This window comes from Rhamphochromis longiceps, linkage group LG7, assembly GCF_057381845.1.
Source record: "Rhamphochromis longiceps isolate RC_006_pf linkage group LG7, R_longiceps_female_GT1.1, whole genome shotgun sequence".
NCBI classification, from domain to species: Eukaryota; Metazoa; Chordata; class Actinopteri; order Cichliformes; family Cichlidae; genus Rhamphochromis; species Rhamphochromis longiceps.
In genome coordinates, this window is record NC_140563.1 from 23504112 (window position 1) to 23751553 (window position 247442).

A 247442-nucleotide genomic window follows, 5' to 3' on the forward strand; every position below is an offset into this window, starting at 1 on the left:
CGTGAGAGGAGGGGGTTTAATAGGTGTGGGAAGTGAGCTGGGACTTTCCATCTTTCTTGCCATGGAAATTATTTATTGCTATTCCTGCCGTGTGTGTCTAAAACTTTAAGGGGCTCTACATGCAAATGTGGGTGTAGTTTGCTTCCCCATCTCTTTGTCCGCTGTCATTTGCTGCTAAAAGATATATGAACAAGGCAACTCCCAGCCAGCTTGCTCTACATGAGCTCCTTTGCTGGGCTATAAATAGATCCATTGACATTGCATCCCATGGGTAAGCAGCCTCTCAGCATTTCTGAGGTTCACCGGTAAATTGATCATTATTTATTTACTGTATTGCTCATTTGTACATCTCATTTATGAGCAGATGTCACAGAACATTTTCAAATGGTAATGAGTCTTTTTGATGTCTATTGTCGATGTTTACCATTTACAAAAAATACAGCATGAGAAACAATATCACAATACTAAGAAATTTATAATCAGACTAATCCAATGTCATTGGGGGTTTTTAAAAAAAATTTTTTTAGATAGTCTTGAAAACTAGGGTGCACAAAGACTACATACACTCACCAGTTGCATCATTAGGTAACCCTGTTCAACTACTTGTTAGCATAAATCTCTAAACAGCCGATCAAATGGCAGAAACTCAATGTATGCTGGCATGTAGATACAGTCAAGATGACAGGCTAACGTTGAAACCGAGCGTCAGAATGGAAAAGAAAGGTGATTTAAGTAACATGCTTTTTAACCAGATGGGCTTGTCTGAGTATTTAAGAAACTGCTGATCTGGTGTGATCTGATTTCCCACACAACTATCTCTATGGTTTACAGAGAATGGTCAGAAAAATAAAAAATATACAAGTTTGTTAAAAATTCATTTTTCATATCAGAGGTCACAGGACAAGAGCCAGATGGCTTCAAGTTGATATGAATAGAAATTCAAGTAATCACTTGTTACAACCAAGTTATGGTCGGTCAACCAAGATGATTGTGAAAGGAGTCCGATACAATGAGTCAGTGAAACTCACTTCAGACGCTCTGTAATTTAAAGATGTGAGAATGTAATCGAACTGCTGATCAGAGGGAAAGTGTGATTTATAGGATACTCAAGCCTAACATTAGCTGGCATAATGTTAGCTTATAAATCAGCTGTTTTTGTGACTTAGCAGGTTGTCAGCTGTCTGATGACAAGAGGGTCACATGTCTAACCTGCTGACAATAATTAATTAAGACAATATCAGGAATCAGCGAGCACATTTATGAATGTTTTTGCATGCATGAGCCATGACTTCAGTTCAGGAGATGGGGCTCGAGGTGAGGAGGAAGAGGATGACGTGTTATGCCATTTGTGTTTTCTCTTTCCTTTCCATTTTGGCTTCTTTGGTGAAGGGGAGCCTTTTCAGATGATAAAGCCGAGATAAATCAAGATGCGATCCATCATATCTTCCCTCTGAAGGTGCAGACACAAATTAAAACTTGCCTAGAAGTTCTCTCCTCCTCCACCTTCGGCGTACTCCATGTGTGGTCGGTTTCTAGCCACATCTCGGCTGCTGTAGTCAAGACAACAGGACAACGTGGTGGCTTACGTAGACCAGCAAGTGCGTCTATGCATTATTATTGTTATTATTAGATAATTCTAAGCTTATGAGAATGCAGCTGTTAATTGGAAGATGTAATTACACACTCAATCCATAATTATGAGTACAGTATTCTGTTTTCTATTAAATAACCTGAAAGTAAAACTGACCATACCTTTAAATCTTGTGTTTGCAGTACCAGTGTCGGTCTGTGTTTTCTAATCTTGGTCAGTTTTTGTAGTTCTTCTGAGTGCTCTTTGTTGTCACTTCCTCTTTTACATTAGCACATAGTTTTCTTTTGTGTCTCAGTAAATTGGACTTCTTGTTTTCTCAGCGTCTACAATATTTACACCTGTTCCCAACTATTGCAATGTATTTAGCCTTGTGTTTGCCACTCTATTCAACCTGTAGTGTATCCTGTTGCCTTTCCTGAGTTTCTCCTCATGTCTCTCTCCTCTTTGCTTTTGCATTGTCATTCTGGTTATTATTGTCTTTCAGTTCTAGTAGATTTTTTGGACTTTTATTGGTGGATCTCTTTTCACCTTCATTAGATCATTAAAGACACCTGTATTCTTTCTACTTTCCTCATCTTACCCTAAAGCAAAATTAGTTGGCAGTTGGCAGCGAAAAAGGTTAATAGCACAAGCAATATTAAGTGGCACTTTAAAGTCCCATCTACTTCTCTATTTACTTTGACACTGAGGCAGAGCCAGTCAACATTTATTAAGCTGGAACCATTATTTATATTTATCTGGCACAGAAACTGATATCTATTTTTTTTCTTTTTGTTTATTTTGTTCTTTCTCTGAATAGCAAACTGTTGTAGGGAAGTCATGTTTTGTGTATGAGTGTGTATGTGGGAACAACAACGCTAGAGAAATGAATCCAAAAAGTTCTGGAAACATAATAACGGATGTAACTCCAGTTCAAATTAGCTTCACAGTGGTCTGTCCCCTGCTCGCAAAGATAATCACACAAAAAAAGGAAAAAAAATCGATCATTTTCCCATCAAAAGTTCTTGTCCTGGATCTACACATTATTTTTCTGTTCGAGAATTAATGAAGGATGCATTATGGTGCACTCAATCATCAAGGTGCTGCTGATTTGAAAACATATTAATGTACTAAATATAATCAAACCTCCAAAACAGAGACGCAGCTTCTTTGTTGACAGGAATTTCCATTCACATCGACTTTGTTTTTAAAAAAAATGCATTCAGGCGTTTACACTGATCTGCATAAAGATTTTATAAGCTCTGAAACCGAGCCATATCTCTAGAAAATCGTCTATGGCACTGTCACATTTATATTCTCCATTTTTGCCAATTGAGTCTTGATGGAGCTGTACATCTGTGAGACATCACAGATGCAAAGTCTGGCTCTGCTAGCTTGTTCTCACTAAATGAGGACGAACTGTGAATGTTAACTGTCCCAAGGCGCATATTTTAATGCTGAAAATCAGCATTTTCCCCCCCTTTTAAATGTTGTTACTTCTGCATACTCAAGGCGACATATCTCCCCGAAGACAAACTCATTACCTATCCCTCCCTGTCAAGCGTCTGAGCTCACAGCGAGCTGACAAACTGTCCTTTGGGCTGCTTAACTCTGTCAAGATTCCAGCACATATTAGGCTTGTTTTTCTTTTTGTTGTTTTTTTCATTGCTTCACTGCTGCCCAGAAATCCCCAAGATACATCCTGCATCAAAACCATTTAAAACCTATCTAGTATTGGACTTAGATTCCTCAGTCTGGATTGGATGATGGGGGACTTCACTCTGTGTCAGACTCCGCATCATTGCATCATGCCTTGAGATTGGTTCATTACATAATAGACTAAGAAGAGACCACAACATCCCAGGAAGGCCTCAGCATGTGTAAAAATAGATTGGTAGGCACAAAACAATCTGGCAATTTTTAGCAACAAACCGCCTCCTCCCCGCCTTCCCCCCACCCTCCCAACCTCCATCCAGGTCTAAGAATAGCAGCAGAGACGTTTCATATCCATACTTAGCCTCATACTTGCCAGCACGCTTTTACCCTTGTACTTTCTGAGTCGAGTGGACAGACGCTGCATTCTGCAGGGTTGGTGTATGTTTGTGCGCTGGCTGCAGGGTTTTCTGGGTGTGTCATCAAAATTTTACGCACACTTCCTTATTCCATTACTCATCACCACCTATTTCAGCACGCAGGCATCTCGCAGTTGATAAGCTTAAAAAGGGGGAGCGAGGGAAATAAAAGTGGCGAAAACGGCAGCTCAGAGACACTTGTAGCTCCGCATATTGGATCAAGTCATATTAGGCTCATGCTGAGCTTGTTCAAGGCAGCTTTAGAGTCTCAGCACTCATCGCAATCAGTCCCCATAGTGAGAAAGGCCCGGAAATGCGATTCCCTTAGAGGTGCCTATAAAAAAGTCATTTTTAGTGGGACAGATAGAAATGGGGATTCCAGTGAAACTGTGAAAACTATCTTTGGGGAAATGATTCCTTAATTTAGGTTATAATGTTGTGAGATATTGTACTATTTAATTAGATCAGTCAAATAAGTATCCTCTAAAACACTTTACAGCTTACTCAGACTATCAGTCTTGCCATTCTTATTAAAGGAGCGATCTGACGTTTGGGAAATATGCTTATTCCTGTTCCTGCTGAGGGGACGATTGGGAAGATCAACATCCCTCTTATCCCACCCAGCAAAAACACAATGAAACAGTGCTGAAGATGGCTGCGCCAGAGGTCTGAACAACATTTAGATTTAGTTAAAGAAGATAAAAATCACCTTCTCAGGGGAGGCTAACTGCTCCATCATGCAGCCCTAGCGTAATATGAGACCAGCAAGTTCTGACTGTCACAACAGCTCTGCAGAGCAACTCAACATTTAGAACATGAGACATAAGAAACAGAGTTTACATGCAGCACTGTGGCTGTGTAACCATAACCACTCCACAGCAAAAATTCAGTCAATTAAGTGTAAAAAAAAAAACCCCAAACCAAACAAAAACAAAAACAAAATAGAGACATGCTTGAATTTATTTGAAGCAAAGGATTTCCCATTTTGCTAGAAGAAAGATTGGAGAGAAGAGACTTTGCTGGCGGAGTTTTAATTTAGGATCCATAGGTGTATCCTTTGGCATTTTTCCGTCCTCCAAGTACAAAAGGTATGGCACAGAGGTGCAATATACAAACCATATCCATGGTGAGCGTAGGACTCTTTTTATTCATGCTGTTTCAGTTATTTAAGATTTAAACTTTCAGTTTGTTGGTATGTGATTTTTTTAAAAATCTATCCAATTGTACAACACTGAGAAGTGAATTAAAAGTAAATATAATTTGTCATGTCACCATTATGCTGAGATTGTGGCAAACGGTGGTATTTTGGCTATTTAGAAAACAAAAAACCAACATATTTGTGCCAATTGTGTCAGAGGCTGACATTGCTTTAAATCATGGCTGGAAGGCAAAGGTGTCTCATTTCATTTAACGTGCGTTCCCTCGAATTCTCTCTCTCCTCGTGTAACTGTCTTGCCACTTTCTCTGCTCGTGTCTCCAGTGGGTAAGGAGTCAAGGGAAGGATGTGCAATTTGGGAAATGTGAAAGGCGGGACGGGGCTATTTTAAGTCGAAGATGGGAAAAATATAAATGCATGGGGTAGCTGCTGGGCAAAGAAGAACAGAAAAACAGCTCACACATGACACATAGTGTCGTTTTGTGATGGGCCACTTTCTTGTCTACCCATAGTAGGTTCGGTTTGGGCTTACTGTATGTAGGCATCTAATGAACTTTGCTTTTCTTAAAAACCAAATTTAACCAATTTTAGCCTTGATAAAATTGGTTAAATGTACCATTTACATAGCTTTTAGGCCCTCGATAAAGAATAATCTTCAGTGGGTGAAGATGAATTAGTGAATGATTAGAATAATGCTGGATTCCAGTCTTTGTAAAAGCTTAAAAAGACTACATTTCAAGGGATGTCTTTTTAAATGCAGTAAGTGGCATTAAAATAGTTATGAATGGAGGTGACCAGGAGACGGATACAACAATAAATGTCTGCAGCCATCTGTAAAACATGGTGGAGGCTCTGTTGTGGTTTGGGGCTGCATTTCAGCCAGTGTTGTTGGGAATCTTGTTATAAAAGCTGAAACGTCAGAATTTAGTCTACAGCAACACCAACTGGAAAGCATCTGACTGACAACAGCAGAGAATTGAACAAAAGCTAACAGCATTCACCCAAGCCTGGGGGACTATTCCTGAAGACTACTAGACAAATGACGAGAAAGCTTGCCTAAGACAGTTCAGGCTGTGCTGAAAAATAAAAGGTGATCACACCAAACACTGACTATTCAATTTACTGAGTTAAATCATCCCCATCATACCACAGAAACCGTAGTATCATGCCTGCAAGGTATGTCCAAATCAGCCTATTTTACACTTACAAATCTTTAATCTTGAAAATCAACTCGTATTCCTAACCTACATTCCTTCTCCTTATATTTAATAATACGTATTATTATTACATTTTGGTTATTTACAACAAAGTGAGGTAACTGACTACAAACCAACTGAAAGTTGACCATGAGGAACAAATTAAATTCTCAACTCTAAAACAAGTTTTCATATATTTAAGCTGAAATACTATATGGCTCCAGCTGCTCACTGTGTTGATTTCTTATTTTCTCTGGCACTACCTACAGAGTCTGCAAACATTAAGTGAACTGTGTTTGGGTCACACAATAAATATTGGTATGTTATATAACTCTTTGTGCTTTTTCTTTTTCTTGTTGTGTTTTTCTGCTGACCTTCCAGTTTCATTAATAACTGCTTTATAAGGTATAGATGAGGTGACACAAAACCCTGAACTAACAACTAAACCCCCGAATTAACCACAAATGAAAGAAGTCAAACCTCTATTAACCTCTAATACTTAGACTTTCTAAAAGAGACCATTAACAGTCATTAACAGTTCCTAAATAACTTCACCTATAAATACTTCATATAAGACTTTAGAAACAGTTATTCCATTGTCCATTAATGCACTTATATCCATGTTTATAAATGACATACCAAGGAGGACTAATGCTTTATAAACAATACCTTACTAATTCTTAATATTGTGTAGTATAAGGCATTAGCTTACTTTTTTTTAATCATTCACACAAAATTCTAATGCCTATAATGGTGATAAAAACTGAATCCTTTATGGATATCAAAGGTGATATGTGCAAACATGACTAATATCAAGTCATATCGAATGTACTGTGATTCTAACATTCCTACCAGTAAATTATAGTTCCAGCCACTGCATTTCATTTCCTCTGGTTGTTATTTTTCTTCTATTTTACATTATTAAGTTAAGTTAAGAAATGGATGGTTAGATATTAGCCTACCATTATTTTGTGTGAGAGCATCTGAAAACACCAATTAAAGCTTCTGATTATAGCCTCAAGTGGGAGGCGACCATAATAATATAATATCTCATCATGAAGTTAAAAGTAATATGCAGATAAACACAGAGAACAGATAGCGGCGGCGACTCATTAAAATCTTGGAAAGAACAGAAACAAGGAGGAAAGAAAAGTGTACTAGCTGTAATTAGCACAATGACACTTGTTACAAAGCAGCCCCCGCTCTGAGCGCGTCAGATCACTTCCAAGCAGCATCAAGCGATTGTTTTGTTGCTGCTCTGAAAAGCAGCAGGAAAACAATTCCTATCCATCAAGGCTGGCGGTCTGCAACCACTGGACATTTTCAGTGGATCTGTCATGAGGCATTTGAGTGAGAGCATGTAAAAACTGGACTAGATAATAAAGCAGAAAGCCTCAGACTTATAAGAGAAACGCTGCACTGTATATTTTAGACAGGAACCTACTGCACTCTCACACAAAACACTGTCTCTGCATTTCTTGCTGGATGACCAATTCAGCAAACCACTGATTAAGTACTGTAGCACACAAAATAAAACAATATTCACTGCACTGCACATTGTGCACATTGTGGAACATTAATTTAGAGGTCCGAATTCCTTCATTATGAACAGAAAGTTCCATAATGTGTTGGTATTTCAGCTATTTAAAAAAAAAAAAAAAGCCATGTCATTTCTTTGGTCTTTTGACATTCCACGTGGTACAAAATAACAAATTAGAGAGTCCATAAAATGGAATAGCGAAACAAAGGTCATTGTCACAAAAATAAGAGGGCATTGATGAATCATTATGCTGTAAATTCCATATGGGCCACCAAGAGAAGGAAAATTCCTAAGTATCTGATGGCGGCAGCGTCTGACTGCTACCATGAGAAAACATCATTAATCCCTTTCAAAATCCTTCAGATCCAGAACAGGAAAATTCATGGGAGTCCAAATATAGTCACGTCTTATTGGTTTGCTCAGATTGTCTGGTATTACTTTAAAACTGAAATAAATTTCTCTTCTTTGTCCCTCCCCTAGAGATCATTATATACACTATATTGCCAAAAGTACTTCCTACTCTGCCTTCACACACATATGAAATTGAGAGGCATCACATTCTTAATCTATAGGGTTGAATATGATGTTGGCCCAACTTTGCTATAACAGTTGTAACTCTGGGAAGGCTTTCCACAAGGTTTAGGAGTGTATTAATGGGATTTCCCCCCCATAAATACACTGATTTTACTCATTTTTCCAGAAGCACATTTCTGAGTTCAGACATTGTTGGATGAGAAGGCCTGGCTCCAAGTCTCCACTCTAATTTGTATTGGGTTGCAGTTTGGACTCTGTGCAGGCCAGTCCAGTTCTTCCACACCAAACGTGCTTGATTTGTGCACTAGTGTGCCGTTGTGTTAGAACAGGAAGGAGCCATCCCCAAACTGTTCCCACAAAGTTGGGAGAATGAAGGTGTCCAAAATGTAGCATTAAAAGTCTTTCACTGGAACTAAGAGGCCAAGCTAAACCCCTGAAAGACACCCCCACATCCCCATAGCTCTCACTCCACCAAACACTTTACACTCGACATGATGCAGTCAGACAAGTACCATTCTCCTGGAAACCTCCAAAACCAGTTTCATCCATTGGATTGTCAGATGAATAAGCGTGATTCGTCACTCCAGAGAAGATATCTCCACTGCTCCGGAGTCCAGTGGCAGCATGCTTTATACCACTGCATCCAGCATTTTGCACTGTGCTCATTATGCAGAAGCTCTCAGCACACTGTTCTTGAGTTAATCTGAAGACCTCAGGAAGTCTGTAGCAACTGACGAAAGTTGAAGGAAATTGGCAACTTCTGCACACGATGTGCCCGACTACCCTGACTACACTCTGTCACATGTCTGCTATTCAAATGTTTTACATACTAACATGCTAACTAGTTGCGATTATTTAAAACATCCTGCTGCAAGCTGCTAATTATAACTTATTACAACCGTAGTTTGGTATTATTCTTGTGTGAGGTGACATCAGCTGTTTCGGTAAATGCTTTAAAAGGACATTTCATGAACTTAACTTCAGGTTTATTAACATAATTATTTGACTATGTCAACCATTTTCTATGCTTAACCAAACATTTTTCATTCAAGTCCAGGGCTCATTTAAATTACAAGTTTTAGTAAGGATTAGGCTGATACCACACATAGGGTACAAAGTAATCAACTACTGTATTTGTTGCACATAGTTTGTTTCCTGGTGCTTAAGGCTTAATATTATCTTATATTACAAAATAATACCACCCTTATCTTTCCCACAGCTGGCTAGTCCGTTATAGTTTTTACTGTAACAAGGATGCAAGGGCTACACTCATTTCTTCTCAATATTCAGGCAAAACGTTGCATTTCTGAGCCACATTTTTTGGACTCCTTGGAAGCATTTCAGCCTGTTACTCTGCTGTAATGCATTCAATTTTAAGATGAACACTTTAAAGGTGTAATGGTGTGAATCTATTCCAGCGTGCTGGCTCTTTTGATTTTATTGGCAACACTGACAAGGACAGGTGTCCAATAACAGAGTGGGTTGAGTAGCTTCAGTTTTGTGTTTTACAGCAGTGTAAGTGGTGTAGGGCTTACTTTTTAGGTACATTATGTAGCATGTTTAGGAAATGTTTGTGAAACAGTTTGTGAAAACTTAGTCATGTAGGCATCCCAGGTTCAATCAACATTAATACGAATGCTAGCTTTTTGTTTTTCTGCAAAAATATTTTTTCTACACTTGATTTTGACAAAATGGCATTATTCAATACATTGGAAAAATGAACCAGTTGGAGAAAGATGCTAATGCTATGCAAATTAACCTTATGGATCTTTAATTTGATCAACGCCGGCTTCCTGAGAACTTTTGAGGAATTCTAAATTGGATTTTCAATCCAATTTTATTTTATTTCATGCATATAGCCCCACTTCACAACTGTTTGATTGAGTCAATTTATATTGCAAGGTAAAGAGCTTACATTAAAGAGAAAATCTCAGTTAGCAGCACTTTGTGAAAGTGGTAAAGAACTCCCTAACAAGAAGACACTTCTCCCTGAACCAGCCTGAGCCTATAGCAGCATAAGCAAGCAATGGTTCAGGGTCACCTGATCCTGTACTAATTATTGATGATTAAAAAATCAAAAAGGAAAGTTTTAACATGGGTTACTGGTTTCCCAAACTGGGAAGTGGTTCCACAGGAGAGGCTCCCATAGACCATGTAATGGGGTCTGATTATTCAAAGCTCTGTACATGAGAAGATGGGTTCTGAGCACACAAACAACAAATAAACAAAGAACAAGCTTAGATAGGGATATTTATTTAAAGACGTCAGTTGTTACAGAAACAGTCATTTTTATCAGTAAGTTGTTTGTGGCCTTTATGTTTCCTGTTAGAACAGTAAAACCTGTGCTGTCTTGTAACATCACTAAGCTCGAGAACTGGTTTAAAATAATTATATATCAATGGAGAAATCATATTTGATTGGCCTTGTGTGCCACTACAAGCATCATGCAAAATTGTGAATCACCCCTGATGAAATAAAATGGGGCAGATGAACAGTTTCAGTATTATCTCACGGTAAATAAACATGGCTGCATGATGCCACACAGCACTATCCCCAGCCCAATAATTCTGTCCTCTCAGCGAGACAGACCATTTTTTTGTTTTTCGTCTAGTTTTGTTTTTTTCTGTTTGGATCATACACCCTGTTATTCACATCACTTCAACCACTGACTCTGAGCGAACAATGCCGAGACGAGTCTGACAGAGAAGTGGCCGTGCATCAATGTACTTACAGATAAAACTAAAAGAAAGAGAAGAAAAGAAAAGTCATCAGAGAAGAAGAAGGAAACATCTGAAGGCATTGCACATTTCCAAGACTAATCAATTGACATTTTTAAGGCAAAAATGTTTTCTTAAATATTCTGAAGTAACGCACAAAGATGTCACAGTACAATTTTTCCTTTAACCTCACAGGTGCATGTCTGATAGAAAAAAAAAAAAAAGTTGCACACATGCAGTTTTAATCCATGCTATAAAAAACATCAGGATAAAACAGGATATTCATCACAAGCATTCAGTTAAACCACTTTATCAAGATAATTTACAGCAAACAGAGTTCATGTTATTTGTGCAGATCACATGGGCGTTCATGTGGCCTGGCATGCTGACATGCTGCTGCTTTAGCAGAGTGACGTGGATGCGACGATGAGCAGTGGGAGGCAGCGAGGTGTAAGCCTACTTCATTAAAGCTGGTTTGTTTACCAGCAGTGATTTTTTTTTCTGTCCTACACAATAAATGCTTTTGATTGTTACTCCTACACTGACACAGCCTCACAGAATCAGTGATTTCTGAAGTCTTCTTCTTGAGGGCAAACCTATGTATCCCAAAGAAACGATCTACATAATCTCACATGGGATAGTGTTAAAGTCATTTAGTTGTAGAATGTGATATTTTATTCTTGAGGACTTGTGGAATTAATGGAATTTCTTGAGTTTAAGACACTGTTGAATGCTCACCTACGTACGATGCATAAAACATTTTTGTCAGTAAAAACAAAACAAAAAAGAAAAATCAACTAACCACTCTGTAGTTTGACAACTTTAGAGTTTCTTCCCATATTGAAGCAAGAGTGAGAGCAGCACTGTAATCTGGAACTGCTGCTATTTAAGAATTCTATACATCCTGTCACACCCATTGACTAAGAGTTCATTTTAAATGGTACCTATTATACTTTTACAAAGGTGGAAATAATACGTAAATGTGCAAATAACCCGTATGAGCTCAGCTCTTATCCATAACATAACCAGCTATGCAGCTCTGGCTTTGAAAAGGTTCAGCCCGACTGTTGTTCAAAACTTGTTTTTGTGAGGTGCAGCCAGTTAGTAGAAAAATGTGTTAGAGGCATAGTTAAGTGTGCTAAAAACAAAAAAAAAAGGTTTCTTTCTGACGGAGGATAAACAAGGTTTTTAGCTGTGACTTCGAAGCTGCTTTCACACAAAGAAAAATCCTACTTTAATAGAGTCCAAGATTAAAATATGGACTTAATAAAACAGGTTCCCCTCTAACTGAAACTATACAAACTATATAAACTTCATATATTTATGGCCCTTTTATAAGATTGTGTAATGAAAGAGAAGTCAAGTTACATTTACTTTTCACGAAAATCAGAGGCTGATTGTTAGGGACAAACAAACAAAAAAAGCACTACACCTCCCATAGTTATCATTGTATATTGTCCTGTACGAGACCAGAAAGCTCAATGGGCGCACAGAGTACAAGGGTCAGAGCATAGCAAATGGTAATAACTATAAACAGATATCTACATATGAATATGCTGAATTAACAGGCAAGAGATGAGGCATTTGGTCATTTTTCTCCCATTTGTTTAATTAGTGAAAATGTCAACCATGCTTCCCATGCTAACACTTTTAGTAGGAACCTGAGCCATTTTTAAATGATCTCTAGCTCTGCCAGTTGGGCATTTCTGAGGATTTCTGCACTGATACTAAAAGAAAATAAATTGGTAAAATTATTCTCTATCATGTGCAGATTTTTAATAAGATCCAGATTTAGATTTTTTAAGAGTTGCCCATAAATTCTTGAAAAATAAAACAAAACACAAGCTGCATTTCAAAACAGAAACAAGAAGGAGGAGGAAGAGAAGGAAACCCTTAATCTTTATACAACCCTCACTGTTATGTAAGTGTCATGCATGTTTCATACACAAATACATGTACTGCATGTACAGTATATACGAGAGAGTGGGCGTGAGATGAAGCTCACATCTTGTCTTGATAAATAAATAAAAAGGCCATGCCTTGTGTTTCAGGAAGAGAGTCACAGAGTGCCGGCAGTTTGCTGCAAGTCAACTCTCCAGAAAACGTACGCACAATATATACAGATTATACTGTATATTTACATGTACTTATAAAAAGACTGTTCCTGCCTGATCTGGTCTTATCTGGTTCAGGCTGACGTTGCTCCAGTCTTGAAACTAGTGCTACATTTTGCAATTCAACATCCCGACTGTTGTACGGGGTCCCCGCCATCCCGTCACCTCTCCCCTCCACGTGGAGGGACCCTATTCAGTCAAACCGAATAAGCGTTTTTATCCTGGGATGAGATGCTACACTTAACAGTATTTCAGATTTGGCAGAAAAACGTTGCTACGGAGTGGATTTGATCATTAGCTTTTAAATGTCTTGCACACATTAAACACGCATCACTATCTAACAGTTTGCTTATAAAAAATACAGGCCTGTCGTTCATAATTTAAATATGAATAACCTACGTATAAACATTGATAAGGCCTGTTAGTCATGATTTAAATATGATTACAGGCCTCGGTATAAAATGTCATACTTAAATGAGCAGAAAGAAGCAGCATTACACATACATTATACTGACCAATACACAAAAAGGCAGAAATTTTGTACAGTGTAGAAACGTCTAAGAAACTGAATTTACAAGCAGTTCATAACATATTACATAACAGACATATTCATTAAGCATCACCAGCCAAGAAGTATATCGTTATTTTGAGGTGTGAGTTTAGAAAAAAGTGTTGTAAACCTTCTTTTATATTTATTCCTTGACTAAATACGGCCCTACCACACACATAAACTCTACACTACACGTCTCAAAAGTATAAAGAAAAAAATGCTTTTCTTTGGACATTTACATGGATTAAAAGGGACCTCTGGACAAGGTGGTTGATGCTTGTCTAATAGGACATGGTTTGTGCTTTGCTTTCTTATACCCATTAACGGGAAGGCCGAAACATATCTGAAAGTGACAGTGCAATAACCTGAAAACTAAGCTTGATTCATATAGGCTTTAGCAGTTCTGTAGCTTATTTCTTTAGAAAGGAGAGCAGCTGTGGTTAGCTTGGATTCACAGCAGTTGCAACAGATTGCAACAGTTACCTACTTGTTTGTCCCCCCGTGACCGTGACAACGACAAGTGGAAGAGAATTGCTGAACAGATGGACGGACGGACGGCTGGACGGATCTACTGTCTGTCAGAATCAAACAAGTGCAGTTACTATTGAGAGATATGGTAAATGGCCTGTATTTGTATAGCGCTTTACTTGGTCCTAAGGACCCCAAAGCGCTTTACACTATACACAATCATCCACCCATTCACACACTGGTGATGGCAAGCTACAGTGTAGCCACAGCCACCCTGGGGCGCACTGACAGAGGCGAGGCTGCCGGACACTGGCGCCACCGGGCCCTCTGACCACCACCAGTAGGCAACGGGTGAAGTGTCTTGTCCAAGGACACAACGACCGAGACTGTCCGAGCCGGGGCTCGAACCGGCAACCTTCCGATTACAAGATGAATTACAAGACGAACACCCAACTCTTGAGCCACGATCGCCCCAATATATAGAACACTTGCTGTATCTAAACCAATGGTATAGTTGGATTTTTTAAGTACATCAGACATTATTATTAATATTATTATTATTGCTACAACAGCCAATTGCTTTTTGGGCATTTATTTACCAATAGAGACAAATTCTATATCCTTTTTTTTTTTTCTGATGAAGGTAACTGAAGACTGATGAGAGGTGGAATATATTTTAGTGTGACGTATCAAAGACACTATTTCACAGCACAGAGGGGTCCAAAATGTATAAACAGAGTAAGGGGGTCACTTTCTTGTAGTGGCAATGTCTTTCTATGCAGCTAAGGTGGCTACAGCTAATATGGAGTCCAGCAAGCCAAAGAAACAAATTAAATTCCTTCCAATTTTAAGCTAACTTTTATTAGATGCCATGCTGACTGTTCTTGCTAACAATAAGTATAACAAAGAAGAAAATTTATGTAACTTATTAGCAGCCATGTTGAAAAAGAGAGAGTGTTAATTGAAACCACTGCTGTGAATCTAAGCAAAGAGCAGCTGCTGTCACCTTTAAAGCCTTCAGGATGCGAGTATTTGATGATGAAACATGGGTTTTCTGTGGAGTCTGAATTTAAGGAGATATATGAAACTTTAGGACTTTTAGTTACAATACTGATGCACAAACATGGACCCAAACACTGTTGTTACAGTCATTACTTTGATCCATGCAGACAGTTGTTAAAAGAAAAGCAATCTGCACTTTTACCTGTTTTCAAATTCAATTTCATATCAAAAGTGTGTTGCTACCACAAAGGTGTGAGCCATCTAATCTGATAGCAACCAAAATGCTATACTTCCCAACGTACAGTTTGGCAAACATGATGTATACGTGGTGAGAAAGGTAAAACTGTGTGACGGACCACAGACTTGCCAAATATCACTTACAACACTTGCTGTTTTTTTTAACAATATTTTTTGGCAATACTGAACAATGTGAGAGGTAGAGAAATGTAAACCAAAAACTAAAACCAGAAATGCTTCTGAAGTACAGTGTTGTTTCATGAAAATAACAAGACTCTGAAATGTAACAACACAGTCAGGTTCGGTAGTGAAATGTGTGTTTTTGACTTCTGGGCTTGGAGAAATCCACGTTTCCATAACCCATTGTGCCAGTAATGTTTTCTGACAAAAAAGTAAGGCTGGTTCAAGTCCCTGTTGCATTTGATTTGACCAGACTCCCAAGGAGCACAGCTTCCTTTCGAGTCAAGGCAGGTGGATGGAGCAGACGATAGGAGCGTGGAACGATTTCCGGTGGGTTTGTTCATGATGGAACATGGCAGTGTGTGGTAGGGACAAAGCCCTGAGTGCAGGACAACAGTGCATGCTTTATTTTTCATAAACTGGCACATGCTCTATTTCTATAAAAAAAAAAAAATCATATATATATATATATATATATATATATATATAAGTGTGTGTGGCACTGGGGCCTAAACATTTTTGTACAAAGTCAGAATCTCCTGTTTCTGTAGCTGAAAAATAGGACTCTGAAAGGTATTCACATTTATTTGTATAAATTTCGTCCTGGAAAATAAAAGATCCACTCCACTCCTCAGTTTTGTAAACATTTATATATCAAGTGACATGACTTAGACAGAGGAAGTGGAAATGGGAACAGCTTGGATTCAGTCTGTCGAGTTTCTTTCCCGTTTACTCTTCCTGGTGCAGCTCCTTGATTTCAGGCCACCACCACTGCCCTTCAAAATCCACACCTTTTTGTCCAGTCTTCTAAACAGAAGAAGCACTCAGGGCTGTCTTCATCACCCTTCACGGCCAAATATTCCCAAAAGTGCAACATGCGAGATGCAGGCAAAGTTTGCCATGTGCTTAGGAGCTTCCAGTGAAGAGTGAAGCGTAAAGAGAGGACAGTAGACCCGGCTGGCCAATACTGGGGTGGAAGCCATTAAATTCGGCTTACCCTTCTTGTGAGAAGGGGGTTGATAGCTGGTGGTGGACAGGGAGTGTAAGGAGGTGGCAAGGGACCAGGTTTGATCCCCCGGGTTCTCATGTAGGACAGGAACTGGTCGGGAATTTCAGCCAGCACTTCTTTAGCCAGACGGGCCATGCTGAGGATGTGATTTCCTCGTCGGTCAATGTAGTCTCTGAAAGGAACAAACTGAGAGGGGAAGCAAGAGGAAAGGACACAAGGAAAGGAGAGAACAGGAAATGAAGAAATCAGATATAAGTAATGTAAAGAGAAATAAGAGGCGGAGAGTACAGAATAGGAAACATGGACATTGAGAATAAGAGAATAGTAAAGAAAATGACAAAGATGAAAAGATAAGACAAATGAAGACAAAGAGGAGAGGAGAGTATTGAGAGTGGAGAGATATTTTGCTGCTATTGTTAATAATAATCATCATTACCATTGCATTAATAATATGCATTATAATTTACAGTATTGATATTGCATACAGATGTTTAAACATCTTGGTACCCAATTAGCCTTTATTACAGGTGCAGTTATAACCACTTTAAACTGTTGGCTTGAATCTATAATCTTAAATGCTTTTGAATGGTTGTTATAATCTTAAGTGTGTATGTGCTGATTCTGTTGATTTTGAGTACACTTTGTACAGAGTCAGAGTGACAGGAAACTGCAGGCTTGCAGAGCGTTTGCAGAAATGAAACCGAAAGCAGAATCTAACTGCAGGTTATTCTGAGGAGCTGGTTAGACGAGGCTATGTGAATAACTAGGGTATTCAAATTGTCTGTTATACTTTTATATTCTTTTATTAAGCTTTCAGTAGAGGTTCTTGGTTAAAACATTTATTCAATTTATATTACATCTATAGTTTTAGTAAAAGGTTGACAGTGGCCTCTGTTTGACTGTGAGCGTTAGTAGGTGAGAGGTGACACAGAGTGCCACGTAAGGTCGTGAGATATCATGTTTGCTTGTAATTGTGGGCTTGCAGAAGTGCTCGCTCACTGCAAAATCATTGTCTGCGGTTTTGAAGAAGCGCTAATCAGAAAGGTTGACAGGAAACATCTGTTATGAAGATGAAGACAATGTTCTTTTAAACTGTGTTAAAAGTCATTTTGGTTTTGATGTGACCTATGTATGAAATGTATCTGTGACGTATGAAGGGGCGTCATTAATTCAAACCCTGATGCTATAAAAATCTGTGTATGCTTTGATTAAGTTGAAGATCAATCCCTGTCTGCGTACAGAGTGGTCTTCCCACGCGTGTATTCATTAAAATCAATTGTTTGACCAAGCTCTTGTTGGACCATGGTGGTTTTTACTCTCCTTCCTCAATATTTGAACCTTAACAAGAGGAAACAAAGAAAAGGTGAATATAGGAAATGAGATGTGGACAAAAAACAGAAAACGCTTATGCAAAATTATGAAAAAGAAAGCAAAAGAGAGGAAAACAAAGAGAAAAATATTGCACGTAGAGGAAGAAATAAGGGTCGAGACAGCAGAGAGAAGACAGAAAAACCAGCAGACTCAGAACAAGAGCACAGTAGAAGGTCAAGCACAATGACCCTTTCCCATTAATCATAAATCCCACATTTCTCTCAACACTTTCTGCTGAGTGAACAGCCTTCCAGCCAGTCAGCCGTGTCTTCGGGAGTATTCTGTACCTGAACAATGTCCCTCTCCGCGTATCGTCCTTGGGATGAGATCCTCTCTTCGTCCCCATCCAGCTCAATCATTTCTGAGGAGGGAAGTGCATCAGTAACACCCCGTCAACGTTGCGGTGAGCAAACATGACACACGGTTTTTGTGTTTCAACCTGCCAACGTCATTAGCATGCCACAGGCTTACACTTAGAGTGTTGATAGTCTCAAATGGGCAGGAGTACACAGAATTTGCACGGCTGAGCGTGAAGCCACGGGGCCGTGAGTTACACGTAGCTGTGCGCATAAGAGGAACGTGCCCGAATACATGTAAGCACAGCCAGCAATGAGCACCACAGGGACATAAAGCGAATGCGCACTCTGACTTCATATGCGTGCTAATCCCGTTGACTCTGCAGGCTCATTGCTCCCCGTGAGTGAGCTTGTTTTTCTTTTCTTTTTTTAACAGAGGACTGCTCTGTGAACTGTAAACACCAATGTTTCAGGGAGAAAACACAGCAGAGTGATGTAGCCCTTGCGCATTTAAAATAAAGAAGAAGAAGAATGGAAATAAAGGAGTGCTACTGGACTGAAAAGCGAGAATTTACCCTTTACCTCGGCTTCTGTGAAGGAGGAGAGGGAGAATTAAGGGGAGGGTAAGCGGAGGAGTGAAGAAAAGAAAAGCTGCACGAGGAAGGGCTAAACCATGTGGGAGACAAGATAGGAAGCAGAACGAGGGGTGAGGGCAAAAGATTACTGCATGCTTTTAGACACACACGTATTTGCACACGGACACACATTCAGCCTGCTTACCATCGAATTCCGCTGGTCCAACCCCAACTATTATAATAGACATGGGCAGAGACGAGGCCTGTAAAGGGTGGAAAGTGACAGAATAACCACATCAAAGGCGGCGAAGAAGCAGCGTTCATTCTTTTCACCATTTGCTATCTTAAACCGTGCAGGCTGCCAGTGAAATAGGCCTGCAAATTACCAACTATACATTAACTGTTACAGTCCAAGGAAAGGAAGCTCTATAGAAAAAATTAAATACCATTGTTAAGGCAGACGGGGCCTTACGTCCTTACTCTGCAGCCGGTTTTATAAAGCCCCTCGCCTAGCGAGATCTACGGTTTCTAATTTCATGCATCTGCAACCTAAATCTCTCGAAGCTTGACAGCTTAATAATGACTCCCATTTACATCTTCCTCTGCCCTGAGCTGCAGCTGAACTCCAGGCCTGCATAGCAATATTGTTTATTAAATCTTAGTTGAGTGGGACAGCAAAGTACAGTTGGATTGATGAAGGATGAATGAAGCTTTTTCAGTGTTTCATAACTTCCCGGGTTATTACACGGACGCCCAAATTGCTTGAGATATGAAGGGCATGGATCCTCCACGGGCTAGTAAATAATTACTCTCAAATCTCACTTTACAATAACATTACGTCACACGGGGGGCAAAGTGGAAAAAGAAGCAGGAGAGCGGATGCGCGTTGAGGCCGTGCGGAGCATTAAGCCCAAGCAGCCGAGGCTCCAAATATATGAGCTCGCCCAAAATCGTTACACACATTAACTCTGATCACTCTAATTAGAAAGCAGAGTTATTAGAGCTGAACATAGCAGCGTTGGGGGTGGGGGTGGAGGGGGGGTAATGGACGTGGTGGTGACCAGACTGACCCTCTCTTCCATTACTTCCCTCATTAGTAAAGATGAGAGACAAAGAGAGGGAAGAGGCAAAGATAGCAGCTGCACTGCTTTTCGCCCTCTCGCTTTCATATTAGATGTTTGTTAGTTTATTAGGCCTCTATTGGGGTTTTAATCATACCTTCAGGGTTCCTTGCAAGTTCTACAGTAAATTAACTGAACGATTATAAGCACACATTTCACGGACTGCTACAGTAGATCACGTTTAGTAACCCACTGTGTGCTTACCAGTTTAAATAAGTTGAAAAACATTTTAAAATATACATAGACCAGAGGTTAAATGTGAAGTGCTACTGTACATTTACTATGGACTCCTTGGTCTGCGCCATGTCTGTGATCACGCCATCAGAGATGATGAGCAGGATGAAGTACTGTGAGCCGTCTGTCACTGCCGAGGCATACCTGGTGTGCAAAGAGATGATGTGTCAGAGGTCAGGCGATCAAAAAATGACAAAAAACTGCCCCAAAAATCAACTTCTGGGTGGAAAAATGAAGTGAAAGTCAAAGCGCCACAAACTGCAGTTCCTATAATTTCCACATGAGGTCGTCTCCAAAAGCTCCTCTGTTAAAGTCACCAAGTTGAAACCATGATGTTTGAATCGTGTCACCCTTTATAACAACTGCATGTAACTGCATTTACTTTTTAGTACCATATGAATACTAGTAGGCCTGAAAGTTAGGGGCATGGCCATTTTAACAGGTATGCCAACACAGAGTCTAGTTAATACTATCACAGCCTCACCTCTGTTAATTGTAGCCACTAAACTGGAGACTCATAAATGGCTTGCTATGTCCTGCTTCAGTTTCGGAGAATAAACCTATACAGTTTATGGACAATGCTTCTTACATAACCAAGCTAACTAGCATAAGCTAATAACATAGCATTTCACCATGGTAAATGGCCTGTATTTGTATAGCGCTTTACTAGTCCCTAAGGACCCCAAAGCGCTTTACACATCCAGTCATCCACCCATTCACACACACATTCAAACACTGGTGATGGCAAGCTACATCGTAGCCACAGCCACCCTGGGGCGCACTGACAGAGGCGAGGCTGCCGGCATGTCATCCTAACTGTAACTGCAAGATGCAAAATGCACTTCCATCATTAACAAACTTGATTTCTTTATTTTTAATCCTGTTGGTATTTCATTAGCATTTTTTTCATCTGAAGCTGATTAAAGTTTTAATATGTACTGCACTTACCAGTTTATGTGTCAGAGGGAGCAAGTTTATGGAAGATCCAATTTTATGAGAGCACAATATTAACTTGCTGGAGCAGCCCTTTAAAATCCCCCTGTCTCAAGCCCCACACATTGCCCTCAGCAATCACCTTATTAGATAAAATCTCATATTAGGTTATTATCCCTCAGAGATCAATAAAATTATAATCTTATTTTATGGAAGACAACTGGACCAATTACAGCTGCGTGTAGTTGCCAGGCCCAAAAAAATTACGTAAAAAGTGAAATAGGCATATTTGAAGGGCATGGCTACACTAATTAGTTTGAGGTTTGGGGTATTTAACACACAAAGCGCACAAAAACTGGTTTTCATTCAAGTATTTCACACCTATTCTCAATGAAAGCCAGACTTTTTTCCAACGTTTTTTGTAATCACAACATTTCTAAATATTACATTTCAATGAAAAGTATTTATTAAACTTTTATTAACACATTCACAAACAATGATAATATATATTAAAGAACACACATTTATACCTGTATTTAATTACATACTAAGGAGGAGTAATGCTTTATAAATGATTAAGTAAACACTAATGCCTTACTAATGCTTATTAGTATGTGATTATTATAGCGTATAACATGTTACTTGCAGCATTAAAAGTTAATATAGAAACCCAATTAATATACAAAGATAAATACTTTGAAATATAGTTTCATGCAGAACAAGTTTATTACATTGACTTCATAACAGTTAAAAAAATACTGTTAAACATGATGGATTCAGCCAATGCCTGCAGAGGTTTTCGTTATATGAACCAAAACTTTTGAAGTGATGTGCCATGGCATTTTGAGACCATACATTAAACAACACTCTTAGGTGAAAACAGTCAAGCAATTAGTGATTTGACGTGACTTGATGCCACTGTTTCTAAGTGCCATCTTCCTGGATTTCAGTCAGATGCTCCACACAAGTGAGGAGTGAACAATGCATCTATTCTCAGGCTGAGTGGGCGGACGACGCTTGCAGAGATGGGATTTGAAAGCCGATGATGAAAGGGGGGGGAAAGTGCTTGTTACAGTCAATCTTGAGGATCATGAGACAAGATCTGGCAATAGAGGATGTCAGGTGGGAGTTGGAAGACACAGAACTAGGAAACAGCACGTAACTTTCTATCGGTGATTTTTTTGTGTGAATTGAGTAAGTGCAGCTGACAGCTTCTTTCAGTATCTGCTAAAGGTATTACTTGTTTTAAATATTTGAAACCTTTAGAAGAGCATATTTGCTGATCCAGTGAAAAGTCAACTTGGTATGTCTCACGCTGATCTGGTTTCGAACTCTTTAACACTGAAGCATAGGGAATTTTCTATTTATGGCTCTTGGGATGGCCAGAAAGGGATTTATCTATTGTATATCTGTGAAGCGGTAGGAGGTGTGACATTTACTGTTATTCACAGCAGTGGCGCCAGCAATCATAATCCTGTATGCACTGAGCTTATAAATGTTATTTTAAAACTATGTTCAAAAGAACAGTTTAAGAACTTTAAGTCTAATCTTTGGATTCAGTAAATGATTCAATCGATGGCTTTTTGGAAAAAGAAAGGAAACTACTCTATACGATAATTATAGTTATACATTAAAAGATTTATCGGGCGATTAAAATTTGAAAAAAATAAATTAAATTCAAGCTTTTCTGTAAATTTCAATCATTCTGAATACTAATCAAAAACTTTATATGCTCAAATATTTGTCTTTATATGACTTTACAGTAAGAGCGTGAATGTTTTTCTTCATTTTTTGTATCTTTACCAAATTACAGATCCTGATTCATTTTGATGGTGGCAATGACCAATAACATATTCAGGCTTTTATCTTTGATAGTCTGACGCAGATTTCAATGTGCAAAAGAATAGCCGTAAAGAGGGTTGATGAACCATTTTTTAAAAAGATATATCCAGAAAAGTATTAGAACCTAAAATTTTTACAGCACTCATGTTTTAACAACTGAGTAGGAATAGTAGTAGTGGTATGCCCGTGTTTATTTCAGAATGATGGAATGAGCCGACCATCATGAAATTAGAAGTGATGCTGAGCCTTGTATAGACTTTTGACAACATGGAGATGCAGAATGAACTTCGAAGTTGATTTCAATTATTTTTTAATTTATCATCTGGCTTTTTGATTGTATAATGTAGCAGCTTGGTTTGGTGTTATTACTACATATAGCTGATACTTTCTGTATTGCTGCTAAATAAGGGAATCCTGCTTAATGCCAACTGTTTGTATACTATGAAAACACTGAGTCACACTGCCATTTCTTCAGAGGTGCATCTCAGCTGTTTTCTCTTTTTTCTTCAAATCTCATTAGCTCCTATTCTTGCTCCTCAAGCCAGTCTATCAGCCACTGTGCAGGCTAGAAGCAGACTTCTGCTGAAAGCACTGTGATGACCACTTTGCATGTTCAAACCACCACAGCAGGTATTGATTCCTCTCAGGTGATGGTGCTGTTAGCACATTTATCCCCATCTTTTCCCTCCACTTAAAGCTGTAACTTCACCAAGGCTGATTAATCTTTTAGGAATCTTTCCTGCTGAGCTGCACAATTCTTGGTGACATGGTGCTTAATGACATTAACACGTGTCAGACCACATGTTTCACATCCCTCGGTGTATTTATAATGGACGTACCTGGCCACATGGTTAATAACAGGGGAGAAGTGGGTGGGTCCATAAAGACGTACACTCTTGAGACTCTGGTAATAGGCCTCCATCACACCCTCAATACCAGTGCAGTATGGGTTCTGTGGATTACCATTCTGCACAAAAACACAAAGATGTGAATGAGTTAACAATAAGACATTCAGAAATTTCATCTGCACAAAAGGCCCTTGGAAGATTTTAGAGTCACTAATAAAAAACTCAAATATGCAGTCTAAGTCATCTTGTCACAGCAAAAAAGAGCCTTAAATTTCTACTTAACATATTTAAGACAGTTGGCAGTGCAGTGGATAGTGCTACTGTGTCACAGCAAGAAGATTTAGGTTTGAACCTGCCTGGGGACTGTCTGCAGGGTTTGCATGTTCTCTTTGTGGGTGCTCTCCAGATGCTCCCGTATCCTCCCACAGTCCAAAGACAGACACGTGAGGTTAATTTGTGATTCTAAATTGTGGATGAACAGGTTTCTCTCTCTCTCTGTGTATTAGCTTTCTTGCCTGACAGCAACCTGAACAGTGTGTCTCGCCTCTATGTCAATGTCAATTTTGTGTTATCCCTGTAACGCAAAGTGTACTGTTTTTGATACAGGAGTCTGGGAGTTTTTGAGACCTCTAAACCATTAGATTTTTTCCCCCTGAAAACCTGAATAAATAAATTGCAAAAAATGCCAAATGTAGCAAAAATGATACCAATTAAAACTCAGCAGGTTCTCTAAATTCTCACTTTCAGACAGTTCTTTATACACTTAGCTCTCGATGATGTCAAAAAGTAGATTTTCTTAACATGTTAATCAAAGTAACACAACTCTGGCTGTAAGCCCCATCCACCTGATGTTCAGACCTCCTTTGTAAGACAGGAAGTCATTCAGAAAAGCATTAAAGAAGGAAGGGATCTTAAGGAACTGCACTAAGGATCAAGAGTAGGAGGATAAAAACAAAAAGAGATGCAATTTAACGGGCGATTTGTAAACCTGCGTTTACAGTAACATCAAATGTTAAATGCCCAAAATTAATTACAGATTATATTGACATATATTTCGTTGATATGTTCACAGCACCATAGGCTAAACGTTTACACATCCTGTCACCTTCACTGATTTGATCTCAATGTTTATTCAAAGGCACTCAGTGTCTCGATTGTAGCATGTATCTAACATCAGGCATTAAACTAAATGAAATTATATTGCAAAGTGTTTTGATATTTGAAGACACTTCCTTATTGCTAAAAGGAATAATAAAAACATCACCATGCTGCAGGGAAACAAAATATAAAGTTGTATTAAATTTGATCTCCCTGGACTGGGACAGAGTTATAATTAATTATCATAACGAACATGTTCGGATGCAAAGTGTCAAACAACAGGATTCCCTGTTAGCATATTGAGAGACGTGAAAAGTGGTCAACCCGGGGCCAAAACATCGATAATACTCCAATATTAACACCAAGTGTAAAAGATCTTTTAAGGATGCAGAATCTCAGCTAGACTTATAAATTACATAGTTTAAGGAAGGCTTTAATCCTTCTTTTGCATCAGTTCGGTAAATGGTATCCTCAGGCAAGTTGGAGCTGCAGTGTTAGTTATAAAAAGATCAAACATGATGATAATTTGTATTAGACTCTGACATAAGCCCATCCTCTGGCTTCTTCCTCTGTGTCTCCCACATCTGTAATATTAAAATATTAAATCTGTGCCTGGTTGACTGCTTTTGGAGGCCCAAAAGAAAGTCGCAAAAAAGGAAACAATGCATTATTTAAACTACCCATATGTTTTAGGCTTTCAATTATCTGAGTAAGAAACCATCCTCACTAACTCTGCTTGGCTACCCATGAGTACGAACAGTGCACATGAGACTCCATTGTTTTGTAAATGGAGCTTGCATAATTAACGTCAGATTCAGTGGTGGCCTTCTCCCACTGTGGCTACACAGCTGTAGCCTTCCTCTTTAAGAGCTGACTCAGTCAGATCCTCAATCGTTAAATTAATGCATGTGTGCCTTTAGGGAGTAGCCGATGCTGAGCAGCTGTAATGGCTGTAAATGCCTCTGGAGCAACATCTGGAGGTGAGAGTCGACCAAGAAGAGATTATGTGCGGCTTGAGTAATGGTCAGGATGTCTACAGCCCTAGAGCACTTGACACTGGCAGAGTGGTAGAGACAAATGGATGAGTGGAATAAGGAGAGATGAACAGTCAAAAGCACAACTGTTTCTACTCAATATGAACAATGTGGGATCTCAACCCTAAGTTTAAAGCTACAATAGGTCAAATCTTCACTGCTGCATGTCAGTAGAATGCCCCTACCCATTTGAGTGCATTACCTTGTTGTCAGCCCACTGTATACCTCAGCTGTCAATGCTGGGTGAGAAGCGTATTTACTCGGGAAAAGGCTGTAAAACTTTGTGGAAGGAGTCAGATACAGATCAATGAGTCTGAGAAGCTCACCTCTGTCCGATTACAGCAAAGCTAAAATGAGTTGCTGAGAACATGCTGAGGTTTTCTGTCAGTAAGATGCTCATATGCTGTGAGAATGTAATCAAACTCTTTATCAGAGGGAAAGTATGATTTTTAGGACACTTGACTATAACATTAGCGAGAGCAATGTTAGCTTACAACCAGCTGTTGTTGTTTAGTCAGCTCTTTTTTAGCTGTTCAGGTCACATGTCTTATCTGCTGACAATATCGTGGAATAAACTTATGCACGCTGTTAGAGCCCTGACTTCAGTTTAGGAGATGAGGCTTGATGTGAGGAGGAAGAGGATACTATATTTTTTAGATACCACTGGCATTTTCTTATTTTTTGCAATTTAATTTCTTTAGTGAGAGGGACTCCTTCTCCAAAGGTAAAACAGAGCTACTTTATATCTTTAGTCTGAAGGTGCAGGCACAAATTGAAATGTCAGCACGCAAACTCCTACAGCCTCTCTTCTCCTCTGCCTTGTTTTGTTTATGGAGCCATTTTATAGCCACGTACATAAAACACAATTAGTCAGAAACTAGAAGTTCTTCCTGCCGACTGTATTTATACACGGTGGAGGGATATGGCAGCTTCCACAAAGTACAAACCTGCTCCAATCTATTTTAATGAATTAATCATAGGTTTATGAGAAGGTACCAATTTCCTAGACACAATTACACACAAATCGATGTAAATTTATCAGAATCCTTTAAAAAATTAATCTCAAAAAATTACCTTCAGCGACTGCAATAATCCTTTCTGTATAATACTAAGTGCAATAATCCTTTCTGTCATCGTTGTATTTTTACTCAGTTGTATATAGTATTTGTATTTGTATTCTATTTTTATCTTATTGTATATTTATTTTATTTTATTCTACTGTATATAGTATTTTATTTTATTCTATTCTGTACAGTTGTGTACTGTATTTATTCTTATTGTATTCTAATTTTTGCCTCATAACTTTTGCACTGTCCACTTCCTGCTGTGACAAAACAAATTTCCCACGTGTGGGACTAATAAAGGTTATCTTATCTTATCTACAATACAAATGAGAGGGTCTGGGAAAAAAGTGCAAAAGTTACATCCATCAATTCCAGACTTGAACCTTTCCCAGCTGACACTGACAGATCATCAGTCCATCGCAGTACTAACACAGAGGCAGACACCCAGACATGCACAACTGCAGCCAATAAGGAATCATCGCTGAACCTAACTGGAGGAGATTCATGAGGTAATTCATGAACCAAGAAACAACCAAAATCTTCATGCTGTGAACTGACAGTCCCAGTCACTGCATCACAGTTACAGTTCAAAAAAGTCTTAACGTTACCAAATTTCATAATGTTGATGGTATAAAACTAAAAATGGTCCTTAGAAGCTAACTGTCACGGTTCTGGGTCATGTTGACCCAGCTTTCTGTTTCTTGTATTTTGGTGTTTTTCTAGATTAGGATTTATGTTCTGATTGATCAGTGATACTGTTTTGATTATGATTATTATTTAGTAGGTTTTGTTCAGTGTCAAGTCTGTCTCTGTCTAGTCCGTGTCTTGGTAAAGTGTGTTTTGTTTCCTGTTTTACTTTGAAGGTTCTTGTTCCTGTCTGATGTCAGTGTTCCAGCTTTGCTCTCCCTGTCTCGTTAGGTCTTATTCCTCCCAGCTGTGTTCCCCTTCTGTCTCTAATTCCTTGATGACTCCCTCAGTGTATTTAAGCCCAGTGTGTCTTTGTGTCAGTGTCGCGTCGTTAACGTCTACTCACCCTCACGTTAACCCCGCCTGCCCGCCCAGTTTAGTTAACTTTATGTTCCTTTTCTGCCCAGCAATAAAGCTGAGTGTTTTGAGTTTACATCTGCCTCCGAGTCCTGCATTTTGGGTTCTTCCTCCCTGCCTGCCTTCACACAGCCATGACACTAACTAGACATAGTAAATCAGTTAATTTGCACTGTCTTTGGTTTAATAAAATAAAATGCAGCCTACAATCTGCCCATTTTCAACAGAAAAAAGATTGATACAAAGAAATTAAACTACAGTTAAAATACTATGTCACTCTTGTATGACTAACAGTGGCCTTATACAAATAATAAAAAAAATAAACTTGGCATGTTATCACACCTAAAAACAAACTCACTTGGCTCTTTTGGCTTCTATCTCCACAGTGCGCAGGCAGTTTGGATGCTGTGTACACGTTTTTGGACAGCAGCACTGACCACCCACCAATATATTTGTTCACTGTAACACCAAGTATGTAAGAGAGTGCCTGTTTGAAAGTGTTTTTTGTTGGATTTTCGAAAAGTTTTCTTTTTTAACTTGCATGCAGTATTACGTTATGTTTTAGATGTCGCTTTAGTTTTCTTGTGGTCTCAGTGTGACTGACAGACTCCTCCAGCTGGCACCAAAGATATGAAAAGATTTGCTTTCGCAGCCGTATTCAACAGCAGTTTGAGGACAGGCCAAATCTTTTATTCTGCCAGTTCTAATGATGTTCATCAAATCAGCACTGAATTTCACAAGACCCGTCACAAAGCAAGGCTTTATTTCCTTTGGTCAAAAACATTGTTTGGTTGGAATCTCACATAACACAAGATTTAATTATCAGATGAATTGTGGCTTTGTGAAGGACTGAAAACATCTCCAGCGTATGCCTCACTTCTTGCCCAGTGTCAGATCCAACAGACTACAAAAATGACAAGATTTCCAGAGGATGAAACCACGCTCTTTGACGGTTCCTCACCTTGTCAGGTCAAGTTTCTTAGTAACTGATTATCATATAATTCACAGATGGACTGGCACTAATATTAAAGACACTGTTGCTTCCCATGCAATTTAATTTATCCTGTACTTTGATATATTACCAAATAGCAAACATAAAAGTATATTTGTGTTAAGTGCTAATTAAGAAATGTTAGCATACTAGCACGTTACACTGTGAGGACCAAAGCAGATGCTAACATTTAGCATGACACATGTTAACTTTAGCTCAAACTGAGGCCATGTCTATGCACAGCTTTAAAGAGTTGGTAATAGAGGCTTAGATCCTTGCTTCACTTTATTATTTAAAGTTTCATTACTGCCTAAAGAAAGGTTTTGCAGTGTTAAGACTAAAACCTTAAAACGTTACTCAAATGGAACTTGGAATCCAATAATTTCCCGTGTCAATTATTAAGCAAACAAGAAGTAAACAATATACTGTCAGTCAACCCTTCATCATTTTTCAACATCTTACGTGGAAGAAACAACATAACGTTTGCATGTTTAATCCAGGTTTAGACTGTATGTGCCTAAACATAATACAGAAGAAAAAATGGAGCAAAGCTTTTTTTTCATGTATGTATCTGGACAAATGGATGGCTGGATATGAAGAAAAAAAACGATGTCCTCACCAGGGCAAACTCATGTGAGACCCGTCCATCTGGGGGAAGCTTGGCACCAAAACCCAGCGCGGGAAACATCTTGTCGCTGTCGTAGTCCTGGATGATCTCACCGACAGCCCGCAGTGCCATGGCATAGTCATTTAGCTGGTAAGGGCTCATGTAATGGAGTGAGGTGGGCTGGGATGGGTTGCCTGGGACCCGAATGGTTCAACAAAATAAAACACACATCAGCATCACACTGTAATTATGCCTGCTCCCCCTGGGCTGTGAGTCATATTGAAATAAAAAGGAGGAGAGAAGGTGAAAGGGGTTAAATTGCAGACAGACATTTCTGCAAGGCACAGCTGCACTGGAGGAAGAAACAATCTCAGTGGCTGCCTCACACCTCAGTGGGTCATACAATTTCCCCAAATATTGCAGGATAGATAGGCAACATGAAACGTACTGTAGTCATTTTAAACTTACAAGATATTGAGCCGATCCTTCAGAGCTTTATTCCAATTTGCACAAACTAATGAAATAAGCAAAAACTGACAATATTCTTGTGTATAAATTTCAAAAGCCACTCCTGACAATTAAATAATCAAACCCAATAATGGCAAAACTGGTATTAAATAAAGCCCATCGTAAATTGTGTCCTATTTATTTAAGAATAGCTACATGAAAGAAAAGTTAATATAACGACGAGAGCAAAGACCAAAAATCATGTGTTATTTGATTTTTGTTACAATGTGAACATCAAAACCAAAAATATTTACATTTTCTCAAATTAGCTCGTAACTTATGGACCCTGTCAGGCAGTTTGGATTCATTTATTTACCACATAGATCTATTTTTAAATAGTTCAGTAATTAACTCTTAAACTATTGGCTCTTTCAACCTGAAGCAAACATTACTGAATTTAATCGTAAGCAGTTACAAAACTGTAAGGCTAAAATGAAAAACCTTAGGCTCTATGGACTGGGTAGAATTTAACAGCCTTGAGAACAGATCACAGATATTATAAAAGAAGCAACAGCACTCAGGATGAGGATAAAGACAGTGGCCTTTCCCACCTGCACATAAAGACCCAATTAGCGGGCAAAACAGGAAACATGAGAGCCAATCGTGTTTCTTAGTAACTGATTGTCATATAATTCACGGATATAATCCAAGACACTGTTGCTTCCCATGCAATTAAATTTATTCTGTACTTTGATATATTACCAAACAAATGTAAATGTTTGTACAAATATACTTTTACGTTTGCAAATGTAAAAGTATATTTGTATTAAGTGCTAATTAAGAAATGTTAGCATACTAGCACGTTACACTATGAGGACCAAAGCAGATGCTAACATTTAGCATGTGTTGCTGCACTAACGCGTGCACATAACATACGTTCACAAGAGTTTGTTATGCTGCTCACTATCATGGTGAAGGTTTTTGTCAAATCTTTTTTGTTTCATCGCATTTCTGGCCTTTGTACAAAATCTTTTTGTGGACATTACCAAAGTCCTGAAGCTAATCTTTATTTCATTTATGTTCCAACTGTCACAACTACAGTCCTCCCTTATTCATTTTCTTGCGGGCTTTGAAAGAACTGTCCAAATAACTGCTTGAATGTGTTACCAAGACAGCGTATGTGAACGACTGTCACCATTACAGAGTGAAATTTGAAAAACTGAGAATACTGATAAATGCAAATTTAAGACTAAATAACAGCCTTACACCAGTGAGCCAGTTATATTAATGTTGTTGAAGCTGCGCTAAAAAGTAGAGTGAAGACTGTACTAGAGCAGCGGTCCCCAACCCCCGGGCCTCGAACCGGTACCGGTCCGTGAGTCGTTTGGTACCGGGCCGCGAGAGTTGAGGCTCAGGTGTGAAATGTATGGTTTTCAGGGTTTTTATCGGTTTTCAGCGTTATTTTGTTATCGTTTTTATCGTTAACTCTGTTTTCCTGGGTCTTTTCACGTGTGTTATGAATAAATCTTCTTTTTTTCGGTACCGGTACTAGTTTTATTTTGTTGTATTTATCCGCGACACCTTAAAGGCCGGTCTGTGAAAATATTGTCGGGCATAAACTGGTCCGTGGTGCAAAAAAGGTTGGGGACCGCTGTACTAGAGGACCTATTCTAGGCCCCTTTCAGCTTCAGATTAATGCACATTGAGGTGGTTCTCCATCTAACATTTGCAACAGCAGGATGGTGTATGTGAGCATGAATCCAAATAACCGACAGTATTTGGAAGCTGTGGCGGCGAGGAGGTCACTCATACTATAAATCTTGCACCCCTTACAGGACTATGCGGTGACACATCTGCCAGATAATAATAATAATAATAATAATAATAATAATAATAATAATAATTAGAAAACCAAGGGTGCTCTGTGGCCCAGATGAACATGCTGTATTAGATTTGGGTCACAATAATAATATTCATTTGAAATGAGTTCAGCGTTGGCTTTGGGTTTGAGAAAACTTGTAGCCTACGGCTTTGTTTGCGCAACATTATTAAAGAAATGAGACAGCTGTAACAGTCTGGAACAACCTGTTTTACAAATAGGATCAAAGAAAAACTAATGAAGATAATATGCATACATTATAAATAGATGCATCACACCACTATTATTTTACAGTGTGGGAGCTGCTTTGATGGCAGCACAGAAACTCATTAATATCTCTTGTGGCAGAAAGAAGTCTCTAAAATTGTATAACATATATTGACTCACTAAATCATCTTTTGCTGAAATGAGAACATTACTCATCCCTGACAAAGTCATCCGTGCAGAATAGCTCATTTTGTTTGTCTGACGTTAAGTTGTTCTGATAAATGCATTGTGGTTTTCCTGTGGGTTTTATAAACCGCCACTACATGAACACAACAATCTAAACTGAAAATAAATTTGGGCAAAATGTGGGAGTAATGGCTTTCGTTCTCCAGAGAGGCAGAAACTTTTGGCTAACAAGTAAAATCAAGCTGAGCTCAGAGATTTAGAGCAACAGATAGCGTTCTAATAATTATCCAGCTTTCAGCTGTTCTATCTTCTTAGTCAAGTTAAGGGGTGAAGAGCCATCAAATGAGCGGATAAGCAGTCTCTTAAAGGTTCAAATCATATAAAGATCTGATCGTTAGCCTGCAACATTTTATCTGTTGATACTAGGGCTGCCACAAACGATTATTTTGATAGTCGACTAGTCACCGATTATTTTTGCGATTAGTCGACTAATCAGATCATGCATCCATTGGACGTAAAACGTACAGCTTATTGCACCAGCAGCATCTGCTCTTATAACTATCATTAGCTTACAGCTTGAAGTGTTTAAGGTATGTGCTAACTAAAAATAAAGACAAGATGATAGTTTATTAAATTTTAATGAAGTTTGCAGATTGTTTCAGTGAAGTTTAATAAACTCCTTGCTATCTAAAATATAACAGGACACCGGAGTATATTCTCGAGCATCTCTCACTTCTGATAATCAGTTGTCTGCTTGACGTTTAGTCAGCTGTGTAAAAACTATAACTTTAATCTCAGCCATACCGATTTACTCAGGAACAAATAAAATACTAAAAAAAGCCAAATAATATCATTTTTAAGTTATCTCAGTGACTTATATATCATGTTTAACCTGAGTAGCGAAAGACGGCGGTGGGTTTGAAAACGATTTGCGGGGAGTCCGGTGTTCTCACGGCGCTAGTGAGCCTAGCCCCCGGCTCGCTAACGAGCTAGTGGGTAACAGATGTCTCCGAAAACGTCGGAGCGCTTTTGAAAATATGTGGTGTCCTGATAAACTGAGCCGATATTTGAGGTTTACACAGCTACATTCTCGCCTGAAAATATGTTAAACGTTTATTTTGTGACCCAGAAAGAATAATAAGAGTAACATTAAAACTAACTAGCTGCCGCCATTGTTGGAAACTGCGCTGGGCCGCGCTATGAATTCTGGGACACAGCTGCTTCTTCTTCTTCTTCTTCGGGGTTTAACGGTAGCTGACATCCTTGTACATGCAATGCTGCCATCTTCTGTTTCAGTCCGTTATTACACTCTTAAATCCTGCCACTTATTCCTGCGTCTTTTGTGATCTTACAAAGCTTCAAACGACGCGTCGACTATTAAATCAGTCGTCGACGATTTTGATAGTCGACGTAATCGTGACTAGTCGACAAATCATGGCAGCCCTAGTTGATACACTAAAGAGATTTCAATAATATGTGGGCAGAGCTTTAAAACACTCACCATTTGATGCTGTGAAATCAATTGCCACTGTGAAATTAATCTGAGTCCTACAAGAAATAAAAGAACAGAATAAATAAGTCACATGAGGAGAAACAGAGAGCCATCAATCGAGCCAGATTATATGATAGCATGTTTCAAAGCACGCAGCATGAGCAATTAAGCAGCAGGTTATCGGCAGCTGTCTGTCTTCATTTTGGAAGTGGGAGATAAAAGGCAGCGGAAGTCCTCTCTGCTGCGTCTACACTGCTAACTCCAGGCCATTCAGAATTTAATGATGACATTAATGTTGCTGCCTAATTGAGTACTGTATGTTATCAATTATTGTGACCTTACCCGCCTCTGATGTAGTCCAGGAAAGACAGCTCAGTGTCCACCAGGCAGGACAGCAGAGTGACCTGCAGGCAGACATGTGCACCAATTAGACAGGAAGTACTTGTGCAGTGTGAATCTGTCACTGTAGCACCTGATTCTCTGATGAGACATTTTTACACCACTGATCAAATGTTTCTAACATTTATTTTTTAGGGCTGTGATCTTTTCTGTTTTGCTCCACTGTGGTTTTTATGCTATTTTATAATTCTAATAGTATTTTATTAAGCTAAAACTAAATAAGACTAAACACACCAACACATGCAGAGATGACATAGAGAAAATAAACCAGATTAGGATTTTTTTATCTGCGTGTGTGTGTGTGTGTGTGTGTGTGTGTGTGTGGTGGGGGGGGGTGTCTCTTTTGAACCCAGATGAGCATGTAACATCACCACAAAAATTCTGCACTGGGAGCTTCATGTCAAGCAGCTCCCATAGAAGCAAAGTGCAGGTGGCTCAGAACTTTTTCAGCTCATGGTACAGATGACAAGGTGTGTGTCGAGATGCCAGAATTAAGGTAAAACCATAAAGGAGAATCAAGAAGTGCTGAGAGCGAAAAACCCCACCAAGGCAGCACGTTCTCTAGGCAGTATTTACTTTTAAGGAAACTGTCTTGTATTTTCTATATGTTGATTTTATTTTCTTTGTTCTTGTAGTTCAGTAAAAAATAATGTAATTTTGGTCAACTTGAAACAAAGACAGATGTGAAACGTTAGAGTGAGGTCAGAGGTCAAATATGATATGATATTTTAATGTAAACTATAATGTGATATTTAGAGTCCACATAAACCAGCAGCATTTCCTACATGTTGGTAACAAAAACAAAGTCAGCAGAATTTTAAATGTAGTTTTAAACATAAAAGACATTTTATGAGTTTTACATGTTTGACCTTGAAGAAGAAAGAAAGAAGTCCAAGTAATGTGATATTTAGGATCAGTATATATCATTATATAATTCTCTATATGCCAATGTTTTGTCAAAACAAACAATGGCAGTAAGAAATAGTTTAACCATATATATAGTATCATTATATAGACTTAGACCTTGAAGGAGAGGTCAGAGGTCAAATGTGAAATATTTCAAATTGTTATCCAGTACATTCCATATGAGGACAATATACTTGTAAAAATTACAGTTTTTAAGTTATAAGACTTTTTTAACTAATAAAATATTAAGTTGACCTTGAAAACAGTGGATGTAAGCCGATTCTTAATGGACTGTTAATATGACGTTTGCACCACTGTAAGGAAAATATGAGAAAACAAACCAAACATTTCTGAACATTGAGGGGGATATTTGAGAAAATAACCTGAGATAAAATCCTCTATACATCTCACCAATAAAAAAAATCCATTTTTGATAGGGCACTTTAATCCTTAAGTTTAGCGATGATAACAGTAAACATCAGATGCTTCACGCACATAAAAATGAGGATGGCACTGTTATGATATTGCAGAAGAAAGGTTTTAGGGAACACTGGAAGTACAGAATTTATATGGCATCACTTTGTATCGGTACATGGCATGAAAGTTCAGCCAACATATTAGGACAACTTGAGTAACAATAACAGCATACCGTTCCTGAGTTTTGGTACTTTTTCTTCTTCTTCCCCTTCTTCTTTGGATTTAGCACCTGTGTAGAAATCAGTTTGAATCATCAAAACAGATTATTCCATAAATTAAAACACATGCCTTCTTAAAACTAAACATGTCTGAATCTCCATCAGCACACTGCAGTGGGTGTTACTGATGGAAATAGCTCTGTTTACTCTCCCTCTTCAGATTCATGTATTCCAAATGCCACAGGACACTGCTTCCAATAGAGGCTTCCAACAGAGTGTACACACTCCCCAAACATTTTTCAGAACATGTTCACACACTTCATTTTGTATTCTATTACTTGTCCTCTGCTCAAGGAACAATTGATTTTCTCTGTTTTGGAGAAAATTAAAAACTGAGCTAAGGATTGATGAAGCTGAAGACAGCACTGGTCTAAATGATTTGATAACCCCCAGTTACATCACACGAGAGTGGAGAGAGCACCCTGCTCTCCCCACATCTATTCTCCAGATTATGCTTCATAGTTTTACTGACTCTTAACTTTCAGTGATTTATGCTTAGCTCGAACACAGCTGATACACCAGTCAGCAAACTGCAACGAGGACAAGAGGGAAGCACAGCCTTTTAGGGAACTTGCTTAACAGCGTGCAGTACACATATTAGTGAGTTCCATCTGGATGGCTGTATATCAGCCTGTTAATCACTGTAATTAAAGAATCCGTGTATAATCCCAGCTATAATGCTCCATTTCAGTCTTTGGAATACAAATGAACACAACAATAAAGTGAGTCTTTTACATTTTAGATCATTATGTGAGCTACAAATAAATAACAAGAGCAATCAAAGACTGTATAGAAAAGACTATTTCTACCATTGTTTTCTTTTTACAATTTGCTCGTTCAAATATGATGTGAAATTAGCAATTTTGTCCTATCAAGCAATGCTGAAGAACTCTTGCCAAAATTGTTGGATCCAGACTAGAAATTCACTTCTAACTTGCCCTAAACGCCACCTCACGATCAAGCAGAAAGATATCCTTGAACCCTGAAACAAACCTCCTTGGGACAGGCAAAAACTGCTGAAAACTATAGGAAGATAATATACACTCCCACTGGTGAGAAATGACACTTGAAGGTGGCTCTAGAAAATGTTGACTCGGACAAAACTCAAACATAACGTAAAATATGCAACTCAGAACATGTGCACCTGGTATTATAAACTACCGGATCAAGGTGATGCATCGTATACTGACAATCCACGAGCGTAAGAGCAGTCAGATTCCAACCTCTGATGAATGTGTTTGTCTGGTTTTATTCATCTAGCTTTCTGGCCCCAGGGGGAAGAGAGACAAAACTTATGTTCACATTACACAGAAAAAAATGACTTTTCCTGACTTTGAGCCTGTGCTCACGCTGCAGTGTGTGGGGAAAAACTACTGTAAATGTTCTTCTGTATGGACGCAATGCTGTGATTAAAGATAGAAGTGAGCCTCATCCGACCCACTTCAGTCCCACAGACCTGCAGTTCTTTACTCTAGTATTCCAGTTTTTCATGATAATGTCAATTATTTTTATTTAATGACTTGATATCATTACTTAGCTGTTTCTTTTTATTTAGTGCTTTGTAGCCTATAAAATTTTATTAGATCGAAGTATTTACTTTATTTGTCATGGCACCAAATTTAAAGTATTTAAATGGCACTGAGGTTGAAAAATACAGCTGTCCTGAGCATGGCATGAACTAAATCATTTGTTTAAACTGTGTGACCACAGTTGGTTTCAACTTGAAAATATAGCATGAAAAATGTGTACTTTAAATCAGTGAAAAGTGAATGAATCCAACAATAATTTTCTAATCTTTTGTAGACTGACCACAACGTAGAAGCTTTCCAGATCACATGTCCTCCTGGTATTGCTCTAATTATTGTGCAGCTTCTGTTGTATACTAACTGTTGTACAGAGATTACGCTATAAATGCTTTGAAGTTGCACAATGTGTCCTATATTCAAGTGAAAAACTACATGCGTTTGAATTATTTCCACTTTTTTCAAAGCATTCTCTTTGTTAAAAATGCCCGATCTCCTGCATGGACTAGTTAAAATGTTTGTGAGGATATTTTTTAATAACAACTTGCCTCGGGTATGTTCAGTTTGAAAATGGGGCACAGCATTTTGCTGTTTCCAGGTTGAATGACATGTTTTATTTAAACATTGTGCAACGGCATGCAACAGTGGGTAACAGTCTCTGAAGCATGTTTTATTCTCGTTCAGTGGGTGTATCAGAGAGTATTACCCTTACAGTGTTGACACGTAAGCTGTGTAAACCCCTCACATTAATAATATGTTAACACCGCTCTATGAGCTCAAATAGCTGTTTGAAGGTTCATGTCTTGGTTAGATATCTGGATCAGGTGACCCTGAATCCTCCCTTAGTTATTCTGCAATAGGTGTAGGCTGCTGGAGGATTCCCATGATGCACTGAGTGTTTCTTCTTCAGACACCTTTCTCACTCACTATGTGTTAATAGACCGCTCTCCACTGAATCATGCTTGTTATTGATCTCTGTCTCTCTTCCACAGCATGTCTTCTATCCTGTCTTCCTTCTCTCACCCCAACCGGTTGCAGCAGATGGCCGCCCCTCCCTGAGCCTGGTTCTGCTGGAGGTTTCTTCCTGTTAAAAGGGAGTTTTTCCTTCCCATTGTTGCCAAAGTGCTTGCTCATTGTTGGGTTTTTCTCTCTATGTATGTATTGTAGGGTCTACCTTACAATATAAAGCGCCTTGAGGCGACTGTTGTGATTTGGCGCTGTATAAATAAAACTGAATTGAATTGAATTAGATATCTTGATGAGAGAATAATGAATAATTAATATTATGAAAGGTGTGGGGAAAAGGAGTTGGATTATCACCTCATAGACGTGGAACTGTGACTGGCTTCTGGACATTTCCCTGTAGCTTGTACTGAACTCTCCGATGAAATCGTGGCTGTAAGAACACACACAGAGTCACATTAGGCCATTGCTAAAAACAGGAAACACTGTAGTAAAGCTGTGTCAGGAAAAGTAAAAATAATAATAATGACAAGAGGAATGGTCCAAATGCCTGCTAGAGAATAACAGATTGGATCAATTTGTTTGTAGTGTGCATAATATTTGAAGTCTTCTTCAAGGAGCAGGACTATCACTGAGAAGCTCATTGGTTACTGTAGGCGTGGGTGTAGAAACCATTTATGTAATTTCACAGAGATAATCAGCAGAGTTGGAATTCAGGGTCAGATATTAATAGGAGCTCAGGGCAAAACGCCCTTGAAATGTCACAAACTGTGTATGAAATGAACAATGAAGGGGCAAACTGTGCCCCTGAGTACTGGGAATTCACTTGCTTCAAAAGATAAACACGATCTTTATTCCCTGCCTGACACCATGAAGGTAACCATTGAGAGACAGTTCAGAAAATATTAATAATTAATGTGTTGTATATTTGAAGTAGAAGGGAGTGTTGTCACGTGCAGGGCTCTGCTGAGATATTTTTCCGCAGTGTCTACTCTTTAACAGTGAAAAACAAGAGTGTGTATAAGGACATCCACTTTGGAGAGTGGTCTGTTAGCAAAATCCCAAAAGCACTTCCCTACTTTGCACATATGCTCTGATGTTAACAGGGCAGCTTTTTTGGATTTTAAGAACACACAATAACAGTCTCGCTGGTATCTCTCTTTTTAGAATGTAGTTTTAATACATTAAATAATGATACTGCATAAATTCATGGACCATTGCACCACACACTGTAGCTTTAACATGCAGGAAAGCATTGCTCTCTCACCCTCCATCTCTGTCCCAGTCGTACACCTCCACCTTAATGCTCCTGTGCAGAGAAACAAGTGGATTGAGTGAAATCCCATTAAGAAAAATCAATCAGCACCACAGATTTACTATTTTTCTGTTTAAAGAGCTGGCCACTGGTCTGTGGAATGCACATGTCCTCAGCAAAGAGAGGAAGTTCTAGACAAACTAAAGAAGTTTCTACATCTCCTTTCTAAGACTACGGTCTGGTAAGCTTTAATGTTTAAATGTATCCAGGTTTAGGTTCCAAATCTTTAATCTGTAGCTGTCACCTTAGAAATAGACACCTGTACAAAGAGTGCACTCTGCAACAAAATAAAATTAAAATGTTAATTACAGCTCTGTGTTCTAACGATTTCTGAAGCATTTAACTGTAACAGTATTGCATTCTACTGTTATATTTTTATGCATGCTCTTTTATGGCACGGCAACTCTTTCATGGCATGCATTTTTAATTTCTCTCTGCTATTTGGGCTGATTGGGACCTGATGAATGTAAAAACAAAGAATTACCTGATTTATTTTTTTTTTAACCTGATTTTTGTTTCTGAAATTCATTTTAAATTTTGATAGAACAGTGGGAGTATAATGTCCTCGTACGAGGATATCAGGCACTTGTAGAGCAAAATTTAGTATTTTGGTCTAGACAACCCAAAATGTGATGTCCACATATGTGGATGCCAGGTCCTAGGAGGTTAAAAATAAATTATCCATGCAAAAACAAAGTTTGACACTCATATCTGTTGACTGTAGTCCTTTAAAACAATTGAAAGAATGGCTTATAGCTGTATCAGTCAGGACTTTCTGAAGATCCAAGTTGTCTAATTTTATTTCCGATTGGATCTTCATGTTAATGCTAACATGTCAGAACCTGGTCATTTCCGTAACTCTTCTATAGCATTTTCTTTAGTTTAACTCCTGGCCTGTCGCACTACCTGAGTTACACTGTACTAAAATTGTAAAAACCTGGGTAACTACAGTAAACTGTCATTAGCATGCATCATTTTTCTGCAAGCTAACAGTAAGGAAGCGCTTTACTTACTTACTACTTATTACTAAATAATTTTTAAAAGGATCTCAAAGGTATGGAAGCCCGTTTCTGCCACTAAATTTTAAAAAAAAGTATCCATAACTTGATATGTTGAGTTATCTTTCTCAAAATTTTGAGTTATTTTCTGGAAATTTTGAGCTAATAACATATTAACTCAAAATGTCAAAAAAATTGACTCAAAATTTTGAGTTAATAGCTCAAAATTTCGAGTTAGGGCTGCCAATCGGTAATCTACGTGATTGATGTCATTTCCTTGTTACCCGGAAGCTGAAGCCCTCAGCTACAAATGCTACAGCTAAGTTACCGGTATTACAGCCAGTCATGAACGCACAAATTGCTAATTATTTTCATCGTGGCTTCACAAATGATGGAATCTTTGTGTTATTAGCTGAATCACATGGCCTTGCTATCTACAAACGTACTCTCGAAAGCGCCAGTTTGTTGCGATCCAGTTTTGAGTGCGCATTCCACATAGATTACTGATTGGCAGCGCTAACTCGAAATTTTGAGTTACTTTTCTCAAAATTTTGAGTTAATAAATCAAAATTTCGAGTTATTAAGTCAAAATTGCGAGAAAGATAACTTGAAATTTTGAGATATGGATACTTTTTTAAAATTTAGTAGCAGAAACGGGCTTCCATACAAAGGAGCTCCTAAACATCGCCCAAACATCTAGTTTACCTAAGTCTTGTAAGTCTGTGCCTATTTAGTATTCAAAGGACGATAAAGAGCTAAAAACTTTAACTTTCAGACCAAAACAGAATTAGACACACAAAAAGGAATATTAGCATATACATGAGTTATCAGCCAAATTATTATTTTAAACAAAGTTATTAACCCAGAATTTCTCCATCTGTGCCGCAATAAGAACACAAACAAATCCAAACATGTCTTGGCTTGACTCTGCTTAAAAATATGCTCACCTATATTCCTGTTCCTGTTGTGTATATTAATATTCTCTCCATTTAACTGTAAACATTCATGCATCCCCTTGTGTGTCCTACTATACCTGTCATAGTCACCATTACACAGCGCCCTGACGGGAATTTTAAAAGCCTGCCACACTGGATCCAGAGTATTCTTCACCACCTCTGTTTTGTGGCAGATGGTGTACCTGCGAGACATACAAAGTTAAAGAAAAAGACAAAACAAAAACAAAGCCCTCAGTGCTTCATCTCCTTATCATTGAGGGAGAGCTTCATTTAAAATGCGTTTCAGGAAGCTTGACCCTTAGCTGAAGAAACAGCTTCCAGTTTCTGTTTTATGAGGGATCAGGACTGGCTCTTTGTAACCACGGCTTGCTGCTGTTAAACCCTGCGGCGGAACATTTAGGCTGCATCAGTAAATACCCAGCTGCACTAAAAGAAAATGTGTTAAGTGCGAGACGCTGAAGTCGACTTGAATAAAAGCATCTTCAGGGCAAAGAAACTGCAACCTCCACACGCAGTTTTCACTTAACTCTGTCTTATCCATCCATCCTCTCTTTATGTTTCTCATGTCAACTCTGTGCTATTATTTCCGCTCACCTCTGCATCTACGGCTTCTGAATGGAAGGCATAAGTCACTCATACAACAGGAAGCATTATGTAACATCACACAGGCGGCTTAGCTCCTACTGTACATCCTCCGTGTATAAGCTTTTAGAGCATTAACCGTCATGCTCGGAGTCTATATGTACTTCAGAAATTTTTGCATGTGTGTTTTTATGTGTATAATAGCTGAGTATGTAATCGCTGGATATCAATAAGAAGTCACTTGTCAACTTACGATCCGTCCTCGTTGCTGCGGTAAAACACAAGAAACGGATCTGATTTTCCGAAGAAATCCTTCTTATCCAGCTTGTTCCCACAAAACTGTAACATCACTGACTCCTAAAGAGGAAGAAAGGGACCAAAACAAACATGACACACTGCCTCAGAAGTGCTCTAAAGACATAAAATATGACCTGCTATTAATACAAAAAGTATTCATATTGGTCAATAGGATGGTGAAGACTTGTGCATGTGTGTTATATATATTTGTTTTGTGTTATTTTCCTTTTGATCCCATGGCTTTTTGTTTGGTGAATTGATTTAATTAATTGAATTGGTTGATTTTATTACACAGTCAACTGGCATCTCTGTCACTTTTATAATTAATTTATCTTTGTAGCAGTTTGCTGCAAAATGGTTCTTTGGTTTTAAAGGATTGACGCTAACACATGGGTCTGACTGTATGATGTTGTACAAAAATGTCAGCAAATAAAAGACTTGAGCCCAGAATATCAGAGAACTTCCCTTGGGAAATATCTGCTTTCTATATTAACTGAATGCTTGGGTGGACAGATTCACTACTGGGAGCACAAGATGATGCCTGCAGCACATTCAGGTTGCACATTTGCACTGTTGCAAGAAGGTCTGCTGTATCTCCCAAAACAGCCTCAAGAGTTTGGAAGAGATACTAGGAGATAGGCACAGGGAGCGCTGGACATGGCTGTACCATGCAGCAGGACCAGTGTCTGCTCTTTTGTGGGAGGAGAAACAGGAGAAGTACTGCCAGAGCCCTACAAAACGCCCTCCAGCAGACTACTCATGTGCATGTTTCTGGCTATATTGTCAGAAACAGACTACATGAGCATGGGATCAGGTCCCAGCATCATTTATTGTGCACACAGCTCAGCACCATTCAGGACAGAGCAAAGGTCTGTGGCCACCTGCAAAACCTGCAAAAGCATTCCAGTTTTAGGGGGGATTTCATTTCATTAGCATCAAAAGCAGGTGAATTAACCAACAATGGATTATGTGTCTCACAGAGGGAGAAGCACAGTTTCTCATTTATAGTTATTGTTAAATATATGAATATATTGACGACACAAGTAACTAGCCTTTCTAACTAAGATGGGGGTATTTGACATTAAATTAAATGCTTTTTTTTTTATCCTTCCAACTCCATAGTGCAAAGTCGTGTGTAAAGCTTATGAATACGTGTATTCTATGTGTGAAACCAATATTAAAATGTTGGACAATTTTAGTTCGATCTGTGTGATTTTTACTTGAAGAAGACAAAATAACCAGAGAATACAGATAAATAAAGCACAGCATCTCAAAGTCCGAAAAGTCCACTTCAAAATGGCCAACAGGTGAACCAAACAGACTCTTACCCTGCAGTTGCTCACTTCTTCTGCTCTCACTATGATAGTGCCACATTTCTTTCCTGGGATTCCACTAGAAAAAAGAAAAACAAAACAGGAAATTGACCGCATTGATTCCAGTGTAAATGCTTTAAATGTAATCTATTTTACACTGTATATGTCTGTTCTATTACTGCATGCATACTATATTTAGTGCTTCACAGTATTATTTGTCATCTTAGTTTTTTTTCTTAGTATATCTATACTACTCATTACATTTTAAACTGCATTTTGTCATTCTAATCTGAAATTGTGAATTCTTGGTTGTTCATCTTCCTGTGGCATTTCTTTTCACCACAGATTGGGGTTTTGGGCAAATATTTATGATAAGAATATTTAAGGTTGATCAGGAGTTTCAGCAAAATGCTGAAAATGAGAGAATTTCAGGAGACGCTGCATCTAATTTCTCCTCTTCATGTTTTCTCTTGCAGTCACTGCCTGATTGCATTTGTAAATATCAATTAATGCTGAATGAAAACCTTCAGAAAAGAACATCAAAGTAATGCAAACCACATCCAGTGACATTTCAGCTGAAATGTTTGTTTGCATCCTGAGCAGGCGAAGCGTAATATTCAGCCAATAAAGCCAAGGGAGGCTGACCACTAAAAATAGACAAAATGAATGCCACAGACCCCAGGCCTGCTCCAGAGTAAGGAAGGGTAGAGATCATTTATTTTGGCTAAGTAATGTCCAGTAATGCCAGAAAGCGCCTTAAACAAATAAGAAAATTGAGAAATTTATGGCTGATCTAAGCAAGTTTTTGACAATTTCTCCATCGCCTGAGATTCACAGGCATCTTTGGATGAACAGGGAAGCTTCAGTGAAATGAAGCCACTGTACATGGAGAGATTGCTCAGTAAGGGGCCAGATGGAAGAAATGGTGAGACAAAGAACAAAAAAGAGATGGACAGAGCCACAGAGAGAAACAGTGGAAGAACACAGTGCATAAATCATGGAGTACAAAAAACTGTAGAGGAAGCCTGACACCATCAGTGCGTGACATCACAAGTGTCACTGAAATGGAATTTTAGTCTGTGATCCCCTTCAGTGCTCACAGTCAGTATCTTACACGTGTGTAAATTAGCCTCAATCTTATGTTCTTTACTGATAAAGCTATATGCTATAAAGCAACTACACCTTCACTCCTAAAAAACTGATTCAATCTTGATGAAACTGGCACATAAATTACCCAGGGTATGTAGCATCAATATGGTGATTGACTCAACATTTACTTTGAATAAAAAGTGCAGGTTTTTTTCTGTGTATTTGTATATAGAAGCTGCAAAATCGAGGCTGTTTAGTGAACATGTGCTGTTTTTACAAACTTAAGTACACAAAGATTCAAAATGAGCTAATATTTTTCTTAAAATGGTACATGTTCTGGTTGTCACTAAGCAAATGACCCATATGCTGTGAGGGTATTGCAGAGAGCTGGGTTTGTATCCTCCCCGGGCCATTTTCTCTCCATCTTCCACTTGCTCTCTCTCCCAGCTTTCCTTTTGCACTCTCAACTCTCCTATCATAATAAAGGCTAAGAATTCCCCAAAAATACTTCTTAAAAATTGTGCATTTTCTCACTTCTGTTCTGTTATTAATAAAATATGGATTTATGAAATTTGCAGTTTACACAGTATTCCATTTTTGGAATTGGCTTTCCAAAACATCTGTGCTGAGCTTTTTCAATGATTACATTTATGTTAGCTTTAATTACCAAGTATCTGGATCTGTGCCATACACCAATACAGTTGCTGGATGTGCCTTGTGTTACGTTCACCTAAAAGGGGTCTAGGCGATGAGGGGGGGAAGTAACAAAATGTGTCCGGGTCAGAAAAAGGAGACAGAGGCAAAATGGATAAATTAAAGAGTTTCATTAAAGTTTCTATTAATATTCAGCTAAAAGAGACGGACAAGCCACTTTCACCATTTAAGGAAAAACAAAACTCAAGCGTTGGTCAATAAAGTAAAACGTAAGTCAAAAAGAGAGAGCAGCTCACTCGCTGTAACCATTCACATGGCACTCTGGCCCAGAGCTCACCTGTCCCTGAGCTTAAATCCCTTTAATTACTGATGTGAGTCAGCTGTGTAAAAGAGAAAGGGTGGCACCTCGGGCAGAAGAGATTGAAGGACACGCCCACATAGGCACCTTCAGGAGGAGGCCCTGCTAGGGCCGTAACACCTTGCTAACAAAGTAAGCTAACTTCAGCCGATAACTTTACATTCTCATCCAAATTTTGTCACTTTTGGCATCCAGAAGTCCAGATGACAACAAATAAAATGCCACATTCAAGGGTTCAAAGAGGTAGTCCAAAAAAATAGTCCATCATCCATATACAGTCTATGGTTTACAGTTGTTCTTCTATTTTTGTTGTTGTTGCTGCTTTATTTTTATTTGTATGATCCAGAGCCACTCGACTGAGCAGGAGTGAAATGCTTTCAACTTGGGAAGGAGCACAAACAAAGTAACACACCCACACATACACACACACACACAGCTGCCCAGACTTGCAAATATCAATTGCAGAATAATGACGAATATCTAAAAATATCTTCACAAATCCTAAAAAAGTTACAAATAAAACATGTAGGTGCTAGAAAGAAAGCACAAAGACACAAATAAACACACACAATCACAAATCTAAAAGACAGTGAATGACTACGGGCAGAGATGATTACATAACTTAGTGACAGCAACACATTCTTACATCATATTTCTTGTGTATCATTCTTTAGGAAACCCATTCAGTTCCAACCGCTCGTTGATTCTGACACACACAGACACACACTCACTGACAGAGAGAGACACACACTAATGGATGTAGATGCCAGTATGGCCACTTACTTTCAGCTCACTCAATTTCTCCCTTTCGCTCACTCTAACACACACATATGCACACACAAAAAGGACACCCACTGGAGGACGTGGGGATCAGACCATGGTTGGACAGCTGATGGCTCACTGTCTTTGGTGGAAAATTAAAACAAGACGAACAGGTTCTTTAGTTCTGCTCTGTGGGTTGAAGCTGCAATAATATCAGGATGCAGCTAACAACCAAAAAGAAGTCTGAAGACCTCTTGGAGAATTTACAAGAAAGCTTTCCAAGGAAACTTTGGTCCATGATTTATGAGGAGCCTTCGTGCAGTAAACAAAACTCTCACTTCTGTGTAATTTTAAATTGGGCTGTATTCGTGCAGTCGCCTTGTTTATATTTAAAGTATTATTAATGAAATATTTTTAAAGAACCTTGAACTGTTTTAGATTTTCTAAATACCCATGAAGCATTCAAAACTCATGAGAATATATTAGCAAATGTCTGTACTTTTGACTTCCCCATTTAAGTTAAGACTTACATCTGGATACAAATCTGGATAGCCGATCAACTCCATCTAAAGGTCTGACAATCCACTGCCATGGTTTTTTAAAGTGTGCCCGTGGAGTTGAAATTGTCGCAGACTAAAACGCATTCTGTGCATCACTGAAGTCAATTTGATTATTGTATTTTGTTCTTCGTGAAAAAAAAAATTAAACTTCTTTCTGGATGTTAGCTGCCTTCTGTTCCATTTATTCTGTTAAGACGATCCTACGTTGATGTCCAAGATCCGGGGAGGCCCAATATGAATGATAGTGTTCCATTATGCACTTTTCTACCCAGGTATGGTTTTTACTGGATTGGCAGAGTGTGATAGTAGATGAGCTCCTCAACAGAGCTGGATAAATTGCAGCCTCAAACCATGACAGAGCCTCCACCGTGTTTTACAAATGGCTATGGATACTCACCGTTGTACCTCTCTCCTAACCTTTGCCCTACATACTGATAAATTATTTGTATTTGAACCAAGAAATTGCTGGACTTGCTCTTCTTGTCACTAAACAGTGAACAATATACAAGTACATTTAGAAAAGAAAATAAGAGAGAAAAAAATACTATGCAAATTACATACAAAAAAAACCGTTCTGATTAATTTACATATTGAAAGGGAGTGGGAAGAAGTACACACTTATTTAATCCCACCCCTTTGCCATAAATTATCAGTTAATATTTAGTCAGCTTCCTTACTGATATAATTTGTAATAAAAATAGCGAACAGATTTCTGATATACTTTATACTATAATATCACATCATGAGTTTTTTGTTTGTTTGTTTTTAAATAGAGACATTCACTTAATTTCAATATTTTCCTTTTCTTTATCGTTCGAGAAGATCATATTTTCATAACTCTTTTTGAACAGTTTTATGTTTGGACATTGCTTTAATTCCATATTCAGCCTGTTCCATAGTTTCACTCCTTGAACAGAAACACAAAAGCCTTTTCTTGTAGTACGTACCTTCATTGTTTTGAAGTTACAAAAACCCCTTAAATTATAACTTCCTTCTTTCAAAAAAAACATACTCTGAATATTACCTGGCAGTTCTTTATTTTTTGCTTTGAATAGAATTTGTGCTGTTTGGAATTTCACTATATCGTCAATTTTCAATATTTCAGACTGCAAAAATAGTGAGTTTGTATGTTCCCTATAACCTGCATTGTGGATGATTCGAATTGCTTTTTTTTTTTAAGAGTAAAAAGTGAATGTAATGTGGTTTTATAGTTATTGCCCCAGACCTCTGCACAATAGCTTAAGTATGGTGAAACCAGTGAACAGTATAGAATATGAAGTGATGTTCTGTCGAATACCTGTTTTGCCTTGTTTAGTACTGCAATGCTTCGTGATACTTTGGAATGAATATATCTTACGTGAGCTCTCCAGTTAAGTTTTTCATCTATTATTACCCCCAGAAATTTATTTTCACTGACTCTTTCAATATCAACACCATTTATTTGAATCTTTGCATTTGTATTTAAACTACTATTTCCAAATAACATAAGTTTAGATTTATTCAAATTTAATGATAATTTATTTTTATCAAGCCAGAACTTCACTTTACTTATTTCATTAGTCATATCCTCCAATAAATTCTGCAGATCATCACCAGAGCAAAAAATGTTTGTATCGTCAGCAAAGAGAACCATTTTTAATACTTTGGACACTTTATATTATGTGATTAATAATAATATAAATACCTCAAGTAGCTAAAACCTTTGCATAGTTCTGTATCTTCCAAAGTTGTTTTCACCTGTAATTTGAACCAATTCACAGGTTTGATCAGTTGTGAACAAATTTATGCCTATGAGATAAATAAACCTGAATCTGCTGATCTACTGGTGAATAATGAATCCTACTACAACTAGTACGATTAAAAAGCTGGGAACCTTGACAATTAGTCATTACTTCAAAATACAATGTTTTCAAACCAGACTTGTTAGTACTTTTTGAAATTGATGATTGAATTGTGATTGTGTAATGTCAAACCTTGTGTGATGATAATTGTAATTCTGTTCAGTATGGAAGGCATGTTGGCAGTTAGGCTAACAGCTCGGTTCTTCCTCTGAATGTACTACTCCACTGTTTATGCTTATTTTTGTCAGTACTAGCTAATACTGGAGAGAAACTGTCAAAAATGCTAGCAGGGGACAGACTTCCTGTGCACTAGAGGATGCTTCCAAGCTAACATAAACACCCCATCGAGCGTAAATCTGACATGAACTGCTACAGGTCTAATCACTGCTTTTTTTCCTGCTATAATTAGCAACCGAGAAGATGAAATCACAGATTCATTCATTTTAAAATATCTCTGATGAGATTCTTTAAGTCTTAAGTTCAGTTAAGGCTTCTACAAAAAGGAGGTGTGAGCTCATCACTGACACATTCACTTTGGGTGAACTGTCCTTTTTCAATATTTGATTTTTACCATCTCAGCATGTTTGCAGTCTGTCATTAGCTCTACTGCTGTTAAAGTGTTCATCTCATTTGGCTGTTGGAGGCAGCGTAGGCTTTCATCAACATCATTACTCATTTTCATGCCGCTGCTTCACTTCGAAGACAAACAATGGCAATCTTAAAATCACATGCTGCTTTTCAGTTCACGCCTACATGATCTAAAATTTTAACAGCTTCTTTGAGCTACCTATTGACTCCCAGATTAGAGTAATGTAATACAAATATTTTTGCCCATCACTTTAAAATGGCAAAAATCATATTCCAAGAGTGTGCTGACTGTTGGTCATTGTGCGTGCATTGTGTGGTGTGTGCCACTTACGTCAAAGGTTTTTCTAAGCGGCTTCCCAGGGAGCCGACAATTTCACCCAGTGTGCAGAAGGCCTGGCCCAGGAAGTCCTGCATTAAACAAGGGAAAAGAAGGTTTATGAGTTAAAGAGGAACATTCATTACAATTTTCTTTATACATCTTTTGCATTTGTTCCTTTTCCTAAATCTGTCCTTAAAGACGGTTTAATATTAATTCAAGACATTTAATTATTAATTTGTGATTTTATAGGCTAAAATACAACATATTCTCTTATATTTTTTAGCTTGCAAAATCCAGTGATTTCAGTCTTTATTATAGGATTTTGTACCATTTTACCCTGCCACTTATCATTGCAATATCTTTTTCAGCTGCAACAAACAAGGCTGAGCCGATTATGTGACTGGCTGTGGCTTCAGCATGACTGAACAAACAGCCATCATACAGAGATACCACACAGCAGCGCCACGTGGAAAACAGAAAACAAAAAGCTATAGGTAAAACAAAATAATTAAGTAACAAAGTAAACAAAGTTGCATTTGCACCTGCATTGGAAATATCTCATTTGAAGCTGTTTCTCCAGCAGATTTAAAGTGAAGGGTAAAAAGAAACACATCACTCAAATTAAATGTCACATTCCCTTCTCCATCCACATTTATTTTGCACACTGACATCTAAGCCCACCGTGCAAAGAGACTAGTGTCCTTGTTGATCACTGCAGGGTGACCACATGAGAGGAGTCAGTGTAGAGATGAGGAGCCCTTGGCCAGCAAAACAGAGAATTCTTGCATAAAAAGTGGACTGCTCATGCACTGATACTAAGTCCTCCCCTACGAGACTGAGAATGCACGCGTATAAAAGTGCTTGACAGATGAGCCGTGTTGAGTCCAGTGGGCAGAAAGCTGCTCCAAAGATATATTATACTGATATATATCAGTATATTTCTCCCCCAGCCGAGGTCTCAAAACAAAAAGGGATGACAAAAACACTCTGGCCTTTCCTTAACATGTGTGCTACTAGCGAGGAGCCCTAGCCTGCTGCACCATTGAAAGTCTAAGGCTAGGAGTTGTGGTGCTATAGATTCACTGTACAGAGAGAAAAGGTTTGAGGGGTTTCTCTAATAAAAAAAAATTATATATATATATTTTTTTTTACTGTACTTCCAAACTCCTTATAGTCCCACGTGTGGGATTATACCAAGGCCCAGTGAAACAGTGGGCAGCTACCAATCCAGCGCCCGGGGAGCAGTTTGTAGTGACGTTCCTTCTTACTGATGTTGCTGTCATTCGGTCTCACTACATCTATCACTACGGCGGTCTTCCTCTGCTTGTCCATCACCACTATGTCCGGTTGGTTAGCCACCACCATTTTGCATGTCTGTATCTGGAAGTCCCACAAGGTCTTAGTTTGGTCACTCTTGACCACCCTACGGGGGGGATCTCCCATTTTGAACTCTGGACTTCCAGGCCATACTCGGCACAGATGTTTCTGTATACAGGGAGTGCAGAATTATTAGGCAAATGAGTATTCTGTCCACATCATCCTCTTCATGTATGTTGTCTTACTCCAAGCTGTATAGGCTCGAAAGCCTACTACCAATTAAGCATATTAGGTGATGTGCATCTCTGTAATGAGAAGGGGTGTGGTCTAATGACATCAACACCCTATATCAGGTGTGCATAATTATTAGGCAACGTCCTTTCCTTTGGCAAAATGGGTCAAAAGAAGGACTTGACAGGCTCAGAAATGTCAAAAATAGTGAGATATCTTGCAGAGGGATGCAGCAGTCTCAAAATTGCAAAGCTTCTGAAGCGTGATCATCAAACAATCAAGCGTTTCATTCAAAATAGTCAACAGGGTCGCAAGAAGCGTGTGGAAAAACCAAGGTGCAAAATAACTGCCCATGAACTGAGAAAAGTCAAGCGTGCAGCTGCCAAGATGCCACTTGCCACCAGTTTGGCCATATTTCAGAGCTGCAACATCACTGGAGTGCCCAAAAGCACAAGGTGTGCAATACTCAGAGACATGGCCAAGGTAAGAAAGGCTGAAAGACGTCCACAACTGAACAAGACACACAAGCTGAAACGTCAAGACTGGGCCAAGAAATATCTCAAGACTGGTTTTTCTAAGGTTTTATGGACTGATGAAATGAGAGTGAGTCTTGATGGGCCAGATGGATGGGCCCGTGGCTGGATTGGTAAAGGGCAGAGAGCTCCAGTCCGACTCAGACGCCAGCAAGGTGGAGGTGGAGTACTGGTTTGGGCTGGTATCATCAAAGATGAGCTTGTGGGGCCTTTTCGGGTTGAGGATGGAGTCAAGCTCAACTCCCAGTCCTACTGCCAGTTTCTGGAAGACACCTTCTTCAAGCAGTGGTACAGGAAGAAGTCTGCATCCTTCAAGAAAAACATGATTTTCATGCAGGACAATGCTCCATCACACGGGTCCAAGTACTCCACAGCGTGGCTGGCAAGAAAGGGTATAAAAGAAGAAAAACTAATGACATGGCCACCTTGTTCACCTGATCTGAACCCCATTGAGAACCTGTGGTCCATCATCAAATGTGAGATTTACAAGGAGGGAAAACAGTACACCTCTCTGAACAGTGTCTGGGAGGCTGTGGTTGCTGCTGCACGCAATGTTGATGGTGAACAGATCAAAACACTGACAGAATCCATGGATGGCAGGCTTTTGAGTGTCCTTGCAAAGAAAGGTGGCTATATTGGTCGCTGATTTGTTTTTGTTTTGTTTTTGAATGTCAGAAATGTATATTTGTGAATGTGGAGATGTTATATTGGTGTCACTGGTAAAAATAAATAATTGAAATGGGTATATATTTGTTTTTTGTTAAGTTGCCTAATAATTATGCACAGTAATAGTCACCTGCACACACAGATATCCCCCTAAAATAGCTAAAACTAAAAACAAACTAAAAACTACTTCCAAAAACATTCAGCTTTGATATTAATGAGTTTTTTGGGTTCATTGAGAACATGGTTGTTGTTCAATAATAAAATTATTCCTCAAAAACGTTTTTGTTGTTGTTGCCTGCAGTCAGGAATGAATCATTCCCAAGTTACACGGCTATAGGCTCAGGCTGTTGGGGGGACTTCCCATGAGCATTACTTGTCATCTTCCCATGTATATGTCGCTACTTCATGTCATTAATTTAGTCTTTTTCTTCCATAGTTGTTTTGTCCTTGGTCACTGTACTCTTCTTTTGACTTCCCCCTCAGTTCCAATTGTTTGTAGTAGATGCCTGTCCTCCTTGTATCCTGGGGCTGCTGGAGGTGTCTTCCTGTTGAACAGGAGTTCTTCCTTCTCAACATTACCAAGTACTTGTTCATAAAAAATCTGATCATTAAAGATTCCTCTCTCAGTACCTTTCTCAAAACAACTGTTGTTGTAAATTGGTGCTATATAAATACAACTTCCTGTGCCTGCGTGGGTTTCCTCCAAGTACGCAATAGTCCTCCCACATCCCTAAGAGATGTTTGTTAGGTTAAATGATGATTTGAGCCGTAGGTGTGATTATGATTACTTTCTATCTCTGTCTGGTCTGTGATGGACTGGCAGGCTATCCAGAGTGAACACAGATTCTGCTAGAATAGACTTCATCCATCCATCTAAAGAGAGTGGATGGATATTACTGATCCAATTAGAATTTTGGCAGAATTGTATATACAATATGTACATATCATATGCACAATCTCACACATTACAAGAAATTGTTTTAATATGGACTAAAAATTTAGCTTGAATAATATGAAAAATATGTTGAACAAAACAAAAATACACATAAAATATTAAAATCCTAAGTCTTCAGAAAACTATAAGAGGTGTGTCATCAGCACCAAACAACACCAAAGGTAGAACAGAACTTTGTTTGAAGGACCCTTGGGCTTTAAGCCTGTTGCACTCAGTAGGTATTTCTTGCATCACACTTGTGAACAGTCTAATAAAGGAAATGCCACTATTCTTTTAAAAGCTGTTAAACAAATAACAAGATGTGATGTGCTTTTCTAACCACAAGACATTTAATAAAGGGAATAAAAGCTCCAGTAAAATCCAGCCGTCTCTCAAGCAGTCATGAGGGAACACCAGCCAGTTAATTTAATTACTGCCTGCAAACAAAAAAGCAATTTCTCCGCCTGGATTCATTTGCTTATCATCGAGTGCTGAATAAAGACTTTGTAATGAGACCGCTGTTTGTGAGAAGCACTGGTGTATTTTTCCACAAAAAAACATGAGTTGAATAACTGTGCGTGGTGACAAGCAGCGCTTAGGAAGAACGTCATACCCTAGCCTTACATCCAACTTTACTGTATGTCCCCTTTCTGAACTGTTTTTCCTGCAGCTTTAAGTACTAAAGGTATGTGAACCATATGGCACGGGGGAAAACATCTGTTTTGATTGGAGAAGGGAGGCATCCTCTAAGGGTGCCACTGAAGCTGCCAAAAAAGATACTGTACTTGTGTGCGTTTGCATTTTTTCTTCATTTTTAGCCACACGACTAGGAATGAACTGGACAATGGAGCCATCACTGTGTGCCAGATCTCCTATCCCACACATCCACAATGACGACAGGACGCATCCAAGCGTCCTCAGCCTTCATGCTTAGAGTGAATTGCAGCATTCACATTGCTCACTGCTCACAGAGGAAGCCTCGGGGCACGCTGAGGTTGGGGCTGAGGAAAAGAGCTCCGCCAGCAGTTGGCAGTGAGGTCGAAGCTGGGTAATAGGAAATGGGGCTGGGTGTTGAGGTGAAGAGAGAGTTTTATACTGAACTAGTGCTGCTCAAACCTCTGTTTGAACTGAAAGGGAATGTTGTAGCTTTAAGCCAGGGATATATCAAATTTCAGAAAAGCAGAATCCTTAATCAGCAGCAGCATGACAAAACAAAACCAGAAATAACAAAGCTGATCAGAAGCTGTGTCTGATATTTATGCGTTTTATTTGATCATTTTGTTGAGCTTTTTCTATTTCCTGGAGTTGCTGTCTAATGCCCAGGACAGTGTTTTTCTCCAAATTTAATCTCTTTGTTATATTAATAAACCACCTTTTGATAAAGATGACATGTTCAACATATTAAATTAGAAACAAAACAATGGAACCTACATGAATGAGAACTTTAAGATATATAGCCTCTGTAGCATTGCTGCCTAAGTTTAGGGGTCAGCGCAAATTGATTGATAACTATCCATTTAAACTAGTCCTCAAAGAAAGTGTAAGTTCCATAAGTACTATCACAAGAAAGACAAACAACATGTATTTATTTGAAGTTAAGGCCACACTAACTCATATGAGTTGTGGCCAAAATGTTCTGGAAATCAGTCCATAAAATAATAAAAAAGCAATACCTCATTTCAATTTGTCCAATCTCCCCTTCAGGCTCCTCTTTGTTAAATGGCCGGTATTTAACTCATATTTAATTAGTCCCTATGGACCCCAAAGCGCTTTACACTACATTCAGTCATCCACCCACTGGTGATGGCAAGCTACATTGTAGCCAGAGCTGCCCTGGGGCGCCCTGACAGAGGCGAGGCTGCCGGACACTGGCGCCACCGGGCCCTCTGACCACCACCCACAATGGGTAGGCAATGGGTGAAGTGTCTTGCCCAAGGACACAACGATCGAGACTATCAGAGCCGGGGTTCGAACCGGCAACCTTCCGATTACAAGACGAACGGCCAACTCTTGAGCCACGATCGCCTCACATGTTAGCATGTCTGGCATTTATATTTTGTTTCCGTGCAATAGATCTCATTGCATGGATCATTCATTTTACCTCTGCTCTGATTCTCTTTACATTTGTGAAAACAAATGTGTGCTCACAATCAAACACCTGACTGATGTGCTGCCTTCAGGGACCGTCTGTTTTTATTAAGCACTGCGGTCAATTCCCAGATGTGTCAAAACACAGCTTCCAAAAAGCTATTTCAAATTATCAGCCGAACTGAACGTGGTCTGGAAAATGCACAAGATGACTTTAACGGCAAGACTGGTAAAATATAAATTCGTATTTAACTTTCAGGAACTTTTCGATCGCTTTGCATTTAACTTGTGCTAGAAAACCCAAAGTATCAAAAAAGTATTATTTTAATGTGGATTGCACAACACTGGTCACTATATTCTTCATTTCCAGTTAATACTTGTACAGCTGCTGTTATTGTGTGTATATATATATTTATTTATTTATATTTCTTCATACATTCTTATATAGTTCTATACTGTGTATTGTGTATTTTGTTGTACAGTTATTTTATTTTCAACTTTAATTTATATATTTTATCTTATTCTTTCACAGTTAAATTTACCCTTCATTCTAATTTGTGTTGTACAGTTATTTCATTTTTAACCTTAATTTTTTTTATATTTTATTCCTTCCTAGTTAAATTTACCCCTTTTAATTTTTCATATTTATTTCCTATCTTATTCATAGCCTTTTCCTTTTTTTTTCTTTAGGTCACGAGCAGTTGTCTAAGCATTTCACTGCATATCGTACTGTGTATGACTGTGTACGTGACAAATAAAATTTGAATTTGATTTGAATTTGAATTAAAAGAAAGAGTATATGCAAAGTAGCAGATGCACCCATAATTCAGTGCCCTGATTTATCTCTAATCAGCTGATATTTTTTGTTTTTCTTTGTTTTTTAAACATGAACAGCATCTATGAGGTGTGAGGTCTTGGTGACCTACAGACATAAGGAAACACTTTAAACCTCAGCCCTTGGTTGTTGTGTGGCTCTCAGCCTTTATTCTGGCCTTCAGTAAATGGAACAAAGTTCAGTCAGACTGAGATCATTTACTTGACTTGGTCAGTAAAGAATAGTCCACCTTGTCACCCTGAAAAGCTCTTTGGTTGCTTTGCATGTGTGTTTATGATCACTACTTTTACCCCCAACATTCAGATTCAAATCAGGCTGCTATTGTTCTGGAAGGTTAACTGTGGCTGTATAAAATTTAAATGAATGCATGGCTGATTGTTGAACAGCTGAGGTGAAAGAGACACTCACATGTCTGGAGAGGTTGTCACTCTTGCAGTCTAAATCATACCTGCAGAGAAAAAGAAAAAAGATTACATATCCGAACATGGACAGTGGCAGCACAAACTGACTGACAGATATGTGACTGAAAGGGGACCGTAGTGTCATTTTTTTTGCCTTCATTATCTAGAGGCATTAATGCAAGGTACAGCAGTTCTCACTAATCACTGTAAAGAAGCTATTCATGCTTAACACAGGTTTTGTGATGGCGGGACCAAAAGCTTCACTAAAACGATTTCATGCATGTGGGTACATAATTACCAGGCTCAGTACTTTTAGGTCAGGTGAAGGCTTCAGCAATTTTACCACCCAAATTTTCCAGCTTTCAATTATGACGGTTTAATAGCTTTTGGTTTGTAGTCAGTATGTATCTACAATGCCAATTAGATTATTTTAAAAACTGCATAAAATATATTTCAAAAAGAAAGAAATAACACAGAGAAATATTCAGGGAATCAACCAGAGTCAGCATGCTACGTATTGTATTCAATAAACACCACATTTATAAAACTTCATATAACTATCATCTATAGTATTTATATTATATATGCATATGCACATACATGCACCTGCACACAGTCAGACATACACAAACACACCCGTCACAGATTAATGGATCTCAGTGGTCCATTCTTACACTCATAATGAGTAATATAGTGATTAGGTGCTTAAATGCTTTTGGAGGATTTTTGCATCTGGGAATATTGTTAACTTTAAAGCACAACAAGGCCCCGCATTGCCTCAAGGTTTAGCTGTTCTATTTCAGCTAAATCGCAAATCCACTGACTGAAGCAATAAGAAACTCCAATGAGATTTTACTCGAGACATTTACTCTCGAGTAGAGTCTGGGTAGGTCTGGAACCAGCCAGAGAGGCACCAGTCCTGCAGTTTTTGTTGCTGCATCAGGTTATTGTACATGTATTAACATGATGAGCATGTCACTCTAGGTTTGTCATTTTTCATACAGATGTATTTCAACCCAAACTATAGTCTTAACCTATAAGCAAGTGCATCTAAGTGCCTAAACCCAACCACACAATTTATTTAGTGTCTAAATCTAAATAACAAGTAAAAATGAAATTAAAAATTAGGTCAAAATTAAACAACTTGAACCAGGTTAAAATTTAATGAGATTTAATGACCTCTCAATATTCCTCTCAAAGTTTTTAACTACGGTACATATTACTACTAGTGTTGAGGGTTTTTTTTACCTGCCTGTTTGCAACTGTGCTATTTGAAATTGTGTACCAATTAGAAGAGCAGTAATATAGTAGTTTTTATAGTAATTTTCAGTATTGATTTAGTATCTGAGCATCATTTTGTTTGACAGCCCTTCACGCAAGTGACAGGAAACCCCACGGGGTAGACCTGCAACCTACTTGCAGGTCGGGGGACACTCTACTTAGCCTGCTGCTACCACCACCATACTTCAGCAGTATATGATGGATGGATGGAGTGCTCTTGGCACCCAGTATTGTTGTAGCTAGTCTGTCAGTGCACCAACACCAAACAAGATCTCATGTATGGTAAGAGAATGCATTGGATGCACAAGTCCCCTGGACTTTGGTAATACCTGAGAGGATGCTAACACCAGATGACAAAAACATTAACAGAGCGATTGTGACACTGCCTGTAGCACTATAAGCAACAATTCATTTTTACAGTCTGTCCAAACTGAAAATGATATAAGGTGATGTACAATCACTAAATATTCATTCTTCCCTTAATCTATAATGAGTTGTCTGGATAAATCAGTATCCCACCAGGGGCAATCTGATAACAAACTTTTTGACTCAATGGAAAAATTGGACCAATAATTTTTTGTTTTGTTTTGTTTTGTTTTTTAGCTGGATATTTGGTTGTGTTACACTAGTGGGTAGGAAATGTGGCCTTGAGCCATTAACCTGAAACAGAGCCCTGAAGCTTCGTTCTAACTCCCTCAGTTTTCACTTTTTATTCAGACCCAAAAGACACCGACTCAAATGTAATCACTTTAGGCAGCTTAACAAGCTTCACTTGGCTCCTTCTGATGCTGTTGAAGGTTTTACTAAAAACTAACAGGCTTTCTCTTGAGGCATGCAGTGTTAATTTTCTGGTGCCCACCGAGCTTACAGTTGTCAAATGAAAAAATAAATGTGGCAGATCTTGCAGATTTATGACTTCCATCTGTGATTGCCGCTTCCCAACAAACGCTCGTAAAGGTCAATCAATGGTCAATGATCAATGGTAACTTTATTGTCCCTGATGGGAAATTGATTCGCAGTATGTCAAAACAAACAACAAACATACAACCAACACATCACGTACACTCATTAAAAAAAAAATACTATAATATAATATAAGCCTGATAAAACAACCTAGATATTCCATCGAAAAAAGTGCAATGTGCAATGGCAACAACACTTACAATTTAGTGTTGTTAATTAAGATAATAGCACTAGGTACAAACGACAATTTGTGTCGCTTTGTCTTCACTGCAGTCATTTTATAACGACGACCTGATGGAAGCAGTTGAAAATCGTTAAAGAGAGGATGATCTGAACACAACAGGACAGAGGTTGCCTTCCTCAGCACCTGCCTGTTATAAAAGTCCACAAGCTGGACCTGAGACCTCCCTGAAATCTTGCCCGCCACTTTAACCAGATTGTTAAGTCTGGTCTTATTATCCATGGACATACTACCGTACCAAGCAATGATACAGAAAGTTAAAACAGATTCAATAAAACTTTTATAAAAGAGAGTCATCATTTCAGATGAAACATTAAAACCTCTCAACCTCCTTAAAAAGTACAGTCTTTGTTGGGCCTTTTTCACTGTAGCAGCAAGATGTGACTCAAAGGACAGGGTCTTATCAAGAACAACCCCCAAGTACTTGTAACTATCCACCATTGAAATGGTGGATAGTTCAAGGATTCAGAAATGAGCAATTCCTGTATTTGCCCATCCTAACATTGGTCCAAAACCAAACGCAGCAGCTATGTTGTGCATGCCATCTAATCTACTTGGCTCCCCACAGAGCAATTTATCCACCTTTATTTATTTCCTGCACCACGAAACCTCCTTCGGTGTGTCAGGTGTGTGTCAATATGCGAGTGCGGTGTATGTGCAGCAGTGTGCAGCCGAGTGTGTAAATGGAAGAGCCTGAGCGTTTCTTTCTACAGACAGCATGCCATGTACGATAAGGCGCCTGCTGACAAAACGGGGAGATGCCGTGTGTCACTACAGGATGTGGAAGAGAGCTCGAGTACAGTGCCATTACTAATATATTTCCATAAGCGCAAGGAAGACACGCTACTGTTACGCAACACGCTGCCAGCAAAATGCACAGGTGCGCTTCATGTTCTATTCGCCCCTTGCCTCTGTCACTCCCAAAGGTTCATAAATGACTCATTTAATTTTATTTAATTATAAGAGACCCAAAGAGAGCAAGAGATAAAAAAAGAGAGGGAGCACGAGAGGGAGAGCGGGGGAAAAAAAGATGTATGTATGATGATTTGGCGGCACATGTTCACCCGCACATACACACGAACACACACAAGAGTGCTAGAGTAGATGTCCCATGGCGTCTTGTGAGTGCACATTTGCTGTGTATGACTGGACGTTCGTGCGTGAATGTTTATGTAGATGACATCACTCTGCATCGGCACTGGGCCAGACAGGATTTCTCTCGGTCCTGCGCTGTCTGTCTTTGGGAGTGGGGGGTTGCTGCTCAGAGCTCTGTTTGAACTGAGCAACGATGACTAATGACAGCGCACAAATAAATGGGGCCGAAGAGGCAGGCAAACAACAGACAACGGCTCACTGACACTTCAGCGTTGTTTCCTAACAGCTTCATAAACCACTGAAAAGCTTTCAGGCTGACTGACACAAGATATCACACAAATATTTTATTAGCGGCCTCTACACTCACATGATCGAGATGATGTTTTACCAAAAATACTGCTATAAAAGGAAGTGAAAAACCATCCGACCTTCAGCTCATGTAGTCCAAGGCCACTTTATTAAGTTGTATCTTTCTCCCCTTTTGCTTTCAGAAAGCTTTCTTCTGATTGGCTGCCCCTCACAAACAAAAGCTCTGAAAAAGCAGGTGGGTGGAGCTGCAGAGTTATGTGTCTGCCATGACGACATTAAGGATATATCCGCTCACTGAGATCATACCAAACCAAGAGTAGAAAAACTCTCAGAAGCAGCCTGAGACCTGATCTTTTGGCTTTCAGAGATTCAACACTGACCTCATTATTTGACACCGACCCTGTTGCCTTAGAGAAAAGTATGGTGGCTCTAAAAGGTCAAAAAAAACCTTAAATATCTGTAAATGGAAAAATGGGACACAATAACGTGATGGAACAACTGCAGAAGTAAAAGAGCAAAAAACTTGTAAAGGATTGCATTTAAAAGTATAATACTATATATTTGTTACAGTTAGCAAACGTCTATCTACTGTTAGCTTATCAGCTCGATTTTTCTGTGTACTTTTGCAACATTTTTCTATTTGCTGTTGTTTCTACTGTTACTAGTGTTTTTAGTGTCAACGCATGTGCACATTTTCACTAGTCACCGTTTTTTCTTCTAAAATGCGTATTATTATGCATTATAAGTATTTTATGATTAAGAATATTGACATGCATGTTATATTTACAAAAAATAATTAATTTTGGATAGAAAAGTTCGCATCCCAGTGCAGCACTGTGGCACGATTAGCACTATTGCCTCACAGCATGAAGGACCTTTGTTGGACTCCACCATCTGGCCGGGGCTTTTCTGTGTGGAGTTGCATGTCCGTGTTCGTGTGGGTTCTGTTATGTTAATTGTTACTGTGTTCCTATGTTAATGTGATGAGTGAGTGTGAATGCTTGTCTGTCCCTCTATGTTAACCAGGGTGTACACTGCATCTTGCCCTATGGTAGCTGGGATAGGCTTCAAAACTTCTGCAACTAAACACAGAATAAAACAGACTATATTCAATTCTTCTCACACTCTTTTGTTCGATTCCTTGTGTACATACACAGGGAATATTTTGTTCTTTCATCTTGGATTGTTTGTATGTTAGTTTTCAGCCTGCTTCTTTGTCCCAATCACATCTTGTCTATATTTTAAATCTCAATGTTTCCTGTTGTTTTCAGCGTATTTTAATGTTAACATTCTGGATTACAGCAATAATGCAGTATTAATATTACCACAGTGAAAGAGAGGCTTCCTCTAATGCACAAACTTTTACATTTATATATAAAGCTGTGTGTCTTTCACACCGTGCCATCATTTATTTTGTTTTTCAGTTCAAATTCAGTCAATATTTATTGTTTTTTTTCTTCCCCCAAAATGGAAAAGAAACATGACATGCATTCTTCATGGTGAATTTCTTCTTCTGCTCTGTAAAGGTCTTTGTTTTGCAGGAGATATTCAACATTAATATATTTAAGCAAATCTGACCTTGAAATTGGTTCCACTCTTTTATTCTTGAGTACCTTAAATATTTTTATATAGCTATATCTTTATTGTATTCCTTTTTTGGTGAGCATTTCACTTCATTTTTTGAGGTCTGATCCAATTTGCAACACTTGATTAGACCACCATCCACCCAGGGGGAGCATCTCAAACCATCAAATAAATAAATAAAGTAGGGGAGCATTCGGCATGGCCAGAGTCTATAAGGGCAGTTTGTGGGGGCTTAGTGCTAGCTGGCTATATGGGTCTATTGAAGGGATTTGAAGCTTTATAAAGAAGATGGAGGTAAGGAAGGAGTGTAGGAGCAGCAATGAAATGAGTTTCAGACCTCAGGACAAAGCAGGAGGCGAGTGCAGTTACTGGTCCCGTAATGAGAAAGAACCTGTGTGTGTACATGCATGTTAAAGCTCAACATGAGTGCAAAAGACTGCTTGAGCAGTAAAGTGTATGCATGAGTGTGTGTGTGTGTGTGTGTGTGTGTGTGTGTGTGTGTGTGTGTGTGTGTGTGTGTGTGTGTGTGTGTATCTGGACATTTGTCTTGGTTTGAGGGCAGGCAGTGTGTGGGCGTCGCCATGTCCTAGCTGCGAGTGATCACAGGACCATCAGCCCAGAAGACAGTAACAAGGGCCTGATGCTCACCCACTCACAAGAAGCCCCACAGGGAGTCGGCTAGACGGCGCGCGCACGCACGCACACACACGCACGCACACACACACACACACACACACACACACACACACACACACACACACTCCCCATCACCCACTCTTCACTACTTGTCAGCTTTTAACATCTTGTATGATATTCTGGCAAAGTCTGCACTACATTCCTCTGGTCCACAGGGATATACACACAAACGTTAAAGCACATGCACAGAAATGCTTGAGTTATTTATACTTTTACAAACAGAGACATTCAAAAACACATTCTCTATGGCTGAATGATATAGATGAACATCATCTCTCCTTATTTTTATTGTGAGATGGTGCAGTACAGAATATTTAGGTCTGTATTTTCTGTGAGAAATATTACAAGCAGTTCTTTTAAAACAGACTGGTGTGTCAAATGAGAATCATTTCTTTATGTCATTTGATTCATACAGTAAAGGTATGAAGTGAGGTTGAGAGGTTATCATCAACAGTCAGTATTTTACAACTCAAATACAATGCAATATATTGTTTAGTTTCATATCATAACTCAATGCATCTGGGCATGTCGACATGTGTTTTCATGTTAACTTTGAACACGAAACAGTTGTTAGTGCCAGATAGGCAAATGTGAGTACTTCAGATATATGCTGATCTACTCTGGGATTTTTTCCACAACCATCTTGAGGATTTATAGAGAAATAGACTGAAAAAGAGAAAATATTCAATGAGCAGCAGTTCTCTGGTGAAAATGCCCTTTTGATGCCAGAGGTCAGAGGAGAACGTGTGACAGGATATGTAAGAGTGGATGCATCCTGTTTTGTATCAATGGTTGGGGGGTATTTTCCAAGTGCCCCCTTAGTACCAACTGAGCATAATTTAAATCCCACAGGCTAACACAGTACTGTTGCTGACCACATCGCTTTATAACCACAGCATACCCATTTTCTAATGGTTGCTGTTACCAGAATAAGCTTAGATCATCTCAAAATATATTTCTGAACAAAACACTGTTCTGCATAGTTCACTGTACTCAAATGGCCTCCACAGTCACCAGATCTCAATCCAATACTTCTCAATCTGTTTTAGTCAAGACAGGCTGCATATGAAGTGCTTAAAAAAATGTTTAAATCAGAGTACAGCATCAAGTCAGTTAAACTTGTGGGATATTGATCTGATCAGTTAAATAAAAGAGGAGGTTGTTAATCAGTTTCAGCTGCTTTGGTGTTAATGAAATTAACAACAACACGTGCACTAGTATATATATATATATATATATATATATATATATATATATATATATATATATATATATATATATATACATATATACACATATATATATATATAAAAAACACCCAGCACGCCCCTGCGGGCGGTTTATCCTTCAAGCTCGGGTCCTCTACCAGAGGCCTGGGAGCTTGAGGTTCCTGCGCAGTATCTTAGCTGTTCCCAGGACTGCGCTCTTCTGGACAGAGATCTCCGATGTTGTTCCCGGGATCTGCTGGAGCCACTCGCCTAGCTTGGGAGTCACCGCACCTAGTGCTCCGATTACCACGGGGACCACCGTAACCTTCACCATCCACATCCTCTCGAGCTCTTCTCTGAGCCCTTGGTATTTCTCCAGCTTCTTGTGTTCCTTCTTCCTGATATTGCTGTCATTCGGAACTGCTACATCGATCACTACGGCCGTCTTCTTCTGTTTATCTACCACCACTATGTCCGGTTGGTTAGCCACCACCATTTTGTCCGTCTGTATCTGGAAGTCCCACAGGATCTTAGCTCGGTCATTCTCCACCACCCTTGGGGGCATCTCCCATTTTGACCTCGGGACTTCCAGGTTATACTCGGCACAGATGTTCCTGTACACTATGCCGGCCACTTGGTTATGGCGTTCCATGTATCCATGTTGCACCCTGCTGTTATGTGCTGGATTGTCTCTGGGACATCTTTACACAGCCTGCACCTGGGGTCTTGCCTGGTGTGATAGACCCCAGCCTCTATGGATCTTGTGCTCAGAGCTTGTTCTTGTGCTGCCATGATTAGTGCCTCTGTGCCGTCTTTCAGTCCAGCTTTGTCCAGCCACTGGTAGGATTTCTGGATATCAGCCACCTCCTCTATCTGCCGGTGGTACATACCGTGCAGAGGCCTGTCCTTCCATGATGGTTCCTCGTCTCCCTCCTCTTTCTTGGGTTTCTGCTGCCTGAGGTATTCACTGAGCACTCGGTCAGTTGGGGCCATCTTCCCAATGTATTCTTGGATGTTCGTTGTCTCATCCTGGACTGTGGTGCTGACACTCACCAGTCCTCGGCCCCCTTCCTTCCGCTTAGCGTACAGCCTCAGGGTGCTGGACTTGGGGTGAAACCCTCCATGCATGGTAAGGAGCTTTCTTGTCTTTATGTCAGTGGCTTCTATCTCCTCCTTTGGCCAGCCTATTACCCCAGCAGGGTACCTGATCACGGGCAGGGCGTACGTGTTGATGGCCCGGATCTTGTTCTTACCATTCAGCTGACTCCTCAGGACTTGCCTGACCCTCTGCAGGTACTTGGTGGTTGCAGCTTTTCTAGCGGCCTCTTCATGGTTCCCATTCGCCTGCGGGATCCCCAAGTACTTGTAACTGTCCTCTATGTCTGCAATGTTGCCTTCTGGTAGTTCAATCCCCTCAGTTCTGACTACCTTCCCTCTCTTTGTTACCATCCGACTACACTTCTCCAGTCCGAACGACATTCCAATGTCATTGCTGTATAGCCTGGTAGTGTGGATCAGTGAATCGATGTCTCGTTCACTCTTGGCATACAGCTTGATGTCATCCATGTACAGGAGGTGGCTGACAACTGCTCCGTTCCGTAGTCGGTATCCGTAGCCAGTCTTGTTAATGATCTCACTGAGGGGGTTCAGGCCTATGCAGAACAGCAGTGGGGACAGAGCATCTCCTTGGTAGATCCCGCACTTGATGGTGACTTGTGCTATGGGCTTGGAGTTGGCCTCTAGTGTTGTACGCCACATCCCCATTGAGTTCCTGATGAAGGCTCTTAGGGTCCCATTGATCTTGTACAATTCTAGGCATTCCAGTATCCAGCTGTGGGGCATTGAGTCATAGGCCTTCTTGTAATCAATCCAGGCAGTGCACAGGTTGGTCAGTCTGGTCTTGCAGTCTCGGCTGATTGTTCTGTCTACCAGTAGCTGGTGTTTTGCGCCTCTGGTATTCTTGCCAATTCCTTTCTGTGTCCCGATGAACAGGCACATGGGTCAATACATGAGCGGGACATATATATATACATATACATATATACATATACATATACATATATACATATACATATATACATATATATATACATATATACATATATATATACATATATACATATACATATATACATATATATATACATATATACATATATATATATATACACATATACATATATACATATATATATACATATACATATACATATATATACATATACATATATACATATATATATATACATATACATATACATATACATATACACACATATACATATACACACATATACATATATATATACACACATATACATATATATATACACACATATACATATATATATACACACATATACATATATATATATACACACATATACATATATATATATACACACATATATATATGTGTGTTAAAATTATAAATATATATTTTAACACAAAAGTACAGTTTTTAAATTTAACCCTAACCCTTGTGCGTGTTGTTTTTTAGCTCGTCATATTGCAGCCACAGAAATTCTTTTGTCCATGAAACCATAAAGCTGCACTTTCTTTTTGCCTTATAGTCTGATTTGTCATAACTTCTCCGTTTTGTGGTAAGATTTTCTTTGGCTGTCACTTCTTCACCCTGACCTGTCTTATTTGGCTCAGCAGAACTAAAATATATATCTGTCTGTGAAGGTTCTCAATCATCCAGGTCATCGTAGTGAAATATATATCCTGCCGCACTCACATAAGCTCAGCGATTCTCTGCGCGATCAACCTCTCACATGTTTAAGCTGCGGGAGATTTCACTTGTCATGTTTGCATAGTAAGCTAACGATTAATAAGACGATGTCAGAGGAATTGGTGCACAAATTATCATCACTCACAGATCAGTGCTGTCGCTCTCTATACACCGTTCGCACGATTGCAAAGTGAAAGCAAAAAAACAAGCGCAAATTCAAACGCGACTTCAATATGTCACATATTGACAGTGGCTCACCGATGCCAATGACATAATTACCCAGCTACATTTCTGAAAGAATGCAAAAGCATTGACATATATTTTTCCTACAATAGCCCGACGGGCAGGGAAGAGATAGATTTTGGTAGTCCGACTGGAAAAATCGCTAGCCCCGGGACGTCGGGGTTGTCACTAGGGTCAGAACATGGGGTGCCACCATCATCCCACTTCTGACACCAATGTGGCGAGCTCAGACAACGAGGAGACGGAGGTGTCGTTTGGTCTTGCTTCCCGTGAGCTAGCCAGGGAGCACAGCCGTTTATTGACATCTGCAGAAGAACACTGCCGCTAGCTAACTGCTCAGCACGGCAACCGCACAGCAACAGCAACAACACACAGGGCGCCCTCTGACCCCGGAAGGACACACCGTCGCAGCGAGAGGGCGTCACCCTCTCGCTAGCCCGACGTCCCGAGGCTAGCGATTTTGCAAGCCCTGTGTTACAGGCATGGCCCTTTAAGGATGAAGCCTGATGGGAAATGTATTCGGGATGTGTGTAGCGGGACTGCCTGGTGTGTGTATGAAGAGAGAGAGCGGAGAAGGGGAAAAAGTAACGGTTAGCTACAGAAGAGACGAAAAGAAAATAAATAAAAGGAATATAATAACCCCCTCGACAGCCAGAGTTGTGTCGGCGATGCTCGCTGTGAGTAAACTGTTTCAGCTCACTGTACGCGGTGTTCGTGCCTTAGAGAAGAAATAAAGTTCGGTGAAGCAGTTTCCTACGCCTCCTTCGATCTTTTTGCTAGCGGAGTCGACCTGTATAGTAAGCTGTTGCCGGTGTTGTGCCAAAAAGTGATTGCCTGCCAAAAAGTGATTTCCAATGTTTCCGTGTATTTTTTATGTGTAATATCTTTACGTATGTTGGTAAATAGACTTCGGTGAACAGCGTTTACAAAGGGGTTATATATAGAATTAAAAGATTATCTGTTTTTTCAAGTATCTTTATAACTCTGTGTTATTGTACTCACATTATAACCAATCCGGTCCTTTTTCCCCACTTACAATATTTTTACAGAACTATTGTAATATTTGCTGCCATTTCTGCTGTCTTACTCTTACAAAAGACATTTTTAATGTTAATGAGATTTTTTTTAACTGCATAAATAAAGGTTCTATAAAAGTCGCTGCCAAAAACTGATTGCGGCTTCTACCTTGTTACACGAATGTTGTTTGTGGCTCAATATGACTTTGTGTCATCCATGAGGGATGCATTTGACATATGTTTCACATATTATAGGCCAACAAGTTACTTATACCAGTTTAAATACGAGCAATCAGTTTTTGGCAAATACCGGAAATCAGTTTTTGGCAGACAATCACTTTTTGGCACATCACCGGCTACGAGTCAGTTACGGAACCTTCAAGTAACTGCCAGAGGTTTCCTTACTACGGTTCGGGGCCGCGGATCTGGCGCGGTAACACCTGTATCTGATTGAGGAATCACTCATCTTTGGAAAAGAGAGTTTATTACAGAGAAATGGCTCTTTCCAAAATAAAAGCTATACTATACGCTTCTTCTGGGCTATATTCTCAGCAGCATATTGTAGCGGGTCAGGGCTGTTCGGGGTTCTGTTTGTACAGTTATGTTTTGTTTATGTTGCCATAGTGACGGGTGACGCCCTCTCGCTGCGACGGTGTGTCCTTCCGGGGTCAGAGGGCGCCCTGTGTGTTGTTGCTGTTGCTGTGCGGTTGCCGTGCTGAGCAGTTAGCTAGCGGCAGTGTTCTTCTGCAGATGTCAATAAACGGCTGTGCTCCCTGGCTAGCTCACGGGAAGCAAGACCAAACGACACCTCCGTCTCCTCGTTGTCTGAGCTCGCCACATTGGTGTCAGAAGTGGGATGATGGTGGCACCCCATGTTCTGACCCTAGTGACTTTTCCCCGCCGGTCGTGACCGGCCGGTGTGCCAAAAGAAGGCACCTGGACATTTGCAGGACTTTGTGTGGGGTAATGGGGTCATCGGGGACGACTGACCCCTTAGGTGGGGGCTATGTAGCGGGTCAGGGCTGTTCGGGGTTCTGTTTGTACAGTTATGTTTTGTTTATGTTGCCATAGTGACGGGTGACGCCTTCTCGCTGCAACGGTGTGTCCTTCCGGGGTCAGAGGGCGCCCTGTGTGTTGTTGTTGCTGTGCTGTTGCCGCGCTGAGCAGTTAGCTAGCGGCAGTGTTCTTCTGCAGATGTCAATAAACGGCTGTGCTCCCTGGCTAGCTCACGGGAAGCAAGACCAAACGATACCTCCGTCTCCTCATTGTCTGAGCTCGCCACAATATTAAACATATCAGGTCCCCATAAGGAGAATCATGTGCTAACGGCTGTCTAAATGACTCGGGTAAAGTTTGTAGCATGCATGCTTGTTGTTTTTGTCTGCTTCCACTTGTCTTTGCACTAGGATGATGTCGGCGTAAATGTGCAGTCATATTCGTTGTGTTCCCACTAGTGCTGTCAGCGTTAATCTCGTTGAAATGACGTTAACGCCACAACACGGCAAATCTCCGTTAACGAGCTACCCCTGCGTGGGGCTAGACGGCCAACACGTTAACGAGCTAACTGCGCTAACACACTAGTTCCCACCCATGTAATTGAGCATTGCGTGGCACATCCAACATACTGTTTTACTTTAGTCCATGACGCGCTTACCTTCAGGGTCATACGTCACATGAAAACCAAAATAATTCCAAACGCCAGATCTGAATGAGGGTGGGAAAGGTTCAATTTGCCATATTGCAAGGAGAGCTTAACTTCTGTCTCGCTAGCTTGCCCTGCGCTCTTCCTTCTGATGATGCTGTCTGTGTCGAACGCTCAGTGGATCTGCACTCGACAGTGCAGCCTAGGCGGAGTAGTCGAACGCAGATTCACTGAGCGCTCAACACAGACGGCATCGTCAGAAGGAAAGTTGATAAAATAAATTACAAATTTTGTATTGTTCGATACATATGCGTACCGAACCGAAAGCACCGAAAGCACTGTATCGAACGGTTCAATATCGATACGAGTATCGTTGCACCCCATATATATATATATATATATATATATATATATATATATATATATATATATATATATATATATATATTACCCTGAACACACGTGACAGCCGTGAAAGGGTCTGGAGAAGCCATGGAGAGCATTATACTGCCTGTAACATCGTTCAGCATGATTGGTTTGGTGGTGGTTCAGTGATGGTCAGGGGAGGCATATCTCCGGAGGGATGCACAGACCTCTACAGGCAAGGCAGCGGCACCCTGACTGCCTGCCATGGATGAAATCCTACGCTAGTACAGTGGGTCCTGGGTTCCTCCTGGTGCACAACAAGGCCTGGCCTCATGTGTCTAGAGCAGGGGTGTCAAACTCAAATACACAGTGGGCCAAAATTCAAAACTGGAACAAAGTCGCGGGCTTACATTAATATTTATTGAAAAAAAAAAATTCCTCCAGATATAAGAATGAATCTTTTCTTATGGACTCAAACAAGTTTTGCAAATTTGGTATGGCTTCGCGGGCCAAATGTAATTAGCCAGAGTTTGACACCTATGGTCTAGAGTATGCAGGCAGTTCCTGGAGGATGAAGGAACTGATACCATTGACTGTCCCCCACACTTGCCTGACTTAAATCCAATAGAACATATCTGAGACATTATGCTTTAGTCCATCATTTTTCATTTTTATTTTTTGGTGTTTTTGAATTTAGCCGCCGGTAGGCTGATCATTTTCATTTCTACCAAACTGTTACCCACTCTATGTCAGTATAGCTATCCAGCATAATATTTCTTTCCTTTGTGATCTGATGTCTTTACAAAGTGTTACTTTAATTTTGTTTAGCAGTAAATATTTTTAACAAGAATAAAAGAGCTATACATCTCCCAGCCCCATCATATATTCTTAACATGTACCCTTTAAAAAAAACACTAACGCACACATATAAATACTTACACCTCAAACAAAGTGGAACACACAGTGCATATCTACATGACTAAATGTATTCAAACAATCCAGAGTGTCTGACACAAACCATTAACCAACTTAAAGTACAATACACTACCTGCACAAGCACTTTGCATCTACACACAAACTCACACCCAGAATCCCTCCTTGACCTTAACTATAACCTCCCACAGCTTGTGAGCAGCATGCGGCCATGCTGACAGGCCAACAAGTGAACAAACAAAAGAGCCATTCCATATTTCATGAGCTACCACAGGAAAATACAATGATGATGTGTGAGGCTTGAACACAATAGGAAAAAAATGCACTGCAGTCTTGCTTTGATAGTTTGTCTATTAATGCCATTTCTCTGTTCATTTTCATACACCACGGCTGGAGATGCATACAGCATGTATGTACAGTATGTGTGTGGATAACAGAGCATGTACATGTTATACCATTAGCTATAATAAGCAGCTTGATTTTGTCAGATTCCTAATTCATAAGAAAATCTGTCAGTGTCAATATGCCTCATGAACCAACTAGGACAACTTTCACACTGTTGCACAGGCTTCATAGCCAATAATGCAAATAAGCCTAACTGCCAATTGTCCACCAGCTATTTTACTAAGCTGAAATAACTTTACGTAAAACAAGTGTTCAATAAAACTCAGCCTTGTGAAAATTTTGGAAACTGTTCTTTTGTTCATTGAGCTACTGATTAAATTTGTTTGAGGGACATACGTACTAGCTATATTTTATATTTTCCTTGTGTTGTTTTGTGTATTTTCTACCAGATACTGTGGTACCACACCATTTTTAAAAAGCCACGTGCATTTAAAAATGCATAAATATAAAGAGAGCACAATTAAGTGAAAGAAAAAGGGACCAGAACCAGATCAAATCTGGCCCTCCTCGTATTCGGAGAGTGGTAGTCTGAGTCCGAACCATCAGTTTTACAGCCTCGTACTGACAAAGATAAAACCGCATTTAAGTAAAGTGGCTAAGCCGAGATGTGTAAATGTCTGTTTTTGACTTACAGCAATAGAAATGGAGAAGTGAAAAGACTGACTGAGAAAAAAAGGACTGAGCTCTCTTTTTTCTAGAAACATCTTAGGCTGTTCATCTGGGTACTTTTTTTAAACTTCATTAAATGCAAATGTTTCAACATGTACTTTTAATTCTTTGCACTAAAACAAAGGCAAAACTTCAGAGGTGTTTTCAATCGGTCATTCTGCAGCGGTTTTACTGGTCAGCCCACTAGAGAGCCAATCGAGCTGTGTGCGGTTGACAAAATGAAATGATTCGACACCCTGATTTAATGGCTTTGTCCTCTGCCTACACTCGACCTCTCCGTCAAGTTTTGTTAAATTTAGCTTGGTGGTTTTCTCTAATCTTGCTGACAGGGAGTCAGATGAAAGAGGGGCACTCTGAAAGTGCAGATCTCCACTAGAGCCAATACCCAGCCAGCACAACGTTAAAGAAAAATGATCCAGAGCCACATCGTATCGGCTTCTTTCTGTGGCTGTAGTAGTTTGATGAAACTCAGCCTGGTACAAAGAAACAAACCTGACACAAGGCTCTCAGTGAAAACACAGCCTCAGCAGGGATAAATGCGATGATTTAAATGTTTGGGGGTTTTTATATTTAGTTTCACAATTTTTAATCTTTAAAGAGATGATCTGCTTTAGCCATGTGATTCATGCTTCGCAATCACAGTTATTCATCAGCTTCTTTTCTACCAACAGACTAGCAATGCCTACTCATAGTCAGTCACATGCGCACAAGCACAGCCTTTGGATTAAACTTATTAAATGGTTTATTGTGGTCCACCCGCACCAATGCAGTGTGCCAATGCAGATCAGTCCACCACCACCACAACTCACTCCTCTGAGGTCAGCTTTTTCCCACTGGTAATTTATTATTACATATTGTAAATGGTAAATGGACTGATTCTTATATAGCGCTTTTCTACTCTCAAAACGGACTACTCAAAGCGCTCTATACAACACACCACATTCACCCAGTCACACCCATTATCACAAGCACTACCTCTATACTGAGTGCTTTCTAACTACACTCACACACATTCATACGGAGAGCAACTTGGGGTTAGTATCTTGCCCAAGGATACTTGGCATGCAGACTGGAGGAGCTTGGGCTCAAACCTCCAACCTCCCGATCAGTACCGGTAGGTGACCTGCTCTACCTCCTGAGCTACAGCCAACCCAGGAGTATGTATTTATAAAAGATTTGTAGAAGGTTTAGTGTGATCTCTAAAGTCAGCGAGTCAAAACTACAGCATGGCCTCAAAGTGTTGCCATAAAGTGAGCCGATGTTTTTAGATCAAAACTCTGGACTAAAAAAATATTAATGTATTCGTCAAATTTGTGTGTTGCCTGTTGTGACACAAACTCACACACCAGGAAATATTCTGAATTTTAATGAGCGTACAAATTATGTCTGCAAAGAGTGCAAAATTACATGCAGGAAAGGTGGGAGGGGGAAAGAACAGGAGGGGGTCTTGAGGGAAGGTGTCGGTTGTTTTCTGATGTGGCAGATGGAAAAATCAGCTCCTTTAGCATAACAACTTCTATGTGAGCGGCAAGAAACTCTGCACTGACCCAGAGATACCCGCCCAGTGCTTAAGGCAGTCAATTAAAATTGTATGATCAACTGTGTCAAACGATGCACTTAGGTCTAAAAGGATTAGGGCCGAGCAATCTTCTGCATCTGCTGTTAAAAGGAGGTCATTTGTTACTCTCATAAGGGCTTTTATGCACACCACACAGAACTTCACATTTAGAAAAATAAGGCTGGGGCTTAAAAAAAAAAGGCAGATGTGGTATGTTGACGCTCTTAAAATATCTCTATGACAAACTTGTCTTTTTAGTAGAACCCAAGATGAAATAACCAACAACAAGCGAATCATAGACATCAAAAAATGTGTGATTCACCGTGGCCATCTGGCCCTATTTTGTCACAAAGCAATGAACAAATGGGATGAGTTCAAAATGAAAACGCTGGTGAAAAAGTGGCACGAAAACTTGTCTTTTATTTAGAAGAGAGAAGACGTACATCTCCCTCAGCGCAAGCCATGAATATTTCAGTCCTAACTCAACTTCGCCTCACACAGAGCAGCACCCGTGTCTGCGCAACACACGCTAGTACACAATAACAAACACACGCGCGCACACATTAGCACGGATAAGTCAGCTGTTAACTTACAGGTCAAAGCGTAGATTCTGTCTCTCCTCGAAGAAATAGTCAAGGATGAACTTGCGGACAAAGTCGGGGTTGAGGGTGTTGTCGATGACTTCTGTCCTACCAAACTAGAAGGGAAATGACAGAGGTGATATTTTATTACTGGGAGCAATAAGGGGGCGGGACACACTGACATTGACAACTGACAATCTGAATCATACAGCATATAAGCACACCAGCTTCATGTCAGACACTTTTTCATGAAACTAGGCTAATTATAGTAATATTTAAATTTCCCCTTCAGCACATACACAACATGTGCCACTCCTTTAAAAACTGCTTTCTTGTTCATTCATTTATTCACCAGGAACTCTAACTTGGTCACATGAGATATTGTGTGTGCTATTTGACTTGGGATAAGAAGACGTTTTGTGAATGGAATCATATTAGTGTTTCCCGAAACTGTGCCTTTCTCCTTAACTGTCACGGGAATATCTCCATGCAATGATGGAGCACAGCAACATAACCTTACTCATATTTATAGTCTCATCTTATAGTAGCAAAGACAATTTTATGACCCATGCACAAGTAATTCAGTCGTCGCAGACTGAACGTCGACCCGACATGTAGTTACATTTCTCGAGAAGTGCATCTCAAGTTATGTGGAAAGTTACAGCATAGATTTATTGCATTAGTCCAAATCAGGCCATGGTCTCACTGACACCTGAAAGATGGCCTGTAAAGATCTCTAGCCCACATAGCACTCGCTAAGCTAGTTTAATTACACAAATGGATAAATATGGATGCGCACCAAATGACAGCAACATAATTAAACATTTTCATGCTTTCCAAAAAGAAATGTCTGCACATAACTGTTAAGATTCTATCATTAACACAAGAAAGCACAAGAACAGAGTGAGCTTGGTTAAATTTGGTCAATTCAAACTAACACAAATGTCCCAAAAACACCATTACTAGCAATTGTTTCATCATTCAACAAATGGCCCACAGGCAAACTTGGAAAAAAAAAGGATTTAAACGGCTTTAGCGTGACTCACTGAAAAGCTGCACTGCTGCCATTTATACACAATGCCTTCACAATCCCACCGCTGTACTCACCTCTCTCCATTCCTTGTTGGCTATTCCTTGAGTGTACAGGACACAAACTGTTGAATTAGAAGCAGGGAGGGGAAAAGAGACAGGAGACAGTCAGATTGACTGAAGGGTATTTAACACTGAACAAAACAATGCTAAGATGTCAGCTGAGAGCTAGTCCGCCCCTCTGGACCACAGCATGAGAGGAAAACTCCCTAATTAAATGTCACTCGAACTTTTGCCTTGTAGCATGGTGATATTTCAGAGAGGAGAAGAGGAAGGAGGGAAGAGGAGGATGAGGATGATGGTGCTGGGAGTGGTGAGTGTTTGAATGCAGGAAAGTCCTCCTTTTGACATTTGAGGATCTTCATCCAAAGGAGTCTTGAGTGTGTTTTGATGAGTGACCACTTGTGGGAAGAGAGCGAGGCAATCGTGTAGCAATAACATGACATATCATTTGGATTCGAGCAGCCAATACTGTACTTACACCCACCTGTCATCTACCAGCGCATAAAAACTCTGAGCTCACACACTTGTAAATTTGTTTGAAGAGTGAATAGTTGAATGGTGGAATACTAATGCTGACAAAGCACTTAAGTTATGGATACATTTTCAATTCCAACAGCAAAGCTATGAAACTGAAAATGAGGTCATACCTCAGCAACTGCTTTGTGTACTGACATGGTGATGAGGTTGACCAAGTAAAGGAGCATTACCACAGAATTTTAAAAATGCAGACTGTATATAAAAAGTTGGATGTTGTGTCCGGGTCTGAAAAATGAAGCCGATGTGAAAGTGCCGTTAACTGGCATTCCTGCTAACGGCCAGCAGGGGGAAGCTTCACTGTTTGGTTGGTTGCACAGAAGTCGTTAAACCACCCTCAGTTGCTTTTTGACGTCAGTTAATGCTTTTCTAATGATGAAAGCTCAATCGCTACTTAAAACTCTTAAAAACATCACTTTGAAAATATAATGTATTTTCTCCATTAGGTTCAAAGAGAACAACGAAACAGTTTATGCATTAAGGTAGGCCTAGCTCCTGACAAGTCTCCAATTGGTATGTCACAAAACCAACACCAACACAGAATATTTTATTTAATCTATTTTATTTTATTTGATATGCCTTCAGCTGACACACAACTCCACACAGTACTGCTGCAGACAGGCGGGGACACAGCCCCTCCCCTCACTAGCAGCTGAACACATAAACAGCAGCGCAACAAACTCGGCAAAGCATGTTAAGGACTGATGCCCCAGTTTTTATAAGAAATTCGTTGAGGGCCACTACAGCTCCCGTTTTACTGTTAGTGGTTTAACTATTAGCAATATTATATACTGGCTAACGGCTAATAATTAAACAAAAACATTAATGCTAGAGAAAGATGGAGTTCAGCCCAACTGCAATATTAACATGAAGTCTCTATTTAACAAGATAACATGATTATTTGTGTCTAAAAAAGTTTTTCTTGACTCTGACAAAAGTCAACCAACAACTAGATAGAAACAGTGGCACTCTACATTAACGGCTCTATGTTATCAAGAATGAAAATGAGTTAAGTCACCAGAAGCTCAGGAAACAAACAGGATTCGCACAGACCAGTATTATTGTAATCCTCATTTTTTTTTAAATATGCCTCTTTCTTTCTTTCATCTTTTTTCCCCACATGGAAAATGATAGGGAGTATGCAGTCGGCCCTCTGATAACTGCTTACAGCTACATTTCCTCTTCTCATTTCATGTGCTGAGTCAGGTCTCTCTTGCAAATGAGAACTTGGTCTCAGTGAGTTTACCTACCTAAGTAAAGCATATATCAGCTATATAAACTCTGTAAGAGGTTCACTTGCACCAACAGCTCTTAAATTCAAAGGTTCATAATACAGATAAGATGAAATACAGTAAAATAAACAGTTATTTGTATATAATGAAGGTATACATATTTATTAATTTGCAGTTTCTGATACTTTCTTGATATCATCAAGCATTAAGGGTGAAGATGGAAATAAATACGTCTGAGGCTGCTATTTATAAAAGATTAAAAACAGAAAGGTCCTCTCAGGAAAAAAATAACAGAAAAAAACCGCAATCAGACAGACCAGAGACTTATTTTTGTGACATCTGATTATTAAAGGAACACCTTCCACTGAGACGGCTTGCGTTATAATTAACTATAGCATTAATTAATTGTAAATTTATGCCTAAGTGAATGCATTAGCTGTCATCAACTGATGATATCACATGACTAGTGCAATCATGTATTCATTAGCATTCGTGGCCGTTAGTGAAAATCTTTGTTTTGTTAGCTTCAAATGAAGATTTAGAAATCTTCCTGCAACATCAGGTTAGGTTGATTTGCTGATAAAGTCCCACCCACCACAAAACTGACATTTAATCGTTTAGAATAGACCTGGAGTCGAGTCAAGATCAAGATAAGCTATTAATAATGTTTTGTACATTTTATGGGTTTATTTTCCCCACCTCACAAATTTCACACTGAATTTGAGTACAAACTTAAAAAAAACATGTCCTAATTTATTCCCGCCTCCTGTGTGGCTGCAGAAGTGTTCAAACTTGCTGTGTTTTGGCAGTCTGTCAGTCTGGAGTCTGTATAAGTTGCATAGTGTACAGAGTGCAGTGCGCTAGGGCTCAGCTGGTTGAATATACTGTCATCCTTTAATCTTGCTATGAAGGACCGGATGACACATGGTCTCCATGTGAATGTGCAGAGAAAAAAAAGCCATTGATCATACACCCGTACACAATACGTCCTCACCATCAGTACTTTTAACTCTTCCTTAATTAAGGGGGGGAAGAGATTGACAAAGGCACCACAAATGCGACTTTTTTTAACGTAAACAGTTTGATAATGTTCCCGTCTTCTTAATGGGCTTTTCCCAATTGTCGAAACAGTGTGATCAAAGCACATCCACCCACCGCGGGAACAATTGCTAAAACACAAACACACATAAAAGCACACAAGCATGCACCAAAGAGAAACACTGGACCGTTGTTCAGTTTTATGAGCTAATATGAATATGGTACGTGAGCTTGCCCGAGGCCCTGGATGTGTGCGCTTTTGTGTGTGCATGTGAGTGTGAGCGTGGCTCTGCCGATGCGGTCTAATGCTGTGTGACTGGGGCCAGTGCTGTCAGCAGAGCAGAGACATGGACGCAGCACAAGTGCCTCCTTGCATAAACGCAGGGATGCTCATCCTCCTTTCTCACTATCTGACATTTAAAGGTCCAATCCGCAATTCTGGAAGCTCATCAATTATGGGTTCACACACCACCAACCAAGGAGAAATGCTAGTGCTTGCTGTGCAGTGCTCAGGTGCTAAAGTGCTAATATTTAGGAAATTCAGCTAAAGAAACGAAGGATAAACAAACCACGGATGATCAGAAGTTAAAAAATGATTTTAACTTTTAAGATGTCATGTAAATGTGGAGTTGTTTTTTTTTTTTTTTCAATCGTGGTTATTTTTAGCGGGCTGTTAACAGGCATGAGTGTCACAGTTTGCTGGTGAAAACAAAGTAGGAATGACAGATGAAAACAACAAGGAAATGCATTACAATCCCTAAGCCTGTCTGAGCACGTGTGTCTGTCTATGAGAGGATCTGTACACAGTGTTTAGGACAAACAAAGCTATTGAGTTTCTCAGATATTGTTTAGAATCACATATTGTCAATTCTTTCCATTATGGGCCATCACAACAATCATCAACAAGTCATTGCCATCTGCATTTGATGATTTGTAAATGTCATTAAATGCATATTTGTTAATCCAACTGTCAGTCAAAGCAGAAATGCCTTAAATCATACTCTGCTTGTGTATTTGATTTTAAAATTAGACATCATTTAAAAAACAAACGTTATATTTAAGGAGACTTGGAACTAGTGAATGAGACCATCAAGCTTCGACTGAGATCAAGGGAACCAAACTGGTCTGTTCCTTGGACTTCTGTGCAATCTGACTTCTTTTTGAAAACAGAGGTGTCACCTCTAGCTAGCCGTTACAAAGAATCCAAATTTAAGGTGCTTCCTCTTTGGATTCACTTTTCACAGCAACAACCCCATTCGTCCCCTATCAAGGATGTCACAATACAAGAATTTCAAACTTGATACCAGTGCCAGTTGATACAGAGGAAAATTGATACTGATATCAATTGATAGAAAAAATAAAAAAGTAAGAGAAATCTTTTTTTTTTTTAAATTTTTTAGAGCAAGATTGGAACAATAGCCAAGCAGCCGTGACTAAGGAAAGTATGAAGTAGGTTCCAGGGTCCTTCTGTGCCACAAACGATTATGCTTGTGGTTAATATTTACATTTTAACCACCTGGCTTAATCGTCTCTTATGTTTTCCTGCCATTATTTTCATATTGACTTAACATAAAACATTCACCGCTGCTGGTACTGCAGCTTGATGCAGATTCTGCATGCCGGTGGGCCACGATACTGGGTTGTGCTGGGGGTTGCCGACTGGTATCTAACCCTGTGGTCTCTAACCCTATGTAGACAAGCTTATTGAAGGGTCAAACCAGCATTTGCTCATATCTTCCTTTTGTTTGTTTTCCCCAAATTTTACAGGAATTGCTTTGATTTTCTTGATATAACAATAGTTTTAGCCCCCCCACCAAACTTCAAAATAGGAAGATGCAATTGTACCAACATTGCTCGTCTTCTCTAAATAACAAAAATGCACTGCAGTACTTATTTAAGAAAACCAAGCCTGTTTTTCCCCCAATTAAAAATTCTATAGGTACATCTGAAGATGATGCCTGTATTCCTGCTATTCGTTAATATTATAAATGCACCATAGAAGGACTCTGGGTTCAAATGTGACAGTGTATGAGATATGAAGAACAAATACCACCAACATTAATTTCCATTTTTGAAGCAGCGTGTCTGTTTGGTTATCTTGTTTTCACTGGTGTTGATGTGACAATTCATTTCAATCAGTAACAGAAAAGAATGAAGTTCTGATAGAGAGCCTGTGTGTTAACAGTTTGCCTAAACATAAAACCCTTCTTTGAAATGAGAAGTCCATTTATTAAAAAAAATTTTTAATAAATGGACTTCTCATCCTGCTCTTAATGTCCGTCTACTGAGGCAAATTGCTGTTGGATTGCACACTGGGCCTTTAAAAACCACTGGACCAGTTGCCAAATTGAACCCCTGCTATCAAGTGAGTGAGGAGTGTGTATGTGTGCCGTTTAATCTGTAGGAGGGAAGCGGCTGGTTTGTGTGTGAAGATGATCTGGTTCCCCTCACTCACACTGGGAGCAGAGAACAGTGACGAATACGACCCCTGACATATGCAAATGTCTACTGATTCACACAGGCGAGGCAGAGTGTGTGTGTCCATGTGTAGTGCATGCAAGCTGTGTTTGCACAGTACCAAATCTGCCTGCATGTGGTGGATGTTTGTCTGCGGTTGTGTCTGTTTGCCTGTAGAATTTAAAATCCACCTGTACACGTGCATGAGAGAGTGCGTATATATATGTGTCTGTGGATTTGTGTTAGGTCTACTGGGAGCTGTTGCACTGATCTGTTTGTGTGCACATGTGTGTCACAGAGAGAGTGATAAGAGACAAGCTTACTTGGATCTGACTTGGAGAACGTGTCTCTATCCAGCAGGTTCCTAAAGAAAAGAGAAAGACAGAGAGAGAAAGAAAACAAAGACTTCCATTAACGTAAAAAATTAATTACTCAGCTGTCCTACTTCAACAAATAAAGAGCAACTACAAATTTATTACATCATTAAATTTTCCTTAATTAGCTCCCATTCTGACCCCGACAACTGGTTTTCTCAGAATCCTCCGACGACTTGATTAACAAAAGCCATTTCACCCAGTCACACTGCAGCGGTACAAATCAAGCTTGAAGTGCAGCCCATTTATATTTTAAACATACAGGAAAAGCAGCAGAAAAGAAGATGCATTTTTCACTTTTTTGCACTCTCCCGGAGTGCCAGAAGCAACTGTGGAAGCTGCCATCAAATTTACATGACATTCCCAGCACTGCACGGGCACGGATAAATGCACCGAAGAGCTCCATCACGAAGCAGATGCTCGGCGCTTCTGAGATATCCCACAGTAAGACAGCTCTGAAGGAATTAAATATTCAAATGAAGATGACAAGTTGCAGATGCCTAAGACCTGTGTATGAGGAAATCAAGAAGCAGCTCGAGCTCAGAATAAGGATAGGGAGACCTGCCGTGTTACGTCAGCAGAGGTGGAGCATTTGTAGTTTTAACTGTGTGTCAGTTGCTTCACAGTGCCCTGAGGTCTCAGGAGGAGGTAGTCAGAAGTCCAACAACAACCCAAGGGGCTAAAACAAACCCTTCGCTTATTCCCTCAGCTTGTACTCCTGCCAAATGTTACATTAGAACTTCATAAAGCTTTCATTGAGCAAACCAGAAAGGCTAAATAGTACGAGTAGCCTGGTCAACAGTATTTTACAGCACCACCCAGTTTCCAGTGTCTTGCACTAAATGTAACTCAGATTCTTGGTAATGCGTAAGTTTACTTGGCTTTTTATGAACAATATTTTCAGAATAAAGTCAAGTTATTATGCAAAAGTCTTTGTGTAGAGCTCTCTTACTGCGTGTTGTGATACAACATACTGCATCTTTACGGCATGAGGCTGTAATCGTCGCATCAAAGCATTTCTGACTTTGCACAAAAGAGAAATATTTCCTTATTACTAAAACCAAATTTGAAGTATTTTGTAGCATTTCACAGAGAGTATAACAGCCGTGGGAACAACAACTTGATCCCCACATTTCGACTTTTTGGTATATTGAATTTATTTGCAGAAAAACCTTTTGAGTTTGATCTCAAAATTTCGACTCTATTCTCAAACTGGACAATTTTTTGCATAATGTGGGCTCAATACTCGCATGATCAGAAGAAAAAAACCCACAAATGTACAATCTAAAACCAAGAGTCAGTGTAACAAAGAGACACAGACAGATTAACACTTTTGTCTATAGCAAACAACCGGGTTTGTTGGATGGGATTATGTTATCTGCATTTTAAAAGAAAAACATAGTTTAAAAATCAATAATAGCTTGTAATTAGCAGAGAATTAGAGCAATGAAATACTACACATTTCTAAAGTGTGGGGACTGGCAAATATACAATAGGAGACAAAAATAAATACAAAACAAGTCACACCTACAGACAGATTTAAAAGGATGATGAGCTCAAGCGTTTGTGCTGTCTCAGGCTGTGAAAAGAAAAAAAAAGAAGTTTTTAACAGGCTTTTGAGGTCATGATCCACTATGAAATGGTCATCACTGAAATCTATTATTACTGACAAGAACTAAAGCTGAACTGAGTCATAGCATGATTGCTGAGGTCAACTGTAACGTGTGCGTAAGAAACAAAAATCAGATTTAGACTCTTTAAAAGAAGGCTGTGTGGTGTATGAATTTAAACTGTGATAATCACAGCAGCACGACTTTGTCCATATTGTGCACGGCTCACAGGGAACAAAAGTTGAAGGGCTAGCTGCAGGGTAAGCACTCAGTCGCCCATCCTGTCCTGTGTGACAAGCAGCGAGTGACTTGAAGCCATTGATGGCTAGTGATGTATCTAGATCAGGCACTCGTGTTGTGCTAATCCCACTGCTACCCAGATGGTAAAACGCTACGCTCTGCTGCTTCTCTGTCAGGGCATGCCCACTGGCCCTTTGAGAGCTTTGAGATGTTAAATAAATGATAATAAGCGATGGAACTGAGCCTAGTCATATCGGGGATGTATTTTATGACTGGCAGATAGTCTGGAAGATTGCGTAGGAGTGAGAAGTGGGCAACTTCACCTGCCAAATGAGATAAATGTCCAATAAAGAGGATAGTATACCCGATTGTCTCCCAGAGGAGTACGCGTGGAGGCAGGAAACAAGATGCAGTGAAGAAAAAAAAGCAGCAGAAAAAAACAGAGTGTCTCAAGAGTCTAAAGACAGCACCAAGTGGTGTGTGTGTGTGTGTGTGTGTGTGTGTGTGTGTGTGTGTGTGTGTGTGTGTGTAGGCAGACATACACACACTTCTATGGATACGGTAACCTCCCTATGAGTCATACACACCCGAGGGCTTCCACCTGCCCCTCAGAGAGAGGGGGGACTCTTTAAAAAGCCCTTTCCTGCACAGGCAGCCTTGCAAACGTCTGGGTGGTCAAAACAGAGTGCCTCGTTGTTCATCAAACATTTACGCTAGCAGTCCCTCTTCAACACCAGAATTACATTTGAAATCCCGCCAGTTATGTAACAGGCACCTAAACATGGCAGCTGGAGCTTTAAATACCTGCATGTGCGGGTGGGATGGGGGACTTCCATCTTTTGAGAGCATCTGAGATTAAATTTTCCTTCAGCAGTGAGAGTGCTAGCCTGGGGAAATCAGCCAGTATTCTTTTTCTAATGACACACGTGCATTTCTAACCACAAATTATGTTGGGGTTTTTTTTAAAAGCAAAGTAAACAATTTCTACCATATTTAAAGCGTATAAAATGGTGAAAGTGTTCACAGGGCAATGTGGAAAACCTTCCTCTCCTCAGGAAGAGCCCGTTCCCACAAAGTCTGATAGTTTATCTGCTTATTATTCACCTTCAAATGATGGTTCCTTAGTTTCGACAAGATTCTTGGGGTTAATATTAAGGATACAGATGATAAACAGATACAGTAACAAAATAAAAACTTGCTCAAATTCAGTAGAAAAGTACACGTAGAGTTTGAGAGACCACAGGGCTGTCACAACATGAGATACTGTCAATAAGGCCTCTGCAATGTTCTGAAGACAGTTAAACTTGTCAGGTAGTGATGTCCAGCAGGTGAAAATGCAGCTCCATGAACATGCACAGCTGTGGATTCCAGCTGCTTCAATGTTGCATTAACTCAGCCAGTTAATGCGAGACAAATCTAGCTGCTCATTAAAGCTTTCTGGTTTGATCAGAAAAGAAACATTGGTCCATACACCTGAAAGTCCTGAAAATGCATTGTGAATTCTGTCTCGAGTCTACGAATGTATCCGTGTATTTCTGTGGTGCTGATGCTGTGCTGAGCGGACAGCTCCTGAAGCTTCTGAAGTGTCGGAATGTAGAAAGCTAACAACGTCCTTCTCACCGATAGGCGAAGTGATTTTTAGCCAATTACAAGTTGAATCTGGCAGTTGGGGTTGTTAGCTAAGATACCGTCATTAAGTCGCGGCACAACTAATGTGTATGCGAGCGAATTTGCTCATTTGCGGCCATGTATTTTTTAATGCACCTTCTCAGATTGTCGTGCCCAGGGCTGAACTGGGACAAAAAATCGGCCCGGGCATTTTGACTAGAGACCGGCCCACCAGGTATTAAAGCCATAAAGCCTTTGAATGAAAACAAACACTGTTGTGACAGTGATGTACAGTCTTGTCGGTATATGTATGATTTTTATACATTTTACGTCAGATAAAAACTTTGATTGTAAGCTTCAGATAATTATTTAATAAAAACCAGACATTTTAAATGAGAATAAGAAAGTATTTCTTTGTGCCCCTCTTTCCCTGTTAATGCCCTACATGGACCCCTGGCAACATCTTGCTAGACCCACCCCTGCACAGTTACCAGCTGTCAGCTACTTAGAAAAGGATCCTGGTGTTATTTGTCTCTCAGAAACAGTTCACAACTTCCCTTCAACTCATTCATGTGACCTAAAAGGTAAACCTGTTTCTCCATCACCTGTTCAGCTCTGATGATTCAGTAAGGACATCTCCTGGTTTCATCTTCATGTTTCCCTCTCATCACATATCCAAACCAACATCATGACCAGCAGCTTTTACAGCTGTGGCTCCAGCAAACATCAGCTGATACTAGAAAGTAATATTAAATAAATTCTAACAACAGCTGATCAAGCTTAAACGTGCTGCTGTTGTTTAGCGCGACATCTGCTGGTTTCCTCTTTCTGGCACAAAGTGGACGATAAACAAACAAGAGAGAAAAGCCGATCAGCTGATCATTGATCAGTTTCATGATTGAAGTAGCAACAGGAGAGGGAGAGAGAGAGAATGAGAGAAGAAGAGGCAGCTGTGCGGCTTAAAGATGCAGAAAAACTCCAGCTTTGTGTCGTTTTCATTGTAGCTGAAGTCCGGGACAAACTGTGTTCCTTTTCGGCTCAATATGAAACACGTAATATTTTCTCTGAATACCAGACGATTCCGTTTTTTACAGGACAGTCGGCAACTCTAATAATTAGCCTTATGAATAAAATAAAGTTCACTATCAATAACATCAAAGCACCCACCCAGCTGTATAGAAACTCCGTCATGCTAGCTAGTACGCAGTACTTGTTATTGTAACTGACTGTAAAAGGTCAGCACAACGAAAATAAACTCCACCTAAACTTGGTTTATATCTGACCCAGACAGACTGCAGGTCTTAACTTCTTACCTGAAGTTCAGTTCACCTGACACTCGGCGGCTGCCTCGGGGCTCTCCTCCTGCCTCCCCTTTCTCTCATCCACCTGCTGGCCTCCACCACTTGCTAATGTTACTGAATCTGTGGAAGCTCCGCCACAGCCACCACCAAATAACTGAGTTATTTTTACACATCAGCCAGCATCTGGCCAATCCACCACCTTTCATTGTTTATACCGTTACAAAAAAAATAAAAAAATCATCGGCCCATAAAAACGAAAAATCACCATCGGCCCACCGAGCAAATGCCGGATGGCCAGTCCAGCTATGGTCGTGCCATCAGTTAACCCTTCGCGTGCCAGCTGTGGCACGCATGCCTAGGGTTGCCGACCCCTGTCTTAAAGTCAGATACCATGCAACTGCGGAGTGGGTGGTTACTTTTACAGCGTAACCTCACGCAAGCACACGAGCTTGACATCTGCCTTCCAAGAGTGTGGAGTGTTGTTCGGAGCAGCAGCAGTCGTCTGCAGAGCCGTAACATCAGTTAATGAAGAAGTTCCCACGAAAGATGCTGTAACCAACAGCACAAGCTGCTAGGCGGATAACTCCAGATCAATACAGTCAATCGAAGCTACAGAGATTACTCGGCTGGTTTGATCAGTTTAGCCTTGAAACACCTGAGAAACTCTCTTAACTATGAACGATTTTCTCAGATTCTGAGTGGGAGGGGGGTTTGTATCTTCAAGGGAAACTGATGTTCACCCAATAATGAACCACGAGAGTCCTGCTTTACGAAAAGAAGCCACAATTTGAGTAGTCTGTGTTAGTTGTATGACATAATTACAATAATAGGTGTTAAAGAAATTATGTAAAATTTGAAACTGTAACTATGGTGTTGCATTGTCATAGTTTAAATATTTATGTGAACTACAAAGTTCCATCCATCCTCTTCTTCTTCTGATGTTAAATCATATAAGAGGAAAATTCCCCTCAGGTGAACATACAATGCTTTGGAACAATGACATTCCTCTTATCTTTGCTATGAAACGATTTCTTCTTCATATGTTTTCAGTGCAGGCAACTGGGGACAAAAGTCCGATTTCTTGTTATGTTCAAAAGTCAAACGATTATTAGTTATTATATAGTAATAGGGTTATAAATGAAATTAATGCCTTTAAAAAAAGCTCTTCTGGTACAAAATTCCCTTGTTGTGTGCTTCATTATTAATATTTTAAATGTTGAGCTACCACTAAAGAGAACGCTTTTTACAAACTAAAGATTAGTAAGTCTCACAACACTTTCACTTTAAGCTCCTATTGTTACAGAAGGAGATTTTTAATGGCTATTATAAAGCAAGCAAAGCATATTTTGCTTGCTACGAATGATAAATCCTCTATAATGACCATCCTTAAGGATCCCAGAGTTTGTTTGCACAACCTATGGGCCATAGCTACACTTGAGTGCGGTGGATCATAGAAGGAGCAAAATAAAAGGTGAGATTTTTATAGAGCTTCAGTGTAGGCAGGATGTCAGGCCAGACAGGTGGGTAAGAAAAACAGTTTAATATGGACCCAGACTTTTCAAACAAACTATTTTCTCTCTCTGTTCAAAGGTGGAACCTAAATTCAGATGACAAATTGATCCAGTATTAAACAAGAGTGTTATAGATGATAGATGGAAGATACAATTAACCTATGACTTATGAGTCTGAAGAACATGGTCAATGCTCTTATTAATGTCTTTTAGTGAAAGTACAGTTTCTCTAATGGTGAGAAACTGATTTTTGGGGGGTCAAAGATAACAGTCTTTTTAATGCAATTAGAAGGTGGCATTTATATCTCCAATGAGGCGGCTTCAAACCAGCTTCAGTCCAGTAATAATGCAGGAATGTTGCTACCACAATCCAATATGCGTGCATTCCTGCTGTGGACTTTTGTAAGCTGAACTATGCATTTCAACTGGTTCCCTTGTCATTTATGACAAGATATAATAGAATAGCTGCTGCCATGACAGCACCCTACTTAAAAAAGATGGTTACATTTTTGATCAAAGTCCTGGTAAATTTCCTTCGAGTGAAGGTCAGAACCTATGTGGCAGGTACTACAAAGATTTATGCCTTCAAGTTCTTGTGAATCTGCTGTGAAATGTCAAGTTTTATGTCCTCTCAGGTACGATTTGTACTTTTGTTTTTGTGTTTTTTAAAGCCCAAAGATTCCAGCAGTTTAATCAGGAGCTAAACATTAATCTGAGGTTATATGTTAATTGTACTGACATTTTTTATAGGCTGCACCAGAACCTCTAAATGTCATTTGCATAATTACATTACACACATGCTACATCATATTCTATTTTTAGCCCATATATTTTTGATAATAGCTTATGATGAATCTGCCAAAGAATCTGTATTCAAGCGACTGAATCGGGTCATTCGGTGCACTTAGCAACACTTGTTTCTAAGACTGGTCGAGAAAGAGTATCCGTTTTTGTGAAGAGCTCCGCCGATTTGTTGAATAACCATTGAGACAATCAACGGAATATTAATGTGTAATCATTTTAAGGATTATAGGTCATTTTTAAGCAAAAATACCAAAATATTCAGACCCAGCTGAGGATGCCACTGTGAGGACTGATTTTCTGTTTTCCTGTTTCAAAGTAAACTGAAACCTTTTCAGGTTTTTGAATAGACTTTTTGACAAAAAATAAAATAAATACAATAATTGATAAATTATTGATATATGCAGCTACATTGATTGCAGTTTTGTTTTTTTTATCCGATTCTTTATTTTTTTCCTAAGTGTGACCTGCCAACACCAATTTTCTTCTGAGAAACTAGAATTGACAGAAAATACAAGCAAAAAAACTTTTCTACAATGCAAAATTTTGTTTTCATAATAAAAGAAATGAAATTTTACAGTTTTCTTTCAGGATCTTTTCTCACTGAAAATAAACATGAAAATAGAAATAATTACAAATAGAAATAATTAAATGAAAATGAGTTGCTTCTCACCTTTACTTGACATTTTTAACTAAAACAGGCTCATGCTTATATAACAAAACAAATTTCAGTGTTACTAACATGATTTTTAATTGCTTTTATTGCTTCCCCAGATAACACGACATCGACCTTTTTCTCCACAATGTTTCCTCAAACAAGCTTTTTGATCTTTTTCATACCCAGACTCTCGTCTTGCGGCTGGCTCTGAGCTCTGGACAGCTTTAGCTTTAGTCTGTTTGCATTTATTAGCCCTGTTCAGCGGGGCGAGGGTGGCATAAGTGTCTGATTAGGTTTGTTATTATAAAGATTTTGTGATGGCTCTCCTGCAAACGCTGTGTCGTCATTTACAGTGAGGAACTCCCACGACATAACAACATGTTAGCTTGTGGCGATAAGCATTTGTGCGACTGCATGTTGCACAAACATGAATGGGTCCAAGTCACAATTAGACAGATGTGAGGTTGGCCAATCGGTCATAGAGCCATCAGGGAATTCTGAAAACCCAACAGTTCCAGTCCCTGGCCAGTTAATGGCGACATCTCTAGTTTTTTGTCTTATTTGGTCTGTGATCACCGATCTGGTCATCCTCTTCATCGCTGCCATAATCTTTTTATCATCTAAGAACAAAGGGACAGTCATACACGCACTTTAACAACGCAGTCCATAGATACAGGTGCATATCTGTATATTATCTGAAGAGGACTTTTAATGGATTTTAGCAATAAATACCATATAATGTATTTAATATTTACAGCCTGGAAGTAATGCTTCTTAGAACTTAGAATACTGCATAAATCTGCATAAAAATCCTCTATTGCGCTCAGTAGAAAGGCATCAAATACTGGACACTAATCAACATGATGTCTTCAAATCTGTCCACAGCAATCACGCAGATGCAGGAAAGTGGCTGTGGAAAAGATGAAAGCAGAGGAACAAAGGTGGGGGGAGGGAGGGGGATGGTTAGTAATGTGATGGAGGCATGTCGGCTCTCAGAGGTAACCAGGTAAAGCTGGTTACCTCTGAGAGCCGACAGCTGTCTGGTGCCTTCATTAGACCAAATGACTGCTTCAGAAAACTCATTAATGCAGCCACCCAGCACGACCCTTCCTGCGTTTAGGACTCGCCACCTGAGACCAACTTGATCTGTTGGCTTTGTGCTCTTTGCTCCCTAAATCCTTCACAATTTAGGTGGAACGGAGCAAAGAAACAAGGTAAAGCAGGATGAAGTGAAGCAGAGGGGAAACATGACATTAGCTTAGCCGGATTTCATTTCATTTAGCTTCATTAGAGTTTTATTTGAACTAAAGATTTAATAGTAATTCTTTAGAGCTAACTAGCAATCAGTGGATCTAAGCAGCAATTAAGAGGAAACAACAGTAGTGGAAATGTATGCAATAACGGGTACTGAAACAAAAAGTACAAAACATGATCAATTACATAAACTGTAACGAAGGAATTTTAGCACCTCATTATACAGTAAGAGTGTGCACAGCCACAAAGAGCTTTGCTGCTTTGAAAATACTCCCCCTCATGACAACACTTTCTTTGTTGTTTTTAATCATTTTAGCCCTGTGATTAGATTGTGAAACAATGTGCAAATAACCTGTGAGAGTTGGAGATCCTGCTACTGTGTGCAGTTCTTTTATAATGGAAAAAGCTTTATTGGTTATACAAAAAAGCTACAAAAAAAACCCATATTGATCTTTCTATTTCTTCATGTGATACTATTTGCTTATTGCTTACTAAGTCCTGGGCTTTTAGTCTGTATTTGAATCAGTTTTTTTCAGACATTTTTTGGACTTTGAAAATTGTAATTACTGTATAGTAAACACATTCCATTTGATCTGATGTTATTTGAAGTGGGCAAGCTATAATTTTATGCAACTTTTCATTGTTAAGTAAACTAAATGGTGATTATACAAAGTAGAATACAGTGTAGTCACACCACTGACATTTAGATATCTATGATATTTCCTGGGTAAATGAACATTATAATGCATAACTAAACAATGAAGACCAGCGCTTCTGTTTTCTCTGGTAGCTTTTCCCAGTTTGTGAAAACCACAGAACATTCATATCCTAGCAGGCAGCTGAAGCCCCTATCCGGTCCTTAAGTGATGACGTGGCGAATCCTATTTCCGGGCCTAAAGTAGTCTGCGTTTAATATGGCTTTTGTGTTGTTAACATGTTTAATGTTTTGTATTTTCTTCTATTTAATCTCAAAAGGCTCCTAAAACAGTCAGTGATCACTGTTGACCTTCCTCGGCTTTTATTACCGCTGATCATTTATTTAAGCTCAGTTTTTAAAACCTTAGGATGTAACTACAGCCCAGCCCATGCAGCAGTATATGAATGACTAACCTCGTATTGTGGATGGATTATCTCAGTTGTTCTCCTGGCTGAAGTTTGGTCCTTTTACAGCATCCTGCCATGCGATTACATTTGTTCCTGACCACGAGAACACTCACGTTAACTTTTATTGAGTGGAAAAAAAGTTAGCTTGTTTATATTATGCTAACATAGCTGTGTCGCTAGCGGTCACGTAGCACATCATTATATACCAGCTAGCCAAACTTCAGTAACCCTACAAACGTCACTGCTGTTTAGTTTTCTGTCTTCATATATGTTGGAAGTGATAACAGAGCTGTACGTTTTAATTTGTTTCCAAAACCCCGCAGTCAGGACATGCTATATTGTATTTAGATAGAAGCTAGCGAGCTAACTTCCTGCTAACTTCTAACTCTGTTAAATGTCATAAATTTCGTTTTCATGGATGCCTGGATGTTATACTCAATTGTTACACCTGGTAGAGCAGAACGCTGATCATTTTATTAAAGATGAAAGACTTTAGACAGTTTTTCAACGCTCAGTAATGCCATAGTGATCGTTTGATATATGGACCAGCAGCAGAGTTTAGGCCCAGACACGGCTAGTGACGTCAGACTTAACGACCGGATTGATCTTCAGCAGCAATGTCGCTGCTATCTTGTACTTTGTGGCTACTGTGTACCTTTTTGGTCCTGTTTTATTTTACTATCAAAGTTGAAAGATGGTATATTGATACAAAATAAATTGGCCTTTTTCATTTTGTATATGTCAAGGTCAAATTATACATTTTTTATCTTATGTAATTGAAATGTTTTAATATTTTTAACTTGTTTCTTAGGTGCTTTGCTGCAATCTCAAAATGTCTAAATAATATTTCAACGACGTAAAGCATTTTGTATGTTAGCTCTAATCATTAGCCCCAACTGGTTAACAGGTAATTCACAGTCAAACCAGTCAGCTTCATTTCTACCGGACCAAATGATTTTAATTTATCCTCGTCTAATTTCTTTAACCAGCCCCAATCAGCTGTGCTACACAAAGATCAAGCTCCACTGTTACCAGACAAATAAACGTGTCATCTTTTAGTTTGCTAAATGAGCCTCACCACAGCCATGCTTTCTTTCTTGTAATTACAGAGGAGTTTAAATTGTTGGCAGAACACAGCACCAGTTGGAGATCTCTGCAGACTCCACAGCGAGAGCACCAACCACAATTTATCTTCAGAGACTGTACCATTCTGAGCCTTCCAGTGAAGGAGTCATTATCTAGCTTTAAAGCCTCAATGTGTAAAATGCTGGTGTGATTACATGTTTATGTATGTGGAAAATGAGACAGTCGTACTGAAGAAAAATAGCGCAGCGTGTTCTTTGCTTTCACATCATTCTTCTCAGGCTCCTGGGGTGAGAGTGGTAGTGAAAGCTACTGTTATTTGAGTACCAGTACCAGAAATTGCTTCTTTTTAAAGCATACACAGAGGCTTTAAAGGGGACCTGCTGTACTTTTCTCTGTTTTCTGTCATACAGCTACTGTTACTATGGTGGATGTTGATATTAAATACAACATTTAAAATAATGGATTCAGCATAAAAGAAATCCCTGTCAGCCAAAAGTTTAAGTTTCAAACTGTTTCACACATTTTGTTCTATTGTTGCCTCTTTATGATGTTGGTGACACTGGAAATTCCTAATATGGTCATTTCAGACACAGAGCTCCTGCTGTAAGCAGAGAAGCTCCACCCTCCTGCTATTTCAAACCTGTTTGCGAGAGGCAGCCAATCAGATGATTGCACTTTCATCAGGTGCTGAGTAATCTTGAACTGTGCTTCCCAATGACATTAAATTTACTGGAGAAAAAACAACAACGCTATTTCACTTCTCATAAAAGCCAGAGAAACCTAGTTATTTTTGTTTTAAGCCATTTGTATTTAGAACTAAAACAAAAGAAATCTAAGAAACCTGCACGCTATAGTTTCCTTCCCTGCTCCACTAACTCTTTCTGTCTCTTTCTTCACCTTCCTCGTGGAAAGTGCAACATCAGCTGTGACACATCGACCAGCCTCTCAGCAGGTCGGCGTCCGGCTTCAATACAGCTACACAGAGCACGTCAATTCTTCAAAGGGATACACTTCGTAGCTTTTGTGCCCAAGGGTCATGACTATCTCTCCGCTGTGGACCACTCAGATCACAAGACAGCCGAGCTGACGCGAACACCAACATCATTCCCTACAAACACTTCCCAAAACGCCCAACTGTCTGCAAGGTTCATTTGCCTGTGCAGCTCTACAGACTCGCCACGCTCACTGTCTACTGTCCACGCACAGAATTAAACTCCACTGACTTGTGTTTGTGTCATCAAGGCCTCGTGATCATGAGTGAGGAAACTCAGGCAAATGGCTGTGCGGGGGTTTTCTTCTCACTAACACACCATATTTGTCTTGAGTTAATCAATCTGTCACTTCTGCTGCTTCACTGCACATGTGACGGGTCCGGAGACGGTTTGGATTTATTGAGTGAGGGAGCTTTCACTCAGCGACGGACTCTATCTGGGCTGAATGCTTCAGTAGCTTCGTCAACACAAAAGTGGGAAAATCACACTCTCCACAAGCTGAGGACTGGTAAATTTTGTTTTGGTGTGGCTATTAATGGTTTCACCTCAGGCAGATCAAAAAGCTAAAGCATGTTTGTTCTGTCAAAAAAAAATGAACTAGTACAGTGAATTATTGGACTAGATTTTCACACGAAAGATGCATTTAACAGCCAATATCCACTTAACCAAAAAACAAACAAAAACAGTAAAACAATATTAAGCTATAACCTGATTCAGATAGGTGTTCTGTTCTTGATTTCTGCCACAGTCCAATATAAGGCAGCTGCTCAGAGAACCAGACAAAATGCATGCGTTCATCCAAGGAATCTGTCGCTGTAGGTTTTTTTCCCCCTGTTTTAAAATCAACATAGAAGAAAACCAAGCTAAAACGGTGTCAAAATGATGTAGTATATCAAACTTTGGTAAAAGAAAATGCCAGGACTGCCAGTTTGGTGTACAACAATGAAGCAGTGCAGTAATCCTACAATGCAGGACTTGGCTTTTTTCTTTGACACACACGACACTAAAACTGAATCTATTTTTGATTTTGGTCGTCAGTCCTAAAAATTCGTTTAACGCTCCAATGAGACAGTGGTGAAATTTTGCAATTAGGAAAAAACATAACAGCAAATGCCTACATGAAACTGCAAGTGTTGTTAGTGCCCCGAACCAAAGGTGGTGCAGTTTAATGCGTCACCATTGCACAGCTTTTTTAGGATAATTTTTGTGCTGGTTGTGAACTGCAAAGCTTGTACATCCCAACACTATACACGACTGGCTCCCTGGAAGCTTTACTCATTTTGTCAAAGGTGACTTGTGTATTTTGTCTATCATTTGGCTCCACAAGCTTGAAAGCTTGTGGTGACAGAAACAATGCATTACCTAATGCCTCTGTCACTCAAAGTGCCTTTGCAAGCATTAAAGAAATGTCACTGCAGTTTGTCCATTTTCCATCCATGCCATTTTCTATAACTGCTCGCTCCTTTTCACGGTCAGGAATATGCATAAGGAAAAGCACATAAATTATGTTTGCATGAATAAAAAGAGCTTTTTATAAGAATGCGGAGATGAGTCATAATTTGCGGGAGCTTTTCTTTTATGATGCCATTTTTTCCCCTTAAAACAAACAAACAAACAAACAAACACATACATAATCAAACACAAAATATCTTCACAAGTTCAGATCTCAAAATCATGAAGTTCATTACCAAGCTGACTTGCTGTGCAAAGCTTTTATCTTAGAACTAAAACAGCAACAGAAGCTCCATCTGCATAAACAGCTGGCAGATTTTAGGTCAGCGGGAATTTAAATGAGTCCAAAGTCTTTGTTCTTCTGTTCATTAAAAGTCTCAAATAAGGTTTACAAGAATTAAAGTTTTGCAGTGAAATAAAGATTTAAAGACTACATGATCTCAGCCTGAACATAGACCTGAACGACCGACTAAATCAAATAAAATGTTTTATGACATGCCCTGAATTCCTTGTCACTTATCTTACTCTTATACAGCATTATGATATTGAAAAGTTGTTTGGGGCGTGACTGCCTCTTCAGTTTAGGGGCAAACAAACCAGGATAACTAAAAATCCCCAGATTGTGTCAAAACACGTTACTGATTTTACACATTCAGACGACAAACTGAAGAAGAGAAAATGGATGCACCCCCCCCACACACACACACACACACACACACACACCTGAAAAGTTACCAAATGAACCTTTGATCATAATAAAAAGAAATTAAAAATTCAGCTTCAATTCAGCACTGATCGTGTTGAATTGATTGATTGATTCTTTTTAATTCATGCTTCAAAGGAGGCTTAAACGATTTAGCGCTTATGCAGATTGTTTTATTATGTAAATCTTCAGTCACATTCTGCTCCATTTTAAAGATTCTGTGATGTGTGAATCATAAGCTTTGCTTTGATTGGACACTTTACACAGTGGGCTTTACCATCCACTGCATTAGCACACTGTACTGTAGATCTTTGTAGTTCACTAAACATTCAATTCTATCAACATAAAATTACTCGCTGATCTATATTTCAATTTAAAAAAAACTTTTGTCATTGAAGAGCACATGCTGCTTTTCATTGCGTCATGGGATTTAAAATGTGTCTTCTTGGCTTTTAAAAAAATCCAAGAGCTCAAAACCCATGATGACACCTTACTTTCTCAACTTTAAAATTTCATTGAATCTAAATTTAATCCTAATCTTCTCAACAGTCCTGACAGTCCTGCTGAGAGACCCCAGATGATACACGGAGAGGAGAAATGATTGGATGGATAGAGTGACAGATATAGCATATTTCATATCATTACAAACAGCAAATCCTTCCACGTAAGAAGCAGCAGCCTGAAAATGGTCGGTGTGTTTTTAAAAGCTGACTGGACGTGTCCACTGTAGTAAAACTGCCACAGCGCGAATCAAACAGCCTGCTCCAGCATCCTCCACCCGTCCTCCCTGCAGGAAATTCCCACATGAAATAAATATTTCGTAAGGATGATGACGTGGTGAGGTGGTCACTTTGCTTCGGCGCAAACATAAATTTCTGCAGCTCTGCGTGTGGCAGCTTCACCGAAGCTCGGAAACGTGACAGCAGTGTAAAGACATGTCAACTCTGACCTCCATCCGGCGCTCATCCACAGGAAAACTACTGGCAACAGACGCGCAAGAAAACGTGCCTTCCTGCACAAATCCAATATATAATCATTCACCTGCCACTGCTCTCGTATAAAGAGAAAAGTGGCGTGACTCCACACCGCACTGTACAAACAAATCAAATTGAAACAACGAGCGCAAAGCGTGTTTGTGCTGGGTTTATTCCCTACTATGCAGCCTGCACGGAACTCCCGGGCAGATATCACAGTGAAAGGAATATTTATTGTTTTGTACATCTCAACGCAGTGAAGCAAAAGTGGTCAGCACTCACCTGCACGAGACCGTCAGTTCAACTTTGGTGGCAGGTATCGAAGCGGTGAAGGGGTCCGCGTCCCCAATAAACGCCATATTCATCGCTGCTTGGTCGGTCACAGTGCGTCCCCTACCCCCAGCGCTGTAACGGCGGCATGTGAAAAAGCGGTGTAAAAGAAATAGAAGGGGGGGAAACCTCGCAATGGATGCTCAGTGAGCCGTTTGCTTCCTGGAAGAACCAAACACCAGAGAGCGAGAGAGAGAAAAGCACACGGACGCAGACCTGCAGCGTGCCACAGTCGGGTCTCTGTGCGGCTCTGTGCTCCGGAGGAGAGAGGACAGTGTGAAGGGGCGGGAAGACACACATATACAAACACACCACACACACACAAAGTGGGAGTCCACAGCTATTTGTGAGGACCAAAAAGAAGGATCGTTTCTATTTAGAGGTGAGTGCAGGGTTATGTGTAAAGCTCTGTTTTGGTTTGAAATTGCAGTACTCGGGAAACTATCATCTTTAAAGGTCTGGAATCGATAAAACATGTTAAATAAAATCAGTTACACCCAAGACAGTCAGGACTTCAGCACAGCAAAGCCTCAATGTGTGCATCCTGCTCAGAATAACAAAAAATGGGTCACAGAGAGGCAGCCATCAGATTCTATAAAAGATAACCAATCAGTGATGTCAAGTTAGTTCAGGCTGGCTGGTTATGGCAAATTTGGGTTATAGGTGGAGGCTTGTTTGTGTTTGTGTGTGGACAGCACAGGGAAAGAAATCCAGCTCTCAGAGGGCCAGACCTGTTCAGTTTTTGGTCCATGGTAAGCCTAATTTACTTTGAGGCATATAGGAGTTTAATGGAAGCTATGTTCAGCCTTGCAGAAGAGCATGGCCTTTGGGTTTGAAATACATATTGATTTATGAGAATGTGTCTGTACGAGTGGACGGTGAGCTTCACCAGTTAAACATCTCTTATCTCAGCAGTAGCCTGACAGTACTTTGTTTGGTAATGCCTATATGAGTGAGATTTAGATACTCAAGTAATCATTTGACCAATACAAAATCTTGCAAAAATCCAGTTTTCCACATTTAGGGAGTAATGAATTCTTAAAAAAAAAAAATGGCAAAAAAGAAAAGAAAACATTTAAATTGGCAGCATTCACACTGAATTATTAAGGATTATTCATAAGACTACAAAAGTGACTTATCCCCATGGGTGGGAGAAAATGTCAGGGTTTGAGTTGGATTAAAAAGTAGTGGAAAGAAATGTGACTTAAATACTGCAATAACTTATTCAAACTTTTAAATGCTCACAGAAGGCATCAGCCAGACATAAAGAAACAAGTAATTATGGAATAATCAGGCCATGCCTGGGTTATTTTTCTTTTTAACTTTAAGTTGTACAACATCCTCTAATCTATGGCCACGTGGAGTGAGCTGCTACCTTCAACAACAGTCAAATTAAAGAAAAGCTTAGTAGATTGTGATTGGGCAGTGTTAAAAGGTGGCACACTGAAAGCCAGATGACTAAAACCACCTGAGCACAACAAACTCAATTAACCAGCCCAGCATGAACCTTGGAGCTAAAAATGGGCATATATGTCAGCTCCAATTAGTCTGAAGAAGCAGACAGAAAGTTCATGCAGCCGTTTAAACACCTTTTAATTTCCCAAATAAAGAGCCGGGAGTTTGGATTGGGTCGGCATCTCTCTAACACGGATGTTACAGCTCCCCTAAGTAGGTCTTATACAGTAAAATACTTTTATTCCTTATACTAATATTCCAAGACTAGTGCAGTTAGGTGTACGTAAATGTGCTCTAGGCTAATAATTCAGGTCACTGATAATGAGGCCGAGACTCATAAGCCCTCATATTGTATATGGTCTCATTAGACATTTAGACATTTTTTTGCAAACAATAAAATATGTTGTACTGTAACAAAATCCAAAAGGGAAATAATTAACACTGCAATATTCCTCAAACTACTTTCATTTGTCTAAGTGTAAGAGTATCATGATAATTGTGTGTTCACAAAAACCCTGATATTTAAAAATTGTCAAGTGTCAGTATTCTGTCCATGATGCATTTATGATAATACTTATGATAATACTTTCAATACTTGAAATGTGCAATTCACTTGTATTTTTATTTTTATTCCTATTTATTCTATTTATCCCCTTCGTATATTTTATTTATATTGTCTCTGTATTTATATATGTGTGTGTGTGTGTGTGTATATATATATATGTATATATATATATATATATATATATATATATATATATAATATTCTGTAACTCTGTATCTGAAGATTAGGATTAAAGTGTGCACAGCTTTAGTTACTGCACATTCATTTAATTTGCCTGAAGTCAAAATATTGTGATGTCCCTTTATAACGCATTTACACCAAATAGGGAACACAGCCTCATTGCTTTTAGGCTACAATGAGTGCTCACACTTACACAGCTGGTCGTCAACAATGGTGATGTCAGAGTGGCTACCTCTGTCTTGTATACATATTTATTATGTCCCTTGTAGCCCCATTTACATTCTGTTTTTTCTTCTGGGTTTTGTAATATTTAGTTTTGCAATTCCTTTGTTTCCCACAGTCAGACCACGGATCTCTGACCTGTGTTTTGTCTCCGTGCCTAACTTTGATCCCTGTGTCAAGTCGGCAAGTCCTAGTCACAGTCTTATGTTGTGTTTCCTGTTTTATTGCCTTAGTCCCTGGTCGAGTGTCCGTTGTGTCGAGTCTAAATTCCCTTGTCTCATTATTCATGATGTCGCCCCTTGAGTGTACTGCTCAGTTCCTCTGTCGTTGTTCTCAAGTGTTTGTCAAGGGTTTGTCATGTTCAGTAAGTTTTGTACTTTGCCTATTGCTAGTTTGTTCATCAGCTCAATAAAGGGCTCGCTTTTTGCTTTTGTTTGTTTGTACAAAATATCCCATAAACCCCGAGCGATCATTTTAAACTTAATGACTTTTTTCTAGATTGAACAACCCCAGACATGGGTTGAATGACAATGGCAAATGATCCTAAGAGTTTCTTGGATTTTTAACATACTTTTCAAGTAAATCTGGTGAAAAAAAGGAACCGTAAAAGTCCTGAAATTTAGTTATGAGGACTAAACTTCTAAAATCAATACCTAAAAACGAAAAAAAAAAAAACCCACAAGCTTTCAACATCAGATAAACTTAACAGAAGTTTTCACCTAATCATTTCCCGAGGTCCATGAGATGAACTGATAGGTCTAGGTGAGACAGAATAAACTAAAGTCGCTGTAATTGCACAATGGGAATCATCCATTACCTCTCCTAGATCAAATATAACAGGCTGTTTTCTGCCTTTAATGTTTTCAGTATCAGCTAAACCCCAATCTCTCTGCATGTTAGTTTTCAATGTGGCTTCCAAATTCTCTCTAATTATCTGGCCTGAGTTTGTTGCTCTACAGCCTGCTCATCTCCATCTGCAGTCAGCACCTGACATTTGTAGAACATATGCATGACCAAAAGATGATCTTACAGCCATTGTCCATGACATTAAAAAATAACTGAGTGAGAAATGGCCTTTTTTTAATGGTGAGCTAGTCATACTTAGACTGTTGTCCTGTGGTTACATCACAGACGGCCTTATCCAGACTCTATCCAGGTAAAGCATCGAGAGTGTTGGAAGCACCTTGCCTCAAACAATTAATGCACCTGCTGATTCTGCTTCCAGCCAGGAATAGAACAACATTCAAAAATCCTAATCAAGTGCGAAGTCTCAGCTTCGCACATTTAATGACTGTTTTTGCAGATTGCACTTGCTGACAGGTACACTGAGTTCTGGATGAGGTCTTGCAATGATCAGTGTATACCTTTTGTTTGTAATATTTCTAAACATTTAAGCACAGCTGCTTTGGCTCTGTACAAAGTGGCAACCTAGAGAAAGAGCCAACATTGTTAACGGATGGACGAGCCCCTCTTGAAACCAGCTCTTTGCCATATTGTGGTTTTGAAATCAAATGTTATGAGTCAGCGTTGAGTCTGACTATGAAACTGAGGACACTACAAAGTAATGGTAGTTGTAGTGACCTGTCAGTCAAACGAAGCCACGCCCTAACACACACCCTGCCCTGTCATCCACTTTCCTCTAAACTGGAGCAACATAAAAACAAACATCATGCTGCATTGAATAAGACGTGTGATAAAGACCATCAATTCATTGCAAAAGCGTTAATTGAGGTCGTAAATCAAGTGAGTCAGTAGAGTCAGCTCATTGCAGTTCATTTTCTCCGGGATTTTTACACAGTCACACATCCATTTGTAAACAGTGATCTCCCCTATTCATCATTTATGCTATTTTCTATTTTAAAATCAGGAAATTTCCCTTTCCAACCCTTGGGACTATGTCCGTATACCTCATAGAGTCCGACTGGTCGTGACAGATTGCCACCACTTCCTGAGCCTAGTTCTACTGAATGTTTCTTCCTGTTAAGAGAGTTTTTCCTTCCCACTGTCCTTGCTTATAGGGCGTTATCTGATTGTTGAGGTTTTCTCTTTACTTTTGTACAGTCTTTACCTTACAATATAAAATGATTTGGCGGCATATGAATAAAACTGAATTGAATACAGTTCCTACTTCTGCTGATTGTGATCTGGAGAATCTGCATACTTGGTCAACACCTCGTGCTCCGTCAAGTTCGAACAGCTGTTCTTATGCAGTTTTCACAGTGTGGTGGAAAGCACTATGGGGGCGACCGTGGCTCAGGGGGTTGAGAAGCTCATCTTGTAACCGGAAGGTTACCGGTTCGATCCCCAGCTCTTTCTGTCTCGGTCGTTGTGTCCTTGGGCAAGACACTTCACCTACTGGTGTTGGCCAGAGGGGCCGATGGTGCGATATGGCAGCCTTGCTTCTGTCAGTCTGCCCCAGGGCAGCTGTGGCTACAACTGTAGCTGCCTCCACCAGTGTGTGAATGTGAGAGTGACTGAATAGTGGAATTGTAAAGTGCTTTGAGGGTCTCATAAAAGCACTATATAAATGCAATCCATTATTATCATTATTATCACGAGGTAGCTGCCACTGCAGTATGTTGTTGCCATTGTGGTGCACCCAGGTGTAGTTTGTGTTAAATAACACGCAGACAAGGGTCAGAGTTTTCTTGAATGTTGTACACTTCATGGGGGCTTTTAATGTTGTGGCCAATAGGCTGACAGTGCTTAGTTGTGAGCATGTGACAAAGCAGAATTTAGCTTTTGAAGAACTGCAGTGGTGCTAACTTAGCTGAAGACTCAAGTCTTGTTTTAGGCAGTTTCCAGGAGCCATGATGTAGGGTCATGCAGAATGAAGGGTCTAATTCATCATCAGCCATTGTTCAGTTCGAGTGCAATATCAGCTTTATACAGTCGCCAAGGGTGTGATCCATGAAGTTTGTATTAAAAAAAGAGGATGGTGATTTAGAGAGTGTTATTTCAAACTCCTCGCCGTACCTGCATGACAAATGAGCTTTATTATCGGGGAACTTTTTTATTATCCCTTGAACCTCCTCTGAATTAATTTTAGATCTTATTCTCCATTTCTTTTAATATTAAGTCTTTGGAAATTAAAATTGGTCATAAAATCTGAACTGAATTTGAAGTCTAAATGCTTCAGAGAAGCTTTCGGGAATGCAAAAAGTTGTGTTCTGAGATTCCTTGTTAACCTTAATCATAATACTTCTATTACACAATTTTGCTTTTAATCCTTAAAGCTGCAAGTGTTTTTTTTTTGTGATAGTTTTTTTTTTGCTTGAAGTTGTCAGTGGATCTGGTTCTACAGAATTGCAATATACTCGTGCCTTGTGCCACAAATAGAGCTGAAATTACCAGAGTGTGAAGAAGCCTTGGCTGCTCCCTAATTACTGTCTCCTCATTCTCCCTTTCTCTTAATTTGCCAGAGTCTTGCTGCGGTGGCTGCACGAGCCTCCTCACACCTCTGTTCACCCTGCAGAACTTTATTTTAAACTCAAGCACACAGCCCAAACTCTCAAACAGCCTAAAAATCAAACACTTATAATGAAGTTATGAGTAGGGATAACTTTAGAACTCATGGTTAATGGTTCAACTAAAAGGTTCTCCTTTCCCCATTTTTTTTTTTTTTTTTGCAAGGGAAAAAAATAATTCATTATTATTTAGATAAATCACCATCCTTGAACATTTGATGTGATGTAACAGATACAAATCAGCCAATAGCATTGGTAAATGTCATCTTATGTGCTGATAGACTGATGGCTGTCCACACGGCAGATATCAAAATTACTCATCCCACTCTTTGTAATGCCACATGGCTCTGTTTGGATGCTTAGGAAACTCTTTCATTCTCAAACAGGATTAAGTCTTTGACACCTAACCCCAGCAACAGCCACACACACACAGCTCTGACATTCACATCAGGTGTTTGCTGATTGGTGCTGCCTGTCAGACAGTGCTGCAGATGTGTTATGATTTGATATGTTAGGCGCTGGTTCAGATTGATGTCAGTCAAGTCACCTTTATTTAAGCAGTCCAAATGTAGGGTTTTCCAGTTATGTTATACAGTGTCCTACAGCCTTATCTATGTAGTATCAGAGTGTATTTGTACTTCTATAGTGGTGGAAGCAGAAGCTATTATTTATTCATCATGTTACAGTTACAGGAGTAAAATGCTGTTGGGAGGTGAGTAATTCTTGTCATTTTTATTCAGTGTTATTTCCCCGGGCATCTCAGTGCTTCCCACCGTCGGGCCCCTCCACAGTCATGTGCAAACATTTGAGTGTTCATTAGACAATAGCAAAGCCTATAATTAAACATCTTCTAAACAAATTTGTTGTCATTTGCTTTAGATGATACGATTCCTACCAACCACCTATCTTACAAAAGGATACAACCAGTGTAACCGATGTAATCACACAGCTCACCATTGTAGCTGAAAGAAGCAGTCAGTGGTTGTAGTGGAAGGAGAACGTGTGGGCTTCCAAGTAACCTGTGCACCACGCGACACACACTCTGATCATTCTGCGGTGAGCTTACCTCAGCTCACAGAATCATTCTGTGATCGGCAGAGAGCGTCTTGTGACAAATGGATGAAACAACCTATAAACCCAGAATACACAATTAATGATGTGTCACACTAATGGGATCATTGCGGTCAGCATCTAGAAGTCTTCTCCAGCTCACTCAAGTACTGTGCTATACTGACGGGGATTGTCCGCACATTTTCCCCCATACTTTTCTCTTCCCAGCATTTTGGTACAAGTTAATATTTCTTTCATCTGACCAGAGACTTTTTTCTGTTTCCCCCAAAACTGCCCAGGCTCTTTTAGTTTTTTTTTTTTTTTTAAATTTAACATCAACACTTATTAAAATAATCAATTTCAATTTTGAGTCATTAGTTAAAAAATAAGACTTACGTAATAAGTCCACTGTTATCACTTTCTAAAATTAGACTCATCTGTACAAACTGTCTTTTTTTTTTAAATTTATCATCAACAATGAGCATAAACTAATTAGCAGTACTTGCTTGTTACTAAAGGCTCAGGTTTTTCCTCTGAATCTTTATTCAACAACACAAGCGTAAACACAGCAAACAGCTGTTTGCTGTAAAACATTTGCAGGTAGAAACTGAAATCTGCCCGAGGAAGGAGCAGCTTACTTGCTACACAAAGATAATCAAATTAATAATGCTCCAAGTGATAATCAAGTAATTACCGTTGTAGTAGTAATAATAAAAATGCATATGCAGGAGAAAATTGTTAATTATTAGTACACAGTCCTTTATTAGTACATAGTGCACTGAAAATGTAGGACTCAGCTCAGAGGAAACAGTTACTAATAAATGTATTGTAAAGAAGTCTCCTATAAAAACGCCGTCAGTTTTACAGAGGCTGGCTTTAAACAAAATTTTCCATCCATTTGCTTCGATTTATGGTCGTCTGATCTGCTGTCTGACGTCCGTCTCACGTTTTTCTCATGATCTCAGGAGTGAAACTGGATTAAATGAAAACTCTAAAATATGAAGGATTTACAATGCTGAAATACAGTAAAACAAGATGAAGGTGTACTGAAACTAAAGAGGACAATTACATCTACAGGGTGTAAAGGATCAGTTTTAATTGAAACCACACAGGGATTTCCAGAGACCTGGTTTGAACTGGCATCTTCAAGTAGGACAATGTGGAATATTAGACAACTGCCTTGGAGTTTTGTAAACTGCATCTGTGGAGGCAGAGGATCATTGTAGTCCTTACATTGACTGTCACTGTTCAGTTTTGCATGTGTTACCCACTACTGCCATCTTGTGCCCAGTTTTCACCAGTTTAATTTCTGAAAGCAGTCAGATGGCCATCCGCTCTGTAGAGTGTAGCTTTACAGTGTGCAGAAAGGAAAAAAAACAAAACATCTATAGAAAGTTTGGAAAGATCATCTTAGGAGGAACCTTAAATCTCTCCAACTTGAAGATTTGGGGAAGGATTAACATTTCTAAGAGCTCCAAAATAGCAATAAATGCACAAAAGAAAATGATAGTATTGCACATAATATTGTTAAAGTTGGCTTGAAAGTCCACAACATGGGGTTAGTTTCTGTTAAAACCACTTAACCACTAAGTAAAAGTGTAAATAATAAGAGTGTTATGTGAAGGAAAAGGAGAGGAGGAGGTCCAGTCTGAGGGAGTTGAGGAAGAAATGACTATAAATAGTAAATAAAGGGACCCTTAAGGTGAAGTGCTGCCAAATCAATAAAATGAAGAACTGTTTCCTCCTGGAGGAGTCTTCAGGTAAGGAGGGTTTGTTGGGCTACCGTGGGCACACCAGTGTACACCTCTGCAGAGATCTCAGATAGTCTTCCACCTCAGATCAATTCCTTCTGGTTTGTCATTTATTACTCAGAGGATGAAGCATCCTAACCTTGATTCTTCTCCCCAGTTTATCACTGGCTATGAACTATTGCCCTCTTGTAGCCAAATGTCATATCGTAGCCTGGTTCCCACAGGCCAGCTGATAGCTTGAACACAGCAATGAAGCAGGTTAGCATTCCACTTTTTAAGAAGATGAAAAATTAAGGATGTCCAGGAAAAAAATAAAAAATAAAATATTGAGTTATCAAACTTATTTGTAAAAACCAAAGACACATTTAGAGGTAGTTTGTTTGCTTGAATAAATCAGCCTACAGATATATTAATAGTAAAAAATAATATATAGTATGTAAGAATACAGAACCAAGAAAATCACACACAGATGGTTGTTTTTGACAGATGGCATTTATTCTGACCAGGCATCTGACATTAAAATCGCTACAGAGTCCGCCATTGGGGAATGGCTCCTAAAACAGGAGGGGGTGCGTCATGGGTACAGGGAAGAAGAAGGGCATAACAAACAAAACAAAGAAAAGAAACTAACCAAAAGCCACTAAACGTGACCTGCCACCTGTATGAAGGATAAGCTCAGTCCAAAGCATTACTGATGCACTCGTCAGTCTTTGTGCCATTCACGGTCCTCTGGGCTCTAGTGTGAGACTACGTTCAGATCGGTGGTCCCACAAAACTAACATTCAGTCAGATTAGTTTTTCGTTTTGAACAGACATTGTTTACATACATTTCATATGTAGTTGAATAATTCCTACAGCTGCTGTTTCACCAAACATTCATAAATGACAGCACAATCATGACAGGCAGGTCAGTTAAACTGCAGAGACCACGAGTGCCTCCAGGAAGGCCCCACGAAGATCAGAACAGAGACAGATGTTGAGTCAATAGTCAGGAAAATAACACTGGTTGCGTCAGAAGGCCTCTCCTCTCAACAACAAAGAGATAGCGTTACACTTATATACACACATACACAACTACGGTACTGAGTGGACCTCACCTGGAGCCCACGACAAGAAGCCCTCTTATAGGGTTGGGAAGGTGAACGTGTCTTAGCAGCATGGGAATTAGACCACAACTTAGCAGTGTAGGTTTAGTGAGTGTTACCAGCATGTGTGAAGAGTGAAGATATATTTGTGCACACAATGAAACATGGACAACAAGTGCAGACTTATATCAGTGCTCAACCTGCTCACATTTAAGGATTAAGTGAATCTCAGAGACTAATTGTGTTGATTTTTGTTTGTTTTTTTTACATGTGCTCAGCGGTTAAAGGTATATGAGATCCTATGATAAAGTTCCACCAATTAAAAAACAAAAACTGCACCAGGCAAATTCTTCATCAATTAATTTTCTCACATTTATGCCTTTGGAAAATTTAGATTCCCCAATTTCATTCATCGTGCATGTCTTTAAGCTGTGGGAGGGTGCAGAAACCCAGAAACAATCCACACAGGAACAGGGACACAGAGGCCTCGGTCAGCTTCCAGATTCCTGTGAGGGGCCTGTGTTAACCACTGTACCACTTACCAGATAAATTCAAGATTTTTACTGTATTTGCTCAATTGTCCCTCATAGGTCTTCAAATGGCTGTCATTATTATAAAACCTTTCCTGACCACTTGCACACCTGTGGTGCACTGCCTCCACTATGTCAAAATCTTAGCATTATAAGCTTTAAACCTTGTGAGTATGGGAGTTGTTGAGTTGTTGAGCAAAGATTCTTTAAGTTTGGTTCATTTCTACTCAATCTTGGTCCTCAGACCCTTCAGGATGTACAGCCTGACCCCCAGAAGATGAATTCTTGGCGCGCACAGCCCAGTGAATGCAGAATAAAACTACCCTACAGACGTCCAGTAGATGCACCTATTGTATAAATTTCAAAATCCTTGTCAACTAGATTTCAACTCATCTGAGATTTTTAGTAGCTACACGTATGGTATCAATTTGAAATCCTATGTCATCTTGTTCTGAAGTTATAATGGCTGTCCATGGTGCCCCTCTGACAGGGTGACAACAGTACCCCATCCGCCTTTTATGACTGAAGGGTAATGATGATCATGCTTCTTAACTTGACACTGAAGACTCCTTCACTAAACTGCCATTCAAGCTCTGGGTTGTACCTGAAAACCCAGGTACTCTGGATTCCTCCCACAGTCAAAAGACATGCAGTGTATAAAGCAAGTGAGCTTATTTCCCTAAATGTCAAACTTTAGCTACTCTAAAGTGTGTTCTGTTTACAAGTCCAGCTGAGGACAGCAATAAGAACACGTTACACATTTTTGGTCACTGATCTAAAGCTGCTGCAGAAACTGAAGGGAGCACAGAAGCTAGAGCAGGATGTTAAGGGGTAGAATGATTTCTTTCTCACACAGCCACTTTTCTTGCTCTTGGAAACAGGACTGATGGAATAACACTTCTGTTTCAAGTGCAGAGAAACAATCTCAACAAAGTAGAGAAGTGGGTTGTGAAGACCAGCTACCAACCCATTAGCTCTGCTGCACGTATGTATTTCTGTACTCTGACAACAAAACACCACTTCCTTTTTTGGCAGGGTTGCCTGTGTTGTATCGTTGCACTGTGCTGCGTGTAAGCCGAGCTGCACTGATAGTGTCTACTGTGTGTTCAAAACATCCTATAGTATCTTGTGAATATAAGTTCTTATAACAATGACAATAATGACAAACCGTCTAAAGCGCAAGAAGAGAGAAATAGAAGTCATTAACAATACAGTTAACTAAATCCTGATTAGCAAAATCCTCTAAGCATACAGAGTCAAAGAAAAGAACTAATGCGTTAGCTTCCACTGTGATGAGATTACCGTTTCCTGTTGGCTCAGTCATGAACGTCACATGATATGGAAGGTGCGTCGTTTAGGCTTGATAGTTAAGGGGTCAAAGTGCAGGGCAGGAGTGCCTTTACGTCCTTCTAGAGTCAAACCAGGCAAGTGGTACCGTGTTCAGTTACTTGCAACCTCGTCTACACTGTCAACCACTTCCAAGGTGCCATCCAGTCCACCACGTGCACGCCAGATCTTCACAGTCCGATCACTGCAAGACACAAAGACACAAAAGTTATAATATATTCCATATCCTCTTAATGTCTTTACATTTTCACTGATTTGAAGACTTTTTACTTGGAATTTACGTATAAAATTACCAATATGTATATGTAATTTGCTGATCACATACATAAATACGTGTAGAGGGGTGCCAAATTAAAGGGGAAAGCCAATATAAGGTATTTCAGTGAACTCCTGATCCATTATGAGCCACTAGAAAGGCTCACTGAAACTACTGGTTGGATGGAAATCTGTCATCTAGGAAAAGAACACTCCGATCAGAAAGAAATGTTTCATCAGAGGACAAAAGATCACCCAGAAGAGAAAATGTGTGTGAATTTGCAGCAACCCTTTCCTAAGGCCAGCTCTCTCACAGCATGAAACATGAGCTGGAGGTGTTTTTAACATTTGTGTGTTACCTAGGGCGATCGTGGCTCAAGAGTTGAGAGTTCGCCTTGTAATAGGAAAGTTCGAGCCCCGGCTCGGACAGTCTCGGTCGTTGTGTCGTTGGGAAAGACACTTCACCTACCGCCTAATTGTGTTGGCCAGAAGGGCCGATGGCGCGATATGGCAGCCTCGCTTCTGTCAGTGCGCCCCAGGGCAGCTGTGGCTACAACTGTAGCTTGCCTCCACCAGTGTGTGAATGTGTGTGTGAATGTGTGTGTGAATGGGTGGACGACTGGATGTGTAAAGCACTTTGGGGTCCCTAGGCGGGACTAGTAAAAGCGCTATACAAATACAGGCCATTTACCATTACCATTTACCTAAAGATTGCACTACAGTTTTGTCATACTATGATTTAACAGAACAAAGACCAATGAAGCATTTCTCTCCAGTTTGACTTCTGTTCTTGGTTGTCTTAGCAGACCAGACCAAACCTAATATAAACTAATACAGCCAAGAAGAAAAAATTTAACAGCCAATTCACTGATAGTTTAAGGGGGGGGGGGGGGGGGGGGGGGGGGGGGGGGAGAGAGCAAAATAAGGGTTATCATCAACATAAAGCCTCATCTCCCTCCCTTGAAACAATAATGGTACATGACATTTGTATTCATTTTTCCTTGTACAACTCTGAATCCATCTCACTCCCTAAAGTGTCACTCAGTCATCAAAACTCTGGGAAACCCTGCTTTATAAGGACAAGTGGATCTAAACTCTGCTGGCAGAATGTCGCTCGCAGCGTAACAGACCCAATGGAACCCACTCACCACAGGGTCAATGCTCATGTTTTTACTTTAATTTGTTACCCATGTGTATATGAGCCTCAGGTGAAGTTGTTTTCCCTCATATCCAGAGAGACACAAACAAACAGTTGTTTGTCTCCCTCTCTGGAGACAAACAGAGAGCCTAAGCATGTGTGTCAGTGTGTGTGGAAAACTCACTCTGAGGCGGTGAACAGGTGGCTGCTGTTGGCAGAGATGCTGTTGATGGGGCTCTCGTGACCCTTGAGCTCCCCCAGTGTCCCTAGAGTGTCTGTGTGCCACAGCTTGAGCACCCCGCCTCTGCATCCACTCAGCAAGGCTGGTGATCCGGGGACGACACCAAGTGCACAAACCCAGTCACGGTGAGCATTTGGGACTTGCTGAGCACAGAGATGTATAGCAGTATGGTTAATAGTGAGAATGTCATGAATGGTTGATGTTTTTGTAACTTACTGAAAGATTATGATCATAATGATGCAATCGCTACAGTAACTTGAGGGTATCATATGGAAAGACATCTTTTTCTTAATGTACAGTCATGTGAAAACTGTACTTTTACTTTACTATCGGCCATTATGTGACAAAGAATGTGACAGAAAGGGCAGTTTTCTGCACATTGATTTACAGCAGGTTTTCCAGGAGAAAAATCTCTGGAAAGACAATAATGGTGATAAAAAAAGAGGAAATAAAAATATTTTAGGCTACTTTTGACAGTTATAAAATCAAAATGAAAAAAAAAAAAATCTATATTGCATCAAATGGAACAAACATCTGAATGTCTCCTATCCATATTTCTTTTTGCATTGATCATCCAGTACCTGCAGTAGGTCTTTACGGTCTAGGTCCCACTTTTTGATGCCATTGTCTCGGGAGCCGCTGAAGAAAATGTCCCCTTGGATTACCAGAGACTCGATACCGTCGTAATGTGGTGGTTCAAAGTTGTGTGTAGGGCTGATGCTTCCCAGAGAGCCTTCAGTCACGTCAAACAGCTGCAACAGCAAAAACAATACATGTTAAAAGGGATGATATGCATCTGAACATAAGGATTATTATAACAAAAGATAAATAAAATCAGTTAAACATGGGTTATGTAGCATGTCTAACCTAAGCTGTCCTTATATTGCATTACTGGATGACTCAGCTGCACAAAGAATCTCACTTTATCATCTGCCTCAAGAAACAAGTGAACAACAGAGATGTGAAGAGCAGCAGTTTGAAAGCCTGAAACACACCTTAATGTAATGGTCCTTGGAGCCAGTGATAACCAGGTCTTGGCTGTTTCCAGACTGATCCACAGTCAAGCACATAACTGGACCAAGGTGACCAGTAAGCTTTCCAGTAGAGGCAAACCTAATGCAGGAAAGGAAATGTTAATGAGTCTTTTGTTAAACTGTCAAGCCAATACCACAGGGGAAATGCCAAAATAAAACTTAAATACATGTATCAAATCAAAGTACAAAGAGAAGATATTACTAAAGTAATGATATACTTAATATATCACTCATGAAAATATGTAAAAATGAGGTTTGCTGAGTTCTGTCTCAGAGAAAATGGGACCGTTCTTATACAGAATATTGATTCACAGTTAGTTTAATCATCCAAAGTACCACTTACTGACTGTTACGTTCGTAAGATGAACAAAGAGGCAATTCATCACAGCTAATATCAGGCAGCTGTCAAAAAGGCGTGACAGCTTTGAAATGGATGCTTGTCAGGTTTTCATACACAATTAAGTTCCAAGGCAACACAATGAAATTGGAGTTTGTACTATCTAATGAAGTGTGCATGTCATGCATCTGAAAATGTCAGGGGAAATCATAAACACACGGTCAGTGTTATTGATGTGCATGTGTTTATCAATACCTCCATACAACACGTTTTAGAAAAAAAAAATAAAGGAAAAAGGTTTTGATCAAACTTTCATCTACGCCTATAAAAAGTAAATCCCAGACGTGAATTTGGCATCCTCCTTTTAAAACTCTAGACTTCTTCAAATGCTCCTGTTACACAAGGGTCTGACCATTTCTCAGCTGGGTCACATCTCCCTCTCAAAACATTTTCTCCTCAACAATCTTCACTTTGCCTAAAAACGTTACATGCATACAAACTGCTGTTACTGATGTTACCTTTTTAAGGAAATACTTTAAAGACCATTTATCTGAAAATTGGTCTGTTGACCCACTTCCACCATGCCGTTTTGCATTTTGAAATCAAGACCAGATACATCCAAAAATGTTTGAATCTTGGTTAGTTAAAATATAAAAACAAATTAAGGCAGTGCCCATTTTTGATCGAAGGTTGTTTTTTTTTTAACAAAATAAAAAGCATATTGAGGAACTTTCTGCATCTACTGAAATGTTTTTTGTTATGAGTTATAATTATGAGAGTTATAACTTCTTACTGTAATGCACAGTTTATAATAATTCATTAAGTCAATTTTGAAGACATTGGTGGATGTAAGACATATTTTAGAGATTGTAGTGGTGTAGAATGGGGTTTTAACTTTTATCAGTATTCATTTAAAACTTTTCAAGCTGTTGTGTGACGTTATATTTACAGACAGAATGACAAGCAAAATAAGGTTAACAAAAACAACTGTGCTGGCAGAGGGAAATAAAAACGAAGTGTCACGATAATCTGTACCAAACTCCAAACAATCCACACAAAAAGTACGATATTTCACTTAAGAAAAATCCCTCAGATTGTTAAATCAGACTGACTGCCACCCTGCTAACCCACTGTCTGGATATTACTTTTGCATTCATTTTGAGTATCTCTGCTTACCTTCTCAGGTCCCAGACCCTGACAGAGTTTCCAGCAGCAGCGTACAGGACTGTGCCATTGGGGTTGAGCGCAATCTGGTTGATCTGATTCTCTCCTGCAGGGATGGTGACTGTCCGGCTGGTGTTGGACGCACAGACATCCCCAACATTAACTTGACCAGAAGACCTGAAGATATATGAATAAAATATGTACAAATATGCAACAATTAGGCATAATTAGCATTACAGGAGGTGTAACTTTAAAAACAGGAGTGTCCAGCTCCAGGCCTCAAGGGCCGGTGTCCTGCAGGTTTTAGACGTGTCCTTGATCCAACACCATCCATCCATCTTCATCCGCTTTATCCAGGGCCGGGTCGCGGGGGAAGCAGCCTAAGCAGAGAAGCCCAGACCTCCCTCTCCCCAGCCACCTCCTCCAGCTTATCCGGGGGAACACCGAGGCGTTCCCAGGCCAGCCAAGAGATATAATCTCTCCAGCGTGTCCTGTGTCTGCCCCATGGCCTCCTCCCGGTGGGACATGCCTGGAACACCTCACCCAGGAGGCACCCAGGAGGCATCCTTGTCAGATTCCTGAACCACCTCAGCTGGCTCCTTTCAATGTGGAGGAGCAGCGGCTCTACTCTGAGCGCCTCCCAGATGGCCAAACTTCTCACCCTAAGGGAGAGGCCAGCCACCCTTGGAGGAAGCTAATTTCCGCCGCTTGTATCCGCGATCTTGTTCTTTCGGTCACTACCCACAGCTCGTGGCCATAGGTGAGGGTAGGGACGTAGATCGACCGGTAAATTGAGAGCTTCGCTTTTACACTCAGCTCCCTCTTCACCACGACGGACCGGTGCAGCGTCTGCATTACTGCAGCTGCAGCACCAATCCGTCTGTCGATCTCCGGCTCCCTTCTCCCATCACTCGCGAACAAGACCCCGAGATACTTGAACTCCTCCACTTGGGGCAGGAACTCATCCCCGACCCGGAGTGGGCACTCCACCCTTTTCTGGCTGAGAACCATGGCCTCAGATTTGGAGGTGCTGATCTTTATTCCCGCTGCTTCACACTGGCTGCGAACCGTTCCAGTGCGAGCTGGAGGCCCTCACCCGATGAAGCCAACAGAACCACATCATCCGCAAAAAGCAGAGATGAGATTCTGAGGCCACCAAAGCGAAAGCCCTCCGCCACTTGGCTGCGCCTAGAAATCCTGTCCATAAAAATTATGAACAGAACCGGAGACAAAGGGCAGCCCTGGCGGAGCCCATCACCCACCGGGAACGAGTCCGACTTATTGCCGGCAATGCGAACCAAGCTCTTGCAACGGTTGTATAGGGATCGAATGGCCCGTAGCAATGGGCCAGACACCCCATACTCCCGCAGCACCTCCCACAGGACACCCCGAGGGACACGGTCGAATGCCTTCTCCAAGTCCACAAAACACATGTAGACTGGTTGGGCAAACTCCCATGCACCCTCAAGTATCCTGGAGAGGATAAAGAGCTGGTCCAGTGTTCCGCGACCAGGACGAAAACCGCATTGTTCCTCCTGTATCCGAGGTTCGACTAGCGGACGAACTCTCCTTTCCAGCACCCTGGCATAGACTTTCCCAGGGAGGCTTAGGAGTGTGATCCCCCTGTAGTTGGAACACACCCTGCGGTCCCCCTTCTTAAAGATGGGGACCACCACTCCGGTCTGCCAGTCCAGGGGTACTGCCCCTGATCTCCATGCAACATTGCAGAGGCGTGTCAACCAGGACAGCCCTACAACGTCCAGAGCCTTCAGGAACTCGGGGCGGACCTCATCAACACCAGGGGCTCTGCCACCAAGGAGTTGTTTAACTGCCTCAGTGACCGCGCCTCCGGAAATTGGCGGGTCATTCCCCTCATCCCCAGACTCTGCTTCCTCCTTGGAAGACGTGTCAGTGGGATTAAGGAGGTCCTCTAAGTATTCCTTCCACCGCCTGACAATTTTCTCAGTCGACGTCAGCAGCGCTCCGCCAGCACTATACACAGTGCAGGTAGAGCACCGCTTTCCCCTCCTGAGACGTCTGACGGTTTGCCAGAAGCTCTTCGAGGCAGTCCGAAAGTCTTTTTCCATAGCCTCTCCAAACTCCTCCCACACCCAAGTTTTTGCTTCAGCCACTGCCCAAGCCACATTTCGCTTGGCCTGTCGATACCTGTCAGCTGCCTCCGGAGTCCCACAGGGTAACCAAGCCCGATAGGACTCCTTCAGCCTGGTGGCTCCCTTCACCTCTGGTGTCCACCATTTGGTTCGGGGATTACCGAGGCAGGCACCAACCACCTTGCGGACGCAGCTCAATGCAGCAGCTTCGGCAATGGAGACGCTGAACATGGTCCATTCGGACTCAATGTCCCCAGTCTCCCTCGGAATGCTGTTGAAGCTCTGCTGGAGGTGTGCGTTGAAGATCTTGCCGACTGGGGCCTCTGCTAGACGTCCCCAGCACACCCTCACTACGTGTTTAGGTGCACCGGGTCTGTCCAGCATCCTCTCCCGCCGCCTGATCCAACTCACCACCAGGTGGTGATCAGTTGACAGCTCAGCCCCTCTCTTTACCTGAGTGTCTAGAACATATGGTCACAGGTCTGGTGATACGATTACAAAATCGATCATCGACCTGTGGCCTAGAGCGTCCTGGTGCCACGTGCACTTATGGACACTCTTATGTTCGAACAAGGTGTTCGTTATGGCTAAACTGTGATTTGCACAGAAGTCCAATAACAAAACACCGCTCAGGTTCAGATCAGGGAGGCCGTTCCTCCCAATCACGCCCCTCCGGGTCTCACTGTCGTTACCCACGTGAGCACTGAAGTCTCCCAGCAGGACAACAGAGTCTCCAGGTGGAGCACTTTCCAGCACCCCACCCAGGGACTCTAAGAAGGCTGGGTACTCTGATCTGCCACTCGGCGCATAAGCGCAGATGACAGTCAGGACCCGTTCCCCGACCCTAAGGCGCAGGGAACAAACCCTCTCATCCACCGGGAAAAACCCCAACGTACCGCCAGCAAGCCGAGGGGATATTAGAATACCCACCCCAGCCCGCCGCCTCTCACCAGGGGCAACTCCAGACTGAGACAGAGTCCAGCCCCTCTCCAGGAGACTGGTTCCAGAGCCCAAGCTATGCGTAGAGGTGAGCCCGACAATATCTAGCTGGTACCTCTCAACCTCACGCACTAACTCAGGCTCCTTCCTGGGGGCAAAAGCCCCCAGACAACATATCCGAAGGGATACACAAACCCCTCCACCACGATAAGGTAGCGATTCACAGACAGAGCTGATTTAAATGGCAGCTACCACCTCAAGATGTCTTGAAGTTCTCCGGAGGCCTGGTAATGAACTAATCATTTGATTCAGGTGTGCTGAGCCAGGGTGATATCTAAAACCTGCAGGACTCCTGCTTTAAAGGGTATAACTCAAATTGATGTTCATTTTCTTTAAAGCTAAAGAAATACTGCTAAAACAATAACAAATCCATAGACTGTACAACTTAACATTTTCAATGATTTGGAAAGAAAAATATTTGGGAAACAAGAGAAAAGTGTGAAAACTAAAGTGCTTATTATTTTATCCATATTAAGTACATAAAGCTTAACTATACCAACTGACGGGGTTGTAAGTTTGCTATATAGAAACTATACAGAAAGTGTGTGCCAGGAAAGTGAACATAATGTTCATCAGTCCATAATAAATAGTCTTACTCACGTTAGTGTGCGGATGCATTTGGCCGAGTCCCGAATGTCCCAGACTTTGATGTAGGAGGTAGAGACGGTAAAGACCAAACTAGAGCTATAACGGACTGACACAACATTGTTGGGGTGACCCGCTAGAGACATTATCTCCTGACCCGTCACCAGATTCCACACCTTACAGGTCCGGTCTGCAAATTAAAACACCATCTTGTCATTTTCACTGTGATTTATGACAATATTAAAATACAGAGAACATTTCTGAGAACGGGATGTCAAAACTGAAGAGCGCCACAACAAAACTGATTGGATAAAATTTATCACGGTGCAAGGGATACAAAACAAAATCCATTTTAACTGACAGCTAAACTAAACAGAGCTGGACAGCACCTTCTTGCACTTGGAATGCACAATTAATCCTGCTGGGATAAATTGGCACTCTAGCTGATTTCCTGCACATTAAAATCCATTTGTTATGCTTAAAAGCTCCATCACCATAACAATGTTGTGGCTTGGACAATGTCATTTATGTTCCATCACCTCATTTATCCACCATATGACAATCCTAATTAATCCTTATTGGCTTTTATATGTGGTGTTATGCTGTTATATAATAACACAACACCATGTCCAAGTGTAATAAATTACCATAGCTGTAACAAGAAGGCATCTGAAGAATACTGATTAGAGGTGTAAGATTAGAGTCAGGAGGTGAAAGAAGGAAGGAAGGAGGGAGGATTGTGAGCATTAACCTTTGGATCCTGTGAACAGCAGGTCGTCAGTGCAGTCAACACATAAAACAGCTTTACTGTGTCCCTCCGCCACATGAACACACTGTAATGTCGACGACCGGCTGCTCTTGGTGGGTGGGACCGGGTTAATGACGCCCCTGGAAAACAAACAAACCACCATCATAAAGGGCAGCATCACACATGGCAAAGTAAAAAAAGAAGAAAAAAAACTCCAACAAATTCACACAACAGACTCATGCAGCTCTCTCAGTGATGCAAACCAAAAATAGAAAGAGATGAAAATAAGAGAAAAATGATGAGACAGCTGTGAAAGGAGTCACCCTTGTGTTGAAAGAAAGGAAAGACAAGCCAAGAACCTATAAATAATCGAGATGATTTCTTTTGCAGCCTATAATTGATTGAAACACCCAAAGAGCCGAAGACAGGTGATCACTGGAAACCCATGGAGTCTTCTTATCGGGGACTGAGAATTCTGCAGCATCTCAGTAAGCCTGGTTGATCACTAATTGGCTGGCTGTGATAGTGTAATTGTAAAATTTCATAACCAGCGAATCTGCAGCATGAGCTATCCAAACGATGACACTTATCATTAGTAGGTTTTTGTTCTTCAGGCTTGAAGCCTGAAAAACTTCACAGATGTGAGAAAAAACATCTGTTTTTCTGTTTTCTCTTTTTCATATTTCTGGAGAGCTTTGTAGTCTTCCACAGAAGTCACAGGAGAGGACTGCAGAGGGTTCAGGTTCAATACCAACAATGCACTAAACACAGTGACGCTGTTTGGCTTTGTTCCAATTATCTTATGGTCTTGGAGAAGACATCCATTCATTGATTTTAATCATGTTTTAACATGTTTGTTTTTTTCCTGGGTAACTCTTGCACAAAGTTGCCAAAGCAGTGGGGGAAGAAACCCCAGAGAGAACAAAACCAAAGAACAGCCCTGCAGCCTGCAACAGACTGGCATGCTCCAGGAACAAGCTCCAGCCAGACTCTCACCATGAACTGGCTAAGGGGAAGAAAACAGATGGATAGGTATGGCAAATCAGCAACAGCCCAAAAATAAAGTATTCATACTTGTTTGAAATCAGAGAGTGGAGCAAAGCTACTGTAGGAGGAAGCTGAAGGACAGGTGCAGGCATCCCTGAGGGGATGATATTCTGATATTCCTGGGGGCTGATTAGCTACTGATTATAAAACTAACTGCTTCCTATTCCTGAGTTCCTGAGTTGTTATCTGCAGTGCAACCTCGAGAAGAGCTAATTGTAGTGTGAGCGTGTACCCATGAATAAAAAGGCATTTTAAAAACATAACACATGGGAGGAATACATTTTAGTGTAATATACTGAGCATCTATATTTTCCATACCCATCAATTACTTCTACCTTCCATAAAGCGATTGGAATTATACAGATTTTTACCAAAGCGATTTAGTAATAGTTTTCCAAAGCTTTTACTTCCAAATCTGATAAATTATGTCTTCACATACATAATGACGTTGCACACACACTGAGAATGTACTTTCCATTAAGCAGAGTGTAGCAGCTAATATAACATGACTATGGATTGTGGATGGAGAAGTAGGAGTGCCTTTTAGAATTTGTAAGCGCTTTATTAGTTTGTTAGAGGAGCTGCAACTTTGATTAATAAGTGTGACAACTGTGGCTGAAAGGCCTCTTCTCTGCCTCATCTCAGCTAACTGAAGTCACTGAAGTGGATCTCTCCAGTTCAGAGGAATCAGATGACAAACATTTTCTGTTTGCTATCGATATGGTCTAAGGAGCTTGTGCATTTTGAGTCCTCGACCTGAGTGTTTCCATCACAGCCATCTTGGTTGAAAAAAGCTTGATGTGATGAGGTGGTGCAGTTCCGACTCTAAAACTTGCCAATAATTAGTGAGTGACAAGCTATCCAATGAGCATGTGGTTTTAATACCACAGATAAATCTCTTTGGAAACAGACTTTTTTTAAATGAGTGACTGAGCCTATAAACTCAACAGGACAGTGTTTACAGAGGTCAAATCAAAGCCATTTTCCCAGAGACTTCAGTAGCACCAGACATATTTTGTAAACAACACCTCACAGCTTTCAGCGTATAGATTTAAGGTATTTTCACACTGGCTTCTTTTTTCCATTACAGAAGCCACGACTATGTTTTATACCATGTATTTTAAGCGTTCGCACTAATTGAGAGATGTCAATGTCTCTGGGCTACAAACATTGCTGGACTAAAAGTTTGAGCCTTTAAAATACAAAATCTGAAACTAAATAGATGTCACAGTGGCTACCTATCTCTTCTGCAGTCTTTTAGCCAAAGAATCAAAAACAATATGGTCTTAAATGTTTCTGCACGCATACAGGCTCCACTTTACAATGGTACAATATGCTTTTATAAACTTTGAATGTCTGACATTGTCTTTTATTATATTTATGTACAAAATCCACATGTATTAACCAAAACATCATTGCAGTTACTTGGGACAGAGTAAGCATTTGGCCAGCATTTAACAAAATAACATTTCAGAAAGCCCATCTGATCCTGCACAACATTTGCAGTATGCCTTAGGTAACCTGTCATACGGCTTAAGTGGCTATTGAGAAAAGCAGTAGGGGAGAGACAGGAAATGGCAGGCAGCTCTTCAGGTTTCTGAAGGTAGGCAGAATCACTTCCAATTAAGCTACTGCATAATTAAACTGTGGACTAAGCTGTTAAAACACAGCTGGCAGGAGTGTGTCAGGACTGCATGAAGAGAGCAGATGCACATGCTGCATTTATGTCATCGAAGCCACCAGCAGGATGGTTTTGGCAGTAAGGCGTTGTCACTTGTTCACACTCATCTGAAGCTAATAAGGATTACTGAAATGTTTGCTGCTCAGTCTGGTGTCTTAAGATTACCAGTTGGTTGACAGTGTAAGCAACTATCATTCTGTCAACAAATCATCATGCCATTAAAGTTCCTGTTTTAGAGCAACAATTTATTCTCTTTTTACACAAAAAGCCTGGCAGACCTCAGGCATTTATTATCCTTGTTTCACTGAAAACCTTATTTATATGCAGTCCTAAATCCCCCAGTTCAACAGGTTTTACCATCTTCCCAGCATACGCAACACTTTTCCCCCCAAATCCATCTTTAATGAGGTCAAATTAGAGCTCTGGGAGAAAAATCTGAACACTGTAATTTTTGGAATATATTTAAAGAAAAATGATTCATCTTGTGTCAAAACAGCTTTTAATGACTGCTTAAATCTAACAATAGCTGAGCATGTGTGTGACTACACTGCACACCAGAAAGAAATTGGTGGATGGTGGATGAAAAAAAGAAGAAGAGAAAAATGAAGAGACTCGTTTTAACAAAAATGTCATGTTTAGCCTGAGGGTGGTGGCAGAGTAAATGCCATGCTGTAGCCTAGAGAGTTTATCCTGTTGGGTGTCCTTGCCTAATGGTCAAAACACAAACAATTTAAATGCAGCAACCCAGGATGCTTCCCATACAAGGCGGCTTGTTGCTGGCATTTTCCTGCCATGTCATAAAAACGCATCCATAAACTTGTAAAAGACCACAAACAATTTAATATTTGTACATGTATATTTTTATCTCTCTCTTCGTCATTTCCACCTTATCCTCCTCACCTCAAGCGTCACCTCCTGAAATGATATCAGGGCTCTAATAAACAAAAATGCGCATAAACATGTTTAATTATATTGAATATTGTCACAATTACTTATTGTCAGCAGATTAGACAATAAAACTAAACCAGAGCCTTGCTGGTTATAAGCTAACATTATTCCAACTAATGTTGGACTCAAATGTTTTTAAAAAATAAAATAAAAAAATAAAAATCTCACTTTCCCTCTGAGTTTATTCACCAAGTGTCCGAGTCCAACAACGTTACAGCGACTGCAAAGAAAGTTTCAGTGACACCAGCTAAGAGTAGCTAAGTGCAACAAAATCCACTAAAACTCAACAACTAACCTCAGTATTGTCATTAGACATCAGTGAGCTTCACTGATTCATAAACTCGTATCAGACTCAGAAGGTTTACAGCCTCCTCCAGATTAAATGGATGTAAACAAGCAGCATACTGATGAGGTAAACGGCAGATTGGCAGTCTACACTCGACGGCCAGCATTGTTTGTCCTTAACCGACCACTGTATCTAGGATTAGGTGCTTAAAATTGGGAAGGGTAAGAATAGAATTCAGTTGACTGCAATCTACTGACATCTAGTCATGAGCTTTTATACACTACCTTTAAACAGTAACCCTCAAAACCACTGCAATCAAGACTCTTGGGTATAATTACAGATACTGACATAATGCTCACATGTAATAATTATGATTCCTAAATAGTTAATGCAATTGTTATTTTTCATTACTTTGACAAACCACTTAGATTTAATCTGCAAGTCTGTACTACAAATACATCTTGACCACTTTCACAGCACTAATATTTTTGAAGTTGCTCATATTCTAAAACAGGACGACAGGCAATGAAGAAGAATTCTTAAGATATAATCAAAAACTGCTGTCAGTATTTTTCAGTTGATGCACAGCCAGTTTTATAATAACTGTTTGCTCACTGTTCAATCTTTCTATTTGAATCTTACGCTGGAAAACTTACTGGTGAGATAAAGAAAAGTAAAGAGAGCGATTTCTGAACAGGACATCAGGAGCAAGCGAATCAATTAGCAAGCAAACAATGAATTTGATCCCAAACTATCAAAAATACAGTAATCACCAGCTTTCAACATTAGAGCTCAGAGAAGATACGTGTTATTTAAGTTGGGAAAAAATTACTTCAAATGAAGCATAGAGCTTGGCATGTGACGGTCATCAAACAAGATGCAGAGCATTATGTAGGTGACACCACATGCTTTTCCAAACCAGGAAACCAGAAGGAGGAGTATTAGTAGGGTCAAAGTGAAGTAGTTTTGTCTTTAAGCTCTGTAGCCAGGATGATGGCATCAAGCTCTTACTGTTTAATGTCCTTGACCTTTGCCCTTTCAGCCGCTGCTTGTGCCTTGTCATAGGTCTTCCTGCGCGAGAGCGGGGAAGGCTCAGGAGCTCGCTTTTCCACGCCTGGCAGATTTCTGGAGCCAGAACTGAATGTTCAGTTTTACCGATTTATCCACAAACAACACAGATAATATAACAAAAAAAAGATTTTTAAAACAAATGGAAATGAAACCAATACAAAATAATGGCAACAATGACGAGATGAGCATGCAGTACACACAGAAATACAGTTACCTGATGTTACAGTTCCAAAACAGTGATGGTTCTTCGTCAAGCTCATGTTTAACAATGAGTGCAGTGTGTGCTGCACATCCACAAATATAATTCTAACTGTATCATTTTTGATGGATTATTATCAGCTAAGGTTTATTCTTACATAAAGCAACTGGCTCCATTTTAAAGCACTGCTTGTCACGAGACATTTAATGCAGCCTGGTTAGTATTTCTTTTATTAGTGTGCAACTGACCTGGAATGAGGAACGGCAAGGGAGACTTTTGCAGGGCACAGTAATAATCAAGCAATACAAAATATTTGCTCGTCTCTACATGCTTTTCTCAAATAGATTCATCAATTGCTGTAAGGTATAGCAAAATGTGAAGGTGCTTGTAAACAATATATAACCAAATAAAGCAAAGAAGCGCAGCAACAACATGCAGGAAAAAGAGAAGGAGGAATGAATCTGTTAGTAAGAGTGCAGGGCCTGAACTTACATGCTGCCCATTTTAGAGGAAAAGCCAGGGGAGAGAGCTGCGTAGTCCCTGACTGAGCCTGACAAGTCCATGTCTCCGCCCGCATCGGGTGTTTCAGCTAACGGCAACATCGGACTAGAAAAGTCGACAGTAGGTGCATCAGGGGCAGAGTCACTGTTAGCGTAGAGCAACTCCATCTGAGTGGTCGTCCTCCTGCGAGCCTGTACAGCACAGATAAGTGAACAATTAAAAATACAGAAATGGTTTTAGGATAAGGCATCAAACATGTGCAACAAACTCTACAATACCTTATTTCTTGTTTTGGTCTCTCCACAAAGTTTCATGAAATCTGTAGCCAGAGTGCTGGAGGAAATACAGACAAGTTTTTTAATGCAAACACTCATTATAGAATGTGCTTGGACTACACTGCTCCTCTCTGCTTTACTGCTTTGCAGTATAATTAAACAATACTTCTCATAATTAACAAGTTAATTATAAGAATAGTATAAACATTAATGTGAACATAAAAGACAAAATGCAATTTCATTAAAAGATACAATAAAACATATGTATATAATGCAATAATATAACAATTCATGAACTACTGAAGCAACTTAACATAAATGTGACAAAATATGCCACAAGATAATATTTTAAATCTACAAATACATTGTTATAGTACTTTTTAAGCACTATAACAGACTTACTTTCCCTCTGCAGAGGGGCTCTGGGCAGATTCGTCACTGCTGCTATCGTCCCCGTTTTCTGTCAGATGAGATCCGTGAACAGAGAATATTAGATGGAGTGATTTAGCTGAGATGACTGGTCAGCTAAAATGGTTCTTAGTAAGTATACTTTGCTAGAGACTTAAATAATTTAACTTCTTTATTTTAACCTTTGCAATTTTGATTTCTTTTGTATAACATGTAGAAAAATGAACAGATGAAGCAGATGAGGGGTGATGTCAGCACAGCGCCATGCTGTTTAATTGATAAACCTGGCCCTCGCCGAGCTCATTAATACCAGATGGCTCAAAAACAGATGAGGTTCAAAGTCAGAGAGAGGTCATATTGGGAAGATTTTAAAGAGACATGTAAGGGAGCTGATATGAATGTAAAAGAACCAACATGAGATAACAGGGTGGACGAGTGCAAGAAATCATTAGTCTGCTGGTCCTGATGGGTCAGCTGACCTACAAGGTCTAACAGAGCAAAATATCCACGTTATATGGTTCCTGTAGAAGAGTCTGGGGTTAGCAGGTGCTAAAACATGGAGGCTGTAGCACATGTGAGCTGCAAGGAGGAGGGGGAGGACAGAGGGTAGGAGGAGTGTATCCAGATAAGGAGAGGGGAAAGCTTCAGCCAACACATGGAGGGGAGCCTGGTTGCACTGCACCTCATGCACCTGTTTATGTTATGTTCAGTTAGTTCTCAAAGTGCAAAGGGAAGGAACCATGCATTCATAACCGATTAGAGTCCAATAGGGTTTCACTTACCAGGCGGGATGTTACCTAGCTCTGTAAACACATAAGAAAACAAAAAAAGGGAAAAGAAAAGATGGGGGAACAGAAAAAGGCAACGCACAAATCAAAAACCATCCCCCAAAATTCGAAATAAATAAATGAATAAATCGATAAAAAAAGATATAAAAATAAAATAAAATGCACCAACTGTCAGAGCATCCTACCGAACAGAGGCTGGCAAATTCAATATCAAAACAAAAAGAAGTAATCAGCTTTAATTACAAGCATGTAAATAGAAAGAGTATTATACTAATGTGATCGTATATACTTGTGTACACAGCACCAAAATGTAACCATGGAATTAACTGTCGGTTGTACAACAGGGACGCCAGCTTCTATTCGGCAGAAGGCAACAAGCAATATCACCTCAAAAGGCCCAATCATGCAACTGACCAGTTACCCAGTGCACCTCCTGACAGCAAAATCATTTCTAACAAGAGTATGAAAGCAACATTTATGCTGCTAAATTTAAACACGTACACTCAGGGAGAGAAATAGATCTAAAACATCCCAGAATTAAATTCTAATCTCAGCTTTGCCTAGCATGATATCAGTGACACTTTCAGTGGGTGGGCAGGGCCTGGTCCAAACTGGATACGTTTTTATTTTATTGTATCTTTTCATTTTTTTTATTCTACCTTGCAAAGCATTCCCCAGCAGCGCGTCCAGCTCTGGGTTAAACTCTGCCTTCTCCTTCAGCATGTGAAAGAGCAGCTGGTTCTGTGTGGCGCTGGTAATTTCAGTCTGCTTCAATCTGCCCTCCATCACCTTCACCTGAGACTCCCTCTGAGCTGCCTGCAGGCCCTGAAGAGGTCAGACCACAGTGTCAGGCCATTTCATCTGCATTTCATTTCATTTTTTGGTTAGAGTTGGAAGTTTCTGAGTTAATGCATGGAACAGATGCTACAACTTAATATCGTGCACATATGCAAATGAGCTTGCATGTCATATTGCTGATACTTGGGCTGTATGACTACTGTACAGCAGTGGCAATTTTTATCAGTTATTAATAAAAAAAATTATCCAAGTTGAATTCTGGTTAAATAAAAGATCAACAGTGAAGGAACAACAAACAACAACAACATGAGATGTTGTCTCAGATCTTCTTCCCTTTCACTCTCCGTCCCTTCCCCCCGTCTTGCAACCATGGGGAGCAAGGCTTTCAGCTGCTCTGCTCCATGACTCTGGAATTCCCTACCTCCTGATTTAAGAAACATCTCTTCCTTCTCTCTCTTTAAGTCCAAACTCAAAACCCACTTGTACAAAATAGCTTATCCCACATAACCTTTCCACTCTCCTATTTTTATTTGTTTATGTCTTATGCTTTTATGATTCTGTAAACTTCTTGCTTTTATGTTGCTTTTATTCTACTGTGTACAGCGACCTTGAGTGTTTTGAAAGGCGCATTTCAAATAAAATGTATAATTATTATTATTATTATTATCATCATCTTCTCCCCCTGGTCGCTTACAACCCACCTACAGTCAACTGGTGTCCTACAGTTTCTGTTACTATACAACTGCATTTCTTTCTACATACAGAGGTTTCTACTATTTTGCACATAAAAGACACGTAAGCTAAATAACATCTATGTATAATCATGTTTGTTGTATGTTATTCATAAGGAGAGGAAATGGTGATGTTTTCACTGAACAGGTGTGATTTCTCTTTCTGAAGGAGGGTACCTTGTTAATTGCCATTGACATGAAGTGATCAAGGAGAAAACGAGCCTCTGTCAGTGTACAAGAACCAATCACAGCAGAGACGTCCACAGAATCACCCTCCTCCTGGGAGAAAGAAAAAGTAACATTTGAAGACCATAGTTAACAGAAATGAAATTTAATTTCCAACCTTGTTAACATGCCCATATGTTGTTTATTATGTGCTACAACGCATATTTTTAGCAAAATAATCAGAGAAAGCCAACTTTTTCTCTTGGAACTGGAGTCCACGGTACTTCAGGCACTGTGTTTGTGCTATGAAGTTGTTGTTACAGTTTCAGTATTGACTCTCTCATAGTTTTCCTGACAGTAAAAATGTGTATGGGCTCTCCTGAGTTAGAGTGAAACACCCTTTATACAGCTTAAAAAAGAAGAAATACAAAAGAAGAAACTATTTTAAATCAAAGATATATTCTTTCAAATTTACTCTTCAGTCAGCAAGTGCTAAGAACGCTGAATTTCAGCTGATTGTGACATAATGAAGGTCATTCACGTTCCACAGTCTATCCATTTCTTTTATATAGATGGTATCTGGCGACCTCCCCTCTGCCCAAGTTTTGACACCTCACTATATAATCAACAAAGATGCAATTTGACGACCAGTTTGAACAGTTTCCAGGTTTTTCCCGAGGGTCGTCCTATTAATCTGTATAGGCAGAGATCACCATCACTAACTGCTGATTCACACCCGGTCGTTTTATTCTGGAAGCAGGCCTGAAAACATCTCAGTTCAGGAAAAAAAGGCTTAAAACAAGCTAAACAACCCGTCTGAGGTTTTCAATATCTGGCTGCCAATTTCCAGAATCAGCAGGCTCTCTCACCTTGGTTTCCTCCATCTGCATGATGTTGGCCTGACAATCTGCAATACTGTCATTAATATAATCAATGTTGGCTGTCAATGCTTCCACTTCCTCATTGATGGGAAGAACAGTCTTCTCTGCCTCTGGCCCCTCTCTGAGCAGCCGGTCCCTCTTCCTGAGGACCTTCTCCTTGCGCTTGGTGAGCTCCTCCCTTTGCTGTGTGTTAAAAATGAAACAAATTCTTATATATTTTCAATCACTGAGTCATTTCTGAATATGGGAAAAGTCACAGACGATGATTAAATTAACCTAAAGCAATGACATGTTCTTTGAAGCTCATTGATAAGGAAACACACAAGGATGCAGAGCAATATTAAATGAAACAACTGTTTTTGCTGCATTACGCTTAACAACAGCCACAAGGTCATAGATTTTAAAATTTCCCTACTGAAGATAAAAGAACAATTTAATGTCTTCCAGGCGTCTAGCAAGATATCTTTTAGGTCTTTCTCCTAATCTGCTAACATTCAAAATCTATACAACTGTCCTGCTTTAGGTTTTTACCTTGAGAAGGCGGTTCATGTCGGTTTCCATGTTAGAGATGGTCATCCTCTGCATGATGACATCAGAGATACGCCGCTCCAGGGACTGCCATTTGTTGCGAGCCATTCTGGTGCTGTAAACACTTCCTGTGCGCCTGTAAGAAGACCTGTACATGCAGCATCACTCATCAGTAAACTGTCCGATTAATACAGCCACTTATTTAACACCTAAATGTACAAATCCAGGGAGAATGTAGAAAGTGATTAAGAAACCCTCCATCGACAACAACTCAAATGTTCACATTGTGTGCATTTTAAAGTGGATTTGGACTTTTAGCTTAACATAATTTAGGATTAGTGAAGTGTTTCAACTATTTATCCTTTTAGGATATTTAATTAGTACACATTTTAAGAATTTATCAAATATATAGATTTTTTTATTCATTCTGACAGCTAAAAGTTTTACATAATAGCCATCCGTGTGTTAATACTTTAAACTACTAACCGTATGTTTTACCTAATAACATTCATCTGTTTATCTTTCATTTCATGCGGTCAGCTTATACTTGTAACCGTTTATCCATACTTTTATCCACCAATTCAACTCTAAAGCTATACTGTTAATAAGAATTTCAACTGCTAGCCACAGTTTTGCCTAGATCTTTGGGCAGCACGGTCGTGCCATCCAGGGACATTTTTGAAGTTTAAAGTCTTGTTTAGATTAGATGATCTTTCCCTGCAGCAATCTCCTGGGGTACTAATCACAGATGCAAATAACTGAAGAAGAGATTTAGGTTTCATTTTATGAAATGAGGCAGGTAGGGTGTTCACTGTTTCCTGAAAATTTCTGCAATGTGTACATCTCAGAACCTTCCTTCCAGCCGGCCTCTTTAAAAAAGTAAAAAATTATGCACTCAAGCAAACATTTGCGTGCACACAGACTCACCAAGTGCCATTGGGAGCACTGTTGCTGGAGGAGTACATGCGTCCAGAGGGGGGTCTGTGTGAGGAGTCCTGGACTGGTTCTGGAAGATTGACCTTTCGGATCACCTTACCCGAGGTAGGCCTGACCTGCCTCCTCAGAGCTGTCACCTGACACACAGAGCTTACTTGTCACACCAAAAAATGTGTAAACACAACATATACCGGACATATGCTTGCATCTACAGTCTCACAAGTACAATTAAAAAAGTTCAATCTGCTTCCTCTGTCAGAAATATTTTTTGATGCCTCTCACCTCCTCAGTCTTCCTCCTCAGAATAAGTTCCTGCTGTCTTTTCTGAGCTTCCAATAACTTCAGCTGATGCTGAGGAGGAAACATGAATATAGTATCATCAAAGAAAGTAATGAAACTCGTGGCACAGACCGTGATATAACTGCAGAAGTTTATAAACTGACTGTTACTAACCTCCTGCTTGCGCTGGTCCTTCTTCAAAGAAGCTATTTCTCGGTTTCTGCGAGACTCGTTCATCCTGTTCTTCTCCTGTTGCTCCTTCATCTGCTTCATAAGACGGACCTGGATAGATCATATTAAACAATATTGGGCTTAGTAACAGCACACATGTAAACTAGAGAGCCCGCATCTCCAGTTTACATGAGTGTCATATCTGGTACAGTTATATACAACAACAACAACAATCTTTATTTATAGAGCACAAAAGCCAAGGGCATGCCAAAGTGCTTTACATAAAAGAATAAAACAATAAAACAATTAACACTATAACATCAGAGTCATATAAGTGTGGAATTATGTTCACAGGTAAAAACCACTAATAAGAGTAAACTATAGCACATAGCTATAGCAAAGTAAAGCTGTACCATCAACACAGTGATAGAGAACATAGACAACGCAAGACAACGCAAGACAAACAGAAAAATTAATAGAATAACTCACTGCAAACAAGGCCAGGATTTAACTGGTAGAAAAAGCAAGTTCAAACAGATATGTTTTAAGCCGTGATTTAAAAGATTGAAATAGCTCCTTAGTCCATACCTTAGTCCTCTTCATTTCTGCCACATCCATCTGAAGCTTCTTCAGCTGTTTCTCGTACTGTGATTGGTTCTTGAGTAGGCGGGCATGCTCCTTCTGGGCCGACTGGAGCTTTTGAAGCTCCTTGTTCATGATGCTCAGCTTCTTCTCATATTCAGCCTTGATTTTGCGAGCCTTATCCTCTGTACCAGTTTCTACTGAACCTGAAAATATTCAGAAAAAATATAATACTATAACATTTTTTAAATCCAACACTGCTGTGGGACATGCTCCCCCAGCTGTGTGTGCCTGGCTATCTGCAGGTGGACTAACTGAAATCTCAACATTAGGCTACTAAAAATAAAAATTAATTAATTAAAAATACAAAACAGATTTTGTTTCGTGGAAACCTACCTGGAGAAAGTGTTCGTGAACAGAATCACACTTTAACTTTGCAGACAACATGTTTTACACACAGTTGGTCAACTAGTGTGTGTGTGTGTGTGTGTGTGCTTTTTAACAAAACTAATAAGTCTGGCTTTAAAATCCATTCTTTTAAAATCCGTCTCAGACAAACTTTGATGTATTAACTGTCCCCATCTGCCAGCACACGTTCATAAACAGGTTTTTCATTACTAAAGAAAAACAAAGGCTCAGATCAAATAAGTATATACTTTCTGTTTGAGATTGAAATAAGATGATCAGAGGCAGAGATATGATGAACCAAACCCACAAGTGCCTCCTGGTGGATGATTTTATCCAAACTGTCAGAGCACATGTAAATAAATTATGTCACACACTGCAGTGCTCTCCCCTCTGACTGATATGTGACCTCCCACTTCCCTCGCCGTCTTACTCATGTTTTGGAGGACGCGGTCTCTCTCCAGCTGGGTGTCTCGGATCTTGCACTGCAGCATCATCAGCTTCTGTTCGTACTGCTGTTTCAGTGTGTGTAGACGCCGCTGGCTGTTCTCCAGTTCATCAATCAGCTTCTGCTTGATGGCAATCTCACAGGTGATGTTGGCCAGATCTGCCTGGTAATTCTCTGTGAGACACCGACGAGCTGATTAAGTATCGACATCCACAGGTACAGGCATAAATCTCAAGCAGTTCTTGTATATTGTTGTTAGAAGATCCATTTAAATAATCTTGGATTACACATAGTCAGGTTTCATTTGTTTAGTCCCAAGTTCAACTTGAAAACTGAAAAGAAGTGAAAGAAAATTAATTTGTACTACTTCATATTTTATCTTAGAAAAGGTGTTTTTGCCCACCTGAAAACATGAAATGCTAAACCTAAAAAAGTTTTAGGCAGAGCCTAAAGACCATCACAAGCAATTACATCAAATTATGTTTTTGTAAACCAGTTTTGTTAATTGAGTAATTGGGTCTTAATTTATGTAAGCAGACATTTTTGTTTTGCTCACTGCCCTTCATGCATATACCCCTCAAAGTCTGGGAGTGAGTATATGCATGAAGGGCAGTATATTCTATAATGAGCCATGTAAAACCCAGAAAAACAGGACGTAACCAGGAGTTTGTACTTGAATTTTTACACTGTCTAATATTACAATTTGTATCTGTTTGGAAGCCTAAAAACAAAAAATGCTCCTTACAAGAAGCACTGTGAGCACAAACCCCCACCAAGGCAGTTCATTGTCTGCACAATGTTTACTTTTAAGGGAATAGCATTGTATTTTCTTTATATTCAATTTGGTTTGTTCTTTTTAAACATAGATTAAAAAGTTTGCAGCTGTTTTTACTGCACTACAAAGTGCAGCCTTTTTAAAATGGTATTTGTCCTGTTGAAGCTCACTTTAATAAACCTGACATAATTCTCAGTACAATTTTTCATTTACATGGATTCATTGACTTGGAAATACTTTCTTCAACTTGAAAGAAAAGCAGATGTGTAATGTAAAAGTGAGGTCAGAGGTCAAATGTGACATGATATTTGGATACAAACTATAACGCGAGATTTAGAATTCCCATATGTTCTTCCCAATATTCCTTTATGTTGTCAATACAAACAATGACAGTATGAAAGAGTTTTACACAGCTCTATGTAGCATTATTATCACTATGATTTTAAAATAAATGATTGACCTTTAAAGAGAGGTCAGAGGTCAAATGTGGCATGATATTTTAAATCTTTATACGGTACATTTTGTATGTTCACAATACAGATCACGCCTGTAAAAACACACTTTGTAAGGCCAACAAATCATTAAGCTGACTTAGGGCTGTTTGATATAACGATATATATCGGATGACGATATAAAAACGTCTATCATTTCATTTTACGCTATCGTTTGTTCCGTGGTGTCGCAAAATAAACTGTTCACGGCAATATTTTTTCATCGATGTGATGGTCACTGTAGTGGCTTTATTAATTTCTTAAAGTTCTCTCTTTCTCTTATATTTAATATAACCACACTACCGACGGACAAGCGCCTGTTTTTATGCGTTGTGGTTAGCAACAACGATGGTAACAGCATCGCGTGTCTGCTTGTTTATGTTTCACATAAACCTTTCACAATAAAGCTCAAGATCCTGTTGAGACTTTTCAAAATAAACGGAATCACGTGAAAGAGCAGATTATTATCGGATGAGAATTAAAAAAGAGCCGCCAGGTGGTAAAAAATAAACCTTAGACTCAAACATTAGAACAGGCTTTTCCCCGCAGCACGCCGTGTAATAAATACTCACAAAGAAAACGGCGGCCTTTACAACTTATGTCTAAAAATGTATAGTTTCATGCATCTGTTAAAACACTGGAGTCCAGCTACATGACGCGCAGCTGGAAACACTTCCTGCAAGACGAGCTGCCTGAGATTCACAGAATTTACAGAAAATTTTACATTTTTGTGATTTGTATCGTTATCGGGATGATAGAATTCTTATATTGGGATATAAGATTTTGGTCATATCGCACAGCCCTAAGCTGACTTTAAAGACCTTGGTGGATGTAAGGCAAGTTTCAGTGGATAGTTAACATGACCCTACTCTATCCCAACAAAGTTTGATCAAAATTCATTCAAAACCTTGAGCTACTGTGTGTATAGGCACGTGCAAATGCCACCAAAAACGTCACTTTCTTGGTAAAGGTAATAAGCACCTCAATGAGAATGAACAGAATGAGAGAAAATTCTCAGGTCACTCAGAAGAAAACTATCACATGAACAGTGGGTTCTCAAAGGTTTAATGATTTAGATGGCCGGCCTATGAGTGAGGGTCACAAGTATAAAGAGAACTTCAAACACATTTAAACAGGGTTCATAACATGTCTGTTTTCAGTTGCTAATGTACTGAATTTAAACGAGATCTCGTGTAACCAGCTGGCTCAAAATCTTCCATCTGAATGGGGGGAAAAAGGGGGTCGAAGCTTACAAGTGACACTTTAAAGACAGTTTCATTAAATCAATAAAAAGAAAAATTCATGCAGGATACCTTTTTCATCTGACTCTGAGTCAGAGTCATCAGAGCTCTCCTCTACATCCATCTCTTCCTCCTCCTCTTCTTCCTCTTCCTCTCCCTCCTCATGGTCACTGCCATCCTGGACCTCCTACAGCATAAAACAAATACCTTTTTATTTCAAAGTACTAGTTAGTACACTGTATATACGAGGTTGATTATATAAATAATGGAGGAACATAATGAAGTCCGTCATACCATTTCCGTGTCCTCACTGGCCCTCTCTGTCATTTCCTTCTCTGTACCCTTTTCTTGCTCATTGTCAGGAACTTCTTCTTTGTTGACGCTGAAAGATTTAAAAGACGTTGTAATCAGTTTTCCATTTGTAATGTAAGAAGAGAACTTGGAAGCTTTTTCTGCAGGAAGTGGATTGCACGTTAATCTGCTGGCAATAAAGAAACGTTCATTTTCTGGATAAACGCAGTAGTAAGTAACATATCTGTGCATGGCATCTTTAACATCAGGGAAAATACTGTCTTTTTGGCAAAGAAGCTTTTTGACTGGTTTCACCACAATGCAAGGTTTAGTTTCCAATGACTCGATTGCTGCAGACACTCGTCTCTGTGAGAAAACATAAACAAGTCTTACACAGTGAGACTTAGATAAGACCACAAAATATAAGTTGGGATTGCTCCAATTTTATAAGCTTGATTGTGCAAAAGACAGTATTTTTAAACAAAAGAAGGGAGGCATCTCATCAGGCTGGTCAAAACTGGCAAAGTAAAGAAGCATGGAAGGAAAATGCAGTACGAAAAATAAATGTTTTAACCAAATCCATGAAGCAGATCTGTTGGATAAATATTTTATCCAAACTCGGGGGGTTAGCAATGCTAAGGTAGCATTTCACACAAAAAACACCCGGGTAAAGTGATCAAAAAGAAAATAAAAGATTAATACAGATTTTTTGTCATCCAGCCTTAGATTGTTTGAAAATAGGAGATTAAAGCTTATTAAGTGGCAAAACTGTGTTTCAGGGAGGTGATGTGCTTTGACAGTAGTATGTTTCACGTCAGAGCAGGGAAATACCTGCCCAAACATAAACAATAAAATTAAAATAAAGTGCTGAATTATGGGGAAGCATGGGAATGGCAACAGGAGGGTGGAAGCTCTGACAAACCTGGCATCCTCAACCTCTTCCACCACCACCTCCTCCCTTTCCTCCCTCTCTCTCTCCTCCAACAGCAGCTGGAGTCTTCAGGGAGGGTCAAAGGGTCAAACGAGAGAAGGAAGCAAGAGATGAACAAAGGAAGAATGGAGGGAAGACTGGTCAGAGGAAGCTCTGCACTGAAAACCACACCTTTAATCCACCTTTCAGCCCCCAAAGTGCCCCCGGGGCAGCTCTGAGTTAAAAAAATAAAATAAAACCTGAGCCTGCGATCAATCTGCTGTGTTTGCTTGCACTGAAATTTACAGTGCAGCGACAGTACAGCACTACCAGAGAACTAACGACTGAAAACATAAAGCTGATGTGTTTATGTGTATAAATGAAGTCAAATGTTTATAAATTATTCAATAAGTTATTTGTGGCTTTTAAGTGTCCTCGTTCCAATATACAAAGACGAACCTTTGAAACAAGTCAAACCGACCTCTGGGTAACGCAATCATGCCTTTGGAAAATTATGAATGGTTTAGGATAAATAAAAATGCCATTCCAGTATGAAACTCACTCAAATATATGCACGACTGTAGTAAAACATTCAACAGAGCCAATCCTCAAAACCATTTAAAAACAACAAGAACTTCGCTCTGTTCACTGTCACAGTTACCTTTTCTTCTTCTTCTTTTCTCGTTTCTTCAGTTTCTCCAGATCTTTCTTAGCGAGTTCGATAATGTCAGCAGTCTCCTTCTCGGGGGCCAGAAGAGTGGAGGAAAAGGAGCTGGACCCTCCAAAGAACGACTGACGGTTGGAGGCACGGGACAGATTCTTCCTCAAATTCTCACTGACAGCCTCGCTCTCCAGGAGTTTTGCCCTGAGGATAGCATCAAGACACCGACAGATTGTAATACAGAGCCTTCACTGTGTCTCTAGATTTGGTCCCTCACAAATGAATTTCATCTGTAATATAAATGTGTTTAAAGGCTTAAAACAAGGCTTGTGTTTAACACTGTAGATATTCAACCCCACTGTGGTGCCCCCTAAAGAGAGCAGCCGAAATAACAATGTTCAGTCTCATTGCCAATTATGAAAGTCCACTAAAACACTTCATATTTCATATAATCAGGTTGAATCTTTTTAAACAGGTTGTTTAAAGAAGTATTTTCATCGCCATTTAAATCAATGAACAGAATGATTTTATTACAACTGTGTGCACCGTTTGTGCACTGCTGCAGTTTCAGACAACATTGCTTTCCCCTCTGAAGATACCGTGTCACCAGTGTGGCTAATTCTATTTTTTCCAGCCTACTATTTATAACATCGTTACAAAATATTTCAATAAAAAGTTCTCTTCTCCCGTGCTAATTTCATCTCTACCTTTTCATTTTATCCGTGTCTACTGTATTTTAGTATTTAGTCTAAATGTTTGAACCATCCCAAGTCTGTTTTTGTTGCAGAAAAAGAAATGACGGTTTAGTTTCATCCAGACTGAGATCAGAAAAAGCTCTGGAGTTTGGTCCGCACTGAGATCCTGGGAAGGTTTCACAGGTGTTATATTGACTGGGATCAAAAGTCCAGACCAAAACACTTGAACTGTGATCTCACATGTCATCAAACATTTCAGGGTAGTGACTGTTAAAAGAATGAGGTAGTCTTAATGTTTATGAGTACAGGAGGCGAAAACATACAGGAAAAGGTCAAAAATGAACAAGGGAATAAATCGGAATTCGTTTACCGAAGGTCTTCAATCTCTTTAATGTAACTCTGAATCATGTTTCCAATTTCCTCTGTGCCTCCTTCACCTGTAAGAGAAACATGATAAGAGTAATGAAGGGAAAAAAGGCACATCATGCATTAACTCTGACTAGAGCGGCACAATATAAAAACAAAAACCCAACAACTCTCTGCTTAAACTAATTCATAAGTTTGATGCATACCTGCACGGGCGAGGGTCTGGTTGGCCTGGTCACTGAGCAGCTGGGTGAGTCGTGCCCGCTGGGCATCGATGGTCTCCTGCATGGCCTTCACCCTCACCCTCAGGTTGCTGTTCTCTGTCTGCAGCATGGAGTTTTCGTGGAACATGTCACTCAAGCTTTCCACACCGTCCTCACCCACCAAACGTTTACCCTGCAGGGGGGGCAAAAACAATATAGTTTGTTGTAAAAAGTTTAATTTTTTTGACATGCCACGTGGGTTTTTTCTCCTTCCATTTTACATAAGGCTCATCCCTGTCCTTTAAATTCCTCCCGTCTTCTCACCGTCTTGTACTCCATGAGCTCCATCTGCAGTCGAGCTATTTCCGTCCTCAGAGCGCTGATCTGCTGGCTGGCCTTGTCCTGGTTCACCATCACCTTGTTCTTGATGTTCCGCGCTCTGTTCGCGTACTTTAATGTGTTCAAAGTTTCCATGAAGTCACGGTCAGATGGACTGATGCATGCAATCATCACTGTTTGGCTGAGAAAGAAGAAAGTGACATTTCATAATTTAATTTCACACATGATCTCCACACAGTATTGGAATTATGACACTGTGGGACACTGCACCTAGTAGTTATTTCTTACATTAACATAAGAGATAAAATGTTTGAGATGTTCTCACTAATGGAAATTGTTTGGTGAGGTCAGAGAAGGAAATTATGCAGAAAAATCTAGTGTGTGGGTATCCACACCCAGGCATCTCCCACAGTTAACAGTTTTGTATCCATCTAATTAGCTGGGGTGGGTTTTTTTTCCATTTTGACTTTTCATCTTCAATTTAGTTTTAGTTAGTTTCCATGGTGGATTATCTTGTTTTAGTTTAGTTTTTATTTGTTTCAGTGTTAGTTTTTAGTGGCTTTAATCATTATTGCATGCACACATTCATCACTGACTCAGGCAAGCTCTAAGAATTTTTTTTCCAAACTAACAAACACTAAAACTAATGATATTTTCCTCTATATCTTTATTTTTATTTCCAAGTTCTCAAAATTGTTCCAGGTAGTTTCAATTCTTTTAAACAAGTCTAGCTTTTATTTTAATTGCTTTTCCCCCACATCTACTTTTAGTTCAGTTTTAATTAAATATACTGTAACAGCACTGGTTCTCATCATCTTATACTGTTGTTTGATGATATTCGGTTGAAATCGTTGCCGTATCAGAAACAAATCAAGACAAAATGTTTTTATGAGGAAAAAGCTCAAATCTGTGGTCCTCTGACCTGTTTCCTCCTAATGAGTCCTGCAGGAGTCGGGTGAGTTTGGAGTCTCTGTAAGGCACATGTGAGGTCCGCTTGCTCCGGTCACCCAGAGCACTGATTACATTCCCCAGGGCGAGCTGGTCAAAAAGACAGGAGACAAAGGGAGACAGGATGTCATAGAGAGGCAACAATTTGCTATCAGTCCATTTGTAGAGTTACAGTTAACACTTTTAGCACTACTTTTTTTTTAGTTGCGATTTGGGTGGCCACATCCCAGAAACAGCATGTTTGTGTGGAACAACGTGGGATCCCTGGTCACTCTAACTGTGCTGACTTTGTTCAGCTGGAAATACTTCATAATTCATTCATTTTTGAATTTAAGTATATTTGTAAAGTCTGCCACCAGATGGCAGTATATCATTAGACTTTGAAGTCTTTGCTGCCTCACAAATCCTGGTGCAAGAACAGGCAGACTCACCAGTCCACAGTTAATGGAGATGCCCTCTTTGGCTCGATCACCCGTCGCTCCGGTTCTTTTCAGCCGCTCCGAACCGGCCAAGTCCACAAAGTGAAACTTGGCCGTCAGTGTCTCATACTCGTCCATCTCAGAGTTACCGTTGGTGACTCGATTATCAGTGTCATTTTCTTGCTGTGTAAAAATCATGCATGTAAATGCACTCAGTGACAGCAGCATGTATACACAGATTTTTTTACCCCCAACAATCATTGATAATAAAAAGGAGGAAAAAAAAGGAAAGAAATGATATTATTGATAAGATCTAACAGAAATGATTTGCAGTGATTTATTGACGTACATTGTCAGAGGCACAGACGCGGACTTGGCACAGGTGGATGGTGAAGATGGCATGAGATCGGGAGCTTTGGACGTTCATCTGAGTGCTGGCTGTGGTGCGAGACAGAGCCCCCAGTTTCAGGCACTGCATCATCTACAGAGTCAGGCAGAGCATTAAATATTAATACAATGGTTGAACCCACTTTGAAACATTTGGTGCAAAAAACAACAGCAAAGTCACAAAACAAAGTGCAGTGCTAAAAATATATTTATACTGAATATATGAAGCTTTACTCCAGTAACGCTTGTAGCAGTGCAAAGGTTTATACCCAAGAGTACTGAGTAAATCTTTGATACCAACCTACACACATTTTGTCTTGGGGATGTTTTGTTTTAGAATAAACTGATGCTTAAAGGGAAATCAATGATGTCGCGCTGAACACCTGCATAACAGTGCAACACATAATCTGTGTTACCTCAGCCTCGGAGGACACCGTCCGTGTGGTCACTCCCACTGTGTAGATTCCACCGTTGGCATCTTCATGGATCTTAATGTGAGATTTCTGCTTCATGTCTCGAGTTGAGTCAAAGAGGTCCAGAACTTCCTCGTTGTAAAGCTGCAGGAAGACGCAAGAAAATATTTCAAACTAGTAGGAACAAAAGATTATTCTGTGATTGCTGTGTCGTTTCTGTCTACTACCCTATATTATTATCAATGTTTGCTGTTCTCAGATCTCTTGAAGAGATTCTGAGATCAAGCGTCTCATTATGTAAAAATCAGAACGGAAAAGTTGAATAACTTACAAATTGCAAAAATGCCAGTGGGTGTTATGTCTTTCATACTGTGTACAGGCCAAACAATAAGTTACAGCAGCCCGTACAGTAAACAGCCCTGAGAGGTGAAAGCAATGAGTGTACAGTGAAAGACTCACTGCTCATTAAGGTCACTGCTTTTAGCACACTGTGATCACTGAAGGTGAGTCAAATAACAGAATCAGCTATTTTAAATCAACTCTGCTCTCATTTTGATTATGGCAGTAAAACAGAGCGTTTCATTAGCTACATATTAAAACGTTTTTAGAAAATATCTCTTGAACCACTAAACGACTGAGAAAAAAAAGCAGTATACGTTTCACAATATTGGGTCTAAATGATATATAGACATCTCATCCACTGCCAAACAGCTTGGAGCTTTCATTCTCTCTCTTTTTTGTTAAACTTAAAGCAGCTACCAGTAGTTTTAAGGTAATCTGCACCATCTAGTAACTTTTGAAGCCTTAGATCTAAAACGACATCTTATTTGCCATGTGTGACCATCACCATTATACTGCCTCCCCAGCTCAAGATGAGCCTGATGGCCTAGCACAACTGTCAAGTCACATCATCCCTATTAACTCTCTCTATCCAGAGACAGACCTTCTATCACCCCCAACCTGCCCCATAACACCTCCTAATCCCACCGACGACAGCTGCTGCAGTGGCAGTGTGGATATTTTCAAATGACTGAGCACCATGTCAAAGCCTGTTAAACCAGCGGTGTCAACAATATTAGCCTGACCCATGACACTGGAAAGTTTAAGAAATGTGTGTTTTCATTTACTGGGTTAAATTTTGACAACAACAAAAAACAGGTTAAAAAAAAAAAAAAAAAAAAGCTGGAAAGTGGGTGTGTACCTCGAGGAACTGTGCGTTGATTTTAAACTCTGGTACAGGACGTCCCTGCTCCTGGGCGGTCCGCCGGCGCTCTTCAATGCCCTTGAAGAGGTGGTGGACAGCACGGGGGATGATACCCAGCTCTTCGTCTGCTATGTTGACATCGAAGCCAGTCCCCATGGTGTACGTCTTCCCTGAACCAGTCTGGATGGAAAGGGAAGAATAAATATAATAACCGCACACATGGCATTCAGACTGGCCTTCCTGATGACCACGGAAAGCTTTCAAACGTCAAAATTTGCAGAACTTTTAGTTCTGAGAAACATTTTTACTAGACTGATTTATCGCTTTTATTTTATTACAGTGTGTCCTGTTTTAAACTTGTAAAGCTGTCAGCTGCGATCAGTTTCATTTTCCTTCTGTACTGCTAGTAGTAACGTATTATGTTGTGTGATAAAGAGCTGTTACTACTTGCTACTTAGTAAAGCAGAAGTAAAGCATCTCCAATAACTGTTAACTTCACATATCTGTTTAGCAGTTTTTACTTTGAGCTCACAGAGCACTTTGGCTGATTTCTTTAAACAGTAGGGAGCTTTTTTGTGCACATGTCATGTTTTCCACTGGTGTTTCCTCTTTCTGGACATTTACCAGAATGCTGAAATTAACATTAAATATTCAAGTGTGAGCATCGATAATGGATGAGCCCAATGAAAAAAAAGAAAAAAAAAGAAACTCGAAAAAACAAAAACAAATAAGAAAAGAAATCTTGCTCTGTTCATATTTTTAAACCTCTGAGGACCAAATCATCATAAGTGGTAACCATGGTAAGGATGGCCCTCAAAAACTAATGTATTACACATTACTCAGTTCTTTATTTAAAGTAACCTGTCACTCTGTAAAATGACCTGAATTGCACTGCAGCATAATTATCAGTTAACAATAGAAACCTTTTTGGCTTTGCATTAGCATGGTGCCTCTGTAGATGCTTGCAAAGATTCAGTGTTAGCAGAGCTCAGTTTGCACAGTGTCTGTTAACTAATTCTGAAAGCACTGGAAAAAATCCATTACGTTTTACACTACAAAATGAGCAGTGTATTTACATTGGAGCTATAAATGAAGCAGGTTCTAGTCCAGGTAAACTTTGCAACTCTGAAAAGTGCCATCTTGTGGCTGCATTTGCTCAGTGAGTTTTACAATCCTACTGACAAAAACATAAAACATTCTGCTGTATTTCACACAGTTTCTTAAAACTAAGCCAGGGCACTGAAGATTCAAAAGTGCTTTAAATATCACTGATTTATTCTCTTTCCTCAACATCAATGCCGTCTGTTTATTTCTGTAACCCAGTCTAGCTGAGTTCTTGTGATGCAGCCGAGTGGGTCGGTCTAAATCTAGATTAGTGCCTCTAAAGCCTAAGAGGCAAGCAGATCTGATCTGGGACAAACCAACCGCTGTGTGCGCTTAATGTGTGGATGTGCTTTGAGAAGTAGGCCAACATTGAGAGAAGCTGTTACTAGGGAGATCCAGGTTAATATGGACACACATTAAAGATGTATATCTGTCTACAAGGTGTGTGCGCTTCACTTCTCTACTGAATCGTATGCAGCAGGAGCTCTGCTGCTAAAGAAACCCGAGTTGTAGGGGGGATGAAGAAACTACAGGTTATTTCCATGTAATGGAAATGCTGAAAAAGAAAAACATTTTTAAAAGGCTGGAACTCGTTTTTAGTATTAATTAAACATGATATTGAAAATGAGTGAAAGTGAGAACTACTTACTTCAGGTAAAATTTTAAAAATAAATTTTTAAAACAGTAAAAATTTACAAAAACAATTTCACCAACCCCAGCATGTTAAAATAAAAAGTCCAACAACAATCTAATATCTGAAAGGTTTTGAGGTAGACAACAAATATTTGGCACAAAGTTAAAAATGATTGTGCTTTATGTAACCGTTTAAAAAGACAAGGAAAAAAAACAACATCAAAACATCAAGCTTTGTCTACAAAATTTCAATTTATTGTGCGTAAAGCTTCCTTTGTTAAAAAGTAACTAGCCAAATTGTGACTTTTCGGGTTAGATTTCTTGGTACTTTGTGGATAGATTTAACGACAAGAATACATAGCCATCACCACTAATTTTTTTTCAGTGTTTGATTTTACAGCTGACGATGCAACTGGTTGCCGTCGGTGCTACCACTCAGCCTCCTAGCACATATACCCATGGCATCAATTTCAAAATCCTTTGTCACCATGTTCTCGTTTTATTGCATTCACAAGATTTTCAGAAAACTTGATATTTGACCTTGTTGTCAAGGCCACTGGGATTTAATCTTGTCCAACACTTTTAGCAGATGCTCCTATGGTATCAATTTCAAAATCCCATATTCGCAGATTCTCCAGTTATTGCACTTTGCAAATTTTGGTGTCCCCGCCACCCGCCTGCCAGCGGGGTGACAACAATACCCCCATCAGCCTTTTATGGCTAAGGAATAAAACAAAGTTATCAATACCTTACAAAGCTTTATAATGGCAGTATCGCTGGCAGTGATTATGTAAACATCAGTGGCAAATACTCAATGCAATGGAAATATTCTGCTTTTCTTTTTCTTAGTTTGTCATTTGTGATGAATGTAAACAGTAAACATGGCCAAATCTTTAAATAAAAAGACCAGCGTAAAGAACCAGTATAAGATGAATAAGATTTTTTTTTTTAACTGCAAATCATAGAAAAATGTCTATTTTACTGCACTTTTTCCAGTTATGATGCAGACGCACAAATGAGCACAAATCAGTTTTTGAGCAGTGGAAACAGGCCTTTTTTTTTCTGAGTATCAACTTGCAAGATTATAAGTCAGATAAAGAGGGTCATAGGAGCTCACATGATTTCAAATGCAGATTTTAACAGCCAAATATATTAGTTAACAAGAGAGTATTGTGCATAAAAGACCAGGGACCAGGAACACCAGCAGTGCTGCAGTTTTGACACCAAGGACAAAGACTTGCCTGTCCATATGCAAACACAGTGGCATTGTAGCCCTCGAAACAGCCTTCGATCAGCTTCTCTGTGCAGGTACCGTAGATGGTCTCCTGCTGCGAGTCCATGTCAAACACAAAGTCATAGGTGAAGGCCTTGTCTTTCCCCAGGATCACCTGAGGCTCTCCAGGCATCACATACGTACAGATGTGACATCCCTCAATCTTCTCCCTGGCCAGCTGAGGACGAATCCTGCAGAAAATCCAGAAACAGTGATTAGGCTCTGCCAGGTTTCCTTGTTTCTGTGTACAATAGTGCTAAAAGTTCTATATGACTCGGGCAAAATGCTCCTTTCAGTTAATACAAAGAGAAAAAAAAAGCCATCAGAAATGTGAAAGGGATGCATTACATCGTCACACAAATTCTGACCCTTCTAGGCCAGGATTCTTTCAGCACCATGTCTCACCTGGGTTGCAGGTCACTGTAATATGACCAATTAGAAAAACATTCATCACAAATCTCCAGAAGGAGAGATGTCTCCAGAAAACCATCTCTCCTTTATGCAGAACCAGCCTCAGGGCAGCCATCTGCCAAGACCACTTGAGGTTGAAGAGAGTAATTAGTTCTGCACTTCTGTATAGGTTAGCACAATCATGCTACACAAGAAAGTAAACAGAAGATCAAAGTGCTGTACAGGGATATTATGGCACCTTCTCATTAACAACACACATCTGCATGACATTAAAAAAAGGCATGCAAAAGCTGTGGTTCAAACTGTTCATCTTAACCAAAATTCATCTTAAATCTGTGCACAAGCCACACGTTGTTCTTTTTCAATAGGTAGATCACAGGGACATAGTGGATTAAACATAATCACATCAGCGATAGATGTGTGGATCTGCAGGGACAGGGTCAACACTCTGGATCCTATTGTGACCCAGTATTTTGATCTGTAAAATATGCCAGCTGGGTGAATCTGTGCTTTAGTGTGTCTGTGTGAGCGCATGACAGAACTGCTGTGGTTTTGGCCAACTGAAATCTGGCAGGGATCAACTAGAGTAATGCGAGTGTGGAGGAGTAAGACAAGGTAGACAGTAGCACTGTGTGTGCTCATTGTGCATTTAAAATGAGCATTTCTTTCTTTGTTGAAAGAACAGTACAGCACACACACCACATATCCACAGAGGGCGTGAATTCAAGGACAAACACAAACGGCAGCACTTATTTAATGGTTGGTCAGTCAGTCAGTTTGGTATGTAGGCAGGCAGGTCGGTTGATTGATAACAGGGCGCTGTTAAAATGCTAAGCAAAGAAGCTATACCGAATGACAGCAACATCAAGAAGAACGAACAGGAGAAGCTCAAGAAATGTCAAGGGCTGAGAGAAGAACTCAAGATGTGGAAGGTGAAGGCAACCGTGGTCCAAGCGGTATTCGGAGCCCTCGGTGCAGTGGAGGACCTGAGCAGGGCAAGTGGCAGTTCTAGGAATCGCAAAGATACTGCACAGGACCCTCAAGCTCCGAGGCCTCTGGTTAGAGGACCCGAGCTTGAAGGATAAAAACCGCCTCGCAGGGCGAGAGAGGAATTTCTCTTTTAAACCATCGTAGTGGGAAACTGTTACTTACAGCCCAACATAGAATAAGTACTGATCTTGACCATCTAATCTTGGAGAAACTTTCTTCCATTGGTTTTGAGACAATTCTAAGAAATAGGGCTATTTTACTGAAAAAAATAACTATAATTATGAATTAAAAACAACAACAACCAAGCTTTATTCGTCACATACACAATGATTACACACACATACAACATGCAGTGAAATGTTTTGTGTCCGAGCTGTGGACAGGCTGCAGACGTGGCCACGCCATTCCAGGGTTTGGTTTTTAACATGGGGGTCTAGCCAGGACCCTTACTGGATACTGGGGGGGGGGGGGGTGTCCCCCACCCCAAAGGTGTGCAGTCTTACCACTACACTATCCAGCTGCTGAAAATGGCTGGATAAATGATAGATAGATGAAAATAGGATTAAAGACAACCCTCCAAATGTGATCCCTAAATCTGATATGTTTGCCATTTTTCCATTTCAGACAACTTTTTAATGGCTGATAATAAAAATGTAAAAAGAAAAGAAGAAGGTTTAAGGGAAATGCTCTTCAACTGCAAGAGTAAATAAATACATGAGAAATGAAAGTTGAAATGTTTGGCAAACCTGTTTATGTTTCATATATATACACGTTTCACATTATATGAGTAAGGCTCTACCAGACGTCTCCTTTTAACATGCTCATATTTTTCACTAAATAATTTCTGGGCTTATCAGTCAGAATCTGATGTTCTTATGTAAGGTTTCAGCTTCTACAACATAAAAAAACCCAAGTAATTTCAGTCTATGTTCTGCGCATGTTCAATATGGACCAAAAGAGACACTTTTTCCAAGCGGTTCTTTAGACAAATTCTCTTCATGGGTTCAGCTCACGAACAAGCTTGGGAGAAAAGCACCTGACAGCAGGCTTGCCAGTCCTGAGTGGATAAGGGCCTTATTGTGCCTCTGAGTTCGGGGGAAAACAATACTGTGAAGGGACTACAGTGCAACCATTGTGTCCGCCTGTGTGACAGTGGATCCCAGCACTGACACCAACGCCACGGCTGCAGAATTACACGGCCAGATGGAGGCGAGGGAGGAGAGGTAATGTCCTGTAAGAAGGTCATGCAATGTTGGTGAATAATGAACAAAATGGTCACAGATGTGTACACAGGCAAAAGATGCTTCGCTTGCTGGGACGCTTTTTCATTTGACTGTTTTGATTAAAGCTTCTCAGGTTCTCAGATTTCTTACTGCATCAGTTTTCAGGCGACTGATTTTGTTTGTAGCCACAGAATTTTTTTGAGATCCTAGTGCTACGTTATCAGTGCATAGCACTGAAATACATGAAAAAAGACTTTTAAAAAAAATCTGTGAGTACTCTGAATTTCAATAAGCTGCATGAAAAATGCTCCTTCTACAACCCACAGACCAAACAGCGTTTTTGTGGAAGAGTCCACAACAGTCAAGCCTGAGTGTGGTGCCTCAGATCAGTGTCACATTCACCGTTTTGTGACACGTGCCATTGTGTGTCTGCTGAGAGTGCACTGACGTGCAGAGGTATTTTGGGAACACCAAAAAAGCCTCAGCAGACAGTTTTGGCTGCACTTTGTCTTCTCCTCTGGTCACCATTTGACGCAGTAGAGGAGGATCCATTGTACGTCACAAACCCAAGCGGTTAAAACAGAACTGTCATGGATCCACATAGCAGGAGCAGCCGGAGCAGTGTGTGGCTTCAGGAGATTATGAGGTTCTGCTTTAACTGCACAGTTTGTCTGCACAGTACGTAGAAAGTAACTGAAATGTAGCCTGAAAGTTGCAAATCCTATTTACTCTACAGATATGTAATTGTCCCAGTTAGCCTAAGTGTAAATATGTTTTTAAAAATCTGCCTCAGAAGAGCAACTGAGATACAGAAGCTGGTGTTGCTGCATGTCATCCATGCTCAAAATACAAACCCTGTGTAAGCAAGAGTGCACCAGCCCATGCTACCTTTCAGAGTTAAAGCTCGTGCTCTATTGTATTCATGTCATGTTGCTGTCTTAATGCACAATATGTAATCCTAGTCAGAAAATCGATTAAATTCCGTGTCAAATTTACCGTATTTAACCAATTACATGTTTCCAAGGCCACACGGGGTGGGTGGGGGGTATCTTTGTTGCAGATAATTTAACTCACTAATTGGGTGTGTAATCCTGTCTCTCTGAATACCCTGGGAATCTGATGACATTTCCTAAATTAACTCTGCATTTCATCTGCGCCATCAGGATTTCAGCATTAATATTATACACAGTTATGTTCAATTTTTTTTTCAGAATTATATTCAAACTTGTGTATTAGAACAAATAACTAGCCACCATCTTAGCAATAACAGGTAATTAAAACAAAAAAAGAACTTTTTTGTTGTTTTACTGCTTATAGTCCCAGATATACAGTATATTACTGTGATTGTGCTATTTTTGTGTAGGTGAATTTGACATTAAGAACTTATTAACCTTACTGCTTCAATAGGAGTTAAGAGGGTAGCTCTAGATTGTTTCTCATTAAACGCACTTAATCAAGAGATCAGCAAGTGTGACCTCTTCTGTGAAAGCAGATGTTTTGGCAGTTTGCTTGTGTGGAGCACTCGGTTGCATGTTATCACAAGACACCAGCAATGATCTTAAAGATGTTTCTGTTGCTGCCCATAAATCTGGGAATAGTTATTAAAGCCATTTCCACCAATCTGAAGTCTATTATTCTGCAGCAAGAAAGAGGATTTAAAAGCGGTAAATATTCAGGAGAGGTGTCCCAGGAAAATCATCATAAGCTCAGTGCTCACAGAATGACCAAAAACCCAAGAGCTCCAGATCAGATTCTTCAGACTTCAGTTAACATTTAAAATGTTAAAGTTGGAGAGAGTACAATTTACGAAAGACTGAACAAGTATTGCTTTTTTGGAAATATTGCTTGGAGAAAAGTCAGCTGCAGTTTGCAAAGTTGCACCTTAAACCCCAAGACTTTTGGAAATTTGTCCTTCGGATAAAAGACACCAAAGTGGAGATGTTTGACCATGATGCACAGCGGGACATTTAGAGAAAACCAAACACAGCACATCAGCACAAACACCTCATACCCACCAACATATCAAGCACAGTGGTAGAAGGGTGATGATTTGAACTTATTTTGTAGTCACATGTCCCCCAATCGTTGCGGTGACCACCAAGGTTTTTCAAAGGTCCAATTAAAAACCCAACTAAACTACTATAGACCTTGAGAGCTGAGCATAAAAGAATGCCTTCAGCTGAGATCTGAAGATATAAAGATGAGTGGCCCAAAAGGCCTCCACAGATAACAGACTGATAGTCTTACAGCAATTTACATCATATTATTGCTGCTAAAGGTCCTGCAAGCTACTGAATCACAGTCTGTATTTAGTTTTTCACACCATGCTTCTGCATTAATTTCTGAGGATATTTAATAGAAAAAAAATGTTGGACTAATAAATATACACTAAGCACTGATTACACATTCATCCTTTAAAAATATACAGGAGCGGGCACTGGTTTGTGGAAGCTGCCATGTCACTCACCTAGACCACTGTCTTGAATACAGTGGCCAGGATGGGGACTGTCATTTTACCTAAACGTGTTTTATGTATGTGGCTTGAGATCAGCCACAAACATAAAAGTATGCCTTATAAGTTATTCTAATTCAAGGATCACATACAAATCACACTCTCTCTGGCAAACAGTTTGATTAAATTCTTAGATCATATGAGTTTATTTGGCAAGTATTAGACTTCAATATGACAGTTGGATCCACCTGAAAGACAGCTTCACTAACGTATACTGAACTGTATGACTGAATGATTACATTTATACTTCCACACATTCACACGCTGCCAGCATTCAGCTATGAATACTGGATCACGCCCAAACCTGCTACCACACCCCGAATCCCTGGAACTGCCACCAAATCACATTTTCACTGCTACTTAATAAATCATTAAAGGTGCTGCATATCACCTTTCTTTAAAAGGAGGGATGGAGTGCATAAATGTGTAATTGTCTGCCTGTGTAGGACTCCACAAAGTCATTTCACTTTCACCAAAACCTTAAGTTTTAATTTTGGCTGTCTGAAAAAAAAGTTTAAATGAGATAAATGGTATTAAATTCATGCAATTCCTGCACAACTTTATGCAAGGATTAGTGGTCATTTTTTAATGGTCCCATTTCCTTTTAGTAATCTTATTTCTCAAATGCACACTCCATCTTAGTTTTTGAGGAAAAACACAGTAATCCTTAGTAATTCAAACACAGACAAAGGTCAAAGCTAAGATAAAACTAAAACACCCTCACAATGGTTGTTGTAGATGGGTGAGTGAACAGGCCAGAATTTTATATGGAGATTTGCTGAGGACAGCAGCGTAGCTGCTTCAGATGATGTCACCTGCAACTGGGCTCGTCAAAGCTTCCATGTCCTTCACAGAGGAGACAATTATGCCTGTGTGAATGGCTGGGAAAAGCAGGACGTGCAGAGGACAAAAGTGGTAGCGGGGGGGGGGGGGGGGGGGGAGACTGTCTTTGTCACACACTTTGATTGCTTCAAGCCGCTGCAGGCTGGTGGCTACATGCCTTCTTATGGTTGTAAACAGAGTAATGAAGCACTGGTTAGTTTAACATTGAATTGCTTTGAGACAGTTTTCATTAGCTTCCTTTATCAGCTCTGAAATATCACTCCTGCACCACCAGGGTGGGGTCCACCTTCTCTAAGCAAGCTCAGAACTAGCCAGGCAAGTTGAAAATAACAGGAACACAAATTGAATTCCTTTGAAGCTCTTTGCTGTCATTTAGAAATACACTTGTATGTGTGTAGGCCTTTCTATGACAATAGCAAAAAATCACCTGAACCCAAAGATTTAAAGCAAACCAGGTAATTCTCAAAATCTGCAAATACACTACCTTTCATGCATTGTCTTGCTTTAGGTGGAGATGTGTGTAAAGCTCTTTGTTTCGTGCTTGTGCAGATTTATGTTACTTTCCTTCTACTTTATAGAAAAGGGTTTCATGGTGAAGCTCTTACCAAACCAGATATTTTGTACAATTCAAAAAGCCTACCAGCAATTTTAAAGTTCATCAGTTAACCGTTTCTATATTGTGTGTAAACTAAAAGATGATGATGCTGAAAACCTGTGTAGGCCTAACTTTTTGCACATGGACAGCTAAACAAATGAACCAATCCACAATGACGTTGTTATCAATTAAATCTTACCATTTGAGTTAGCTACAAGCATTTTCTCCGTGTAAACATGCTGCATGCTGGCAGAGGTTGCATATTATTACACTTACATGCAAGTAATCAACTCTGCAGTACAGGGATTAAAGCTAAAGCTCTGCTGGTTTGTGCAGGGAAATTGAGAGGCTGACTACATATTTAAAGATATTTTTAACGCAGCTGGAGCAGCAATTATATCTGGCCTTCACCAAAATTAAAAACCTGCGAGAGAGACTTCACTGCAGAAATGAGACATTGGTAGGCAGCAGTGGATGTTACATTCCATCTTTTTCACTTTATGCCTACTGTAGGCATGTTGGCTTACCACCTCAAATGAAGGAGGTGGTAACCAAACAAAGCATTTAAAGAAAACTACCGTAACAATGCACGATAAATGCTTGAAAAAGGTCCTGGGCAGCTTCTATTTGGAGAATCGCTTTAAAGAGTCCCACAGTACAATGAGAAAGTGCATTTTTACCATCAAAAAACTCCAGAAGTGCTTTCATGCTCTGCCCATTCAGCCTGACGGGACCACCTACAGCACCAGACAAAGAGCTGAGAGCAGCATCTACTTTAGACATAATACTAGGCCAGAGAGAAGGGGGAAAAAATAAAAAAAATTTTTTATATATATATATATATATATATATATATATACACATATATACACACACACACACATACACATTCTGGACTACGCATGACAATAAAGGGCTGGTGGGTGGTGGGGGTTGCCATGGTGACCAGTAATAGAGGCAAAGAATTAAAGTCATAATCCGATCACAGCAGGATATAATGCTGGTCTGGTCGACCGAAAGATGCCAGGAGGAGGGGCAACAGAAAGAGACTCAGCATCTCGTGGCAGTCATCAAAGACTTGAGGATGAGGTTAAATTGCTACCGGCCCAAGAAATTAGGCAAGAATATTTTCTCTGTCTACAGTGCTCAAGAAATTTATTAGGCCACCACCAAATATAAGGTTTATGACACAACTGCCCTAATTTAACAGTACTGTTAATTTAAAAAAAAAAAAAAAAAAAAAAAAATTATACATACATACATACATACATACATACCTGTAATTGTTAATCCACCAGTATATGCAAGCTCTTTAAATGGAATTATATTTTTCATACTAAAATATACATTTTTATCTTTAATGCTACCAAATACATTTAAAATGTACTGTTACACTGAAAGGGGTAAAACTAGAAAAGCAAAAAATTATTTTTAGAAAGATATTAAGAAATTACAAATTGGTACATTTGAGTTTTCTTGATTTTGTGACACATTAGTTAAGTCCTATTCATCCTCACCACTGTAGCCCAAGCATGAGAAATACCAGTCTACCGACCACTGGGATCATTTTCCCTATTTCAACTTTTAAAACTCAGCCAAGCCCAAAGTAAGAAAGCATTAATTCCACAAGGAGTTGCTGATGGGAAATTAAGTGTATTTTATTATGGTGTGATGCATGAATTAGCCCAAAGCTAAGTTGAGACAAAAGGCTGGCTTCTGTTTAAATTTACTGGCCTGACTCCTACATTTTATCTAAATATGTTTATGAGGATAAAAACAGAAAATAATAATATAAGGAATTTTCATTTTTCAAAAAGCGTTACAATTATCGTACTACAGTAGTACGATAATTGTAACGTTTTTTGAAGAGTCCCATGGTGGAGGACTCCCTTGTCCTCCACCATGTTTCCAAAGTCATACCCACACACACACACACTATACAGACATACTATAAAAAAGGCCCAACTATTTCCAATACAATCCACTGTGATGTAGTTCAAACAGGTAAAGTACTACCAGGTTTATCTTAGTACCATGTGCTTCACTGATACTTGCACACATAAAAAAAATATTTACAAACTCTACATAAATGTATTCTTATACAGACCCGTTACATATCAGTCAGAGCAAATGAACATTCAATATAACAATTTGAAACAAGTTTTTCACACCTCTACGTACATCTTTTCTAGATTCAGTTTAAGTACTAATAGCTTTGGTAATCAGTAAAACACATTTCTCAATTTAGGAAAGGAAGGAATTTTTACAGATAAATGAAACTTGCCATCACAATAAAATCAGGCATAAGAAACACTTACAGAAGAAAGATTAAATCACAATGTAGGACAATTTTAACAAACACCAAACGCTTAGTATCTGAGCTTTTGATCTCTTCTAATGAAAACAAATTAGTTTCTTCATTTCAATATTTGGTTATTTAGGATCACAGATCTATTCAAAGAGAAGAAAGATGCTAATATGCGCACATCTCAATATTTGTTTGATACTGAAATGATCATATGAATTCCAATAAAGAGTAAGTGCACATCCAACTTTTTTCACATTGTTTATTTAGAGGTAGGGCTGCACAAACCCTAAAGGAAGGGCAAGGTTCTCACAACCCGTGGAAAAGCCCTTAATTTTTTCCTAATCACTTCAACATAAACAAAGCTTATTTTGGCAACAGACTTCTCACCTCATGGTGCAACTTAATCCTGGAACAGGTAAAAGAGACTGGGCATGAGAATGATCACACCCCAGCTTCCAGCTTCACAAATCTTTTGCACAAATGCTAAAAACTTTAATAAAAAGATAGAATTGGATTGATTCTGGACTGAAATTATAGATAAATGCACAAACATACACAAACAATGCTTTTGATACCAACTGCTGCAAATGCCATCTTAGGACTATGAGGAATAAAAAATATAAAGCTCTTTGCCATAGTGATTCACAAAACATACAACTGATCTAATTTTGAAATGTTTACGATATTTATAATGAAGCTGCTGGCTTGTGTTGATACACTTTTAAGCATGCTGTAAAGCAAGAAAAAACAAATTCACCACATACTTTGCACAAGGTCAGCACTTGCAAAAACAAGGCACACGCCCATGCCTCTGTCGGGGCACATTGACTGGTTTACAGTCTGCGTGACGTGTGAAATCTGACCTTGCCCTGCTCCCAATTTTCCTTTATTATCATGATTCCTCTAATAAGGTTTTGGATATGTGTTGATATCCCACTCATTTTTCAGAAACCGTGCTTATGAAAACAAATGAGGGCATGCCAAATCCCTGTGGCATGCTGATAACAACTTTGCTGCTTCCTGCAGGTCAAGGGTCAGACAGCAGACTGCCCCATCGTAACCAGAGGGAAAGGTTAGGAAACAGAAGGCCTCAGCTAGGGAATTGCAATGGTTAAATATATTGTAAAGTAATTTAACTCTCAGTTCCATCTAACAACCTTTAGACTAATTTCAGTGAATTTCCAGCAAATTTTAGCCAAAGTTAGCCAAAGATTATGGAGAATTATGTTATACACATCACCGGCATCTAGCATAACACAGATTTTCCAAAAACTAATCACTGGTCCAAGGGCCAAGGCACAAAATCTTCAGTCACCTCTCCTCTCTGCTGATACTTTTGAATTGCTCCATTCACACCTACCACGACAGATCTTACTGAAGTGCAAAATGTGTCAAACTATATGTGGTGAGAGCATAGCCAGAGAAATGTTCCCTTTTAATTACTGCTTTAATTAAAAAAAAAATAAAATGATGGCACAGGAGTAATTTTAAAGCCTCTTCTTCTAATCTGGTTGTCAGGCTTTATTTGTAGATATTCCGGTGTTGCTTTGAATGAGTCATCCTTTTCAGGACTGGAAACACTGACACAACAGACATGCTGAATCTAATACGAGGTGTCTAATTCAATGTGGATCATCACACACAGCAAATAAACTCTGACATCATTAATGTGGGTCTGGTTAAGTAATGACCGCAAACATCTCATAACAGATTCTAAAAAAGATAACTTACAATCAGAAGACGAAATTACGCTAATTAAATATTAAATATGGAATCTAAGGTCCATGCTCCAGAATCCAGGCCCATGTTATTGTTGCCATTGTTTGTACTGACAACATATCAGCATACAGGGAAAGCAGACAAGGATTCTACACATCACATTATTTTAATACGAGTCTGTTAAAACAGGTTTAAACACACAATAATTTTTTTTTATTTTTTGTTAAACAAAAACTTGTGATTAAAAATGTTTTACCCCCCCCCAAAAAAAAAATCTAAAAATTTTAAACTCAAACGTTGAAATGAATGCTACACATGAATTAGAGCCACATAAATTTAAAAAAACAAAACAATTATCACTGCACTCATAATTATGTCAAATATATTAAATGTGTTTCAACAGGAAAATAACAAAAGCATGTACTTTACACTTGTTTTTACTTCACTACAAACATTTTAAATATCTTCAAAAATAAATAAAAACAAAATGAATATTTAAAAAATACAATATAATTCACTCAAAAGTAAAAACTGCCCAGAGAGTAAGCTAACTTGGTGAAAGTTTGTGCTCACAAAGTGCTTGTTTTTTAATGCATGTGTTTTCTGCCCAATGTTTGCCCCCTTTTTTTATTAATGTGGCTGCAGGTCTATTTCTTTGTTTTCCTATATGCAACTTCCCAAACAACAACAAATAAATATTGCAGACATTGTTAAAAGCCTTTATGAAAACTGCTTTGTCTTTTTTGCAGTGCATAGAAGAAAAACAAAAGATATGATTTCGTCCAATTAACCAACAAAATAAGGAGAAAATGTACCCTGAGATAGCACACTCCTCTGTGATAGAGGCAGAGTTAGGCCTAGACTGCAGTGTCACTGAACCATGTGTTGTTGACATAGGAATCTCATTTCTGTGTCAAACATGGGTCAGCGACACAAAGGCTAGCCCTAAAAACTGTGTGTGTTACAGCCAGCCACCATCTGCAGTTTTCAGGCCAGATAGAAGATAACAGGTTAGGTAAACACACCATTCAATACAGAGTGGAAGGCACTTTGACTCTGCACTTAACTATTTACAGCTCTCAAATACAAGACTTTATTTCACAGTGGGTGACCAATCAACACAGAAAGATTTAACAAAGGCATTGTCCACGTTTAGTGTTTAAATCTGCAGCAAAAAAAAGTGAAAGACTAACACCTCATGAATATGCAGATTGAGTCAAACAGCTGCCATATGATGCCAGCAGGTGGTGGAACTTCATTTGCACTTTGGTGCCTTCAGCAGGATTTAATCCAAGGCTGCACTTTAGGTGCAAGACATCTAAACACAGGAGGGGTGTTTGACAAGCAAAGAAGCTGTTTTATTGTTCAAGTAACTGCCTGCTACTCCTCATCCAAATTGAAGATGTGATGCAGAGGTGAGCCACTACTCCTCCAGCAATTAGATATCATAACAGCTAGAATTTCAGTTTTTCAGTTTTTTGTTTTGCATTTTCATCTGCTGATGCATTTTTTTGCGATTAATCAGATAGGATAGGGTAAGGGTACATAATGACATCCTCAAAGGATTTAATGAAAATGTATAAAGCTAACGGTTATTTTTCAACAAATACTCATTCGAGTATCATGTATTTTGCTTCAAAGGCAACTATTTGTGGTATGTACTGGCATAGCTGATGACAGTTTGTTATCAAAATTGCTTCCAGCGAAAATAAAGACTATCCAATCCAAAGCTGAACAACGATTGATAATGTACCTTTGGACCATTGCAACACCCTCATTCCTTTCTTTTTCAGCGATTCTGTTATAGATTTGCTGTGTGTAGGATCACTGTCCTGTTGCATGAGCCAATTCTCATCAATAACTGTCAGTAGTTATAGGTATAAAGCAGAGTTCAGAGACTAAGTGTCCATGTCTAGTGGCTCCAAAACGAGACCAAATTACCACTCCTTCACCACAGACGGTATGAGGTCTTTGATAAGCTAATATGTGTCATGTTTGGCTTTCACCAAATGTGGTATTGTACGTTAAGGGCAAATAACCCTATCTTCAGTTGCAGTGTTGTAACCAAAGATAACACTGCGACCCAAATTCAATGCCATCACATTACTGTGGTGGAATACACAAACCTCACTTTGGTTTAGGTAAAAAAAAAAAACACCCCTGCTAAGCTGACATGTAAAGTGAAGTAAAACTGAAAATCACCATCCTTAATGTCTCTCTAACTATAATATTAAAACATGCGTCACACTTTTTAGATTAGAGAAAAAACAAACAAACATGAAGTGCCAGATGAATGGATTCCAGTGCTAACATAGTCATGGGTCCCTAACGTGGTGACTGCAAGCTAAACATGCATCTTCCATATCAGCACAGCAACATCTATACATTTCAACATAACCTTAAAACAAAATCTGATTCACAAATAAAAACAGATCACTTCATAGAAAAAACATCTGTCCCCATTAACTATAGAGAGTCTCTTGACATAAATAAGGTGGCAGCTTGCTATGCAAACAGAGCTATTTGTGACTGTCTGAGTCCTATTTGTGATTATGCAGGCAGTTGGATGATAGAAGTTAAGTTACATCCACATCCTATTTGTGGCTTCTGTTCTACATTTAGACTTCATTCATTTTTGGCTGAGTCCTTAACTGGACAGATCTGTACAGTGAACAGGAAAAGGCATACATATCAAGCAGTGGTACACTGCTGGTAAAATTAAAGGACTGGGAAAGAAAACTACCTAGGGGGGAAAAAAAGGAGCAATGCAAAGTGCGCCAGAGCAAGACAGTGCCAACAACTGAGCCAATAACATTTTTCTAAGGGTGTGGTTTGCATGTAAGCTACTCTATGATTACATCCAATTTATTCTGTGTAACCATCTAATTTTTATGCTGTATAATGGAGGAGGAGAAGGAGAATTTGGGAAATCCGGTTCTTGTTTAAAAAAAAAACAAAAAAAAAAACATGTTGACATGTGGTGCATGCAGACTGCACAGCACAAGGCTCTTTGCATCGGTGCAGATGCATCTGGCAGAAATGTGCTGACTCCTGAGGTTGTGATATAGATAACTGAGGTCTTCCAGGAGTGCTGCGGCCAGTCAGGAATCTATTTTGAGGCAAGTTGAGCTTAAGTGTAGGCTATGCTTAGCATAGCCTTGGAATGGAAGAGCCTTCTGTCTAGAAGGAGGTCATGATGGCCAAACACTGGAAGTGTTATCTGGGCTACACTCAAATTAGTGTGATACAGGGCAGTCCGTCACCACGACAAAGTCAGTTACTAAAGATAATTTGACTTCCTGATATTGTGGTCCTGCTGCAGTGAGCATGTAAGGCCTGCTGTGGAACTTTTCCTAACAAATACATGGAGCTATGTATTTTAAGTAAAATGTGCCTTAAAATCTAATTCTATGTCTTCAAACTGCTCGTTTCTCCAACCAAAATCCTAAGATATTCAATTTACAAACTTACAATACAAAACATTTACTGACATTTGTGAAGCTAAAATACTCAAATAGTTTTTTGACACAGCATACCAAATATATCACTTCTAGTTTGGAACTTGCAGAAGGCATTTTGTCATTATTTTTTGACATTGTAGATACTAACCAAGGACTATAATCTTAGTGAAGTGCAGCACTTTTAACAGTCTGTTATCACAGCACTTTATCACACAGGATTAAGTGCTTTGTGATAACCTAAATGGCACCACTATAAAGTCATGCAGGCTGTCAGCTCGAGTAATTTTTATACAGTAAGATCATGAAGTACAAATGATGAAGGTCACTTATGTTACATGATAATGAATTGAGTCTATCCAAAGCTTGCCTCTGTCTCTTGTTGGGATCACATACCTCTTCCCATCTAATGCTGCAGGCCAAGTAGGTGTTATTCATAGCGTAACTTGGCCAGTATTTACACATTTTGGCTACTGCTTAAAAAGACAAGAGGCATGTGCAGAGATGTAATACAGTCCTATGAAAGCCTCCATCAAGCCCTTTCTTTAATAAAAGCATTTAAATAGAATGACAATGAAAAAGTGTGCGGAATCCACACAAGGCAAAAGAAGAACTCTTTGATCTAGACAGAGCCAAAAAAGTAAACCAGGTCCTCCAGACGGATATTAATCTCCTACAGTTGTTAATCTCAGCAATAAACACTATTCTTCCCTTGTTTGTGGAATACTGTGTAAATAACAAATTGAATCACATCACTGTACCAAGAAATACTGTTTTCTATGACATGTGCCTGTTGTAAATGTTACTGACATTTTGTGTTTTGTTAAATCAAGTAATATGAAAAGGTTCTTGCTGTATTCCGTTTTCAGTTGAAAGTCAGAAATCCCGAGTTCTGAGTCGGAATCTTCCACTGGAATGCCTCCTCAACTCAGATTACCCACCAGACCCCAACTTCACATTCCAACACGGTAGCAGTGCACATAAACAATAGTAAAGCTTTAAATCTTGTAAGATGTAACACCACTATTGTGCATTTACTAATTACTAACCTATACACAGAGCACTGACCTGTGGATGTGCTGCAACTGTGTTTAAGTGAAGGGAAAAAGGTGATTGATGAATTTCTCCCTAGCAAGGTAGAAAACCTGTTTTGGGGGTATTAATACTGTTACTGCAACATGGTCACTTCAGGAGTGATGTCACTTGTATCTCCGACATCCAACTTCTGATGTAAACGGAGTGCAGCAAGAAGTGTGCATCAGGACTGCTTCATTCAGTGATACAGCTCAATATTCGGCTTGCAATGGTTATTCAGCAACAGTAAAATATTGAGGCAAACTTTCATTTTGCCACCATTCTCAGTTTCACAGTCTACTGAATAAGTTGTTTAATAAAGTCATTTTTAACATTTTTGAAAATGAAAACAACAACAACAACAAGACAAAAAAAATGGCCATGAATAAATATTTCCCTCACACTTCCCTGAAGCCTGAGGCAGTGGCTTCGAATTGCTTTCTCTTTCTGAGTCAGTCTATTAATGCACAAGACAAATATACTGCCACTTTTACTTAAAGTTAAGCTACTATTATAGTTATAGCAGAGGATCAATTCTAGTTTTATATGTATCACAGTTCATACCCTTTTATGATCTTACAAATGGGAGAAATGTAGGTGATACTTTTGGTTTAAAATTTTAATAAACACATTGTCAAACTGGTTTTTAATCATCTGCAGAATAAAATACATAAATTTAATTTCAAGATGAAATTAAAATGTTTGTACAGGCTCCCTCATAAATTTTAAAGTTCAATTTAAAGTTTTAGGTAATAGCTTTCAGAGCTCATCATGGTCAGATGGTTTCCTATTTTTTTTTTTTACTTTTAAATCTGTACGTAATTACAGTGTCTCTGAGGTGAACTGATTAATGCTGTTCATAGAACCTCAGTCCAGGTTAGAGACGGAGGGAAATTGTGCTTTTGAGATTGTAGCTCAAAAGCTATAAAACTTCCATTGGACTTAAGATCTGTACTGATCACCCAGTCCCGGGGTTAACATTTGAAACTTAACCAGCAGTGATGGGTTAAAAAAAAAAAAAAAGTTACACTGGACAATTTACTAGAATGGGAGAAAAAAAGAACGCAGGTAAAGACCAACACACTCTTAAACCCACACACAGACACATCTAAACGACTGTGGGTCAACAGCTACATCCTGACAGACTCTCACAGTTCAGTGGATGTGAACAAAGCGCGAGGTCTGCAGAGGCTTTAAACTGAGGGGCTGTGTTTAGTTGGTGCTGCCATGGGCGACGAACACGAATCTAAATGTCCTGAGCGCCAACTGGTCCTCTGCCAGTAACCTACTGGCCCTGCCCTTGTTACAGTGTCCAAAAACCTGTTAAAACTTCACTCAAAAAATTCATGTCTTTGCACTTCAACTATAAACTTTTGGACAGATAAACCTTTAGCTTTTATGTAGCATACAAAAACATGTTGCTTTTAAACACAGAAAATAGGTATGTTAAGGTTAGCCAACTAATGCTTCAGCTAACTGTTTAACAACAGACACAAATTGATATTTTACATGTAGCTACATGCTTTTCCCCCTTTGTTGTTTTTTTTTACAATTTTTCGACTGAGCCCTTTTCCCCCCCTCTCCGATGAAAGACACTAATCTCTATTTGCATTGTAAACCTCGGCTCACACAGCTTTTGTCAGCTGAGCTGAAGCCCATTCTGGTCAATAATATAAGATATCTGCTCTAATCATGCAGCTCATTTTAACAAGATTGTTCCACCACAGTTAGTCCTGTCTCTACAGCTGGCTTGTGAGCCACAACCTGAGGCTTAGCCTTACCCACTTATACCAGTTGCTGCATGCCTACACTTGATTACATTAAAGCATGGCTGTAACTTAAGTCTTAAGAGGTTTAGGGACCCATTTAATTTCATTATCGTCATTGTTATGGCCTTCAGCTGAGCATCAGAGACAACAAGTCTTTACAGGGGAAATGAGGAGGTAAATTTCAAGGTGAGATGTGGCATGTAGAGCAGGGCGATATGGCCAAAAATATTTATCACGATATATATTTGAAAATTTGCGATAACGATATAACCGACGATATAATTGATGCGAGACAAAATACAACTCCACAACATTACTAGCGCAAAAAGACAACCTATCATTTATTTTCACTTAAACAAGAAGCTGGTTTTTATGTACATTAAAGCTTTATAAAAATGTAACAGTGCAAATGCAAATTCCTTGCTGAAAGTTTAACCAAAAGGCATTTCCAGTAGAAATGGGCTGACATAAGAGGTGCTTTGCAACATTAAACTGTAGTGTGCAGTACGTATTTTTCGGACCATAGGGTGCCCAGGATTATAAGGCACATTACGCGAAACAAAGCAGTCAGATAAATCAAACTTTATTAAACTCATTCTTCTTGCTTCCTCCACTTCTGTACCATTGATTCATTAATGTTGAATTCTCTGGCAGCTGCTCTATTCCCATGTTGTTGCAGTATATGACTAACCTCGTATTGTGGATGGATTATCTCAGTTGTTCTCCTGACTGAAGATTGGTCCTTTTACAGCATCCTGCCATGCGATTGCATTTGTCTCTAACCATGAGGAACCTTAACGTTAACTTTTATAAGTGGAAAAGTGTTAGTGTTCGTCCTCCAGCTTCACTGTTTATGTTATGCTAACATAGCTGTGTCGCTAGCGATCACGTAGCACATTATTATATACCAGCTAGCCCAACTTCAGTAACCCTACAAACGTCACTGCTGTTTAGTTTCCTGTCTTCATTTATGTTGGAAGTGATAGCAGAGCTGTACGTTTGATTTTTTTCAGAAATCTCTCAGTCAGAACATGCAATATCATGCTTAGGTAACTAGCGAAACTAGCGAGCTAACTTCCGCTAGCTTCCTGCTAACTTCTAACTCCGTTAAATGTAATACATTTTGTTTTCATGGATGCCTGGAAGTTAAACTTCAGTTACACCTGGTAAAGCAGCAATGCTGATCGTTTTATTAAAGATGAAAGAATTTAGACAGTTTTTAACTCTTAGTGATGCTGCAGTGTTCGTTTGACCTGAAGAGACGGAGTTTAGGACCCAGATTACTCCCAGATTTAAGGGCATCTTAGTCCAACGGCCGCTTGCATGTTCTGCAAAAAAAAATGTGCTTTGTCGTGTATCTGACGGACAAACACCAAACCAGTTCCACATCACTGAAGTTGCACCATTTTTACAAACCAATTCTGGTTCATCTGTTTCACTCAACAATCGGCCATGTGCGTATGAAAACAAAGGCACTGCGCATGCGCGTTTTACTCATATTCTATCGCGATATTTCATTTTCCTATCGTTGCCTAACATTATACCGGTATTACCGTGAACGGTATAATATGGCCCAGCCCTAGTGGCATGGCTTTTGATTTTGCAAGCTCCTCCACTTTATGTTATTAAGTGGTTAATGCACAAGCTAAGCTCTTACAGCAGATATAAACAAAGTCAAAGATACTTCTCTCTCACTTTGATCCCCAGTGCTAAGCTGTCAGCACATTAAAAACAATGATTCTGCTACATACACTAATAACAACCACAGCAGGCAGGTTCAGCAAGTCCTCACTGCAAGCCTTTCGGCCCCTCCCATCAATGCACACCTACCATTTAAAACAGACTGTTATGACATAATGGGCTGTTCAAATAAACCAGGTACAGTACAATTAATATAATGTAGTCAGGGAGGGATACGACTGTGCAACTGTTTCACAATACACCCTCTACTGCCACCATTTTTCTGCACGAGTAAACACTGACAAGCAAATGTTCTCGGCTTTGAGTTCCTTTGTAGAAGTCTGACAGCGCAAGATGGCCTTTTTTATATAAACATAAAGTTTTGGCCTTAAACTGTTAAATTACCTTAAGAAGTCCTTTTAGTCCTTAAAACCAACCCTGTATAAAACAGAACCATGAAAACTGTTGGTCTGCAAGATGAGTTCAGCTATTTTTCCATGATGTCTACATATGAGGCGTTTTTGTTGACACACACCTAACCAAATATCCATAGGCTTGTTGGGTTTAGCAGAGAGAAAAAACAAAAACGAAACCGTCATGCCCAATTTGAAGCATCTATGCACATGCATTTGTCACTAGAAAACCCATTACAGATGAAAACTGATCTTCAGTAAAACTCTGTGGTAACAGAATTACATTTAGAGGCATCATTATGAGAAAGCTCAATTATGCTTTTCAGGGTACATTTACCAAATAACCAGTCTCACATATGGCAAACTGAAGTACAGTTTACTAAGATCAGAGCTGTAATTTTAGCTGGTGGAACCACAACACAAAACATTCACCTCTTCCTAAGTGAATGGTTGTCTACACTTTCACTGCAATTTGCATGCTCCTATAGCGACTCTCTCTGACAATGCAAATCATTTTAAAAATACACTTGCATCCAATTTGGACAGGCGTGCGTTTTACTTTCATATGAAACTGGCATATCATAATTCTGCTACCTTACACTCATGTATGAGGTGTGAATCAATATGAATTATTACATTAGACAGGTGATTTTTTGTAATCAGATACGTTGACTTCATGTGTACGCTAATAGGAGAAAGGGTTTTCTATTCTATGTAGACCCCCTCCATTTCATCTTGTGGGGTAATTTATTGTCATCATCAAAGTAGATTATGGTTCGGATAACAATTTGGCAAAAAAAACAGTCGCTACTTTATGATTTGTGATGGTGATAATTAACTGAAAGAGTGTAGGGTGAACAGAAGTTAACCAACTTGCAGAGAAGAATATTAAACACTCTTAAGAGGTAAAATAGTGTTCAGCGGAAAAAAGCTAATCAGATTTAAAAGAAATGCATTATTAAAATTGATTAATGATGACCATTACCTCCACTGACCTTTGACCTAACTGACGCGCACACAACTGACACCACAGTTCGTTCATTCCTAGATGCATATTTCCGGACTTTTGATTTCTTCAGGACTGTTTGGCTATTGCATCACACAGTCTCACAACGTATCACTGTATAACCATACTGTCATTATAGTGGTAGCATTATAGGAGCTGCTCCATTCCTAACCTTACATCCCTGCAAACATCAAAGGTAATCAAAACATTTCTAAAACTCTTAACAAAAACCCAAAGTGCCTGCAGCAAAACAACACTACAAATCACACCACAGAATCGAGACAAACAGCAAAACTTTACAGTAAGGCAGCGCAGGGCCGTTATATTACTTAGTGCAACCAACTGTGCAGCCCCAGAGGGACAAACAGGAAAGCCCCAGCAGAGTAGACTCCAGGTGGGGAGAGACAACTGACCGCATTACAGGCTCCACAGGGGAGAAGTGGCACTCGATCCACTTAGACTGGGACGGCAACATGCTGCTTGTTCTGGGAACTGTTTTGTAATTAACTGGGCAGGTCCAGGCAGTTGCCTGTTTTGCTTTCATCCTTCCATTAAAACCACTAAATGTCTATCTTTGCAAAGGCAAATTTTTCAGGAGTTATTTGGCAACAAATAACAGACGGTACAAAACAGAACATCTCCAGAATCACTAGTTTCTGTTGGAAAATGTCCTACCATAAAAACTGTGTTCGAAACCAACACTTGAGACCAATTCAACCCCTGTTTTACATGGAGTAGCAACAGCATAAAATAAATTATTCCCCTCATAAATGGGATACTGGGGGATGGTATCCGGAAGCTCAGCACAAACAATCATCACAAATAATGACGAGGCACTTGTGTGTCTTTAAGGTTGAACAAGGAACACAGGCGAGCAGCTGAATATGAGGATACCAAAAAAAAAAAAAGAAAAAACAGATATGAGAAACTATACTGCCATTATGAGTCATTTTTATAATTACTATGGATACGGACAGACTGGAGGGGAGAGAAAGAGATTGGTTTCCCCATTATGTCACTGTCAGTGCCACTTCACCATCTGGGTGTGAGCGGCCTTCTTCAGCATGAATACAGCCGCCCACATCAAGTGCATGAAATTAGAGGTGAAGCAGCCTGTCCGTTTGGTGAATTGATTGGAACAGTACTGAATCGCTGAGAGCCGTGACTGAGCTGTCCACTGAATGTCTACAAACAAAGAGCAGGCTTGACAGCGTTATAGGCCCACTGCCCTTTTCCTTGGAACCTGACTGTCAGTGAAGCTCTTCTTTCATCGATCCACTGTCTCTGCAGGAGGCTTTGATGAGACACCAGACCGTTGGACGAAGACAGGCCGACTGGCTCTCTCCCACCTTCTCCATCTGTTTCCTTTTCTATGATAGAGAGAGCCGCTGCAAAAAGATATCGTCACTCCTCCCAGCATGCACGCTACAGAGGATGGCCCGTGAATGTGTGCGCGCGTGCGCGTACCTGTGCAATGGGCGTGATGCTCTATGTTTGTGAGCCCCCAACACAAAACCTGCTCATTCAAACTGAGGTGAGAAACAATTGCGCCGCAAACATGTCCTGAAAGCCGGTAACAGCAACGTCACGACGCGGAATATTTTCCAGGTCAAAGAGTGTTTGGCGAACACAAGATGATGCTGATGACCTGCAGGTGTTTGCGAGGCCCGCTGCACTGACTGACAGGTGGCACCGGGCAATTAATGTTGCTACGCATTTGGGAGTTAATGGAAACATTTAAATAGTCTTTAGCGCCTTACCTCAATGCCACACGGACAGAGCTTTCATCCTGTCCCGTTGTCATGATTCCTTATGCAACAGCAGGTAGAAGAAAAAATAATAATAATAGTGCGGATTTATCTGCGTTGGCTACTAGCCCCGGCAAAAAAAAGGAGTGCGCACTATACTCCCGCTGGCGAGCGGATCACCTCGACTTCAGCGCCGCCATTAAAAAATAAAAAATAAAACCCACAACAACCTATCTTAACGGTGTTTAAACCATGATATCGGGGAAGAGCCGCGGTGGTGTGCCCGCGTGCTGCGTCTACGTACGCTGCATCTCTGCGCAACTTGGCCCTGATGCTCCGACTCGAGCCCGTCTGCACACTGCCACTCCGGCTGCTGGTGAGCCAATGGCGCGCGCGTACGCGTTCATTGGTTCAAACACACTCGCACATGTGCGCGCGCCCCTCGGTGCCTCGCCGTTCCTCTCTCCGCTCCGTTTAGACACTGGGAGGGATCCGCAGTGCGTCAGCAAGCCACGCCCTCTCCGGGGAGTGAGGCGATAGTAAGAATCACTGTATTATTTTTCCCCCCAGTATATTGGAGGAGTACCAAAATCTGCATTTCCACATTAATAAAAAGCGCTCGTGACACAGTCCAGAATGAATCTGTAGCCCAAAATGTACATTTTCCAGACAGTTATCATCGTTTTATGATAGAAAATGTTGGGACAATATTAATTTAATTTTAAAACTTTTTTTTTCTGTGCGTCTTAGAGAAATCACAGCACCATGAACCGCTTTACAGCATCAGCCATTTGGCTTTCAGGCATGAAGTCATGTCAGCAACGGCAGAGAATCTACCAGCAGCCTTCTGATAGCAGTAACCTTGGACTACCACAAGCTTCTTTTACACAAATGAAAGTTTCGATAGCTTAGCAGGTAGATAGTTGGACTTTCATGTGACTACAAAAGATGGGCAAACACGAGTCTCTATAAGAAATCCTAAATGACATCAGTACATATTTCGAATTCAATTTAATACCATATCAAAACGTTTGTTTTAAGCAATTTTACAATATCATTTAAATTACCAAATAAATAAATGGCAATATTCTATTGTTTATTATTTAATATACTCTGTAATCATCCCATTTTAAAAAAAAAGCAATCATTTAGTTTACAGATAACAAATATATGAATCCATGTTCCCAGTAGCAATAAATATAAAAAAGTCACTAAAATTGCACTGGCAGATAATCTATTTTTTAAGCTCACATATAAAATAAAGGGTTTTTTGTTGTTTTTTTCTTTTGTTTTTCTTTTGCTCCCTGCTAACGTTCATCGCGACTATTTATTCTCTTTAGTTGTTTTTTTACTGCCATCTTGTGGATTGGATAATCACAGTGCCACACGAAGGAACTGTAGGGGCCAACACTGCATTTATGTTTCTTAGAAAGAGTGGAACACATCTGGTCACAATGGAAATCAAATCCTACGACTGCACAGAAATAACTGACCTGATGTGTAATTTGCACCCCTTCTCTAATATAAACATAACCTGACGTCTACAGAGCCAAAACTGTGACTCAGCAAACCTTAAGACCAGGTCAGGATTCGATATCCCGTGGCTGCATTGTTAGATTTTGGATCATATGCAAGTCTTTTTTTTCATACATTTTTATTTTTTCTACAGTGTCAGATTGTTTACAAAAACTCATCCTAATGAATTTAATGCCACCTTCCCACCCCACAAACACCTGTAAAAGTATTATATAGTTACTCTATTACATATTTTATATTTATATATTTACAAGTTCTTTAATTGAAATAAACTTCCCATCTTATCTACAACATGTTCTAGTTTTTATCCCTTTCTCATGCCATAACGAAAAATTGTCTTTACCCGACCAAAATCTGGATTGTTCCAAATGTTTTAGTTTACCTGGGATAAGTGAAGACTTTTAACACAACCAATTAAATACAAAACATCCTGAATGTTCATCACCTGGTTTGCCACAAAACAGAAATGACCCAGTGACTACTGATTTTTTCCATCAACTCAACATTTACCAGCAGTTTCAAGATCAGGGTCTCCTTGTGACCAAAAACACCAAAACACCATCCCAACTTTGCATTAAGTATTTCACCTAAAAATGGGCTAGAAATCAACCACTGTTATTATGTTAAAAATCATATGTGATTCTCCTTTGCCAACATTAAAGTGGCCTGAGATTTAAAGCAGGAGTGCACACACACTTTAAGACTGTGGGTGCCGGTTTAGTTCACTGGGATGAGCAGGGGACCATATGACATAATGCAACGTGTACACTAATGTCAAATGGACTCTGAACAGTTCAAAGATCACTCACAACAGTAATAAAAACTATAAACTATATAAAACCGTACAAGAAACACATAAAAAGACCAAAGCTGCCTTTCCCCACACTCCCAAATTACACAGAGCACATTTATGTGGACATGGACAGTCAGAAGGATCTTTTATATTATTAGCTTTAACTATGTAGGTCCTCTAGAGTAGGTAGGGGGCATCCCATGGTTTTCTGGGCCACCCTCGGGAGCGCCTTGTTTTGTGCCACTGTACAAGAGGAAAACCACACACAGAAGTAATATATTAAAATACTCTGTGGAGCAGCAGTAGGACACCAACAGCCTCTGGGAGATGTTCTTCCTCAGGATCTTTGGGAAAGTCTCTGTTATTCTTTGTTTCAGTGTTGTGAGCACTTCAACAATTTTTCATGCCGTCTTAGACTCTTAGAAATGATGTCATGTTACCATCTTCAATTACATTTGAGCAACACTCAAATGACCTTTTCACACAAAAACTGACTGACTTCACAGATCAGGCTCTTTTGACAAGTTTATTTATCAAATATGACATTGGTGAAAAGAAAACAAAACACACATATATTGTAACTTTGCAAACAGTTAACTTTTCATATACAAAATGCTGATCCATTTATCCATAAAATTCATTTATGGCCTTTTAACCTGAAATGCTTTCCCCTCGAAGCTGTCAAGACAATCAGCTCTGTTCACCTGAGGAAAAACTCTGTCTCATATAAAGGTGGTAGTGTCATGAGTCTATTCTTTTCCCCCAGCACAAGAGGGAAATCCATTCATTTCAAACAAAAGCAGAATGGACCTGTAACTACAGATCACGTAGTTTTAGGTATCAAGCACTTTCATGTTTCCATGTGGAGGTTTTGTACAATTTCCAAATACATCTTAGCCTGTGCTTGATGTACAAAAAAAAATAAAAATAAGGCCGCATGAAAAATATTTAATGAAAAATCAATATTTGTAAATGCCAGCAGTGCCAATAAAGCAAACTGGTACTTATCAAAGTATCCCAGTGTAAAAAGGACATTCTGTACAAAAGCCCTCTGTGGGACGTTGTTCTTGGTCACCATTATCTCAGCTGCAACAACAAAGATATGAAATTGAACATTTTGAACATCAAAAAGGCATTTTTCTTTGTACAGTAACATAACATCAAAGTTTGTAGCACTTTAATACCTCGATGCATTACTTACAGTTATATAGGCTATGGCACTGTCTGACTCCACGGCTCCATAGTTTGCTTGGCTGAATTCCAAATCATGCTAAAAAAACAACAACTTGCTATAGCAATCTGGCACGTAGGAAACATTTTATTTATCACTTAATTTTATTATTTATTGAAAAAATAAAAGACTTTAAAGTGCAAACTCACCCACTTTCTAGTTGACAACAGAAACACGTGATTAGTATTTTTGACACCAGCTTTGATTGGAGGACTAACCCCATGTTAATGATTTCAAAAAGATGTGCAAACGTCCAAGTATGGCAGAAATCAGTGAAAGCAGTTTCACAGATCTTCAAATTCTCAAATCCTTATCATTTCACCACAATCAGATTTCTGCCCGTATCTCGTTTTTGTAGTTTATAAAAGATGGATGGTCAGACGGAAATCACGCAACTTAATGGAATTAAATATGTGAGGGTAAACGATGAGTCAGCAACCAACTGTGTGGTTAAAACAACAACAACAAAAGGCTTGTTTCTAAAAGGTTTCTCAACAAGAAAATGGAAATATTTCACTCATTTTCATTGTGGTCTGATCAGTTTGTAAAACAAGGATTTTCTGATCCCAGCAACACTGTCACAGATTAACTGTGCCCACAGCAATACTGCGTAGACACCAGTCAGTATTCCCTTTTTATTAGTGCATAAATGACGATGAGAAATAAGGAGGATATTCAAAAGTAAGAAATGCAAAGCAACACGATTTCCAGGTGAGATAAAGGCAGAACTAAAAAGAAATTTGAAAAAGTTGCTTAAATGAAAGAAAGCACCAGTTAAAGTCAACCCCAGGGGAGCTCTAGCCTGCGTTTGGTCCCATTCGATCACACCCACCAGAGGGAACCGTGAATACCTTTTCCTCCCCGCAAGAGCAGCCATCCCAGGAAAACCAAAGGACAGAGTGGAAAGCGAAATCATCCCAGTCTACTCTACATCTGAGGCGTCGTTGTCAGAGGGGAGGTAGTTGCTGCCTTTTACCCGGATGTATTGGACATGACGATTGCTGTTGGGTGAAGGCTCTCCACAGGAGCAGAGCTGACCTGCGAACAGGTTCTCAATCTCTTCCAGCTGTAGGCCCTTTGTCTCTGGGAGGCAGCCCAGTACAAAGATGAGACCCAGCATGGCCAGGCCCGTGTACAAGAAGAACGCACCTGGAATACAGGGATTTTGGAAATTAGGCTCAAAACTATGAAGTTCTTGGCTGTAAATTAAACTTGATAAAGTTGTGTGAATTGTTTATTTAAATAGGAAAAAACACCTAATAAACAAATTCAATTCCTCTAAATAACCTTAAAATAACCTTAAAAAGCTATGCACACTGCTCAGAAAACTTAAACACAGCATCAAGTTAAGCTTGCAGGATATTGATGTGGTCAGTTAAGTAGCAGAGGGGGTTATTCATCAGTTTCAGCTTCTTTGGGGTTAATAAAATTAACATCAGGTGCACTAGAGGGGCAACAATGAGACTACCCCCAAAACAGGAATGGTTTTACAAGTAGAGACCACTGACATTTTCCCTCCTCATCTTTTCTGACTGTTTTTTCACTTGTTTTGCATTTGGCCAGGGTCAGCATCACTACTGGCAGCATGAGATCATATCTGGACCCTATAGAGGTTGCAAGAGGTAGTCTAGCTCCTCTAGGATGGCAAATCAATATGTGCTAATGCGGAAGGTTTGCTGTGTCTCACAGCAGTCTCGAGAGCACAGAGGAGATTCCAGGAGTCAGGCAGTTACTCTAAAAGAGCTGGACAAGGCTGAGAAGGTCCTTCAGTAGGACCCATCAGCAGGACCACTATTTGTTCCTGGCGGGATGGAAACTGCCAGAGCTACAAAATGACCACCAGCCAATCACTGGTGTAAATGTCTGACCAAACAACCAGAAACAGACCTTATGAGGGTGGCCTGAAGGCCCAATGTCCTCTAGTGGGCGCTGTGCTCACTGTCTGGTACCATGGAGTCTAAGGCTACTTTCACACTGCAGGCGAAATAGCTGGAATGAAGATCGGGAAAATGGACCAGGCTGCCGCATCATTTTTTTCACTTTTTCAGGAGGTGTCTTTGAATAATTTTCATTTCCATCAAACAACTCGGGATGCTTACGTTCCAAACACATTACCCAGTCCATATCATTTTTTCCTTGGAGGTCTGATCCTTTAACTTTTTTTAAAGAAGTATTTAACCCAATTAACCACAACTCAACCAGCAATAAAAATGTCTGTCCCTTTCTTTTTTTTTGCCAAGTTTTATACTTTTAGCGTTTCCAGTTACTTAATACCCTAAAACACTTTAGCTGCTATCTTAATGCAGTCTTACCATAATAAGTAAGAAACTCTGCAACATGGAGAAACGTCAGAGACACCAAGACATTGAAGATCCAGTTCACTCCAGCTGAACAGGCGTTGCCAGTACTGCGCGCCCAAAGTGGGTAGATCTCAGAGTTCACTGTCCAAGGCATGGGGCCCATACCTGTAACGTGTATTGTATGCATTATTTTATCACATTAGACATGTGTCAACGACATATTAGCTGTTGGTTAGCCTTCATGATTAGGATAACACTGATAACATTCAAAGAGGTTGAGTATGAAGAAGCATTTTCCTACATCTTGAAAATTTGTTCTATTTCCATAACTCGTTTCTTAGTGTCACATTACAACGCATTAAAAAGTGATGATTTTGTTTTCGAATTTGCAAATGTTTGAATAGACATGATTTGGTATAAAAGATGGACCCAGACTGTTTGAAAAGTGATGCTAAGGTGGAAGCGCCTTTTATAAGGAAGGAATTTATAAGGCAACTTTTAAATGAGATCATGTGTTTTCAGAAAAGTCATTTTCAGATCGGGCGACTCATCGGTAGATGGTTTATTATTCGAACGACAGGCTGTTCATCACAAGTTTTCAGCCAATAAGACAGCAATGCAACAGTCAGGCCTAGTGCTCACTCCTCAGCTTTATAATGCCACTTCACTGACTGTCACGCAGTAGCCATATCCATCATTTATACTGTCCAAGTTACCTCACAGTCAAACTAAATTAGGGGAATAGACTCAGCACGTTTAGGTTCAGCTGCAATAACATGGGGATGGCTATGAACTGAGAAATAATAATTTAAACAACAAAATAAAAACAAATACAAAAAAAAAACAAGAAGAAATTAATTTTAAACCTGGAGCAAAGAACGCAAGGTAGAGGATGAGGCCAAAAAGAACAATCCAGGAGTAAGACGAAGGACAGTAGTTGTACGCCCAAATTGGATTGTCGCTTGCTTCTGTTCCATTGGAACACCTGGATTAAAAACAAAAATAATAATAATAAAAAACAGAAACCATATTGTACTTCATAAAGCCACCCTACTGTTTTACATTTAGACTTTATTTAATTAAACATAATGTTATCAAATGTTTTACTTACTTTATTTTCATTGCATTTAGATTTTTACTTATTTTGCTTCTTTGATTTACTAAATTTTGGGATTGAATACTTGTTTCATTTTCCTTTTATTGAGCTAATCATCTCAACTTTGGGGGTAAATAACACAGATTAGCTTAAAAGTATTTGAAAAACAATCTATTACAGTGCAGGTCATAGACAGCATTGTAATATTTCAAGCACTACTTTTAGTAGTATTTTAAAACTGGACCTTCAAATAATGTTCACAGACACATGAACTGAAGGTCAGGAAGAGACGTGCTCTCACACTCTCAGATACGCAACTCAAGCTTAAAACACACAACACATCACCACACCTATGACGTAACACTGGATCCTGTTAATGTGACACAGACAGGAAGCTATAAAACTCCACCCTTCTGTTCCTTCTAACAATTGTCTTACAACAAAGAGGATCATTCAAGTTAATAATGGAGAGTTTTATCTGCATCTGTTCTGTGTTTTGTTAACATTATATATGTAAAAGATGTCTGTTGATGGCATTGCAAGACATCCCTGTGGTTTTTTTGGTTTTTTACCTTGAAATAGATTGCATTAGTGATTAAGCTGAGATGATATTATGCAGGTTTATTTTTTCCATGAGTTTGTTAGCACTATTATTTCACTACTTCTTTATGCACTTTTGATATCATCCATATTTCCATCCATCCACTTAGCAGTCATATCCAAGAAAGAAATCACTGGAACATCTTTTCGGACCTTTACATTTTTTGTGAGCTAATGCATACACCTTCCCTTTATACAAAAACAAAAGACCCCAAATATCTGACCTTCCCCAGGCTGCATGATCCGTGGATGACTGATTGACAGGAACACAGGAAGAGTCGTACACGTTGGTGCCATTTTCAAGGAAACAAAATCCACAATCTGGATCCAGCATGCAGCCTTCACAAGACCTGCAGGACAGAGATGAATGCAAAAGCTTTCACAAAAGACAGCACCAAATCTACTGAGCGGCAGAGATCAGGCCTTTAAAGATTAAGCAAATACAGCTATTGTTGGAGGTAGGAGGAAGAGTGAGGGGTTAAAAATCACCAGAGGATGCATACACGCACTCCAAGAATGAAAGTTAGCGAAATCATTGTCACAACAGTGAAGAAATACCAAGATAAGCATCACCACTGAGCCACAAAATACATAATACAACCAAATGTTGAACGACAACATAGTGTAAACTGACAGGAAGTCGAACTGCCTGCATGCTATGTTGCAATACAAAAACAAATAAAAATTAGTGCAGTGTGATTTTTTTTTTCTTCTTACCCATATGTCCTGCAGGTTGAGTTTTGGGGGTCTAATGGGTGGAGGGTTATAGGAGGAGAGTTCTGGGCAGATAACAAGAACCCAACTGCCAACAGAGCCAGACTCAGACCAGTTCCTGCATCGGAAACATAATGAGACAAACACACTGAGAAAGACGGCAGGGGTGTCTGCAGAAACAAGCAGTTCATTTTCATATACCTGAATAATATCATTGACCAAATATAATACTATTACCATAAAAACACATTAGTTTTACTTTAGAAGTCAGTCTGGTTGCAAAAGTCCCAGAGATGTTTACATGAAAATGACCCCAGTCCTGCCCACTGTAAACACTTTTGGCCTTAGCTACAGTAAGAACACATTTCTATATTTTTATTTTTGATTTGTGACAAATTGTGTTAAATTAACTTAACACAAACACCCCCCCAAACTTAAAAAAAAAATGCATCTATCAATCAAGTAATCTCTATAATTACAAACCTAAAAGACTGCCCAGGGTCAGCTTCCTGCGACCCACTTTCTCAACAAGCCAGACTCCCAACAAGGTGAACACGAAGTTGGTAGCTGAAGTTGCTGCGGCCAACCATATTGCCTGTTTATCATCACGCACCCCAGCCATCTGCACAATGGTTGCACTGTAGTACCTAGGATACAGCACAGGACAGATTTACAGAAAACACACTTGCTCTGATGTAGCGCTTGAGGTTTTACAGCAATGGTTAGCATTGTCATGCGGTCTGAAACTGAACAAAACAAAAAGTCGGCCTACATGACGGTGTTTATCCCAGACAACTGCTGAAACATCTGGAGCCCACAACCAACGATGAGAGCCCTACGAGTCGGCGAGTGCCTGAGGATACGGAAAATAACAGGCCCACCTAAAAATAACCAGGGAAAAAAAAAAGAAGAAAACACACAGTGTGATTAAGCACGCGCACATAACACCTGCTATGTTTCCCTTTTCCTAGACATCGTTTACCTCCATTTAAATCTTTCTCTTCTTCCTCAATGCTGGCTCTGATGGTGTCATACTCCTCATCAATGTTCTGGCCTCCTCTGATCTGGCTGAGAACCTGATGAGCCTCTAGGCTTCGGCCTTTTTGGAGGAGCCAACGGGGGCTCTCGGGCAGAAAAATAAAGCCGAAGAACTGCAGCACAGAAGGAAGGCAGGAAAGGCCCAACATGTACCTAAAGCATGGAGAAGATGCAGCTTCTTGGAATCTGAAAACTCTGGTGCCCTTATTGGCATTCACGGCAAAGATCCAAATAATGGTAAAAAAGGGATAAATCAAATTTAACCAAACTAAACTAAAGCCCTTAGCACAGGTGAGAGAGCATCAAAGCTGCGTACCTCCAGCCGTCTTGTCTCACGTAGCTGAAAGCCCCATCAATCACACTGGCAATGAACTGGCCACCAGTGATAAAAAGGGAATTGATAGTGACCAGCTGACCTCGCAGGTGAGGAGGGGAAACTTCTGCGATGTACACAGGAACAGTCATGGAAGCAATGCCTAAAGGCAAGGAGAGGAACAGTTTCATGCTAATGCACAACAGATGCATTCCCACAGACAATTCATATTACATCCTAACTCTGCCGTATAATTCAGAGCTCTGTGTTTGAATAAGGCAAATATTGAATAATGAGAGTCAAACAAAGGGTTCCTTATAAGGAGCAAAATCATAATGGTGACTTTACCTTGATACAAGCTGTAGTGTTAAATAAAAATAACTTACCTATGCCCAAACCAACTGTAATTCTGCCAACAAGGAGGACCACCTTGTCTGGGGCAAGACTCAAGATGATGCCACCGACAGTGAAGATAAAGCTGGCCACAAGGATACAGATCCTGCGGCCCAGCCACCCGTTCAGGTAGCCTCCACTCAGGGCAGAGAGCGCCGCAGCTCCCACAGTACTGGAAACCAGCAGCTCCTGCCACAGAGCATTCAGGTTCATCTCCTTCTTGAGGAGAATCATGGCTCCAGAAACCACTCCAGTGTCATACCCAAAGAGGAATCCCCCCAAGGCAGAGAAAAACGCCAACAAATAGACAAAAAGCGGCTTGGGGGCATCCCGGTCTGGGAGATTCTCATCCACATGCCTAGATGGAGGTCCTATGAGACTCCGCTCTCCATCGTCCCCGGCTTTCTGTCTCCTGCTGGCCATGAGGTTGCTCATGTGCTCCAAGCTGTACTCATCATAGCTGCTGGACATAGGAGAAACCAGAGGTTAAGCTAACCAGGGGTTGCAGGTCACCACTTTATTAAATCAACCAGGTGAGATACTTCTGTGAGGAAGTGGCGGTGACGTGTACATGGATGCAGTCATGTCCCATTAAAGCAGATTACAAATCATAATCATTTTTTGTTGTTGTCGTTTTCCCCTCAACAAAATAATAGCAATATTTTCAGTGCAAGACGTTCAGCTAACCTCTAAGTTAAATTCCAAACCTTGGGTGTGTTTTTAGGTGTCCAGCTCGAAAAAGCAACAGGAAAGAAAGCACCACGTCGTGATTTTAGCAGCTATACTAGCTAACTTTGATGACGACATGTCGTGACTAATTCCTGTGGTTAACCGAGCGCCAGATTCTGCTGTGTCGCATATTTCGGAGTCGCGTCGTGGGAAAGCTGCTTAAACAGTGTAGGTTGATGACTTTAAGCTGACTTTAGATGTTTTGTTCACCACTGACAGCGCTACTGCTTTGCTCTGAGTGCAGCCATGTTTGTGCGTGAGGTCACGTGCCCACCCGGCTACAAAAACAATGTTGTTTCTTTTTTTTCAAACAGAGAGTTTACGATCTTCCTACAGCACCGTGCCAAACTCCATCCAAAATGTCATTTTTAACGAATTTGTGCTCAGCGGAGACTTTTGTGCACGTAAAACCAGAGTTGACAGCACATGTATTGTCTACTCGAAAATTCGGCAGAGATGTGAGTGAACAATTTTCATTCAGATCACTTTTCCCCATCTATTTTTCATTACTTTCATGAGTATTTCCGAATGTAACTTCTACTTCATTTATTCTTATAATGCTAAAAGTACGGAATGGTAAGTGACCCTTGTGCCCCTCGTCCCCATAAGTCATCTGTTTGCAATAAAGTCAAATAAGTCGCATTACTGGACTTTAGCCTAGGTCACCTTAACTATCTGTGAAAAAAAAAACCATACCTCTAAAAAAGCTGCTTTCCTCCAGCGCACAGTGCTGCTGTGGATGTGTTCTTCAACAAACAGGAAGTCTGTTATGTGGATCATATGATATTATCCCTGAAAAAAAAAAAGTAAACACGCCCATTTGAACTGTAAAATGTAACCCAACTGGTTCTTTTTATGGTAGTCGTGATTAATGAGCCAACACAGCAGGAATTTGCACTGGCCACAAAACATGGCAAAGATTTCAACTGTGAGCACTTTTTTATGCGCTATCAGTAAGTTTGGGCAGATTTAGATGGATACGTTTCGCGAAGGTAAATATTAACTGTTGCTTAGCTACTTTCGTTTTTGTTTTCTTATGTATTTTTACCCCCCAAAATATGATTAACATTCTTTTTTTAATCAAACAGACACTTGACAGATAAAGACACGTTTTCCACTGGGCTTTCCTACATATAAATTGTGCAAAGTTGGGTGATCGTGGCTCAAGAGTTGGGCGTTCGCCTTGTAATCGGAAGGTTGCCGGTTCGAGCCCCGGCTCGGACAGTCTCGGTCATTGTGTCCTTGGGCAAGACACTTCACCTGTTCCCTACTGGTGGTGGTCAGAGGGCCCGGTGGCGCCAGTGTGCCCGGTGTCCTTAGGGACTAGTAAAGCGCTATACAAATACAGGCCAAAAAGCAAAACCCATCTAAACCGTGGTCTAATGTATACTTTAAAACGCATAAAGCATTCTTGTGTCCTAAAATAAAATTTCATGACTACAATCTTTAAACAACAAGTAAACCGGAGTTTTTTTTTCTTTATTTATTTAAGTAGTCTTCAGGAATAGTTCTGAATGATTTAAAAAAAAAAAAAACGGCTGAAAAGTGAAGATATTTAGGCATATCACTGGTGGTTGGGGGGTTGTACCCAATGCTGAATACAGGAAAAATAAGATATGACCACTATGTCAAGCTGATATTCTGTGCTCACCGACTGTCATCCAATCCTCAAATCAGATGGTGCTCTCCTTGCCAGGGAACAGCTGGACCTGAACCACAGCTTCTAGGGACACTGGAAGTATACACTATAACATACTTTGTACTTATGCTATACAACTTAAACAACATAGTTTTCAATGATTTCTTGTTTTAAGCCTCACACTCATTTACTTTCCTCTCTGTGGGAGAAAAGGGTCCACCCAATATCTCAAAAAAAGTGCAAAGGTAGACAGCATAGTATGGTAAACAATATATATTTTATTCTATATGTCAATGGAAAATTGTATTTAGTAGTCAGTATAATCTTTTAGTGATATAAGTTTGCTTATGGTAGGATGCTGTTTGTAGTTATTTGGTAGTGACAGGATGTGTGATTTTTAGCAGGCTTGGTTCACCCCCACATCCTGGGAGCATGGGAGAGGTCGTACCTTGTTTTATTGTTTTAACGTAGCTATGTCTGTTTTAGTCTAAGTGCCTTAACTGCTGGACTTCCTCACCGTGCCATCTAGGGTGGGGGAGACTACCCTCTTTATGACCAAGGATGTACCTTTTGTGCTTTCATGTTTTATGACCCTTTGATCAGCAGGACACACACACACACACACACACACACACACACACACACACACACACACACACACACACACTGAAGTATAAATAAAGACCGGGGCAGTTTCTTAGTGCGAGTCTCAGTCTGGAGGCTGCCCTTGCTAGCAAGAAGTTCTGTGTGTTTCTCTTCTCTGAGTCTTTACTGAAGAAGTGTTTTAGAATATTTTCCCTAACACTATATATCTATATATTTTTCATAGCTGCTTTTATTATTATATTATCATGATCAGAAACTAATCCCACAATATCATTTGCATTGGTAAGTTAAACTGCATAAAGAAATTATTATTTACAATGCTGCAGTCTGTTCCATGCAGCTACATTTTCAATAGAATTCACTGGAGAGCAACCTGTTGAAATGATCCCATATCCATCCATCAGTCTACCCATCCATCTATCTTCTTCTCCTTATTTGGGGCCAGGTTGCAGGGGCAGCAGCCTAAGGAGAGAAGCCTTGACTTCCCTCTCACCAGCCTTCTCCTCCAGCTTATCCCAAGGAACACCAAGGCATTCGCAGGCCAGCCACCCTTCAGAGAAAGCTAATTTCTGCCTCTTGTATCTGTGATCTCAATCTTTTGGTCACTACCCAAAGCTCAGGACCATAGGTGAGAGTAAGGACGTAGCTCAACCAGCTAAATCAAGAACTTTGCTTTTACACTCAGCAGCAACCGCATCATTGTAGCCACAGCATAAATCTGTCTGTTTATCTTCCACACCCAGCAGTCATCAACAAGACTCTGAGCTGCTTAAACTCCTCCACTTGGGACCGTAACTCATCCCTGACCCGGAGTGGGCACAACATCCTTTTCCAGCTGAGGACCATGGCCTCAGACTTGGAGCCGATTCTCATTCCTGCCACTTTACACTCAGCTGCGAACTGCTACAGTGCGAGCTGGAGGTCGCCGCCTTACTATACCTTTAGGCGCCCCAAGTCTGTCCAGCATCCACCCCCGCCACATGACTTGGATCAGGTGATCAGTTGAGAGCTCAGCACCTCTCTTCACACAAGTATCCAGAACATATGGCCGCAGATCTGATGATACAAAATTGATCATCGACCTGCAGCCTAGGGTCTCTTATTGCCATGTGCAATTATAGACGCCCTTTTGTTTGAACATGGTGTTTGTTATGGACAATTTGTGGTTTGCACAGAAGTCTAGTAATAGACCATTGCTTTGGTTCACATCTGGCAGGCTGTTCCTCCCAATCACGCGCCTGCGGGTCTCACTGTTGTTGCTCACATGAGCGTTGAAGTCTCCCAGTAAGACGACAGCATCCTCAGGCACACCACCTAGAGGCTCCAAGAAGGCCAGGTACTCTGAACCATCGTTTGGTGCACGGGCGCAGACGACAGCCAGGACCCATTCTCCAATTCAAAGGTGCAGGGAACAAACCCAGGAAAAACTCCAACTTATAGGCAGCAAGCCAAGCGGATGCTAAAATATTCTGACCAAACTGTTTCCAATTTTGCACATTAGGTACAAAGCAACACTGAGAAAGTTTTTACTTTGGAAGCCAAATCATATTGCAAAAAAAACAGCAATACAGTGTAACTCTAACAAGTGGGGATGCGTGCATTGATACAAATATTGAAAGTACTGATCCCAGCATTGATATTGCTCCTGTTTCATGAAAAAGCAGCCACGTCTGTGCAAACACCGGTCCTTTCAGCCACCCTTTGCTCCACCCTCACCTCCTCCTCCCTGTGGTTTGTTGCTGTGGAGTCACATGACTTAGGTGCACCTGGTGTCCAGATATTTATAGCTGTAAATGAAAACACTGCAAACAGCAATGCCTGTAGGAATTTCTCTACTATGACTTTATTGAGTCACAACTAGACAACAGTGGCAGTACAGATTAAAAGTACACAGTTTTACTGTTGTTTACGTTCAGTGATGCCATCTAGTATTGTTAATTCTATGTGAGGCTGCTGCTGTGGTGGGATTTTTGAGTTGAGGGGGGGCATTCCACAAAATATTTCTGACCGGGAGCTCGGAACTTCCGACTTATTCAGGAACACAGCATTAGAAAAACAAAATATCGATCATATTACCTATCATCGATTCAATACCAATACAAGCTTTGGTATCGATCCGCCACTTCTAGTATACAGGGGTGATTACTTTGGGAGGACACCTAATTTAGAGATTAACTGAAATAATTTAAAAACTATTTTAGAGTTTGCTTTAGTGTGGGAATTTTCCTCCATCATACACAGCAAATGTCAGTACCAGGTCAAGCTGCATTGTTGTAAATCTGTAAATCAGCAACTGGCATTAGACGCAGAGTGGGAGGGCTAACTCAAGCCACTCGTTAGCTTGTAAAAGTGTAGCTTGAAGTAAACAACAAAACAACAAAAAACCCGTTGGGGGGTAACGTAAGTGCCGTTGACTTGGCTCTCTGTCTGACTCGCTTCCCCTGTCAGAGAGAAAGTCGGATTCTCTCTGACTCTATTTTCAGCTTCCTCTTCTGTAAGCGGGGAGTTTTTACTGCCTGCAGTCATATGATGCGATCGTAGGAAAGCAGGAACACGCCTTTCAGAGAGGACTCGCTTCGTTTTCACATCCAAGCAACATAAAGTCACCGACTCCGCAAAGAGGAACTTATTCTCTGCCACAGGAAAGTTAGCCGAGGACTGTGATGTCGGAACCGAAACTCCGCGACACTGACCGCTTCCCTTGTAGCAACAGCCACTTATAGCTTTCTGTAGCTACTGTATTATTATGCAACACAGCAATTCAGTAATGATTTGTAAAGACATGAGTAACTACAGTGGATTTTCAGTGAGTTATTTATACGCTAACGCTGCGCTCAGTGTGGCCGCTCGAAGGCCGTTGTCGGTTCAGAGAGAGCGCAGTGATTGATTTCAATGCACGTCAAGTCGTCGTCAGCTGGAACAGGGCGCTTTAAAGACCATGGTTAACAAAGAGGAGCTGGAAGAAAGGCTGAAAAAACTTTTGGTGAGGCTGAAAACTCCCCAGGAAGACAGGCAACTGTGCACGCTGATTCAAATCATCCAGGATCTGCTTTTCCTGGCGCACACCGACTATGGTAGGAAGCACATTGTTTCAGCGTGTGCATCATCACGCTGCTCATAAACAGCCATCATTTCCTTTTGGCATTTTTGCATTGCCTTATGAGAATTAGGTCAGATAAAAAAAAATCAAGTAGTATTTGCCCAGTGTGAAATGTGATATGGCATTCAATAATTTTGCATGATCGTTTTTATGGTTTTATTTATTTCAGACCACAATGTAATTCACTGAGCTCTTTAAAAAAAACAAAAACAAACAAACTCTGCTCCTTTTGTGCATTTTTTCCCTTCCATCCTTCCATCTTCTAGTCTATTGATGCTGTATTTCTTTGTTCATATGTCCTACTTTAAGGTTTGTTATACAGCAGGTTAATGATTTAGCTGTTTTTACAGAGTAATTTCCCAGTTTTGGCGATAAATAAAGCATATCTTATCTTAAATACAAAACATAATGTCTTTGGGGTCATACTAAGGCCATTATAGTTTACTTAAGACTAGGCGTGAAAACACATTCAAGTTACCTGAAATCAAATTTAAAATGAGATTTATTTAGATTAGTAGATTTTAAGCACAGACTTGTACCTGCACAGTAAAGTCCTGCTGTAATGCTGCCTTGTTATGCACATTTAAAAACAGGAATGAGGGTAAAAGACCCAGTCACTTTATTCAAAACTAATGGGACTCATCGTGTCTTCTTATCTCTTGTTCCATGCTGCAGCAGCTGAACTGTTTGAAGACAAAGATGTCCACGTGCCCCTCGTGCTGGTTCTGTCTACCCACATCAGCAGCAGAGGAGTCCAGCAGGTAATGAATGACACAACGAAAATTAGCCATTATAATGGCAGGTGGTGCTATCTGTGTGAGGTAAGGTGAGGTGTGTTCAGCAGCATCACTCGCTCTTTGTTGTTGACAAAATCATCTGTGGACTGACGCGCCTACACAAAATCTAGCATGTCTTGTGACTGCTGTGTAATGCTAATTATCAGAGGTAAGACTACATATTGAAGCAAACTGAAAGTGAGATTGTAAGATTCATATTTTCTCAGTACTGTAATGTGTATGCTTGAGATCAGAATCATTACTTTTCATTGGTTTATTGTAATGACTCATTCCCGTCATTTTAATAAATTGTTTGTTCTTCCTTTTCACAGGTTGGCTGGTCATTGCTGTGTCAGCTGATTGAAATATGCCCCACTACACTGGACCAGCTAACCAGACCTTTGGATGAAGCCCAAGAGTGGGAGGTAGAGGGAGTGCACCAGTAAGTGAAGACTCTCTGGCAGCTGTGGGCTTTATGCAGCACCACTCATTTAAATGAATGACTATCATGATGGCTCATGCCACACGAAGGTACATGAAATATATAGGCGTGGTCAAGACAACCTGCTCAAGTTCAAACCAAGCATTAATTTTGGGAGGAAAGGTGATTGGAGTGACTTTGAACGTTGCATGTTGTTGCTGTTGGTTCCAGATGGGCTGGGCTGAGTAATTCATAAACTGCTGGGTTTTTCCCCTCAGAACAATCTCTAGGGTTTACAGAGAGTGGTTCAAAGAGAAAATGTCCAGTGAACGGCAGTTCTGTGGGCAAAAACCCCTTGTTGATACCAGAGGTCAGAGGACAATAGTCAGACTTTATAGTAAGGCAACAGTAACTCCAACAACCACTTGTCACTATCAAGTTTTGCAGTAGAACATCTCTGAATGTTCCTCTGAGATGCACAGCAGAGATGCACAACATGTTGATCATTGAAACAGCTACAGGGGCAGCAGACCACACTGGGTGTCACTCCTGTCAACCAAGAACAGGAAACTAATGCTACGGTTCAAACAGTCTCGTCAAAATTGGACGACAGAAAAACTGGAAAAACGTTACCTGCTCTCATGTGGCTTGATTTCTGTTGTGATGTTCAAATGTGAGGGTCAGAGTTTGGGATAAACTGCATGAATGCATGGATCCATCCTGCCTTGTAGCAAGTGTTCAGGCTGATAGTGACGAAATGGTACCAACAGAACCACTTAAACGTCATTAAAAAGCCACAGCGTAACAGAGTATAGTTGCTGATCATGTTCATCCCTTTATGACCAGTGTATCCATCATTTTTAACACAACTGTGCACCATGTATAAGATCATCATCCCAATCTGGTTTCTTGAACATGACAATGCCTATGCTGACCTTTAAATGACCTCCACAGTCACCAGTTCTCAGTCTGGTAGGGCTCCTCTGGGATGTGGTCGAATAGGAGATTCGAGTCATGGTAAATCTCGAGGCAAAAAGGAGACTAACCCCTTCAATTTTTACTCCACTTTAGTAAAATTCTCAATTCTGATTTTAGAAAAATGAATGTGGACCATACTGAATTGAATTTCTTTGAATCTGAGGCACATTTCCTTTTAGGTTTATAGAATCAAGTTTATAGAATTTGATTCAGATTATTTGACACCAGCTTTAGCTGCTATGACCCTATTTACACGTGCCAATTTCTATTAATTAATTAATTCTCCATGTCAGGCATTTGTGTTAGCAGCAATGCTTACACAATTTTAGAATAACACAACAGACAGCCATTTTTCATTTAATAATCAAATGATCAAGTTAGTATTTAGGGTGAAGTAGTTAAAACAATATATATCATAAAATAAGTTTTAATTCAGTTAATTTTTGCAAAGGTTTGGTCTTTCAATGGAGATGAAAAAAATGACCAAATCTATTTGGCGACAGCTTTGGTGAAGTTTTTGCTTGTTGTATGTTTTTCAGGCAGATCCTTAAGGTGCTATCTCAGTACAGCGCAGATTGTCGAGTGACCATGGTTGCACTCAGAGCCTTGGCCCTGCTGCTCAGATCAGGTATGAATACACCGAAGATCCTTCCTGCTACAGATGGCACTGCAAAAGCCTTATTTGTCATTTAAGACTCTTTAATGTGAGCAAGTTAACCACCTTGTTTTTCTTTCAGTGATTTGTTTGCCTGCACGGTCACACTCCTTTCTACTCTGATGTGTAGCTGAGTGATTTGAGGCTTCTTAGAAATGCAGAGTTTCAGCTAATTCAAGCATTTGCATACCCAGCAACAATGGAACAAATATTTCCTGCTTCTAAAAATGTTTGTATAATCTAATAATAATATCTGTGCTTGTCAGAAGAATTTCACCACTTATCCAACATGCATTCATGAAAAAAAACATTTTCTGATAACATAGCTAACCCATACATTGTAATAAGAGGAGCGGTCAATAGAGTAAAAATTCTGAAATGTTTTTAATCTGCAGGTTTAGGGTTTTTGCTTTTTGTTTGAGCTGGTTGGGTATAAAACAAGACGGGGAGTTTAACGAGAGGCTCGGATAAGATAATCGAAGCAGAAAATAATCTCAGTTTGGTGACTGGCTGCAAACAGATATTCATTGTACTTGACATTTTATCTCTCATACATAGCCAAGATTCCTCTGCTGCTACTGGATGAGGAGGAGGACGTGTTTGGCCTTGTGGTGTACGCCATGAAGGCGTTTCCTACAAGCGAAGAAGTGCAACTCCAAGGCTGCACAGCTCTGCAGCTGCTTCTGGAGGAAGGTGGGTAGATACACACTCCAACCTCGTAGCGTGTGGATTTATTATGAACTTAAATGTGTAGTCTACACTGTCTTTGTGTTTCTAGCTTGGTATGTGTCTTACACTGATCAGTGACACTGCCTGACTTTTATTTTAGAAAAGAGATTAAACTAATTTAACAACTATGCTCTACGTCATGCGAGTGTAATGCTTGTTAAATACAGCGTGCAGTCATTGTCTTTGTGACCTGAGGGTGGTTCCAAGTCGGAATGTGAATGCCTAAAGAAAAGTGAAATAAAGAGCCGCAGCGAGAGTCCTGGGGGGAATGGTATTTAACATTTGCTATTTTAACCCGTTAAATTCTCGAGGAAACACTTTGTAAAGTTGTGCCTTTCCTGTCTTCCTGCTTACGTTTCTTCAGTTGGACTTTCTCGTTCTTATTTGCCTTAGTGATGCAGGCTTCTCTCTTACATCATCATCGTCACTGCTTTTTGGGACACACCTTTCATAAATCTCACTGTGATTTTGCATTTGTGTGTATTTCTTGCAGTGTTTCCAGTCTGTAATGACTTTTTCTGAATTCTTACCAGAATTTGTTTACTTTTAGTCAGTCTACACTTCTTAAGGTACACCTGTTCAGCTACTTATTAATCTAATAATCAATGCAGAAGAGCACACATCCTGCAGTTTCAATCACATAATGTCACCGTATTCAATTACTAATGTGCTAATGTGAGGATGTTGACATGTTAGCTTGTTTATACATATTAATGGAGACATGACAAAAGAGAAACATGGTGCACAGAAGAATAAAACCTTGAATAAAGTTAACAAAAAAAGAAAAAGAACATACAGATACATCTATGTACTTCTATTTTAATGTCGAATGTTACTGAAGATTAGCTTGTGTACATTTGGAACACAACTTTTGGCATATAGTCATCGATGCAGCATGTCTAATTGAGCTTTTTGTTAGCTTCACATTAACATTTTCTTCTGTGTGTTGGTGAACAGCAGCCGTATATCTTTACTGCGTCTGTGTTTGCAGTCAGCGATGAGCACCTTGTGGAGTTTGTGGAGAACCAGGATCACGCTGTGGTTCTGGCAGCTCTCCAGAGGTTTCCGGACTACTGGGAGATGCAGCTGCAGGCTTTAAAAGTGCTGCTTCCTCTGACTCACCCTGGTAAGTCCTGATGACATCACAGTGATCTTTATGATGGCCATAGAGTAAAGAAAAAAAAAACCCGTGTTATTCTTACTGCACAATCCAAAAAAAGTGCTGTGTGTTGGTTCTTATAAAACGTTATGCCTGATCTGTGTAGCTGAGTCTTAGTTTGAATAGAGAGATTTGGTGTAGTTGTCCTTTGTGTGTGGCTGTGTGGTTTCCCTCGGCTAATGTCATCTTCTTTTTGCTTTGCTGAAGTCACAGTGGTAACAAACACAGGTTATGAAACAAGCTCATAAAACCTCGCATGGTCCATTTGTAGATGGACCATCAGACCGTGATGTCACTGCAATGCTTTTTAGGGACTCTTGATTTAATTTCCATTATCCCTCTAATGCCATTAAATAGGAGTAAAATAAGTGTCCTTCTGAGAACTTGTGGGACAGGATAGCCGTGCATGTTTGGAAAGAAAAACATCAAATTGTCATTGTGAGAAAACATAGCAGCTCATTCAGTGAAGACTCTCTGAAGTATATTTCCCAGTCAAACATGTTACGAATGCAGCAGATAATTGAATTGGAGACTTCCTACAGTTCCATGAAATTTATTTTAATTATCAGGATGTGGGAAGTCCGAATCCTGTTTTTAGGATTACAAAGATTGCATTATTATTATTATTATTATTGTTATTTCTTATGGCATCTTCCAAAGAGTTATCCATAATTTAAAATGGTGTGAGTTAGGAGGCCAGAACAGATCGAGGGCATTTGCTGTCCAACTTTATTACGGCCCCTTATCTGTTTAATCTGTAACACCAAGAATTAACGATCATGTATTGTGTCTTATACGGGAAGTCGATATATTTAATTTAAAATGAAAACGATCATCAATGACAATTTACCAAAGGATTTTAAAGTTGATCACTATTTTGGTATTTTCTCTGATATTGATGAGATATTTTACTTTATCTTCAACTTAAAAAGCACTTAACATTAACAGTAGCTTCTAATTGGGATTCCTTTTATTTTGGTCATTGCAATAAACCCAGAGGTTGCACTCTTTAAAAGCAGGCACTCACTGCTGCCTGGAGAGCAAGTTCTGCAAAGATAACACTGTTTAAAAGAGACTTTTGTTATGCTGCCAGGAAGTCCAAGAGAATGGTGGAAAGTACCAGTAACAGTCCGAGTGAGTCAAAAAAAAGGACAGAGAGCTGAAAATAGGAACAAAATATATATTAATGATTAAACTTAAATAATCCTTAACCTGATTAAGTGGAGTCAGCTGCAAATTGTCGTACCTGCTGTAAGGCAGGGGAGATTAGGCAACATCACAAATGAGCCTGGAAGGGCCGTAACTCATTCAGTACCTTTTATAAATATGACTTATAAGTAGATGTACTTTAAGCTACTCCATCTACTACTCTTAGAGTGAAGTGGAAGATGGATCAGCTATGCTCCCATCTCAGCCATTTCAGTTATTCTTGGCTTGTATTGAGAAGCTGCAGTTAATATTTTTGAGAGAGAAATGAACCGATCGCACTTCAGAGATGTTCTCTGAAATACGCAGGACTGTACAGAAGATGGTGCGTTACTTTTATGCATAATCTAATTTTGAGCTGATTCAGATCTGAATGATTTCTGTATGGAATATGTAAAAAAAATTTAAATAATTTTGTTGTTGGTCGAGTATGTAAATCTTATTTATAGCTAGTATGTAAGTGTCTTATACTACTCATTACAGTTTTGTGCTATTTGTAATTCAGCAGTACTCAAAGACTCAGGTGGAGTTGCGTACTTGTCTTTTGCAGGCAGTAACGTGGAGGTGTTGATGTCAGGGGGCACTCGGTGCTACAGCACCATCATCGCTGCCATGGATGCTTTCCCTGAGGTGGAGGAGCTGCAGGAGAAGGCCTGCTGCCTGTTCAAAAGGTTTACTTCAGGTCAGAGCGAGTGGAAAAGGAGAAGAATCATATTTTAATCATATTTTTATGGCCTTCTTCTTCCTCTAATGTAATTTAGTACTGACATTGTTTTTGTGGATGCAGATTTGTTTTGTGCACTTTTGTGTTTCACTTCAAATGCAGAATATTAATTTGTGTATTATCATAGCTGATAAGAGCTATTGAATTGGACTCATAAGACTTTTGAATTACATCCACGTAGACATTTTACATACTATATTATATACTGGTTAATTAGGTAAATTAGTCTTTCAGTAACATTTCTCAGTGATCGCTGAGCTCATTCTCCCACTCACTGTTTTGTTTGCTGTTGTTTTATCAGCAGTTTTTGTGCCTCAATTAAATGGCACAGCTGACGAAAGTGAAAGTAAAAGTAAATGAAGAGTGAGAGCAGAACTAAACAGAGTGGTAACTCAAGCATCTGGAACTTCCACTGTCCCACCTGCCGACTGCAGAAACTCTATCTATCTATCTATCTATCTATCTATCTATCTATCTATCTATCTATCTATCTATCTATCTATCTATCTATCTATCTATCTATCTATCTATCTATCTATCTATCTATCTATCTATCTATCTATCTATCTATCTATCTATCTATCTATCTATCTATCTATCTATCTATCTATCTATCTATCTATCTATCTATCTATCTATCTATCTATCTATCTATCTATCTATCTATCTATCTATCTATCTATCTATCTATCTATCTATCTATCTATCTATCTATCTATCTATCTATCTATCTATCTATCTATCTATCTATCTATCTATCTATCTATCTATCTATCTATCTATCTATCTATCTATCTATCTATCTATCTATCTATCTATCTATCTATCTATCTATCTATCTATCTATCTATCTATCTATCTATCTATCTATCTATCTATCTATCTATCTATCTATCTATCTATCTATCTATCTATCTATCTATCTATCTATCTATCTATCTATCTATCTATCTATCTATCTATCTATCTATCTATCTATCTATCTATCTATCTATCTATCTATCTATCTATCTATCTATCTATCTATCTATCTATCTATCTATCTATCTATCTATCTATCTATCTATCTATCTATCTATCTATCTATCTATCTATCTATCTATCTATCTATCTATCTATCTATCTATCTATCTCAATTTCTGAGCCAACAGTGAACATTATTAAGTATCATTGTTGTTAACTATACAAACTAAATAAAATTAAAAAAACAGTGTTAAATGGGTCCAGCTCTCAGATGTACAGTTAATAAATAACTCATGAATAACACTAGTAATGATAACACTGTTTGTTGAATCCTCACTGTCAACACAGCAGTGTTTGGATTTCATTCGTTCGGATAAACTAACGTGTTTTTTCAGATGACAGATGAAGATTGAGGAGAGTTATCAAAGTAATCAGAGTATTAATTCTGGGTGCTCGGCTTATGGTGTCTTGCAGAGAGTTACAACGACATCCTGGTGAGGAATGGTGTCCACAGAGTCGCAGTCAGAGCCTGTCAGACTTTCCCTAACAACCCCAAGCTGCAAGCCGCTGCTCTGTCCTGCCTGGCTAACCTCAGTGAGGACCCACATTCACAAACTATATTTAATGGACGTGTGATGGTCTTAAACTCAACATCAATATATAGTGATGTTGCACATTTTTTGAAATATTGGAGTTCAGAAGCAGCACATTTTCCATATAACCGTGATGTTTGCTTAGTTATTTCACTAAAGTCTTCAAGCCCTGCATCTGTTTTTAAGCAGATGTAGACGCAGACGAATAACCCAAAGCAGTTGCCAAGCTTTGTGGTAAAAACCAGATGATACTAAAATGCAACTGTCTCTTGACCTTTCTCCATTCTGCAAAAATGACACAGTGATTGACACAGACTTTGTCCTTTTTGTTAGCTGCAACCATCGTGCAGAACAAGGCGGTGGCCGAGCAGGGTCTGGAGGAAGGAGAGGAGGAGGAGAACAGGGGTAACGGGCAGGTGGAGGACATGGAGCTGAGCTGGATGAGGGAATGCTTTACTGCACTGGAGCTCCACGCAGATGAGCCAGATGTTCAGGTCTGTCTAACGTTTGGCTTTCGAGTTTTACATGGTACTCCTGAAGACTTGAACTTATTTAAAAATCACTTGTACCGTCTCAGGAAGCTGCGTGCTGGGCCATTCACAGTCTGTTTCTGCACGGAGCTGCACTGAACCATCTAGAAGAAGAGCAGGATGAAAGGTGACACAGTGACATCTCCACACGTGCGTTCATAGCCGTTGAATCTGTGCGAGAACTGAATGTAATGATGGCGTTTGGGTATTTGCTCCACAGGACTCCTGTTTATAGACAGCTGATGGCGGCCATGCTGCTTCACTTTGCGTCTCCCAATGTGTTTAACGCTGCTACCAGCGCCATCGCCACACTCATCGCAAACAACAGTGAGTCTCACGTTTCCACACGGTGTGCAGAGATGCAGTTATGATCAACATCTGTTTGTTTGTCTGTGCTGAAACTGCCGCCTGCAGCCTGTAATAAAAGCTTATGCTACAGATGCTATGTATATATCTCTATATAATATAAAAACACTGCTGTTTTGGCTGTTGCCACGGTAACCGGTTTGCTTTGTTTGCAGGTAAGATGCGCTCTTTGCTGCTGTCAAGTGGCCTTCATGTGAATTTGGTGGAGATGATGAAGAGACATTCAGACTCAGCCGAGGTTTCCATCAGTGCCTGCAAACTGTTAAACCTGCTGTTCCAGGGAAGGTGCGAACGAAGACGGTTCACATTCTACGATGAAAAAATTCAGACACAGTGAGGAGAGCATTTAGTGTTTCTCACAAGCTTTGAAACTAGTCTCCCTGTATTTGTAGGGCCGCCAGTCTGGATGAGTTGACCATGGCCATGAACCAGATCCTCAGCACCATGAAGTTTCATAACTTTAATCCCGAGGTTCAGCTGGAGGCTCTGCAAGCCAGCTTGGTCTTCCTTTGCCCAGGTACGCTCTTGTTTTCTTTTCTCACTTCCGTTCCCAGCAGCTACGTGTTCTTTGTGTGGTGTTTGTGCGCAGAGGTGACCTGCCAAACAAAAGTTAATGGTCGCACAAGTAAAGTTTTTTTTCCCATCTTCTCCAACAGGGCAGCTTATTTACCGCACTAAGCTTCGTCCCAGAGGAAGATGGAGAATATAATTTATGAGTATTATTTTGACTAGTACTAAGTCACAGTGTAATGTGAAATGAGCTGCTCATAATGAGGAAATTGCATCTATTCGCTAATTTTGCAGCCCTCAGAGCATATCAGCTATTTTTGTTATGGAATTTTGCTACATGTGCTCTTTAATTTAAGGGACTTTTCACATCTGAGAGTCTAAACCACGGTTCCTGTTTTTGTTCTCTTGTGTATATCTGATCCAGTTCATTTTGGTTTCACATTGCAGTTATGCAAAGGCAGTAAGACCTTTATATGACGAACGTGCATGGTTCATTGTATTTGATTGCTTGGCAAACAAGTGTGTATCTATTGTAAGTCCTTTTTGGCAAGTAGCCTGGCTCAGTTTGTATGAATACGAGAAAAAACAATAGACAGATTCTTTGTAATCCTTATGCCCTGTGATATTTAAAAAAAAAAAAACTCTTTCGGTTGTGTCTGAGGGTCCGTGTTTACTCATGTCCTTGTCCTCACTCGTTTCCTTCTCAGACAGGAGTTTAAGGGAGCACGGCAACTCAGTCGCAGATCCCGACATGGCCGACGTGTCTCTGAAGGTCCTGAAAAACCAGTGTGTGGTGGAAGGAGCTCACATCCTCTACCTGGAAGCTCTCAACAGGGTATGGGCAACACACACTTTTTCAACATTTTGAGCATTTTGGTTTTGTTTTGAAATGCCCAATTGGAGATTCTAATCGGGTTTTATTTTTAAGAGATTTTTCTTTCAATAAAGAGAAAATTATTCAGGCTGCAGAGCGCCTGAATGAAACGACAGTTCACCCATTCGTTTTATAAACTGCATCGTAGCCTGTTCTGCAACTAGAAGATCAGAAGGATTGTGATTGCATTTCTGAAAAGATTTAATAACAATAATAGATTGGATTTATATAGCACTTTTCAAGGCACCCAAAGCGCTTTACAATGCCACTATTCACTCACTCTCACATTCACACACTGTTCTCAGTTTTCATATTGGTATGGACGTTGAAAATGTCCGTCTTTATGCTTGAGTGTGGATGATAAACACTGACTGAATCAGCCTCGGAAAAGAGTAAAAACCAGAAAAAAGACACCACATGTCATCGAGGAAGTGAACGTCTGTCAAGTCTAAACAGTCATTTGTCTCATATTTAGTGTTTTATGATAAAGAAGTCGCGACTTCACACAATGACTAATAACTGAATACGTTTTTTGTGCTTCATTATGTTTTAAAAGAACACAAACAGCAAAAACTCTGTTGCCAAAGGCCGTGACATCTGTGGCAGAATAATGTCTGAATAGCAGTTTATTTAACTTAATAATTTGTGCATTTGAAACCCAGAGTGCTAAAGAAGGCATAATCATTCAAAATGAGCATTCAAACAGGGCACTTTTGGCTGTTGTTTTATTTCCAAAGGGTCACCACAGTGGCTTTATCCGTATATTGGATTTATGACGGTTTTTATGCTGGATGTGCTTCCTGACACAAGCCTCCTATTTGTCTGTGTTTAGGATGCGCAGAAAGTACACTAGATTATGGCTTAGGCTGGATTTGTGTCTATTCCTCTTCACAAACTGGGGCTCTTTCACGTTTGAGACAAATATGTTAAGGATAATGTGATTTTTATTTGTTTTACAACCCAAGAAACTTCTCTTAGTCTTAGTAGACTGAGTCCCAGATCATGAACCTGTCTGCTGTTGAGCATTTCAGTGTACTCTAAAGGACAAAAGAGAATAAGAGTAAAGCTCAGATTAATGAAAGTTGTTTTATGTCATTATATATTACACGGTGTGCTAAAATGATATATATCCATTAACTTTTATTCTAATTAATGTTTCATCCATGCCAGTAGTACATAACCACATTTATATTTGTTACTAACGTTCTGCTGATGCAGATGTGTGCAACACTTGAGAAACACTTAATGCAGCATTATCTGTATCAGACGACTATCAGACGACTGTCCAGTCGTCTGATAGGTGAGCCACAGTCTTGTTTAGCCTCCCTGTACTCTAAGCAGGTACAGAGGATGGCTTTATCAATCCTTAATAATAGTTCCCATCCTCTAAGGGGTGAATTTCAGCTTCTTCCCTCAGGACGGAGGTTTCTATTTCCGAGATGCAGGACAAAGCGTTATAAAAATAGCTTTGTCCCCGTTGCTGTCACTGAATTAAATAAGAACTGTTTTTGATTCGAAATATTAAAGTATGTGTCACAGTGAGTTTTATATATTTACTAGGTATGTGTGTTTTTAAAGGGATGTCAAATGCTGTCATTTTTCTGTAAAGCAAATTTACCTTGCCTTTAGGTATAAATAAAGTTACCTTACCTTACCTTACCTTCATTTCGGTCTCTCTTCCCTTTCTATGCATGCACGTGCGTACAGTTCATCAGCAGCTCAGCCATTCAAACATGTGGTTTGAAGGTGCTGTCTGCTCTGGCTGACTGCTCTGGTGCGGTGGATCTTCTGTGCCAGCAGGGGGCGATAGACACAGTGCTGCATACACTACAAATGTTCCCACAGGAACGAGGTACACATTTGTCACTGTAAAAAATGCCAAACTTTCTCTTAACATGATTTGCAGGGAGATCCGGGGTGTAGTTTTTCACTCAGGAATAGCTGAACTAATCCCTTTGTTCACTTCATTAAATCTGTGTTTACTGCCTTTAGCTGCCTGAAGAAAAAAAAACAAAAAACACAAAGCTTTTTCTCAACAGAACTTTATTAAAGGCAAATAACTACACTCGCACTAAATTTCCTGCCCTCTCCAGAGATACACTACTGGGGGCTGACCCTGCTTACCTACGTTGTGTCCAAGAAGAAGCTCTCGAGGATGATCGTACCTGTACTGGCCTCCGTTGTGGTTACCGCTCTCATTCAGTACAGAGAAGACTCTGAGATGCTGCTAAAGGTGACCCAAGTGTTACTACTCTGATATAACGCCATGACGTAATAAACCCGCCCTGTAGTTTCATTAAAAATAAAAAAAATTACATTATTGGGTTGAAGAAAAAAATCTTAGAGCTCCCATTTGAACAGAATGTAAATTACGGAGTTCTTCTTTTCATAATGTTATCTCATCCTATCCTATACGATTAAAGACATAACCAATTTTTTAAAAAAACGCTAATAACCAATTTTTATGTATATTTAAATCCCTACTTTTCACATTTGGATGACAGCTCAGCTAATAGCCATTACACATGCTATGATGTAATTGGTTGCTAGCCGTCTGGATACAGTGATACAGTCACAGAATTGTAGATCTGATCTTAAATCAAGCCTTCAAAGGCAGGATGCTGTGCCCTTTGAGGCTAATTTCTACCCTGTGTGTCTTGTTAAAGGCAGTACTGACAGTGTTGCCCTCGTAAACGTTCTCCTCCTGTCTGGTTTGCAGTGTTTACAGGTGGCATTGAGGATGCTGGACGCCTGTTCAGGAGCAGCTGCTGAACTGCAGAAAGAAGACTTTGACAGGCACATCTTCCAGTGCCTTAGAGAAGAGACTGACCAGAGCATCAGCCCAGTAAGTTAGACCACCGCAGCAACAACAACTGAATGAATTTCTTTAAAATTCAACACACATGTTCACATCCTTGTGATCAGTTTGATCTTAAATGTTTTCTACTAGGCATCATCAGATACAGATATTGATTCCAAATATCTGACCTTTTTTATTTAGACACTTAAACTTGACCAGTAATTTGAAAAAAATTACTTCCTTACTCATGATTATTATTTCCTGTGTTGCAAGATCAAGGGTAATAGTCTCTATCCCAATATCAGGAAGCAGTTGTGTTGAAACACAGGCTACTCTGTGAACACAAATGACCACGCATTACGTTAATCGTTTAAGCCATTGTCTGCTGTTTTAATATTTCCTGTGACATGCTTTCCTAGAAAGCAGACTTGCTGCCCTTTCTGACTCCTAGTCTCTCTGTCTGTCTGCGATCAGCTGCGGAAGTCGGTGTGCCTGGCTCTGTCTAAAATGTGGTGCGACTCAGAGCTGCACTACAGCATGCTGGAAAAGGCCTGCATGGATGGAGATACAACAATGACTGAGTGTCTGATTGAGCTGGGAGCTGACATCAACAAGAAGACCAAAAATGAGTCTCTCATTTACCAGGTCAGAGGTCACGATGGTTTCAGAGTGATTTGACTCGTTCACTCAGTCACACACAGGCATACAGTGCTTTTACCCATGACTAAGCACTTTTATCTGACATTCACACATGCACACTTACTCTCCTATGGATGCATTTTGTCCAAGGATACTTCGACACATGGACCATAAGAGCCGAGGGATTGATGCACAGACCGTCTCATTGGTAGTGACCCGCTCTGCCTGAGCCTCAGTGGTCCCCATTTAATTTTGTCTCAATAGACAGTGGCTCTTCCATTGCTTTAAAGATTAATAACTGTGACTTTGAACCTAGAGGAGACATTCATTTTCCCCAGAGGATGAACCCCACATGTGTATGTCCCAATCATGATCGACGTCGTACATAAGGAGTACCCTGATTTTTCTGACAGGCCTCAGCTTTACTTTTTTGTTCAGCACTACATATTATGTACATCCATCCATCCATCCATCCATCCATCCATCCATCCATCCATCCATCCATCCATTAATCCTCTTCTGTTTCTCCAAAGACACGTCACAGTAGCAGGATATTCTGTCCTTCTCCCATGTTGGAACGCTAGGTGTTCCCAGGCATGACAGGATGTAATCTCTGTAATCTCTCCAGCAATCTGTGGGGCAACCATCAGGTTCTCCTTTCAGTCGGATATTCCTACAAAACCTACAAAGGGAGGTGCCCAGGAGGAATCCTGTCTGTGTGCCTGAACCTTTTCAATTAGCTCATTTTAACACAAAGGAGCAGGAAGTCCACTGTGAGCTCCTTCTGGATGTCCAGGCTCGTCGCCCTTTCTAAAAGGCTGAGCTGATCTTATGGAGGAAACTTTTTTCGGTGACTTGCATTCGTGATATCATTCTTAGAGTAAGGGGTTGAGACATGGATAAGACTGGAGTTACTAAAGAATTTTTTGGTACAGTGTTTGATGATACTTAAGCTTCATTACTAATAATACTAGCACTCATGTGTTTTTCAATTCCCAGTCATGCTCGAATAATCTGTAATAAGACAATCAGTTCAGTCTCGATCATGGCCTGTCTTTTTCAGGTCTGTGAGAGAGGTGGACCTCTGGAACTGGTGGAACTCTTGTTAAGCCGAGGCTGCCACGAGCAGCACCTCCGCAGGGCTCTGGCCGTGAGCGTGAAGAGGGGTGACGGGCCCACAGTCATCCAGTTACTTGGCCGTCTGGGTCTGGACCTCAACAACAATGCCCTGTGCCTGGGCGGCTTCAGGCTAGGCCGTCTGGATGCTGCCTGTCTGAGCCCCCTGCTGGCCGAAAGAAGCAGAACTTCCAGTCTACGCTACAACAACAGTGAGGAAGAACTGCTGAGTTTTTAAATTTTATATCACAATTTTATGTTTGTTTGTTTTTTAGATAAAACAAGGAGTTTGAATGTAATCATTTATATAGAGCCAAATCCCAACAAAGACCACCCCCGCGCTGTCTGCTTAGAGACACTGGTTTTGATGCTTTTTCATTCCACTATGATAAGATCACTTATCTTGACGACATAAAAGCCTGGATATGCTCGCAGGTTATCCAGATGTCATGTGATTCCATGTAGCTGTGCATAATCCACAGCAAGAGAAATATTTGCAGTGTTTTTTTTTAAATATTACTACCTAAGGGAATAAGTATAAAGTGAAAAGTAGCAGCACTCGCACAGAACCATAACAGAACCATAACAACATATCTGACACACTAAGGATGCTCTCTGTTCTTGGAAACTCTGATGAGGATTTTATTGGATGATGGGAAAAAAGCTGCAGAGGAAATCGATTCAATTAGCAGCTCTAATTTGAATATCTTTGTGTCTTCAAGCTAAGGGCACGAGTCTGGCAAAGTACATCCAGTTTCTCCAGAGGTCCAAAAGTGTGAGCTGTCCCCCTCGGTCAGTGACTGACCCATGTTTGACCTCTGGCTACATTTCTGATGAGAGCGACGACTCCAGCTTCAGCTTTACCTCTTTGGAAGACGGCCTGTTTTTCAACGATGACATGGAGAGTGATGGTAAAGGGATGCTGATTTTCACCTGCCTTTCTTAAAGAGGGCATTTCAGCTTCATATTCTTGAACTCTGTAGCTATATAACACTGTAGCTTCTCCCATTCCCACTGCCCATAACCTAGTTTTGTCTGATTAGTGCTCCTCATAAACCAGAGTTGTCAACAACATTGTGTGTGGGCTGCTGTGCTCACAGCCAGAGTTTTGTGCCTGGGTTATCTATTCCAGTAACATTATACAGAGCCAAGAGTAGAAAATATTATCCTAATATTATCTAAAACGGACTTGGAGCACTACTTGTACTTCTCTTTTAGATAACTTCCAGCACGGGCAACAAACAAGACACGTAACTGACACTTGATTATTAGATTTGCATGCTGTTCAGAGAGACTGTATAATTCTAACATTGCTCTAAGTAGCAGTAATCGGTTGCACTGTAGTGGCATTGTTCTCCAGCAGCGTTGTTGTTTTCTCAGAACTACAGCTGAACATTCTGTACATGGAAATCCTTCATTTTCCACTGCCAGAGTAATTCATTGTACATGTATGTTTTTACTTGCGATTAGACTCGGCCTATTTGTAGTGAAGTGGCGGTGTCTCAGTGACCCATTCGTTCAGTTTGCAGTGACCTTTTGCCTCAAAAGGAGGTCTCACATGGACTCGATTAAGAACTACACATTAAAAGCACATCTGTAAATGATCACCAGTGTCTCACACTATGAGCACATGGGCATGTTTAATGAATGCATGGAGTGTGCTGCTTTGTTCCCTGACAGTTTAAGATGCAACAAGCTAATATGGTTCAGTCAAACAATTTCAATCTTTCATGTGATTCAGGGGCAGCACACAGAAACAGCTCTGTATAGCATTATTGTTACTTTAACCTTCAGATCAATCTATCGACCTTGAAGGAGAGGTCAGAGGTCAAATGTGACATTATATTTTGGATATTTATACAATACTATTACAGTAAAATGCACACCACACTTGTAAGAATTACAGTTTCTTAGAAACCTTTTTTGAGCTACAGTGTCTGCAGACAGAACGAGACACAAACCCGACCAAAAACATAACCTCCTTGGTGACAGCAGCAAGAGAATACGGCTTCTAGTTGGCAACAATTTCATATCGCATGACGATTGGTACCCTGTAAAAACGATTAGGGTTCAAATATACTGCAAGTGTATTGAATAAGCACTCATGTTTTACTGCGTGTATCTTTTTTTATAGGAAGCGATTCGCTGTCTGGCGCTCTTTCTCCAAAGCCGTACAACAATTCATCAGAGGAGCTGAGGGGGGAATCCTTAAGGAGGAAGCAGGGCCGCCGCAGACATGCCAGCGCAGAGGTAAGAGCTGTTAAAAGACATTTGGTATTTTATGCTTTGGCCCTAAAATTTAACTTGTCATCGCCGTTTTTTTTTGTTTTTTTTAATCGCTTTTTAAAGTATGATCCTAAAGTTCCATTACAGTTTAAACACTCAAGAGAATCCTTGTAACATAATATTAGAAACATCAGGTTCCACATAGTTCAAGTATGGTTCCCACACCTTAAAGAATTGATCTGTTTTTGAATGCAATATACATGTAAGATATTCCAGTGGCACTAAATCCAACACTACTCTTTTCCAACCTTTAATAGTTGGTACTTTTTCATAAATCCATTGGAGTAGTATATTCTTCCTTGCCGCATAGGTGAGAACACAGTACAATCTCCTATTATTCTTGGATATTAATCGCCGGCTGGGGAGGCCCAGTATGAGAGACAGAGGGTCCATCTCCAATTCACAACCGAAAATCTTCTCCATTTCAGATAGCACATTAGACCAATATTCTTGCAATTTCAAACATGACCAGAAGCTGTGAGTTAGGGTACCAATTACTGTCTTACATTTAAGGCACATGGGTGAAAGGGTAGGATTATATTGATGTCTGCGAAACATAGATATGTGCATTCTATGTATAATTTTTAACTGTATTGCTTTGGTATGATTACAAACTGATATTGATTTGGCGTAACTCCAGACATCTTCCCACTCCTCATCATCAATTACTATACCTAATTCCTTTTCCCATTTGCCTTTAAGCCTCTGTGACGTCCCTGAGAGTACAGAATATAAAGCCTTATAAAATATCTTCACAGGTACCTCTTTGTCTGTTAAAAATAATAATTTTTCAACAGGAGAGACTTCATGACTCTCACTAAAGTTAGTACTATGCAAAATATAATGCCTTATCTGTAAGTAACGGAAAAAGTCATGCTTGGGGAGAGAATATTTCTCAACCATTTGGTCAAATGGCATAACTACATTATCGGAGAATAAGACCCTCAGTCTCTGAATTCCTTTGTTCTTCCATTCCTTAAATCCTATATCAAACATCCCCGGTTGAAAGTCAAGATTATTCACAATAGGAGTAAACATAGATGTTAGCTTCAACCTTTCCTCAATTCGACATACTGACCGCCAGGCCTTAAGTGTATTAAGTGTGACTGGATTATCACAGCTCAATCTAATATCTTTAAAGTTCTTGAAAAACAATAGGTCCCTTAATGGATACTTTGAAAGAGAGGTTTCAATCCCCAACCAGATAGAGTGTGAATTATTTGTGACCCAGTCATGAATATAACTCATGTGAGTACTCAATTGATATGTTCTAATATTTGGTAAATCTAGACCTCCTACTGAACCTGGGAGCTGCAGTGTAGCCATCTTAAGTTTTGGTCTACGTTTGCTCCATATAAAAGAGCTTAGCCAACTATTCAGATCCTTCATCACTCTATTTGAAAATATAACCGGAATCATTTGGACAGGATATAACAATCGAGGTAAAATATTCATCTTAATCAAAGCTATACGTCCTAGCCAAGAAACAGGTAGGGAATTCCATCTCTCCAAATCTTGCTTTACCTTCTCGAACAGAGGGGAAAAATTTGCTTTATACATTTCTTTAAATTCTGGAGTTATAAATATCCCTAAGTATACAAAACCTGTGGGGGACCATTTGAAGGGGAAAGAAAACGGTCTAGTTGGCACTGAATTAAAGCTCCCAATTGGCATAGCCTCTGACTTAGTCAAATTTACTTTATAGCCAGAAAATTGACTAAATGTATCAATAATGTTAAGTAAAGCCGGTACTGATGTCTCTGGATCAGAAATAAATATTAAAACATCGTCTGCATATAAACTGATCTTATGCTCATAATCGATTTGCAAACCCCGTACATCAGATGTCGTCCTTATAGCCTCGGCTAATGGTTCGATAGCCATGGCAAACAAAAGAGGTGACAGTGGGCAGCCTTGCCTCGTTCCTCTATACAATGGGAAACTATCTGATTTCAATCCATTAGACAAGATGGACGCCTGGGGATTATCATACAAAATTTTTACCCACTTAATGAAATTATCACCAAGACTGAATTTATTTAAAGTATAAAATAAGTAGGTCCATTCTATCCGGTCGAAAGCCTTTTCAGCATCCAGAGAGAGCACCAAACCGCCTATGTTCCTTTGCTGAGCAGCCTGAATTAGATTGAGAAGGCGTCTGACATTATTACGAGAATTACGGCCTTTTATAAAGCCTGTTTGATCTTCTTTAATAATTACAGGCAAAAGAATTTCGAGTCGAGTAGCTAATATTTTAGAAAGTATCTTCCGGTCCACATTTAGAAGAGCTATCGGTCTATAAGAGGAGCAAGACTCTGCGCACTTCCCCTTCTTCAAAATAAGAGAGATATTAGCTTCCCTTAGAGTCTGAGGTAATCTATTATGCAAGAACGAGTAATTAAACATATTAAGTAACGGGTCTATTAACAGCTCACTAAATTCTTTATAGAATTCACTACAAAAACCATCAGGTCCTGGGGCTTTGCCGTTCTTTAAAGTTTTTATAGCATTTAGTACTTCCTCTCTAGAAATGGGAGCATTAAGGGTAGTCTATTGTTTATTTGTTATAGTAGGCAGACTAAGCCTGGAAAAGAAATCCTCCATTAATTCCAGTGCATTAACTGATTGTTCAGATGTATATAGTCTACAATAAAATTCTTTAAAAATGCTATTTATAGTTTTACTATCATATACGCGCTCATTCTGAGCATCACAAATAACTGTAATAAATTGTGTTTGAGATCTTTTCTTGATAAGGCATGCCAAGTATTTTCCAGGTTTGTTTCCATGTTCATAAAATCTTTGTCTAGTAAACGTAAGGTTAAGCTCTTCATCTTGCGTAAAAAGGCTATCTAAAGTTGATCTGACTGCAGATATCTCTTGTAGTAAAGCTGGGGTTGGGGAGTCAGCATAAGTCCTTTCTTTTGTTTTAAGTTCTACCACTGTAATGGAACTGAGCTGTTTTTGTTTTTTTTTGTTTGTTTGTTTTTTGTGTGTTTAGTTATCAGTTTGTTTGTTTTATGTTTGTTTGTCTGTTTGTTTATTTTTTTGGTTTTGAATTGTACACTGTATTATGTTATGTAATTATGTACTATTTGTGAAAATAAAAGGGAAAAAGGGAAAAAAAAAGAAAAAAAAGAAAAAGTATGATCCTAAAAATGTCTTTTCTTGGACTCTGAGATTTACTTCCCTAAGCAGTCCCTTCTTTTGTAACAGTCTCTGCTATAACTCTGATATGAAGCTTTCTTGTGCTCGTATGTCCAGAGTGGTCAGACTGAGACTGAGCACACTGAGCCTCTTCGCAGAAGATATGGACGGAATAGCTCGAGTCAGAAAGGTATCTGAAAAATCTGATCTGTGATCTTTGATATTTGTCTCTCCTTTGTTTTTCTTCTTTGCCTCTTCTTTTCTTCGATAACTGATCCTGTTTTTAATGATATAAAATCATACATGGACAACAGCAACTTATTCCATGAATTCATCTTATTTTTTTGGATAACACTTCCGTTTGTGACACTAAGATATCCACATTTGAAAGGATGCTGGAAGCATGTACACCTCCTTCTTAAAGACATCACGTAAAATAAGGAATATTCAAAATTTAACAATGCTTGTTTTTGTAAATGAGATTCTTAAAGACTGTGGCAGCTTTGAATTGTAAAAACTGGCTCCATATCCTGGAATGCCGTTTAATTTGAACTTAATACACGCTGTCCTTAGGTGCCCGCTTTACCACAGTAGCCTCAGACACTGTGGACGTTTGCTAAACTCGACACTGTTCTGAGAAACACAGTAACACGCAATAACGATAGCATCAGTTCTAACCCACCACTTGAAGAGCAACAGTCCCACGAGCTTATGGTCTTAGTCACGAAATGTCGTGAAGGGACTGCCCCCGTCATCACTGACCAAAGATTATTTCTGTAACTATAAAACCACAGCGTGCTGCTGCTATGTTTTGTGTTGCAGCAGTTTGTCTTTCACACGCTGTTGTGTTTTTGTTTGTCCACACTGTAAAAGACTTACTGAGTGCAATGGTGGCGCTGTGACAGGTCAACAGGCATGACTCCTGGTCCACACCTAGCTACTTTTTTCAAGTGTGTTTTTCCAGCTCTCTATCATACCTGAAGTGGATCTGGTGCTCTTGTGTATTGGTTTTAATTGGATAAAAGGTATCTAAGTAATGAAACTATTGCTTTTGCTCTTGTTATCGCCTTGTCAGTGCTGGGGTCTGCCGAGAACTCTGCTGCTCTGCCGAAAGAGAAAGAGAGGATCCACCTGCTGGACTTATCTGGGAATGAGCTGGACTCCCTGTCCTGTCTCAACGATGGCTTTGTCCAGCAGCAGCTGTGGCATATCCACCGTCTGGACCTGAGCTATAATTGTCTGCTCAAGTTTCCCTCTGAACTCTGCTTGGTAAGGTCTGCATTCGATCTGCACTAATAAAAAGAACTAAAAGATAAAAATATGGGCTACATTTTTTTTTTCTTTCTGTTTTTTGACTCAGAGTTTGAAGAATTTGACTCGACTAGACCTGCAGGGGAATCAGCTCCAGTCGCTGCCACAGGAGCTGCTGTCTCTGCCCTCGCTGAGCATGCTGAACGCCTCTCGTAACTGCGTTGGCCCCCAGCTGACCTTTGACCCTGCTGTTACCTGTCCATCACTGAAGCAGCTCAACCTTTCATTCAACAAAATCACCACATTCCCTTTCGAGCTGGGCCGCAACCTGCATACGCTGGAGGAGCTTTATATGGAAGGGTAGGGTTTTTAAGGAAATTGATAGTTTTACATCAAACAATCTTATCGTGGATCCACAAACGTCATTTGCAGAATTGTAAAGACGATTTTTTCTTTTCTTTTCAGAAACTGTATCACTGAGCTGTGCACAGCTCTTTGTCTGCCTGAGATTAAGTTGCTTGATGTGAGCAAGAACAGCGTGGAGAATATTTCTGCAGATTTCCTGAGCAGCTGCCCCAAACTGGAAACCTTTAATGTCTCTATGAACAAACTCCGTGAGTATTACCAACTGACTGATAAATTCCACACTAATTCTTTCACCATCAGTTCAGTCTGGGTAGTATTTTACTATCTAAACATACAGTGAAAAAAGAGCTTCATGCTACAGGTTTCATCAGACGTTTTTAATTTAGAGTTATTCAAGAATGATTGATTTGTATTTATATCATATTTTTTAAAGTAGAAACATTATTTTGTGTTCTCCAGGTTCCCTGTCCCGTCTGCCAGCTAAGGTTATGACACTAAAACTTGCAAACAATAGCTTTGCATCAATCCCCGAGGCTGTACTTGAACTTCCAGTGTAAGCCAGATCCTCACCTTCTGTTCTTATATTTTAATTCAAAAGTTCTATCAGTAATAAAATTGTAAAAAGCCTCAAAGATTCTGATTCTCTACTTGCACGATCCGTCCTGTTAGGTTACGGTCAGTCGATATGAGAACCAACAGCATCGTTGTCCTGCCTGGCCCGGCGTCCTGGGTGTCCAGCATCATCAGAGAGCTGATGTTCAGTCAGAACTGCATACAGACTCTGGATCTCAGTGGACCTATCCACAAATGGACCAGACTGGAGAAACTCCACCTAAGTGCCAATAGGCTCACTGAGGTAAAAGAGAGCGTATACAGCACTTTCTAGAATGTAAACAACACATTGTTGTAAAGGGTTGTCTTTGAGGGTTGTGCTGTTTGCATTCAGATCCCCCCCCAGATTGGCTTGTTGGAAGGCCTGACTTCCCTGGATGTGAGTCATAACACTAACCTGCGCTCATTCCCAGATGAAATGGGAAAACTGAGCAGACTGTGGGACCTGCCACTAGATGGCCTTCAGCTGCAGCTGGATCTCAAACTCATTGGCAGCAAGACAAAAGACATAGTCAGGTCAGGCGGGGTTGACATTCTGCTGCTTTTTTTGTTTGTTTGTTTGTTTGTTTTTTATGTTATCTTGTATAAAGAACCATATATACTCTCCTGTCAGGTTCCTTCAGCAGCGGCTGAAGAAGGCGGTGCCATACTATCGGATGAAGCTCATCGTGGTGGGGAACGCAGGAAGTGGAAAGACCAGCCTGATCCAGCAGCTGATGAAGCTAAAACGCTCTCAGCTGAACTCAAAACAGACGTCTTTTGGCATTGACGTCCGCGACTGGACTGTCAGGGAAAGAGACAAGAAGAAAATGGTGTTGAATGTCTGGGACTTTTCAGGTTGGCCCTCTTGTAAAATCTGAAAAGATAAATTGACATTTGGATATCTTATTACACCAGCTGTGATTTTGAGGCCCTACCCGTATGTTTACCCCACAGGTGGAGAGGAGTTCAGTGGTTCTCACCCTCACTTCCTGACGTCCAGAGCTCTTTACCTGGTAGTTTACAACATCAGCAAGGGAACTAGTCAAGTGGATGCTCTCAAACCTTGGCTCTTCAACATCAAAGTAAATCTAGTCATAAGAAATAAAAGTCTGTGAACTTGTAATCATTCTCCTGGCCTGATCTGATCTGAGTCTGCAGTAGGGCAGCATTTACAGTGGGGCAAAAAAGTATTTAGTCAGCCACCGATTGTGCAAGTTCCCCCACCTAAAATGATGACAGAGGTCAGTAATTTGCACCAGAGGTACACTTCAACTGTGAGAGACAGAATGTGAAAAAAAAATCCATGAATCCACATGGTAGGATTTGTAAAGAATTTATTCGTAAATCAGGGTGGAAAATAAGTATTTGGTCAATAACAAAAATACAACTCAATACTTTGTAACATAACCTTTGTTGGCAATAACAGAGGTCAAACGTTTACTATAGGTCTTTACCAGGTTTGCACACACAGTAGCTGGTATTTTGGCCCATTCCTCCATGCAGATCTTCTCGAGAGCAGTGATGTTTTGGGGCTGTCACCGAGCAACACGGACTTTCAACTCCCGCCACAGATTTTCTATGGGGTTGAGGTCTGGAGACTGGCTAGGCCACTCCAGGACTTTCAAATGCTTCTTACGGAGCCACTCCTTTGTTGCCCGGGCGGTGTGTTTTGGATCATTGTCATGTTGGAAGACCCAGCCTCGTTTCATCTTCAAAGTTCTCACTGATGGAAGGAGGTTTTGGCTCAAAATCTCACGATACATGGCCCCATTCATTCTGTCCTTAACACGGATCAGTCGTCCTGTCCCCTTGGCAGAAAAACAGCCCCATAGCATGATGTTTCCACCCCCATGCTTCACAGTAGGTATGGTGTTCTTGGGATGCAACTCAGTATTCTTCTTCCTCCAAACACGACGAGTTGAGTTTATACCAAAAAGTTCTACTTTGGTTTCATCTGACCACATGACATTCTCCCAATCCTCTGCTGTATCATCCATGTGCTCTCTGGCAAACTTCAGACGGGCCTGGACATGCACTGGCTTCAGCAGCGGGACATGTCTGGCACTGCGGGATTTGATTCCCTGCCGTTGTAGTGTGTTACTGATGGTGACCTTTGTTACTTTGGTCCCAGCTCTCTGCAGGTCATTCACCAGGTCCCCCCGTGTGGTTCTGGGATCTTTGCTCACCGTTCTCATGATCATTTTGACCCCACGGGATGAGATCTTGCGTGGAGCCCCAGATCGAGGGAGATTATCAGTGGTCTTGTATGTCTTCCATTTTCTGATGATTGCTCCCACAGTTGATTTTTTCACACCAAGCTGCTTGCCTATTGTAGATTCACTCTTCCCAGTCTGGTGCAGGTCTACAATACTTTTCCTGGTGTCCTTCGAAAGCTCTTTGGTCTTGGCCATGGCGGAGTTTGGAGTCTGACTGTTTGAGGCTGTGGACAGGTGTCTTTTATACAGATGATGAGTTCAAACAGGTGCCATTCATACAGGTAACGAGTGGGGGACAGAAAAGCTTCTTACAGAAGACGTTACAGGTCTGTGAGAGCCAGAGATTTTCCATGTTTGAGGTGACCAAATACTTATTTTCCACCCTGATTTACGAATAAATTCTTTACAAATCCTACCATGTGAATTCATGGATTTTTTTTTCACATTCTGTCTCTCACAGTTGAAGTGTACCTCTGGTGCAAATTACTGACCTCTGTCATCATTTTAAGTGGGGGAACTTGCACAATCAGTGGCTGACTAAATACTTTTTTGCCCCACTGTAAGTTAACAGTTCATCTGGATATTTTAATGTATCTTCTATTCATTTGTTTATTTTCTTCAGGCAGTAGCACCGCTGTCTCCAGTCATTCTAGTGGGAACCCATACAGATGTGAGTGAGGACTCACAGCTGCAGAACTGCCTGAGCAAAATCAGACAGGAGCTCCTGACCCACCAAGGCTTCCCTATTATCAGGGATTATTACATGGTCTCAGTCTGTGAGGACTCAGATGCCATCGCCAGACTCCGCAAGGCCATTGTCCGGGAGGTCACCAGCTTCAAGGTAAAAGGAAACATAAGGAGACTAAGGAGATCATCTTTTTGGAATAATTCAAAAAGATGATCTCATATCATCCTTTCCTAACTGCTTCTCTTTGACCTCGATGGAAATCATCATTAGGTCAGGGAAAGGTGCAGAGGTTAGGCATAGCAAACTCATGCCTAACTGGGATTTCTGTGTGTGTGAAAAGACAAAAACAATACATAAGCTTCATCAAATGAATTAATTTGTCAGGTCTTTGAGCTGTGACTTTAAGCATGAGGAAGTGAATCGGAGGTGTCTGTCTGCTGGTTCAGGTGCAGGAGGGAACCAGTTAGAGAGACACTCAGAGTTTGTTGAAGAAAACCTGCCGGGGAGCAGGTGAAGTTCACGGTGACTGAGTTGTTAGCTAAACCTGCTTCCTGGAATAAGCCATTGGTCAGCTCTTTACACGTTTCCATGGTGGAGCAGTTTGTAATTGCGTAACTCTCCTCTGGAGAGTCCTCTGGAGTCTCTCAAGTCTCTTGAAAGCCACACAGTCAGCAGCTGTACCCAGTGTTTAAACTGGAAGTTTGCGCTGCTCTTACTTGTCATTATTGAAAACACTGCTTGGGTCTTTGTATGTGAACTGGCACATAGGGAGTAGATTGCCCTGCAAATTCACACTAATTTCCCCCACAATCTATATGAAATGTAAAATTCCCTCAATTCATCTCTTGAACTAACTAATTAAATAATATTCCTAAAGGCTGCAAAAAATGAATGGACTTAATTGTACAGAACCTTAAATACTCTCCGTTCAATCAGTAAAGCTCATAATCCTCATTTAGAGAGCGTATATTCTAATAATTTCTTTAAATAATGCAACAAGTTGAGAAAAACCAGATCTTATTACTGCAGATTAATGGTCATAGTTTAGCTGTGCAACAGTAAGTTATGCAATGAAATTAAAAACACACTTCTAATTATCATTTACATGATCTGCACCACTTTGTCAATTATGTTAAAGGGATTTCACGAATGACTGGATGGTCTGACTACGAACTGTGGGATGACATTATCTCCTCTCATTTCATATACATACTCCAGTTTATTCTGTGCCAAGGGAGGTAATGAAGGCATTCATATCCTGTTCCCCTCATAGATACAAGACCAGCCTGTGATGGGTCAGCTGGTGCCAGACAGCTACGTGGAGCTGGAGCGCCGGATTCTTCAGGAAAGAGCCAGGGTTCCTCCAGAGTTCCCTGTCCTCAGGCACCATGAGCTCCTGCAGCTCATCCAAGACAGTCAGCTGCAGCTGGAGGAAGCTGAGCTCCCTCATGCCATCCACTTCCTCAGCGAAGTCGGTCAGTCTGAATTAGGCTAATAAAGCAAGCACTTTTCAACTGAATTTTTAGTTTTGAAAATAAAATAGCAGCTTTGCCTCAGCACTTTCACACTCACACAGTGATATCCTGCAGAGTAGCTTGGATATCCAGCTTGAGTGTGTTTTCACTTTGCGTCTCCATCTGACAAGTTTTGTTGCATCTTTGTCACTGCAGGTGTTCTATTGCACTTCGATGATCCTGCACTTGAGCTTCAGGAGCTTTACTTTATTGACCCACAGTGGCTATGCAGTGTCATCTCACAGGTAGCCCTTCTTGTTATGAATCACATGCATTTGGTTTTGTGTTTTTTTTTTTAGGTTTTTTTTTAGGTTTTTGAGAAAAAGAAAATAGTTTATTCATCCCAAAAGTTGGAAATTACTGTGTTAAAGCAGCAAGAACAGAGACAAACCACAGTTGAAAATTACACTAAAATGAGCTTAATTAGAACTTTACAATCTAAATATGACCCAATAAAGGGATTCAATCTTGAACCTTAAGGTGGTAAAGACTTTCTGTATTTGTCCTTCTAGCATCATAATATGACGACAATGATGATGATGATGAGGAGTTAGAGAGAGGTTTGGAACTTGGAGGATGGTCAGCCACCGAATTGTTGAATGCACAGATGCTTGTGTTATCTTTCCTCTGTGCAGAAACTGACCTTAAAGAGCTGTGGCTACTGGGAGCATCCTAAAGGAGTGGTCCAGCGCTCTGTCGTGGAAAAGTTTCTGTCTGAGACGAAGTGTTTCCCGAAGAGTCACCTGACACAGTTCTTGAAGCTGCTGGAGAAGTTTCAGATTGCTCTTCCGTTTGGCGAGGACCAGCTGCTGGTACCCAGCAGGTAGGCTGTGTCTTTGTGGAAATACAAGCAACAAATAACTGCTTCACACACGCTAACCACTCAACCCATAATCCACAGCTTGTCCAAACACAGACCCGTCATAGAACTGCCTCACTGTGAGAACTCTGAGGTGATCGTCCGACTGTATGAGATGCCGTACTTCCCCATGGATTACTGGTCTCGGCAGATCAGCCGCCTGCTAGAAACATCCTCCTACTTGCTTTGTGGAAGGGGTAAATTAAACATACACCAGTACATCAGTTGACTTCTTCAGTGCAATATTTAAAGAAGCCAATTGTTAACTGAATGCATTTCACACTCTGTGCTATCCAGAAAAAATGGTCCGACCCAACCGGATCTACTGGAGGAGAGGAATTTACCTGAACTGGTCCCAGGAGGCGTACTGTCTGGTGGAGGAAAATCCCTCCAGCTGTGTCAGAATAACCGTGCCCGCATCATGCAAAGGTGCTGTAGTATTTAAGGATGATAATTATCCTGAAATATCCAGTGTTTGAAAGCAATAAAAAGACAATGACCACAGAGAGCTGAGGCGAGATCGGACGAGCTCAGGGTGGTGTAACTCTATGGTGGTGTTACAGTTAAATGAAACTTCCATTTGTGGGTTAGTTACAATGAACCTTCATAAAAATGGCTTAAAAAAACACACATTATCGGCATTACCAACACTATGACATCCAGGGCTGAAAATGCATTACAGTACTGATAATTATTACTATGAGTTGTGGAGGTGTCTGCGATTGTTGTCTTAACAGTTTTCACTCCTTTGTAAGCCCTCATTTGCATTCCCCCAGGCCGGCTGCTGCTGGGTCAGGTGGTGGATCATATTGACTCCCTGCTGGAGGAATGGTTTCCCGGCCTGCTAAACACCGACATGCACGGCAGTGGAGAAGCTCTGCTGAAGAAGTGGGCTCTGTACAGCCCAGAGGATGGGCAGGAGTGGAGGAAGATTCCCCTGGAAGACATTTTTACAGGTGTGTGCACTAAAACATCAGCACTTGTATTGTTTCCTTAGTCAGGTCAGTTTTGTATTACTGTCATGGATTCAAGAAGTCTAAAATGATAACTTTGTTGATTGTAGATTTCTTGCGAGCGAGCGCAGAAAATCGGCCCTGCACTCTTCCCGTCTTTCAAACAGCCCCTGATCTGTTATTGAGTGACCAGCCTGCAGGAACAACACTTGACAGTGAAGAACTGGATGTAGATCTGTCTTTAGAGAACAGACTGGGTACGGCTGTGTAATGTCCCGATAATTTCTGTTTTTTATGAAAAAGCAGATTGTTAAAAGCACCATTTTTAATTTTGAACCTTCTTGTTTTAGTTTCATTTTTGTTTCTTAATTCTTTCATATTGGTTTTGTTAACAGGGGACGGTGGCTTTGGAACTGTCTATCGAGGCGTCTATAAGAACGAAGACGTAGCTGTGAAGATATTCAACAAGCATGCTTCTGAGCTTTACATCTACAGACTCCTCAGACAGGTACCACTGAAACTTTGCTTACCAAAGTCCCAACATTCCTCTTCCTAACATCTCTGTGTCCCAGACACCTGTGTTTTCACTGTCCTTGTGGCTCAGCAGTGATTAGACATCATACATTGTTTCAGCAGGAAGAGTTGCACATCTACCTGACCTCTGTGTCTTTTGTATCTTTAAGAAATGACAAATGTCACCAGCCATTTCAGAGCTAAACTTTTGATGCATTTTGCCTTCATCGATTCACATTTCTCCCTGTTTTTCAGGAATTAGTCGTTTTGGGCCGCCTCCGTCACCCCAGCCTGGTGACCCTGCTGGCAGCCGGCTCGACTCCTCAGGTCCTGGTGATGGAGCTGGCTCTGCGCAGCTCTCTGGATTCCCTTTTCGAAAACAAGAACGTTAGCTTCAACCAAAAGCTCCAGCACAGGATTGCCCTGCAGGTGGCTGATGGGCTCAGGTAGAACGAAGAGCTGTTGACATGTTATCTTAACCCAGCATCAAGAAATTCTTCACATAATCATCAACTAATTTTAAGATTGTGTTTTAGATTTTAACCACCATAATAACTTTAAATATCTCTAAATCAGATTTAAATGCTCGTGTAAAGTACAGAAATCGACTTACCTGCTGTTTCTTTGTCAAACCTGTGTGATCAGGTACCTTCACTCAGCCATGATCATCTATCGGGATCTGAAGCCTCACAACATCCTCCTGTTCAACCTGAAGACCGACTCTGACATCATCGCCAAGATCACAGACTACGGCATCGCTCAGTACTGCTGCAGCATGGGAGTAAGAAGCTCTGAGGGGACAGCAGGTCAGAGTCCAAAGTGCCTGTTTTTTTGTTTTTTTTTCAATTATTATTTCATTGATCATGCGATCAGAATATTAAATTATTTTTAAAATCAGATTTTGAAGACATATTTGTCTTTGTGTTGTTGTTTTTTTGTCCACTTTGATTGGACTGCTTTATGATGTTATACTGTTATCAACTGATTACAGGTTTCCGAGCTCCAGAGGTCGCCCGAGGTAATGTGATTTATAATCAGCAGGCTGACGTGTTCTCGTTCGGCCTGCTGCTCTACGACCTGATGACCCGTGGCGAGCGCATTTTAGACGGCATGAAGTTTCCCAGCGAGTTTGATGAAATTGCAGTTCAGGGAAAGCTGCCAGGTGGGAATGCGACAGTTCACCTATAATCACTGACAGTGAATGTTAAGAAAAAGAGAGCCACCTCAGACGTGGTACTAATAATGACCACGTACAAGTAACTAAATGCTTGACATTAAAGCCACATTAATTTAAAAGAAGGCAAAGTAGTACTCAGTTTCTATACTAGTATATTTGAATTGGATTTGCATTATATGTGTTGTTTTATATATTTCACAAGTTAAAGAGAATTCACTGAAGTGTGCATTACTTCTTCTACAGATCCAGTAAAACACTACGGTTGCTCACCTTGGCCCAGCTTTCAGGTTCTAATAAAGGAATGTCTGAGGGAGAGCCCACAGGATCGACCCACTTCTGCTCAGGTTAGGACCCGCAGACTGTGTAACCAGCTTGTTCACCTTTTCTATCTGAGAAAGGTGATGGTGGTGGTGCCACCGCCCCCTAGTGGCATTAAAGTGGATACTATGTAACAGAAATGCAGAAGTGCAAGCAGCAGATTTAAATTTAACTCGATTATGATTTTTAGTCCTACTTGAGTGATACACAATTAAGAGGCTTTTGTGTGTGTGTCTGTGTGTGTGTGTGTGTGTGTTATGGGTGGAGGTGTTTGACAGGTTGAATTCAGGTGAAATGCTGTGTCTTATGAGGGAGCTTGTGGTTCCCGGGGTTTTGAGTGCCGAGTGCTTCATTCTGAGCTCTCGCACCGCCGACAGCAATTCTTCCAGCCACCGGGTCTGGCTTGGTGGAGGCAGCAGGACCCAGAAGAAGGGATCCATCACAGCTGTGGACCTGAACACCAACACGGTCGCTACACAGGTACTGATACACAATGTTAATGTGGCAGAGGGCTGCCCCTCCCTGAACCTTGTTCTGCTGGAGGTTTCTTCTTGTTAAAAAGAAGTTTTTCCTTCCTACTGTTATCAAGTGCTTGCTCAGAAGGAGGGTCAGCTGATTGTTGGGGTTTTCTCTGTATTAGTGTAGGGTGTTTGCTTTACAATATAAAACACCTTTCCGTTGGGCATCTTTCTTTGCCTTTAGACAATAATTCTGATGGCAAAAGAACCAAACGGGACAGGCGAAAAAAAGAAACAAAAACAATATAAAACACCTTGAAGCAACTGTTACTGTGATTTGGTGCTATATAAATGAAACTGAATTGAAAGTTTTTGATTTCACACGTTTGATGCAATTTAATTCATTTAGCGTCTTGTTTCTTTACATCTTCTTTGAGATCTCATACATTATAGTCCCTGTAAAAATGATTCTCTTATCATGGAATTATAATTTGCATTCACAGGCTGGTTCATTCGAGGTCGACACCAGTCCCGTCCTGTGCCTCGTGACTGTCCAAATCCCAAACGAGGACAGCGATTGGCTGGTGGCAGGCACCCAGTCTGGCTCTTTAGTGGTCATCAACAGTCGAGACACGTCGACTTGGCACCACCTGCAAAGGGTCACCGACGCCGTCACATCACTGTACTTCCACGTACACCCTCGACGCACGTAAGCATGTGAAAAAGTGCACTGTGAACTGCTGCAGTTCCGGTTTAGGTCGTATTATAACCACTTCTATATGTTCCCTGTTGATCTCTTTTTTAAAATTTGTTTGTTTTTAGTCAAAGAAAGAATTATTTGCTGGTTGGGACAGCAGATGGAATTCTTAGCATTTATGAGGACTCTGTGCTCAAGGTAAGTATTCAAGGATAAAGAAAAAGCCCTTTTTTGATTGTTTAACGGATGATATTCTGATACATGCTAATTGTGCACATTTATCAGCTGGAATTCTTGTTTTTTAGCAGGAGAACGGCCAACCGGTTAAAACGCTCAGTGTGGGCCACGTCAACACTCCGGTCATGTGTTTGGGCCAGTCGGTGCATTCACTGGACAGCAGGTCTGTGTGGGCCGGCTGCGGATCCAAGATCCTTTCCTTCACCACTGACTATGATGTCTGCAAGTCCATCGACACAAGACCGAACCTCTTTTCTCAGTAAGTCTGTGTGGGAATGTCAGGCAGCTCGTTCTGTAAACAAATGCATATATATGATATATTCCAGCTCCATTTACATAATATATGAATGGAGTGTCGTTTTCAAGGTGCTATGAAGATTAGAAAGTATGAAGTGTGATCAAAATGTTTCAGGAGTTGTCTTTTAAAAAGACACAAAACACTTGGAAATGGTCATGTGAATGTCTCATCTGGACTTCTTTACAACTGATTGCGTAACAGCAAAATTCTGTGTCTTTGTGTGTTCGTGTGTGCGCGTACGCCCTTCAGCCAGCAGCGGTCACTGGGGAGCGAGGCGTGTGTGTATCGTATGGTTGTGGATAAATACGTGTACCTCAGCAAAGCCAGGACAACAACTGTTGAGGTTTGGGACAAGAGGAGCGAGAGGATGGTGGACTGTATTGACTGTGCTCAGATTATTAGGTACGCTCGCACGTGACACACACTGACATACGGAAATTTTTCTGCAGTTACAAAGTCGCAGTGACTGTTAACTTCCACTAAATAAAACTGTATTTTTCTACTCCATGTCTTTGGAGTATGAATGTAGTGCATACAGACATACAGCAGGCCCCCTCCAACCAGAGGGAACAGCAGAGGCAGATCTCTTGCATTATTAGCTGCAGACACTGACTGAATAAACAGTGAGAATGAGAACACAGGGATCAGAAACAAAAGGTAAAAGATGATGCAGAGCAGCCCACGGTTTGAAATTAACGTGCGATTTTGAAAAGACACCAAACATTACCGAGCACTTAGCAAGAACATTAACTGAGCAGGAAAACTGCAGGTGACTGTTGTCAGTCTGTTTTTCAAAATTCAGATAGTTTTCCACACAACAGCAGCTGCATGCTAATGCCATCCGTTCCCCGCAGACGTGACAGAGGCGGGCACGGCAGAGAAGCTGAGCTGCCCTCTGAGGCGTCGCCCTCCTTGGCCACAGTGAAGGCCCTGCTCTTGCCAAGCGCCGCCATGCTCTGGATCGGCACTAGAAGGGGCCACCTGCTGCTACTGGAGCTCCCCAAACACCAAATTCTGCAGGTCATGGAGCCCCACTGTGATTCTCTCCGCTGTATGGCATCTGCACTCATACGTGGGTCCTTTTTGTTTTTAGTTTGACCTTTAATTTCATGCCACTCTCCTGGCAGATTAGCAGATCCGCACGGTTCCTGGTTGGTGTGGATGTATTGTTACAGTAATAATAATAAAGCCAACCACAGCATTCATTTAATGGAACAGAAGCGTCATACATTTATGCACCTTATATACTTGCTGATGTCGCTCGATGTTGTTGTCTAAAATTGTATATTAAAAGTGGAAAAATATTTTGTGGAACAGCTCCCTCATCAGTGCACAGATATGTGCTCATGTGCAGGGCGTCTGCGGTCCAATATCTTCTTACTGCTGATGGTTACTGTGAGATAACAGATAACAGGACACTAGGCAGTTGAAGTACCTCTTAAAACATTACATGTGATTGAAATTGTGTTTCCTGCACACACTGCCGTTTCATGTTCATATTGAAGAATGCTTAAAGTAAAAATATCACATCAACATTATTTTGCCCCCCCAAAAAATAAGAGTTGAATTAAAGAAGAAATTAAAAATTGATGACCAAGTTCATTGATTCTTTGTTTGTGTCAGTCGGTGTGAAAACGTTGCAGTTTTCTGTTTTTCTGTTTTTTTTAATAGAAACACTTAACAGGGAGAATGTGGTGCTGGTGTTGGGCCGAAGACAAACTCAGCACAAGAATCAAAATGGTGAGTCCGACGGTTCATTGTTTCTCACACGACCTTGAAAGCGGCGATCCTGCTGTGCAGGTTTTTTTTTCTTCATCTGTTCAAAGTGTTTGTTTGTCTCGGCTGTCAGATGAAGAGTCTGTGCTTACGATGTGGAACAGCATGCTCCCGGTGGAGGTCAAAGACCTGAGAAAGCACTGCGAGAAGAGAGAGCAGATCGCAGCCAAAATGAGAGAGCAGCTCCACCAATGAGCACACTGACTTTGTATGTTTTCACTTTTTTACATCCTGCTTCTCAGCTCATATATGGATTTGTTTTTATGCTACTGTCATTGCTTCATTTTTACTTTTATGAAAATCTCAATTAAAAAAGGACTATGGGAGGATGCCAGAGAGAACCCACAAACACACAGGAGAATCGGGGGACAGCATGGTGGTTAGCACCATGGCCTCATAGCAACAAGGTGTAGGCTCCAGATCCACTTGCCTGTGTGGTGTTTGAGTGTGTTCTCACACAGCCCAGCGACATGCATGCTAGGTTAAACTTCTGAATTGGCTCTAGGTGTAAATGATTGTCCATCTGTTAGACTGTGACAGATTGTCGAGATGTCCGGGGTGTAGCCCCGCCTCTCGCCCTGTCACAGCTGGGACAGCCTTCAGTCAGAGTTGGATAAGCAAGAAAAAACCAGATGTACAGATGGCTTAACTGGAATCTCTAATGATGCTTTAGGTCATCCAAAAATACGAAACACTTTAAAGGATTCAAAGACTTTCTTTGAACTGTTTTGATTATTGTGTTAATCCTTTTTTTTTTTTTTTTTTTTGCAGAATGTTTGTTGAAAAGGGATCAACTTCCCACTGCAGGAGTATCTCGGCAGTGCACGCTGAAAGGGGCGCGTTACCTCAGTTTCTAATAGCCATTCAAACTTTCCAGCACACTGACCCTGGAAGAGCACTAATAAGGGGACGACTTTGTAATGAACTGGTCAAAAGAATCTAATTCAACAAATGTTTCTCGATGTTCTTGATGATGCACATTTGCACCACTTTTTATCAGATGAAGAGAACCTTTAATTACTTTGTCAGAAGGGACACAAAAGGTTTCATTTGTGTTTTCAGAGCATATGTACTAAACCTGCTCCTGATAGATAACTAGAAAGCCAAAGGAAGGAAAAAAAGCCCTCAAAGTGTACATTTGACTATTTATTTTATATGTTTACCATTGAGCTCCATCACGCCACATCAGTAAACAGGAAATGAACATCTCATAATGCTGCCTGCTTTTCTCAAATTTATATTTCCTGTTGTTTAAAGTGAATGTGATTGTGCCAAACACAAGTAACTACAGTTTTATGTACTGTGATGGCTCTTTGTTGTGTCGCTTTACGGAGTATGTTCACAAAAAGACAGAAGATGAGAAAAATGTATTTTTTATAAGAAGGAAATGTAGAGAAAATTTGAATGATTTGGTGTTAATTTGCACTTTTTTCTCATTTTCCAGTCGCATGTTGTACATTGAACAATGTGTTTTTCTGAGTAGTGGGATACTGTACATACTGGGAATAATCTCAAATTGCACTGCAAGAATAAAAGCAACAAACTGATTTCTAGTGTGTGGTTATGTTTAAGCTTTAATCAGAGGGAAAAGACATTAAAATTGAAGCTTTTTGATGGAAAAGAAAATATTTACAGAGTAAAAAAACAAAGATGGGTTAAAGAATTAGAGTACTTCTGAACCTTAAAAACACTGTTTTGATATCCAAACTAACAAGATAAATATATTTAAAATATTTATATTATATTTACAGAATACTTTAAATATACAACGGCCATCGTGTATTCTATAAACAAATATAAATAACTTAGGCACACTTTTCTTGCAGACAATCAAGGGAGTGGCTTTCAAAGGCCATCCTTTCGACCCAAACTCGTGCCAAGAAAAACTAATCTCGCGACATTACTTCATCATTGACACTGCAGCTAAGCTTGGTACTTTCTGACCACCTCTTACATCTCTCACCTGAACTGGCTGACTCTTGGAGATTCGTATTCAAGCAGGCCTCTTTGGCTCTCCAAAAAGAAAGGGAGCAAAGACTGGAGGGAAATGGAGATGAGTTTGGGAAGCACACAAGCAAATCGGTGAAGGATTCGACAAGGATGGTGTTTATTCCTAGACCTTCTTTTAAGGGATACAGTTGTACTAGTGCAGTTTCACAGACATGAGATGAGCCTGGCCTCAGACTAACGTTTTCCCCATGGAGATTTTTTTAGGTTCTTTTAGTACAGAATTAGACTTAGTTCAAAACTCTGAAACTGGCAGATAAGGTTCAGAGACAACAAATAAGAGAGCAGTTACAATATATACAAAGAAAATACGGTACAAGAGAAATGTACAGCGACAATACAGCTAACTAAACGCACGCAGAGAGTTGAGGGGGGAGAAGTGGCCCCCCGTTATGGCTGCGGAAGGGCATACTATCACTGTCAGTCTATAAGTCTGACTCAGGCATATCTGGCATGTCAGCCATCAGGTAACCGATACCATAACGGCCATTAGGTGCGGTGTCCACATCAGTGCCGCCGCTGCCGCTCTGCTTGCGGTAGATGCTGTTGCCAGGCATCGGCGAGGGAGCCTCGCTGGGAGACTTTCCATGAATAAGGCTAGCGTCGTCGTCTTCCTCTGGCCGGGCGGTCTCCTTGATGATGCGGCCTTTCTTGTAAGAAACAGTGGAAAGGCCACTCGTGTTCTCACTGATGATGTTGAAGTAGCGTAGGCCAAAGACCACGGGCACGGGCAGGATGGCCATCACCACCAGAGAGATGCAGACCACAATGCCCCACGGAGGGAAGCGCAAGGTTTTCTCTATGGCCTGGAGGGCAAACACAAGAAAAGCAACGAGTTATAGTGAAAGAAGTTAGCAGAAGAAGTAATGTAAGTAATGTAATACTAGATTGGTAGAATATATACTTTTTTAGACAATCAATACTCTATTAACATAATTTTTAATAGAAGGCTATTTTTCTAACTAAAGCAATAATACTTGTGGATGCACTTTGTCTAGTATGACCTGTGCTCCACTTTATAGCGGTTTCAAGCTAATAGCACTGGTGCTTGAAGGTCTATGTGGCAGACATGTATCCTGTTGATTTTCCTCAGATTAAAGGATATCTAAACCTCTGTTTATCAGCCAAAAAGCCTGGCTCGTTTTCTACGTTCTTGCCATTTCTTTGAACTCTTGAATTTGCTTTTTACTCGTTCCAGGTTTACTATTTAGGAAAACTTCCACCCACATTGATCCCTGATTTCAGAAGCCCAGCCGGAGACATTAACTCACCTCTTCCTGGATCCAGGCACTATAGCTGGGCGGCGTCATTATCAGCTGAATGAAGCTGGAGCACAGGAGGACCATTAGCAGGATGGGTGTGATGTACTTCCACATGTAATAGTAGAAACGGTACGGCGTAAAGCCCAGCATGTCCTTCAAGTCTTCAAAGAATCTGAAAACAGAGCAAAGCAGCAGGAGGTGAGATCAGATGAAGAATTCACAATAGTTTCCTGTTTTCGCTTTATACACCGGATGGCTTTATATATGTGGTTCTTATTTTTGCCATTAAAGTTGCATTCAAACAATTATGTTTAAAACAAAAAAGTGTCACAAAAATAGACAATGTGGAAGTTATGTAAGGAACAAGTACAGTCTGTAGCCCTGTAGGTAGGTAGTCTTTGTTACAGCCATTTGCCTTAGGCAGAAAAAAATACATTAAGAAAAAACTATAAATGAATGGCTTAAAGAGCCATTAAAAAGCTTTTTTCTGCATAAGCAGTAAGTGAGTAAATATTAAGGAAACATGGAGATGATGTATATTGTGAACTTACTTATCGATCCCATAGAACCAGGCGATCGCCACGTTTTCCAGTATGACCACTATGAGCAGAGGCAAAGTAGCCGAGTAGTCATCAAACATGGTCACAAAGTAGTTCCCTGAGCGCTGAACAAAGAGGAGACCGATGGAGAAGGCCAACACGCAACATCCCACTGCAGGAGAGATCGCAGGTAGTTCGTCACTGTGCATACTGACATACATTAAAGGTCTCAAATGAAAACTCCATAAATATTACATGTGTGATGGAGCTTAAACTCAATACTGTCATCATTCCCCAGTTTACAAGAAGAGTTTGGAGTGGAGTATATATAAGTGGAACGGGATCCATTCTAAGCTATCTGACTCAAAAAGACCGGCTCAGCAACCTACATCTTTTCACTGAGAGTGTGACAGCCACTTTGCCACCATGTGTTATTAATCGAATTTGTGTTTTTACATTATTACTTATCTCTCTGAAACTATATTTTTGAGGGTGTAGCTTGGTTTTGGGTAAAGTCAAACTCATTTAGCTTTAAATAGCAGCTCTTCTCTCGTAGAAAGAAAACATAAAGCATTATAAAATCAATGTGTTTTTAATGGCAATGGTTTATTTGGGACAGTTGTAACTCAAAGCTATAGTCAGCCACAGTCTGCTTCCTACAAGATGTACGTCTGAGTAAAACAAGTCTGCACGGGTCTTCTGCAATCGTCTTCCATCCACTTTTGCAAGACTGAATTACTGCCTCCATTTATCCTTCATACACAGCATGTCTAAACATTTCCTTTTACAGAGCTGGACTGATTTAAATATGGTCATTAGGATAAAACACAGGTCATGTGATCTTTCTAACCTGTAAGAAACTCCTTTCGGACTTTGAATGTGTCTATCAGCGGGGTGAGGATACCCTCAATGGTGCCAAACATGCTGCCGAGGCCGAGGTTAACCAGCATTAGGAAGAACATGACGGACCAGAACGGTGAGGCTGGGAAGTGGGTCATGGCCTCTGTAAAGGCAATGAAAGCCAAGCCTGTGCCTTGTACTGCCTGTCAGGGAGAAAAGAAGGAAAGGTTAAAACACAGCACCAAAGTCCTAGCTAGCTAGTGTAGCACTAGCTACTTTTAGAGGCCTCGTTGCTTTGAATTTGTTCTTTTTGTTGTCTTTAATGAAGACTAAACAGACTGCCAACCTGACCAGAGTTGCCAGAAATATGTGCTTTTCTTTTACAGTAGGTGATCCAAAAGTTAGCACAATCCTGGTTTCCACGAGGTCCAACAAAAATCTAAGGGGGCTTTTCCATTAGGTTTTGGAATACTGTAGGTATAAGGTCCATGGTGAAAAAAATAATACCAATGTTTTCAGCAAGATAACTTTCCCAAAGTGTTGCCACTTTTATGAATTCTGGAGTTCAAGTATACTTACCAGAAGTACTTCGGTCATTCCCTATTTCAATCCCTTTTTCCAGTCTTTACACATATTCCACATATGTAAAAGACGTCTAACTCTTTGTCTTCTGCAACCCTTACCCTCCTTGCCTTGTCAATTCTCGAGTCTTTGGATGTTGTCTTGGTTTAACTGCTAATAGTCTATACCTGATAAGGTGTGGGTAAAGGCAAGTTTGAGGTTGGCTTGGGAAGAATACCACTTGCTCTGTTTGCAGCCGTTAGCTTAAATTATTTACTTATGTAATTTCAAATAAACCCATCTTTCTGAACACTCACAAAGTGGGTAACACTTGACAAGAAAGAAAATAAACATCTTCAATAAAATGTTATAGACTTTTAAAATAACATACGGCCACATGGAATGACTTGAATACGGAGTCATTTACAACTTTTATCCCCATGTACCTTATTCAGCTCGTCTTCGATGCTGCAGGATTCCAGTCCCAGTGACTCGAACTTATCCTGCTTAACCCCTTTGATGTGATCTATCATCTTATGGTAGTCCTCACCACTGACTTGATTAACCTGAGTAAGGTTCATGGGGTGGGGAATAAGGTTTTGCTCAAGGATGCCACTCCCCAACAATGTTAAAATCTTGTTGGTGTTCCTAAAAAAAAAAGAAAAAAGTTGCTGATTGTTAAATTCTCAAGAGATTTAAACGGTGGTCAAAAAGCTAAACATCAATCATCCTTGAACAATCTTCAGAAATACCACATTCAAAGACTGAAGTATGAAAAAGTATTGTCTGAAACAAGTGGACCAATGGACTCGTTGCTGTTGGTGTTAAGAGTCTTATACTCACATTGCAACACATTTGCTGTTCATGATATTGGCTTTGAAGCCCAACACGGCAAACACCACCAGGGTGGCCAGCACAGAAGTGAAGAAATTGATAAAAGACACCAAGACGGCATCAAAGTGGCAGTTGTTGTCGCGCTTGTTGTAGCTGGAGAAGGCAATGACGCCACCGAACCCGAGACCCAGCGCGAAAAAGACCTGCGTGGCTGCCTCACGCCAGACCTTGGCCTCCAGCATGATCTCCAGCTGAAAACGAACAGATTTGAATTAAGTCTTAGCTCTAAACACCTATTACAATATAAATGGATGTGCAATGACATCCCCAATGTAACGTCACAAAATATACCAAATGATGAAGCTTCAATCAAGCATTTGCAATAACTGGCAATGATAGCTGACATGTTGTCAAAGTAAATGAAAGATTAATGTAGTTCTTAGTCATATATTTGTGATTTCTGTAAAAACCTGATTGTACTGCTTTCTTGTGGAAATAATATATATTGGTGAAAGAAATGTTCAGTCATTTTGGCAATTTTTCTGGGAGGAGAACAGACTGATGAGTGTCATAAAACACCACATCACTGTCATCTACCATAAGTTATGTTTTAAAGTTTTCAACTCTGCTGATAGGCTGGAGACCATCTCAGCTGAGACCAGGTAATCCTTGGAGAGGTTGTCGGTCTATTGAAGGGCTAACCATTCACATCAACAGCTGCAGCCAATTTGGAATAACCAATTAACCAAACATGCACCTCTTTGCACCTGGAGAGAACCTATGTAACCATAACGACACAATCTCTGCACAGAAAGCCAGCCGATTCAAACGCAACAGCTTCTCGCTGACAGCCAACAGTGTTTGTTTTATTAATTGCATAATATTCCTTTTACATATTTATTCATGAGCACACGTATCAGGTACATGAAAGATGGTGGCAGAACGCAAGTGTCAGCGACGAGGCGAGAAGACATGCAACACAGACATGCACTGCTGCCAGTGTCTGCACTTGGATGGTTACGTAAAAACTCAGTAACTCCTGTTTCCATGGTGACATTCATCTGCAGCCTGACATGCCATTGGCCAGTTGCTGCTGAGGAGCCAGCCTATCACAGTGCGGAGTTCTTTTTGAGTTCAGACACAGTTTAATTCAACAGCGATTTCAACAGTGAATAAACAGAAGCAGAAATAAGGGCATTCTGACCTGAGCACTATTCAACTCATGTCTAAGTATAAAGCCAGTACTATCATCTAAATGGATTAAAGTATGAAAGTACTCATGATGCGAACAATCCTGTTCAGTATTATATGGTTCTATCATACGATCCATTAAAGGAGACCTATTATATTTTTCCTTATTTTCTGTCATATTCATGTGAAAAAAATGTACTACATACTGCTCCAAACACTGCGTTTCAAACTTCTTTTCTACTTCTTTTTCTGTTTGCTGTCAGAAGTCAAACGACTACTGAAGTCAAGGAACACAAATAAGGAGCATTTAATATTTAAACACCATTGTGTTAGTGAAGAAGCTAATGTTGTCAATAAGAACATTTGTGATGTGTGAAAAGGTGATTTTGTAGTATAAAGTAAAATACTTTCATTCTGAAGTGTAGTATTAAAGGGAAAATTAGCTCGAAATGATGTATTTTTAAATATATGATACTTTAATTATACAGCATCATCAAGTCCAAACATCATAATAACAAAAAGGTAATCCTACACTTGAGAGGATCTTTACCTTGGGTGTGAACATGTGACGGATCCCATCCATGGAGCCCTTCAGGAGGAGCGACCGAACCAGGAAGCAAACCAGCACAACGTACGGGAAGAGGGAGCTGAAGTACATCACCTGCAAGCAAACGCAAGTGTTTTCCACATCACACAGGGCACGTATCTTTGGAAAAACTGTCAAACAAATTAAAATGAGTAAACAAATGCAGCGTGATCTCACTGCCTGACTTTCTATGCGGTGCTGATCGTGGTCGTTTGACAGGAACATCAAACTGTTCAGAAAAGAGAGTGAAGATCTGCTGAGAGCTGATAATAAGTAAAAACATGTTTTTCTTCTATTGCTGTACTTTCTTTAAAATCGAATTTATTCAAGCATTCAAAGCAGGGACCAAACATCTCGTGAAGAATTTCAGTTTGCAGCTGAGGGATGTAGTCTGAACATTTATTATTTTATGTGATCGTGGCATCACATCACACTAATTTGTGGGTGGGCTTAAGTGCCCCTTCCCCCTCAAACCTACATATCATTAACCGGATAGACAAGTTGGCGCTTAAAGACTATAAACGGGATGAAACCCTGAGCCAGATAGTTTACAGATCCTGTAGGGTGTGGGTGCAGACACCGGGAGATAGTTTGGGATTGAGTCATGAGCACAGTCAGTGATTCAGAGACATTACTATCTAGGTCCTTCCCCTTTATAGCCAGCCTGCCTTCCAGCTAACTTTCTTCTGATTGGCTGTCTTCTGCCTGACATCATAAACAGCCAACGACAGAAGAAACTTCCCAGAAATGGGCACCAGAGAAGTCTGGAAGGTTTCACGGGAATTACAGATAAACCGTTCTCCTTATTTAAAATATTGGCCATTTTTACCATGATGTTTCATGACTGTAGCGGTGTATATATACCGTAAGATAAAAATATGGAACAGCATGGTAGGTCCTCTTTAATCAAGGTCTCTGGCATTTAATGAATTTCTCCTCAAGCTTTAATTTTAAAATAGTAAAAAAACAAAAAACAAACAAGAAGCAAGTTTTGTGTTTTAAATAGATTTTATAGCCAATCATTTAGTACGAGGTATAGCCTCCTCTGCAGATGCAAGCTGTTGCCCATCTGCACACGGACCGCATCTGTTGTTGAAGAATTGCTGACCATTCCTGGATCAGCCTGCCGCTACGCAACGGTCATTGGTTGTGGATTTCACTAATAAACACATCGACCCAGCACGTCCCACGCATGCTCAGTTGGAGACATATTGGGACAAAAACACTGGTCAAGGAAGTCTGGATATGCTCTTGATTCAGAAAGGCCTGTGGTGCTCTGGCAGTGTGGAGGCTGAAACTGCCAGAGGGACAGACACTGCCACGAGAAGTGCAAAAGTACAGGTTGGAGGACCTCATCTCGGTGTCTCTGTCGACTCACATTTTTACCATGAACGATCAGATCAGAGATGGTGCTCTCATGGACACGCAGGACTGTAGCAACAGTGCGTGCCACGATTGCTCGGTCAACTTCAGTCAATTGCACCATGGTGACACTGATGATAATGTCATGCATATATTGGAGGTGGGGGTGGGAGTGGGTGGGGTAGGGGGTGGAATGTGTTCTGCCACTGAAAAAAACCAGTGAAAAGAAATGGAAAACTACCCACAGAAGATGTTTGGGTTTTCTAAGAGATTAAGATAATGTACTGAGAGATGGATTTAAAACTAAGATTGAAAATGTATTTCACAAAATATGAACTTCTTGTTTATTTAACTCTCTATTTATTTTTTGAGTAGTATATTTATTATATATACAGGACGTCCCTGTAGAATATGTAAAGACCACAAATGTTTACCTTCCTTCATTTTTAAAGCACGGACACAAAGTTTTTTTTTTGTGATATGATACGTTTCAAATTTCAGGAGAACCCAAATAGAATTTAAAGCAACATATATAATCAAATATATTTATACATTTATTGAGTTAAATGTTTCTCAAGTGAAGAACCCTTACATAAAGTCAATGTGATAAGCTGAGTTCATTTCTTCAGTTGGTTTCTCCTCTTTTTCAGCTGTAACTCTTTTTAGCACTTTGCTGAACTGAAATGCAGCCTTGGTCGTCACAAAGCCAAGCAGGCTGCTCCTTTGTAACCTCAGTCTTATGGTCTTTGAAAAGGGGTGTTTTTCTCTGAAGGCTCATGTATTGTTACAGATAGAAGGTTCTTCTTGCAACGGTTAAGTTCTGGGAACTTCACTGTTCTCTACATGAACTGATAAATTTCTCTGACGTCATTACAAGAAAGCCTGACTGTAAAGTAATAAAGTAATTTTTTTAAACAAGATTTATCAGTAATCTTAACATTTAACATTTAAAACGTGACACATAAGTTGCCATAAAAGTATAAGAAAACAAAAGCTTTCAAAGTTCTGTTATTTTATCAGTTCAAGTCTATCTTTTATCATCTCTTTTTTTCACCACGCTCTTGACAATCAAGTCAAGCCAAAAGAGTGTGTATAACCATGGTAACCAAAGGTTTAGATCCCTTTCATGCCCACCCACACACACACACACACACACACACACACACACACACACACACACACACACACACACACACACACACACACGGGGCAGAGAGGCAGATTGTGGCAGGGATATTCCTCGGACAAGTCTTTTGTGTGAACATTAGCAGAGAGGGCATTAATATTCTTTTGTATCATGTGCCGCTGATTAAACTTCTAAGACACTTAGCTGGCTCCTCGGAGGGAAAGTTTGTGCACAGTCTCTGTGCTGGACAACTAAAAAGGGCCTTTCAGACCCAGCTGGTGGTTGTAGGACAGCCATCTGGCTCAAACTGTACAACTAACTGACAGCTTGGGTGGCCCTGATTACCTCCAAAAATGAGTATTTATGTGTTTCTTTCTGTAATTTATTTTATTTCATTGATAACAGTATAAGGGTCTGACTGTTTTGTGCTAATGCATAAATCCCCTCCGATGACGCAGCACTAGTGAAACACTGATTGTATTTATAGGTGAGAATTCTTGCCAGGCAGCAGGGTGTGGCAGACAGCAGAAAAGAGACCAGCGTTGCAAATCACCGCCGACAGCGGTCCAAGATTAAAGGACTTCTGCTGGACACGGCATCCATCTTGTTTTGTGCGTCTCTGCTGGGGGGAATGCAAAGCCAAGCATGCAGTAGACTGCTGCTACTCGCTGGGATAAGACTTGGGGGGACCTGAGAACAATGGCTCTCATTTGCTAACAGTGCGTAAGCACAAATGTGAGCGCAAACTGCAAGCACGAACGTTTCACACACAAACCAGCAATTTACCAATATTTTCATACCTGAGTTTGTTTGTAGTCCTTATCTTTATCTGATTTCATTATATTTTAAATGAACTCATCTTTAATTAAAAATTGCTTGCTAGATCCCATCACTTATAGTCTAATAAGATACAGTAAGACTGTAATCAGAATACTCTAAATGAGCCGCTGGGTTTGCCAAAGTCTTTTTGCTGCCTGCAGATGTTGGTGAATGAAGGTGAGATTGCAGCACTTAATAAAAGTGCTGTAAAACCAAAAACAATGACCTAAAAGAGGCTCAAAAGCCCAATAAGACTGCAGAGCGTGATAAGAAAGTCTGAGGTTGAGTCAACTTAATAGGCCTTCACTAAAAGGCCTTACTCCACTACATAAAAAAAATATCGTTCACATCTACCGTATTAATTTTGACCCTACACCCAGTTTATAACTCGCACAACATCAAAGCTCGTTTTGGGACTATTTGTACAGCACAGTTAGCAGAGGCTTGACTCTGACCCCAAGAGTACACCAGCTAATACTTGTCATATGATAGTGAAAGTGTGGAATGATAACGATCACCTGTTAAAAGAAAGCGAGGAACAAGCAAATGACAACCTTTATCCAGGGGCTAATCCTTCCGGATGCTGGTCACGCTGCTGTCAGCTTTGTTACACTAAGCTAAAGTCAGCTAAGCCAGAAATCCTACAAAAGATCACATGGGCTCTGAAAATCATATTTCAGGCTGTATCATTAGAAAAATTTGTCAAGGCACATTACTGCGGTCAGTGCCTGTTGAAGAGAGCTAATTGTGTGTGAAAAGACTTTCCAAAACATTCTGCAAGCACAATCCTTTTGTTTCGCTTACTATTCTCCATTTTCCACAGTGCAAGAGTCCTAGCAGGTGCTGATTTCTTCCTGTTTTGTTCCATCTGTCTCTTCTTCTCTCTTATTTTCTACTGGTATCTTTTCTCCCTATCTTAAATTAACTGTTTTAAATTATGCGTACCTTCCCAGAAGACTGGATTCCCTTGATCATGGCAAGGCAAACCATGGACCAGGCAACCAGCAGACACACGGTCATCTTCCAATTCAGCCCTCCGCTCTCAGAGATGCTGTCAGAGATGTCCAGGGCCTCGCGGTACCAGTAGTAGGTGGTTGCTGAGCTTTTCTCACACTCTGGCACCACATCTATGGACAAAAAACATAGCGCTCATCATGGACGTATTTACTGAAGATCATTTCCAAGCGGCACAAAGACCTTAAGAAGCCTGCCGAATACTGCCGTTACTAAATTGCGTCTTACATGTACTGGTCTTGTTCTTCACGAGGGGGCACTCGTGCCATGGCAGAGGTTGCTGGAAGGACTGGGAGAAGTAGAAGAGACTCCAGCTGATGATGACATTGTAGTAGAGAGCCACAAAGAAGCACACCTACAGGCGAGAGAACAAAGTCAACTTCAGACACACAACTGAAATCATAAACAGTGTGAAACACAACATTTAGCCACAAAATAGAGGCTAAATTAGTAAAGACTCCCCACCCCACAATTTTCCTTTTCTTCAAATTATTGTCACTCCATATTTTTCCCTACCTGCAGTGACTTAACAGCTCAGTGTGAGAATCAATATAACCAACAGTATGCTAATATACCACCATACTGTTTATACACAATGTTTTAACCATGTTCAGACAGGACCCCTGTGTCTCACTCACCACACAGCTGGCAAAGCCAATCCCCCCCAGCCGAGGGCTGATGTAGTTCCACACACCGATGCTGCCCCTACGGATTCGCTGTCCCACCGCAAGCTCCAGGAAGAACAGCGGAATCCCAATCAATATGAGCAGGATGAGATAGGGCACCAGATATGCTCCTGCCAATCAAAACAATATGAAGAGCAGGTTAAATGAAGGATGCAAAAAGAAGAGTAAACTGTCAAATCACATAACAGTGAGGCACTAACATTTGAGTTCCTGAAAGCAGTTAACAAACATGTGGTGACAACACTTAAACATCAGCTTTTTAAAATCTTACCCTTTGCCCCATTCTGGCTAGAAAATCACACCAACAGACAGCTGTTTTCTAAACTTTAACTATACAACAACATAACATCTCCCTGATGGTGACACATTCACCTAAACAGCAAATTAAACACACAATCAGATCCAAACGACTACACACACGTGCTGCCTTGATGGGCTTCTACCTAACAGGGCCCTATGGAGCGTACAATAGTGCAATCAAATCATTATGGAAACCAGAAAAGATACTGAAGTCTAAAATTACCTAAATTACAGTGGCAAATATAGCATTTCTCTCTAGAATTAAGGTTTCTGGGTGAATAACCAACATTAACTGGTGTAATAGTGTGGTACGGTAAAATACAGGATGCCGCATCTCCTGTGAGCACCGAGACTGCCAAGCGCACAACAACTTCAGGACAAAAAGAGAACCCAAAGCTAGATTTTGGAAATAATGAGCCGTTTTATTTTCCTGAGAGGAAACGGAAAGGAACTGTGCTCCTGTGGGGTTGTTTCGCTTTTTCGCACGTGAAATGAAACTTCCTGTCTGCCCTCAACCACTGATATATATTAAAATCAATTGCATCATTTCCAGGGTGCAACTAAAGCAACGAAGAAGAAGAGAAAAGCCCCCTCTGTGACACGGTACCAATCATAAGTCTGAGCCACATCAAACGTAAACACTGGTGAGTCGGCGTAGTGTGAGGCTTGCTGTGAGTCATTGACAACAGCGCCGCACCGCAATGGGTTTATTATTTTAAAAACTGGTTTCATCTCTTTTGCAACAGAGCTCATTGTTTTATCTGGCAGGACATTCATTCACATCCTTTCCTGAGTCCTCCCTTAATGGGAGTGGTCACACACGAGAAATTAATATGTGTGTGTTTCTATGCTTTTTACACATGTGTGTGTGTACAACATACTTAGTAATTTCTATTAATATAATATCTAATTCTGCTACAGAATACGCAGTTTATTTTGGGCTTTGACAACATCAAAACCCTCCCTCTGGTCTCCATTGTCTTTTAAGAACTTCAACAGTCTCCCTGGGATATTCAGACACTTTGATGGCACTTTGAGAAAGCAAACAGCCCAACAAGAGTGCAGCTTTTGTTTTTTCCTTCTTTAAAAACGTTTCACAGTCCTCCTCAGTCCCAGCAGTAAGTGAAATGAAATATCTGGTTTAGCCAGTTATCAGACACGCAGCAATTCACTTCCTGTTCGGTACCAAGAGATATGGATTACTTGCATTATTACACACTACTAGAAATACCTAACAATCTATCCACCACTAAATCTGTTTGACTTGATTTATGATTTACTAGAGCTAAAAGGCAAAACACAAGCTGACTACATGCATTTTCCCTGCTTGTTTATATAAGCCTAACACTGGGCTTGAAAGTGTTCCTGGAACATTGTGTACATGATCTCCAAAGGGAAGGTGAGAAATGAAAACAGACTGCAAAAGTCATAAAGACACACAGAATTGCTATACAAAGGGTTTTTAGAACTTACCTGTTTACATTTAATAGAGGCTTATATTTATGCTTTTATGAGTTAGCTGTCTGTTTTTAGTGACAGGTAGGTACCATCTCATTTGCTAATGGTCAGTTAGCGTCACCTAAGCTAATTCAACTCTGGATTTCTGCTCAGCTAATTCTACCAACAGCCTGTAGACACAGAAATCAAATGGCACCTTACCTTTCTAAACAAAATGATAGAATTTCATCTGTAATTTGTTTATTAGCACTAATTAGCAGATACATAAAAATATAGTCTCTGAATGTACCTTGCTAACCAAACTTGCTAGCGTTAGCTGCTAAGTTAGCACTCCACCTACTAATCAAATTATGATTAGTTCTGGCTCAAAAAACAAGATGGTGATAGCTGTTCTATTTTATAATATACATTTGGTTGGTGCAGAACATAAAAGAAAAAATGTTGTCCTCTAAATTTGATGTTCAGAGCTAAAAGAGAAAGATGAGCAAAAGACCCTTTCCTTTACTAAAGCTTCTGCTCCCAAGTGGGTTCAAAACTCACTCACTGGTCCTCACAGACATAACAATATAACACACACACACACGCACGCACACACACCGGTTTCAGCCCCCATTTTAATCTAATTACAGTGGAACACAGCAGGGTGACCAGAGCCGTTTAAAACAGACCTGAAAGCATGACAGTCTGTGAGAGGTGGTAATTTTTCTGAACGTCCCTGAGCACACATGCACACTATCTCATGCCAATTATATACACACTTCTAAGAACATGATTCAAGGTGGTATTCTATACCAATAAAGAGCCGGGCCTCTTTTTCTGAAGACGTGTCACTACAGTGGAGTATTTCAGACTCCACTGTAGTGACACGTCTTCATCAACCACACATTTCTCAAAGATTCTGCATCTACTGACCTCCCCCTAAACCACCTACCTGTGACTCAGAAGTGGGAGCGACTTGAGGAATTAATATTCAAATTTTCCTTTTAATAAACTGCAGAAAACTTACATTTCCCCCTCTTTTTTAAACCTGGAGTTGTGTATAGTGTTGGGCACAAACCCCAGTCTCCCAGGTTAAAGTCCTGGGTTTGACCTGCGCAAAACGCTTTCTTTCTACTCAGAGAGTGGACGTCATTACTCTTTAACTCTACATGCACTCACAAGTTATCATAGTCCCTAACAAGCAAGCAATTATGAGGTGTTTTTCACATAATAGCACATTAATAACTAATGTAATTTGCCTAACACATGATTTTTTATTAACTTATATATTAATAGCCATTTATGATCATGATGAGGATTACTTTTCCTAGTTTGGGGAAATGTTGTTTGCCCCGAGTCTACACAGATCATTCAGATCTTCAGTGTAGTAATAAACCTGGACGGAGTTTCTATCCTGTCTGGCCAACCTGTTTATTTAATCAGCTTTCCAGAGACACTCAGTAGCTTTACATAATCTCCATGCAACACCTTATCAGGACACACACACATACACACGTTAGACTAGAGACACAACAATTGTCTGCGAGGAGTCAATCAAGTAGAGCAGACCGCATTGTAGGAAACGTGGTTATCATAAACTATAATCCGAAGCATCACGCTCTTCTTAGAATTATTTCCTGTATGTTGAAAGCAGTGTCAGAGGTTCTGTGTTTGGTTATTTGCTCTTGTATGTTCTATGAAATCACAGACGTAACAAGGCAGTCGCATTAACATTCTGTCTGCGGTGAAGCTCACAGCCGAGTCTAGTTTTGATGGACACATCACGGGACTCTGCACCCACATGGTAAACACAGAGTACAACACGTTCACTGTAAAATGGTAATTTCATGAAGTCATGACGCCATTTAAAGCCCATTCGGAGTGTCTGCAAAGAAACAAAAGTGGAAGGTGATACTTCTGGTTTCTCAGCAAGGATGAACAAAAAAACAACCAAATCAAACACATCTTCTTTAACTATTTTTTATCCTCTGTAAAAACATGCACATGTAGATGCTAGACTTGGCTTCTACCCAAGAATATCACATCCCGGATCTACGAACACTTTTAATTACCACGGAAAACACGGAACTCCTTATGTCCCCTTGTGTCTTGGCCTTTGTTCCTTTTGTTATCATGCTTAACATGGTGCTACCCATCAGTTATACGCTCTTACTATGTGTGTGTGATGCTAGCTGAGACTCACCCCCCCCATTCTTCTGACACAGGTAGGGGAATCTCCAGACGTTGCCCAGGCCTACAGAGAAGCCAACCTGGGCCAGGATGTACTGGAGCTTGCTGTTCCAGGCCGGTCGTTCCTCTTCCTCGGCATCTGACCCTCCTTCCTCCACATCGCACTCTTTCCCTTCGCCTTCATGGTTGTTGACGATCAGCGAGCTCTTCTTGAAGGAATCATCACAGGCGTCCTCGTTGGAAAGCAGATCTCTGACAGACTCCGTGACATCGTCGTCAAGCTCTCTCTTGACGGCCTTGCTGTTTTTGGGCATTTGATAAAGCAAACAAGGGCGAAAGGGTGGAACGTCTTCTTGGCTGGAGGGCTGGTGGGACAGAGCCGGCGTGTGAAAAGAACTCTGCGCAACGGCACAAGTTTGAAAGTATTCTGGGTTCAACGGCCAGCGGGCTTTGACAAAGTTTGTAGAGGTTTATTTCCTCATTATCACCATATATCTGCGGGGGAGAGATAGGAACACAGCAAAGGGTAAACAGCCAATGAAAGTGAAAACCTGTCTTTATTTTTTACATAGTTTCAGGTACTTATTTCCTTCCTAAAATGCGAAAATAACTTTGACAAGAGATGACCAGAAATGAACTTACTAAACTAACTAAACCCAAAGGTAAACCTTTATTTGGTTTACCTTTGGGTGATTTGATTTCAGTTTGACTCCATTTATATATTTCACATGAAATAAACTACTTTTTTAACCTTACTCCTTATCCCTCAGCATCTTACTCGAATTTACACTGTAGAGAGAATTACTTCTCCATCTGAGGGATGCTGATTTATTCCTCACATGGATATCACATGACTGGAAAGGGCACCGAAATCAGTGAATGGGATTTTATTCTCAGTGCTTGTTCTGGACCAAAAAAATGGGCCTGGAGCATTTAGCTGGTTGAGCACGCTGCCTAGGACAGTGACACACTGGGATACAGAGGCTATCCCGTTTCAAGCCCCCTGAATAATTGAACAGGCAAAGCGATTTGCATACAAACCCAAACATTCCCTCCTTTTACCTGATGGGGAAAGCCCTCAAATATAAAAGCATATGAGCTTCCCAAATTACACTTTTCTCTCCTATAAAAGAGCTTCATCACGGTGCATTAACATTTAATGACGCTTAGTACCGGCAGCACTGGAAGAGAATCAAGGGTGTGCCGACCACCTAAAGGCTGATTAAGGTGCGCAGCATCCTTGACTCCTAAATGTGAGCATCCTTTCAGGGAGGCTTCACATCAAGCTCAAATCCATCCTCGAACATTTTCATTTAAACTGTCAGAGGCGCAAAAAATATCCCCAGCACGACGAGGGGCGTTGCGACCACGAAGCACTGCGTGTCTCCCGCCTTTCACCACACAGAGGATTAAGAGATTAATAGATTTCTTTCAGTGCTTCCAGATTAGCCTGGTTTGAATGAGGCAAAGGCCATCGTTTCATAATGCAGTGAGCACAACGCGGCGTCCAAAAACGAGCAACGATGCTGCGCAAGCCTCGCCTCTGTTCATATTAATCGTTTAATAGCAGAGCACTTATTACAAATATTAAACATATGAGTGCGTCTAGAAGGAGAATGACTCATTCTGTGGTATCTTTTTTTGTATGCACATGGCTCGGCCTGTTGGGTTAACATGACACACCAAAGCGGATGAAGCAATAGATTAAAAAATAGAAGAAAATGTATTATCAACCCAACCGGTGTCACTAGTGCCATGTGGCGTTGTCCTCGTTAATTCATTTCCTCCCTCCCGCTCACAGCCGTCATGTCATCGCTGAGGAGTGTTTCATCATTCATCGGTCATCCACATCAGGGTACCTCAATCCACCCTATACTCTCAATGTATCACGCCTTGCCTTTACCATCAGCCTGTTTATCCCTGCTGGAGATGCCGAGGATGGTACTCACCTTCGCGGAATAGCAATCTTCTGAAATGACTCGTCTCAAGGAATGAAATTGTGAGAGCACATGCACGGGGAAGACATTATCACCAGTTTGTATCTCAGCCGGTGTGTAGAGCGGCGCTTCGGTCTCCTGCGCTTCACTTGTCTGGCTCACACAGTAGAGCGCCGCTCAGAAAGGAAAGGAGGGGGGCGGAATGGGTGGGGGGGTTTCTCCGCCTCCAACTCACTCGTGACCGTCAGTAGGCAACTCTTTATTTACTTAATATTTAACTTTATATAGCTTATATCACATATCTATGTCACACTACACGCCACGCATGCTTACACCGTTCCTATTTAGTTGAAATAAGCATATTTGTACCCTCTTCCTCCCCCCGTTTGCCACTTGGTACACTCCACTACTACTAATCCGGCAGAAAGGGGCTGGCTTAAGGACAAAAAAGCAATGTGCCTCTGTTTATAAACGCGGATTTTCTCTGACTGGATATGTATTTGGATCGTACATGTATTTTTTTATTTTTTGCAATTTATTTAAAAAAAATACAGACTGAATTTAGGGGGCATGGCGTGCAGATAGCAAGGTTTCTGGTTCAAGGTCGTCGTTTTGAGCGACATCCACCATTCGACCTCCCAGAGCGGTGCGATGAAATTTACATACATCCTCGACGAGAGAGAAATCAGACAGAAATATTGTTTTGTCATGCTTTTTATTTAAGATATATTTAGATAATACCATTATGTCAGCAAACTAAATGAATGAAAACAATGAATATTATATTACAGGGAGTAACACCTGCCGTCATGGGTCCAGTTAGGTCTACAGTAAATGTATGCCAAGGTGTAATATGGATCAGAGATTCATTATATATTTAAATTGAAATCTTGAGATCAAACTAAACTGTATGTCGTCCATGAAGTGAATTGAGCTTCATACCTAAAAGCATGACGACTAAAAACAGGTATAAAGGCAGTCATCTGGATACTCACATTTATTTTCCTATTACACGGAGGTGGCATAAAATGTCATTTTCTGAAATGTGGTCTCAAAGATTTTCACTTTGACTGTTTGCAGAATATTTCAGACCAAGTATTAACTTGTCAGAATGTAGGAGAAGTTTGAGCGACTAAGAGGAAATATGTGGTTTAAGGTTGCATAACCTGAAATTCGGGCGTTATCTCGGAGATGATAGGTTTACCGTTGCCTTCGTTTTTTTCCCTTTCTTTTTTCTCTATAAAGTTGTTCTATTCTCTGAGAAGAAAATCATGCACTTGGAAACACCACCCACGTTTATGTCCTGTGTTGCCCTGGTGGCTAGTGTGAAATCCACCCACAGTATTTCAGGTGCATCATCACAGAACTCAGTAGTTGTCACCCCAGTTGATCTGCTGATGTAGGCTACTGCAAATCAGAGGATTATAGAAAGGTGATTAAAGGACTGGGAGATTTTGTTTTTGATTTTTTTTCTAGAGGAAATTGATCTTTTAAAAAGTTTTTCCACTGGTTGATTTTTTCAGAGTGGTTATGTAGATCTACATTTCACAAAAAATACATTAAAAAATACATAAGTACAGAATACAAAGAACTAGCACCTGAGGCTAATTAACAGAGCTGATAAGTCTGGGTTAACCTTCTGGGGATTGGGTGCAGTGGATTTGTGGTGTTATGTGTTATGGTAAATGTCACTGATTCAGCTTTTTCTAGTTAGGTAAGTCATAAAGTGAAAAGAAGCACTTCTTTTCACTTTATGACTTTATGACAGCAACAGCAGAGGATTACACTGGTTCTTGATGACTACTGTATAAACATTATTCAATGGAATAGCAAAGTAGCTTCAGGGGGTGGAAACAGTTGGCTGCTCAGTCTACAGATCCAAAGATAATGATGATGATTTGTGTGCTGAGTAAAAGGAAGACCTCTAAATTGAATTCAGTTCAATTCAATTCAATTTTATTTATACAGCGCCAAATCAGAACAACAATCGCCTCGAGGCGCTTTATATTGTACGGTCGACCCCACAATAATACATACAGAGAAAAACCCAACAATCAAATGATCCCCTATGAGCAAGCACTTTGGCGACAGTGAGAAGTGAGATTCAGGATCACCTGGTCCAGCCCTAACTATATGCTTTAGCAAAAAGGAAAGTTTTAAGTCTAATCTTGAAAGTAGAGATAGTGTCTGTCTCCCGAATCCAAACTGGAAGCTGGTTCCACAGAAGAGGGGCCTGAAAACTGAAGGCTCTCCCTCCCATTCTACTTTTAAATACTCTAGGAACAACAAGTAGGCCTGCAGAGCAAGAGCGAAGTGCTCTAATAGGGTGATATGGTACTACAAGGTCATTAAGATAAGATGGGGCCTGATTATTTAAGACCTTGTATGTGAGGAGCAGGATTTTAAATTCAATTCTGGATTTAACAGGAAGCCAATGAAGGGAAGCCAAAACAGGAGAAATCTGCTCTCTCTTTCTAGTCCCTGTCAGCACTCTTGCTGCAGCATTTTGGATTAGCTGAAGGCTTTTCAGTGAGTTTTTTAGACATCCTGATAATAATGAATTACAGTAGTCCAGCCTGGAAGTAATAAATGCATGAACTAGTTTTTCAGCATCACTCTGAGACAGGATATTTCTAATTTTAGAGATACTGTGCAAATGGAAGAAAGCAGTCCCACATATGTGTTTAATATGTGCATTTAAGGACATATCATGGTCAAAAATGACTCCAAGGTTCTTCACAGTGTTACTGGAAGCCAAGGTAATGCCATCCACAGTAAGAATCTGGTTAGATACCATATTTCTAAGATTTTCAGAGCAGAGTAAAATAACCTCAGTTTTATCTGAATTTAGAAGCAGAAGGTTAGCGGCCATCCAGGTCTTTATGTCTTTAAGACATTCCTGAAGTTTAATTAATTGGTGTGTGTTACCTGGCTTCATGGACAGATAGAGCTGGTGTCATCTGCATAGCAGTAAAAATGTATACTATGTCTTCTAATGATATGGGAAGCATGTATAATGTAAACAAAATTGGTCCTAGCACTGAACCCTGTGGAACTCCAAAATTAACCTTAGTGTGTGAAGAAGACTCTCCATTTACATGAACAAATTGGAGTCTATTAGATAGATATGATACAGCCCACTGCAGTGCAGTATCTGTAATACCTACAGTATGCTCTAATTGCTCTAAAAGGATATTATACTCAACAGTATCGAACGCTGCACTGAGGTCTAGCAGGATAAGCACAGAGATGAGTCCACTGTCAGAGGCCATAAGAAGATCATTTGTAACCTTCACTAAAGCTGTTTCTGTGCTGTGATGAACTCTGAAACCTGACTGAAACTCTTCAAATAAACCATTCCTCTGCAGATGATCTGTTAGCTGTTTGACAACTACTCTTTCAAGGATTTTTGATATGAAAGGAAGGTTAGAGATTGGCCTATAATTAACTAAGACCGCTGGGTCTAGTGATGAATTTTTAAGTAAAGGTTTAACCACAGCCAGCTTGAATGCCTATGGTAAATAAGTGATTGTTAGAAACAGGTTTATCATATTAAGATTGAAGCATTTATTAATGGCAGGACATCTTTGAGCAGACTTGTAAGAATGGGGTCTAAAAGACACGTTGATGGTTTGGAGGAAGTTTTGTGGTCTGGTTACCTATAGGCTGGCCGTGATCAGCAGCCATCAACTTTACGACTCATGATAATCACATAGCTGTGTATCTTCTGCAGATCCTTTTCATTTCTCCTTTAATTTCCTTGTATTCAAGATCATTGCGTCTTTAAGAAGTTATGAACATAGGCCAACAACCAGTAACTAGTCACTGTGAGACCACTTATTTTGTCACTGGCCAATCTGGTCATTGGTTCCTCCTCCACAATATGATCTATGGAAGCAAGTGGAAGCAACATGCTACAGATAAAAAACCCCAAACAAAAACAAACAAACAAACAAAAAACTTTAGTTCCAATAATAAACCTTAATGAACATTGCGTTATTATTAATATTTTTTGTTCAAAATTAAAGGACCTCCATAGTGACAATAAAATGTAGTTAAGGTTATGTAAAGGTTTTTAAGAGTTAAAAGCATGCTAACGTTCAATGTTTTGTTGACCCATAAAAAGTGTTTAAACAATTCCAGTCTGGCCCTGCATGCTCCTGCTTGATGAAGAGTGTAACTCAGCGTGGAGTCACACGTCACACTGCGTCTGTGGCTGTGAGTGTGACTCCACATGTTGCAAAATGAGCTGATCCTCATGTGGTAATGCAATAAAGATCTCTTTGTAGTAACAGTAAGGGTGGTTAACAAAAAAACAACAACTATGCAGTGAGGGATATAATATATTTTTAGGGAGAAATACTTTGTCTCTCTTTGCAAAAAAAGCGACTAGCAAAATGATATCAGTAAAGTGTAAACCTTTAATAAAGTGTTTTGGGATATGAAATCAGAAATTGAGGGTGAAATTACATAAAATGGTCCTCACACTTATCTCTTATCGTTTCACTGCAATCAATTAGCTGTGCTGATCAGACCCTGTGCTACAGTAATTTAACCACTGACTGACAGCTGACTGGAGCCAGTAGAAGGAAAATGGAGGCGAGAGAAGACCATAAACAGTGAATGGTGGCAGAAAAACAGCTAATCTGTAAGATGCAAAAACCAAAATCATTAAGAACCACAACACAGGAAACTGATATAACAAGTACAGCAGAGTGGAAAGAAAACGCTTGTGGACAAAATACACAAAGGGCAGGTCTCCCATGGAAAACAGCTGCAGCTGATGACAGACAAATCCTTCAAGCTGTGAAAAAGAACCCCAAAACAAATGTCAGTGACGTCAGTACCAGTCTCGAGAAAGCAGGTGTTATTATGTAGAAGACTTGAACAGCAGAATTACAGAGACGATGCTGCAGGATGCAGACATTATGAGCTGCAGGGATTCAAATGTAGGATTGAAATTTGGGCAAAAATAGAAAAGACAAGCCAAGTCAGAAAGTAATATAAGAGCAAAATGAGCTTTTACCAAAGTGTTGGAAAGCCCACATTCATAAGATACTAAATGTTCAGTTATGATTTGTTGCAATTAATTATTAAACTCGTACTGCACTGGGACTTAGCCATTTTGTCTTTTTTGTCTTTATGTATTGGCCAAATTAAATAAGACTTGAATTAATTCTCTGCATTTATTTGCAGTTCTTTTATGTGTGTCCCAGATATCGGTTGTTTGTTTGTAACAAGGTATAAAACATGTGGTTAAGTACGAGGTGTACCCCATCCCGTGATGCTGTTTTGTTTTTGTGATGGTAAACACAGAACTGGTCACAGATGGCAGCTTACACTGGTTACCTGCTGAATACTTCATGAACTGCCTCTGACTTTGGTAACATTATGCCATTTGGTTGTCATGAGTTTTCCCCTCCCGGACCTCTGATGGAAAGTTATGGCGGATTGGTTTTCACTGTGTCACAGATACGTAGGTTGTCAGCCAATGGGAATCACACAGAGGTGGCATAAATAAATGAACTGGGGACTTGATGGTGGACATGAATTTCCAGGTTTCTTAGTTTGAGGAAACAAATCTTGCAGACAGTGAGGTCACTTTTACAATGTTTAAATGTATTTTATTTTGAATAGTGTTATTTAATTCCCTGATTTTTCTTTAAATGAGTAATTAATTAATAACGAGCAATCAAAGGACTGAACAAGTAAAGCATGATTTCTTAAATGAAAACTGTGAAATAAAGTAAGTTCATAAGTGGACTAGCTTTCAATTTAATATAAAATAAAGAGCATTCTAGACCCATTATCCAGTCCTATGATATATATTTTTATTTGTATTGTTACATAGAATAGTTATTTCTACCTTAAATGTGTGCTGTTGTCTCAAAAAGATCTGATTTTGCCTTGGGAAGGAACAGAACATGTACTTGATGTGCTCTCTGCGAGCTGCTTTGAAAAGCCTGTGTTCTGTGATTGGCAGCTCGATCCTAATTTGATAAAACAAAAGAAAACAGCCAGTGATGAGACTTCACTGTATCAGCCTTGGTAAGCCCCCTCCCCCTCCCCACCACCACTACCACCACCTGAACATTGAGGTCACAAGGTCATGAGAAGTTGTGATGATTGGAGAATAGAAACGAAAAATAAGGTACTGATGATAAATACAATCTGCTTCCACTATGTTGTGTCTTCTTGAGTCAAAGTGTTCCAGGTGGTTACTCGAGGATATTAAAAAATAATAAAAAAAAACCCTCCATGGATTTGTTTTCAAAATGTCCCATTTTTGTTTGTCCAGGGGGAAAAAAAGGACTAAAGAGTTTTGGATACATTGTGGATAAAAAGTTTTTGACCCCTTCCTGATTTCTTACTTTTTTGGATATTTGTCACACTCACATGTTTCTAGATGATCAAACAAATTCTAATCTTAGACAAAGACAACTTGAGTAAATACAAAATGCAGTTTTTAAATTATGATTTCACTGATTTCATTGAGTAACCAGGAAAGCTGAGTTTCATGTCACTAGTCACATCCAGTCCTGATTAATCAAGAAATCAATTTAGTCCTAAGTCCAGTATATGCTTTAGCAAAAGTAAAGTTTTAAGCCTCAACCTAAAAAGTAGAGAGGGCGTCTGTCTCCTGAATCCAAACTGGAAGCTTGGTCCACAGCAGAGGGGCCTGAAAGCTGAAGGGTCTGCCTTCGATTCTGCTTGTAAATACTCTGGGAACCACAAGTGAGCCTGCAGGCTGAGTGAAGTGCTCTAATGGGGTGATATGGTACTATAAGGTTATTAAGATAAGATGGGGCCTGATTATTCATGTGAGGAGCAGGATTTTAAATTTCATTCTGGATTTAATAGGGAGCCAATGAAGAGAAGCCGATATAGGAGAATTATGCTCTCTCTTTCTAGTCCCTGTCAGGACTCTTGCTGCAGTGTTTCAAATCACTTAAATAGATCAGTCTGACAAAGTGAAGCAAGCTAAAAGATCAACACATCATGAAATTATCTAAAGAAACTCAAGAACAGATGAGAAACAAAGTCACTGACATCTGTCATCAGTCTGGGTTTCAAACGCTTGAGGCTTTGGGACCAGAGCAGTAATGCATTACTTGTAATGTGTTACTGTAATCTGATTACTTTTAAAGTAACAAGTAAAGTAAGGAATTACTATCGCAAAAACGGTAATTAGATTACTGTTACTTTCCTGTAGGAACGCTGCGTTACTGCGTTACTAAAACCATGATTTTTTTTGCGAGAATGTCTCATGACAGTGACGTAAGCGAGTGCGACGTTCATGACAACAGCTGTGTGCAGATCAACAATAGATAATATATCGATTGTGGGAGAGAGTGTGAGCGTGCAGTGTTTAAAGCGTGGAAGTACTGACCTTACTTTGAGTTTGATTCCATAAAAAGTGACAAAAACATTAGCGTCCGCTGTGCGTGGGAAGAAAACTTCTTTTTACAGCGAAAAAAAACCCTAAACTTCCGAGCAAGCACCGAGTGCGCAACGACGTAATGGGAAACTCACAGAGAAACTCGCGGATTCTTCAACTGACCGCTGCGGCACACCTGCACCAGGGTAAACCTCCGCCTACCCTACTCCTGCTTTACAGGTGAAAATAGAGCAACAGGACCGCTGAGTCTTTGACTTTATTTATTTTCTGCTGTGTTTTACTTGCATCTATTTGAAAGAGTGAGTGTAAACACAAAAAATATTTTATTTTATGTGCTGGAATGTGCAGAAAATAGGTTTAAATGTTAAACTAATTTATTCAAGTCAGAGAATGTTGCATATAATTTAATTTATACTTGATGCATAAAGTTAAAAGATTAAAACTGATAAAACAAGTTAAAAAAGAGACTTTTCCATTTGATTACATTTTGTATGATGGATTATGCAGAAAAAGTAGAATTGGGCTGAAAGATCTATCACTTTATCACCTATTCAGGTTGTAAATCGTGTTTTTAAAAAGTAACTAAGTAATTAATTACTTTTGAAAATAAGTAATCAGTAAATGGTAAATGGTAAATGGCCTGTATTTATATAGCGCTTTACTAGTCCCTAAGGACCCCAAAGCGCTTTACATATCCAGTCATCCACCCATTCACACACACATTCACACACTGGTGATGGCAAGCTACATTGTAGCCACAGCCACCCTGGGGCGCACTGACAGAGGCGAGTAAAGTAATGGGATTACTTTTTGGGGACGTAATCAGTAATTAGTTACTGATTACTTTTTTCAAGTAACTTGACCAACACTGTTTGGGACTCCAGTGAACAATGCTAGCTGCCATTATGGAGAAAGCTTGGAACAGTGGTGAACATTCCCAAGAATGATCAGCCTACCAATATTACTCCAAGACCACACTGACAACTAATCCAGGAGATCACATAAGATTCCAGGGCAACATCTAAAGACTACAGGCCTCATTTGTTTCAAGGATCATGATTCAATTATGAGAAAGTGACTGGGTAAGAATGGCATCCATCCATCCAATGTGAAAACCCCTGTGGCTTCAGCAGGAGGGCTTGAAGACAAAGCTTTCCAAATGTGCCTGTTTCCAGCCAGAGTTTCATTACTTGGGCCATGCCATTTCTTATCAGGGTGTCTCCACAGGTCCCAGCAATGTTAAGGTAGTAGCTAACTGGCAGCCTCCTAAAACAGTTTCAGGAATATGGTCCTCTCTTGGCTTTGCGAAGTTTGCTGTCTCTCTGCATAGACTGGTGGCACAGTCTTGGGGCAGAGCATGGTGTCATTGGGAACTGGACTGAAGAGTGTCACCAAAGCTTTAAGCCATTAAAAACTAAGCTCACAATAGCACCAGTGCTTTCCTTTTACAGATTTCTGTGTGCCTTTTATTTTAGAGGTGGATGCAAGTAATTTCGGCCTGGGCCTTCCCAGTAGGGAGGAGGTAAAGTGAGACTAACAGGCTATGCTAGCCGAGGTTTGAGGCTAAATTATAGTTCAATGAAGTTGGAGTTTTTGGCACATAAGTGGACCGTGACTGAAAAATTCTTGTTGGGCTACAAGTGTAATTTTTATACTGACAAGAACATCACCAACACCACTATGCCCTCCAGCAGGCCGATTCTGTGATAAAATGAAATCCTGGTGTTTTAGCTTAGGTTTGTTTGTTTAATTGTTTAAGTTCATTGCCCCAAAGGTGCTGAGGTGGTGCTCCAACTTTTGCTGCCTCATGTACTAATTAGGAGGTGCTGACTCAAGTTCATCAGGACCACGACCATAAAGGTCTGGAAAGGACTAGACGTTCATGGTGCTACTGGCCAGGTATGTCTGCTGAGGCAGCTCACTGGTGTCAGGCATGGGAACATTGTCAAGTTGCAAAAAACACACAACCAGTTGCTCAAAGCTATATGGGACAGTTGTTGTCTTTTTGCCCAAATGAAAATTTTGCAGCAGGACGATGATCTGAAAGACACCAGATAATCCACCTATGTTCAGCCAAAATGAGTGTCCTAGTCAAAGATCAGACTTAAATCTAACTGAAATGCTTTGGCACAACCTTAAACAGGCTGTTAATTCAAAACAAACAAACAAACAAACAAACAAAAACCCTCCAGTATAACTGAATTAAAACAAGTGGGCAAAGAAGAGTTGACCAAAATCTCTCCACAGTGATGTGAAATATTCATTGCCAGTTATTGCAGTTCTTGGCACAACCGTTTTTTTTGAGGTTTAGGGGGCACTTAACTTTTTCACACTGGGCCATCCATGTAGGTTTAGATAGCTTTTCCCTTAACAGATGAAAATGCATTTTGGGTTTAGTTGCAGTACCTTTGTCTCATATTCAAATTTGTTTGATGACCTGAAATATTTGAGTGTGACAAAAAATAAAAAAACTAAGGAGCAGGTGGGGAAAGTTTTTCACACCAGGCTACATATAGCAGAGCAACAGTTTGTTGTTCTTTCTTTTTGCACCTCACCTGGATATCAATTGCGATTAGCTGCTTTGTTTATGGGTTTAACACATTTAACACAAAAAATAGAACCTGCTTGTAGAAAAATGGTACCACTAGTGTTACTACTTGTTCATATGCCACTCTTTTTTGCCTTTATGTTTGTTTATTTGTTTATTTATAAGGAACCCCATTAGCTTCCACAGCAGTGGTTGCTAGTCTTCCTGGGGCCCAAACCATCAAATACCACCGAATAAAATGTTACACAATGAGTTGGATGCAAAATATCCACATAATTTGGTTCTTACATCCACAATAAGGTTTGACAATTCTGAAAATATAAGCATGTAAATATTAAAAATGATAAAAAACACTCAAACAAAATACACAATTTCCATTACAAGTGACATTACCCTCTTACAATATTTACAAATAAATTAAAAACTGCCCAAATAGGCTTTTAAGTGATTTTTAAAATTATGAATAGAAGCCAATTCTCTAATTGCATAAGGCAACTTATTCCACTGAAAAGATGCTCTAAATATAACAGAGTTTTTCAAAAAGTTACTTTTAACTCGAGGAGTTACTTAATTGTGGTTAGTTGAGAATCGTGTAGCATGATTATGTATTTCATCTGTGAAGGAAACTGTTTCCAGGGCCTAATCCGTGGATCGACTTCCTTCGAGGCGTGGACGTCTATCAGCAGAGAATGTCCCTTAGTCTGTAACACAGTCAAATATATTCTCAAGTAATATTCAAGCATGCCATTCAGCGTGTTAGTACGAGCTCGGGAGCAGCTTGGGAGAACAAGAAAACAGAGACTGCTTCAGGTTGTCTTCCCAAATTGACTCAACTTTATTCACAAGTACAACAGTTTATATAGAGGGTAAAATTCATGAGACAGCAGATTTATCAGTTTAAACCAGTACAGACCAAGATAAGGCAGCGTCTTCCTGCCCTTGGGTGAAGAAGCATCCTTTGTGTAGTGTATCAGTTCAGCTACAATTGTGATTATCTCAGCGACATATTTTCAAGGCACAAAACAAAGAGTTCTTAGATTAGTTCTTACACACACACACACGTAGGAAAATATTTAGTATACACATCCAGAAATGCATACACTATTATATATTGTACATATATTTATTAGTTTCAGGTTGACCATTCTTGTATTTTGCTCGTTTGTGTTGTTGTGTTTGCACATCTCTGTTGCTTGTGGGGCTCGCACACAAGAATTTCACTCGCATGTGCTGTGCCAGTGTGCCTGCACATGTGATGTGACAATAAAAAGTGATTTGATTTGATTTGATTTGAAATCTGAAACAAACCATTTGGCCTCAACAGGCGTCTCCTAAAAGATTAAGAAACTAATGTAGCTGAGGGAGTGATCTCTGTGGTATTTCAACCTTGTACCAGCCTGTGATTCTCACACATCAATTCTTGGGTCAAAGAGAAAAATAACTAAAACAAAGGGGCCTTATTGAATGACAGAGTTTTCCTGCATAATGTCACTATAAAACAATATCCAGTAAATGCTCCCATGGTACTAAAATACCTAACAATCTGGATACTGCAACTGAGCATAAAAAAGTGTGGTGTGTTTACCAGTATTGCTTTCTTTAAAAATACAAGAAAGCCATAGTATAATTTAGCTTGTACAGCTAGCTTGTTTGTAGCCTTTCTTCATTTCATTTTTAATAACATAAACATTTGATGATTTTTTCCATTCAACTTTCCAATAAAGCTTATACTGGGAAATAACAAAATAGTTAAAATCATGTCGGTCATGTAGGTTTCTGGATGCAGAATTAATTACATTTTTTTATTATGGAAAACTGGCATTCACTTAAATAAAAACGACAAATTTTTCATGTGATACGCTGCCCAGATAAATCATGCCTTATACCCCACATTCAAGTCTTAGGAATTTAAGGTTTGGCTCTAACTTCCTATAGCAGATGAAACTGCATTTGAAAAAACCCTGCTCATTTAAGAATTACACATGAAACAACTAAACACAGACACACACACACGGATACACGAGGCGTGTTGGCTGGATTTGATGCTCTTTCAAAGTGAGGATTAACAGCTCTTTTCTCTTTCCTTGGAACTGTCCTGTGCTCAAGGCCAAGAACAAGTCATGGGACTTACAGAACATATCAGACCTGAGCCAAGTGCTCTCATCATGTTTTTTTTTCTTTTTTAAAAATCCCTCCAAGGCACATGTGGTTGCCGATTTTGTAATATCAAAGTCAGTGACGTGCTGTAATTTAGTCCATTTGGTAATTCAAATAGGTGCAAAGGATAAAAAATGATTCCAATAGTAGGTAGAGATCTTTTAATCTCAAGACATACAAAACTCAAATTCTCCAAAGTGGATTGAAAAACTATCCAAACAGTAGATGTTTACAACTTATTTAATAAATGAATACCTTGAAGATTAAAATGAAGACTAGTAGTCGATAAAAAGGTAGGCAAGTTACTTTTAGTGTATATAACTGAAAATGAAAGCACTCATGCCTTTGCTTCTATATTTTTGTACATTTCAAAATTGTAACAAGTTTTCTGTTTGGACAAGATGTAAGTGACCAATAATCACAGCTTTTTGTCTCATGCCCTCTTCCTCTATTCTGAATTTCTTGTATGCAGAAAAGTACTATTTTCTGGAAGAACTATAGCAGTTAGTGTCCTTTACAGTTTGCCACTGTTCATTCTGTCTCTACACAGTGGATTTTTGTACACTACATGCTGTAGGCTGATACAGAATAGTTTAGCTCGGGACATTCTCAGTAGATACAGAATTTTCAACTCTTTTGTGGAATTAACAAAAGAGCTATATTTCATTTTGCTGGCTGTCAGCATGACCATTGATACAGGCTGTTCTTCGAAGTGTGAATGTTAAACTTACGCGGGGAACATGTTTGGAGTTTTTTGGAAAGCCTGGAATTTACAGTTCAAACAAGAGAGATGAGTTGTTTAAGTATTAAATGAAAAAAGCACAACTATTACTTTAAGTCACTTGTAATGGACTAAGCTAATCCCAAATTAACCCTCACCAAACCCTCTTAGGTGGACTTATGATTGCAACAATAATCCCACAGTCATTTGAAGCTGATTTAGATGTACTAAAACTCACAATGGCAGCATAATGTTAACTTTGAAAGAGAATCCAAATCTGCCTTGAAGTCTAACTAGTTCACTTGTGTTGTCAGTCTACTGAGAAGAAGAAAAGCTTGGTTAGGAGGATGCTGGGATGACCTGGTTGAACTTCTCAAATCTGAGCCACTCTTGTGTAGAAACAGCTTTGAAAATGTACCGCAGGTAATGATTGCACAAGCAAGACGTGATATGACAGTAGATACTTGCAAGAACGCAACACAAGGCGTTAAGCTTGCAGAGGTATTTGTGCAGGATTAGCTTGCTTAACATTTTCCCCATCACATGCACATAGTATATTACCATCAGGTCGAGTTCCTTTATCATCTCACTGAAGCAGTAACCTGAATGTTCAAGTCTGCAAAATAGATAAAATGTATGTTTTCAGGCATGACGTCTAATTCTTCAGATCAATTGCATTAATCACTAATAAATACACACGGATATTGCAAATTGTACCTTTGTGATGTGCACTAAGTTAAGTTAAAGGTTAGTTGGGATACTGGCAACTTTTTTCCTCCAATCCCTCTTTCGTCAAATCCCTCAGATGGAAATGATAGGCTCGATTTGCTCAATGGCTGCCAAGATAATGGCTACAGACGAGTAACAGAAAACCCTTGACAGTGTAAACACATGGGTGCTATCTAAACCTCTGCTGCGTTTGGGCCGGAGCCGCTATTGACTGGTGTAATCTGCTGCATAAATCTACAGCTTGGCCCTGTCTGGCTGCTGTCTGGGTTCCGTGCACTTGGACAAAAGCGCCGGACACCTTGCCCACTGACAAAGGGCCTAGCCCTAATTGGAGTAGACAAGGCTTGCTGATGGAGCCTTTTTAAGCAATTGAACTTGGTCAATGAATCTTAGGGGACCTAATACAACATAAGGGACAGGCAGTTTGACTCCAACAACGGCAGTAGCACCAAACTGTCCTGTAGCTCCCCGTCAGCCTAAGCACTGAAGTTGGGCTATGACCCATAATGACTTTTTATCAAAGTACAAAACGGTGAAGGTGTTGATCTTGTGCCACAGTAGGGCTGTAGATGGGCCGTGTTTCATTGTTATTGTGTAATTCAGCTTTGCTTTTTAA

At 40.0% G+C, this 247442-nt stretch overlaps 5 protein-coding genes across 19 annotated transcripts; 1 reads left to right on the forward strand and 4 right to left on the reverse strand.

Moving 5' to 3' along the window:
* Window positions 1-14027: 14027 nt before the first annotated feature.
* LOC146665334 (copine-8-like) lies at window positions 14028-96866 on the reverse strand. Of its 2 annotated transcripts, none has more exons than XM_085412934.1 (20): window positions 96565-96866; window positions 80938-80978; window positions 75369-75415; window positions 74274-74377; window positions 56745-56784; window positions 49745-49821; window positions 43577-43640; window positions 42205-42308; window positions 41447-41551; window positions 39368-39409; window positions 38458-38533; window positions 35569-35625; window positions 33957-34018; window positions 33624-33670; window positions 29416-29597; window positions 23557-23684; window positions 19984-20086; window positions 18793-18850; window positions 18004-18077; window positions 14028-16531 (listed from the first exon to the last, which is right to left on the reverse strand). In XM_085412934.1, the coding sequence occupies exons 1-20, from the start codon at window positions 96645-96647 to the stop codon at window positions 16319-16321; spliced, it is 1707 nt and encodes a 568-aa protein (XP_085269060.1). In that variant the 5' UTR covers window positions 96648-96866; the 3' UTR covers window positions 14028-16318. The 2 variants fall into 2 exon arrangements, with proteins under 2 accessions (XP_085269060.1, XP_085269061.1); XM_085412935.1 differs by lacking the exon at window positions 14028-16531 and adding an exon at window positions 17471-17683.
* A 9643-nt stretch (window positions 96867-106509) lies between these two features.
* On the reverse strand, window positions 106510-164554 carry kif21a (kinesin family member 21A). Of its 4 annotated transcripts, none has more exons than XM_085412937.1 (34): window positions 164119-164553; window positions 142326-142548; window positions 139345-139527; window positions 138147-138287; window positions 137693-137824; window positions 137356-137526; window positions 136899-137014; window positions 135962-136157; window positions 135641-135830; window positions 135439-135505; window positions 134374-134577; window positions 132806-132893; window positions 132584-132698; window positions 129990-130178; window positions 129158-129357; window positions 128573-128680; window positions 128402-128470; window positions 128111-128256; window positions 127187-127331; window positions 126644-126838; window positions 125787-125888; window positions 124740-124905; window positions 124075-124095; window positions 123287-123344; window positions 122888-122942; window positions 122601-122800; window positions 121850-121963; window positions 116880-117016; window positions 116144-116318; window positions 112446-112610; window positions 110894-111011; window positions 110480-110650; window positions 109842-110041; window positions 106510-108448 (listed from the first exon to the last, which is right to left on the reverse strand). In XM_085412937.1, exons 1-34 carry the CDS (start codon window positions 164160-164162, stop codon window positions 108358-108360), a joined length of 4695 nt encoding a protein of 1564 aa, XP_085269063.1. In that variant the 5' UTR covers window positions 164163-164553; the 3' UTR covers window positions 106510-108357. The 4 variants fall into 4 exon arrangements, with proteins under 4 accessions (XP_085269063.1, XP_085269062.1, XP_085269065.1 ...); XM_085412936.1 differs by having other exon boundaries at window positions 121850-121975; XM_085412939.1 differs by lacking the exon at window positions 121850-121963 and having other exon boundaries at window positions 164119-164554.
* Window positions 164555-166947: 2393 nt separating this feature from the next.
* On the reverse strand, window positions 166948-175754 carry LOC146665336 (proton myo-inositol cotransporter-like). 9 transcript variants are annotated; one of them, XM_085412946.1, is made up of 13 exons: window positions 175546-175754; window positions 174114-174583; window positions 173731-173890; window positions 173359-173567; window positions 173149-173257; window positions 172860-173023; window positions 172380-172494; window positions 171887-172012; window positions 170833-170951; window positions 169979-170131; window positions 168643-168815; window positions 167637-167705; window positions 166948-167521 (listed from the first exon to the last, which is right to left on the reverse strand). In XM_085412946.1, the coding sequence occupies exons 2-13, from the start codon at window positions 174553-174555 to the stop codon at window positions 167513-167515; spliced, it is 1848 nt and encodes a 615-aa protein (XP_085269072.1). In that variant the 5' UTR covers window positions 174556-174583; window positions 175546-175754; the 3' UTR covers window positions 166948-167512. The 9 variants fall into 9 exon arrangements, 8 of the variants coding, with proteins under 8 accessions (XP_085269072.1, XP_085269067.1, XP_085269066.1 ...); XR_014912594.1 differs by having other exon boundaries at window positions 167637-168815; window positions 175546-175735; XM_085412941.1 differs by having other exon boundaries at window positions 166948-167705; window positions 174114-174580.
* A 3551-nt stretch (window positions 175755-179305) lies between these two features.
* Window positions 179306-216128, forward strand: lrrk2 (leucine-rich repeat kinase 2). 3 transcript variants are annotated; one of them, XM_085412950.1, is made up of 52 exons: window positions 179306-180168; window positions 180870-180955; window positions 181303-181412; window positions 182909-182997; window positions 183583-183717; window positions 184745-184879; window positions 186669-186800; window positions 188280-188399; window positions 188732-188892; window positions 188976-189055; window positions 189149-189255; window positions 189450-189579; window positions 189687-189811; window positions 190512-190639; window positions 192386-192530; window positions 192772-192911; window positions 193398-193523; window positions 193953-194123; window positions 195181-195445; window positions 195956-196144; window positions 197368-197483; window positions 200784-200856; window positions 201742-201935; window positions 202027-202277; window positions 202383-202531; window positions 202743-202836; window positions 202953-203139; window positions 203230-203411; window positions 203509-203732; window positions 203832-203959; window positions 205716-205934; window positions 207055-207256; window positions 207452-207540; window positions 207931-208118; window positions 208197-208351; window positions 208452-208583; window positions 208931-209110; window positions 209218-209364; window positions 209503-209615; window positions 209876-210066; window positions 210266-210426; window positions 210612-210782; window positions 211041-211141; window positions 211383-211595; window positions 212077-212282; window positions 212396-212468; window positions 212579-212766; window positions 213055-213207; window positions 213660-213877; window positions 214477-214545; window positions 214655-214789; window positions 215353-216128. In XM_085412950.1, the coding sequence occupies exons 1-51, from the start codon at window positions 180033-180035 to the stop codon at window positions 214774-214776; spliced, it is 7599 nt and encodes a 2532-aa protein (XP_085269076.1). In that variant the 5' UTR covers window positions 179306-180032; the 3' UTR covers window positions 214777-214789; window positions 215353-216128. The 3 variants fall into 3 exon arrangements, with proteins under 3 accessions (XP_085269076.1, XP_085269075.1, XP_085269074.1); XM_085412949.1 differs by having other exon boundaries at window positions 180873-180955; window positions 212576-212766; XM_085412948.1 differs by having other exon boundaries at window positions 179308-180168; window positions 212576-212766.
* Window positions 216129-216150: 22 nt separating this feature from the next.
* Window positions 216151-233424, reverse strand: slc6a15 (solute carrier family 6 member 15). The gene is made up of 12 exons (XM_085412951.1): window positions 233285-233424; window positions 231349-231830; window positions 227361-227518; window positions 226951-227077; window positions 226654-226835; window positions 222366-222476; window positions 220634-220875; window positions 220237-220438; window positions 219240-219432; window positions 218402-218561; window positions 217860-218022; window positions 216151-217394 (listed from the first exon to the last, which is right to left on the reverse strand). Exons 2-12 carry the CDS (start codon window positions 231647-231649, stop codon window positions 217014-217016), a joined length of 2220 nt encoding a protein of 739 aa, XP_085269077.1. The 5' UTR covers window positions 231650-231830; window positions 233285-233424; the 3' UTR covers window positions 216151-217013.
* Window positions 233425-247442: the final 14018 nt, after the last annotated feature.

Excerpts from the sequence above, each read along its gene's own strand:
- kif21a (XM_085412936.1), bottom strand. The coding sequence starts at position 164,162 with ATGACAACGGGACAGGATGAAAGCTCTGTCCGTGTGGCATTGAG. Across the intron at positions 134,578-135,438 it reads AAAGAGATTGAAGACCTTCG|GGCAAAACTCCTGGAGAGCG; the intron begins GTAAACGAATTC and ends TGCTATCCTCAG. Across the intron at positions 122,801-122,887 it reads AGACCAAAACAAGAAATAAG|GCTCGCAGGAGGACGACCAC; the intron begins GTATTGTAGAGT and ends TGTGCTGTACAG.
- LOC146665336 (XM_085412941.1), bottom strand. The coding sequence starts at position 174,555 with ATGAGCAACCTCATGGCCAGCAGGAGACAGAAAGCCGGGGACGATGGA. Across the intron at positions 173,891-174,113 it reads TACAGTTGGTTTGGGCATAG|GCATTGCTTCCATGACTGTT; the intron begins GTAAGTTATTTT and ends CCTTGCCTTTAG. Across the intron at positions 170,952-171,886 it reads GATCATGCAGCCTGGGGAAG|GTGTTCCAATGGAACAGAAG; the intron begins GTCAGATATTTG and ends TTTTTAATCCAG.
- lrrk2 (XM_085412948.1), top strand. The coding sequence starts at position 180,033 with ATGGTTAACAAAGAGGAGCTGGAAGAAAGGCTGAAAAAACTTTTGGTG. Across the intron at positions 203,140-203,229 it reads GTGCCAATAGGCTCACTGAG|ATCCCCCCCCAGATTGGCTT; the intron begins GTAAAAGAGAGC and ends GTTTGCATTCAG. Across the intron at positions 203,733-203,831 it reads GAATGTCTGGGACTTTTCAG|GTGGAGAGGAGTTCAGTGGT; the intron begins GTTGGCCCTCTT and ends TTTACCCCACAG.
- slc6a15 (XM_085412951.1), bottom strand. The coding sequence starts at position 231,649 with ATGCCCAAAAACAGCAAGGCCGTCAAGAGAGAGCTTGACGACGATGTC. Across the intron at positions 227,519-231,348 it reads GTGTCAGAAGAATGGGGGGG|GAGCATATCTGGTGCCCTAT; the intron begins GTGAGTCTCAGC and ends TTTGATTGGCAG. Across the intron at positions 219,433-220,236 it reads TCGAAGACGAGCTGAATAAG|GCAGTACAAGGCACAGGCTT; the intron begins GTACATGGGGAT and ends TCTCCCTGACAG.
- LOC146665334 (XM_085412934.1), bottom strand. The coding sequence starts at position 96,647 with ATGAATATGGCGTTTATTGGGGACGCGGACCCCTTCACCGCTTCGATA. Across the intron at positions 74,378-75,368 it reads CCAACAAGGAATGGAGAGAG|TTTGGTAGGACAGAAGTCAT; the intron begins GTGAGTACAGCG and ends TTTCCCTTCTAG. Across the intron at positions 56,785-74,273 it reads CAGAATCTACGCTTTGACCT|GTATGATTTAGACTGCAAGA; the intron begins GTAAGTTAACAG and ends TTTTCTCTGCAG.